Raw genomic sequence first — 268,697 nt, 5'->3', positions numbered from 1 at the left:
TGGGTCAGCCGTAACCAAGGGTCTCCCAGGACTCTGTAAATCCTTGGGCTGAGCTTTGAACAATGGGCTCCCTGGAAAGAGAAGGGAGCCAAAGGGGAAGAAAAGAAAAAAAGAAAAGAAAGAAAAAAAAAAAGGAAATAAAGAAAAAAAAAAAAAAAGCTGCATCCTTGGGGGACAAAAAAAAAAGGCACAAGCTTTACAACATTTGCAAAACTAAACCCATTCACTCAGCAATTGAACCTTGGGAAAGTTTTAGCCACTCTATGCAGAAGGAATTATTTACATCTTTTAGTCGCAAGATGCAGGTGGTGATATTCTGGAGAAGATTACAAACAGATTGTAGGCATCTTGCAGTTTTATTGCTGTGTTATTGCAAGTAGAACTAGGTACATGACAGCACACCGAGCCCAGATGGCAGTTATTAGGCACAGAAGTCGGAAATAACCCCCGAAGGCAGCAGCGCTGCCAGATCAGGCTGCGGTCCCAGCCCTCGGACCACACCGGGCTGCGATACATGCAGGGTTCAGGACCCACAGCGTAACAAGGATGCTCGGATCAGTCGCACAGACAAGGAAACGTTTGTCTTTCAGTTGGGCATCAACTAAAATATGTGCTGTGTCTTGCTGCTAATGAATTATAAATTCTGTGAGGTACACGTTCTCATTTTTCTGTATGACACATGCATATTTCCACATGCAACCACAGTATCTGAGAATTTATAGCAACTACAATAACTTGGAAAACTTTCAGCTCTTGCACTTTATTTCTGGGATCAAAACTCTGCTAGAAGCACCAGGCTTTTGTGCATTTTCCAATAGAGGAAACTATTTTAGGGTTTAGGTTTTTCTTTTTTTTTTTTTAAAAGGATTTGATGGTAATAGGTGATGCATTACATATATCATTTTTGCAGCGAAGACTGCTACCTGACCAGTGATTTCCACAACAAATGGTAAATGCTTGTATAAGTGTCTGTAAATGTCCCTCTCACCAAACAGAAGAAATTGTGACATTCAAATGTTCTCACCCAAAAGCAAAAAGACAATCTTTAGCAGAACAGAAATGAAACAAGCGGATTATACCCTCAGAGATAGGAGAATACATTTGGAAAAGCTTTTAAGTATCTTGAGAGCAAAGGGTTATTTGAAACCAAACATGTCAGTCAGACATCTTGACATGAACATGGTGGTTCCATCAACACCTCTGTAGTAAATATTTCAAGATAATCTTGTTCTGAAATAGACAAACTAGCTACTTTATTTGAATGCCTTCATTGCTGTTGGGTTCCTAACAGTGGACTAAGGCTCAGAATGATCAGGCTGGTCAAGCTGTGTAATCCTGGGGTTGGAGGAGAACCCAGCCGGGCTTAGGAGGGTGGTGTCGGTCTGGGGAAGGTTTGCTTGTTGAGTGCTTCTGCAGGAGCTACCTGCCCATCTCCTGCCCTGAACGCTGAGGTGGCTCCACCTTCCCAAGAAGGTTTCCCTAATTTGAAGGGGAATTACGCCAACCCCTTCCCTAGGCCAACAGGGCATTTTGCTGCTTTGCAGCAAGCATCATGAATTGAAGGGAAATGATTGCTCCCTTTTAGAGAAGATGTGACATCTTTTTCCTCCTTTCACAGTCACACCACAGCAGGTCCCACCATGTCCCCAACAGGTGTCCCTGTCCTTGGTGAGGTGTCAGCAAAGCTGCAGCCATGAGCCCTGGAGAGAGGGGCGGAACCATGTTCTCCCTGCTCTCAAACCAGGGCCAAGCAGCCAAAACACCCTCTGCTTTTTCTGTATTTTCTTTTATTTTCTCACACAGAATGTTTCCCCTTTGCTCCTCACCCTCAGTGGACCTTCCTGAAAAAAAACCCACTGACATTAATCCCAGAAGTGATGCAGAGAGAGGGGGAAAGAGCGCTGTAAACCCAAACAAGAATGAGACCATCTGGCAGAAAGGAAAGCCTGTTAAAAGCCCACTTTGTCCCTCCGGCAGCTCCAGCACAACCTGTCAGTGGCATTTCAATAGGAACAAGTTTCATTTACGGTGCTGCACACAGTGCTCCATTTAATTTAGGCTTTCTTTTTATTCCTCTTCAATATTGTTTGGTTTATTGTACTGAAGCTAGTGGGATTGCTTACACAGTAAGGTATAATCCAGTTTGAGTGTCAGCATCAGAACCTGGATCATCATCTCTAAAGCCTCAGGCCTCAATTTTCCAAGCATCTGTTTGCAATTCAGTGTAGAGAGGGAATTAAACAACACTTAATGCAACAAGAAACTGGACAGAAATGCGTAGACTCATTCAATGTTACTGTGTTCACAGCCCCAAACCCTTCCTGCAATAGTTGCTACATGAGGAAGAATGGCACTCCTACATCCATCACTGGATGGAAACCAGAGAGGCCTAAGGGAGCTACAGCACTTTTATTAAACAATATAAATGAATTAAATTAATTCAGTTCAATCCAAAACTTCTAAGGCTATTCAGCTTCTGCAGAGCAGATTCAAATATTTAAGACAAGCACTCAGATAATCATGAATCATCATCCAATATCACTGTGGTGGTGCTGCTGCTGAACTTCTTAAACACTGTGTCATCTCCAAGCTATCCTGAAGTCTCACGGACATATTTTTAATCAGAAACCATCTCTGCTGATGATATTTCTACCTTTGGATCCTACTTTGTGTTCTAGGGCTGACATGTTACACAGAAATAAAGTGGGAAGTCAACCAGGAGGCATGATGGATGCCATGAGGGTTGTTCTTTTCTTTTAGTATTTCTCATTAAACTTTTTTAGGAGATCAAACACCTTTCTCTTGGGAAAAGAGGTGTGATAATGACTGCACCAATCTGGTGAGTAGTTTAGGTTTCACATTCAATTTTATTATTTGCATTAAGCATCAAAAGGAATATTCTCAAGGACTGACATCCTTCAGAGGTCCATCAGAGCCCTTCAAACATTAACAGAGCTCAGCTCCACAGGCATTAGCAATTCCTGTATGATGACTGCACATGTGTGGAATTGGAAGGAGAAATGGCTAAGCAAGTAACTAGGTAAACAAACTATTTACAGATATAAAATAACCACTTTTCAGACACCAAGTTCAACAAGGAAATGAGTATTAGCAGCATGCATGTAATTAATCTATTAACTAGTGTTTGGGTGACATATTTTTAAATCTATATTTACTCAGGCACATAGTAATCATTTGTATATTGCTCTGTAAAAGGTCAGATCATGCCAGATAAAATTAATCATATTATAATCCCATAATTAGCAATATTTTTTCTTTTTATATCTTTCTGTTACCACACAGTAACATTCTGGGAGATTGCTGTCTCTGTTTTCCAGTGTCTTCCTCTTGCACAATAACAGAAATGTATGCTGGGTTGAGGAAACAGATTTATTTTCCCCAGCGTTAGAGAAGATCTCTGTGATTTCAAACCTGGAGGTTGTTTTGCTGCGTCTCACAAGTCTAAAGCCTATTTTTATTCTTAGAAACACACTACTATAGCTCAGATGGATTAATATATAAGAGCTCATGATGTTAGAGACTCATGCTTTTCAGAAGAAAACGAAAAAGATAGGTCTGGGGATGTAATGTGAGAACGTATCCAAAGGAAAATTTCCCTTTTGTAGGGTGGGGGTTTTAAAATTAAATTAAAAAGAGTGGGTAAACACCTTGATGCAGGAACCATGGAGCTACGGGACAGCACCCCAGTTCACCTTGTCCTTAACACCAGCACTTGCCCTGCAGAGCAGAGGAGCTCCCGGGGCCCCTCCAGGCTCAGCCCAGCACCGCACCAGCGCGGACGCGGCTCCGCGGGTGCGGGCAGAGCCCGCGCCGTGCAGGCGCAGCCCCAGCCCTCCTCGGTCCCCAGGCAAGCGGCTGGAAGCGAAGGCGGGTGCTTGCCGGGACCGGGCCGCCTGTGATCCCGCGGCAGCTTGTGTCTGAAGGGCTCCCAACGCTCATCTCTGAACGTACTCTGCGCTTCCCCAGCGTTTTGCCGGCTGGAAGGCTGCGCTGCACGGCGCAGTCACACTCCCCCCTGCTGGCTGCTTCTCCGAAAGAGGGGCAGCGTCAGGAAGAGCCGGGAAAAATAAATTATTTTAATATCTAATCTGGTGATTTCTTTTTTTCTGGGTATTCCTTAGAGAGAAGTTGTTCTCGGTAGTGATGGTTTCATGGCACCAGCAAGGTAAGCTTGGTTGCCAGTTAAAATACTTTCCTCTGCCTCACCACTGAATTCTTTCTGTGATCTTTCATTTAATGCTTAGTCTGCTCACCCTGCAGCGCAGTTGCAGGCAGGGAGCAGGGCAAGTGCCATGGATGACAGCAGGACCCTCTTGTTCCCACAGCCACCACCTGCCCAGCAGCACAACGCAACTCGTTTCTACTGTGATACCCATAATATTCACATCGAAATGAGAAGTGACAAGTACGGGGCTTTTTCTGGGATGGGGAGATAAATAAACCTCCTGAGTCAGCAAAACTCCCCTAAATCCGTCACACCAACATGTGACTGCGAAAGACACGGGAAGAGGGAGAGTTGGGCAAGCACATTCAACCTCCTGCATCTTCTTGACCTCTAGAATGAGGAGTCAGGCATGGAGCTGGCAAAAGGAGAAAGTCTGGACCACTCTGTGGTCCAGAAGATTGTCCTTTCAGCTGTGACATGGTGCAGAAGAGCCTGTCACACAGGCTTCAGCCATGAACAGTTGGAGCGTGCAGTATATAAAGTATATATAGCTTCTCCAGGGCTTTCCACTGCTTACTCAATGCCAGGATGATATTGGGATTCTCAAATATTTACATCTTACTACTGTCTGGAAGAATCATCTTAATTTGGTTTCATGTAGGAGAATGAGCTTTCTGGTCAAAGCTGAGCAACTTAGCACAAACCACACAGCCACAGGAAAGTTCTTCAGGTGCTGCCGCCTCCCTCAGAGTCACCAGACTGCTATGTGTGAGCACGACGCAGCCACCCATAAAGTTACACATCTTAAATTAAGCTAAACATAATAACAAAGAGCCCCAAAGAAGGTTGCCTCTCAGGCCACCCCGATACTGCTAAAATAGCATGTGTCACACAGCCTTTTCGTCATTTTGTGGTACAATCCAGCCCAAACCCTCTGTACTCAGGTAGGATCAAGGACAGTTATTTTCCTTCTCCAGGGAACAACTATTCAAATGCAGAGAATCTTTCCCATAAATGATACTGAAAATGTGGCTTCAGTGCTTGGGAGATGGTGGCTTAGTTTCGGCATCATGCCATTATGCCCTTTACTTCCACCTTCTTTCCCTCCTCAAACAACGTGGAATATAATTCTCCTTTTCTGAACATCTGGCATTCCAGCTGTTGGGATTCACAGTCAGCCTGCATTAGGAATTAAAACCTATTCTAGATCAACTGGTAGAATTTGTCAGCTAATACTGCGAGGACAGCTTGCAGGTGAAAACACTTTGCACCTTCATAAAGGATAATCAGCTGTTCCTTGCCCCACTGACTGCAGCTCAAGAACAGTCACCCTGCAACAATTTGGAAATTCAATAGAACTATTAAGAGTAAGCATGAGTTAACCTTAAAAGATAAATCCTGAAGTAAGTCATCACAGCTTCTTGTAATGCAAAACTATTTCATATAGGTACTTTTGAAAGTTTTATTCTCTGTGCCCCACTTGCTGGGGGGAGGGGCGAGAAAAGGAGAGCAGAACCATTTTCCCCTCTGACAAACAGTAAATAAATGCAGGGACAAAAAGGACCCCCAGCAGTCACCACGTGACACTGGCAGATGAAAAGCAGTAAAGTGCTAACAAAAATATACAACGTAATTCCACAGCCTTGCAGAGCTAGTGGTAACGAGCATCAACTTTGTGATCAACAAGTGCAAGAGCCCCTAATTCATGTAATCTCACTTTGAAGGATTTCAGTGTCCTTGATCCATCTGTGAACCTGAACTTCAGTTCTTAACCCCCTTTCAATAGCTTAATCACATCCATTTCAATGTTGTTTACAGAATAGTAAAAGATGATTAAATCTGGTTTCACTTACTCTTTAATAAAACCTCAATGAGTGCACCTCAATAAGGATAACAGGACCTTCATATTTTCATTTCAATGAAGACAGGAAATTGTCAAGATTAGTGGTTTTCAGTGTTAATAACTTAACAAGGCAATAGACCTTGTAATTAAAAATAAGTTTTAGGAGACTGCTAAATGATTCTGATAATGATTTAAGGACCAATTACAGAAAAGATGTCATCCTTCCCTTTCTAATTAGATATACTGGAAACAGTGAAGCTGAGAAGTTCTGATATTAACAATTTTTATTACAGTAAGGACATTCATATGCCTCACATCAGAAAAGTTTAACAAAAACCAGTACAGGGACTCCTCCTTAAGGGACACTTGATTGTAAAAGAAAAGGTGCAAGAACAATGTTATTAGTTCTGCTGCTTTGGAAAATATGGCCTTGAAGATGACTGCTCTATCAGCCTTACATGAGAATTTAGCACGTCCATAAAGCTACTGAGCCTCGCAGGAGCGCAGAATGCGGCTTCGGTCTGGATTTGGGTCAGGAGAAGGAAGCGGCACAGCCAGGCAGGTGCTGTGACACAAGGGGACAGTGCACACAGCATCCCTGTAAGGGGCAAAGCCTCCCCACTGGGAACCCTCAGGACTTTCCCTCCAAGAAAACTACCACAAAAAACAACCCAAACTAAAAGAAACCACAAATCCTCAGGCTGATACAGCCTCTCAGCAGCAAAAACCCCAACATTATGTTGAAACTGCAGTGACCAGTCACTCACCTGGACTCTACAATGTAAACCACTCTTACTTGGGCTTGGTTTTATGAGAGTTTAGTAACGGCTTTACAAGAAACCAAATTAACAGTTTGCTGCCGCTGAATGGGGAATGTCCCCGTGTCTGTTTTAACTGCTTGCCCCAAGCCAGCTCTGGCACTGGTCTGCCTGCATGGTAAACCAGCTCAGTGCCCCAAAATGATTGAAAACCATCCCAAGAAGAAAGATTTTAAAAGAAAGATGAATTGTTTTACTGGGTTAAGGAACTCGCTTACCTTGCAGAGCAGGGGAGCATGGCAAGGGAAGCCAGAGCCTCCTCTCCCAGAGTCAGGCCAGCGAGTGGCCGGGACCATCCCATCCACAACCTCCGCCTTACTGGTCCCAGCTCAGAAGCTCCGCCTGGGAGGACCAGCTGCTCCCCCGAGCAGGGCCAGCTGCAGATCAGCCAGCCCTGGGCAGCAAACCTGCCCCAGCTTCAGGCAGCAAGCTGAGGCAGGAGCAGCCGACAGCCAGACTCCCTGCTCAGCACTTCAGCTTTTCACAGGCAATGAAAGCAAATAAAACCTCACCCACGGTGGCTCATCGCAGGCTTCCTAAACTGACCGTGACTTGGAAAAATCCCTGAGAAATGCTTCGCCCACCTTGGCCTGCAACTGAGCTGCTCCCTATTCGGAAACCAAGCAGATTTCCCAAGCCTGAGTTACAGCTGTAACAGCATCCCCCTTCTCCTTCTAATATCAATTGTCTGTGTTAGAGATACAGAAATATCCCTTTGCCCTTTCTGTAGCATTTAAATGTAAGAGAGATCACATTTTTCATCTCCACGTTGCAAATTAATTTCCCGTAACTCAAACCACCCTGCTCAGATAAACCTTTCTCTGTTCGCCCTGTACACAGCTGAGCAGCAGCCAAGGACAGTTGCCTTAGCTGAATAACATGCACTGGTGCTAAATGAAAATTAAACCATAAATATCTTAAAATACATTTCCTGGATAGTAAAAATGAAATGTATCATTTGTTTAAACTATCCTATTCATTATTTCCTTCCTCATTTCATAAAACTCAAGCACTAACAAGAACCTACATAAATAGAGCTTCAACTTTAAACTTGAGAAGTTTAATCAGAAAGCTCTTCAGGAATATTTTATTCCTTTTATCAGAATATTGATGGAAGTCATAATTCACCTTAATGGGAGAAAGTTTCCTTTCTTCAGTAAAGAAATTGATCAAGACATTTCTTGTTGGTAAGATCTGACATAAATCTGCTTGCTTTTTCTTCTATTTGATCTCAGCACTTTATGAATTTTTGATAGCCTGCTCTTAATTTTCCACAAGCAAATTCAATTAAAGAAATTAAAAAACAGTAGTTCAATCCTGATTACCTCATCAGCAAATGGCTCTTTTATTGCAGAGCGGATGACATATGCTCCACGTTTCCACTGCTGGCGGAGCCCTTATAAAACTGGATCACGAGAAACTTTTCCCATTTTGTTGGTAATATTAAGAAACAGGTTATCAACTCCCCAAGTCACTTCAGCAAAGCACTTCCCCTCTTCAGGCAACAGTTCAACGGCTATTGCAAATGAAAAATATAACCTTGAAAAAAGAAGTGTTAAGCCATCATGGACATTTCAAATCTTTGGTCTGTATGAGGGTGCAGGCCCTTTTTTACACCGCCAGGATGACAGTGACACACAAGCGTGACCCAGCTGCACACACTCACCAGCCTGGGTGAAGGTGACAGTTCACTAGTTTCTGACTTTGTTTGTGATATTATCTTGTTACACATGAAGGTGAGCAAGTACACACGACATTGCAAGGACTGGATGGCAAAATGCCTTCGGCGACACACTCATCATTTAACATTCGCCTTTTGGGGACACAAGTAACAAGTGTTAACTGGTACCGCAGCCTTTGCGTAGCTGGATACGGGAGCAGATCAACAGTGGCCAGGTTTTAAGAATAATGGTATTTCACAAACATCATTACCTGAATTAATTTGCTTAGATGCATCCACAAACTTGCTCGGGTATGACCAAACCTATCTCCTGGGGCAGCCAGCTACAATCACTGTCAACCTCACCGAGCAAGATTCGCCCCAAGGACTTAAAATACATTAGCATCTGAGAACTGAATCCGCTTAGACAATTCCCCAAATGAAACCCACTGTTTAAGGAACTTCAAGGATTTCAAATTCACGTTAATTTCCTGTGAATTTAAAAACATTCAAATAAGCTGCCCTCAGTACCATTGCTGAAGTGGCTTATTCAAAACAATATTTGTTTAAATATTTAAAAGACATTTTTCTTACTTGTGAGATAAAGATGATGTGCACAATAGCCAGAGCAAGCAGAGAAAAACTGCTGGGAGTGAAGTGAGGCACAGCTGCACCCTGCTAGAGAAGGCACACACGCCAGCCACCATTTCATGACCTCAAATATCACCTACCTAACTCAAATATTTCAGTCCTGATTATGACCACCAAGAACAAAAGGCTCAAGATCCTATTTTTCTCCTCTAAGGTAACCTCATACTGGAACATCTTCAGAGAAGACTGCTCAATGGACACTGCAGAAAAGAATTTACTCACTTTTGTGTGCAGCCGAAGCCAGTTGCAGTCCATTAGGTCTCTATAATGCTGGGCACACCTAATGAATACTAAATCTGAGGGACAAGTATTGGCGCAGCACAGCTAAACAGCAGAGCATTTGAAAATGCGATGACTGCAAAACAAACCGCAAAGCAGCGGGTTAACGTTAAGCCTTTGACAGTTTTTCCCAAAAAATCCCAGGAAAAAAAGCCATCTTGCTCTTAGCTATGTGCATTTCTCCTCCAGTAAAAGTCAGTGGGTTTTAAAAGAGTGGGTTTGGTGGAAGGAACATCTCAAATGCTGCAAAGTTAATAAATTGCTCTCAGTCTTTTCACAAGGACAAAGAATTTGAGGGAGGGAGGGCGGGCAAGGAAACGCAAGATTTTTCCACCAATATATTGACATATAAAGAGGACACTGTTAGTCGGTCAGAAAGCCTGCAAGGAAAATATTTTGGTTGCTCAGCTGAACTGTGCTTCAAAAGCTCTGGAAGACATCCAAGATGGAATAAGGTGACACAGCTATGAACTCCAGGAATCAACACAATATGCCTTATTTCTACTAATGTAGGTCAATGTTAATTTTCTACATTTTTTAAACAATAGCTAGTATTCTAGCTATTATAGTCAGTCAAGTGTCTGAAAAGGTAACAAACGTGACAATGGACTACGAGCCTGAAAGGAACCACTGTAAAGCTACTGAACTTCTTGGGTGCAAAAACATCAGCCTACCTCTCTCTGATTCCAACCTTCAAACATCCTAAAGGAGCTTTGCAAAGTAACTTTTCCCTTTGGATCATGTCCACAACAGTGTTACACCTTAACGTGGGCACGTTCAGGAAAGAGTTCCCAAGTATTTTCCATGAGAAACATAAATTATACAACTTAGGTAAAAAAATACTTTTTAAGGAAATTATTAATTCCTACAGCTTAAATGATTTCATGTAAGCCTTGCTATCTACCCCACACCCTATTTAACAGATGTATAAAACAAAACTCTGTACACCCCCTACACAGAGAGGAATTTAATCAGCAACATAAAAGACGGTTTTGAACTGGTTGCCCAATCCCAAGCAGAAGGAAGCTCTTTATCGGAAGGTACTGTAGACAAGCAGTGAAAGAGTTTAAAAAAAACACAAGCTTATTATTGTCATTTATTTTAAAAACCTTATTCAAAATACTAAGTGATACAAGTCCAAATACCATAAAAATTACTGCAAGAAAAGAGTTTTGGGATATTTTGTTTGTGCTTTACTGCTTGTGGTTACAAAAAGAATGCATTTAACAGTAGGATTTAGAACTTTTAGCACTCCATTCGTAAGGTAGCGTCATGCCTCCAGACTCCTCATGCCAACAGCAGCAAAACTGATTTTTCCAAAATGTTACATAACTACTTGAATACCAAGTCATTAATTATGGGGTTCTGATCCACCATTATTTACATATTTATCGGTCTGAAAACTAAATCACAAACAGAATGTACAGAAAACTAAGATTTTATATTTTACAACTCATAAAAACATAAATAATGAAAGTACAAAGGACAACATTAAAAAAAAACCCTACAGTACCAGTAACTTGATTTACATTAATGCATAAATGTTTGTCAAAAATTAGAGTGCGCTGACCACAGCCTGGCAGCCCCACACACCGTCACTTTCATCTGCCTGTTACCTGGGTCAGAATAACAACAAAATAAATTATTCTTACATTCTCAGCCCTCTCCCATTTAGAATATAGCAAATCACATAACTGTTTCCCAAGTGTCCTAAAATTCAACAGAAAGCTTCAATTTATTGAAAGCCTGTCAGCTATCTATATTAGTAAGATTATACAAGGCTTATTTTCCATTCATTAATTACAAAGATAATAAAAGAGTCATAAATACAGTTAGAGAAAAAAAATGGTCAATAAGCTGCATACCTTGACAAAGATCTTGACTATTTTAAAGAAATATATGGCATATAACTTCTGAAATAAAATGGTTTATACATAATTGTTTTTAAATTATTTACAGCATGAACACATCCAGAAATTATGAAGTTGCCATGCTAGCTCTTCTGCCTAGAAGAGGATCGAGATATGGAACAAGAAAACAGAACAAATTAAAAAGAAAAAAAAACAAGAAACTCAGATGAAAGTTTGCAGCATCAGGATTTAAACACAGAAAAAAGTAATTTTAAGTTTGCAGTACAGAGGGATTTATGATCCATAAAAGTGATTAGCAAAGAGATCATTAATTTGATTTAGTAATGACAAAGTCATTAATTTATTAGGCCTAAAATAGTTTATGCTTATTTTTGTATTACCACTATTAAGACTGCTCCAGATAGAAGGGATGATGCTTAATGAATGGAAAGAGCACTAATTATTAAACTCTGTATAGTTGATATAAAACCTGAACAAAGTAGCAAACAGATGTATCATGCCCTTGATCTTGCACGAGATTTAATCTCAAAATCACCCAGGTCAAAGAGAGTAAATCTCATTTTGGTACAAGCAGCATATTTAGAATACCTGAATATCATTACATGACTAGGCAGGCAAAGAGTGTTAAGTTCAGCAAACTCAAATCACAGTGCTTTCAAAATACATAGTCGTTTGTTATTTTCAGGGAAGGCATTGCTTCATTAACATTTTGATCCAAACGATGATATTCTACTGTCCTAGAGCACAGGCCATCCCTCCATCTTCGACTCTGAACCAACAAGAAGATCTGAAAGAAAAAGCAGCCAACTTACATCGTGGTATGCAGAAATATTTTGGGGTTGAGAGACAGCATAAAAGTTTTATTGCTATCACGGTTCTACCCCTGGGCAGTGGCAACGGCGTTACTGTTGCTATAACACACGGCACCAGGAGTCACCCATTTCCCTACTGTCCTTGTTGCCAAGTCATGGGCAACCTCGGCTGCAGTTTGGCAAAACCACAGCATTCAACCCGTAAGTCTTTCGGTAAAGACAGATGTGTAGCTTCTGAAGTACTGCACATTACAGGCTATTAAACTATCCCCAGATGGTGACATTTGTTAATTTATCTTACCTACCCTGGCATTTCACTCACTAAAAATAATTGTATTACTGGTGCTGAAACAAAAGGCAATAGAAGCAGCAATGGTGTAATTTGATAAACTTTTTCTGTATTACAGCTCAGTGCCTCCTTCAGCAACATCAGCAGAGCAGTTAAAGAGGTTATATGATAAATCACCCAAGTGATCGTATTTCTAAATGTTTATTATCTTCATCCTATGTAGCCTTGTTTCTTACTGACTTTACTAGACAGGGCAACTACACTCGCAAAAGGGGAAATGGGATGGTGTAAGTGGGCACAGGGTAGAAAAAAAAGGAGAACCTAAACTAATTTGACTGTTGTTTCACAGAAATACGTACCACTGTCTACGTGTTCAAAGTACTAGTATATTTTCTGCTCCCCAAATTATTTTTGAATGATAAAATGTAATATCAACAGATAGCTTTTCAATTACCCAAATGACAGTACAAGCATCATCTCACTTATGTAGTAAAGGCATTTTTTAATCACTTATTTGAACTTCCCTCAAAGCTAAATTTTCAAATGTAACACAGTCTTCAGTATTTTCCTCTATAAACACTTAGCAATGCATATTCCAGATACGCCACTGTAATGTAAAGTGTAAGTTTTGCAGATTTTTTAGCTGTGTTCTTTTCAGAGTCCCCCAAATCCTCAACCAAATCAGTGTTCTCTAAAAGAATAAACACTAAATTTTCCTCATACCTAAACCCATAACCTATTATTTAACTGCAAATTTGTGTATGCATCTGTACAGGGTCTGGCTGGGCTGGAGTTAATTTTCTATGCTAGCAATATGTTTTGAAATAACACTAATCAGGCTACTTCTGAGATACAGAGAATTAGTTTGTACTGAAAAAGCAATTACCTGGAAACACTAACTGTGGGTTTCTCTACATCTGGAAAAAGTGTTAAAAAATTCCTAAAACTTCGTAGTTATATCACAGATCTCCTGAGGGCTTAAATCCCACCTTAAAGTGAACACTTTTTACGAGGGTTACCACAGTTACAACAAGAACATTCTCACGTCATTTGGGATTAAACCTTCCTTAATTTGCTGCTTAGAATCCTGTGCAGAAACAAAATTAGTTAATCAATCACCTTCACTCCATGTGCCTCAGGTTTCATTGACAGAACTCCTGTTGTACATTGCCAGTGCCCATTACTGAACTGATTGATTACATACGTTATCAATGAATTGATCTTCTAATCGAAAATGTCTGATTAAAGTTTATTTTCATTGAACAGATAAAAATGACAGTAATGATCTGCATACCAGTGTAAAAAGACTAAGTGATCAATGATTTTGTTCTCCAAAATGCTAAATTCCTCTCTTATAAAAAAGTGTACACACAATGTAACTTCACTTTTAATACTAAAGCTGTTTCTCTCACCCTTCCCCAGCATACCTACCTTCCTCTTATTGTGATAGGTGACATAAACAACAGCTACTAAGAAGGCAACTACAACCAGATGAAAAAAGAAATGGGTGTCTTCTTCTTCCAACCCTGTGACAGATACATCTTTTATCTTCTCATCAAGGGTCTTTATCTCCTCATTGTAATTACTAATGGTGTCAGAATCATCGTCTTCTGGCAGCTCTAGGTCTGGGTTGTATCTGGCATTTGGTGTCATTTCGTAAGTAGGATAGTCATCTACTCCATCTGATTCCATAGTTTCTTTTATGATGGGTGGTGAACTATTTAGTGTGTCTTTCACATCTGTTAGAAGATCTTCTTCCTCAATTCTAGTATCTTCAGAAGCATCAACATCCATTTGAGATACAGGATTAGCAGTCACCACGTGAGAGGGAACATATGGCAGAGAATCAACTCTTGCTGTAGACGGTTTTACTGTGGTCACAGAACTGATTCTGGCTGTTATTTGGCTCACGTCTTTTTTTGGTGAGGTTATGCTCTGCAAGCCATCTGTCAAATTTCGGGATCTGTTTAGTGTGTCATTCTCACTCTTAGAAGAAATATTTTTCTGAAGCATCTCTACTTCCACAGAATCTGAGAAAATTATGAAAAACAGTCAATATTAAGGCACCAACCTCTCGCAATACTCCAGTTATAAATGAAAATTATTGCAAGGCACTTACTTTATAGACAAGAAATCATATGATGAACAGGGCATATTTCACACAGCAAACTTTTTATAGTTCACATGCAGAAACACACACTCCTTTACTTCAGCAACTTCAAAAGAGAAGTCTTGAGTAGGACAGGACTTAAAGCCTGGAAGCACATGCTTACTAGATTAGTATGCCAAAGTCCTTGAAAACATTAGCATGCATATTTTCCAGACAGAGAACTTCAGAGATGTGTCCTCCCTCCCTCTGTGGATTTATGATGCCTTGTACAATCATGCATGATTAGTATTTTCTCCATCATCAGACTCTTTCTGTCACAAAATTTGCTGAGGTCTATTGAGGAAGATGTTCTCACTAAAGCTTTTCCTGCAGTTAAAAGTTTTTCAGTCTTTCATCATTGCATATTTTGTCAACAAAAATGAGAATACACTGCACTGTCTCCTTCAGTCATGTCACAAGGTCCAAGCATCTCTTCCCAGGCACCTACTTTAATGTAATTTGTAGAAACAGAAAAAGATTTCCAACCTTACATTAACTCGAACAAAACTACTGTACCACAGGTTAAAAAAAAAGCTGAAGAAAGGGCAATCTGACTGCATATGCTCCTGTAGGAAAGCCTTTTGTCAGCAGCAAGTTATTATAATGGAGGAAGTCAGTGAAAGTGCTACATAACAGTGCAGCCTTTGGCAAATTCATAATCTCTCCAATGCTAGGATGCCTCTTCAGAACTAGATAAAAACCAAGGTGAGTATTAAAGCTACATGCAGGGCCCATCACCCTCTTCTCTACCCAAAGGAAGGTAAAACCAGATGTATAAGGAGCCAATTTTTTTTAACCCTAAAAGAAATAGCAAAGAGCAAACTATTCAGGTTTACAGCATGTCGCCTCCAGATTAAAATCAGGAGGCACTTTAAAAATCAAGAACACATTTTAGACTTTCAGTACACAACATAACTTAAAATAGTGGAACCATGCTTGCCTTGTATTTGGCATGCCAAACTTTTTTTAATTTTCTGTTTTAAAAAAGTAAGAATACTCCTATTAAGAGCTCCCAAGTTCACTGGAAAGTTACAGGTTCTAGAAATGGAGCATTCAATCAGCTGCTTGTGTCAAATTACTTATAAGTAAAATATTATACAGGGGACATTGAATCATGTTATTCATGAAACGTATATTTACAGAGGATCAGTTACAACAGACTTCTCGCTGTTTACATGGTACACATTCCCAGTATGAACTGCCCTTTAATTAACTGAACCAGAAAAGACTCAACTGATCCCATTTGAATCAGACATTATGGTGCCTCTCTGTTAAAGTTTCAAGTAATCTATTTTATGTCTAACACATTCATGATTGTTGAAGAAATTACTAGCCTGAATTATCGTACCAAAGTTAACTTGTTCAGCTCTTGTACAGAACAAGTTTAGGGAATTATTATCTCCCTTCAGCAGTCAGGCGAGCTAATTGCACATGTGGAGATAAACGAGGAAAGGCAGCTGCAAGGTAGTTTCAAATTTATAGCTAACTGGCACATTACAAGTGAACAGAGAAAAAGTATTAAAAAGTAATAGTTCAATTGATTGAAATACAAACAAGCATATTTTTCCTATAGAAGTACACTGCATGTGTCCTTACACTTCCAATGATTCTTAAACTCATTTTAACACGGAAAGTTTAGAAGGATATATGCCTAAATGCAAAGGACTCCCACCAGCTAATGCTGCAGCTTCAGAGTGAGAAATAATAACTTCCTCTGATTCCTAAAAGAAGTGATTTATTGTTTTAATGGGAGAAGCCAGCTTAACAACTACACCACAACTGATTTATGATATCCACCCGGAACTATTTGGCATTATAAAGGGTGGTTTCGCTGTTTACAGTTACACAACACTGTCGGATGATGTCAGACGCAGTGCCTGGACTCCAGAGATGCCTCAGCTTCAGACAGAGATATTAATGTTCCGTCACAGGGACAGAACTAGCAGCACAGCCCTCTTAGTAAACACTGTAAGTAAAAACATGTAACATGGTCAAAAATCACTTTCAGAAAAGTTACTTTTTAGAAAGCAAATTGTTCTGTTGATTTCTGAAGTGAAAAACTCTTTGTCTCCTACAGGTTTGCATCCCACATCCTGAACCTCTTCCTTCATTTCCACCTGCCCATGAGAGCAGGTGCAGGACAACACAAACAGAGCCAGTTCAGATGTTCTGACCCATGAGCAAGAGAGGAACCGCCGGCTCAGAACTGCCTTCAGGAATTCCCCTTCTCTCACTGCCCAACCAACACTCCATCTAAAACAAAGCGGAATTCACTGCACTTGAACTCTGTATTTCTGATAGCACTTGGTTACAGTTGGTCTGTAGGTTGAAGGGAAGTGGGAGAAAGAAAAAGGACTTAACTAGGAGTCTATCTACAAAAAAACGTAATTTATTTTCGGGAACGGGGGGGAAAGAGGGGGACTAAAAACAGGCACCCAACTAGAACAATTAAAACGAAAGATCAAGTCTGATGAGTGCAGCAGGCCGCTAAACTGATCTTGGCAGCAGCAGAACAAGGTGAACACCCGCCAAGACGCCCTCCCGCACCCCCGCCGAGCCGGCAGCGCTTCCCGCGGCCGCTGTGCCCTCAGCGCTGCCCCCGGCCGCCCGTCACACGGCGCCGACAAAACGCGGCCGAGGCCGGTTCCCGAGGCCGGTTCGCAGGCCCTGCGCACAGCCGGGCAGGCGGGCCCCACCGGCCCTTATGCCCAAACGCGCTGCAGTCGGAGTCCGGTGACAGACCGGCGGGGCGGCCGCACAGCGCCCACAGCCCCCACCCTTACAGCCCCCCGGCCCGGGCCGGGCCGGCCCGCCCTGCTCACCGGAGGCCTCCTGCCCGCGGGCCGCCAGGGCCCAACCGCAGAGCAGCAGCAGGCAGAGAGCGCGGCCCGCCGGGACGCCCCGCTCGCCGGCGGCCGCCATCTTCCCCGGCACCCCGCACCGACGTGGCGATGGCTCCGCCCCCGGCGTCGCGCGGGAGGGCGGATCCCTCCACGCCGCCGGTGAAGTGGCTGCGCATGCGCCTGGGCGGGAAAGGGGGAGAGTGGTATCGCCTCCGGTGTCGGGGAGAGCGGCACAATGACAGGAAATACGGGTTTTCCTTCTTCCTTCAGAGGTTGACATTAGGACTTGGGTCCTCCAAGCACCGTCACAGCCCTGGGGTTCATCAGAGCCCGTGTGCGTGACTGGGTTTTGCTCTGCGCAGAGTTCGACAGATGTGTGGCAAAATGCTTTCCTGTTCTCATGTGCGGCAGTGCAAGCCCTGAGAGAAGCCTTGAAGCTGATCACGGGAGAACAAATCCCAAAACACGGATGTCCCAAGCATGAGAGAACCAAGGTGGAGCCCAAAGGCTTAGGCAGACACTGAGAACAGCAGACAGCACAGCACCCAGGAACACATGTTAACTTTGAGCTTTTGCCACATTACCGTGAGCTGGTTGCACATGGTTTGTTTAAATCGGTGAAGTCTGGAAGCAGACCACTTCTCCCACGAGTGTTCAGTTAAATATTTAAGATATAGCATACTAAGAAATACTCAGGAAAGACTCGTACTAAGAGTGACCGCAGAGGGTGTTGCACAATTTGCGGCTGGCACTGGAGCAGATCAACCATTTCACAGGGCGGTGACACCATTGCCTCACCAGCACGTCCCCTCTGCCCCTGCCACAACGTATGAAAAACCAGAGTTTTAATAAAAAGCCACCAAAGTTCATCCCAACCAACAACTGTTCATTGTTCACACCTATTTGTTTATAGAAAGGTAATTCAACTTGGTGAACTCTGCAATGAAAGAAAGATAAACAAGTCAAACACATTAATATGCGCAGTTGCCAGAGCTTAGTGACCACTAAGAACATGGCCATGTCTGGAACTTAAATCTACCAAGTATTTGTTGCTTGTGTGGTACAAAATACACACTAAGATGTTGCCAGTCTGCTTCCAGAGCTGAGAATTCATATGAAATTGTTTTCACAATAAAGGCAAAGTAAAAGGTGATGTTTCAATATTTTATTCAAGTTGGGATCGGGTTTTGTATCCATTTTTAGTAGTGTCAAGTACAGCATTTTAGGGTCTAGTTCCACACAAAATGGAAGACTCTCTAAAAATGTACCCATTTAGTTGCTAAAAAAAAGTGGTAATAAAACAAAAGTCCATTTTCACTTTAGTGATGCAACTATGTGATTGCAGTTAGAAAGACTCTTCCCTGATTATGGCCCCATCTTACAGCTTTCCAGTCAGTGCAAGGGAAAGGAACCACAACACAGGACAGGTAGTATTGGCTGAGTCACGACAAACCTCTTCCGCAACCAACTGACACAAGGTGGACAACCTAAAGCATTCTGGAGACAGCTGTAGGTGTAAGGTAACCAAAAAAGACAAACTATCATGAAATGCCTATCTAAAATTAAAAAGAATAATAATAATAATCCCTTTTCAGACAAGTTTGCACATTCCATGAATTGAAACCTCAAGTGTCAGAACGTTTTGCTTACGGAATTAGCAGTACAATATAGTGGTCTGTAATTTTTAATGGCTCAGATTTTATACCACATTATGATATTCCTTGTGTGGTCAATACATTAGTGAAGGTAATCAATACCTTCCTATTTCCTATCATGTGGCAGCTGACAGATGTGATGGGTAGTAACATTAAAAAAAAAAAAAGCTGGAAATAGGATTTTTTTTATGCTTTTGTCTCCACTTCTTTAACAACATCATTTTTAAAGCTTAGCTGTCTTGAACCCAGACTAGCAGGACTGATACTTAGCAATACTCGCATCCCAGACATAAAACACTGAAAGGTACACTATATTCTCAAGGTAGCTATGCTGTATTTTCAAATTAGCGATTGCAGAATCACTCCTTATCCTTGAAATTCCAATCCGAGACCAAGTTTGTGAGCACCTGCATTGACATTCTTGCCATCCAGCAAAGCTGACAAAGTCATTTTGACACCTGTGAAACAGAGAAAATGAGGGAAAAGACAACTGTTAAAACTTAGAATGAGCTTTATGGTCAGGAAGTGCAGTGTCTGTGTTGCTGCTTTGATTTCTTGGGTAGGTAGGTTAATGTAATTTGGCAGCGAACCTTGTAATGACTGGGAATTTTAAAGCACTTTGCAGACATGAAATCTTTCCGAATTATGGAAGTTATAATAAACCATGGTGATAGATTCAGCTTTTATCACTCCAAGTAATTAAACCTCTTAGCTCACTGCTGCTGGTCTATTGATTAATCTAATTTTAGAGTCCAGTATTATGAAAAATTGGGACCCTGACACATATCCACCTTTCTAAACCACTTTAAAATCAGGTATGAAAAGGCCCAAGCCCTGTCTACTGTAATATCTCATGTCAATCATATTGGTATTCTGGCAGCAGATTTATGAGACTATAGCAGGAACATTGTCCTCTTCCTGAACCAGGGGACCTTGAGAAACTCACATTTTCAAGCAAAAATAAACTCAGTAATAGGAAGGCTCTGAAAGTACTAAAATCACATTTACTTATCTGTGAAACAACTAATTGTAGATATATTTTGTATCAACATAAAAGAGCATCTGACTGGTCAGTGGATGGTGGTATCTAATAATTCTGCTTCCAACAGACATCCAAAATCAACAGAGCAGTCCCTGGAAAAGTTCATCACTGACTTACCAAGTGGAACAGCAGAATTACAAACTGGTTCACATTTTCTCACAAAAAAACCTCTTTGATATTTCCAGGCTAAAATAGCACTTATTGATTCTGAATTTCTTCTACATAGACTTACCTGGCTTTAAAGTCTGAGTGTATCCTAATCCGATCAGACTGGAGTTGTTCACTTTAGCCTTAAAGGGAAAAAAAAACATATGTAAATAATTTAGTATCTTTCTTCCAAGTCCTTCCTGCTTGAAAATTAAGTGGCACCTTTTAAGCAGGTAAAGGATTTTATGTTTTCAATCACAAAAAAAAAAAATCTAGAGTTAATTTTGCCATAACTTAAGCCCAAAATCTCAGTAAATCTACAGTCACTATAGAAAACAATGTTTTTATTACATATTTTTTAATATTTTCAACACTGACATGAAAAATTCTCAAAATAGCAATATGATAAAACATTCTGTGTCACTTTTAGGAAAAACCCAATAGTTGTGCTCTCGTGCCACAAACATGTGCCAACTCTACATCACAAAACCACAAAAGCCGGCTTTGTTGATGTATAGGTTGCTGCACGCTTCCATTACGAGAGCCTATTTTCAAATGCACGTAACCGTCCACACTCACAGAAAAAGAGGCATCTTGGTCAATCTGGTACTTGGCCGCTATTCCAAAGCGGGTGTTGCTGTTCCCAGCTGTCCAAGCAAGATTCACGGCAGTTTCCAGTTTATCATTCACCTTCTGGTAAATGGAGCCGCCAAATTCTGTACCATCGTTCCTGGAAGGAATGCATTAGTCTGGTATTAAACTGCACTCCAAAACAATCATCTTGGTTTTTCGACAGAAAGATCTGTATTTGTAGAACACTCACTTACACCCATTTAATATCCCTGTAACAACTAAGACAGAGACATTAGGCCAGATGGGTTATGAAGTCATTTTTAAATGCTTAAATTCATTGATGGTTACTGTATTTCAACAAACAATTTGTGAAACTGAAAAAAAAGCCACGACAGACTATCAAAAACAGACTAATGACAGCTTCCAAGTTCAAGCAATAGCAGCAGCCTTTGAAATCCGTAGAGCAATTCTTCCAGAAAACACTACAACACATACTTCAGATAAGACTGAAGCTCACATATAACTGAATGTTCTTGGCTTTCAAGAAAAGGAGGGATTAAAAAGGACTGAGGAGAGCTGGTTATACAGGCAGATTTTGTGCAAGGTTCCAACACAGCTCTGTCTTGACCTGCAACATTGCGGGGGGTCTGAGCTAGGCTTAAAAAATTAGTAAAGCCATATTTAAAACTAGAAATTATCCAGTTCTACCTCCCTTTAGTTACTGTTTATTATTAAAAAAAAAAATTAAAATGAAAAAGGCAAGCCTCTTTAATTCTAACAGTAATAATAGCACTTTTCAGATGCAGATTAAAAAAACATTATCATCCCTTGAAAATTAATATATTAAGGCCCCATTAAGGAAAGTAACTTCCTGAAGTCCCCAGCTGGTCTGTGAAACGGCCAGGAAAAAAGACGATGCCTCAAGCCCCATCTAGTTACATGATCAGCTCTGCCACAGCGTCCCTGTGAAACGCTGCGCTGCCTGGGTACAAAGGCCAAGCAGGCGAGTGATGGAATACCTCACACAACTACTGCTGGGGTTATAGAAAAACTCGGACACGTTTCAAAGCTGAAACACATCAAATACCTAACTAATCTATTAATATCGATAAATAAGATTTCTATCCATATCACACATTTATGATTTTGCCTGTCAATTGGTAGAGTATGAATATTAAAAAAACAAACTCTGTGTCCTCCTGAAGATTTATCACCCACATACAATAACAGCAACCTCAGAAACAGACCCTTGGGAATCCAAGAAACAGTACAGTCCAATTTGAGCACCTGCTGCTGTTACAAAGTTATTTTCTGCAGCTGCTTTAATTAAGGGTAATAATAATTACAGCATTTTATAGCAAAAGCCAATAATACAATGTTTTGAACTACTGCAGTATAACAAAGTTGAAAGTCATTGTGCTTGAAGGAACAACTCCTAACACTGAGTGGAGGGGGACCCCGCATATTGTTTTGATGAATTTCTTCTGCCCGCATTTTTGTGCTTTGGCAATCCTTCAAACATACTGTCTGGGCTGTGAAGTTTCAATTGTTCTTTGAGCCATGTGAGCTTCCTAAAACAGATCTCTGCAAAACAGCATGAAACAGAACAGAAAGTCTTTGAAGAAAGAGCTCCAGGAAAGCAGAGCAGTTGTTCAGTCCCTAAACGCGAACAGCCTGCAATGGCTCAGCTACACGTGAAATATCCAGTTATCCAAGGGAATGGATTAGGGATTGCCTAATCTTAAAAATCTGTCTTCTCCAAAGGCGTAAGTGGCTTTTTTAACAGGAACAGGAGACAGAGAAATAAAGGTTTTCATGGAATTTGGTCCTGGTTTCCCAGTGCCCGTGCATTCAGGAAGGACAAATGCTTGTGTAAATAGATTATTAGGAGCTACAATACTAAAAGAAACTTTTACACCGTATCTCTTCCAGTACTAAAACAAACCCACTCCATATCTCTCCCATTCATTCCCTTTTGTCTGTTCTTGTTCATTCTCTGATTAACTCTTTCATCTACAGATCAAACCACCATTTTGTTAGATTTTGATATGTGCAAAAGGAAGGCATTACTGTTATTTCATGAAGAATATTTTTATAAGCCCCTTGTTTCATTATGCCACTAATAGACTCTAATAATCATTATCTGTCAGAAGGATAGACACCAGATGCTTGGGTGTTCAGTGAGTTCCAGCTCCTTTCATCATGCATTCCCTCATATAACTGAAAGAAAAGTTAATGCAGCCAAAAAAAAAATGCAATTCGCCATCTGAAATTAAGAAGTAATTTCAAATCCACCATTTCCTCTTTCACCACTGCTGAAACTCCATCCTTTTCATTGTTCTAATAAGCAGTAAAATCCTTTCAAATTCCTTTTTAATGCCCGTCTGCCAATACTTACACATTGGTATGAAGCTGGAAGTCATCAGTCTTATAGCCAACAGCAAAGTTGCTCTGGGTTATTCTTGACTTCGCTGTCTCAAAATTCATTTGGTAACCTGCCAGCCACCCGTCATAGCCAACCACCAGGGCTCCATGTATTGTAGGACCAGCAATATCAAAATCCATGTCGCAGCCAAGGTTGATATGTTCCCTTTTGTATCCTGTCTTAACTTTAGCGCTCTTTTTCCTAAAGAGAAAAGAAATAATCTCATATCTTTGAACGGATATGCTCATAGGTAGTAATTTAATCAAATCAGTTACTTTAGCTCAGTGTAATAGTCCTTGAAGACAAAGTATATGGATCTGGACAGCCACATGGTATGTCACCTTCTTACCTTTCGCATTTGAAAAAAACTCATTCAGCTACAGTGAACTACTTGCAATCAAGTAATAAAATATGGTGTGACACCCCAGTGAGCACTTCTGGGCTGTGCTCTGAAAAGCAGCGGCACAATAAGCCAGATTGGAGGTGACGAAAACAAATCCTCATCAACTAATCTGATGGGTTTGGAAGTTTGGTAGAGACATGGAACCTGTAGCAGTTTACAAGTTTGCCATGCAAAGTCAATAGTAGTTGGCCTGTCCCAAACAAATAATTTTTAGAAAAACCTAGTGAACTGGGTAATTTAATTTACTGTGACAGACATAAAGAAATCACTGCTTTGTCTCCAGCATCCTAAGGGAAAGTCTCTGCTACTAAGGAAGGAGGCTGCTTCAGTGGCTCTGACACCCCCTTCTCTCCTTAGGATGCTTTATGAAGTTAAATGGTTACAGCCATGAGAAAGGCTGCCGGGTTAACACAGAAATAAAGTCTCCTGCGTCACTTGTTTCTTGTTATACTACTGGCCAGGTCAGTGTTCTCCCAGGTATTCTCAGGTCTGTTTATATCAAGGGTTCAGATCCTCACAAGGCAAGAGAGTTGCATCTAATATATTCAGCTACTCTTATTTAAATTTATTTCTTCTCTTTTTACCTTACAAGAGTCTTCTGTGTTTGACCAAATCTTTTACTGAGATCCTTCTGGAAAAGTCAGGCTAATTTGAAATTTCAAATCAGCCTTCCACTTCAGCTAGCAAAAATGGTCTCCAAGAACTATTTCAATGTTGTATCAGACTCACATAGAGATTGCTCTCTTTTTTGTTGTTTCAGACTCAGGAACTTCTTGTGTTTTGCAAAACCAGAAATAAAAAGCAAGAGTGCCAAAAGCACTAGCTTTAGCTTGTCTGCAACTTCTGTAGAAGTCAGCAGTACCTGTCCCACCAAGATCAATAGGGACAGAGCCAAGCTAACACGGGGCACTCCTACATATGACTTGCCCTGTTGAAAGACTCGTCACAGCCATTAAGTAGGGAGGAAGCGGGAGAAGGTGTCTTATATTCAAACACAATGTGTCCCTAAACCTAAACCAGGTCATACCAGGATTGAATCTCACTCAATTTATTCCGATTATAACAGTCCCACAATGAGACTGTTATAACTCAGATACTATAGTGTCTGTGAAGTGCCTAAGAAATAGCTGTAGAACTGTAATTTGTCATTCCTGTACAGTTTTTTTTCTTTTTTACTTTTTTAAGGAACCTACTGATGTCTCTGTTAAGTTTAATGGAATTTTACAGAAGGACAAAGTGGACCATAAAACAAGATATGAGTCAAAGAAACAAGGAATTGGTTACTTATGAGAGGAAACTGAAGGACAAATCCAGAGATAAAACTTGAAGAATATGCACATAGTAACAAACCATGAAATTTGGCAAGGACTAGTGGTATACTGTGAAATTTTGGTGAGCCACCCTTATTATACACTCATTTTAATGTAAAAACACACCTCCTCATCGAAGGCTACCCGCCTCCAGGAGAAGACCCCTACGCTCACTGAGCACACGTAGATGATTTTACACTTACTGTACCTTTAAACCGAGCTGAGAAAAGTTTGAATCAATAGACTTTTAAGTAGGTGGAAACGTGTAAATATTGGGAGTGGTCATAAAATGAAAATATACAAACGTATTATACAATTGTTTCCTGGTGTGCCAGCTTCACAGTAGATTGCCTAGCACCCCTTTCTGCGCAGAACTGTGAGTAAAGCAAATACCTCAACCCTGTGAGTTGATTGATACCTGCATGCCAGGGCACAATGCCACCTTTTTGGGACAACACTACCCGCTAAGAAATAATTACCAACAGACACTAGAGATGATTCTGGTTAATAAATATAAAAAATATCTAGTTGATGTAGAATTGGGAATGGACTGGAGGCAGGTGACAGCAGCGTGCTGCTCCGGGAAGCTAACATGCAGAATATTGTGACTCACTGGCAGCACTGCCTGCAAAAAGATAATCAGGGAAAAAAAAATAAACCAACATCTAGACCTACAGCTGCTGCTTAATTCCTCTGGCCCACATAAAACGTGGCATCCAATCGCTGTGTCAGAAATACTCATCCACCAAGGCACGCTGCGGCCAGCGGGAATTCAGATGATAAATTCAGCTCGGGAGAAGAGCCCAATTACTGTGTCGACCTATTAGAGCCGTGGCCAACTGGCTCCCGGAGCTTGTTAAGCTTTGCATTACAGCTGACTTGTTTAGCGCTTTTATTCAGACAGTAGCTCATCCTCTGACATGGCCAGAAATAAGCAACAGGGGTACAAACAAAACCTTTTCTTCTCACCCTAATTCTGACCGTCATTGTCAAGCTACTGTATTTAAAAGTTTGTTTGCTGTATCTTAGGATTAAAAAGGGATTGCTAATACTAAGATTTAAATCAGGTGTACATGATTTCATCATGCATAGGCTGATTATTACTGTTGTGATATCTTAGGACAGAAGGAGTAAAGAAGCAAGACAGTATTCTGGAAAACTAAAATTAAAAATGCCCTTTTGTGTCACTTGAGCTTGCTCACATCTTACCCGGTGTTAGGAGAGAAGGAGGAGTCAAAGGTCAGCTTCAGGCCACGTGCAGGCTGAAGAGAAAATAAATTCACTGGTTGGATTCATAATTAGAGAATGTAATAAATTAATTTGTAAATTGCATTTTTTGAGCCAAAAACTACCTTATCTTCAAGAGTAATGTCAGTGCCTAGTGTGTTGTCGGTGTTCCACTTTTCTGTGAAGATCAATCCATATTCCACCCATTTGTATTTTGTTTCCAAACTACCATTAACTTTGCTTGTTTCCGAGTTTGCTGAACCTGAGCTTGTAAATTCCTAAAAGGAAAAAATAAATATTAGGTATATACACAATATATATCTATTTTCAAAAATATATATATTTGCAGGTAGGCAAATACGTGTAGAACATATTAGTCATTGTAATTTGTGACATTATTCAATATTGCTAAGTTCTCAGAAGATTTAAGAACACCTTTGCTAGTCACTAATATCAACACACACTTGCCCCACAAGAAACGTCAGTGTCAGGGAGAAAAAGCATCACCTGCTAAGGGAATGGCTGTGGGACAGGAACGTGGATAACTCTCACCAAAATAACACAGAATTAGGTGCTGGTTTGCACAAGCTGTATCGGTGAATCGGTGTGCAAGCCTGCAAATGCTTCATAGAGATATTCTAAATATTAACTCCAATATACAGTTACATTGTAGCTACACTTGTTTAGAGACTGGTAAGAAAAAGAGCCTACAGCACATTTAGAAACGATACTGTCTGAAATTCTGACCACAGGACACAACTGTGTGCGAGCTCACTTCTAAAACTGATTATCGACAAAACATTATTCTGAAAAGCTCATTAAGAGACCCCCAGAGAGTTTGTGCCCCATGCGAGAACAGAGCTAAACCAAAACCTTTCCAGGAAGAAACCAACGAGGGAGCACCACCTCTCAGAACTTGAAACCAGCGTATTTCTGCTCATTCAAACCAGTAAAGCAAGAGGAAGGCACTGACGTGTCCTCTGAGCACAGGCCATGGCGATGGCCTCAAGTAGCAACGTGATTTTTTTATAGTAAGTAATTATCAGAGTTGCGAAGGAGCCCTTCATTGTGTCTTCTACTCTAATTTGGGCACAGTCTCATGTATTACACAAAAATTATAAATGCAAAGTAGCTTGTAAGGTTATAAAATGTTAAGGAGGGAGTAAGGGATTCGACTTTTAGAAAGAAATACACAGTAAACACAAGAACATTGCAATGTTTTAGATTTCAATGTCTTTCCAAACTCACCAGTCCATTTTCAGATTTTGTTTTCAAATCAAGTTTTACTAAACCAAAACCTACAAGATAAGGAAAAAGTACGAATTACATATATGTTAATTTGAAAAACGTTTCCAATTTATTTCTTAAAATTCCCTTCTAAACTATTAAACTATTAAAAAAATAAACCCAGGGTACAGTTATCAAACCATGTGTTTTATGAAGCAGATTACGCAGCTCATACTCACTTCAGATAGCACTTGACTGATTAATGCTACTGACCTCAGCAGTATAATTGGGACCAAATTAGGTAATAAGGTCTTTGTTCATACTGAGCAGCACTTTATTCATAAGCAACCTGCTGACATCAATGATACTATTCATGATATAAGGAAATAGTCAAAATAAAACACACAAGGAACAGGAAGAATTTTGTCAAAAGAAGTTAGCCTCCCTCTCCAGACAGCAAGGGCAAGGTGAAGCTACAACAGATAAGTCTCTGGATTCTAATGGAAATTATTGGAATATTTATCAGAGAGAAGTAATCAAATCCTAGCAGTTTCGGGAATCAGGTACACAGTGAAAGACTAAATTTATTTTGGCTTTATTTACCAAATCCCTTGTTGAAAACGTCTCTGGCAGGTTTGCCCAGATCAGCATAAGTAGGTGGAACAGCCATTTTCTAGAAGGGAACAGGAAAAAAAAAAAAAAAAAAGGAAATTACAGTGTTCAGAAACTTGTTTAATTAATTTATACAACAAGAAACCTAATTCCATTTCAGCCAATTTGATTTGATTTTGCTCATTAGCCAGCAGAAGCAATCACCATGCATTTATCACTGAGGCTGTGAGGCTGAATAACAGGTTGCAGACCAAATATATACATACATATATATATATATAGAGAGAGAGAGAGAGATACATATGTTATCAGTATAACTGCATGAATGAACAACTTATTTTTGTAAAACAATTTATCAGAAACATTTCTCCTGTTTCTTGCAGCAGATCTATGTATTCTCATGCAAAGCATGAGGTCCCCAAGTCATCGACTTAGGAAATGTAGGCAGGAGAGGCATCGAGCATCAGGAGCATTTCTCTCCCCCTAATTCACAGCAGCAAATGGATATCACATATGTTAGCAAAATCAATAAATGATCATTCTTCACCTTCAGTTTTCTTTTACTTTGGTACTGCTGCTAATGGGTTAAGATGTCTCCTTAGACATTGACCTTTAAGTGTTGTTTGGTTCACGAACTGAGGAAAAAAAAGAGCTTGCTGAGAAATATTAAGACTGAAGGGATAGAATCATAGAATCGTTTGGGTTGTAAAAGACCTTTAAGATCATCGAGTCCAACTTTTAACCCGACACTGTCACTAAACCATGTCCCTAAGAACCTCATGTCCACATCTTTTAAATCCCTCCAGAGATGGTGACTCCACCACCGCCCTGAGCAGCCTGTTCCAATGCCTGACAACCCTTTCCAGGAAAGAAATTGTTCCCAAGACCAACCTCAACCTCCTCTGGTGCAACTTGAGGCCATTTCCTCTTGTCCTGTCACTTGCTACCTGGAAGCAGAGCCCGACCTCCCCCCTGGCTCCAAGCTCCTTTCAGGCAGTTCAGAGATCAGAAGGTCTCCCCTCAGCTCCAGTTCTCCAGGCTGAACCCCCAGGTCCCTCAGCCGCTTCCATCACACTTGTGCTCCAGCCCCTTCCCCAGCTCCGTTCCCTTCTCTCAACTCACTCCAGCACCTCAAGGTCTTTCATGTTGTGACAGGCCCAAAACTGACTGCAGGATTTGAGGTGTGGCCTCACCAGTGTCCAGTTCAGGGGGATGATCACTGCCCCAGCCCCACTGGCCTCACTGGTGCTGATATATGGGGTTGTTGTGACCCAAGTGCAGGACCCAGCACTTGGCCTTGCTGAGGCTCATACAGCTGGCCTTGGCCCTTCAATCCAGTCTACACTGGGATGCTGGGCAGTCAGGAGTGGCCACAACCCTGCTCCAGCCGTCAAATGCAGACTACAGCTCTCTGCAAAGCCCGGGCAGCTCTCTCCATCACGTTTTCTTCAGTAGGGATGCCCACATTGCCACGTGTGTCCTCACTTTCCCACCTCCTAGCAGGCCCTGACCATTCTTAGTTCAGTAGCTTCCCACAAGAAATTCAATGTGTTCCATTTTCTCTGCCACTGAGAAAATTGTCTCATTGTATACAAGAAGAAAGTAGGATCCTGTGAGGCACAAACCAACAAATCTACTTTCCCACCCAAATACAGTAATTTGTTCTAGGGAAGCAAAGTCAATCTGAAATGATGTACAGCTTTTGTCTTTATAGACAAGATTTCATAATTTTTAAGAAACAAAAGAGAGAAATCATACTAACAAAGCTGGTCCTCTCAGTACCAGATGTTGCACTAAAATTCCATACTCCCAAACTTTTTGGTTATGCAAAAGTAATCACCAGCTTATTACTTAAGCATGCAAATGCTTAAAAAATTGCCTGCCAATCCTTACTCCAGACTATTCAGTGTTAGCAGAAAACGATTCCGTTAAACCACAAACAAAACAGCTGGCTCTGAACATGAGGGATGCTCCAAATCATCCCCTCTGGCTGTAGACCCGGGTGCAGGTCTCTGGGTGAGCAAAGCGCCCCATGACTGTCACAGAGGGAGTCTCAGCAGTCGCTCAGCGCCTCAAGCACTCCATCCAACAAGTTGCTGCCTGTTAAAGCAGGATATTTCTATGACATAAATGAAGAATCCCTGTCCTAGAGGGAACAAAACAGATCTGGTGGCTAAATAAAAGCAATTGGTCTTCTCAGAACAAAAAGTAGGATACAAGGGCACCACACTATGATGTAGCTTCAGTTGTGGAGATGACCTGGATGCACCAAGAAGTCTTGTGATCTCTTTCCAGCTATAGTTCAGTAATAAGTTTCAACCCCAAATATGTATGCAGCTAAACAGTTAAATTAAAAAAAGAAAAAAACACCACACACACATCACAGCGAAACCAAGTATCGACAAATTTTTTTAAAGTAATTCCTCTGCTCCTTACTAAAGTCCCTGTAAGCAGCGGCCAGTGACCATCTAGGAGATCATACCCTAAAGCCAGAGCTAAGGCAGGACTTGGGAGAGGGATGGGAGGACTCAGAGGGCTGTGTGTGTGTGTTTAGAATCATTGAAAATTACAAATGTTACAAATCCCTGCATCTGAAAACCAAATTAGCTTTGAAAGATAATGCAGCCAGCTGCACTTTGGAATCTACCAGGTGTACTTTATCAACAGTTCCTTTGAGTCACTTCATAAAATCAAAATATTTTCTTGAAAACTGAATGCTGTATGCTTTTGGTTTGGATTTGGAGCCATATTTTGCTCCCACCAACATTTGTGCATGTCCCCTGGATGCAGCCGGGCCCGTTGGAGGGGTGAGCTGTGACAGGCAGCTCCTCTGCTGCAGCCTGGGCTGGGGCTACAGGACAGTGCGAGACACTGAGATCTCCCCTTAGGCAATTACTATAATTAAGGGACAATATTGAAAGCCAAATCCCCGCTGCTTGCAAGGCAAATCATGTAATGCACATAGAGCAAAATATTTAAAATTGTCGAGTATGGAAAACACTACGAGCTGGGAAGGTGGTGGTGAACTTTGCTGTTGTCTGCAACAACAAAAATAATTATTTCTGTTTGCACTGGCTAATCAGAAGCCTCTTGTTTAACAGATGGAAAACAAAACTGATTACATCCTGTGCGAGTGCGGGTTGTAAGACAAGCATGCTTAACAAGGATTCAAACTCTTAAAGGATCAAGAAATGGCTGTGGCCGAGTGCCCTTGCTTTTCACCAGCGGGATCCCAGCACATTAACTCAGATTAGGTTAGGGCTGAAACAAATTCATGGCTTTTATCCTTGTCCAACTGTGCAAATAGCTCAGTGAGTGTGTACCTCAGCAGGCCAAGCAGCATATATCGAACGTGTTCTAAGTAGGAAAATATTTTTCTTGAGTAGGAAACGCTGTACTGTAAGTCATGACTGAAGAAAACCTGCACTGGGGAGTAAGCTGAAAGTGCTGCTGTGAGCACCACAAACACCTGATTTGTATCTGTCACCAGGAGAAAAGCTGTCTGTGGGGCTATAGGACCCAGGAGCAGCCCTGGTGAAGATTTCATTAAAGACAAAGCACTTCCAGCAGGCCAAATTTGAGTATTTGCCAGTGTCACAGATGGCAAAGTTTTCACTCTAAGATGCAGTTCTGGGGAATTAAATCAAAATCGGCCCAACAGGCAGCAAATCCCCAGGGTGCCCTTGGCAAACGTAAAGACTGGTTGCAACCAAAGGAAAACTCTTCTCTGCTTGATAACTCTCTTATGTGCCCAAGTTAAAGTTTCTCTGCACAGACTTATCAATTTTGTGATACTACATGAGGGGAAGGAGCAATCTAAAAATTTAAGATAAGAATAAAATCCATGATAAGAACAAAATTCCCATGAAGGCAACAGCAGTCTGTCAGATTCAACGCTAAGAAAATAAAAAGGTTGGATTTAACCTTACTCTAGCCACATTTTTTCCTAATCAATTAGAATTTGTATGTAATTTCTTGATGGTAACAATAGTTCTAGCATTTCAGCTCCCCTTCTCCACAAGCAGTACCCCTGATAAGACGGTAACTGCAGAGCTGACACATCCCACCAGCGTGTGAGCTGGGAGGCACAGACAGCATCAGGTTATGAGAGCAGGTACAGCCTGTCCACATGGGGAAAAAGCACACAAGGGTCTTTTGCCTCAAGACTTAAAAATAAAATAAAATAAAAATTATTTCTCATTTATCTCTTTAATTAAAGGAAAAAATATTCCTTGGTATGAGACAACTTTAAGCACCGTTCTGGGCCCACAGCCTGTGCAGTGTCACCTCCCAACCAACATGTGATACCAATAAATAGACCACAAAGGCAGGACAGGGCCCAGCTCTCTCCGCATGGCACTGGTGTCCCTGTCCCCATGCCCCCTCCACATCCCAGGCTGCCAGCTGAGCCAACTGGTCCTCGCTCCACAGTTTGGGTTTTTTGGTCAAGTTTCAAAGCCTAATCCTGCAGAGGTTTAAAATCCCACCTATCCATAAATATGTGAGTAGTCCCACTGCGGTCAAACATCAAGTTTAGCACATTCACAAGTCTTTTGAGAAGCCAGTATAAGTACATGATTTGCAAATACTCTGCATCATGGGACACAATACTTAACAACACTTTTTGCCCCAACTTGGTACTGCGCTATCATATAATCCATGCACCACTATGACTCAAAATTTAGCATTTTGAGTCCACAGGTTCTTTCATGCGTTCCTACCGCAGCTTTGCTTTTGAACCACAAACATGATGGAGCAGATTTAAAGATTAGTTTATGCACTGTCTCTGTAGCCCAAGAAATGCTGAAGCACAGAGGAGACAAACACCTTAAAAGCATATATAAATATTATGATTTCATCTATACTAATATTTATGGAATTAAAGAAAGACCCTCCTCTTAATTGCACTGGTATAAATTAAGAATGACAACACTGTACAGAAAACCCTCATTAAACTATCACATATAAGTATCAATTAAACAAAGTTGGGGGATACTGCAGCCTGCTGTAGCTACTGTACTTACTAAAACTGCAAGGGAAGAAGAAAGACCCACATAGCCTGTACATTAATTAAACATTCAGGTTAACTGTCTGTTCCTTTCAAATATCTGCAGAGGTGCAGGGCTCAAAAGGGACACGTCCCTCACTCCTGATCCCGCTGCTGAACACCCAACGCCAGATCAATGGGGACAAATAATTAAAACGGCATTTTTGTTTTCCAGCACAATTCACCACCTTGCTCCCCTCACGCAAAAAAAGGAGCATTCACTGACCGGAGTGCAGGCTGGGGAGCCGGTGGACGGGTTTTGCTCTACCTGCAGCAGATGTGAAAGCCAGGAGTGCCCACACCGCGCTCCTGACTGCGCCCGGGGCTGGGGACATCACGCCTGCTGCCATGGCAACCGACAGTGATGTCCCACACAGCATCACAGGCCCCATGCCACCTGAGACGTGGGCAGGGAAGTGCAGACTGTGGATCAGCGTAAACCTCCAATGGAGAGTCCTGGGGGGAGGGATTACTCTGGGACGTGCAAAAACCCTTTTTTGAAGGAACTATGCCAAAATTTCATAGCTGAAATTCCACGAGACAGGTGATTAGTCAACCATCCACTGCACTGACCAAAACAGACTGCAACACGCTTTTGATCCTGTCTAAGAAACGAGATGGGATCTGTTTCAGCTGGCATCACTATAAATATTCCCCAGAGACACAACCCTGCGTCAGTCAGTATAGATGAGTCAGCTCGGCTTTGCTTTCAGAAACATTTGCTACTTTTTTTTTCTTTCCCTACAAATGCTCAAAGACTGAATGAGTGTTTCACCCTCCAGCAAGAGTTGTTCCCAGGAAGGGCTGTGCCGAGGCAGAATGGAGGCAATGGCACCGCTGCGGCTGGGTCGGGAGGGCAAAACCGAGTCCTCCAGGATTTTTAAAACCGACATTATTTCTCCCCGCCAAGTAAAGCACTACATTTTGACAATAAGCAAAATGAAACAAAAATCAGTCTGGCTGCTTGGGGTGGGGTCTGGGTGCAAGTCAGGATGAACGTGCCCACCTGCAGAAGATCCCAGCGGTGCGGATGAGGGAGGTGGCCGGGATGTCCTCACCGACCCGAGCAGGTGCGGCCACCCGCGACCTTCGCTCCCCGGCAACGCGACAAACGCTCCGCGCTTGCGGAAGCGTTCGCGGAGAACCTGCCCGCGCCCCCGCGCCCGAGCGACCTTTAAATCCCCGTCACGGGGCCCGCGCCCGGGCGGCTCCGGCCTCCCCGCGGTCCCCGCGCGATGCGCCGGGCAGCGCCACCCGCCTTACCGCACGGAACCGCCCGGCCACCCGCCGCGGCCACCGCCACCCGCGCCTCGCCAACAGGCCCTCGTTTCATAATGCCCGTTATGATGTTCGAAAACAGTTATTCCCGTTCTGCCAGGCCGCGGATGGCAAAAACCCTCCGGGTGGCTGCAGATTTCCCCCGCTCCCACCCGTCACCCGCAGGTCCCCCCACGCCGCGGCTCGGAGGGGACGATGCCCGGGACCCCTAGCGCCCGCCCCAGCACTACCTGCTCCCGCCTCGGCCTCCTCCGGCGGCGGCTGCCCCTGCCCGGCGCCTCCCCGGGCTCTGCGGCGGCGGCTGCGTGACGGCGGGCGGGGCCGGGAGGGGCGGGCCGGGCCGTGCCTGGCCGCCTCGGGGGGCCGCTGCCCACAGGGGGTCCCGCGTTCCCCCGAGCGGCACCGGGACAACGAGCCGCAGCAGGTCCGGGTCGGGCACCGGGAACCCACCGGCCCCAGGGCACAGCATCCCCGGGATGTGCCGGTTCCAGCCCCGCAGACACCCAGGGCACCTGCAGCACCTGGGTACTCGGATCCCCAGCTCTGGTGGAAGCTCCTCATTTAGTCAGTTCGTTAAATTAGAATTACCTAGAAAAGAAGGTTGAGGGGAGACCTCATCCCCGTGTGCTGGTATTTGAAGGGTGGTTACGATGAAGGAGAGTCCCTTTTTGTAAGGAGTCCCATGGAAAAGCCGGGGGGCCAATGGGTACAAGTTACTCCTGGGGAGATTCTATTCAGATACAAGAGAGAAATTTCTCCTGATAAGAACAATCAGCCATTGGAATAATTCCCCCAGGGAAGTGCTGAATTCCCAACACCGGACACTGGACAGGGTGCTAGGCCAGACCGGGATTTTGCCAAGAAAGGTTGGACCAGATGATCCTTGTGGTCCCTTCCAACCTGGTATTTGATGATTCTATATGATTCTATGATTCCTGATATTCTTGTTGAGACAAGAGCGGTGAGAGTTTGAGCAGGTGAAGCCCTGTGTGATGGTGAGTGTCTGAAGGAGCCGGGGCCAGCTGTGAGCCCAGGCAGGGCTGAGCCGCAGGGTGCAGAGATGCCCCAGTGAACTAGGGAGCTTTACATCTTTCATAACTCCCACTCAGACATGACTCAGCCTTTACCACTTCCAGGGAAGCTGGGGCTGAGTCTGTAATGAAATTCTCCTGGTGACAAGGTCAGGTGGGGAGCACTCTGCTATCGGAGAGAAACAGAGGCTCAAGCTGCGCTGCTTTCAGGATGAGATATAAAAACGGGTCCTTCACTGTTGGAGGCTCCTGGAGAGCTCGGAGCATCACCCACAAGATAAACAGGAGAATCATCCCACCCAAGAAGCTCCTGATGTTCTTGATAGTCACCCTTCTGGCTAAAACAGCCTTTTCATTAGAAAAAGAAATCATTGCTAAGAGTTCACATCCCACCCATGAGAACTCATCGTTGTTTTGGGTTGCTTTTTTAACCATGAATAATTTCCTACTCTTTCTCCCTCACACAGTGGGAATGGATGGCGAGAGGCAGTTTCCCTACTCGTGCTCTCACCTGGCTCATGCCTTTGCTTTCCCAGTGGCACCTCTCCAGAAAGGCACCGCTCCCATGGCTGTCACAGGGCTGCACCGCAGCAGCGATGGGTGCACAGCCCCAGCACAACCTGGGAGTGGAGCTCAGTGTCACCCTGCTCAGAAACGTGACTGGAGCACACACAGACAGCGCTTGTGAACTTCAAATTGGGCTTCAAATTAAATAAATCTTGCAAGAGACTTTATGTTGACCAGAAACATTGAAATGCAGCGGCGTGTGGGATTCGGTGAGATTTCAGGAATTTCTTGGTATTCATGATGGGTGGTAGAGGGGAAAGGGTTGTGTGGAGCCACATACAGACTTTGGAAATGCATCTGTGGCAGCAAAGGCTGAAGTGATTGTGCCTGATACCAGCTCCACACTAAAATAAAGTGTACAGTCGGCCATCAGCATAGGAACCAACAGAAACAAGAAGTCTCTTTCAAATTCAGAGAGTTACTTCTAACCACAGTCATTTTGTCAATCGAGCTGCCAAGGCAAGCCTACGAGTGGGAGTTTCGTAACCAGAGCACGGGGTTGAAATCAGGGTGAAGTGTCAGCTTTGGCCAACCTCTCAGATCTGCTGCTTACAGCAGCCCTTGCCTTCCATCTTCCCCAGCGCTCTGGGGCTTGTCAGAGCCTGCCCTGGGCTGATTTCACTCGCTGCCCCATGAAAAAACCCAGCCCAGCAAAAACAGCTGGGCGGCTTTCTGCTAGGGTGCATTGAACCCACCACCCAAGAGTCAGAGGAGCGAGGGAAGAGAGAGGGCTGCTGGCACGTAGGCAGGACCCCAGAGGGGAGCAGGGACACGGGACGTCCTCTGTCATCCCTTTGGCTCAGCCACAGGCTGCACTTTCATCCCAAGAAGCAATTCCTCAACCTGTCCCCTGCTAAAGCGCAACACCAGCTCTTCGCCCTCTGCACAGGGCACTTGCACAACAGGGAGTGTGATTCACAGAGCGCTGCCTCCCCGCCTTCCTCCCTCCCCTAGCATTGTACCCACTGCCACCCTGTCCTCTCAAATATATCCTTTTATTAACTCCAGGCATAAAAAATTATTTTATTACCTGCAGGAATACAGATATTGCATCCTGTTCCCTCCAGCCTTTTTTTAGCTCAGGAGATCTTTATACCACAAAGGACTTGTGGTGTGGTTGGGGAAGCTGCAGGTGGGCTAAGAACAAGCAGAGGGAGATGTTTAGTATCTGTGCAGAGATCATTATTCATTACTTTCTGGAACGTGCATCTACCAAAAGATGGCAGCAAATCGCCTCATATGGAACTGAGCATCCGTTTGGTCTGCTCTGCTGGGCTTTATTTTTCATACAGGCTATGAGCTGTAGGCTACCCTGGCGAGCAGCAGATGAACCAAAGGATTACACTAGATGTTCTCAAGGGAGAAAAATCTGTGCTTGTGACTTTGGTTTAAATTTTAGAGACTCCTTCAACAGTATAAAAATCACCAAAATGCTCTAAATGTCAGTTCCCTCTTATTTTGGCAGGTTTTGGTAATTGATTGATTTATTTTACCAGGCGAAAATGGAATAAAAGGGAATCCATCATAATAGATTTGACAAATAATAATGCCACAAATAATGCACATAGAAGGTCTATCTAAATGTTCCTTGCCATCACAAGCTTTAGGTCTCAAGCACACAGAGAGCCCTGTTTAACACCAGTTTGCTGGGAAATCTGGAACTGCCCCACCCTTCGTTACATAAACCTGCGTGTCACCCAAAGGATTCTTTTTAAGCTCTGTCCTGCATCACTAATGGATATAGCCATGATCCTGGTTCTCATCCTATTTCATACTGATTGAACTGGGAATAAATCAAAGTCAAGAGTTTCACTGCAAGTACCAAAAACATCAGGTTATGGTGATGGGGCTTCTTCAGACGAGTGCAGCTTTACACTTGTTCTGTACAGCAGGTAGTGGTGAGAAGGTGGGAGAATCAGCCCTTCTGCATTTCAAAGTATGCTGCTGATTCAACTTCTTCATAAAATGGGATCAGTAAATACTATTTTCATTAAGCACATTTATACAGCTAAACTATGCAAAACTGTCATTTTTTTCTCTCTGCCTCACAAAAGAACTTAACTGCCTAAAATGAAACTGTGAGAAATAAAATCACCCTGGTGCTCATTTGCAGCTGGTGCATTTTACATGAACAGCTAGGTCTACTTCAACTGCAGCATCATTCATAACACACAACATATGTGAACAGCTGAAGAACTCATTAGCTATAGATTCAGGATGTATTTGTTCGGTAGAGTTTGAATTGTCCCTCTTCAATAACAAAAATGTTTTCATCTTGTTAACTTGCAAGGAATTCATTCATAATCAGCCAAGAACACGCTGATGGAATGATAAAATAAGCAAGGATGCCTCACTGTTTGGTATCACACTATGTAAACACATCTTCATGCCTCTTACACTTACAAACTCTAACGAGGTTTTGCTGCTCCGAGCAAGCCCCTCCTGCCTGCTGGCCCAAAGCAGAGCACACCTTGTTTCCACTGCAGCAAGCGCTGCATCAGGGATACTTGCACAGCTCCAGTGCCCCATGGGGCATTTGTACATCATCATAATTTCTACCTCGACCAGTGTAAATGAATTACTCCTGATCTCTAAAAACAAGCATAGGAGGGAACTGGGGCTATTTAGCTTGTAGAAAAGGAGGCTGAAGGGAGAACTTCTCACTCTCTACAACTGCCTGAAAGGAGGTTGTAGTGAGGAGGTGTTGGTCTCTTCTCTCAAGTAACAAGATGAGAGGAAATGGCCTCAAGTTGCTCCAGGGGAGGCTTAGATTGGATATTGGGAAATATTTCTTTCTGGCAAGGGTTGCCAGTCATTGGAACAGGCTGCCTTCACCAACATGGCAAGGTGAGCTTCACCAAGAGGAGAAACCCCAGTTCAAAGCACAGAAGAAAGAGGTTTTTTTAGCATTTCTACTGAAGTGCAGCCAGGAGGCTGAGCAGAGATAGGCATCCCTGACCTGTGGGCTACCCCAGCGCTGTCCAACACCATCTGCCGTGAGCTTGGGGTTGGCAGGGATGGGGGGCGCGGGGGTGTTACAAGCCCAGAGAGAGCCATATTGATTCTTAAGGAAGAAAGCCAAAAAGCAGAAAACAAAAGGGGAATGTAACAAAAGCTAAACTCCCCCAGCTCCTTTTGATCTCGGAGAAATAACAGAGATCGACCTGACGTTATTACACTCCTTGCTCACTCCCTTTGGGTTGTGTTTTTATTTCCCTTAACCAGCAACGATCAAAGCCAAGAGCCTCTCCATTGCTGTATGTTTTCCCTTTTTGCTCTGAACAAAAGTTGCAAAGGTTTCAACACTATATCTCGCGCCTGTCCTGGACCGGTGATCTGCTTCAAACAGAGCTGTTCGCAGGAGCACAAACTCCTGTGGTCTCAGGAACCTCATCTTCACACTGCAAAGCCAAACAAGCAGCTCCCTGGGCAGAGGAGAGGGGAAGGTAACACAGAATCACAGAATTGTTTTGGTTGGAAAAGACCTTATATGCACCCTCAGCCTTGGGTTCAGCAAAACAGATGTTGTGGCTTTTATAACTCAAATTGTTTGGGGAGAGTTGGAAGTTTAATATGTTGGGCGAGGCTGTCTGGAGTAGTTGTCTCTTTGAGGACGGAGCGTGGACAATGTCAGTAAGCATGAGGAAGCGGTGAGTGACACAGAGGCATCAAGCATGGCACCGCTGCAAACAGCTGTGACTGCAGGTATCAAAGAGAGCTTTGGAGAATAAAAGCCAAAGTCCTGCCTTCCTAGCATACTTTTTTTTTCTACAGATGCCGAAGGAAGCAGCAGCCTTCTCAGGAAAAGGGAAAATCAACGCCAAAGTTTGTGCTAGTCACAGTATTTTCTAAATATACATGATTATCTTGTCTTGAAAGCAACATTATAGAAGCAGTGAAGAGATGGTATGTAAGATAAATAGGTGATAAATACACACCAAGCAAAACATTGTTTGTAGGCTATTTAAATTCAGGAAGCATTGGTAGTAATTTGGCAGATAAGTCTTTCACACGGTGCTTACAGAGCTGCAAACATGATTGTTAGCAATAGTGTATAACTTCTTTCATTTGTTCAGGACCAGCCTCTGCTGAATAGAACTGTAAGAACCCTCTTCATCACATCAAGTAGACACGGTGGGGATGGCAGAAACTGGCCTTTGGGTGAGAGAGATTTCTGGCCACCGAGCGCAGCTGACACTTCTGTGCCAGGCAAGAACGTGGTCAGAAAATGAAGATATCCAATACTGATGGATATCAATATCCACTGACAAACAGTTCAAGAGGAACCAGCCCTCATGCAAGGGATGAGCCAGATATCAAAAGTGCCATCGTGGGTCATCCTCAGCGCCTTTTCCAGGCAGCTGCAGGGATGGACAAGAGGTTCGGGGAAGGAAGAAGCTGCCAGGGCTCAGGGCTGACTGCAGCCATCGGCACAGCAGGAGGTTTCACAGCCATGTAAAATGTTCAAGGAAAATTCACCTTGGCAAACAAGAACTGCTGAAGCTAAAAGGATGCTTGTTTTTTTGTTCACATTGGATTAATATGTGCCAAAAAAAAAGAGAAAAGGCGAGTGGTTCAGCATTCCTTAACTGTTTATTTAACCAAGTCATGTTGTGGCTGCCTGACTGAATAATCCTGAAAATACTGACAAAATGTAAGACTGCTTAAAAAAAAATAAACCAAAACCACTATGAACATCTGTTCACCAGCTGCAGTGTTTATTCCGTGCAGTTAAACCAAATGCATGAGAACAACTCTAAATGTGGCTGGGCTATGTGTGTGCATCCCCAGTCTTAAATGCAGCTGTATCTTCAGTACCCAAGAAAACAGGACACACAGGTTTAGAATACAGATTTTTAAATTCCTTCAGATAAAACTGATTATATAAACGAGAGCTTCTCTATCTCCAAGCATTGTGACAAATGGTTTCTGTTGTTGCTGGGTGGATGCAACTGTGATTACCACTGAGCAGATGGTGGAAACTGCCACTGGACTAGGTCAGTAGAATAATTTTTCCTATTTATTGCAATAAATAGCGTTTGTTAAATTATTGGTTGTCCTAAGGAAGACAGATACACCTATACAGAAGGGTATATATTATCTTATATACAGCTTTTCCATTTAAGCTGCTTCTTTCAATGACAGAAAGGGATCATCTCTGGGTCAGGGAAAAAGAGGCCATGCCAGAGACCAGCATTTTTTAGTTTCCTTCCCACATGGGACTGCAGGGGAGCAAAGTATCCACAGAGAGGATCAGGGGCGGCCACTGGGTCCTTCCCACCTCACTGTGGGTTTAGACGTTGGCGTTATACAGGATCCTTGGCGTTATACAGGATTAGCCAGAGCTCTCATTTCAATGCCACAACACATGGGTTTTCCTCTTCAAAAAACTCAAAACATTAGGACTGCCCAACAACTGACTGGCAAGAATAGTAGGGATGTAATACCAGAAACTCCAGAGGAAGGATTACATGGTCAGGAGCCTGCAAGAGGAAAGACCTTTCACAGCCCTTTGAGCAAGCTCTGGCACCAGATTAAAGCCGGGTATCAAGTGCACTCGTAATTCCATCCATTGCAGGGAGGGGAGGACTGCGTTAGCATGAGACAAATTGCTGTTTGCAATGGAAGCCAGGGGGCTGCTCTGGGAAAGAGGTTTGTTTTGTTTGGGGTTTTTTTTTGGAAGATGAAAGATGTCTCAGCTGCAAAGGGGGATTCCTCAGAGGACACAGATGCCGCTGCCGGAGGAGCAGGCTGTGCCACGTTGCTGAGAGTGTGTCCTCACATCTGCTCCAGCCTTCGCACAAAAGGGCTCTTCAGGGTCATTGTAATTCACAGTTCCCAGCCAAGGATGTCGGGCAAAGCGCTGGCCAGGAGCTCTCCTTTGCAGCCCGCTTTGTACTTATAGAAACACCTGAAAAAAAAATATTTTCTCCTAAAGAAATATGGTCTACGGCTGAGGATTAACATTGCTGGTCACCTTGGGGTCACCCCACTGAGCCATATGGGGAGGATCAATGAGTGACTCCAGCCAAGAATCCCTAAAACTTCTGGATTTACATTTATAAAAATAAAGGCAGGTGCAGGGTGAAAATGCTGCAAAATTATGGTGCAAAAGATTTTGCAAATTAAGTCCATGTGGATGAGGTGAGGAGGGATTCCCTTCCATGTTGGAGGGAAGATCAGAGCAAAACATCCACCTGCTTGCTCAAACACAAGTGAGAAAATAGTTCAGATGTTTCACTGCACTAAGCTGAGCTCGGGGCAGCCTTTCCATGGATCCCAGCGGGGTATGGAGCAGAAATCATTTCCCAAGCACAAGCCAAAGCATTATCTGACGTCTGGCACTTCTGCCGAGGCTGGGAGCAGCCTGGCTCTGGGGGATGCTGGCCTTGAGAGCTCGGCAAAGATTTGTTTTCTGCATCCAGCCTGGATTAAGTCCAGCGAGCAGGACAGGAATAGCAGCTTGCAGAGCATCCTGGAAGAATGTGGGTTTCCCCTTTTGGAAGAAATTCTGCTCTTTAATCTGCTCCACCTTAGAGAAGGAAAAGGCAATTTTATTTCAGCTCTGAGAAATATCAGTCACAGCATGGAAATTCAGTTCAATTATGAAAGAGCAAGGCAAAATTTTACAATAAACACTGACTGCACACATATGCACATACACATCGGCCTCTCTTTCACTGATTACAATTAGTGCTGTCAATTTCTACTCTCTTTGGATCAAAGTGTTTCACTTCTGTCTGTCCAAAAGCCTCTTTTGATCTTTGGTGTTAAACTTTGATTGAAAGCTTTAGCGAAGGAAATTCCTCCACGAGTTCAACACTTGGCACACCAAGCTGTGAACAAGGCACCTAATAAACAGAATAATTCCTCATAGTGAACGTGACAAAGGTCCCATTAAACAGCAGATGTTAAGACTAGCCCAGGGGCAGTTCAGGAGCACATTGGACACTTGGTTTCAGCCACTTCAGGCCATCACTTTGATGCCTGTCACCCCTGTGGTGGCACGGGGGAGAAGTCCCATGGAAAGGGCCAGCGGTGGGACAGCCACCACCCTGTCCCCTGCCAGCACTGACCGTTAGACCACCCTTACTCTGCATTTTTTGACTTCGATTGCCAATATTTTTGCAGGTAGTTATTTATACAAAGCCAGAATTCATAAAATACGCTAAAAGACAATCTTTATAAAGATAAAGCATTTGTTTTATTTATTATATGGTATTTCTTGGGCTTATATTTTGTGCTGGCAAAGGTTGACAAAGTAACAGGTCTATCCTGGTCCATCCCTGGGATGGAAAGTGCAGGAACAGAGGTGGCAGATCCACACTGGATAGCACGATGGTTTTTAATGGGGCTATAGTGTGGGTTTGGACCTGTTGTATGTACCCTGCTGTCAGAAGCACCCGCAGAACTATAAAAAAAATAATATTGAAATAGGAAACCTCACTGCCTGCCTTGTGCTCAGCTCGTCAGACAAGAACAGCTCACATGTGCCATCTAGTGATGCTGGTATTTCATACATCAGGAGTTTTCTGAGCAGGAGCAAAAATACTCTGGCAGGTTTAAGGGCCTGAAGCCACGAGGACGGCCACAAGGACAGCCACCGGCGAGGCTGCGCAGGTGCACACGGTGCTTCCCAGGCACAATCAGCCTGTTTGGGTGCCCCGGCACAAAACAAAAATAAAAATTCAAACAAAGCAAGCACACACCTGAATTTTCCAAACATAGTTATAAGGCTTGTGTTCAAACCCTTACACTCTTACATGCACATAAAATACACCTGGCAAAACTAGAAACTGAATAAATGGAAGGCTTGCTCAAATCTGAAGAAAACTCAAGATTAAAAAAAAAATAAATATGTTAATCAAAGATGTTCTGGGACCATTATCCAAGGGAAGAGCATGCATGCAGATCAAAGCCTTGGGGTTACACAGGATTTATAAGAGCAAAGTAACAAGGCAGCCAAAGAGCAGACACTGGGATTACCATTTTAATTACTGGAAGTGGGTTCGAAGGGCACAGACTGAAGGAGGATGTGGGAATAACCATTAAAGAAAAAAATGAAAATATCTTGTGCCAATACACTTACTGCTGCATTTGTCACTCGGATGTGGAACAAGTTGTAGTTTCCCGTCAGGCTGGAGAGGAGATGGACAGCGAGACACCGCGGAGCCAACAGCCTCTCCTGTGCTGATGGGCTCAAGGCTGTTTTGTGCGGTGAGGGATGGAGAGCCCTGGCACTCACTCTAAGTGTTGGCAAAGTGGCGCTTCCTCAAGAGCTTCTTAAAAATCAATGAGGCGAGCAGCAGGTCCCCCACTCTCCAACAGCCCTGAATGACTTGTCTCCTGACTGCAGACAAACACATTTCTTCAAAAGACAGATGAGTCTGTTCTAAAAATGTTTAACACAAAGATTTTTATGAATGATATAATTAAAAAGCATTTGCTCTCTAAGACTGAGTTATTTCCACAAATAACTCTTTTTAAAAGGCCAAGAAGAGGCCACGGTGAACACACGCATTAACCATTTGCTCCTGCACAATGAAAACTACTGAAAGGAATTTGATGAGCCCCAGCCTTGCTTGAAGTGTAAATATTCAAACCACCACAGGATTCAGTTGTGTGAAAATTTCTGGTCTGGAAAAGCCAGGTCTGCTACAAAGCGGCACAAAAAAATGCACTGGGCAGAGCTGGGACAAGGGTATTGAGTCTGACTAGAAAAGCAGAGATTCTCAGCAAGCATTTCAAAGGACATCTGCTTGTCCCTCCCCACTGCGGGCAGGTGAGCCACGATCAGCCCCTTCACAACACACCCGCTCTACACTTGGCCAGGAAGCAGAAGCTCCAAGGTCTTTCAGGTCGCACATCTCACACACATCTCGTGCACAGGGAGGTGCAGTGATTTTAAGCCAGCAGTTAGTACCCGGTTTTCCAAGAAGGGACAGACTTTGTAAAGGCCTGGAAAACAGCCATTTCAGACTACAATCTGCAACCAGTGGATATGGATTTCTGCATTCATGGAGTCCAGCTGAAAGGAGTAGCATTCCGAAAGCTTTTTTATCACCTCTGAAGAAAGCATATACGCCAAGAACTACGAGTTATTTTGTCAAGTTTGAGGGTCGAGAAAAACAAATACATTGGTGCAAATAATGCCATTTCCCCTGTACTTAGTTCTGACACTGTATCCACAGCAGTGCATACATATTGCCACCCCCCAGATGCCGCCAGGGGCCCATATAATCTGATATAAACCGATCCATGTTCACAAGCTACATGCAGAGTTGGAACTTAAGCATGCAGTTCGGAACAGGTCGTATTTATTATCTACTTCACTGTTGTTTTGTGACTCCAGTTAATCAACTTCATTGTGCTCTTGTATTAACCCTTCACCAGGCAAAGCCTCCTCCACAGAAGACGTAGGGATAACAGCTCTCGAATGCCCTAAAAATCCCCCAAAGGCATGTAATCATTTTCCTGCAGCTGGTACAGAAAACTGCTGGACTGTTTGCTGTACCTTGGCTGATATTTCTCGAAGCTGTCCATGCCAAATTATTCCTAAACACAGCACAGTGGCATTAGGACCCCATGCTTCAGTCAGATTAATTGCCCAGCCTTGGTCCTGTAAACGCACTTTCAGAAGTTTGGCAGCTGCTTCAGTTTCTTGTTATGAAACTGTCATAATCAATAGATCATCAGTTTCCCTCAGGGTATTTGCCAAAGCACCTACATCATCTGTAGCGTTTGTTGCTACTGGGATAAACACATGTTTTAGTGAGGCAGGCGCTCCTCTCAAAAGCCGTATTTCAATACTTCTCTTGACTGCTACCCTGCCTGGATCGTACTCCGTAATCAACACATAAGCCATCTCCGTATGCTGCGCTAAATTAACACCCTCCTTCACTGTACACCAATTTCCAAGGGACATCACCAATTCAACAGGTTCAGCATATGCTGTTAAAAGTGCTGCATACAACCACCAATATAACGTAGATGCAATATCGCCTGTCAGGACCTCTGACATTTTGCAGCTGAGCATATCCTCATTGTATCTGATTAGCATTGGTTATAGGGCTTAATAAATCTTTTACATCTGTTAAAAAACACAAAAGATGCAGCCGCACTATGCCGAGTTAGCAAAATCCATGCTGGTATTCCTTTCCCACTCTTCTGCTGAGACATCTCTAAAAATTCCTTTAACTCTTCCAGAGCACAAGGACATCCGATCTGCTCCCCCACACCTGCTTGTTCCCGCTGCCACATTATTTGTGCAGGGGGTTGTGCTCTCATCACCTCCCTGCCTTTTAAGGCAGGGTCCATTTTAAACTCAGTATCAGAGTCTGAGGATTCCCTCCAAATATTTCCATCCCATTCTTCAGGAGACACAAAATAGTTTTCTAATCTATAGAATATCAGGTGGATGAGAATCCCGCAGAAATATAATTTCAATTTTTTCCTCTAACTTCTGTTTCTTCATGTAACTGCTTTTCCAGCTGCTCAGTTTTCAAGGTCAGTAACAGTTCAGCAGCTTTCCTACATTCTATTTCCTCAGATCTTGTTTTTGTCTATTCAAGCTTTTCCTCTCCTGACAGGCAGCTTCCAGGCAAGTACTTAACATTTTTCAGATAATTAAATAATTCCCTTTCCATCGTTTGTACAGCCCTTGGCCACCGTTAACTGTTCTTCCACAGCTTTCCAATCGTGCCAATTAACACAAGCCTATTCCTCTTAGAATTTAGGACTTGGAATCACCCCACATCTCCGTAAATTAGTGATACCACCTGCCATCCCACTTCTGACGACAATTTGTCACGGAGAAGTGATCCAGGGTTCTACTTACCACAGAACAATGTTTAGATCACTCAAAGAAAAGTGTGACTTCAGAGAGTTCTGTGGCATCCTTACTGCATGAAGGAAATGTGCAAAGCTGAATGTTGCTTACCTTCTCTCCAGGGGCGTGATATCTGTTCAAGAACCAAAATTTCAGGCAACAGAATTGATAGAAATAAATAATTTAATGGAGTAGAATAGCATAAGAGCTGGCTCGAGGTTGGTACCTACACAGAGGTCCCGCCAAGCACAGGAAACCACTGATTTTTATATCTTTACAGACCATGATTGAGTCCAATAGCAATACTTGAGTCTGGGGTCTTCCTGCTTCTCACTGGATCTTTTCCACTAGTCTCAGATGGGCCTTGGTTTTGTTTACTTGTAGACATTGTTTATGGTCCATAGCCTTGCTGGGTCTGTTTAGTCTGAACGAATCCTTTTCTTCCCAGCAAAGTGCAAAACAGGCCCCATTTTGCAGATGTCTCTCATGTCTCCACATTAGCCTTGAAATCATTGTTTTCTTGCCAGTCAATTCTGTTCTTCCTAAGAAAGTACAAATTAGATCTTATCTTACAAATATTCAGTGTATTCTGTAGCAGTTTTGGTAAATATGAGTAGAACTTTATAGTTCAAGATTTCGGCAAATTCAACTTACTAAGTAACATGAAGCAGAGAGTGTATTAAAAAAAAAAAAATAAATCACACAACCTTATAATTCTAGGTGATTTATTCTGTTTAGTATGCATTTGCTTAAGCTAAACAATTGATACGAAACTTAAACTGCGCTCATCCACTGATCCCTGAGTGGTAAAAACCATCGCCATACAGTCATGCTTATTTTGATTACGAAGTGTAACACAAACCTCACGAGGGATGATGTTTTACATAAGAACTATCTGGTCGCTCACACGGATGATGCGATTGGGGGTCAATAACCCCCAGAGTCTCCCTCTCCTGACCTTCAACAGCACCTACCTGAAGGCGTTTCCTACGAGCACCGACCACCACAACTCCAGTGGCTCCCAGTAGCTCCCAGTGGCTCCCAGCTCCACCCGCAGTGCGGCCCAGGGCCTGAAACACAGAGAGCAAAGGGGAAGGAACAAAGCCCTGACATCAATTGCTGGGAAAAGACTACACCCAACAGCTAGGAGAGGGGAACGCATCGGCCCCGTTAGCACCAGGACCCATCCCAAATGTCGGTTTTAACGGGGGCCACCCAGTTTTGCTCTCTCGGGAAAGGGCACGGCGGGGCAGGCCGGTGAGGGAGCGGTGCCGGCACCGACACCCGGTCCTGCCGGGTGTGTAGGCGCTCTCGGTGCCGGGCCGCCTGCGGGAAACACGGCGGGCTGAGGCGGGAGAGATGGGCCATGGAACAAGCGATCGCAACCACCAGGAACCGCAGCCCGGCGGGGCGGGGGACGGGAGAACTCCCCGGGAAATGAGCCGGGGAAGGGGGCGCAGCGCGGGCTGCCGCTACCGGATCCTGCCCGGCCCCCGCAGCGGGGCTGCCGGGACGGAGGGGCACCCCGGCCCCGTCTCACCTCCCCTAGGCCCGGAGCGTTTCCTGGTGCCGCCACGGGCCCGCCGGGCGGGGTGAGGGGGACGAAGACCCCGAGGGAGCGGGGGCGCCATGGCCGAGTCCCCACCGACCCAGGCGGCGCAGGGGCGGGCTCGGCCCCGGTGGGGACAAGGACCGAGCAGCGGCAACGGCTCACGGGAGGAGGCGACGGCGGCCCGTCACGTGGGGTGGCGCGGGGAGCGCTCCCCCGCTCTGCGCCCCCTAGCGGCGGCGGCGCGGCGACGGGCGGCACTCCCGGGCTGCTCAAAAACGCTGAAGTCCCTTAAAACGCGTCTCCTTCGCAAGCGATTAAATATCTAAATTTCACTATCGCGCTGCAGAGGAACCACCCACCCTAGGGTGTCAATCGCCATTTCTGCTGCATGCTGAGGGATTATTTGATAACTTCAAGTGGAATTAAGCTCAGGCTGGACACAAACCCATCACAGATAATTACCTACAAGTCATTCCCGGCACGGGCAGCCTCAGACGTGCAGATGCAGAATTCAGTAATTCAATTTTCCTGCACAATTATTTCAGAGTCCCCTCTGCCCAAGCACCCCGGGCACCCCAGGACCCCCTGACTGCAGCCGGACGGGGCAGGTTTGGCCCTGAACCGCTCACATTCCGTGCAACTTACTGCTTTGCTTCATAATTCAGTTTTCCACCTCAGCCGAGCATTGTGGTGCTGGTTTTTGACCTAAACCAGCAGATCAGAGCACGGGGGTCAGAGCTCAAATTTCCCCAGTCTCATACAAACTCAAACATCCTTTAACACTTCTGAAAACAGAGAAATCTATCAGAAAATCCCACTCCTTCACTACACTATAAAGGAAGCAAAAGCAATTTCTCCTTCCAGCCCTTTGCTGGCCTCAGCTGTTCATGCTGTTATGAGCAGGAATGACGACTGGCCAAGCCGGGCTGTGACAGAGGCGGCTCCTGGGGACGGGGCTGGTGGCAGCAGGTGACAACTGTGACACCTTCCAGACAGGGGTCCCAAACAGGGACACCAAGAAGCTGCACCAAGGTGCCTCCATATTGCACAGCAGCAGCACCGCTATCGAGTGTTACTTATTTGCCTCTTTTTTTTTTTTTAATTTTTCCTCTAATAGGAGCAAAATGAGTCTGTACTACCAGCTGAAGTGCACACAGCTACTTCTGACACTGGTAAAAAACAATCTTGCAGTTCTTTGAATGTTTGCCTGGCATCTTCCTGAAGCACTTGACCTACATCTTCCTCCTACTCTTCCTTTTGCTTCTGTATATTCAAATTAACTACTTAAAGGAGTTATCTGTTTTTCTGTGCTTAAGAGTAATACGGTCTCTAATGATATGGGGAAGATCCTTACAGATCAATCATGTTTTCAGTCTGTGACATCTACCATATACCTTATTTATACAGAAAATTCTCCCTTTAAACTACCTCATGAATTGATGAGGCCCTTTTATACTACCTTAGTCAGACTGAAGATTTTAACTGAAACTTAAATATATGGTCTTTGCAGGCTGTAGGACCTAATGAGCAGTTTCTATATGATTTGATCAAGAATGTTTAAGCAGAGCTGGACACGACCTCAGTCTTTGCAGAAGTGTGGCTGTGTATCAGGCTACAGCTGCTCCAGCTAACTCAAAAACACGTGTCTAACAGGAAGATGACAAGAACTCCTTTCATTCCCCCATCTCTTGCCGCCCTGCGTCTATATCTTGTGTCAGACTACTCATGGCTGAAGGTATGTGGGCTTGAACCGAGAGCTGCCAAATCCACTGCAGATAATAGCTGTTATAAGAAAAGCTTCCACCAGTTTCATGCTGAGGCCGGCACTGATGGGTCTGTTTGTGGTACTGAGCACGCGTTCCCCAGCCAGCATCCAGTCACTGTATCATCTGCTTTCTGCATCAACAAGATGTATGTCCCGTCACCCTTTTCTGATGTGTCATGTGCTTCATAATAAATGTCAAGAGCTACCAGCTCATAGAGTGACTTCTGGTAAGCCATTTACCTTATTTCTACAGGCAGCACCCACCAGCCAAAACTTACAACGGCCAAGTAGGTGAATTTCTCAATGTGTGTGACCGACTCAGGTGGGAAGAGATGCTAAGCGAAAGACCAGCTACCACTACGAAAGGACTTAGTTTTGATCTTTGCAGCATTCATCAATGGGAGAAGAACCCCATTTCATCAGATCTCTGCCCTGGATGAAGCTGGAGCTCCACGGTTCGTGCCCAAGGATGGCACAAAGTGCCAGCGCCACCACCACCTCCTGGGCTGCCTCTTCGCCCCGTGGTCCCAGACATGTACACAACAGTGGGGAAGAACAGGGCTCTGCAGCTCCCAGTAACAGATGGGGGTACCTGACACCCTTCCGAGCAGCAGCAGCCTGGGATGCTGCCTGTTGTGACCACCCACCACTGCTGCTTTTGTCATCAGTAAAATACGCAGTTGCACCTTTGCAAAACTGACTTCCCACATGCACTGGGCACAGCAAACAGTTTTTACAGTCTCCCGAGTCAGGAGTCTGCTGGTGTTGGCACTGTGGTCTGTCCAATGCTGTTTACTCCGTTACAAGTAAGCAGTTTGCATTAATGGTGTGCATGGCCTTAAATATCGCATGTTGTAGAAACATTTAGACTAATTAGCAAAATCCACATCAGAAATTGCACGTTTCTGTTACCCCTCCCATTTCATTATGAATACAAGATCAAGAGGTTAAAGACCAGCCTTTCAAAGGTGACCAACACTTAAATACCTTGGCAGTCTGGCCCGGAGCAGTGCCCTTGTTAGAGCCAGGATCCTCTCAGGAAAAGATCTGTTGTAAATACTGGTTTTGTTCTTACAGACACAAACATCCTATGTCTTTGGTAGCAGCCCAGTTTGCTGATGTACAGAGAAGTAACCTTAGCAGGGAACAGAACAAAGTCACAGAGCCTAAGAAAATCAATTTGATCTTCTGAATACACCTGAGAAGTGCAACCCGCTACTGGAACCCACTGACTCCAAGCTTAGCCAGGGCCAGAGGAGGGTATCTGGAACAGAAAGGGTATGAACTTTTTAGGTGTTTCTACTGAGATGGTTCAACAAGATGGAAACACACGATACCACAAAAGCCATGAAGTGCCCTGATGTACAATGGAAGAACTATTCCCATGAGAAGACCGTAGGCGTGCGCATTGCTCAGCCCAGGCATGTCTTCTAGGTCAAGCAGTGGGTGTCGTTCCCTGACCAGTAAACGCATCCTGTAGTCACAGCAGCCTTTAGCTGTGTATACGGCAATTCTGCCCATCCCATCAACTGACCACCTATGAAGAAAAGTTAAAGCTTTACCAGTAGTACAGAGTGACACGTTTGGACCTGACTCCCCTACACAGAAGTGGCAGAGGAGAATTTGTGCAGTTCTGGTTTTGCTGACGGAAGTAGGAGGCTGGATTTAGCCAAGCAAGCACTTTGCTGCTCCAGGAGCATTCTCATGGTGGGTCATGTTAGTTTAAACTCAGAGTACAGTGCAGGGGATGTGTTATGCTGGCATGGTGATGATCTCCTTCCCAGGCTACTTGGTATTCAGGATCTTGGAGAGGAGAGCAAAAGCTATCCACTATTTCCTAAAGAAAAAATGTAAAGGGTCATTTTATTTTGATGTTTAAATATTTGGTTTCAAGACAGATGCATTTGGAAATACAGAGTTGCTTTTAAACTGTGCAGTTTGCCCTGCTTTTGAGAGGACTTTGGATCTGTTGCCCAGCAAGACAGATTAGCTCTCTTCTGGGCACCTCAATTGCCTTGCTGGGGCCTGGGAGCTTCCACTGACACCAGCATGGAATCAGCATCCCCTGGTGGGTTCTTCCAGGAATCCCAACACTTGTGGTGATTACATGTTCAGTGGCCACAGAGCCAGCTTGATCCTCATCTGCATGTTCATTAAAGCTTGTGAGGGCAGCTGAACACTGGATAAAGCATAGGAGTGGACACTACTGTCATTTTGAGTAATTTTCCTTATGAAAGATTCTTTCACTGGTATCCTTAAAAATTACATGAAGGTAATTCTCAATAAGACCTCTATAAATGCCCTGACTACTTGCTCTTTGCTAACTTTCTCACTGTCAATAATTACCGTGGTTTGCCCGTCTCCCAGCAGAATCTTTCTTACTTTCCTAATTAAAATTCCTTTGTGGCCATCATCTAAGAACTTGTAATCCAAAAAACTCAGGCCGTTGCACAAACCAGATCCAACTCATACCTAATGTAAGCCCATTGCAATGTTACACCCAAAACCAAAGAACCAAAGCCTGTGAAGAGCTCCTGGGCTCCTCCAGCCTGCCCTTCGCTGGGATTGCTCTCTAGCAAACCTCCCCAAGATTTATAGCAATGTAGTTTTTGAGGGACTAACCTGGGCTTTGAATACTTCATTTCCAAGGGTACGTCCTGCTATTTCAGCTGCATTTTGCTTGTCCCCATCCTTAACTGCTGCTCCACACGGTGCACTAATGAATGGTGGCATCCTCAGTGCCAAACCCCTCCAGCATCACAAGCCATGACCACCTTAAGCCTCGTTTAGCTAAGCTTGCTATATTTTGCTGGTTTAACCTTTCTTCTCCAACACCCCAAATATTTTTTGCCCTTCTCACAACTCTTAATTAGCTAAGGAAAAAACCCCAAACCCCAGTGATGCCCAAACCTGAACACAACCACTAGTGAGGAATATGTAACATCATGTGGTAGTGGGTAATACCATGAAAATGCCCATTTGTCTGGATAACTAATATTCATTCCAAAATCATGCAACTAACACACCACCCTAATGCCAATTATTAGCTTCAAAGGCAGCAGCACAGACTAATGCTGCAGACAGATAATATCAGACATCCCTATATTAAAGCAAACACAAATTATTTAATTACATTTCAGATTCACCTGGAGAATTCTGGCTCTCCCTTTTATTCTGCTGGTCCCCACGTGTCATGGGAATGGCATCAGCCGCCTTCACCCATCCTACCTCCATCCCAGATGTCATTGCTGCCTATTTGCCAACCCAGGCTGGTGACACCACGCCTTGGCTGACAGTCAAGCCTGCCACTGCAGCATATTCTAGCAGCAGCTGCTGGCTATACTAAGGTGAAAATAAGGCTTCTGGGGAAGAGTTAATCATTCAATTTAGAGAATTTAAAAAAAAAACAACAATGAACCAAACAAAAAAACACCAACCAAGCAGTCTCTCACCCAGGTTACAATGGGGTTCTCACCTGAATGGTATTAATAAAATTAATATCAAAGAAGTTTAAAGCGATTTGGGCTGTAAAGTTGCAAGATATCTTCCGATTCAATCTATTTTTCACAAGGCATTTTATTTTTCAGTTTAGCAGCATTTCAGTAGCTCTCAGGGAGTTTTGACTAGCTTGTTTCATAGAATAACATGTTGCAACACATGCTGATTGCGTGGGGGATGACTGGCAGTCTGTACTGACTAATCCATGTGGGTCCTGCTGGAGAAACCACTCAGGTCAATGGGAATTGTCCAAACTGAAACCAGCTGCTTGTTCAAGCTTTTCCACCAGCCTGGTTCATTTAAAGGATTAACTCACATTTGCTTTACCTACTGTCAGAAGATCTGCCCTTCTTACAACTGCTTGTGTTTCTGGATCTTTCTGTTCTATGAAGAAAACCCCCAGGGAACCACCCCCAGCCCTATTCCTGGCCAGTGTCCCACGATGAGGAAGAGAATGATGAGGAACAGACAGACCGTGCTGGAGTCCTGCACCACAGGGATTGTGCGGAAATGCAGAGAATGGGTATAGTGCAGCTAAAAGCAAATATCTGCATAATGCATATTTACCTTTAATTGCCAAGAATAAATTCTATGAATGTTTTTGTGTGCCTTTTCCAAGGTTTCTGGCTGGAGTTCTTTACAAAGTGACTGTAGGTCTTTCAGCACAATTTTGTGCATCTGGTTTCATTCATTAAAGAGTTTGTTTCCTCATATGATAAAACCAAATCTGGCAGTTGACATCTCCGTGCAGGGCATGAGCAGTACCAAGACATCACCACAGCTACTGCAGTTTGTAGTTGGATCTAGACGAAATATTCCACAAGCTTTTCTCCTCTTTCTTGGGTAGGAATTCATTGCTCTGTGCAACAGCAGGTGAACAGCAGCAATAACTCCACAAACTCATATACCAGCCGTTCAGCTCCTCTCTGCCAAAACACTGCTTGTAAGAAAACCTCACGCAATGAGGATGAAAGCAATGCAGAGCTATAAAAACATTACAAGGCTTTACATAAAGTGCTGCAAAAACAAAGACTCTTGTTCATAGTCTTAAATGGCACATCCTATAGAATTCTACAAGACTGAATGATACTTATTCATGTGATGGTTATTAAGCCAGGAGAAACTTTGTAGTCACATTAAATTTTACAATTCCCTCCAATACTTGGATGTCAGAGGGACTCTCGGGGGTTTGAACTGTACATTAGGAGTGACTGATATATACATGATATAAATCTTTAGCTTAAAGGGCTCTCCTGCAATTCCCTCTGCTCACTTGGAGTGGAATACACTGTCAGACAGAGTCAGCACAAGGTCTGCATTTCACTTAAATCCCCCTTAAACTGCAAAAAGAAAAGGATATTGCTCGGGACTTGGGCAAAGCAGTGAATTTCACTCTGAAAAAATACCACCAATAGCTTAGGCATATCCAGCACATCACCCGGACCAGCCCATGGAATAACTGGGGACTGTTTCCCCTCTTCTCCCAAATATTTTGGCTGGAGTTTTTAGAGGACCCTCAAGGAATTACTCAGCCTTATACCTTGGACTCATTCTAGGAGGAATGCATAAGGAAAATATTTCCATTGTGGGGAGCATACTCCATTAAGTCTCCATGAAATGCCAAGCCTAAATCTATAAATACACCACTGGGAATAGTCACCGAGACAGTAAATTGTAGTCCTATATTTCTGAATAAGACCAAAATCCACATTTTCAGCTCATCATGCTGAACTTTATAACAGACACTGAAACCTAGGAATACCTGTTTCTAAAGAGGGAGCAGAAGTGTGTCATGCAACATACTCATCCGGTGGGAAATAATGTGGATTTACAGTCCAAAGACACCCATCAGTTGCTTAGAAGCACACAGAAACACATCATTCACAGAACCGATGAGTGGACAGCGCAAAATAAGGAATATCTTGCAGAAAACTGTTAGGACCTGAGCTGGGTTCCTGCCTTCACCTCTTCCCAGAGACAGAGCAGAGCAGGCAGTGGGTCTGTGACCAGGGACACGCATCTCCTGGCCATGGCACAACCCCATAGGGGACACTGGACCACCCGCTGGACCACACGTGGCAGCAGCACATCTTGCTCCTTCCTTGGAGCAAGAACAACTGGAGGAGACGCCTGCCCACTTTCAGACATGCTGTAGATGTCCAGCACAGACATGCCCAATCCCTGCCCCAAAACAGGGCCCAGCACCACGATCTGTGCCCAGTCTTGCAGCAGCCCAGGTGATGATCCCATACAGGATTGCTGCCACCCAAGCAGCCCCCTTTCTTTCCTCTCTCCTCTCTTTTTTGATTTCCCAGCAAATTACTGGGAAGTCTTCTTTAAAGGAGATCAAGTCCATGCAGGTTATTTTTAAACAAACATTTGGCAAAAAGCTGGATTCCAGCTTAATTGACGAGCAGGGATTTGGTTGGCATGAAAATCCTATCTCCAAGCGCTGAGGGACAGTGGAGTAATTTTTCCTGTCACAAGTGCTGCGGCTAGAAAGCTCTCTAAAATATTACAATGAAGAAGTTCCGACTGATTTCCCTTGTTTTTTGAGTTTTCAGAGATCAATGGGAAGAGCGGATTAGGTTTTTCCCCCCTTCATTTTTTTTTAATTGGTCCTGACTGATACACAGAGCATCACTACACATGTTGTTTTACATGAACCAAACTGAAAAGTCATACTTCTGTCACCCAGTCACCAACAACCAGCCAAAAGCAGGTCATGACAAAATGCATCTCTTAGTACATCTTTTGACAGAAAGGTTACATGAACTCCAAATCACATGAAAATGTTTTGCCTTCACAGATCTCAGCAGCTGTCTTATTTTTGTTTTCACATCATAAAATTCTGCCAATTATTTTTAAAGAGAAAATAAGCCCAATTAGGAGAATGAGAAAGGAAGAATCCAAAGACTGACACATACAAGTTTGACCCACGCTGTCAGAACTTGTATTTAATGGGTTTAGGTCCATTAACCATTTGTACAAGTCCTAACCGAGCCCTTTGTGCTCCAGCTCTCCAGGAGATGTACCGCAGCTCTGCGGTAATGTCAACTGAAACCAAGCCAAAGCCCCAAACTTCCTTTCACAAAAGATATAAAAACAGATACTACGGAACACCTGTGTAAAATAGTATACCCCCTTTGCTTTGCTTTTCTCATGGGGAGCAAAGGCAAAATTTAAGTCATCATTTCTCTATAGATGAATTCAAAACAGGCTAGTGAGAAGAATAAGAAACTTGGAAGCAATTATCAGAGTAGGTGTCCAATTCATCTTTTGGACAAAGTCAGCAGAAAAGGTAAGTGGATTTTTCCCCATGCACTAAACATGGTTTATTATGCTGGGCATAAAGGATTGCTACAGAGATCAAAGCCTGATGCATTATACAGAGACATCCACTGAGGGTTTACCATACCTGCCATGAGATGCAAAACCAAGTTCCTGTGGTCAGTGGAGACCTCATGACCTCTCACAAGAGTTGACCACAGCATCCTGGTCTAATACCAATCAGTTAATTACATGTTGGCTTTAAGCATTCTCTGCCGTGTGAGCAGACTAAGGAAACCTCTCCAGCCGGGTCCAGGGAGCCCCACCAACCCCTATTGGCACTTGGCTTTCAAGGAGGAATGGTGCAAGGGGTAGGTATTGGATTTTAGCTGATTAGGAGTTATTAAGGCAACCTGTAGGTAGATTTGGACCTCACAGGAAAGCAGCTGCAATTGAAGATTAATACTGAGCATGATTTCCCTGTCCATGCCCCGACACTCACAGCACTGAGAATTGTACCTGTAGATAAACTGACCTCCATTCACTGCCTCTTAATCAGGCCTGAGATTTCTAAATATTGTAATTGGCAATACTCCAAAAACAGCTTTCCTGAATACGGTCCCTTTCTTTTTGTAAAGTGCGTCACTAAAGAGAAAACGAATGGCAAGTTCTTCCTTTGAAGCCAAGATTCTGAGGTGAATAAATATGAATGTCCTTTCAATGCTGTTAAGATGTACATACCTCCCAAATATCATCCAACAGAATCAAAAAGACGCTTCTCCGCTTGCAAGGGCCACATGCACTTGCTGCCCAAGCGCAGGTCCTGTTCTGGGCAGCAAAGGGGACAAGGGGTGAAGGGGGTGACCCTGGTGAAGCTGACAGCTTTACCACCAATTTCCACAGGGCTGTAATTCCACCAAAGACCCAGTGTTGTCAGCACAGCGTAAAGTTAGTTAAGGCCAAAAATTTTATTTTATTTGCATATATCCTACTGTGGCTGAAGAGAAGCTCTACATATATTCAGCAGAGAATAACTGCTCTTTAGTGGTTTGGGTCATTCTCAAGACAAACTCCTAAATATTTTTGTAACTGTGGCTCCAGGGAGATACCACTAACACTCCCATATGAAAGATCTTTACAGAATTGTTTACCTTCCTCGGTAACAATTTTATTAACTTCTTTCTGCCGCCATTAAAAATATGAGCAGAAACATATGGATGCTCCACAGAGAGTTGTATGCTACTATAATCACATTTAATTAATGTTTCAGCTCTCTATCCTATAAGTCATATATACAATAGAGTGTAAAATTCACGATAGCTTTGCTCTTATAGCTTAATTCAAATTTTGACCAGAATTCATACAGTTCTTTCCATAGTTTGTAACAAAATATCGTAGAAGAAGCTAGTAGGTATCTCAAACATCTGTTTGCAGTTTCATTATGCTTCATTAGCTCCAACCAGGAGTAATAATAAATTTTAAAAGAAAAGAAAAAAAAAAAAGAAAAGGAAAAAACCAGTAGTTAGCTTAATTGATCTCAAAGCATTTATTTTAATCTTCTGCTCTTTGTGAGGGTTATGCTCTTGCTTTTTCAGATGTGGTTACCTTCATTTTTCTTAGAATAGCTCCTTGTTTGCTCGCTCTCCCCTGTTCACAGGGCAGTTGCTAAATGGAGAGGCAGATGGATAGGGGAAAATATAGTTTAAATTTAAAAATAAAACACTGAAAAAACATATGAAGTTTTTATTGTTATGGATGAGACATGAGCAGTGGTGTTATTTGAGGCTGCAAGGCTCTTTAAAGCCAGACCAGAGCAACACTCAGGTCCCTTGATGGCATTTCATGTGGGGATGAGGTTCTCCCCGAGGAGAAGACCTGACCACATCGCTTTTTGCCTTCCTGGAGCTGAGATCTTTCAGTCCTTCAGCTGCACAGACAGACATTGGCAGCAGTAAAAGTTACAGAGCTAAATCCAAATGCATTTCCATTTCCTGAAGGTCTCTCCTACACCAAGCCACGCACCCAAGGGTGCACATCCAGGGCTGCTGCAGGGATCTCCGCAGGAGCCAAGGCTACCAGATAACACAGGACAGGTTGGAGAACCCCATTTTGCCTTTTTCATCACTAATTTTATGACTCCTTCCTCTCTTAAGCGAGCAAGAGGGCAGCTCTCAAGCAGCTCAGTTCCCTGGGGCTTTGCATGGTGTCTGGGAAAGGCAGAACCAGCTGGATTGACTGGACAAGGCTTTGCTTTCACAGCATAGCCACTATACTATAGCTACTATAATCACACTTAATTTAAAAAAAAATGTCACAGGTTTCAGCTCTCTGTCCTATGTCATGTGTACAATATAGCATAAACTTAATAACAGCTTAGTCCGTTATAACTTAATTCAAATTTTGACTAGAACTCACACAATTTGTTCCGTAGTTTGTAACAAAATATCGTAGAAGGAGCTAGTAGGTATCTTAAGGATCTATCTGTTTGCAGTTTCATTATGCTACAAATATTCCTTGGTGATGCACATGCTGTGGGCCACAAGTGACTCACAAGCAAAGAAAACTCAAACCAAAGCTGCATATGGGGACGAGGCGCCTGAAGTTTGCATTATTATGTAAAGCGATTGGGATCTGTAGTGCTGGAAATCATTCCTGAGAAACCCGCAATACCAGGCAAGGTGCCACAACCCTCATCCCGCTTATTGCCCCTTCTCAGCACTGGCAAGGGGAAATTACTACTTGTATTTATAGGTACCTTGCTTGTTCTCCTGTGTGGACATAACCCCTGAGAAATCAAGGCACCGTCACAGTAAGCAGTGTCATCCTCCAGCTCTTGCATAGGGGCAGCTGTGGACACATCACCCACAGGACATCACCAAAACCCACTGAGAGCTATGAAGGATACAGAAAGGGGGAAAAAAATGAGGATAAACACACAGCATTGCTCATCTCAAGTTTTTAAAGATTAGACAGGAAAGTGAGAGCTGGGCTTTGACCACAACAAGTGAACGTTTCACAGCAGAGGGGATGGCACAGAGACCTGAGCAGTGAGCAGGGGATGTCTTCACTGTACATTTCCTTCATGAGCTGAAGCAAACCACTAAATAACATAATCACAGCTGTGTGATTAACACACACACACCCATCCCCGCTGTGTTATTGCGAGAGATTATTTTGCCTGGTCACAGCTCTCTGCATTTCCACTTTGCAATAGCTTGAGTATTCAAGAGCTCAAAATTCTCCCACAAGCTTTTCCTCATACATTCAAACACCAAAACCAAAGCTTTAAACACAACCCTCCAGTCTTCCAAAGACATCTTACCATGGAAACCCTCCTCATTCAACCAGTCTGGGTCACTCCCAGAGGGAAAACCTGCCAGATAAAGCTGGTGTCACACCTGCAGGCTTTTAACTGGTGAACTGGCAAAGCCAGTATTGATAAGTGGGAGAAAGGAATGACCATGGGGCAAACCCCACAGGAGGATAATTCAGCAGCTGTCCCTGCAAACCAACAGTGAGATGCCACTAGAGGGTGACAGTGCCCACAGAAATTAAACTAGCCAGCTGAGAACCTAATCTCCAGTGCAAGGACCCTGAGAACTGGAAACATTAGAAATAAATAGTTAGCACTTCTTGTTTGTAAAAATGAGAATTTAGTCTGTGTTACGGTCAAAGGCACCATGAGGAGGTGGTTTAGTGATAAATAGAAAAGTGAGTGAATCCGCCTGCTTGTTGTCGGTGTGAAATGAGCTATTTCTGCATGGCCCACATCAGAAGTAGATAAACTTTATCTTCACATGAAATTTGTCTTCGTTTCTCTGTGCCTGCTCACCTGCACCCCTGGTACCCGCAGGCTGAGATCAAGCATAATCTGGGCTGTGGGATTCACCCATCATTCCCAAATGGAGCTGATAATTTTCCGTGGGACAACTTCAGCCGCTCTGTCCCTTGCGCCCAGCACAGGATGATCCACATGTGAGAGGTTTTGCTGCTGACCTGCCTGAACGCTGCCCTTGTGCTGCTTTTACAACACACATTTCTGTTCCAAAGTAGCATCTCAGCAGCGTTTTGGCAACCCATGAAATAATGCTGAATTTGGTAAAAATGGGTGGTTACAGATAATCCATGAATTCTACAAGTCCCAGCTCCAATGAGCAGGAATTGGATTGTAACTGGTGACCTTTGTTTTCTTCCAGTGAAAACACTGGTGTTGAGGGATGGTTTTTAGCTGCTTTCTTGGAGTCAGAGTTGTGTGAGAATGAGCAGGTTCACCTGTTTCATCTACAAGTGTGACACATTATAAGACACTAGATTTGTCTGTCATTTTGTATTAATCACCTAAATGATGCATTTAGAAAATGCAAGTTTTTCAATGAAGGGGTAGCAGAGGAGAAACTTTTTCCTGGCATTTAATAATCTTTGTCATCTCTGATCAAATAAAATTAAGGGCTCATTTACACTTGGCTGGTTTTCTTGTTATTGTAGCTCTCTCAGCCAAAACACCGGCTAAAACATGAGAAAGAAGGCCAATTTGAAAAAAAACCCTACAATACCCAGATTATTTAAAAAACCATATGCATATTGTGACCTGCTGTTTATTAGACGTGTGCTAGCGCTCCGCTCGCTGCAGCGCAACACTGAGCAAAGCTAAAGTGATCACCGTAATTACCACAGTGCAGACAGCAAATCCACTTTTCTTCTTCTGTTAAATAAAGCCGCAGCCGTGATGGAGAGAGGGAAACAGCTGGAAAGGACAGAGAACTTGCAGAAACAGCAACAAGATTTGCAGAAGTACAGGAAACATAGTATTATTTCAAAGATGGAAAGATTAAAAAAAGACCTGTGCGTAATTCTGAAAAATAAGATTACTATTAACATGTAATTAATATCTGACTTTGGGCTTTGTTTATCTCCTCCTAAAACCATCAGAAACAAGCTCCTCTCTCCCAAAGCAGCAGCCCCGTCGATCAGAGTGTGCGGGCCAGGACAAAAGCAAAAAACATAGGTGAGACATCATCAATCCTGAATTCAGGGCAAATCAGATCGGTCATACCGCTAATGTAAACCGCTAACAGCAGAACGGGATGCTAAGGAAGCGTGGCCAGTGTTGCTATTGCAATGGAGTATTTCTGCTGCCAAATTGCACAGAGAAAAAACATTTACAAAAAACAATTTAAGAGTGTAGAAAGAAAAGGATATATTCTCTGACTTGGCAAGCGCATCTGCAGTGCTCTTCACCAGCCCTTTTTGGGTGATGCTGCAAACATCATCACCCAGGTTCAGTTTTCTGTTTTGTCAAGCAGAGTTCTCACATAGGAACACGCACACATGTATGTCACTGCGCAAACCGAGACATTCCCATTGCAAATCCCCTTTGCTTAAAGATAGGACAAATTTTACTAATTTCTAAACAAAACCTCATCTCTTTATTTGAAAACAACTCATTTCTAAATGGAAAAAAAAAAAAAAAAGCAGCGCACTAGTGAATTTTTTAATCAACAAAAAAAAAATCAGGTTTCGGTTTTACAGTGAGTGTGAAATACCCAATTCTGACAGTTTTCACTTTCATTATACATTGCATTTATTTGCACAGCTCTCCTCTTACCCAGGCCAGTAAGTAACTGGAAGGTCAAGGTTTCACCTCTTTCAAAACAATATGAACCCTGAGAGCTGAAGCTGCCAATGCCCCTGTTTAGCACTGGGGTTCCCTCCCTGGCATTAACTGGGAGGCCCAGAGCTCTCCCGAGGGGACACGGGACACAGGTGGGTCCCCACATGGGGATGGAGGGTGCTCCAGGGGACCCCCCAAGGGTGGAGAGTGTCCTCAGTTCCCAACGCTTCATCTGGTGGGAGAGATATGGAAAAAAATTCCGCGTTAGAAGTTGCAAGTAAAAAATATCCCCTTTTGAAGTGATGCTCCAGCTTTTTCCCAACTGTACAAGCATTTGTGTGAAAAGACCAAAAGTCCTCTCGTGTGCACAGCCACCCTCTCCCACCTTGGAAAAAAAAGGCAGCAAAGAAATTCAGAAAAAAACCAAAATTGCTTTGTGTTCCCACCACAGGGCCCCGGTGGGGGAAGGTGGGTGTTCCTCTGCTGTAATACTTTTTGTGTGTTCCCTGTTTGGTGCCAGCCCGAGGCACATCACGGGTGTCAAGCTGGGAGCCGGGCAGCAGGGCAAGAGGCACGGATCCCAAACTGGGGTTTTCCTGGGCAGAGCTCACTACATCACCTCCATTCTTGCTGCACTTGTGCAGCTCGTAGACCTCGGTAAATTATCTGATTGCTAGAGGTAACATCTGACCCTGCCAACTGTCTTGATGAAAATTTGCAGTGGCTTTAAAAACCTGATGGGAAAATACCATACCAATTTGCAGATGGGTAATTAGTGCTCAGGGTCAACATCTTGTTGTCCTTCTTGGAGAAGCTGGGAAAGGGGTTGGTGTCCCCAGGGGTAGCAGCCACACTTGGGGCCAAGCAGACACCTCATGGAGACAACCAGAAATTTAGGGAAAACACCATCGTTCTTTCAAGATTAAAGACAGGGTTTCAGGAAGAGCAAGTGGCACTCTCAGCATCTGCAGTTCCTCAACTCAGCCCCACACCGAGCCTGGCACAAGATGGTTCCTGGCCAGGGCCCCACAGCACATCAGGGTGTTGGATGGGGATGCAGCAATGAGGGGTCCGTGGTTATGCAGCCCATTCCTACCGCAGCGGAATAACCAAAGTGCTTGAAAACAAACTGCCTGTGGTTAGTTAAATGGAAAATACACTAGAACCTTCCCTTCCCCAGCACACGCACACACCAAACCCACTCCCACAGCTGAGCTGCTCCTGTGCCCCACACTTTGGGCAGGGCAGGAGAGGGCCCAGCGCCTCCCCATCACCCACTCGTGTGCATCTCCCAGGGACATGCATTAACAAAAATTCTTGCTATTTTATTCCAGCTAATAATCCCCATCACTTGCATTGTGGTGGACTCCGAAATTCCCTTCGGCACAACCTTGGTGCTGAGCAGCCATAGAAGCCTTGTCCTACATCAGTTCAACTGAATGCAAACCTATATCTGTTTTGGAGAAAACTGCTTTCCATAGTGGCCCAAGCTCACCCACAACAACAGGAGGGCTTCGTTCGTGTAACCTGTGCCACCAAGATGGCAATTATGTTTCCAGACTTACAAAAAACATTTAAATATTGCATCATATAAACAACCTGATTCTCAAGCATGAGCTCATTTATTCCACCCTAAACCAGATGTGCAGTGGAAGATGGCAACACAAAGGGACCACCAAACAAATGTTTTCTACAAGCAGAGAATTTATCTAGGTTTCATTGAAATAAGCTGCTGTATCCCAGCAGTGAATGCTGCAAACTGTCAATGATTTCCATGTTTTCCCAGCTTTCTGGGATGCATATGGAAATATGTTGTCATAAAACAAAAGTAAAAACTTCAGACTAATTAAAGGGATTTTGTCTGGTTAGAATCATATCTTGTTATTTTGTTTTGTTTTTTAAAAAAGGTATCTCCTTGCCTGTGTGTTCTAAATAGCAGCATAGATTATTAAAACAGAAAGATGTTTTACAAAGCTAATTTACATGACGCCATTTATTGTCTTCTGTTGATTTTTGCATGTCTCCTACCACAGTCTAGTCCGTCCCACCTTTCTTCACCAGCGCTTTCTAATCAATGGCATTTTCAGCCTCTCTCGCCCAAAAGCAGGAGACAGGATGGTTCAGTGGTTAGGGCACCAGACAGAAATACAACTCCCCGCTGCCAACGTCCCGTGGGATCCCGGGAAAGGTGCTCACCTGCTTTTTGTCTCTGCTCCTTGACTGTAAAACGTCCCATTTTCCCAACTCACAGGTCTATCCTGAAGCACACAACGTTTTATTGCAGCAGGGTAATGAGGCACAGACTTAGCTTGTGTATTCCTCTGTGCATGCCGCCAACGTTTATCAAAAAAAGCTACAAAATGCTTGATGGGAGCTATATGTTGTAATTGTAGGTAGTAATGAAGCTGTAGGTGAGGCATATGACTTTGAAGAAAACAGACATATGAAAGTGTACAAGGGAGCTTCTGTCCCTGGGGTGGAATGTAAATCCTGACTTTCCAGGCAAACACCCAGCTCCGAAACTGGAGTAACTTTATTCAGGCATAAATACTCTGCTTTAAATAACATAGCAGTGCCTTATCTTCCTATCTTGGCTATAAAGGAACTCTATTTCTCAGCAGACTGCCACTGGCCTGAGTGATCATCTTGGAGCATGTGACTGCTGTGATTGGTATTAGCCAAAATAGATGGGGCACAGCATCAAGGGATGCTCAGTTTTCTGCAGTGAAATCCTTTCACCTTACAGACAGCCTGTCAGGGGGTGGCTGGAGCTGCAGAGATGAACATGTGGGAGCAGAAGAGGAAGGCAAAACCATCTTCTTCCCCACCACATGCTGTAACAACGTCTTAGGCCAAGGTTATGACCTTGAAGACATGAAGCAGCCCTGAACGCTACCAAAAGTACGTCCCACCACAACTGATCCAGCACAAGGCAGGCTGCTATTTGCCACTTGAATCCGTCTGTCCTGCTGAGCAATGTAAAGCAGGCAGTTACCTGTGCGTGGCAGAGGTGGGAATCCTTCCCCACACTGCCATGGGTGCATATACTGCGTGCCACTCCAAAATCCAGCGTCTGCCACCCTGTCAAAATGAAAAACTTGAGCATGTGAGGGAGCAGTTAGTGCAGTAATCGCTACAGAGGAGCTTAAGAGCACTCCCTCCCCAGGGACCTGTCTGCCCCAGCCTGGGTCCCTCTCTGAGCTGCCTTGTGGGGCTCAGGGGTCCCCAGCAAAACACATTTGTCACCCTTTGGATTCTGAGAAATCAAGCAAAGGCTTCACCATCACTCTTGAGCAGACTCTGGAAAACACTTGATTTAATTCAAGCAGCTGGTCTCTTATTTCTGTACTGTAAAATGCTGCAGGCAGCTGAAGGGAAGGCTATCAGTATAGACTTTTCCATAGCAAACAGATAAAACCCAGCTCTTATTTGTAACAGAACACATGAAAAAGCAACAAAATTATCTGTTTTCTCCCAGATATACAGGATAATAGCAATAATCTATCATTCAATTACTAGTAAGCTTTCATAACTATAAAAATACACACCACTGTATGCAGACTGGTAACAGTAATATCTACAATTACTGGGGAAAGCTCAGTTTGTCCTAAAACAGTAGTTGACTGTAATTACTTATATTAACCTAATTGAAGCTCATCACGCCCCTGGCTAAGTGGGAATCAGCAGCATTTTCATGAAGATACCTCTGAACACATTGGTGCACACAGAGTAGTTAGTTGCCTTTGGGGAATGTGAGCACCAAGAACTAATCCATCTAATCAGCACCCAGATGACAGTGGCCAGTTCCCAGGGTCAGCACATCCCTTGTCACCCTGTGCAACGTCACCCTGTGCAACGTCACCCTGCAGCAACGGAAGCCCGACCAGCCGCGTCTGCAGAACCCGTGTTCGTGCATCAGCATTCTCAGAGTTGGGCTCAGCCCTGGGAGGGTCACAGTCAGTAGGTGAAGGTCCTATGGATAACATGGGGCGTCAGCAAAGTGGACACATACCAGTATTTCTTCAAAGCAGGAGGCAAATAATTAAGAGCCAGTAAATGCTTTAAGACTAATTTCTGATATGAGCTACTGATTTGAACCACATGCACTTATTTATTTAACAGGAGGTTACAGCACATACTTGACTTTACCCATGTACCCTACGTATATGCTTCTTCTCTGAATCACGCTTATAAGTAGCCCAGACCTGGAATTATTTTTTTCACTGAAGCTTCATGGAATATTAAGAGTTAGAAAGAAAAATAGAAAGGAAAGTTTCATTAAATGCAAATAATTCTTTTCTTCTTGCCAGCTGTCTACAGGCATTTAAGGCAGAGATGGGTTGGGGAAGCAAGAGGTGAAGCTGTTCTCAGATCTGCAGCTGAGCCATGAGAGCGTGTTGAACACCAACAAGTGACACAAGCAGCACAGCCATGATAGTTTCTGGAAGCCTTTGTACATGAGATTTTAAATGAAGCACCCAGTTTCTGAAATGGCTACTGGAAAAAAAAAATGCTATGGAATCAGAATAACTTCATTATTTGGACAGAAACCCTACTAGAAATACAGAAATAAAGAGCAAACAAAGCACGTTACTGGAAGGGCCAGTGTGATTTTGAGGGTAACTCAAATGGCCATTTCGCAGCTCAGAGGTACCCACCATCGCACATTCATCTGCCCCAGCTCCTGACCAAGAAACTCCCTGACCTTCCTCTGTCTCCGCATCTTATGAGTCTATAACCATCATTTCAGCATGTATCACTCACAGTATTATTACTAGTCATAATATTATCCAGCTGTTTGTAGTTTAAAAAGACAACTATAATATTTAACTTTGTGAACGTTTTGCTGTAACAAGACTATAGCAGATGTTCTGCCCCTTGATTAAGCATGCCACAAAAGCATGTTTTATAATGACAAATACAAAGCAAGATGAAAGTCATGGAAATGTCTGTGTGTTCTTTTCTTAAAGCAGCTGTATTTGAGATGGTTTTTGCATCTGTCAAGCATAAATCAAATGTGGAAAAATGATCCTCAGAACAAGCCCATTCCTTGATAGTCAGTGTTTTCTGTCACAAACAATCGTCCGTGTCAAGAATTACTCCTCATTATAAACTTCCACTTCCCACAGTCACAAGGAGGTTAAGTTAAATGTTACTAAAGCCTTTCCAGCCCTGGACTGGAAAGTGCTGAGAGTTTAAAGGTTTGACTACCTTTACTGATCAGCACTATAAAAGCTAAGTAACAAGCACTGCTTAAGTGGGGTGTGTGTCAGCTGTAATTCCTAATTTCTGTTTCCAGCAGTGCCACAAGATACATGAGTGACTGTAATCAGATCTCTGACCTGGGCATGAGGCTTTTTTCATGCTTTTTAGGACATCAATTAATTAATAGTTGAGATGCTCAGATGAAACTTCCTCATCGGTAAATACAAATATTTATTCTGTTTAAACATCTGGGGCATCACTCGGGCACTGGCAAGCAGGATATCATAGAAATGACAAATACGCTGAAGCGATAAAAAGTGTTACTGTGTAAGCAAAAAATACAGCAGTACCAGGAGGAAGAATACCCAGGGTTTTTTTCTGACCTTTCCCAAGCAAAGCACTATGTGTGGCGAGCCCTCCGCTCTCTGTTACCTATATCCTGTATGAATGAAGTCTTTACTTATGTGATTGTTCAAAGCCAATATGTCCGTTTCTATAGAAGCACCCACAGGATCACCGAAAACCATATATTCAGCTCTTGTTAATGTCAGCAATGACGTACCAGAGCAAGTACTTGTTTGTCCTGAAGAAATACAGGACTTCCACCGCTCGAGCGCGAGCCGGCTGCCGAACGCCTGTTCAGAATAGAGAAAAAGAGAAAAAAGTTGTTGACATGAGAGGAAAAACCAGGTTTCCTGTTTGAACTCTGACAGGTACTGGAAGATATGAGTAACATCAAATCTTGGTCTGCTCTAAAGGCAGTCTGTGGTCAGGGGGTTCTCACATTTGTTTGTGTGGAACAGCTTTGAATTGTTTGCAGATACCGCGCAGAAGAAACTCAGAGATCCTTATCGGGGCACAGGGCCTGTTATGAAATATATGCACTTGTGAACAGGTTACAGGAGATCAAAACTGCTCCAGATGATATGCCTCACATGCTGTAAAATGTGGTAGATGCTCCCGAGATACCTCCGAAAATATCACATGTCACAGCGTTGTCGAGTACAGGCAGTGGCCACCTTTATTTCCATTTCTCTCTGCATATCAGGCGAAAGGAGTTTGGGGGATTTTTTTTCCAGATCATTCTTCTTTTTTGTGTGTGTGCGTGTCTGTTTAACTGTTCAAATGAAAACTTTCCTTCGTTATGATTCTCACTAACAGAACTACCCAAACAATTGAAAAAACACACCACCAACAACAACAAACCTAGATGCTGGAGAAAATGGCTTAAAACATCCTGGTTTTGCTCCGGCTGTGTGCCATGCTCTTCCCTTTGAATGGTATCACAGGGGGACATGGGACAATGCCAGTGTTGCCACTTGCCAGCTCCTCTGAGCTGCAAACCCCAATGAGGAACCTGCAGCAAGGAGAGCCAGGAGGGATTGATTCTGCACGAGTGGCACAGACTCTCCTGCAAGAGAAAGGAAAGCGAATAGGTTTGGGTGGGAATGCTGCAGACACAGATCTTGTCAGACCCTGATGACCAGCCCATCTCTAAGAGGTGCTGGCAAGAATTGTACCATTAGTAAGAGACTTCCCAAAGTTCTCTGCCAAAGTGATCAAACAAAATTGCAGCTGAAAGCCTGCCTGCTTCCCTCACACCAGCCAACGGCACGCTGCTGCCTCCCGGCTCACAGGTCAACCCCACAAACTTCACATACTTTTGGATAAAGTCTAACCAGTGTCCATACATCAAATTGTCCTCAGACCAGCAGCTTGCCCTCCAGCCCAGCTCTCCAGGTGTGATGTGAAGAGCTCAAAGGACCCTGCTCAGTCTCTTCCTTTCCACAAACAGATCGACAACTCCAGCATCCCCATCTGCTCTCACGTACTTGCGATGCCTTCTCCTTTCCACCACCCCTAATGTCACATCACAGTGCCTTTGTATACACAAAACTAAGCCTCAGTTTTCCTTACACTCTAATGCAAAACATTTTTTCAAAAACTCTATTAAAAGGCCTCCCAGATCCCTGCTAAACCCAAGTCATCTCAGGGGTACCCCTAGTTCATAGCTCCACATTACGATTTGATAAGTAAAAAACTTAAAGCTGCTTCAGCTCATTCATTGAGGCAAAACTCTCCCCAAAACTGTGGATCCCAAATTCATATCATCAGTTCTCATAGCCCAAACACCAGCACTTTCCATCAAAATGTGATGAAGGGAACATGGTCCTCCAGGAGGAATGCTGTCCTTGGAGAACATCAACACCTTGATCCATTACCGTGAAATCCCCACATCAAGACGCTATGAGGAGAGTATTTGAACTTCTCTCATGGGCTGTGCCCTGTGCAGCAATGGGGTCCCCAGCTGATGTGGGACAGTGCCCAACACCACACAGGGTTAGACCTTCAAAACCGTTGATTTTAAGGGTACCTGCACATGGCTAACCTCGAAAACACAGCTGAGGAGATGGGAGCTGCGAGCTCCTCTCAAAAACCTGTTTCACCTCCTTACAGGCTGCAGACCCAAGCGCAGGAATGGGTCACAGCTGCAGAGACTCACCAAAGACGGTGCTGTATGGATCTGATTCTGCCCACTCTCATGGATTTATCATCTTGGTTTCTCCAGCTGCCATGAGTGAGCCTCTTCTATGGTTAATGCTCACAGAAAGCGAGTTTTCATTTTGCAGGCTGTAATACACATGAAAGTAATGTGAAAATTAAAACCATTCTATCAAGGAACAGAATAATTCCCTACAACAGGCCAACCAGTTGCAGCTAAATAACAGCTGGGATTTCAGAGCTGGGTTAGTCATTAATTTGCCTAGCTTGCAAACACCTTTTTTTACCTACTGGTAGTAACTAGTAAGTTTAAAGCAGAAAAAAAGCTGCAGGTTCCTTAGACACCTGATGCACAGCTCAACCCCTCAGAGCTCCCAGCTGGAGGAATACTGAAACTCAGCAAATAATTATTCCCCTAAAATACTGGGTATTGTGTTTCCATTCTTTTCTGAGCTAGAACCCTTTCAGATAAATTCATTATTTTCTATAATAATTTTTGTGAATTTAGTGAAGTTTTTTTCCCTCACGAGATGGGATGGATTTTGCCAGCTGGATTTTAACTTGTCCTTCTGGTGCAGCTGACAAATGCAAGATAAACAATATGTTCCCAGTGGCCTGATACTGAAATTCCCCTGAAATCTCTGGGACCTAAGAGAGTGATTAACTTAATACCTGTGGCTTAAGAGCTTTCCTGAGTCAGAGCTATAAATCACAGGAGAAAGCTGGAGGAATCCTGCTGTCACTAAAAACATTGCCCAGTCACTTATTTAAGGATATCAGGATTAAGACGATAAAATTTTGTAAGAATTCATTCCAATGCCATTAGAAATGGATCTATATAATTAAAAAGTGCATAAGATAAAACCCAACAGTATCTAGAACAACAAAACCCAGTAGATTCATAACGTATTACATGACACAGCAGTGAAAAATATGAGAGCACTGGTTGTTCATATACAGCACTATAGCATCAAATTTATAGGAGTGAAGGGTTTGTTTTAACTGAATACTAATCTATGGCCAGGTTTTGAATAATTTTCAAAGTGGAACTGCTTAAAACAACACACTACAGATCTTTGTTCCTTTAGGTCTTTAAGTGCTGCTGTGAATTGTTACATTTAAGTGCTGTTCCCATTGATTCTGTCTTGCTTTAACAAATAATGAGGCCAGGTATGCTCATACTCTCTGTAGATTTTGACTATTAATGGACAATCAGGAAGATAATCGAATTTAACCAAGAGATAAAGCCAGATTAATTCAATTATTAAATATTATTTCTGTTCATTATGTTAATTTGGTACCATTTTGTTACAGAATTTTCCCTTTTTATTGAACTCTTCGTGACTAAGTGTTGCTACCAAATGTTTTTATTTTTATTTGAATAAAATAATTACAAGGAATAGTCCTCTTAGTAGTATTTTCTTTTTCTTTTCAGCTTCTCCATTTAGTCAGGGGTTTGAAACAGTTAATAAGATGCAATAGGGCTCTGTGTGCTCTGGGCAGAATCTTCGTTTGTTTTATCCAGACTCTCCTGGTAACAAACACACGATCCAGTCCCGCTCTGTGAATCCAACCATATCGTTCTTAAATTCCAGCCATCAGGTGCCACACACTGTGTGTGACTCCAGCTCTGAATTAACATCTATCAGCAATATTACCTATTTTTATGTTATCAAACAGAACACGCAGAGGCTGAGAATCAAAATAGTGTGTTGGCTAACTAAGAGAAAAAGAAGCATTTTTAATAAAGCAACTAATTTTCAAAGTGTCTAAATATTTGTCTTTTTTCTATTTTTTTTTCATTCTATACTTTCAGAATATCTAACCACAAGCATTTGAGCAAACTAGAGAAAAGAAACTGTTGGTAATTTTCTGTAACTTTCAAAAGGCAGCAGGATATACATGCCGTTTTATGTTTCTATCTATAGAGACCTGCAGGCAAACGTACAGTGGAACAAAGATAGACATCTAGATATATTTGTACCTGCTGTTCATGTGCCTATATGGAGATAGATTCTTAATTAGATAAGTAAACAATGGAAACTTTCAAAATTCATAGTTTGAGTGTGGTGAACTCTGTATTTCTCTCTCATCTTTAATAATATTTTTCAATGTTTTCTGCAAGTTACAGCTGATCACAACAGGTGTGGTACCACAGCTTTGGGCTTCTTGACTTTGACCAAAGCACAGCCTAACATGTAAAAGTGAAATAACTATCTTTATTCAAATGCTTCTGTGGCATTTAGCATGATTTATTTTCTCTTTTAGCAGAACAATAATTTCTGAACTACTGAGTGAGGCAATTACTACGTGGAAGATCTTAAGCGGAACTAAAGTAGCAAGGTAAAATTTGAGAAATACAGGTTTATAGTTGTTGTAAAGGTCTGTATGGTCCCCCTGTACGGGACCTTCAGTCATGGATGGAGCTCCCCAAGCAGCCCTGGCCTCCGTTGTCCATTCTTCCCCTCTTGCTGCTATCAGGTGAACATTCAGTGAAGTCAGAATAATTCTCCAATTAATTCTAGATGGGAAGAGTCAAATATTTGCAAATTGGAGAAAGCAGACACATACCAGATTACAAAACAAACACACTCAGGCTTAATTTTTTTTTCTTTATTAATTCTCCCTTTTATCACCACACAGCTGCTGTGATCTGGCCCCAGGCTTGTTGCCAACAACCAGCAATAGCCATTGCTGCTGCAAAAGGCTTTGATACAGGATTCGGCTTGGACACCCCAAAACCAGCAGCCACAGGGTGTTAGAAGCTGTTACCCAACGTTTGGCTGCAGGTTGTCCCCCATAGGCTTCCCACTTCACTGCTCGGTCCCCACAGCTCTGGGGACTGTGCCCAAGGGCACGTGAGGTTTCTATCAAATCCCAGAACTCGGGTAAATCCTGCAGAGAATATGTTCCTCTAACAGAGCTAATGCCTCAGTTTTTAAAAAAACTAAGCACCCATTTTGGGGAAAAAGACAACATCATCAGCTAGTAGGAGTCAGTAAAGTTCTGGTGAGTTCTATGGGACATGAAAACTCACGCAAGGTTTATTTCAGACCACAGGACCCAAATTCAGAAGCCCATTAGATCCACACACCGATTTCCCAGCACCGCTGGAAGAGCCATTTAAAATGCCTGCAGAAAGCAATTACTTCTAGCAAACTGGAAAGCAATTTGCTTATTTTTATTAAGCTCTCTTTTCCTCTAGACTGGCTAGGCTTTAAGGAAGCAAAGTTATAAAACAGAAATATTCAAGAGAACATTCATTAATTTGTAATAGCTACAACATCGTCAACATTGTGTGTTTCAAAACCTCATCTCTCAGGGAATCATGTTAAATATTCATCCTGATACTTAAGCAATTCCAAAGAAGATATATATTTCTTTGCAACAAAACTTTAAAAATTAATGAAGTGAAATAAATAAATCGAATAAAATCCAAGTGATGACTAACTTTGCTTTCTTAAAGAAATCTGGTGGCTTCAAGAGCCTTCTCCTTCCCACATGGTCAATAGAGTTCAGTTTTAACTATGGCTGATGGTTTCTCAGTCTTTGTAACAATGAATTAAAAAGCACAACTTTGATAATACAGCTTTGTCTATATAACCAAAATGTGAACCAGACATCAATTAATAGCCTGAAGACTTTTTCAAATTTATCACTCCGTTCTCCAGTAAACTTGCCCCAGGTGCCCAGGTAGAGCAAAGGCTGGATGGCGGTGGGTTTGGGGAAAGGGGGAGAAATTCCTGGAGACACCAAAAAAGGGCATGTGGTCTAAAACACTGTGGAATCAGCAACCTACCAGTGGGTCTATATATATATATATATAAAAAATAGGGGAAAAAAAAAAAAATCTAGTCATAAGCAAAGTCCAACGAGAACGCTAAAATGCCAGCCAGGACTCTGGTACAATGAGATTATTCTGGTACAGAGAGTTTATAACCTGCTTAATAAAGTCTTCCTGAAGGTTTGGAGCAGCACTCTGAAACCTCAGTACTTCTTGGACATCTAAAATAGCCCCTGAGTGCGGGACAAAAATCTAACACATCAAATACAGAAGTATTGAGGTCAGATCCTTTAATATAACATATAGCTGTGTTTCATCTTATGTGAAATACAAATTCTGAGTGTTCACTAGAAGTGAAAGTTGGCATTCAGATGAGGCCAGTTCAGTATCTCCTGTTTATGTCTTTCTTCAAACTTCACAAAAGCTCTAAAAGCTGCACAGCTTTTGTGACAATCCCTTACTATATTTTATCCCAGGGTAAAGGAACATTATAAAGGACAAGGAGAAAAGATAAAGCAAAAAAGATTAAAAAAAAAAATCCCTAAAAGCAAAATGTTATTCTTAATTTGCAAATGTGACTTTTCAGTTGATTAATTTCTCATTCCTGATGAATGTTTCTGCAGTTTTCACTTTCAGGGTCTGTGTTGTCTAAATATTTTATTTTGGCCACAACAGAGCCTGTTCATAACCCCTTGATGTGTTCCTGGGGCTCCTACTGGTGCCATTTCAGGGTTCTCTATAACAACATATTTGTTGCTAACTAATCACAATCAGTTTTATCCAGCCTATTGTGTGGCTGGTAAACTTGAAAGCACCACGTGAAATCCAATGGTAGGAAATCACCATGGGATTTTACCTCCAAATTTCAACACTGACCCCTCAGTAGCTGGAAATCCAGGCTAAAAGCAATAATTCTGTTCCTGCAATACAACAGAAGTGTGTAAGTGGTTGTAAGCACCACTATTTTTAGCCAGTGCAAAGCTTCCACTTCCCAAAACTGAAAAACAAAACAGCTGTTTTAGCTTTCTGGAGGTGATCCAGCTCCCAGCCATACTTCTTTCTTGGGTCATCTGGACTGAACCGAGTGCCCAAACCCAAATCATGCCTTGCACATAAGCTGCTGTCTACAGTACAGGATTTCTCATATGTGTTGTGCAAATGCATATGCACATTGTGGGAAAAAAAAAAAAAAGAAAAAGAGAAAAAAGAGAAAAAGGAAAAATAAAATAAAAATTTAAAATAATTTTTTTTTTAAAAAAAAGCAATACTACTCTGAATGCAAACTTTCCTAAACCCTTTGATGACAGCAATAGAAAGTGTGACTACAAGTGCTGATGTGATGCTGCTTACTCGCATTTCTCATTATTGTAACAATAGTCTACAGGCTCTAGAAACCAAACAGCACCCAGAGACTAATTCTCCCCCAGTTGCTACCCTGCTGCTGATAAAACATCATGGTATAGACAAATTCTGCCCTCTGACTTTTACATAGACATATATATACATGCAGGCCCACAATAGGCACCCACAGCACCACTTTTAACAGCAATTAGCAGGATGGCACAGGAGGCAGAAGATTTGAAGAAAATCATAGAATCATTTTGGTTGGAAGAGACCTTTAAGATCATCAAGTCCAGCCATAACCTAACTCTAACACTAAACCATGCCCCTAAGCAGCTCATATAGATGTCTTCTAAACCCCTCCAGGGATGGTGACTCCACCACTGCCCGGGGCAGCCTGTTCCAGTGCTTTACAACCCTTTCTAGGAAGAAATTTTTCCTAATATCCAATCTGAACCTTCCCTGGTGCAACTTGAGGCCATTTCATCATATCCTGTCACTTGCTACTCAGGAGAGGAGACCAACACCCTCCATGCTACACCAAATCATCAACATCACTACACATTTATTTGAATGGCAGCAAAACGCACAAGTGAAGAGGAGAACGGGAAAGAAGCTGCATAGTTTTGGGTCACACAGAGCCCACAGCTGATGGAGCCCCACAGTTCCCACACCACAGACAGACGGGCAGTTCCCCCACGGCACTGCTGATGTGCTCACTACTCAGACAAAAGAAAGGAAATTTTCAAAACAAACCCTAAAATGTGGGAAGGCTGGCACACAACAACTGGAGTTTCAGAAAGCTAAGCAGCTTGATTTTATTTTTCTATAATTTGTTTTTATTTCTGTTTTGTTTTTATTCTGTTCCACCTCCTCTCTCTCTTTCGAGTCTGGTGTTATCATTATTACTTAACTGGAAAGGGCTTTTTCTAAACATTTCCAAGTAGACTTTGGTAGGATATCTTTCCACAGCCCTCAAGGTTTCTACAGAACTGTATTTTCCTCTCCTATCTTGACAATCTTTTTGCTTCAAAAGTGTATTTTTTTCTTTCTCTGCTCTTTTTTTTTTTAACGGTCCACCGCATGGCCATGAGCTGCCAGTCAGAGAGTTTCCATTGACCTCACTGAGCTTTGGGTTCACACTTTGCATTCAAAAGTTTTCTGCCCCTTCTCATCTTCAGATCCCTTTACCACAATGCTTCCTACCCACACAGAAGCTAGTTTCTTATGGGCTGGAAATCTGACGAGGCTGTGGCTCTCAGGTTGTTTCCAGTTCCCAAAGAATGCAATGGCTTTGCCCTCAGGGGCTTTCAGTAGCTCCCATTCTGAACTGGCAACAAACACCATTTTTCAGGCACAAAAGAGCCTCAGATTTGGTCAGGTTTAGATAAAGCGGGGGGCGGGGGGTACTTGGCCACTTTTAGCTTGATCGACTTCATAAGGTTTGAGTGATTCTTCAGCATGTGTGGCCACCCATTCCCAGGTATGGGTGTCCAGCCATACCCAGAGGGTGAACAACAGCTCATTAACAAGCTGATTCATCAAATTTCTGCAGGAAACTGTCTCAGATCCAATTCTGCTCCATGTTTCCCTAAAATCAGGGATGATAAAATGGAAAGGGTACGTTTAGATTTTCAGATGATGTTAATGTGGAAGCCATTGCAAACATGTCACAGAACAGAAGTTCAATGTGATCTTTACAATAGAAATAAAAATGGGTGAAGTTCAATATGGACAAGTATCAGAAATGGAAGGAGTAATAGGTACCTGCAGATGTACCTTCTGAAAGAGTTATAGCAAATACAAGTCGATAATTGCTGGTTGTTTCCAAAAGGAGTGAATATGCAGTATCTCCAAAGGATACACAATAAAATGCATCAGCTATGTTCAGTACCAGTGTGGTCTCAGCTGTACTACCAAGCCACTTTAGGGCTTCAACTTCCAGAAAGATATGGAGCAGCTGGAGAGAGTGCAAAAGTCAAAGAGAGGAATGATCAGACAACCTGAAAATACGGCACATAGGAGAGGACTGAGAAAATTGAGATCTCTGAGCTCAGTGCTGAGCTCAGCTCAATGTTGAGCCCCTGCTCACCAGTGAGGGAACATGATCACAGACGTAAAAGGCATCCAAACAAGAAAACAGTTTATTGGGCACAGCCACAGATGAAACAATGAGAAAGACAGACAAACTTTGGCAAGACAGACATAGTTTAGACTTGAACAAAACCCTTTAGTGAGAGAGCAGCACTGGAACAAGCTGACTGGAGAAGCTGTAGAGCTCCCATCATGGGAAGTCTTCAAGAACAGATTAAAAAGTTTTTCACTAGAACGACAAAGGTAGTTTTTCCTGTAGTGGTTAAGAGGATGGGTCAGAAAACTTGAGAAATCCTTTCCTTGCTTATTAAACAGCTAGTTATGGTTAGGTTCTCCAGGAAGATCAAAGCAAACACTTAACCAAGCGCGATGCAACTGCAGATTCATGAATGTTGTAATAATACAATTTTCTGGATTTTTAAACCCTCAACAATAGTTAGTGGCCAACCTTGCCCAGAAGGTCCAAAGAGATGACGCAATTCCACTCTGCTGACAGAGATGTATGGTGGGAACAGGGAAGAGTCTACCTTGATTGCCTTTTTACTTCAAGACCTGCAGAGTTCTCCAGGAACTGGCTCGGCTTGAGCGACAAGGATGGAGCTCCGGTGACAAAGCTCCTCCGCAGAAGGATCTCCATGGCGTGCTTGGGCTCATATTTTCTTTCTTAGACGTTGTCTAAAAACAACAACAAAAAGCAGTATTGACAGATCGCTCAGATCTTATGCTGTTTTCATTCTGACGCGCCATTTGGCTGTCGCTCACCCTCTCCCACCACCTTCAAAGTTCTTCCATCAATGTAACATCTGAGTATCAACAAGAACATTAAGATTTTGTCCGTTATAGAGAGATCATTTCTGAGATCACCCTTTTTCCAAGCACTAAGAGAAAAAGAAAAAACAATAAGTAGCAAAAAGATGAGTTACAATAACTGCCAAAGAGGCAGCAGAATTGCGTGTTCTTTGAGCAAAGCAGCTGCTGTCCCAGGAGCTCCTGTCTTCCACCCATATCCTTCACTTATTCTTCTCAGCGTTAGCCAAGGCAAAGGTAAACAACAACCAGAACATCCTGCACTTCAACCAGGAGCAACACATTGCAATCATAAACCCTGCGCCAAATCCTCACGTTGTGCCAATGATTTATCCCAAAGGAAGGTCTGGCCACCTGCTCCAGCCACAGTCTGGCTTATTGTTCACACGCACTATGAGCGTGAGGTTCACTCCAGTTTTGCTCCCTTAATTAGCTTGATATTTACTGACACAATTATTTCATGTAGACTTATTATTCAAGCCTTTTCTCCTGTTCTTGTAAAGATTAACTTTTTAGAAAGACATTCAGCTGGCAAAACATTTTGAAATATAATTCTTTGGTGGTCTGTTTTCAGAAATGAAATACTTGGTGGTCACTCTATTTTGCTACTAGTACTTAGTGGTTTTAAAAGTTGTTTTCTGTTCTACATATTAACATAATGTGTTTACTATAAAAAGACTCCTAAACATACATTTCTCCAATATCCCTTGTCCATTGCAGATGAAACCTGAATGTTACATGAAAGACACTAAGGGTAAGTCAAGTCTCAAAATATTCTTACCCCAAACCAATTTCGTTTGCAGACTCTAACTGCTTATTTTCCAGAGAAGCTTAAAATCCCTTAAAACAACAACATGGATATATACGCCACACCCCATCAGAAATGCATCATGTTCTGTTATTGTCGCAAGAAATACCATGATAGCAAGAATCCCAGCGTGCAGGAGACTGGCACACTGGAAGCACAGACTCTGGGCTTCTGCACTCAGCAGACAACACAGATGGAAAGTAAATAGTGATTTTTAAAAGCAAGTTACGTGACTTACATCTGTGCCTTGGAGACTGCTCCTGCCTGCAAAAGAGCCAGGTAGGCAATGATCTCAGACACTATAGGAGTCTTCAAAAAAGAATTTTTAAGTGATCAAGACAAACTGTCCTCTTCCCTCACCAGTCATGGTTATGTTTTATTTGGGTGAATATTTAACTGCAAGTAGTATTTGATACTACAGAGTATATGATTACATGGTGGGACAGGCTATGTGAAATCTTCCTTAGCTAAGGGAGGGGGATCAGCCAGATCTGTACCCAGAACATGACCTCTGTGGGTTGTGTGTCCACACAATAATGCCAGGAGGCAGCAGTTCAGAAATCATTGTGAAATAGTATCGATAAATGGGAAGCGATTCAGAGCAGGACTAGCAAAGTAATGAAGAGCCTGAGGGAACGGATGGTAGAGTGAAGATTAGAGGAATTGCATATGTATATCTTTGACCAAAGGAAACAGTCCATAGATATCTGACAGGTATCAGCTTCGCAGAGGGGAGGGAAGCGTTCAAGATGGGGTAGGATGGATAACTGGGAGTGATTATAGGAAAGTGAATAAAAATAAATTTAGGCTCAATATAAGGAAAGAAAATTAAAGAAGAAAATTAGAATATGAAATATTTTGTGGGCAAAAGTGTCATTTGCAGAAACTCTTCCACTGGAGAATTTAAAAGCCAGCATGATAAAGCCCTAATAAATATTTGACAAGGAGAATCATACTTTGTGAAGTAGGGAAATTGTCTGCGTGACCCACTAGTGCTTTGCCAGTTCAAAGATCTGGTGATCTGTTTATACCTGACCACACCATAGGATACGACACAGTGAAGTCTAACACACTTTCAGGGGAGCCTTTTCTTGATCTCTCTGCTTCCACGTGGCCAGTCTTTGAGCTTTGTTGTGCTCCAGGACACTTGACCACTAGTGACAGCAGGAGCCAAATATAAGCAGAGCTACTCTGAATAGCACCCAAGAGCAGAGAAAGCTGCCAGACGCTGCCCTCTCCCTAGAAGGGTAAAACTCTGAAGCAACGCATGCCACTAGGTTATTCTCCTTTTTTTCCTAGTTTACATCTATGACACAACACAATAGTCTCACTCTGACATTTATTTCAATAAACACTGGGAGAGCTTCCCAAAGCCTGGTGCAGAGTTATGAAAACTAACTAAGCCACTGAACTATTATATAAATGATCTTTCAGGCCTTCATTATTGTTGTTACTATTGAACAAAAACAAGGCTTTCAGGGGCTTCCACAATAGCAAAGTCTTGTTTGTGATCCTAGAGGCTTCTGGCTCAGTTTCTTCTATTCAAGTACATCAGAACTAGACCAGCTCTGACTGAATTGCAACACCCCGTGGGGTTAAATCCAGGCATTGCATAAAGATTAAATACATCTGTTATGAAAACTTTCTGTGTTTTGCATACATGATTCAATAAAGAATCTTAGCAGGATAATTGTTTTGCCCAAGTTATTAACCAGAAATTTTTTATTATTATTATTCCTCAGAACACTGTTTAAGGTAAACAAGTCATAACTGTGCAAGTATTGCATTAAGTGGAATGCTCTATCCTGAATGTCCATTCCCGGATATTATGTTCTATTACCAAAAGTCATCCTTGCATTAGGAAGTCAATTTTATATTTCAAGAAGCTAAAGCAGACAGCATATGTATATGAAAGATTAAAAAAAAAACAAAACACACCAAACAACAGTGGAAATTAAGTCCTGAATACCAGAGGCTATGTCAAAGTGCAAATTAGATTTGCACAAGACCAGGAGTCATTGAATGCAGAGAGAAACAGGGATTTATGCTTTGCCCCTTGGTCCCTTGAAGCCGGCACAGCTCCTGCACCCCAGGGAGGAGAGCTCTCACACAGCCACCCAGGGCATCCCTGACACAGTTTGAGCCCTGAACCCTCCCCAGAAGCCATCACACCCCTACCCTAAATACTAAATACTTGTGGGAAACAAGCTGTGAGAAGCAGTAGCATCATTCCCCAAAGGAAATCACCAGCACCAGCACTTCCAGTGTCCCACGGCATTCTGGATTTGCCACTCACAATATCCAACAGTGCCCCGCCAGCCAAGAGGGCCAACAATGTTCTGGGCACATCCAGCACAACGTTGCCAGCCGGCAAAGGAGGTGATTGTCTCGCTCTGCCCCACACTGGTGCAGCCTCACCTGCAGCACTGTGTGCAGGTCTGGGCACCACAGTATGAAAAGGAGATAAAGCTACTGGAGAGTGTTCAGAAGAGGCTACAAAGTTGGTGAAGGGTTTGTAGTGAAAGGCACATGAGGAACAGCTAAAGTCACTTGGTTTGTGCAGCCTGGAGAAGAGAAGACTGAGGGGAGAGCTCATGGTGTCTACAGCTTCATCACAAGGGGAGGAGAGGGGCAGGCACTGAGCTCTTCTCTCTGGCAGCCAATGATAGAACCTGAGCAAACGTCAGAAAGATGTGCCAGGAGAGGTTTAGGTTGGACATTAGGAAAAGGTTCTTCACCCAGAGGGTGCTGGACACTGGAACAGGCTCCCCACGAAGGTGTCACGGCCACAAGCCTGACAGTGTTCAAGAACAGACTGGACATGGTCAGACACATGGTGTGAACCGTGGGGTTGCCGAGCTGGACTCGATGGTCCTTGCGGGTCCATTCCAACTCAGGGCGCTCAATGATCCGCGGCGGGACAGACCCGGCTGCGTGCGGGAGGCAGCGCCCGCCGCCAGGGGGCACCGCGGTGCCCGCACAGCCTCCGCAGCCACGCTGCCCGGAGGGACACGGCGCTGCAGCTCCAGCAACACCCACGGGCGGCAGCGGGCGTGGAGCCGCCAAGAAAGCAATTAGCGAGCGAGGCGTGGGCCGTGTCACTCGTGGCGGTGCCAGCCCTCGAACCAGCCCCGGCCCGGTCTGTCACAGCCATCAGCGTGGCTCACGCTTCAGAGTTTGGGTTCTGTGGTGATGTGGGATCGTATTTAGACCCTTAAATAAGCAGCTGTACTTTGAAATGAAGACACGGGTGGGCTTAGGGTGAGCAGAGCAGAAAGTGTGTTTCAGGACACTCAGACTTGAGCAGGTTTGTTCCCAGGTGATATGAGGGATGTGAAATGCTTGAGAGAGACAGAAGCTTGAAAAATATGGTCAAATAAGGAGCAAGATGCATAAAGTAGGACTAATGTAGACTTTAAAGCTCAACACCTAAAACAGTAATGCTCAAAAGCTGCACCCATCTCCAGGTGACTAAATTAACCTGCAAAGCTCCTCTGTTGTTATTTTTTCTGAAAGGCTGGATCCAGGAGAGTTGGAAAATACTGGCCAGATCAGGTACTGGCAGCATTCCTCTCTTTTCCACAGAAAAATTCAGATATTAGGCCATTGGTTTGAATGCCAGGAGCGAACGGCCTCCATAGACAGCATCTCACCTACCAAACTGCAGGCTGGTCTGATGGGCAGCAGCAGGCTGCATGTAAATCCTGCTTTTGATGTTCTTCCCTTACCTAGTATGGAACATTTCCAGACTGAGCTGGACTGTGGAGCTCTGGGATAAGTCTCTTATTCCTGTTTATTCACTGGAGCTTTAAAGAAAGAGCATTTCTCCCAAAGGAGAATTGCTGCAGAGTGATTTAACCTCTGAACTGCGGAGCTCCAACACCCTTTTCCTGTGTCCAGGAAAAACTGCCATTTTGAAAAGAAAAAAAATAAAACCCCAATCCACCACAAGGGTTGCTGGAGAAGTCCTACAAGTTTCAGCCCTTCCACACAGACAGGCAGAACTTTGCCTACTCGGCGAATCCTGCCAGGGCAGAGGTGTTAAATAACTACCTTAAACCCCAGTGTCGCAATACTCCCCGTCCTTGCTCAATCATCACCTGACCTTAGAGACTTCTGGAGCCTGCTGATGCCTTTCTGGTCAAATATATCTTGCCCCAGAACTTGAATGACACAAGAAAGTGTCCTGCAGTGCTCCCAAGACACCCACTTCCAAACCATGTTTCCTTAAAGGTAATTAGTTAAGTAGCCATAAGGGATGTGATAGATAACTGGAAATGCCACAGTCGAAGTTGAGAGTGACCACGAGTCAGCATTGCAGTCTTCCGACAGAAAACACATTGTTTTCTGCTATGTGGACAAACAGGTTGGACTAATTACCACATATAATCATTATTATATATGCTCGACAGAGTTTTGTCTTTAAATGAATTTATAGAGGGGGGAAAAAAAAAATCACAAAGCTGAATAATCCCCTTTAATTATATGCTTAAAAATCCTGAATGGAAGACATTAGGAGACACAAAGGAACAAACATAAACTAATTATTCCTTGTTTTGCAGCTAACGTATTTCTATGGTAACCACTATGGTCTTTGAATATATTAAATTATTTTTTTAAATCAGTTAATCAGGAAAGTCACCCACTGAAGCCACAAAACAAAGATATTTGAAATAAGTCTGGAGATGAAGGGGAAAAGCACACATTTTCACAGCTGTTGATCATTAGAGCTATGAAACTGCATTTCCATTAAAACCACCAAGTAGATTCTCTCAAGTTCTGTGTGGGGAGCTTGGTGGGTATGTCCGTGGGCACACAGGCGCACATGCATGTGCCTATGTAGAAGAGAGGTGACTTACTTTGTATACAATGTTTCAATATAACAAGGTGAGCAGACCAAAGGATGCATGTTTTGTAATAGTTGCACTTTCTGCTCACACTCTCATTTTTTTGAGATTGAACACTTCCAAGCTAATTCTTTGACAACCTCAGTTTTGCTGCACAACTTCAAGTAGATTGTTAAGTATTGATTTAAATGTGGAGTGTCCCAGCTCTTTCTCTCTACTACATGGAGAAGCATGTCAGGTAGGTACAATTTTGGTAGGTCAACAGCACGTGGAAACGGGTGTAGTATTCAGTAAAGACCTAGTTTACACTTTTTTGCCCTTTGAAATGTAGTGAATTAATCAAAACCATGCACTTAAAACCTAAACCAGCTTTACATTATTAAACTTTAGCTCAGGGGGTACATTGCCAGAGGAATAATTCAACCAGAATGGCCCATGAAGCAGGCAGATTCTGGCTCTGTGGGAGGTTCACTTCTTCAGGCTGTGCAGAGCTCGGTCTCCGAAAAGGCAGTTCATGCAAACACGCCTTACTCTTTATTTGACCACACCACCAAAACCAATAGTTTCCCCTATCGCATCTGTGGCCATGCTGGCAGCTACAGATAAAGAAGTTAACTGAATCAGCTCCTATTAAGGGATCCTCAGGTTTCAGTTAAGAGGAAAGTCCCTGCAGTTGAAGCTGAGCAACACAGTTCAAGATTTTTCACAGAATACATAATTTTTCCCTCCCTTTGGGCTCTGCTTGGCACTTTTACCATCACACACTCTGTGTCTACCTTCTTTCATTACTGCAATAAAAACCGGAACTTTACTGCAGAAAACTGTCAATTGAATGCTGTACATGATCTGTGTCTCTGTGCTGGGAGGAGTTGTCACAAACAGAAGAAATACCCAGAAAATTCAGTGTCAGCAGGGACTAAAAGGCTTCCCAGCTCCCTGCCGTATGGCTTTCTGCATAGCAGCTGTCTTCAGCATTACCATTTCTCTTGGGTGGTTTTTGCCACAGCTTGGTAAGGACAAAGACATGTCACATATCCCAGACACAGGCCAGCAACAGACTCATTCCTGCCTTGGTTAACATAAGATTATTAATATTCTTAATAATAGCAATAACAGCTCCTATTAAGACATCCTGCTGGCTTCAGAGAACAGGTTTATATTTTCCTCAGGTTCTAATTTTAGAAGCTTCTGGGGACTATGTAAACATGTGAGCTAGAAACGAAGAGAACTGTATAGATTATTTGCTGAAAGCCTGATGTGGGTGATCAGATCCAACTGCTTTGCTATACTGAAGTCACTGCCCTGGACTTGCAGAGATCTCAAGAACAAAGTGAAGCACAGAAGTATCATGGGCTGCTGCTAAAAGAGTTTTCCCCACCTACTTTACTGGAAGACATCAAACTCAGGACAGATAGAAGTGCAGCGAGAGCCACCAACACTGAGCATTAAACACTGTCAGGGTTGCGGAAAGGCAACGAGGGTCTGGGTTCAGCCTCACCGCAGGAGGAGAAACTTGCTCCCAGTCACTGCAAGGCTCCTCAGCTCCCTGTGCTGTGCCATTTGCAGCCTCATTCCACACCTGATCTGCCAAATAGCCTTTGCTGATACATTTAGAAAAATAAAAGTGGTGAAATGCTCATTTTGCATTTGTAGTAACAGTTTACTTCAGAAGATAAGGCAGCTTTTCACACACTGAAATATCTCCGAAGTCAAGCCTGTTCATATCCCATTTTTCTTTTTCATTAATCCAGCATGTGTGTGTGTGCATATATATGTGTATATAAAACTACACAACAATTTGCATCACACTTCTAACAGACAAAATAGATTAAAAAACTTCATGCGATGTTTTCGGCTCTCGATTCTACAGCGCACTTAAGCAGAAGCTTAATTTACTGCAGGTAAGGAGTATGTGGCTCCAGTGGGACAATGTATCTGATTAAAGGATAAATGTAATTGTCTCAATAGATCAATGCCATGATTTATTCCTCCTTGAGTATCAGATGGATCCTTATAGTTTCTTTGATAAACTCATGCAGTACAAAACATTCAGTGATCCAGCCTATGAAACACACATGCACTACTGGAAATCTACACCCAGATGCATATAAACATCTCTGAATATTTAATTTCTATTACTTTTCCTAGTTAAATGAAATGCTTGCTTTTTTTTCAGAACTCAATATAAAGAGCTCATAAAAGCAACGCTTCACCTTTTCCAATGCCTTGACAAATTCCAGACACAAACACACAAAAAACCCCACCACACCAAAACAAACAAACAAAAAAGCCCCACCAAACACCACCATACAACACAAACAGCCAGACTTAATAGGTCAGATCCCTTTAAGAGGGACAAGTTTTCAAGACCCTGGCAAAACAAGGTATTTAGGAGAATACAGGAATACAAGAATTTTTTAGACCAGCTATAGGGCATAAAAATCAGATATTGAGTTGCTTCTGGCAATAGCTGGTGCTTTGGACACGTGTGGTTTTTTTTATCTGCATTTCATGGACCTTCATTCACTAGACTCGGAAGGTACATCCATCAGAGGTGTGATTTAATGGCCTTCACAGCAAACAGTGACCCCACAGGAAGAATAAATGAGTGTGTGTTGTTAGCTGAAGGCGAAGGCATGTTTTGCACACATGATGTCACTCTTGCAACTCAGGAAGAACTAATTGCTCGGCTTGTTGTAAAGTCTCATACTCGTTGGGTTCACTTGCAAATTACAGTCGTCTGGAGAGCTACAGTATGTCATCAGCACACAACAATGTTGTCTGAAGCGTAATTAATATCTGTCTTTCTTTTCAAGTTCCTTATTTACCCTCTTTCCCCCATGACAAATATGTTAATGACCTCGCCAAAACCCACAAGTTGTCATTTTCAAAGAGCCCCCGTCTTTCTGCCTTGAGCTGAACACTTTAGACTAAATCACCGTGAGCCTGTTCTTGCCCCCATTAAAGCTACCGAAGGTTTTGTCTGTGACTTCAGTGTAAGCAAACTCAGAGGCTGTAGTGGGAGCAGGCCCACGGACCTATTTTGCTTTACACCTTCAGCAACAGGAAAAAAGAGGGGAGGGAGAGAAAACAAAACAACCAGCTAAAACAAACAAACAAAAACCAACCAACCAAATGATAAAATAATAAAAAACAAAACAAAACGAAGCAAAAAAAAAACAAACCACACCACACCAAACAAAAAAGCCCACAATAGGCAGTGACTGTCTTCAATTTTGCAGGATTTTTAGTTGAATCAGGTGCCTGAAGTAACACAAGGATAATCAAACCATCCAATCTTACGGGTTGCAAAGCTTATGTTGGATTACAGGGTCCTAAAAGGCTACTTTGATTTTGAGAATGGGTTTTATATCTTGAGTTTCTTTTCAGCAATAGTATCTGCTTACTTGTTTCTCTTTTAAGTACTTACCTGCAAAGGGTAAAATACTGCACAGACTTTAATATAATTGCATGTGAAAATAAACATACAGAACATGTATGTCAGTGACAACAATAACTGTACTGGTAGCCCAGACCATTACTGGATAACATTTTGATACTAGTTAATGAAATACTGCTCACACTCACACAAAAGATTGGATTATTCTGAATATGTGCCCATTTTTGTGCGTGTGTGTCTTTACAAATGAGTCAGGTTTACAAATAATAAATGCATTTACACTAAAATCAGAAACAGGATCTTCTATATTTAATTACCCACATCTGTATTCTACTTTTCCTTTTTTATTTAAAAAAAAATCCCCTGATTAAATCATCTTCCATGAAATGAAAATCTCTGTACAACAATAAAGAAGTACTATTTCCACTACTACATAGCTGTTAGTTTCAGATGTGAATAAAGCATTCCCCTTTCCAAGATTTAAACACATGGCAAGTCCCCATGCTGTATTTATCAAGTTTTCGCATGTTTCTTATCCTTTCACAATTAGCAAGGTAAATCTTTTGGAATTCTTCCTTACCTGCACTTGCAGGTAGGAAGCTAGAAGATACATTATAATCTACTTTGTACATAGCGCTGTAAAATAAAGTTTCAGACACCCATTTTTTCCTAGAACACTTGGCCCTACCCTGTTTTCAGCATTAGCTGATATTAAGTGCACTCTAGTGAAAACTATGATAGAGTCTTGGTCCTGCTGACCAGAGGTGGAAGGATGCCCAAGGTCCCCAAGCACTAAGGTACAGAATGCTAGAAGCCATCTGCTGTTTACATTTTTACAAGGCTTTTATGTTACATAGGTAGAGCAGCATAAAGGGAGCGCAGAATATAAACATTGCTGAATAACAAAAAAATCTATTCCATCAGGATTTCTTTTTTTAATGACTTATATAAATTCTCATTCCATCATGGTTTAGATGTTTCTTCGGTATTATGTTAAAACCCTCCTACATTCATCATTTAATAAAGATAACACCTCCACATTTAAAAGCATTGATAAGTTTCTAAGGTCTGCCAGAATTTGTAGCAAGCCCAGCAGATTTTAACAATCTTCTAACAATAAATGGGCAGCTTTTAGAATAGGGGCTATGATTCAGGATTCTCAAGTTCTAGTCTTTGTTTTGCAATACCATTGCTGTCGAGCTATTAATACGTTTGACACCTCTGTGCCTCAGCTTGCCTAGTTCATAAATGGGCCCGGCAACACCTCTGTCACATGGTGTTAAAAGGTTTAGTTAATTGCTGCTCATAAATCATATTGAGAGCCTTGAAAAAGAGAAATATATATACATGCAAAGTAGTTTTGATGTTGTAACAGAACCACATTGCTGTCAGATGCTGTGTTTAAAATTAAATTCTTAGGAGATTCATATTTCTTGTATCACTTTGCTACCCATTAGCATTAAGGGTTACTTCCAGAATATTCAAAACCTAGATACGTTTGTGCAATTCAAGATGTTACTCATGACACTCACAGGAGAAGATACTGGAATAGGAACAACTTTATCCATCCACCTCCCATTGAAGTGCAGTGAGTTTTGCATTCATTTAAAGGGCTGCAGAAACCAAATCTATTCACCATTCCTAATCAGCCTTGAAAAGCAACACTGCCACTTTATAAGACAAATCCTACATTTAATAGCTCAGTTACAAACAAATGCTTCTCCTCCCTCCTCTTAACTAGCACATTGCACAGCTGAAGGATTTAAAATTAGACACCTTCACTTTGTGAAGTGTTTTGAGATCTGCCATGTACAAGTAGAGAGTTAAGATTACAATTTTCACTTTGATTTTTCCACCCTCCATGAGTTGCTTGCTATCAATTACAGCTGCTTTGTAGACAAGAAGCAGATAAGGGGTTTAGGAATGAATATTATACCTTTCAGAGTATCAGATACACAAATGTAGTTTGCAGAAACAGGATCAAGCTATGAAGCTTGGATTAGATGAGAAATTCCCTATTTAGACTTAATGACTTCCAAAGCCTTGATTTTTCTTATGCCCACTAGAAAGACAAGGGAACATTACGAATTTTCAATCCATGTCCAGAATTCAACAAAATCCAGTAAAGCAGTCTTTACTTGGGCTGGTGGCTAAATTTTGGCTCTGAGATAGAACTAAAGCAGATTTCTGTGACTCTTCCACATTGCAGTGAAGCAGTGTGAAAAGCAATAAAGATTCACGGACGGAGGTGCCTATAGCGACATGACTCCGTCCCTACACATTTCTCCCACTGCTCCTGCGGGTTGAACACTCCCTGTGCTCCAGGCAGCCAACGCCACCACACGTGGACCTTCGCAGGAGAGAGGACTCGAATCCCTGCTGAGCTGTTCCATCCTGCTGCGATTTCTAACCACACAACTACAACAAAATCCCAGACGATGAGACCTTTACAGACTCATCCTTCATCCCTACCCAGGGCACCAGGAAACACGAGCTCCATTCCCAGAGCAGCTTACTCAGCCCATCCTACAACTCATGTCAAACAGGCAGGTGAAAGATTAGTCTTTATTTCACCATTTCAAATTGAACTATTTCTGGTTCTTTCACAGACTGGGTGTGCTTCACCAAGGAAACCTAAGGCTTGCTATGGGGACATTTTAGTCTCCACTTACCACCATATGAACAAATCAGGCTACAAGAATAGATTGTAATTTATTTCTTGCTTGAAATCACAACACACTGCAGGTATCTTGGATTGCCCAAATTCTGACCCAAGTTTGAAACAACCAGATTTTACATAGAATGGAGCCATCTATGTGCTAGAGAATGTGAATGGGGGACAGGTAATATAAATAATACACGACTGCAGGATCCAGCCCTCATTTGGGGACAGAGTGCTGAAACTGTAATTGCTCTTGCAATTAATGACTGACGAATGAAAATAATAATTTTAAATAAAACGTTGTTAGTTCTGCCAACACAAGTTTACAAAAGTCAGTAGTCAGACTGCACACAGAAAGAAAGAAAAAAAATACTTTATTTTTAAAAAAAGTTTAAAAGAAACTCGAGCTGATAAAGATGTTCAGGCTTTTTTTATTTTTTTCTCCAAAGTTTTTCTCTGGAGTCACAAAAACTACGATTTTCAGTGGTGATTTTTATTTTGGGTTTTGTTTTGGGGTTTTTTTTCCTGTTTTGGTGGGGGTTTTGCTTGTTTGGATGGGGGGGTGTCTTCTTTTTAAGAGGTAGAAGGCAAGCCAAGCCTTGGAACTGCAGAAGCAAGGACTTTATAGAATCTCTCAAGACTGGGAGTGAAATTTGGAGTGTAGGAGCCATGCAGGACTGGGCATGGCCTCCCCACACCAGCTGCCGCCGGCCGTGCAGCCCTCTGGACCTGGCTGGATGTGGAAGGAGGTCAATGAAAGCAGCACGGGGGCAAAAGCGAGGGAAAAGGATGGCTCAGCTCATCCTGCAACAGGATGGATGGGCACGGCTGTCCCCCAGCTGCCTCCTCTGCCAGCCCTGTGGGGACAGGTGGCTCCGCAGCAAGTGCCGGCCTCCCAGTGAGTGCCCGCAGTCCTGCCAGCCCCGCATGTCAGCATCAAAAACAGCAAGAAACACCTCGCTGATCTGCATTTAACCTCCTCTGGTTTGAAGGTTTGGAGAAAGAGGGCTGCCAGGAGTGTGTATGTTCTCAGTCTTCCTCCTGCCTGGCCATCAAGCATTTCATCTTCCTGCTCAAGGAGTGGTGGGAACAAGGCTTGAGGGAAGGGTGACCATTTTGCTGGCCTCAGACCCAAGCACAGCCCTGTGGGGCACTGACCATCCCAGCTGGCATCCACAAGGCTGCAGGCAGCGTGTCTGGGGCAGGTTAACCACAGCTGCCATTGCTCAGCACTAGCAGGTGCTCAAGCCCCACAGGACCCTCCTGGAGACGGCAGAGTGCTGCTGCCACAGCACGGCTACCACCGGCACAAGGCTCACCCAAGCCCAGGCAGGAGTGTCCTACTCCGTTAAGACACAAACACTGTCTGCAAGGAGCAAACAGACATTTTCTGCCCCAAACACTCAGTGCTTGAGGAGAAGATGGGCGAGAGTGAGTCAACAGAACAGACAGAACCGGACAGCCCCGGCTCAGAGCCAGCATGGGTCTTGGCATACCAGCTGCCTCCACATTGCTGAGAGGCTTTCAGCATCCAGAAAGATAATTGCGTGGAAACCTTGTTCTTTCCAATACCTTAAAACAAAAGTGTTTGAGACATTTCCCTTTTCCTGGGGACATAAGGTAACGGCTCCAGGTTTGCCTCACCGCTATTCATGTTACCAAAAGCATGCTCATGAGCTCATACTGAGCTACAGCACAACACCAGCTGAAGAATAGTATGTGCTGCTTTTCTTACTACTTCTAAAACTAAAACAAACAAAAAACCCGCTAAAAATATACCAATCCAGAAATTCTGAATTGCTGAAGTGCCACAGACAGAAAGATGGGAAACAAAGCGCATGGCCAGATTCTGGTGGAGGTTCAAAGGAACCACATCCCACACACTATCAGGATAAAGGCATGCATGCATTTAACCACAAGGAAGGAAAAATACTTCATAACAGATATTTCTGTTATAATAGGCAAAATGATCCTGAGGTATTCTCTATACGGTCAATTCTGTACATAATTATCACCTATGTTACTCTGGATGCTCCTGTCTCCTTTCTTTTCACCTCTGTATTTAGTATTTTAGAGTCACTGTGCTCATATTATAGTTATGGTTAAATAGAGATTAATAAAGTGAGAAGTTTAATGTGTTTAATGGTCATAAAGAGAAGTCTTCATTAGAGTTTAAACAAGACTAATTGATAGGTAAATGCAACTAACAGTTCTTTGCTTCAGCTAGACCATCTCAGATATCACAACAAATATCTTCTTTAAAGGTGCTTCAGATTGTTTTCTAAGTACATACTGCTCAAGAAAATTACTCTATAGGTTGTTCCCCTGGCTGTATTTCCATATGCTTTCTGCTTAGAAGCAGAAAGGAGCCTTCCTGTGATCCTTCTATTTGAGTGAATCCCTCTGAATCTCTCTTGTCTGCTTGGATCTCCAGGCAGTAGCACTGAATCTCCTCAGCAGTGTTTTAATTGGCACTGCAAGAACATGCTGTCATCACTCCCCTTCATTTTCTAGTGTATCTTTCCAAAATCACAGTGCCTACTTCTCTAATTATTTTATTTGGCAACCTGTAAATTAAGGTAATTGCAGTGTTTGCTATTAGCTTGTAAGAAGGACAGAGCATCAGATCATTTGGAGGAAAGAAAAATCAGACCAGTAGGTCCTGATTACATTCAAAGAGGAATCTCCAGAGGAAACGTGTGGTTGTCCATGAAGAACTGCTGGCAACTTTGAGAGCAATTTTCCTTTAGACCAATACCGAACCAATACTCCAGCATGACAACAGAGGCACAGTAACTCTGGATATACTGTATTCCCAAATGAGATGTTGAACAAATGCCTTTACCACATGTGTTCATTACAGATTTGATGTCAAGATGAAAGGTGTTAACCTTAGAAACCTGGCCAGACTCTAACATGGGTAATTACCTTCTGCCTCCCTGAGCAGATCTCTGCAGAGTTTCAGCTGGACATTTCAGATCTTAAACCGTTACGTAGCTTTGCTGACAATGGCTCAAGAAAAGGACTTTGCTTGATCGCTGTGACAACCCACTGATATTCTGCATCAAAAACTCATACTGCAGAGGTGCAAACCTTAGAGCAGTAACAAATCGCATCATGGAAACACTACTCCAGTTACTGTGCATTGCTGCAGCACCTTTACATCCAAGTAGTCATAGGAATTCAGTGAAACCTACTGTGCAGATAACCTTTGAAAGGATTAAATATATATATATATATTGTATTTTCATTCACAGTGTCTGCCTTGTAAGAAATTCACAGGTACAAGATGGGGATGCTGTTTTACTGGATTAACTGTTGGCGTGTGCATTGTGTCACTGTTTCTCATCGAAGCAGTCCTGTTCAGATCTATGAGTTACAGAGAAAGTTTTGCAGAGTCTTGTAACACCATTCCCAATGCGTGGCATTTATAGCCTGGCCGCTGGATGCTACCAGCACAAGTGCTGCAGCACCAAGACCTGCTCTGCAAGCAGAGGATTTCCTGTGCCAGACCCTCTTCTGAGGAAGGTTCCCTAGAGGCAGCATGGACTTTGCTGGGCAGATGCTCTGAAACACCCCCTACAATCTCCATCCCTGGGTACACACCCTCGCCCCACACCATCTCTGTTGCAGGAGGAGACCTGCATGCACACCCGTCCCCTGTGTGCACTGGTTCCATTGGTCAGGAAGCCAGGGCACGATGGGGGCTGAGCCGCAGTCCGTATGATCTGGGGACCAGGGCAGGGGACAGTGACAATCTGCAGCTGCTGATACTGCAGCCTACATTCAGAGGGCAAGCAGAAAGCAGCACTCAGGATATTGTGCACAACCTTCCCAAGTGTTGACAAGATTGTTATTATTACCATCCTCATTATTACCATACACATCTTTTCCTTATGAAAGGGAATCCTATTTTAGCTAAAGCAGATGCAATTCCTGCAAGTCTCATACTGTATAACATTGGCTGAGTGCAAAACCCCAATGTAGAGATTCACTGAAGTCTGTCACACAACTGATTTAAATGCAAGCGACTTCAAGGACTGCAAACTCAGACTCAGCATAGGAACGTGTAAAATGTGTTGGCCATCTTATGAATACAAGAGTAGAAATAAATCTTTACTGATGTAAAAAATTCTGAGCTTACCTGGTTTTATATTTATTGGCAAGCTATCTTACACAAATTAATTTCAGAAGACCTTTAATAACACTGTGCAATAATGAGAGCCAGTGAGGATCTCTTTTCAATGCCAAGTTCCTGACACCACAAAGAACAACGTGGATCATTTTCAGAAATTTTCCCAGTGCTCAACATGCAACTTATCAAATTCCCTTCAAGTGTTCATCACACCCATGCAAATAATTTATTCTTCCCGGCAGAAGCTTTGTGTTTGATCACAATGACAACTCACTGCTGCTACTCTGCATCAAATATATTATGGAGCTTTAAACCCCAGAGCAATAGATAAATAACGTCTAGGAAACCGACTGAGGTGAATGTCCATTCCTGCGGTCCTTGCACACAATTGCACCTCATGAACTCAGTGAGATTTAGTTACGTCAGCAAGGTCTGCAGAGCCAAGATGGCACTTTTGATAAATGAGTTGTTAATCCTGAAAAGGATTAACAGATTGGAAAATAAGAAAATACCTAGCTCAAGATTATTGTTACAAGAAAAGCACTTTGATTATAAACTACATTTTTATAATTTAGAAGCCACCTGTCCTGCAAATACACATGCACTAATTTGTCTACGAAAGCCCTGGGAAACCACAAACAGGTTTCAGAATCTGCTGATCAGTGTAAGTAGTCTGTCAGAATAGCTTTAGTAAATAAAAGAAATGCAAAATACTGAAACATACCTAGAGGACAGAGTCTCCTGGCTGAGTAGGATTGTAGGCTGAGACCCAAATAGCTGGTAATTTGGGATGGGACAGCTTCTACAAATCAATCAGTACAGAAAGCCAACATCACACAAACTGTGCATTTACCAGGCAGTGTTTGACAGCAAGGAACAAGCTACAGCCTAGAAAATTTCTGTGTATTTTAAGCCTCCATCCCAAACTTGCTCCTCATACAATTCATCTGCAGGCTGTAATTTACTAAATCCATCTGTTGTTTCTATGGTTTGCTTTCTGGAAATGCTGCATTTCAAGGGTCTGCTTGTTAGAGAAGGTCAAAGAGTAAAGCCAGCCCTTTCATTTTAAGTGACTTGAAAGAAAAGGAAAGGAAATTTATATTTAGAAATAGCAATGATTAACTAGGAAATATATTAGAGTATTAAAATAAATGACAGAATAGCTCTTACTTCCAATTAGGCTGACTTCAAGAAAAATATTTATATACAAATATAAAAGCTAGGGAATGCTAACCTATACTAAGATGAAAGCATCTCATAACATAATTCATGTTTAGCCATTAAAATGGGTGATCACATTTTTACATACTTTTTTCTTCTTGTCCTTCTAAGTGTCTGCTTCTGTGTTTTTTTTTCTAATCACCAAAACTTTTAGCAACTACTATTTGTCTCTTACCAAGCTGCCTACAGTAACTGCACACCCTCCACATCTCCACCGCCTTCACTGCTACCATCTGCTACCACTGCATCAATGCTGGACCCACATACACTGCAAGCAGACAACTAGCAGGTTCACCACAGAATTAAGGACACAAGCCCCCATACACATCAGTCTGAAACTGAGGATCTCAAGTGCTGAAGCCTGGACCAGGGTCCACCAAACCATACCCTGGACTGCCCAACTAAATTCAGCAACTCTGTTATCAACCCACTTGTTTAGCAAGATAAGGAGCACCAAAGCCACTTAAGAAAAACAGAAGAGAGTTGCAGGTAACTCCTGAGCATACCCCATATTTTAAATGAACAGTTTCACATACCAGTAGTGCTGTAGCCATCATCAGAGAAAAAGAGAGAGCTCTGAGGTCCCTGCTTAAATACTGAGCAGCTGTGGTTGCCCAGGTGTTGGCTTCCAACTAACTAGTCACAGGTGCATCACAACCAGCTACAGTCGTACTTCAGGACTGTGGTATAGACCGTGGCTGTAGCCTGAAAGGGGGCAAGAATTGACACCGTAAAAAACAGAGGGAAAACACAATTAGTACAGCTGGACTTTGACCAGGAGACTGGAATCACCATCTGTATGAGTGCGAAAGTCTTCCAGGACACTTACTGGCATAAGTAGTCGGGCTTTCAGCCTAAAAAAACATCCAAAGCTCGAGTGTGCTAACGTCACGCAAAAACGCTGGTTCAGTCCTGAGTCAGAAGAACCCCTGTCACCTACTGAGTCACCAAAACCATCCCTTACAGCATGGATTTCCTTGGAGTCCCCTTTGTAAACCCTGCTTAATGTCTGGCCCTGTTTTGCCTGTAAGATCTAACATGATGGGAGTCAAAAGTCATATGATGCAATGAGCTGCTTAGTTTGTTTTCTTAGGGTCTCTTTCTTCCCTTCCTCTGACTGCAGCCCTACCAAAAGGCCTTTGTCTAAGGAGCAGAATAAGGAGCATAACAGAGTGCATTTACTTATGGAAGAGCTACTCTAGGAACTCCTTACAAGCCTCTGTAGTCAGCTGCGGTACAGTTATTTGGCCTAAGTTCATCTGAACTAAGGGGGCTGACTTGGTTCAAATATATTGCACAACCGAATGATAAAATTGGGAGAGGGGGAAGGGGAATGAGTAGTGATGACACATGTATTTAACACTGCATGTCTCCTCTTTCCAGATTAGGAGGAGCTGGCAAGCTCCAGTCTGTACACATGCCAACAGCGGATGTCGGCACATATACAACACTTTTTCAGAACAACATACTGTTGAAACATGTAGTTCAACTCAAAGGCACCCCTTCTGCTCAGCTAGCCCAAAACAACTGTAAGAATTGTCTTGCTTAAAACGGTAGGATTTGTAGCACAACTTTTAATGCTGCTTTAATCTGGTTTCTTTATAGGCACTCCAGAACTGCAGAGGTACGAGCAACCATGTTGTACTTTGTACAAGGTTCCCCACATCCATTTGAACCAGAGGAAGTGATTAAACTGTTGGCAAGAGGGAAACGGCAAGGATGGAGAGGGTGGCATAAATGGTGCAGGAATACCAGCCTCCCGTCTGCTTTTACCTTTCCTCACTTTTCTTTCATTTTTCAGTCTGAAGTACAGAGAGGTATGATGCTGACAAGCTCACCCTGGCTTCTTGACAGTGTGTCTCAAGAAAATCATCAGTAAAGATCTGAAAGAAATAACATCTGCAAAATAAATAAAAATACATTCCAAGTAGTAAATGGAGTGATCTGCATTCATTAGCAGAAAGCTCTGCCTTGCTGAATTCAGAATTGTAAATAAGTTTGGTTCTTTCCTCCTTATCCTTTCAATAATTTTAGTGTGAACATTTTTAAATTCAGCATTCCTCTCCTAGTCTCATGTTTTTTTCCCTGCTCCATTTTCGCCCTCATCTCTTTGATTATTTTTCTTCTTTCTCACAGCAGGCAACAATCATAACCAAAAACAATGCAGAAAAAAAAAAAAGTGCAAAGAAAGGCACCTTTTGCCATGGGTCTAGAGTTGTGCTGAATGTGTCAGAAGTGATCTATATGCCCCACATGATACGGGTGGCTCTTAGACACTGGAATAATTTTCCTTCGGTTTCTGATCTGGCCACCTTATCCCATCACCATTCTCCTGACAATTTCCTTTTTGTCTCACTTCCTACCAGCTGTTTCCATTTCTTTCTGTGTAGCTCCAGCATTGGGAAGGATCAGACCACAGGGACTCGGGGAGGGCTTCCTGCCATAGGACTCAAATACGTGTTCGTGTAAGGCAGGAGACTGCCAAAGCCTCCAGCTCCGCTCTGCAGAAGTTTGATGTGCTAATGTGGGGATCATAGAAAGAGCCGCAGACGAGGTTGTCATAATAATCTGAAACTCTTTTCACTTTTCCCCAGCAGCACCAGTCTCTGCAGGTACCTCTTGGCAAAGCAGCCTCTAGTTTGAGTATCATTCCTTTCACTGCTCTCTTGAGCACCCAGAGACAACAGTTGTCCATCCAGATGTCCCAAGTCACGACGACTAAAACCACTTCACTGTCTGCCACTCAGTTCAGCAGCTCATTGGTGCCGTGCAGCCCCGTTGATCCTCATTCAGATCTATCTAACCCAGGTTTTTGGAAATTATTCTTGTTAGTGCCTTTTTAACAACAGGACTGTCTGTTAGAAACAGGCTCATTCGGCCAGAAGCAGGTTGGGGACTGCCTACGAGTGAAATATGCTGCCCCATCTGACGGAGCACAGACACCTTGGGTGGGAGATGTGCGGGAAGGGAAGAAGCAGTTGGAAGGTGGCTCTGGGTAACAACCTCTTAACCAGGCTCAGCTGCAGCCTGGATCACATGTCTGAGCAGGGCCTGAGCTAAAAGGACAATATTTGGATTTCTCCTGTACTTTGTTCCATCCAATGTACAAACAGGAATCCCAGGACAAAATGTACTTTATGTGAATTGTACCAAGTGTACAGCTATCGGCTTGTAAGGGTTTTGTTAAAATATAAAGGACACTGTCAGAAAAAAAAAAAAAAAAAAAAAAAAAAAAAAAAGGAACCCAGTGCTTTGGTTTGGTAAAAATAAGGTTTTATAGACCCAAAAATCAGCATGCTTTTCCCCACGGTTTATGGAAAAACGGTTGTGGAAGCAATGATTCTGCAAATCTGTCTTCATGGGTCCTTTTAATTTAGAGGCATGACTCATCGGAGCAGGGACTACTTGGGTGATTGTATGACCACAGGATGCAGCCCTGGAAAAGTGTTTTTGTAAACAAATAAACATGCTCCTTCCTGTTTGAAACTCAGATCTTCCAGCATTGGGCAAGCGCCTGAGAACCCAACAGTGAAAGTAATCAGAAATATTTGACACGATGCTAGTTCCTTGGTTCAGTTCTAACAGCAAGAGTTGAACAAAACACAGAGAGTGAAAAACAGACAATTCTTTTAAAGTCCTTTAATAATATGAAGTGTTATTTGTATCAGGAACAAAGAAAATACTTGTTAAGTGAAAATTGCTTGAAGAGATGGTCTTGCAACCTGACGAAATCAAAACAAAGGGTATCTTCTAAACAAAGGAAAAACCAAAAAACTGCACTGGAAGATTTCATGATGGCTTGTGCCATGTTGTGCCGTACATGCAAGGAATTGTCCAAAGATCACAGTCTCCAGAATGAATTCCACACAATGGCTTTTGACATCTGATGAAGTCTTTTGAGAGCAATTATCCTCTTTTCCTGGAGAAAGCAGGATGCTGGTCCCAGTCAGGACCTTTGCTACTTGCCTCCCAAGGGGGGAAAAAGGAGTCTCCAGTCCTAACAGCTGGAGACATTTTCAGAAAAACATATAGACATTTGAAAGCAACCTAAATATTGCGATGTCAGAAAGTCAATTTTCTGTTGGTATTTTAAAAGCAATCTTTTGGCAGCTGCCAGTGAATCCTTTAAGTATGTTTAGATCAATGCACAAAGTCAATTAAAGACTTAAAATCCTGCAAGATTAAGAAGGGCAGAGTGAATCAAATAGGCAAATGTCTGAGCAACTGCTTAGCCCTTTTTTCTGCCACAGACCAACAAAACTGGAGGACGTTCCAAACCAACACAAAATCCTGCTGTACCCAGGCACACAGGAGTGAAAGAAAGGCCAAGTGGGAAGAAGAAGATGAAGCTTTGCGCTTGGCTTAGCCGGGTCAAGATGTTTCAGTTGCAAACGATAGATCTGTTTTAACTATTAGAGCTTGTCTAGACTAAGGAAATGTTCCTGCTATGACTATGCTGAGATAATTATACCGGTGTAAAACCCTTTGGGCAAAACAGAGCTTTTGGTGGCCTGATTTGCTCTGGTCACTTGCCAGGATTAGTTCAGCTGGTACCAGCCTGTCCTCCTCAAGCTCCTGCTCCCAGCTGGAAACCCCGCATGGGAGTTTTCATCCATCTCATCTGAAACATTTCTACTGCCAATCTATCAGTCAATCCAGTCATCCTTATGGGACAATCATGCAAATATTTTTCCCTCCAGAAGAATGGCAAATATTTAGAAGGTTCGTAGAGAATCGAATAATTTGCTACCAAAAAAAAAGGTGAAATAAATCTGTTTTTAAATTAAAACATACTTTGATTTGTGTACGCATATCAGGGAAACATATTTGCTGCAAATATAATAAAATAGGAAGGCAAATGTAGGATGTTCAACCTGCCAAGGAAAGATGTGTCCTTTACCCCCTTTAAATGAACTTGTATGAGAGGATAAAATGCATCCAAAGAGAGTAAAATGGGAGCTACTCCAAAATAGTTCTATGAAACAAACAATAAAATGAGAAAACCAAACCAAACAAACAATAATAAGTAAATTAAATAAATCCAAGTGCTTCAGTCTGAAGCCCCTTTTAAAGAACAGAAGGTGAAACCTGAGCCTAAGAGAAGTTAGTGGCAACATTTACATCGACTTTAAAGGAGAGGCTTCACTTAATATCATGTGTATGGTGAAGTCCCGTAATGCCACTCTGTGCAGTGCGGTGCAAAAATACATGTGCTGAGTTTCACACGCAGCATTCAGAGAACGTGCCGATAAATGCAGGATGAGGAATAGACGGACTGACAGACAGACTTGGTTATAATTTAATCTGGTTTACTGTTATCTGCAGGTGTTACAGTTAAAATGTTCTAAAAAGTTATTATATACCTTTAATTCTGAACAGTTACTGGAAGGACAGTTAGAAATTCTAATAGTGAAACAAACATGCTCCTTTAGACTCTTCTTATTAAAAGGAAAAAAAAGCATGTCTGAAGCACAAGGATGACATCAGAAAAGTTCCTCAATTCACAGATGGCTGCACCTTTCAAAAAAAATTAAAATAGGAACCCTAGATTGATTTAATCACCCATACAAGCGAAAAAACGTAATGAAGATACTTGGTGCCAAATTGGTTTCTTGGGACCTTTTCCATGTAAATAATACAAATCAAACCTTGAAGTTCAGCGCAGATATGATCTGACAAGTAAGCCAGGCTTTTTGTTTTGCTTTGATCCAGCTCCAGAAATATTTTATCCAAGGTAAAGTTGTTTTTAAGTGTTTTCCATTTCAGTTTTTAATTTTGAATATTCAACATACAGGAAACTTGCTTATAGTGCTTAAAACGTCAGTCTGGCTGGACTGGCTCACAGTGCCAAACATAAAGATTTCCTTATATTTGCTCCTAAGAGTGAAAACAGAAAGAGCTCCCGATGTGACACGGGATCAATCTCAACTTGCTCTGTTGTTTTTAATGGTACAGTGAACGTGGACAAATTGAATTGAGTATTTCCAAACATCGAGTCAAGTCCACTCCAATATTTTTAGCACTTTTCCACTTCTCATAGGTGTGCTTGTAAATAATACTTTTGGAAATAATAACATAAATAGGCCTTTGTTTTCTAAGCAATTCCCCCCATGCTGCCATTCCCTCAGGATGCCATCTGGGAGCAACAGTGCCTTCTCTCGGAAGAAAATCTCCACATTTTGGGCTTATTCTGATTTTTTAGTATTTTACATTTACACTGCCATTTGTTAAAAAAAAAAAAAAAATATATATTTATTTTTACTCCATTCTAACACCAGGATGAAGATTCTGCAGTTCAGAAAAATACATATATTAAAACAAAACAAAAACAAAGCCAAACCAAACCAAAAACCCCAAAACCTAACATTGTTCAAAATTTTCAGCATTGTGTGTCTAATATGGATTCAGGCACCTTGCTGTAGGCATGCAGTTTTCAAATATTCAGCTCTTGTGAATAATGTAAAATCCTCTGGATTTCCCGACTTCCACAAATTGGTATGTAGTATATTTAGAATGAACAGGACCCCTTTCCTCTTCTCACTCGAATATGTGGTGTAAGGTTAATGAAAATAAGATGGATCTTTTATTTTGGGTCTTAAATATAATACTATTAAACGTGCCCACCAGAAATGTAGGATAAAATATTTGCTCTGCTTGAAGATTATGTGATATTTGTATTCTAAGCCTCACCACAGTGGGTTTCTTTAAATAGAAGCTATACTTTACTCCTAAATTGCTTAAGGCAAAGGAAGCAGAGATGATGTTTTTATGAATGTTTAAATGCAAATGGAACTGAGAGTGAATGCTATGCTAGCTAACATCAAAGGCTCACCAAAGTCTCTGCATTAATGAGGCTCTTTGTTTCCTGGATCACAGATTACAACAGGTTTCCAACTCATTGCCAAGGCTTTATCTCCATTTGGGAGGGCTGTAAATCTCAGACGATTTTTTTCACATGCAAACCAAGAGGATCATCTGAAAGAAAAAAAAATCTTAAAGTAGCAAATATTTCATTCAAATGATTATTACTCAAAGTGGCTGCAGCTTATTTTATTTTCGTGATGTTTAAAAGAATGGAAATTTGCAGACGGAGTTTCCTATGGGGTAGCCCTGCTCATTCAGTTGGATGGGAGAGCTGAGCTGGAAAAAAGCAAACAGCATCCTTTCCCTCTCCCATCTCCTTTAGCCCCCCAAATCGGAACAATAATTCTATGTCATGCAAAATCAGCAATTAGCAGAAAGACGGATTTTGCTTCATTTAAATATATTTAGTACTTTTCAAAGTGGCTCCAAACTAGTTCTTCTCCTCCCCAAAAAGTAATGAGATTATATCCCTAGTAATAATACCCTAATTAACAAGAAAAATAGGGACTGAGATTTTTAGTTTCCTATTCAAGGGCCGAATGTGACAATATGTAGTATATTGGGTCATAAAAAAAAATTTACATGGCGTCATTACAGTCTGTAGAAAAGTCTCCAGGACCCAGGGCTATCTTATGCAATCTTAATTAAGGAAAATAAATATCGGTGTGTTGTTTTAAGCTACCGGAGACATGCACAGGACCTGTCGTATGTGATCAGAAGAGATGGGGAGTTTCCTTTTCCATGGGAACTGCTTAAAAAAATCTCTGACGCCGACACAGAAGTGTCTAGTGTCTTCAGAACTGGCTGCGAGATGGTAATTTCATGTTTCCTGACCCTTGGGGCCAGTCAGGAAAACTAATAATTTTCTGGGATGCAACGTCACGCCTGTGTCCCCAAGAGGCTGGGGACGAGGGGGTGGTGGGGGGAGTGGGGAACTGCGGACATCGCCCCACACCCGGCCATGCTCTGCGGGGCCGTCGGCACCCACAGGTGTCGGGTGAGAGGGGGCACCCACGGCTGGAACACCCACTGAGGTGTGGGTGCGCACACGTATATGTGCTGATGTGTCTGTGCGTGCACACGTATATGTGCTGATGTATGTGTGCGCACACCTATATGTGTTGATGTGCGCCTGTGTGCACACATGTAGGTGGTGAGGTGTGTCTGTGTGCATGTGTTGAGCATCTGTGTGCACACCTATACGTGCCGATGTGTTTGTCTGTGCACGCATATAAGTGTTGATGTGTGTCTGTGTGCACGCATGTATGTGGTGAGGTGTGCCCGTGTGCACACATACACGTGCTGATGTATGTCTACAGTTACATGTACAAACTCCTGTCCTCTGTTTTTAGTTGCCAATCTGTGCTTGTAGATTTGTGGACAAAGGTGAGTGTGCGGATGTTTGTGTGCAGATGTGTGTGCAGATGTGTGTGTGCAGGTGTGTGTGTGCTGATGTGTTTGCGTGTGCAGAGGTGTGTGTGCTGATGTGTGCGGTTTTGTGCTCACTTGTGCTGATGTGTTTGGGGATGTGAGTGGATCCCACTGGGATGTGTGTACGTGTGTGAGTGCTCATGTGGGTCAGATGTGCAGCTGTGCATGCTGATGTCTGCGTACAGATGTATGTGTGCAGATGTACACAGACACACCTGTACAGCCATGTGCATGGCTGCACATATGCATATGTGTGCTGATGCACACGTACAGACTGTGCACAGGCAGATGTGTGAATGCACAGAACCATGTGTTGATTTGTGTGCAGATGTGGGCACACACACCGCATGTGCAAATAAGCACCTACGGATGTGGGTGTGCAGATGTGTGTGCATATGAGCTGGTGCAGAACTGTGGATATGTGTGCAGAAGTGTGCATGCAGGTGTATGTGCAGCTGTGTATGCAAATAAGCACCTACAGATGTGGACACAGGTGTATGTGCAGTGAGAGTGTGCAGAAGTGTGTGTGCACAGATGTGTGCACAGGCGTTTGTGTGTGCGTGCGCACACCGATGTGTGTACAGGTGTGCACATGTAAATACGTAGGCACAGATGTGTGTACAGATGTGTGCACACATATGTCCACACGCAGCCGGGGGCTGCACTAAGCCCCCAGTGCCACCCACCACCGGACCACTCCCCACCTCCAAACCCCCCCCAACGCAGCCGGCCCGGGCTGGCGCCGAGGGTGCCGGCGGGGTCCCTCCTCCTCCCCGAGAGTGGGTTGGGGGGTCACCCCGCTATACCGTGGGCTGGCGGTCCCTTTAAGGCAGGCACGTCGGAGCGCGTGTGTACATATATGTGTGTGTGTATGTGTGTGTGTGCCCGCCCCCGGCCCCTCCCCGGAGCTGCCAATCACCCGGCGGCCGCTTTGATGTCGGCAGCCCTTGGCCGTCGCGCCGCCGCGCTCGCACTCAGGCACCGGGCGCTCCGTGCCTCTGGCTGCCGCCGGCGCCCGCTGCTCCCAGGGAAACTTTCCGGGGCTCGGGGGGGGTGGGGGGCGGCACGGGGGTGGGCGCCTGTCGAGCCCGGCATCCCGCGACGCCCGCCCGCCCGCAGAGCCCCCCGTGAGCCGCCGGGGAGGGAGGGGGAAGGAAAAGAATTTTTTTAAGAAGGAAAAAACAATTATAATTAATTTTTTAAGAAAGGATTTAAAGGGAGTTTGAAAAGGGGGGGGACAAAATTAAAGGGAAAAGTTTAAAAGTTCAAAAGGAAAGGAAAAAAACTTTAAAAAGAAAAATTTCAAGAGGGAGCAATTTTATTTTTTTTTTTTCCAAGAGAAAAACAAAATTTGAGGGAGAAAAAAAAAATTAATAATTGCGAAGGGTTTGATCCGGGCGGCGGAGAACAATACTCGCCGGGAAAGTTGCTGCGCGGCTCGGGAGGGAGCGGCGGGAGGAAAATGCCGCAGCTGGGCAGCGGCGGCGGGGACGACCTGGGGGCCACCGACGAGATGCTGGCCTTCAAGGACGAGGGCGAGCAGGAGGAGAAGATCCCCGAGAACGCCTTTACGGAGCGCGACCTGGCCGACCTCAAGTCCTCGCTGGTGAACGAGTCGGAGGGCAGCGGCAGCCCGGCCGCAGCCGCCGCCGACCCCGAGGTGAGCCGGGCCGCCCCCGCCGCCCCCGCCCCGGGCCCGCGCCCCCCGCCCCGCCACCCCCCGCTCTGCCTCTCTCTCTCCTCCCCATGCAGGCCATCAGGCGTGTGCAGGATCCGCAGAGAGTTTATCAGGAGAAGCTCCCGGACCACATGGATGATGGTTAGTGGCACTGATCACCCCGTCTTTGTGTGTGTGTGTCCTCATCCCTGGTCCCTGCTGGCATCCCCAGCTCGCCCTCTCCAAGTGCTTGGCATCACCGGGGTCAGTGAGCCCCTTGGTCCCCAAGCTTGCTGCCCTGCAGCCCCTGGGAGTGAAGGATGCTGGCCTGGCCGCCACAGCCCGCCCGGGAAAGCTGCAGCTGTCAGCAGCGAGGTTTCCTGGTGCACCCCCAGGGGACCCTGGCATCCCCCCAACACCCTCTCTGAGGAATATGGGGCAAAAAGACTCCCAAAGTGTGCTATAACCTCTTTGGGAGCTCTCAACAGGCAGGGGAGTCACCTGTCATAAGGCAAATAGTGATGGGGATCTTTAATTTTAACAGGTATGAAGCATCAGGACCCAGGGATGTATAAAGGATCTGCGTATTCTGGCTACCCGTTCCTAATGCTTTCAGACCCTTATCTGCCAAATGGATCTATGTCACCTCTGGTGAGTTCATCCTCTCGTTATAGAGAAGTTTTGTAGCCTCTCTCACTGCTGAAGTATGTTGCAGGTATTGTGCAGGCACCTACATGTGCTTTTCTTTCTGACAAATTGCAGCCCTGTTTCTAAAATGCTCAGGCACTATTCTGTCCAAGCTGAAGGGAGGAGGAGTGGGAATGGGGGAAGATGCTCGGCAAGTGTCAGTTTCACTCCCAGTTTGCTGGAGGAGCTGCTTTTCCAACCTCCCCATCCTCTAGGTTCCCCTTTACTCCTCCAGCAATCAAACCCCAATATCAAATGTAAGAATGCCCCTTCCTTTTTCTGGGCCCCAGGCTTTGGAGGCGAGCGGCTTCTGGTGTTTGTGTTCACGGATATATCCCACAGCTTAACTTTAGTTTGACGTTAATCTGCTTGTAAAATAGCTAGGTTTTGGTCTGCCTTTGGTTTAGGGCTCTGTAGTGGATGATGGCCCAGAAAGTTTATCTTTTGCTTCTAAAATGGCAACAGAGGTTCTTAGGAAAAGCTTTAATACTGCTGGGGGACTATTCCTGTCTTCTTTCTGTAAAGTTTCTCCCTCTCGCGTCAAACTGGCTTCAGTAATTCTGTATATTCTAATGTTTGTAAATTTTGCTATCTGAATAATTAAACTAAAGGCTTCTCTACAAAAGCTGTCTTTTCCCATCACCATCTCCATCAGAACTTCAGAAAATAATGTCACGACATTGCAGTGGGCAGTTGTGCTCATGTCGCTCCTGGGGAGCTGGCATTGCTGCGTTCATTTTGGATGTTACTTTGCATTTGCAGCCGGTAAAGGAGAACAGAACATCACTTAGTTTATTTCAGGTTTAGTTTTTAACCTGTAGTTTAAAAAAATAAATAACGCCCAGCTTAATTTTAACCCTTTGTTCACTGGAGGATTAGGATGTTAAACTGGCATTATGAAAAAGGGATGGATTGTGGGGGATGAAACTCTAGAGTGTGATGGAATATTGTTTGCTGGATCAGTGGCCTGAGCGGCAGGAGATGGGTCCCCAGCCTGCCCGTGCTCTTCTCGGGAGCCGATTTCCCTGCTGCAGACCGTCGCGGCTTTGCTGAAGTCGGTGTGCAGATATTGAGGATCTGGCAGTAAAGTTCGAAGTTTTCCTTGGGTTTACAGCAAGAAAAGATGTGTTTGCAAGGCAGGGCCAATGTACATTGTTTTAATAAAAATAAGCATTTCTTCTGTTGCATTCCAGCTCATATCTCTTCCTCCTAGTACGAGGTGTCCCCCTTGCCCCTCTAAAATATTAAGTTCCTCTCTCTTCTTGATACATTTTAAATGATTATATAAAATTTGTCTTATTTAAAAGCACTTACTTTGCTCCTTGGTATAGAATCTGGGTAAATTTGGAGTTACATTAGCCCAGCAACTACTTGCTACAATAGAATATTTCTTTTAATAAACCCATACTTGATGGGCAACAAAGTACCAAAGCCTATTTATTAGCAATTAAGCTAAAAAGTAGATTGTGGTTTGTGAATTGCTTCTCCCCTTGATAATGTAATAAGAACCCAAGAGGTTATTGTTGGAGCAACAGACAGGAGTAAATAGGCTGTGCAGAACTCGGAGGGGAGAAAACTAAGTAGCAGAGAAGGAATGATCCTGTCCCCTCGAGAGCCACAGAAATCATCCACTGCCTCAGCCGGCTTTGCCTTTGGCCTGTTCGGCTCCTGCGGTGGTTTATGTTGCGTGACTTCAAAAGCTGGTTTGATGTTTTCACCTAAAAATCAGTTATCTAACAGACATGGGAAGATTTCTTCCTCAGATAAAGACTCATCTTTTGGTTATTTGATTTGGTACCATAACTATTCCAATTTATCTTTCTGGGCAATTTTGTCTTGTGTTTGTATTGACTGTGCAAAGATTATCATAGTAAATTGTGTATTGCTCTTATAGATTTATTGCTTCTCTGTATATTATATAAAGCACAGGCTATAATCTAGTGGCTGTTTCCAATAATTGAGGAGGTCAGATCTGTGACCAAAGATTGCCTATACTTAACCATTGATAAAAGTTTGTTTAATTTATGCTTTAGCACAAATAGAGTCAGGGAGGAGGGTTGTGCAAGTGAATGGGATTATGTATCACAGTCATGCGTGCATTTGATAGTAGAGATTGTATTTTGCTTAATGAGGCTTCCTGGAAATGGTTGTTTGCAGTTAGGATTAATTTCAGAATCTTCAAAAATAAAAATTAAAAAAAATTAACCCTGGAGTACTTTGGCAAACTGTCAGGGCTTTACACTTAACTAATTGAAAAATATGACACAGCTCCCTGAAAGACGAAGGGTGGCCAGCATCGAGGCTGCAGGTTTTATTTTCTGCGGGCTCCTCCGAACCCGGCCGGGTGCTGCGAGCGGTGCTGGAGCTGGCCCGGAGCTCCTGCCTGCTGGGTGTGTTGCTACCGGCGTTACTGGCCTCCTGCTTCCTTCTTTTATTTTCTCAGCAGCATCACTTTTGCTTTGTTTCCCTCAAGGTGGTTGTAGCCTGTTAACTGTTAGACTGCTCACCCCAGCATCCAGCTAGTCTACCAACATCTCCCCTGCTAGAATTGTCTCTTTTACCAAAACACACCCACTTGTGTTATTTGCATGCTCTGGTGTCGCTCCAGAGTGATGCACTGAATGTGTCCGGGTACCTGACATCAGCAGCAACACCAAGCCCAGCTGATGTCCCCAGGACGTGGCAAGAGCCACCCTGCAGCGGGCAGATCCCCGGGTGTTCAGCTGTGTGGGCCACCTCTGCTGCAGGTGGCAAACGCCAGATCAGGGTAATTCAGCTAGAGGGATGCTGGTCTGAGCAGGCATAAGTGGCCTGGACTGGCAGCAGAGCTGTCAAAGAGAGAAAGGAGGACTTGGGGGTGGCCAGGGTGTGTGAGTGAAGGTGCTCCTGGAGCTGGGGACAGGGCGTCCTGTGTTTTGGGACATTGCTGTGACCCCCCGTCAGCTGGCTGGGCTGGAGAGGGCATGCTGTCAGTGAAAGTGTGTTAAGAGCATCTCAGCACAGACTGTGCATGCATCTGAAATCTCAGCATTTTGCCAGGCACCAGGAGAACTGCTCCCCACTTGGCTCTCAGGCATCATGTGCATGGTGGTTCGTGGCTCCTTTGAGTCTCCTTTCTCTCGCGAAGTCCAGTTATTCCCAGGGTGAAATGTATAGGATTTACTGGTTAAAAATCTGCAAGAAACTTCCAAATAATATTAACAAGTTGAGGAACTGTTTTTTCTAAATGAAATATAAAATCATAAAACTATATCCTTTTTTAAATAGTACAAATGACTTTAAATCAAATTAAGGTACATCCTTAGTAAGAACATCAGCCTTTTAGGTGGTTACAAACATTAGAGGTCAGACATGGTCAAACATGTTAACACTTTGATCAGATTAAAATATTTTTCTTGCTACAGTTGTATAATTTAGTTTAGACCCGAGGGGGTTTTCTGAACATTGTTATATCTTGTACCTTGTGGTAGTTAAGTGGTAAAAGGAGCATTTATAAGTTCCTTTAAGTTCCTTTTGTAAATAGGTTTATAAAATAGGGGAATGAGCTGTGCTGTCCCATTTGCAGGGCACAAAGCTCTCCTCACTCTGGTCAGTGGGAGAGCTCCCAGGGAAACTCTTTACACCTTCTGTTCACCTCTGTTATGTGTAGGGAGCATGGGAGATGTGTGAAGGCAGCATTAAAATGTTTTATGTGTAAAGCTGAGGCACTGGACTTTCTGTCTGTGTGAAAAAGAGGTCCAAGAGCCTCTGTTTCTTCGGAAAACAGACACTACGTAATCTTAATTACTAAGTGGTCTAACCAGAGCTCATGTGGGAGCAGAAGGGTGGTGGTACCTTCCCAAGCTCTGCACATCTGAAGTCGCCAGATGAGATGGCAGGCCAAGGAAATAACGCCGATGCTCAGAGCCAGGTCCCTGTGGTCAGCCAGGCTCCTCGAGCTCGGTGTCTGTTCAGTGGCTTTGAAATGTCCCCTTGGGGCAGGGCAAGATGAAAGCGCAGTTACTACTGACCCGGGGCCACAGGTCCCAAATGTCTATCACGAGGTCAAAAAGCAAAATACATGGAGCTAGGAGTCTCCTGCCGCCCTTTGCAGGACAGAAGCTCAGGCAACAGCCGCTGAGCCCTGGGACGCAGCCACTTCTGCTGCAGCCCCTTCCCCCAAGGATGCTCCATCCCTTTGCGGGAGGCTCTTGCCCCCGCAGCAGTTGGCGGAAGGAAATCTGCAGCTCAGCTGCTTCTCTGGAGAGGTTTGTCTGTCCTAGCTTGCACTGTCAGTTTAGTATTGCTTTTTCCTGTGTCGAGCTCTGATCCTGTTAAAACCAGTGGCAAAACTCCCTGGAGTTGCTGCGTGATGGGGATTTGTCACTGTGAAAGGGCTGCTGCGTCCCTCTCCAGATGTTGTGCGGGGAGGGAAGGCAGCTGCAAGCAAATGGGAGCTCCACGTGTTCCCAGCAGTGCCAGCAGCATCCCAACCAGGTTCCCTGGCAGCGACAGGACCTCGCTGGGACAGTGTTTTCTTCCCATAAATTGCTATATTCCCAGCAGAAAGCATTAGGAGTGCGGTGGCTGCTGATGCACGTCCTGGCAGACAGACAGATGAGTAATTTGTTCCCTCCTGACCAGACTGAATCCACTTCTTCCAGCTCTTCTACCTAGCTTGAAATAGGATAATGGTGAAAATAATTTTTTATATTAAAGCATAATGTCGAATAGGTGGATGTACCAAGGCACAGACAGGGCTTCCGAGGTCATTTATTGCATGTCTGATTCAGCCTTGGTTCCCCCCAAGGAAAATTCTTGTGTTAATTTCTGAGTTCATATCACACCCTCAATTTTGAAGCAGAACTTCCCTTTGAAATAAATTAGAGAGTTCTGCTTAAGAAGCAGTGACATGATACAGCACTGCCTGTGTGTGGTCTAATATAACCTTATTTTTAAAATTGTTTGGAATGAAAAAAAGAGAAAGAAAAATGTCACAGGGAAACAAAAGCAAGTTTTATGTAAATCCAAGCATGTGAGTAAGTGCACACGTGATTCAAACAGTTTAACGATATCTGCTCTCCCCCTGGGATTCCTTCGCAGGCTACCCTGGGACTGGCTTCCCAGGCATGGGATGCTTTGTTGGTGGGGACCTGTTATGAGGTTATGTGTGGTAAAGGCACCGTTCCTGCAAGCTTCCAACTGTTGCTGTTTGTGAAGTGTTAGTAGCTCAACTGATTGAGAATTTGGAGAGAAAAGCGAAAACGTAGCATCAACCTCAGCTCCCAAAGCTCATTCATGTTAATGATAAATATTTTTGAAATTTTGACAGTGAACAGCAGAGTGATTTTGGGGTTGGCGGGACATGATGTGTCCAAGATGAAAGAATGGATCTGGTCTGGTCTCCAAAGCTTTAACTGAGAGAATGGGGGAGTGGTGGGAGGGCAGTGAGGAAGGCGTTGCAGAGCTCCCGCGTCACCTCGCTGTTTGCAGTCCCTCTCCTGCCATAAGTCTACAGGCACCATTAAATTCCTGTGTTCGAGTGGAAACTCTGACAAATCCCTACGGTCAGCTGTGCTGGCATTTGCTGTTCGGAGGTACCTGCCCAACTAACCTTGTGTGTTCCTGTGACTAAACAGACATTGCTGGGTCCTTAGGGATGACTCTTGTCTCCTCTCGTAGATAATCTGTGAAGGGCCGGATCCTCATCGCAGGCTGAATCCCTCTTTATCTCTAACATGATCTGCAAGTGAAGCAGGTTTTCACGGTATGGGTGGTGTGAGCTGCACACCAAAAATTGCAATCCTGTCCCGAGGTGTGTGTCTCTGTGTACATGACATGATGGTTATTGGTAAAACACAGTCAAGAGAAACATCAACAGTTTTGAGGAAACATTATGGCTTCCTATTAATTTCACACCCCCAGTTCTTTCTCTGCCCTTCAGTCATGAGTGATTCAGCAAGACCAAATTTAGTCTTCGTTTCTCTGAGGTTGGCCTTTGAGCCCCCTCACTAATTCACTGTAGGGAAGGTGAGGGAAGGACCTGTGCGTCTGTGAACATCGTCTGTGCTCACGGGGAGGCTGCGCTGGGCAGCGGGGTTTGGGTCGAGCACGTGCTGCCGTTCAGTAATTAAACTCTCCTGCACCATCCGTGAGTCACAGAAATCTTCATGCTTTTGCCACTGCAGTTCACTGCTTTCAGTGCCAGAAGATGGCTTACATCAGCATCTCTGCCAGCCTGATGTATATATGCCCTTACCTCATCATTTACCAATGGCGGGTGGAGGGCACAAAAACAGGAGGCTAGATACCAGTTGTTCCTGAACAATTTGCAAAGCTGCTGAGGAAACTTCTCAGCCTGACCAAATCCCAGGTTGGAGCAAGCTGGGCCATCTGAGCCCAACTCACAAGCTTCTTCCAAATCTCCCTTGGAAAACTAGGCTAGAACATGATACTTGCTCATTAGTCCCTGCGTCTGGAGGGTGAAATGAAGGTTTGGTAGGAGGACGGGTGACTCAGAGGGTTGGTAACAGGATGCAGAGCTGTTCCTTTCCTAGTTTACAGTTCTAATCCAGCTGAATCAGTAAAGACCAAATGCCTGTTCTGTCTGCTGGCTTGTCCAGCGGTCTGTCCGGGAGGGCACGGCTCTCTCCAGCCCCCAGGCAGGGCGAGTGTTTCATGGGTGAATGATGAGACGTCCTGGGAACCTGCAAAGTCTGTACCAAACCCAGTGTCAGCCCAGGTCTTCCTTCTTGCCTTGGGACCTGCCAGTTCAGCACATGTTGCTGGCTCACAACCCTCCGACTTCATTTCCTAAAGGAAGTGATTGCAACATCATGTGCCTCTGAGTCTTGATTACAGCAGGATTTGCTTCTTGGTCACCTCCCGATGAGCTTGGAGAAAGAGCTCTCACCTTCACCTCCTTACGGAGCGACTCACCACTGCTCTGGCCTGTGGCCCTTTCTCTTATTTTTGTCTTTGGGTCTTTATAATTTGTGACCATTCCAAAAGTTACAGAATCATAGAATAGTTTGGGTTGGAAGGACCTTCAAAGCTCATCCAGTCCACCCCGCTGCTATGAGCAGGGACGTCTTCACCCAGATCAGGTTGCTCAGAGCCCTGTCCAGCCTGGCCTGGAAGGACTGTTCGACAATGCTTCTGCGAGGTGGTTTCACAGAGAAAGTGGGACATCTGATCAAGGCTGAGGATGAGGAGGGTTAGCAAAACCCAGCAGAACTAGCGGTACCCATCCAGAGCATCCCACTGGCTGGAGATGCTGGGCAAGAGGTCACCAAAGTGGCTTTAAACCACGACTCCTTGCCCATCCACCGCTTCTGTGCTAAACACAGCTTGGCTGCAATGAAAAGAATCTGGTTCATTGTGTTTCACGGGGTCCCCAAATTAGTATTTTGTTAAACGAAACAATAAACTCAACAATAATGTGGTAAGTTTTTGAAACCAAAGTAAAGCTGGATACTAGAATCTAGAGCACTTTTCCCCTCTGGTTATAACAACTTTACATTTGATTAAATGATAGGGGAAAAAAGGTCTCAACAGTATCTCCTTTGTTCCATTTGAGAATCTGGGACTATAATATACAAAGTACATGTCTGCCTTAAAGAGCTACACAGTAATCATGGACTGACCAAAAAAAAAAAAAAAGACCTTTTTTTAAGTGATTAAACTTGTATGCTATATGTTGAATTTGTTTTCTGCTGTGGCTTGCTCTGAGGAATAGCACACAGGAGCGTAAACAGAGGTTCTCCTCTGATGGGACTTACACAAAAGCAAAACGTGAAAGCCCAGGATTGTAAGGTATGCTTGTCTCAACACGAGGGGGATGCAATTATAAACACACGGGTGGAAGAAGAGCTGTGGAGATGCTTGTCCCAGCAAAATGCTAAGAAAAGATCAAAAATGTGGAATTTTTATTTTAACACTGAGGAGATGGCACTGTGGGGATTGCTTTCATGTTTAGGAAATAAGCCATCGTAAGATCTACCACATGAAAATTTGTTGTTCTTAGCACGGAGAGGCTGATGAGTTGGTTCTCGTTACGTGCCGCTGCCCTGGAATTACTGGCATGGGAGCAGAGATAGTGAGGAGGAGTCATCGTCTTCTACAAACCTCACACTGTATGACTTCACCCTAAAAGAAGAAAGGCTAATTCTAACGTTCCAATGCAGACAGTGCATAGCCCCTGAGACCAGCATACCCTAGATCAAAATTTGGCCTTTGAGCTTTGCCTTCCTGCTATAACTTACCCTGTGTGGCATTGCGAGCTTTGAAATCCCCCTGTCCAAAGGGATGCGCCGTTTCAGAAATCCAGGTGACATTTTGCGGGATCTCATCGTGCTGTGCCGAGTGTCTCTCTGGGACAGCCGGTGCTGTCACACCGGATAAATTAAAATATGTGGATGAACCCTAAATCTGAAACAGAAGTAATAATACAAAATAAGACCTTTTCTTTTTTTAAAACTGCCCAAACCTTTTTGTTTAACTTTCTCCGATACGAAGCAATTTCTTTGGGACTGTACACCATATGAAACACATTATAAATGCTCTTGTAAAATCCACATCATTATACCACATGAAAGGCTGGGTCCTAAAAATAGCCATTCAGAGAGGATGCAGGCTAGTAGCAATTTCGGTGATCGTGAAATAGTTGTGTTGACATCTCTGTGCATGCACACCCACAGAAAGCTTTGACTTTTGAATATTCTTAGCAACATTTGTGCTTTATGGAATTTTCCACATTCTGGTCCCATGAATAGTCCCTTACCCAGGGGTGTTCCTTTCTGATCTTATCACTGTGTTCCTAACCCTGATTTTATTGAGAAAATGGGTAAATGTTTGGGTTTTTTTCTTATAGTTTAACATGAAACTCTTTCCTTGCTATCAGTTTGACAACAGTTGACAGTATCAGTTGTATTTCCCTGTCTCCTATCAATGAAAAGATTTTCCTTTTCCTTCAGTAGACACACACATCCCTTATATTTTGGAGGGCTGGCACTCAAAATGTAAACCCAAAGCATTAGATGGTAACATGGGGAGCCACCACATCTTCCCGACTTGTTTCTGCCATAGTATTCCAAAGATGCAATCTGCAGCAATTACGCAGTAATGAATCCACAACAAAAAATTTCTTCCTCGTCCCAGCGATCACAACTTGGCTTTTGTTTTGGAATCTGAAAGGATGGAGCTTTCTGGCTGTGGGGTGTTCGCAGCAAAGCCCTGGCTGGGATAAACTGCTGTAGCTTTGGGATAGGCAACACCGTCCTGCCAACCGATATCGCTGCAGATCTTTTTGAAGAGCTCATCAGATTTTATTTTATTGCCGTCGTGTTTTTGTTTTAGGTTGTTATTTGTTTGAAATCATTACTATAGGGATAGTTTTCTGAAAAAAAAAAACCAACACAACCCGTTTGAATCTTCAGTGCTGATCTCGTTTGCCTTTTCCTTTTGTACGTAGAGATGGGGATTCTGGAGACGTACACCCTCAAACACGAGGATGTCTGGAGGTTGTGGTTTAAGTCTGTTCAGGGTTTTAAGTGTGTGGCCCTTCTAAAGCCATTTGGAAGCAGTCTATTTCCTCAAAATAAGTTTGCTTTTGGAATTGGAGCAAAAACTTGGGAGATAGTGAATGAAATAACAGGGTGTTGAAGAAAATGACAGTGCTTCTGAAATAGCTGGCATGAAAATCATTAAGTCTGAAGTTTCATTCAAATCAGATGTAGTTGTGGTTGTAATGGGGCAGGATACAAACTCTTCAAGCAAAGCAACTCTGAGTGATTCACTCCGAGACTCACAGTCGTTCTCCAGGTTGGTTTAACTTCAGGGCAGCTCTTGTCCCTTGTCCAGCTCCAGAGTCCTTTTCTCATGGAAACAGGCTCTCAAGTTTCTAGATTGAACAGTTGAATTCTTGCAGGCTGTTAGCAACTTTGAATAACCAAATGCTGTAAAATGACATCACAGAAATGTGTTTGCTGTTGCTAATTTAGCTCCCCAAAGCAGCTGGACGGGGAGATGTGGGAGCACCTTGACAAGGCAGTAATTTTATTATGGAGTGAATGCATTAATTTCTAAACGCAGTAATGTAAGGATATATTTCTAAGAAATGCTGGCTCGTGTTGGTATATGTGCTCTGTATAATGCAACAGATACTGATGTTCAGCAAAAGCCAGAAAGTTTTTAAACGCTTCTGGCTTGAAGTTAACATCATCCTTCAGTCCTTTTGTGTTTTCAGTAATTAATTTGATGGCTGAAACCAGGGTTATATTTGGTAATGTCAGGTTTTTACTATTCTGTTGAACTGTATGCTTTTCCTGCTAGGAGCAGAATTCAGGTAAAATACTAAATGTGTGTTGGCCGGGACTTCTGATGGCACTTGAACACAAGAGTTGTTGTAGAGGAAATATAATTTCTTCACTCAAGACGACAGAAAATTATCTGATCTAGCAGTGCCAGTTGCTTGGTTATTGGCATTAACTGGAAATGGTATATAACTACACGCATATACTTAAACTTTGCAAAATTAAATGTTTTTAAATGATCACGCACTATTTGTACTGATCTAGTACGTGGATCTGCATATACATGGACAATGAGGGATGAGGCAGGCAGCAGTGAATCCCCGAAAGGTCAGCTCCTGTATCCAAAAGTGTCACTCTTCATCCAAATTTTCTTCCGAAAGCAGTGTCGCGGTACATGTCTGTCTGTTTGCTGTGGGTGGGAGCTGCCTGGGAGTTCGTTTGATATGGAGCTGAGCGATCCTCTTACCGGAGAGCACCAGGTGCCGTGTCAGACACATGTAAAGAGCCAAATAAACAGGCAGTAGTAACACCAGTTGTTTGTGTGTTAACACAGGATGTTCTCAAAATCAGGTAAGAAGTGAGGCATGTTACCGAGTTTTATAGCAGAGGAACCGGATAGTCTTGTAACTGCGGAGCAGGGCTGCGGCGGAGGAAGCGTGGCTTTATCCCGGCTTCTGCTCCCAGTCCTCCAGCCGCTTGTTGTTCTGTGACTCAGTTTCCCTTAGGAACATTTTGTAGCTTTATCATTTCATGGGTAAGTGATGTTTGGAAAGCACTGCAGGGAAAGCCGTGTTGATACTGAAAAAAACCCCATACAATCCAGCTCAGGGTGCTGTGAAAGGGGATGTTTCAGAAACGATCAGAGAAGGACTAGCCAAAAAAGTAAGCCGTGCTGCTTATTAGACCATTTACTTCAAGATATTATTTGCAATTTCATAATTGCAATAAATTGGAATTTCATAATCTTTTAGCAAGTTGCAGGTGGCCCTAAAACCACAACTCCTTCAAGGCGGTTGGCATCTTTTCGTGCTTTAAAAACAAATAACATTTTTGGCCTAAACAGGAATTTCATAGAGTGGCATTAGTTGGATGGGAAAGATAACTGCATGGTCCAGCATGTTTGTCTCCAGTACACATGCCATAGAAATTTGTGCTATTAAACTGAGGACAAAATGTCATTTCTTATTTACCCATTTGTAGTATGTTGATGAGAACAAGCTCCAGGATTGCACAGCATAGTTTTTGGACACATGTACCAAACCCCTGGATGCATAATTGAAATTCCTCATAATGAAGAATGAGTCTATTTATCTTGGAAGCTTTTTTACTTAAACAGTAATCTCTAGGAAATCATTTGTTAACAGTAGTTAGCTGCCAGTTTGTCAGTTAATGGCTTGAGGCAAAGTCAGAAGCGAATGAAATCTTTTCCAGGGAGATGCTGTTGTCGCATGTGGTGTAGAAAGGTTTATAACAGAAAGCATTAGAGGAGGCGGTCACATGAGTTCAGTCCAACATTTAGAAACATGAGGAAACTCGGCACGAGGTAGAGACGGCTGTTTTGCTAGCGCATCCATTTGTAAAACATTAAAGCCATCAGTTGTGCCCATGTCAACTTCTAAGCCTAAAATTTCCTTACTGGAGGCTCCAGGTGTGAGTGCGTGGAGGCCGAAACCACACGTGTTCACAGTGGCTGGGACTCTGCCTTGCACCCCAGGCATCTCCACATCCCAGGCATCTCTGCATCCCAGACATCTTGGGCACCTCTGCATCTCTGCATCCCAGGCATCTCCGCATCCCAGGCAGGTGAGCCAGGACGCAGCCCCCCCAGCTCAGCTGGGGTGTTGTGAGGTGTTTGCCAGGGCAGCAGAGTCCTCCAGCTCTCAGATTTTATCATTTTTCTATAAAAGCCTAGCAACCAGTTTCAGTTAGGTAATGAGAGTTATCTGATTTCTCTTTAATCTAAGCAGCATCGCTACAGCACGATAACCTTGACTCTCTGTTTATCTCGCACTCGGCGCTGCGGGAAGAAAAGTGGCACTGGAAAAGGAGCTGAGAGAAGTTATCCTAGTCCACACCAAATCCCTCTTTCTTGCAGCAGGAGCGGGCGAGAAATAACTGCCCCAAGTAGAAACTCTCTCATGAAGCCGCAAAATCTAGCTGAAGTAAATACCACTTCCCTGCAGCATTATCTCCCACTCGGTGCTGTCTGCCCACAGAGGATGGTAGGGTGTAGGAACTGGCAGGGGATTAATGGCAGCCCAGTTCATAAAAAAGCTCTGCTGCCAGAAGGACGTGGGACCCAGACAGAAGTAAAGAGGGGCTGGTTCTCTCTGCAGATGCCCCCAAGTGCTATTTGTCTGAGAGCAGATTTTCCCACAGATCTTTGGCCTTCATATTATTTGAAGAACCCCCTCTGCAGCTGCAATCCTTCCCTCCCCCGAGGGAAAAACAGGGTGGTAACTTTGTGAACTGAATGGTGTGGAGGTTTAGGAGTAGTGCCATGGGAGGGGAAGATTTGGCTCATTAGTGTGGAACATTGTGTTGCCAGGAACAGAGTTTTGGGGCAGAACTAATAACATGGAAGCAGATGCAGTCAGCTTTTATTAAACTGGTTTGGAGACGACTTTAAATAGGCAACAGTTGTATCTGGGGCTCTTCTTGTGAAAGGCAGAATGGCAGACCCCATCGGCAGAGCCTGGCTAACAAGTACAGAGAAGCCAACCAAATCTCTGGACGTAAGGAAAAAATTCTCCCGAATGTATTTTTAAAAAAAAAAAAAAAAGACTTTGTGGTTGTGTTATGTTCTTTAAACTCTTACAATCCACATACCTCATTTGGAGCAAGGAACAGCTATAGAGTCATAGAGTTTATAGTCTGAGGGACCCAGCATTGTATCATCTCCTCTATACCATGGATTCCTGAATTTCACTTAGTTACTCCAAGAGCTGGATGTACCATTAACTGCTTGACAGTGCATTACAGGTAAGGATGGATAAATTAATCTCCAAGCCAAGTTTTGAAGCGCTTCTCCCTGGAACCACCCTTTCCGTACAACTAATTAACTCCATAACGCTAATCTACATCAGTGATGGTCGGGTGCCATTTCCTGACACATGGCATTCCATGGCCACCAGTAACGATGAGTTGAACTTGTTCTGTTAATTGCCTTACCCGAGTAGACAGGTTGGAATGACCATCAGCTGAATCCAAACTCAGGTGGCTACCAGAATTGAGCAAGGCTGTTGGTACCTCCAAGAAGTCACTACAAACACCATCCATCCCCCTGCCAGACCCAGCAATGAGTGTTGCTGTGCATCCTTATGATGTCCTTCTGGTCGTTCATCACCTCCACGCAAGTCTGGACTGACTGTCCGGCTTTCATGAGGGTGTCAGGAATGATCAGCCCCCGTCAACACAACCGAGCCTGCAAATCTCTGTAGAGGTGCCGGTTGGATTTCTGACTTCTCCGTAGATGTCTGTTAGCTGTCACCTCCTTCCACACTGACTCGAGCCACCATTTTGTAGATCAAAGAGCAATGTCTAGAAATCCTGTTTCTGCTCAGCACATCCAGGAGCAGCCTGACATCCGTACCAGGTCTTCATGTATGTGCTTCTTGCAGCCTCGTCATCTCGGGCTGGCTGAATAAGGCACAAAGAATCCCATTTGAATGCTGTACTCCATCGTACATTTGTTGTGCAATACTTTTTTCTCAGGCAGTTTCTAATCTAGAGATTTTCTGGGATCTGTTCATGGTGTGAAGAGAAGCCTTCTGATCACCTCAGGTTCTGTCTTTCAGTACCAAGTGCTTAAGACGTAATTTTAGGCGTCCAGGGCTTGCTTTCTCTTTGTGTCTCCTTTGCTGTTGCTTTAATTTACTAACATGTTGAACTTCAAAGTCTATTCTTTCTGCTTCCTAATTTTTATGGAAAAAATGGTCTGAACTCCATTTACATTTCCTCCCTGAGGATACTGGCAATCCTTAATCCTATATATTAAAGAATCTTAGTTTTCCCAGCAGTCTTTTATTCTGGGACTACTCTTCCACTCTGTTTTCTCCTTGAAATTCTCTCCTGTGGCTCAAAATTGCTCTTCATGGTGCCCCTGACCACTGTCACTTTCTGTTATGAGCTGTTTGCACACACGTTTGATCACTTTCAAGTCCCTTTCCCTTCCCATCCTGTCCTTTGCAGCCGATTTTTAAAGGTTTTGTGCTTGTGGCCACAGAGCCGTGTTTGCCCTTGGTTATTGCAGCGCAGGGCCATGTGCTCGGCAACCCGTCCATCTCCAGTGACCTGCTGGAATTACTGTTTTTAGAGCCAAGAGATAGCAGGTTGAAAGCATTTATGGTGAATAACTGGGTGCTTGCTTATTAGGGCCAATTTAATTTTACACCAGTGGGTCCATATTCCAGTCGAGGACAAGGTGGTGCCTCCCAGTGACCACTGGCATTTACCTGCTCAGGAGATGAATGCTGTCCGTCCCCTGCTGCAATGCAGGTGGCACCGGGGGAACCCTGCCTGCCTGTCCCTTATCCCTCTCCCTGCTTCCATGCAGGGACCGTGTCAATTCCCCCTGCGTTCCCCGTCTCGTGGGAGCTGTGGGAAGCGGGTAGAGTGCCGGCTGGGCTGACGATGCGGATCCAGGGATTTGGATCGTGCAAACCTAGTGTTCTCTTCTACAAGTCATTCTCAGCTATGTACTCGGGTAATTAGCATGTGCATAAACACTTTATAATCTTGTGATCATGGCTTGCAGATTAGCTCTTTTGTCAGCTTTGCAATTTCTTTGCCAGTTTTAGTTTTAATTGCAAATCCATTACTGCCAGCTCCCTTGCATATTGTAGCAATAGGCAAATTAAAACATTTGGACATAGTTGGGCGGGTTTCAGTTAAGAAATTAATTGTTACTGCCAACCAGTGCTTTTTAATGTGAGGGTGGCATTTGAGCTTGTTTTTGAGGGCATAATCTCTGAGACTTTCTTTTTTCCCTTCTCCTCCCCCCTCCCCAGACTGCGTTGCCCTGTCGAGCAGCTCCACAGATGGCATGAAGCAAATGCTTGCCTCTTTGATCTCCTAGTCAAGAAATTTGGAAGTCGTTCTGAATTTATGAGAATCCTGTCTGAAATAAATCTGTCTGTGCACAGGGCCACACTAAGTCAACCCAGAGCTGCAGGCACGGCTCACCTGAGCCTCCCGGGGAAGCGCAGGGTTACATCCCACAAGAGCATCGTGTGATGCTGTAGCGATAAAGAGAAACTTCATGCATATTGTTGTACACGAAAAAGTCTAGACAATCTACAATTTACCAGTTGGGTTAATTGGCTAAAGGCTTAATCTGCCCTGATAATCCAGTAATGGTATTGTTGGCAGGACATTGATGTAGGTATCAGGCAGCAGCGCTGGCACCGTTGTCTCGTGAGATTGCTGCCGTTCTCGATTCCCCTTCCGCAGTTGTTAGGCCTGACGGGGAATTTTCAGAGTTCTGCACACTTCTTGTCTTTGGTGTTTTTCAAAACCTGCCTGTGCTCAGTTAATGTTGTTTTTCAAATTTGAATAGGTAACATTTTTCACCAGATCAGAATTTTCACAAAAACATCAATTAAGAATATATTTTTTTTCTGAAGCACTTTTTTTCTCTGATGTATTTTTCACGTAGCTCTTCCCAGCCTCCTAATGCTACTGTCACACAGCCTCCCATCGCCTTTCAATACAAATAGCATTTGTTTTTGCAGCGGACCTGTGCCAACACGGTAAGCCACCTGCCACCTTGTGTGTCACCTCCAAAGCTGGTGGCATTCCTTGAGATGTTGGTGGCATCACTCTGCCCAAGCCCTCGTGTACCACCAGCGTGCCTGAGGCTGCAAATGCTGGTGGGGCGCTTCTGAGGTCAATGAGTTGAGCAAGGTTTTAAAAATACTCCCCTGTCCCCATTTTGCAGGGGCATTTTTAATGCACATCTATGTCCCCTGTGGGGACAAAAGGGAGGGAGCTGGGGCACAGGGGCTGTAGCAGCAGAATATGCTATGGGGAATGACAGATGGACAAGTCCCCCCTTCAGACATGGGTCTCCCACTGCTGCAGCATTTCTTCCTACCCCATTCCTCTTACTTTATTCTCCTTAACTCATTCTCTCCATTTGATAAAAGGCATTATTTTCAGCTGGTTTCACAGCTGAAGGGCTCTGCTCCTGTAAGCAGCACCAAGCACAAGTGAATCCTGCTGAGAGGTACCGGAGCCTCCAGGACTTAATTTATAATAGAGTCATGTTTCCTGACTGAATAGCTGCTCGCTTTTTCGTGATTGCTGCCTTTGCACCTTTGGTCCAGGGACTAAGAGCCAAGGTAGTCTTTTCTTTCTGTGTATCACCACCAAATCATGCAGGAGTATTGTCTGTACAACTGCCCTGCGTTCCATGAGGCTGCGGACATGTAAATGATTGGCAAACAACTCCCCCAATGACCAAAGCAGAAACACCCTGGGACTGCATTACCAGCAGAAGTGTTAAAGAAGACATATATAATAATATATATAAACTTATTTTAGTTCTTGAAACCAGCTGAGATGGCTGTGAATCCGTAACACCATTTTTAAAGCAGCCTGTAATGACTCTTTTGAACATTGTTTTCTTTTTCTCTGCTCGGAAAACAATGGAAGAAGCACAGTTCCGCTGCAAACAAAACCTGAACATGCTCTAACTTACATGTGAAATATCAAAGAGCTCTTACTCAGTACACATTACCACCCTTCCGTTTTACAGCAAACACCTCGTCACAGGCGAGAGAGACTTTGGGAAAACTATACATAGCGTATTCGGCTGAATGTCACCCTTGTAATTATCCCAGAGCTCTGGCTCCACGATGTTGTGGCTAACAAATCCAAGTTTAATTGTTCGTGATCTCTATCGGAGGAGGCATCAGGTTTGAGTTCAGCTGGTACAGAGTTAGGAGGAATAAACACGAACCTACAGTAAGATCAAAGCAGCAGAGAGGTGCGCATGTGCTAATAATAATAGCTTATGAAAGCTCATATTTTCCTCCAACAACATCCTGTCATTTGTGTATTAGCTTTGAAAGGGGTAAAAAGAAAAAAAAAAATTCAGTGTAATTTACTTCAGCAAAAAATGAGATAAGGCAGATAGTTGATTGCAGCAGCTCGTGTGTGGTTTGCTGCGAGGATTGTACACATGCCGCGTCCTCCAGCGCGTGTGTGATGGAGTGTGCAGTGCTGAGCTGGCTGTGACCGAAGTACCATTGTTATCTGATTTCCATATACAGTCTGTGACAATGTGATGCAGAAAGGAGGATGAGGTAAACAGTCTCAAAGTCGGTAACCGCATTCACACCTGGTGCACCTCAATAAAATGTCTGTAAACAGTTTGTATAGAGTGAGGTTGCGGCGAGGCTGAGGACGTCTAACGGCTCCGGGCGACCCAGGCAAGTGCAGGGAGAGAAACACCGAGTTTCGGGGATGGCGTTTCTGTCGGGCTGGAATCACCCAGGGGATTAAAATTGGGATTTTGCCCTTCCACAGCTGTATGCTCATAAGTAGCGTGTAGGACAAGCATAGCATGGTCGCGGCGACAGTCCCCAGTGACGGACTTTGGGATACCTCAGCAACAGCGGGGCCAGACAACAGTGATTTCTCCTCCACACAATGTGACCTACTTAGGAAGCGCTGGTCAGCCCTCGCAAGCGGGCACAACGCTGACCATTTCCTCTGTCCTCTTACTTCAAATGTTCACTATCAGCTTTTTAATCTAGTGCAGTGGCTTAAACCTCTGGTGAGGTTTTAGCCTGCCCGGCACCAGGATCGAGACCCGAGAAACCACAGGAGGAGAGCCATGCTGGGTGATGCTGGCCGCCAGGAAGGAGATAGCCTGTATTTACCATTTCTCTTTCACGTTGCATGCTGTGGTTGTTGACATTCGGTTGTGCCTGTAGTTGTCTCTGCAAGCAGGAAAGGGTTTGGGGTTTTGGTAAAGGGGAGGAAGGCTGACAATAAAAGGTGACAAAGTGGCCCACTAAGTACTGAAAATGAACTGTCTGAGGAAGGAGAGGGTTGTTTAGAGAGAAAACTGAGGGGAAGAGGATGAACAGGAGCAGATACAGGCAGGGTTGCAAACTCCCTGCTGTCTCTCAAGGTGCTTCTGGCTCCCTGGGCACCATGTGACGATGGCCACGGGGTGATAATCACAGCCAGCAATCACTGCACTGGGAAGGTGTTTTTCAGGGTTACAAGGCTGAGCTACAGTCTTATCCAAATTCTGCAGCGACTGAAGCGCAGCAAACAGGGACTTGTTAAGAAAGTGGAGCAAATAATAATGATCCGTCTGTTTAATGCAGCTGAAAGGCGTACTTCAAAGATAGTGTTATCCTAAAAAAGCCCAAGTATAGAGGGGAATAGACTTGATCACAGCTTCCAAGTTTTGATGGTAGCGTTGTAAGTAGGTCAGCAAACGGTAATATTTAAATTATCTCCTCTTTCTGGCAACTAGATGGGAATGTAGGTCTGGAAATGGGTAGATGTAGATTCTCTTCCCAGCTCTGCCACTCTGACAAGTCACTTCATCTCCTCATGCCTAAGGGAAGAATACACCTTTGGGCTCTGCCCAGTAATCATCAGCCAAATGCTTCCCCACCTATCTAAAGGGTTTTAGAATACGTGATTGAAAAGTGCAAAGTGTTATTAACATTGAATTAATGTCTGCCATTACAATATGTAATAGAGTATTTCTACACACACCCCATTTCCTCCTGCTTGAATGTTTTGTCAGGCAAGTCCAAGTGTTTACCAGCTTTATAGCTGGCCTAAAAAGAGCCAGTGAGCTGGTAGCAAGTGCAGCTGCTGGGTTTGTTTGCAATATTTCAGGCACAGGATCTGGCAGCAGAGCCCTGGGTGGCCAGTTGTAGCCCTGGTTTTCGGCAGCGGGGTCGGGGTGACCGGGCCACCCCATCGCCAGCCGCCCCGGAGCTGCTGGGCACGTCTCGTGTGAAGCCTGCGTGCCCGTGGCAGCGTGCCGGAAGGCAAGGTGCTGTCACCGCGGGTGCACGGTGGGTGCAGATGTGCCACGCTTCCTGCCGGGGGTGGAGAGGACCAGGCTGCTCTGAAAGCAGGGGGGATGCGCTGCTGGAGCACCTCCCTTCCCCTCTCTTTTGGGAGCTGAAGGTCACAGCCCTCCCACCGCCTGTGCACGGTCAGCAAACAGCAGCATCGTGTTCACCCGGGCAGCGCAACAACACCCTGTGCAAATTGCTTTAATTTCTACCTCCTCTAAATATATTGATTTTCTCTATGCAAATAAGAGCTGCATGTTTGTTGACCCACAGCTGTATTTAAGAATATAAACCCAAACCTTTTTCAGTTGTCGGCTCATCCCATCAGACAGAAATTCCCTTCTTGTTGCTCTCGCCCATCGGCGTTTGGTTCACACACAAGTTCTTGGCAGCCCTGCCTCGCTCACTGACTTCTCATTATCGCACCCAGTGCAGACATTTCACTTCTTTTCTGAAATATCTTAACGCATGGTGTGGGTTACTGTCTAGACTGCATCGCTTGAACCAAATGTATTCACTAGTATAATATATTATTAGAGCTCACTAAAAGTAACAAACAAAGTACATTTCTTTGTTCACTCCTTAATTGTTTGTTCATTAGCTTGCTTGCTGATTCATAAAATATGAAAACCTCCAATAGGGTATCTAGTCACTAGTGCAAATTAGCTAGTTCCTAATGCACATAAATAAATTATAACCCTTACATGTACAATTTGCCTTTAGCACAAGCACTGTACAGAAGTGCTTTATCTCATCAGGAAAGAATTGGTTCTGCTGCTGTGCACACAAAGTGACAAGTAAAGGCAGAAGCTGGGAGTGCAAAACATAGTAGTGGCAAAAATGATCCCTTTGCTGGCAGGTAATCTGTTTTCTTTAGCTTTGGAGCTGGAAAATGACATCCTTGGATACATACCTTTGTAGCTGTGGCTGGATGTTCGTCTGCAGTGAACTGGCATGGGCTGCGTGCTGTCAGCAGTTAGGAAAGCCCTGAAGCTTTCATTGTCCCGGGGCTCCGTGTTTTCCCCTGGTTTGTGTGATGCAGTTTTGCCCATTCTCTCTGGCAGCAGCTCTCCCTACTTTTTGGCTATTCCTGTTGCTTCTGATAGTGTTCCCAAAAAGAGCCGTGCCCTCAGATTCCACAGAAACCTACTTCCAGGTAGGATGTGCCCATGTGAAAGATTCACGAAGCATCTAAGACCAATTTTTTTAATGGTGGTTTGTTTTTTTTTTCCTAGCCTACCGATTTCTGTGGTCGGGAGGGTAAATCTCTAATACAATTCAGAGATATGATTCTTCACTCCTTCCCATACCATGGTTAACATACTCATCACAAAGGGTATCATTCTCTAAAAATAGTGTAGGTTTTTAGACAAAATTCCAAAGGCGGCTTTTGATGTCTGCGTATTTTATTGGATTAATCCCTTTTCAGTTCTGTAATTTTCTTAAATAATGAATACAGGCTATCTGGGGCAAGCTTCTGCTCCAAGTTGTGGCTTACACTGCACAACATGTCTACAAGCGAGGTTTGCACTAGTGCAGCTTCCCTATCAGTGGGTAAGGCTCCAAGCAGCACAACATAGATATTAATTAAAAACGCCGATCTTGTCTGATTCCTGTGGACACTAAAGATTTATGGCCATAAGTGCCTCATGTTGCTAAATTGACGGCTGCTGCCTCTTCCATGGGTGACATTCCCAAAATCTTCACTGTGCATAAGGCTCGGACCTGCAGATGCTCATGTAGCTAAATGATTTCACTTATATAAGTGGCCTAACAGTTTGGGCATAAAGTTATTTGTATGCATTTGTATTCGCCAGTGTTGGATTTACACTTGCAAGATCAAGGACATTTAGTTTGTAAATTTTTTCGGTTTGATATATAAACATTTCGTTGACTGCATACTCAGAGGTCTCTGCTGCACAAGTCCTGTTGAATTTCAATAGCAACCACTCATATGGCTTTCTTGAGCACACCAAGGTATTCTTAAAATTTTAAAATGTATGATAAACTGAAGGCTATTCCAGCAGGTCAGCTCTCTGTAGGATACAACATTTCAAATGATGTGTTGCCAGCAATCTAGACTCAAAAAATTTATATTTTTGACAGAATAAAGTATATACTTTTTTCTCAGCCTCTTTCAATGCGTTTGATTGAACAGAGATTAGGATGACGTGGGGTTCCTATCTTTGGTTATTTTACCTCAGTTAGTATACTATTACTTTAACTGACTTCACCTCAAAGCTTGTCAAACTTCCTTTTATTTGCTAAATTAGCTTGCGAATTCTCCATCCAGTTAAAGGAAATCAAATTAAAGGAAATCTTGCTTTGGAAAGTCAGGGGCACCTTTTTCCCCCAGTTTGACTCTGTCCGCATTTCAAATTGCATTTTTCTTGCTTGATCAGTCACGGATTTCTGTCATTTTGCAGTATTGTACTTCAACAATAATAGAGAATTAGTTCTAGTTAATTAACCCACAAATCTACAATCTCTAGTTTGTGAAGGAAAAATACAGAAGTGGTAAAATCCCGTGTCCTGCTGTTGCCAACCAGTACGTGATGCTGCGAAGGCCTGCAAAACGACTCTGAATGGCGTCATGCAGAAATTCTCTTTCATCTTCATCTCATTCTGCTTGAATTTCTTCATTTAATTGTTCAAATCATTGGCTGCGCTTGGGTTCTTACATATTTGGGTTCCCATGTGTCTCTTTGCAGCGACTAGATTAGGTGAAAGAAAATGAATTATGCTTATTTCTGTGCTTTAGGTGTTTTTTCATGTGTACTGCCCTATGCAAAACAAGGAATATGATTCTTTAATGTTTTCTTTAGATCCTAACTCTAGTCCAGGCTCCCCAGCTCCACCTCAGCTACATGTGTGCATAACTTTCTTTGCTGTACAATTTTTCTACACTGCTGAAGGTAAAGTTTCTTACTAAAGAGGTAGAAAGCTCTAGATCACCTCTTTTAGCTTGCAAACATCGTTATTTTTTCTCTCTATTCAGTTCTCTGCCTCCCTCTTGGTGTTAGGAGTAACTGGGGTGCTGAGATTTTCTGAATTTTTGAGACCATCAGAAGTGGATTTCAAAGGCCACCACACAGCTCCGTGAGGAAAACAACTTTGATGCACTGCTGGTCCTGTCTGGATTCAGGACGACAACTGTAAGGCAAAATATTTTACTGCAGATACCAAGAGTTTTAAAGTCCTCAAGCAAGCTTGCATTTAAAAGGAAGAGTTGCTAAATTCGACAGACGTAATTGACATATAATTTGAAATAATAGCTTTACAAGAGTGTCTGCGTAGAATTTGACCTATATATTCCCTAGAATTGGTGACCATGTGGAGGAAGGAGAGAGCTTGACCCAGCCTGACATTCAGATCCCAAAGGAAGGTTGCATGACTAAAATTAATAAAACAGCCATTTAATTTCAGTCTTGGAATTGCATCATGAAATCACCAGCTGACAGCTGTGGAAACCAGTATAGGCATATTTTGGAGCCGTTTACTGATGTTCATCCAGCTGAACTGAGAAAACAATGGTTGACTACTCTCTTTTGGAAAGCAACTGTAAATACATTTCCTTTTAACCACTTTGTTAAGAGCACCTCTTCTGCACTTGAAGAGGATTTCAGATGGACCTTCAACTCACACTATTGCCAGATGGTGGTGATCCTGCTTTTTTAAAATAACCTCTACAGAAAATTATCCCAATCCCACAAACCACTCTATTATTCCATTGATGTTCTGCTGGCAGAGAGGCCTCTGAGGTTTTAGAGCCTCAAATGGAGGCAGGTGCCTTTTTTTGTCCTCCAGCCTTCCCAAAAAATTTAGTAACACTGTGGCATTTCCCCAGTTCTTGGAGGAACTCCCACCTCGGGGGAAGACACAGGGCAGGATGGCGGTTTGTGTATTTATTTGCATCTTCCTGGGGCAGAGGACCGTGTCTCCAGCGCATCCTTCTCCTGCATCCCAGTGCCACCAGTGCTGAGCCCTTGCTCCCCAGCTGCTTCCCTGGGCCACTCTGTCCTCTCCATTTTCCCAGCTGGTAGATGACGCATGAAGGGAGGAGGTGCAGCAGCACGGTGGTGCTTACAAAAGAGGCAATTAAGCCAGTGACACCAGTATCCTGAGTACCAAACTCCCAGGTGATCACATGAGGTTGGTGCCTAAGGACAGCAGCATCCTCAGGTACTGCGCTGGGGTTCTGCCGTTTCCACAACCCATTGCCCTGTGCTGTAGTGTTGCATATTCTCAATTGGCTTGATGGAAAGGACTATTTTATATCAACTGTTTCAATCTCATACATGTGGAATGTCCCGACTTCCATACGCAGCAGAAATGGCTGTGGGGTTCGTCACTTGGGTTGTAGGATGTAGTGTGCTATTTAGGGTGATTCATCCAGCTGCATCACTCTGCCCTTTGGTGTGTATGGTTAAGACATAACATGTCCCGTGAGGATCAGATCAGGAGGAAGCAAAAAAAAAAAGAGCAACATGTTGCTACTCTGATGTATTTTTTAAAACTCCGCTGCTTAAATGATGAGCAGAGCATGCTGAGGGCTGCTGGATATTGGTCTCTGCTCTCCTGCTCCCTTAAACAATGTGTTCACAGAGATTTGGATTTTCCCTTCCAAAGTGGATGGGTAAGTTGTCTGGAAAGGAGAGGGAGTCAGCTCTGCTGTCTGGTGGAAAGAGCACGGGTGAAGCATTTTCCTCAAGTGCCAAGGCCACCACCAGCTGTGGAGATCCAAGCTACTGCTGGGTTGCCCAAAAACATGCCCGGAGAGAGGGAGGGGAGAAGCTTAAGCTGCTGTAATCACAGGTAGGAGTGGAAATGCCTGGAAACGATCCATCAGCAAAGGGTGGGCCACTCCTTGGAAAATCCAGGAATAACTCCTGTGGCCTCCCGGGGAATGTGTGCTAACGTGGCCTCGCATAGGAGTTTCCTTTTCAGTCTAGCTGATAGTCTCAGCAACACGTTTAGATAGATATTTATATTAAAAAAATGTCTTTTTATGTTTAATTTCTGAGCTACCACACACAGATTTACCCGTGAGTAATGGATGAGTTGGCAGGGTATGATGCTCATTACTCACAGGGAGCGCACAGGGAGGTGCTTGAAGCCGGGTGGATCCCAAATTCGTCCTGTCCCCGAACGCTGGGCATTGCTGCCTGGAGCTCCCGTGCTGCTGGTGCTGCAGAAGCCAGGATGAAGAATTCAGCTCATTTGTCCCGATTTTTTTAGTTCACTTCTGTCATGGTAAACTGAGGCTCTACCATGTCATAGAGTGCAAGCCAACGATAAAGTCTAATTTCTGCATCTTCTGCCTTCCACTGCTACTTGTGAAAGGGAGGCAACAAGTGACATTGGATAGCCGCAAATTGGATAGCCGCAAACTCTCTTTTAAACGGGGATTACATTACCTACAAAGAATGTAGGCAAGTCAGACTCGGTGCAACTTTCTGAAGCAAAGACTGGCAGCCAGTGCTAATGAGAGTATCTGGTCATTCACAAATGGATTAATCTTCTTTTCCCTCAGTTGAATCTTTCTGTTTATAGCACCTGCAAAAAGGGAGCAATATAATGAACTGTCTGGGTGGTAAAAAGTGGTTTTAGAGCCCTGGCTTTGCTTTCCATTCTTTAGTCAATGTATAGAGCACAGAAAAAGCTCCCATAGCATGGGAAGCCAGAAGCAGTGATGGGGAATTAGGACCTGGGCCCTAAAGCCTGAAATACCCAGCCTGCAAAATCTCATGCTGTGGGTTGGGTGGAAAACAAGAACAATAACTGAAGAAGAGAGAGAGACTAAATTTAGGCAGAGAGCAGAACAAATTAATGTGTGGTCCTGGAGGGCGATTATTCCTGTGCCTGAGAACACCCAGGCTCATCTCATATCACAGAGGTGCTCAGGGGAGGGAGGTGAAGGATTAGCTTCTCCTTCTGTTCAGAATACAGTCTAGACCAAGCCTAGCCAGACCAGAAAGACAACATGGCATGGAAATCAAAACACAGCCTTCTATTTCACTAATGGTACACAGGATACAGTGGGGCCAGTGTGAGGTTTTTTGCTTGTGGTCGAGAATTTAACTTTCTTTTTTTCTGAATGTGCTCTAATGTAAGACACTTTGGGGGTGAGGTTTTCAAATGAAACTGGATTCTGTGCATGCAGAAGTTGCTTGTTTGCAAATACAGTGATGTGAATTTAAACCCCCTGTGGTTTACCGTGGAAAATACAGACAGTGTTTTTCACCTGAACTTCACTACTCGCAGACTGAAGGCAGAGGGGACCGTGTAGCTCGAGCAATTAAGAATTTCAGACATGAAACTAAGAGTAACTTCCTTGGTGTGTGGACAGACAAATACAGATAAACACACACACAGGCTGCTGGAGGGTGATTTCCTTGCACTGCTTTTGGTTGCAGAGCGGGTCGGGTGGCAGCGAGCAGCAGCCTGTGGCCACCGCAGAGCAGTGGGTGAGCAAAGCTCCGACATCCCCAGCCACAGAGGGAGGGTTTTGCACGGCAGGAGCTCACTGCAGCGGCATTTGTACGGGGGATACATGAGCTGCATTCTGCACAAACCTGGACAGTTAGCCTCTACAGTCCTTTGTAGCGAAGTTCAGGTCTTTGTAAGCGTTTCATTTATAAGTGCTTTCCCAGAAATAAGGCACAAAAATCTTCCTTGCTCTCGCTCATACCAGAGCAATGCACTTCAGCATCCCATGTGGATGACAGTATCTTCCCAGCTGGGAGGTGGCAGGGAAAGGCAGGGAAAGACCCCTCTGCAGGAAGTAAGAGAGCCGGGAAGAGTTACTTGTGCACAGGACACATCTAAGCTGCCTCTGCTCTGCTACCAAACATGCTGAGGATCAAAATCCAGAAAGTAAAGCCCGAAAATGCAAGGAGACTTATGAGTCCTTTCATGTCTTGTCCTTTTGCAGCATGAGTACAGCTGCTGACTGGTTTCCAGTGACTTGTACCCATGAAAGGAAAGGCAGAATGCAAGTCTCAGTGGTGATATTATTTGTTTGTTACTCAAAAAGTCAGAAAGAAAGGTGTGGTTGACCAGATCTACAATACATCATCTGAAATGGAAAGTTTCCACTTTGAGACTGGGGAAAAAAAGTAATTTCCCCGGTATAGACTCTGTGCACAGGACGCTTGGATGTGTTTATCGTTATGCATTCTTGGGGTGGGTGAGAGAATTGCCTTCCACATTCATAGTTGCTTTTACTTTTGATTCCTCCTGCAGAGTTGAAAGTTTACAGTCTGTAACACAATATCCGTGGGTTTCTCAGGTCAGTCAACCTGACCTGTTGGAAACACATTTCATGGGTAGTTTCTCATTTACTCCTTGTATTCTTCATTGGTGCTAATAGCCACAATGAGCTGAATACAGAATGTCACTGCAACTGGGAGAACCAAGATATGATCATTTTTCACATGGCAACAATTTTGTGAGGATTTGAAAAGGTAAAATCTGGTTTTGAGTTAGAATAAGGCATGTGTTAGGGTTAAGGTTTGGACTGGTAGAAACCCATGAACTAAAGGAGCACAAGCTACAGCTGGAAGTGAGCCTGGGGACCAGGACAGAGCATGGACCTGCTTGGGGGTTAGGGCTGCTGGGAGACACTGGGTAGGAGGGGAAGATCTTAGGCTTAAGATTTGTCTGAGAAAAGCCATGAGACAGTGCAGCTGCTTCTGAATTCCTATGATACGGTATTTAGTTGGCACTTTCCCTTTGAGCTTTACTTACTACTTTGAGCCTTGGTCATCAGAGCCTTGCTGGCCGTGGTTGGCAGTAGGGCCCGAGGCACGCAGCGGTTCTCACATTGCTTCAGTGACCTCCTCAGTGCTGCAATCTCAATGGTTTCTCCTGGTTCAAGCCTGAATCCTACACTTGGTGTCAGCCCAACCCTAGGAATGTCTCCCTGTTCCTAAACTAAATATACTCTGAGGTTAATAATGGCCTCAGATGTGGCAGCACATGCAGAGTCCACTGTATAACCTTCTGGACTCAAACTCTAACCCTGACCTCAGCTTCAGCCCTTTCACTGCTCCAATGGTTACCCCAGATTTCAAAGGAGTCGCAGATTCATGCAACATGAGCTTTCAGTTTTGGTGTTGTTTTCCCCATATCTCTTTATTACCCTAGTCCGTCAGTTCTTCTGATAAAACTGTAATTCTGATCTTTCCCAAACTCATGCAGCCATCACCCATCCCAGAAGAAAATGGTCTCGGAGAGCTCCATGTCCTCTCCCCTTACTTTGCTCCATTGAACCTTCTCATGACCCGACTTCATCTGTTAATCCTGGGTTATAATCCTAACGCCTACTCCAACCTCAAGACCATTGCTTTCCCCTTGCCAGACACTAACCATAACCAAAACTCTCACCTGTACCATAAAGATACAAACTATATTCAACCTGCCTTAAAAGAGGGTCCAGGTGGGGCTGCTAGAATGCTTTTTTGTTAGAAACTACACTAAGATCTGCAGTTCCAAAAGCTGGGACTGGGGTCGGGTCTGGGGTTAATATCATTATCCAAATTAAGTTTAGGCTTAAGTTTAGGCTCACATTTCACATGAGCCAGGAAAAAATGGGAGAGTGCTGGTGGTGTGGCACGTCTCAGGTCATTGGTGCTGCTGTCCCGAGCAAGTGGGTCGGGGAGTGACCTGTCCCAGATTTCCCTACCCACTGTCACATGGATGAAATAAAAATTGCTGCCATAGGTGCACGCTCTGACAAAAGTCTTCCTTGGAAAAAACAAGCTTCAAGGAAGAGTATCTGATGTCGTCACCGTGAGATGACTGGGCTAGAACAGTTTCCTTAATTACCCTGCTGTAAATAACGTACTTTGATGCACTGCAGCTCAGCAGTGGCGCAAAGATCTATTTCTGAGGCAATTCTTCTAAATTCCAGAAAAGGTAAAGATGCTTTGACTGCGAAGGTACTGAATCCAATAATAGTTCTGAAGTTTGCAAATAAGTCTTTGATCTTTTGTGTTTCGTGACTCCACATTGCTTTTGAAAGACAGCTGAATCCTCAGCCCCCACAGAAAAATTCAGCTTTTAAAATATTTTCTTATCCTGCTGACAATAAACACAGGCAGGTGGCAGGTCCTGGTGGTGCAATGAGTGTGAGGGAATGACCTTCCCTTCTTTCCTGCTTGGTGATAAATGGTCAAGACATGGGACGGGATGGGATGGGATGGGATGGGATAATTCTGGTTGGAAAAGACCTTTAAGATCATTGAGTCCAACTGTTAACCTAAGGCTGTCAAGTCCATAGAATAGAATAGAATAGAATAGAATAGAATAGAATAGAATAGAATAGAATAGAATAGAATAGAATAGAATAGAATAGAATAGAATAGAATAGAATAGAATAGCATAGCATAGCATAGAATAGCATAGAATAGCATAGAATAGCATAGAATAGCATAGAATAGCATAGAATGTTCAAGTTGGAAGAAGTATGACAGCTACTCCTGTTTTACATATAAAAAGAGGGTTTGGGATTTATGTAATCAACAGTTTGAAAACTATCAGAAGAAGAGAAGCTCCAAGCTGTTTGCGTGCTTTCTCACAACTGAATGCAAAGACAATGGAGGCCAAAGTCCACTCCAAGCCGCCTGCCCCAGCGTTGCAGACCAGCCCTCCCAAAGTGAGGAGAGGATGAGCTGCTCCATTTCCAAACTGGTGCTGAGCGCCCATTGCTGGCGGTATGGGGGAGGTTGCCCATCTGCGTGTGTCTCCCGGGAGCACGCAGCCGTGAGCGCATCCTCTGATGCAAGGCTGTACATATGAAAGGAGGAGGTTTGTATTCAAACCCGTCCCCACTGTGCCTGTGGCCGCGGGAGGATAAAGCCGCATACCCAGAAGTCAGTTCAGAGAAGCAGTCACAGGTCTTGCCATTGATTTCCATTCAGACTTCCAAAGGTACTTTTTATTTTCTCTGTGTTTTGTAAAGTGCTGCATACACCTACTTTCAGCTATAAATAAAAAATAATCATGTGCATTTAACACTTATTAAAATTCTTTTTAAATTTATATGCAAACAAGTAGCAGCCACAGGCTCCTGGCAGGTTGCCTATAAAGCCCTTTGTTCTGCAAAGATTGTACACTGCTGATGAGGCAGATAGATTTGTCTTCAGTGCCATAGTCTTGTCTTTGCTCTGAATCTTTTTTATAACTACTGGAAGGTGTAGGTTGAGAAATGCTGGTTTGATTAGCTGGGCTTGTGGTTGGTCCCTTTTCATGCCAAAATCATTTAAGTGTTCCAGACATGGCATACACCCATGGAATCTACAAATATATCTCTCCCCAGTGCGTCATAATTCCTGGGGTAGTAAGTGATGAATCATCAAGATCTAATGTGAAGATAAGCTAATTAGCATTAATCAGAGCTCCTGCCCGAGGTGGGAAAATGCTAGGTGAGCAGTCTGTTGGCTGCCATCTGAGTTACTTAATTATTTTATTTTCATTTCTTTCGATTTTACAAATCAGACTCTTCAAAGCTCCCAGGCTGGTAGACTGGTAGTCTTCGGTGCCATGCCAAATTTAACAACCCTTTTGTGTCCCTCCGTCTCCATCGTGCCCCGATCTCACCCATCATCTCACTTCTCGGCACAGCCTGAAAGTCCACAGAGCATGTCTGGGTCACGTTGTGGGTGGGATGGCTGCTTGACTTAAAAGTTTCTCCCTGCAAGAAATCCTGCCTACAGCCCCCTCCCATTAAAATTGTTACGTGTCTATCTCCAGAATTTAAATTACTCCCAACTTATTGCAATATCACGGAAGAGAGAGGTCTCATCACGTGTAGTAAGCAGTGATAAGTATTTCTCTTACGTAGAGTAGTTGTGCTATCAGGCTACATTCCCTTCTTTCCGCTCTGGGACTTTTTGTAGAAATTTTAAAAATTATATTACAGTTTTTTTCTCCTAGCAATGTACCTTCTAGCAAAAAATCTTTAGCAGCAGGGATGACTGTAAATACTTCCTTACGTGCCGTGCCTGTGTGCCAGCTGTCTTACTTACCCTGGCCGGGGCAGGGCTGTTGCAATGCGCGTTCCAGTCTGCGGTGCAGGAGCACGAGGAATTCAGCCTCAGCAAAAGGCGCCGTCAAACACCACGCTGCGTGACTGCTGGCCTATTTGAAGGATTGTTTGTGACAAATTCCTTTATGCATTAGCATCTGCAGAATGCCTCCAGATTTTGAAATACATTGGCTTTAGTGGTGTGTTTCCTCCTCTGCATTCCCTGCGCACCTTGAGTTTGGTAGTGGGAATCACTGGGAGACAGGGGATGTGTGTTAACAAACCCCCAGAGCAAGAAAAATGAAAATATTTTCTAGTCTGTGGGTCAGGAGTCCTACAAAACTGCAGTCCATGTGGTCCTTCGCCATTGCCCTGTGCCCAACATGTGCCCTTGCCACCCAAAGACAGAATTGAGGTTATCTTTCCGTGAAACTGCTGGACATCTGCCACTGGAAATGCATTTTTTTCTTTAGATTTTGCCATGATCCCATAACTTATAATTACACTGACTCTTCCATTATGCTGAAACCCGCCTGTTCCTTTTATAACCGTGGCACATGTGCTTTTTAGAGAAACCACTGCGAAGCTTCAGAGCCGCATTGTGCTCCATGGACTGCTGGAGTGGGTCAGTGATTTTTGCCTCATGAGGTTGTTCAGATGCAGCATGATTATTAGTTTTCACATAAGTACTGTCCCACAGCTCTGAACTGATCTCGGAAAAACAAAACAAACCAAAAACGAAAAACTAACCAAAAGCGCAGGAGCTCATAGCTGCTGCTTTTCCAGTGGTGAATAAAAATACATGGGCTGGCTGAGAAAGGTTTGTACCCACCAGCAGATGTCATTGCAGCCAGCGCAGCTTGGGAGACGCCGGGCGAGAACAGAGGCACTGCAGCTATTCAGATCATACCAATGGAAAATGAAAATAAAAAAAAAAATCATGCAGTCTCTGATTTCCAGGTAGCTCATTCTTAGATCACTGGTAGCTAGTTTGTAGCAGATAGAGTAGATATGAAGGATTAAATTCCACACTACAATTTGTTTTCTGCTGAATAATTAAGATTTATTAGTCCCAAGCACAAATTATGGTAATTTAAAATACTAATAAGTTTTTTCAAAGGGAACTCGCAAGTGGATTGTGTTTAATGGGGATAGCTGGGTCCTGATAACCTAATGAGCCCGAGGATAAATGAGGAGGGCTGGCTGGGGGCTCACTCTCCGCTTCACAGTTCCTTGGGTGTACTGCTCGGGGAGTGATGGGGTGAATGTGCCGGTGCCCAGCAGCCTGTTTGGGGGTGCAGGACACCTGCTCCTCCCTCCCTGCTCGTGGGATGCTCCCAGATCATGCTCTGTCCTCAACACTTCCGTGCTCCCTCCCGCGCTGACCCCACCAAGGTGAGGGGGGAATCAGGGCCAGCGGCACTCGGGGCCATGCGATGTTGATTCGAGGAGTGACTCCATGCCAATACGTGTTATCCGGGCTTCCCTCCTTTCTTTTCTCCTTGTGTCTCCAGGACCTGGTAGTTTGTGCACATCCCCATGTTGTGATTGTGTCGCTGTCCATGCAGCCTCAGCTGTAATTTGGTCTCATGGCCAAATCACCCTCTACCTGTGCCATGCCCAGAGCCTGCCCAGATCTGTGGCCTGTGCCCAGCCCCTTCACCCAAAAACTGCCAGGGCAATGACGTGCCATCCTTTCCCGTGCCGTGCTGCTGGGCGAGAGCACTGCTGGAAACAGGCCATTGAGACCTTGTCTTTGTGTCACCTCCTGGCACAGGGTTGGGTTTAGTGTGACACTGGAGTTGTGCTGCCTTGTCCATAAGCGCCACATGATTTATTGCCATTTTCTCACTGGTGCAAAATAATTCCATGCTTCCTTGGTGCAGGCACCCTGCAGATACCATGTGTGAAGCAGCTCTGGGATGGCTCATGGGGGGCAGATCCCAGTTGCACGGGCTGCACATCTTCAGTTAGTGTGGAAAACATGGTCCCTGGCCGGTGGTCAGATTGCGATGCTGCGTATGTGGAATATGGAAACGAGCCCACTGAACAGTTTGGCTGAGCATCTCCATGGCAGCACCGTGTCTTCTGCAGCACAGTGTCACAGGGTGTCACACCTCTCTGCACAAAACCCTGTCTATAACCTGGAAATGTGCTGCGGCTGCTGCTGGGGTGGAGGATGCTGCGGGGGGTGTGCAGGAGAGCCCTGCCCTGGGTGTCTGTGCACGTGTTTATGCTCTTTCTAACCAATTTCTAATCCTCATAAATTTTTATGCTGATGGCTCCAGAGTTCTGTTGTAAAGACAAAATAAGCTAAAATGCTCATTAACCTCTGTTCCTCGGAAATTTCTCCACTCCTCTTCTCTCTCTGGGGTTGAGACAGAAACACCACTGAGCTGAATCAAAGAGTGTGGTTGGTAACTATTGTATACTATTGTATAAAATGTAGAGAAATATTTTATGTAAAATCTCCTGTTATACGCAATATTTACTGTTTGCGTGGTGAAGATCACAACCAGAAGCGAGTGTGCTGAGCTCGATATTGTTCAGATGCAGGAGATAACAGGTCTCCGCCCTAAAAAAAATACTTTACAGTTAAGAAATGCAATTGCTGTTAAACTCTTGGTCTGAATATAGCCCTGTATGAACACGAAACAGTTGTGCCGAGGCAGATAGATGTGAAGATAAGAGAGATCGACTGAAGGCAACGTTTTACGGGCCGTGTCACCGATCTCCTCGTAACACAACAAACAAGTATTTATCTTGTGGGTGACTGGCAGGGCTCTGGCAGGAACCCTGAGATAACCGGTGATGTGGTGCTGTGGCCTTTGCTCAGCACACAACCTCTCCAAAACCCGACGCCTTTCATGTGGCGGGGCCGGGAGCCGGGATCGGGCGGTTCTGCCGTGGCGCCGGCACAGCCGCACAGAGCCCCTGCAGCTGCAGAGCCGGGGCAGGTGCCTCCTCGGACCCAGGAGCGCGGCCAGGAAGGGAAGCGGGTTTCTGAAATGAGTACATTCGAGTCGAAAGAGAGGTGCTAAAACAACAGGCTAAAATTTCCTGCTGTTAAGCTCGTAGTTCATGATTTTCTTCTCTAGGCACTGTGCTTCTACTGCCCATGAGGTTGAGAGTCTCGGTGTGCCTGACAAGCTGAAAGCACCTTGCGTTGTTTATGCACATTTACAAAAAGAAAATGCAGTGGATAGAACACTTGAAATTTCCCAGGCCGGAGAGGAATAGCGTTTCTCACTTTTACAGTTTCTCAAAACCTGAATGAACGCCTACCAGCACTGGGGATAACAGCATATCTTTGGCCTTAGGTGAGATAAATCAGTGGAAAAACTTCCACTGACTTTGGCATGGGTTGAATCTTATTTTCTGTCCTATCAATCCGGTATCCCAGCTCTTTGGAGATGCGATGTGGTGTGTCCTTCTGCAGGCTGGGGAGCAGCATCCTGAGCATAGAGACACTTTATTCTGCCCGTGGGAGGGTCACCCCAAACACTTACCGTAGAATCGTAGAACAGTTTAGGTTGGAAGGGACCTTCAAAGGTCACCTAGTGCAACCTCCAACTTCAACTGGGGGATGTAAGGACTCGCCGGTGCTGAGATAGAGTTGCCCTCTAAATCCCATCGGCTGGGTCTTGGCTGTGTTGGGGGATTTATTTCTTCAGGAAGCAGCTTTATGTCCTGAAATAGTGGAGAGAGACAGACAAAAAATTAAAGGAAAGATTTTATATTAAGCATGTGTTTTAAGAAGAAATTGCTTTCTCTGTGTAGCACCACGGTTTAAAAAGTATAATGCTTTGTAATCTATATGGTTTTACCTTTTGCGTTCTAAGGAGCTTAGATGATGGCCATAAGATAGATGGGTTTATTTTTTAATTGCAAACTTTGCAGGGAAAAATGTAAATCCTAACCCAATGGAAATAGTGTTTTAGTTTGATTTTTTCAACAAATGTACAATCCACTGGTTATGAAGAGCACTTTTACTTTAAGAAATGAAATACTAGTATAGGATTCGAATGTGTACTCATGTCTTGAAGCAAGGATTTTTTTGCTTGTCGATCATTGTCCTGATAGCAAGAGAAGTTTTTCATTCCCAGACTTTCCGAAAGCAGATGTGGGACACACAGACTTCCAGCTCAGGCCCTAAATAATACCTAAGCTAAAAAATTGCACTGTAGGCATGTAGAGATCATATGCGTACAGGTGTGGTAGATTTTTTGTGTGTGTGTAATTAGTGTTCTGTGTAACCTCAGTTTCATCATTCCGCAAATGAAGCTGTCAATTACTGTAGTAGATCAGAGGGTATTACAAGTAAGTTAAAAAAAAAGATTTGTGTTACAAAATGGCCTACAGTTAAATAGCTGGTCCCTGGTAGTGGGTTAAATCAGTTAATTATCTGGTTAGGAAAAAAAATCTATGCCAGAAGCTTGATATATTGATGGTACCCTGGATTATCATCTGTTCTTCCTTCTTCTTGAATACTTTTTCCTCTTATTTTCATCTAAATGGGTGTAAACGCTGAGGCTGTTGTAGTGAATCAGTTTGTATTTCATGGCAACAGCTGGCACAGAATAGGACCCAAATCAGTGAGTTGGGCAAACACCTCTGTGGAAACCTTGAGGCTTTTCTCCTGTCAAAGAGGGTTGAAGCCCCTCAGGAGGAACTAAGAAACAACCTTCTGTTCCCCAGCAAATCCCCCAAAATGAGCTGCCAAAAGGAAAATAGTCCCTTGCCCTGGGGACGCTTCTGGTGGCACCAGTGTCCCATTTGTGGCTCAGCAGCCCTGATCGCTCCCTGCCATGGGACCAGCTGTTTGCACACCCTTCTGTTTGCTCAGTTCTGCTTCATTTAACATTTCTGGAAAACCTTTTCCGTGGAGCCCCGTGTTGCGGCTCACCGCGGGGCAGGGTGAGCTCCCAGGGCGAGCTGTTTCGGAAAACAAGTCTGACCTCAACCAGGAAAGTTGGTGTTTTAATATTGTTCCCCTTCACCTCCTGCATGACATTGTGATATCTTGAGTTTGTGGTGATAGGAACGGACATGAACCTCCAGCCACAGCTCTCGGGCTGCTCTCCCTGGTCAGGGTTGGGCCACCGGGACCTTCTTTGTGGTCGGCCGGCACGGTTCATGTAAAAGAGCACGGTCTAGTAGAAGATGGCTATTGCAGTCTGATCAGAGCATGAAAATAAAAATAAAGATTCAGGCTGAGCATGGCTTGTATCTGGGTCTTCTGCCTTCCAGGAAGGCGAGTGCAGTGACCAGGAGGTGGCTCAGAACTCTGTCCTGGACCTAAACTTCTCCCAACAGAATGTTGGTGAAGATGCACCCTACAAAGAGTTGTGGTTTCCATGACTTGGGTTTTCTGACAAAAATAAATAATGTTGCTTAAAGTTGCTGACCCCATGCAGTCCTGGAACAGGTGACAAGCTTCCACAGTAGGAACTAGATGATTAAAACTGTACTAAGATTTCAATCCGTGTGGGTTTGCCTCCATTTCTTCTTGTATTTAGATGAACCCCAAACTCAAAGCAAAACCAAGTTGGAAGAGCAAAGATTCATCAGTCATTTTTCTCGTTAAAACCATATGAAATTGTGACTCTCTCATTATTTTCAATGTGAAGCCTTTGATCAGTCCTGCCTTGTGAATTTTTGATCAGCCTGGGTTAAAATGAAATCCAAGACGGGGCACATTTTGTGTGGTCTCTGGTTTCGAAGTGAAAATTTTTCAAGTTTGTGCTAACCATGTTATTCCCGGGCTGTTATTCACAGTCACTCTCATAAAGCCATAGCCAAAACTTACTGGAGATTATGGAATAAATATTCTGAGAAGCCAACCAGGCATAGCAAGATTCATTTATTATTTATTATTTAGCATGAAACATAAAGTTTGCTGTCTTTCATTACAACTCTAAATTATAATCCCCTGTTTTGGCACCTCCTTGCATTGTATTTAGCTGCATTTTATAAAACGAGACCTTCAGCCAGGGTCTGAAGTTTGGGAACCAGCTCTCTAAGAGCTGTTTTCCATACAGAGGCCCAAAGATGAAAATAATCTCATGACCATCCACTCCCATAGTAAAATCTTATGCAACTAAATCCATGAATCTCAATACCTGAAAAACAGGATTTGATGACACATGACAAGAGCTGAGTTAAAATATGTATGACTTAATAACAGCACGGTAGGTAATCTTTATCATCACAAGTGTAGAGAAGATGGCATCAAGGCATGGGGTGAAGTTTCGTCGTTTATTCCCGTCCCTTACCTTGAGTCCCATCCTGAAAACAAGCCTAATAGCTGTTGCTAATATTTAGACAATACTAAAAAAAATTCAAACATGGTAAAAGATCTGAAGAAATCCCCGTATGGAGTCAGGCGTTGCTGTGGTACTTGGTGCATCCCATCTCTCTTGGTTTGCTGTCTCGTTACCTAGTTTGTAGTGGGGAATTAGGAAGTCTAGGTGGCAGAGCTGTGTGTTCCCCGTCAGTCTGAATCCAGCTCACGAGCCAGGATCAGACCACTCAGTCTTGGATCTGACGGCTCTTGGCCAGGATGGCCATGGCCATGGCAGCTCCTCACTGTTGTATGCAGGGATTAGCTGGTGAGCCTTTAAACTGCTCCTTGTTTTACATCTCATTGGAGGTAACATTTAAGGAACAGTCTAGAAGTCAAGTGGCAGGACAAGATTAATTAGGATTCCCCTCTAATCCTAATTACAATGATATTTGCTTCCCACGATAGGAGGTGTTCATTATCATATGTATAAGTTTGTTTCTTTAGTCTGTCTGCTTCCCTCCCCCCCAATAGAAAAAGGTTAAATAATATTTAATACAGTTTTACAGTCATTAAAAAAACAACTCTTTTTAATCTGGTAAAAACATCAAATGGGCAGAGGAGAAAACCATTCAGTTCCCTATTAATTTCCCTTGCTCTCTAATTATATGCAAATCCACCCAGCCCAGGTTTTAATTCAACCATTCGCATTAAGAGATCAGAGAGAGATTCAAAATAGGAAAGCGGAGTTTGACATATCGTCGGGGGCTCGTCTGAATTTGACTGGAAGATAAATTCCACATTTTAATTAAAATGTTTATTCCGCTCTGCACAATAACGCTTGCTTGCTTTCAGAGGAAAAAAGGGGTATTAAGCATTAAAGGAACTAATTCCTCCTATCAAGAAAATTAGGATTTCTCCCAGGCAGACACAGGGTATCATCCAGGATTAGCGGCTGTAGCATTCTTTGTAAACATGTCACCCTTGGAAGTGAGCAGCAAGGAACACTGCTATCGCCTTACAGCTGCAGGGTGGCAATAAAGCATCCCTCTGGCTCTGGAGGGGATTAGCTTCCCCCGCGCCCTCCAGAGAGACATTTATTGTGGAAACGGGGAAATAAGTGTGAGCACAGATGAGAATAATGTGGGTGTGGTGCCAGGCTGGGCAGGAGGCCGATCCTCTCTCTCCTGCCTGGGGGTCACCAATGGGTTTTGGGGAGCTCGATGGGGAGGGTTGTCCCCTGCCACAGCCCTTGCCCTTGGGCTTCGTGGCTGGTTGGAAAAATTGATGTGGGAGGAAGCGACATCCCATCCCCATGCCATCCTGCATCCAGCGATGCTGCCAAAAGGTCTGGGAGAGATCCCAGAGGGGACCTGGAGCAGTTGCGGTTCATCCATCCATGGCCATCCATGCTGGGAATGCACTTGACATCCATATAAATATAAACAGGTTTCACCATAGCAGGGGAAATGTGTACCCGAGAATGAGGAAACTATTACAGATTGTCATGTCTGGTTGTTTCGTCTTTTCTGTTCATTAGCTGGTGGCAAGTGCTTGGGCACAGCCACCTCCAGCGTGTTAAAAGATCTTCTCTTGGTGTCGTCTGACACACGGCCCCAGCGGTCGTACACCATAGGAGAAAGCTCTCTCTGAACAAGTCAGCAGCATTACAGTATCATTATTATTGTTATTATTATTACTGTTATTACTATTATATTTTCACCACACAGTCACTGAGTTGGGGATTTACTTTCAGAGGGGGTGAGACACTTTTGATTTGTTGTCTTTTTTAAAAAACAGTGGCATTCTTGCATGGTGACATCCCCCCCTGAAGCTGAGCTCTGAGACTAGCAGATTGAAAATGGATAGGATAGGATAGGATAGGATAGGATAGGATAGGATAGGATAGGATAGGATAGGATAGGATAGGATAGGATAGGATAGGATACTGTAGTGTAGAATAGAATAGAATAGAATAGAATAGAATAGAATAGAATAGAATAGAATAGAATAGAATAGAATAGAATAGAATAGAATAGAATAGAATAGAATAGAATAGAATAGAATAGAATAGAATAGAATAGAATAGAATAGAATAGAATAGAATAGAATAGAATTAGAATAATAAACCAAGGTAAAACAAAACAAATTAAATAAAATAGGAAGTATAGTGCCTGCCAGGAGCGGCTGGCAGCTGTTCCATCCCAAGCCTAGAGACAGGTACAAAAATCCTGTAATGAGTCTACTTTCCAAGTCCTAGTGTGACAGTGGTGACACCAGCAGGACAGTGTCTCCCATGGTGGCCGTGCACCCCGGCACTGCTGCAGCATGAAGGGGCAGGTTTCACCCCCTCTGATGTTTGGAGAATCGAAACATCTCAGATCACATCAGAGGTTTTTTGTGTTTTGTGAACTCCCCTGCATTCTTTCAATTACATGGGCTGGTTTGTTTTTTGTTTGAAATGGAAAGAAAAAAACACCCAAGCAGCCGGGAGGCCTCTTCTGATGCCCACGGGATGTTTAAGCAAACATTTGCCTCCAGAAAACTGCATGGCACTAACACCTAGAGAGTTCCTCTTGGGTTGATTTGCTGACAAATGCACCCAGAAACCTCACAGGATTTTCCATCTGCTGCTGCAGCGCATCCTCGGCAGGGAGGGATGCAACAAAGCCACCTCAGTTCAGATCCAGGACCCAGCTATGGCTGGGGTTTGCAAATGGTTTCTCAAAACCAGTGAAAAGACCCCGAGACACTGGTGTCTGAGCCTGGGACATGGTTCTCACCATGCAAACCCTCCACGTTTCACCCTGAGGTTCGGCCGGTCCCGGTGCTGCCCGTGAGCTGACACACGGAGAGTGATGTCTCTGGTCATTTGAGAAACAGTGTCTTGAGCCTTTCCGAAGGACTGGCCTTGGCTCTGTGTCACAGGTTTATTTTGCTTTCCTCTCTTGCCTTCTTGGACATTTTCCTGGTTAATTCTGGGTAGGAGACCGACTGCTTGCCTTTGAAAAGCAGAGCAAAATAAAGGAGGTCAGATATTATCAGCCTCCATGGGTCAAGTAAGTGCCTCCTCATTTGAAGCCTCAAGTGTTATCGGTAACTCCAGGGTTTGAAGCTTCAGATTCAAACTCGCAGAACTATGTAGCACAACGGGGACAGAATTTTTGGTTTTTCTTTTTTCTTCACAGCCCAGAACCCGAGAGAGGAAATAACCAGGGATGGATGTTGCAGAAATAGCTGGGGTGGGGTGGGGGGGGGTTGATGCAGCCCCACTATTATATTGCCCTGGCATTTGGGAGAAAATAGCTGGGGTTTGGATATATTGTCCCAGCATTTGTTTCTGTGAAGCCGTATGTCACTGTCAACTTTTGCGGGACTGGGGGGTGTTCGGCATCGCAGGAGCAGCGTTTCCCGAGCAAGGGGACTTTCTGCAGGGTTGAGGAGCCTTCTGGAGTGCAGTGGTTCTTCTTCTGAACATGACTGTAAACACTGGTTGGTGATGCCACAAGTTCATTTCTCAGGGGGTTTCTCCTCTCTGGGGTGTACTTGCCTCTGCACTTGCCCACTGTCACCATAAGAGAACAGCCTCTGGGAGGGACTTTTGATCTTTATTTTTCCATACTTATTTTTCTTTTTTCACAAAGAACCACCTACATCTTTCTCTTAGAAGATAAATACTTGAGAAGTGAAACAGCTCTTCCTGTGCCCGTAAATGGTGAAAAGCTCAGCGATTTCCCCTGCAGAGTTTTAACTTAAAAATAATAACCATCATTGCTTAAAAACAGAAACCATCAGCAGCACAGAAGGTCACTGAGGACTTTTAAAAGGTTTTTTTGACCCCATCCTGTCTGGAGCAGGGCCGTTTCTCTGAGTGCTGGGGCATGGAAGATGTTAAATACTGGGAAACTTGTCCCCTGATACCCAGGCAGAATCCCCTAATGCCACTGTGATGTGCATCTGAGTTGCAGGGTCAACATCACAGGAGCTGAGTTTTGTCACTAAGGTGAGCGCATCCCCTTCGATGTGCAAAATAAAAGAGCAGGGCTGCTTGGGTGCCTCGTTCACATTTTCAAAGCAGAGCTGGATTTTAAAGAAGCTGAAAGAAATCAGAGAGAAAGGGAAGAGTTGAGGGAGTAATGCCCCATCAATCACAAAATGTTGAGTGCGGGGATAAAAACACGAGCAAGGACAATATTTGTATAAAAACCTGAGCAAGGACAATATTTGCCTATGTGCGCAATGTATATCTTAAACCCATCGGCTCCTTATTGCAATTCATATGCAGAATTAATGCACAAATTACTAGCTGCAAGTTATTACTTTCCTGTTCGTTTGACCGCTGCTCATAAGCACTGCTGGGCCAGCCAGGGATGGGGTGCACGGGGCAGAGGTGCCTATCTGGTCGTGGGAGATGTGGGCTTCTAGTCTCTGCTGCTAAAATTGGGCTTTTCTGGAGGGGTGCACGGCTGGGCGAGGGCAGCGCCTGAGCGTGGGTGACTTTAACTTTCCCTGTTTCCTTTCTGCTGCGGCAGCGGGCTGGGGCGATGTGAATGCAGCAAAAGTGAGAAAAGAGAAAAGAGCGTGCCGAGACGAGAAATGAGTCTGTGCTGACTTCGCCTGCGGGCTGCCGAGGGCTCCGGCCCCAGCGCTTACAGTCAGCACCCAAAACGGTCTGCAGTGGCTATTTGGAGTGATCTTTTATCACAGCATCTCCCGGTGCAACACCACAGGGAAAGGAGGGGTGAAGGTGTCTACTGGCACGGTCTGGGGCCCTGAGCTGGGAGATGTTATCAGAACTCCAAGGTACCCTTAAACTCTGCAGAGCGGGGTTTGAGTCATGAGCTCTGAGTCCTCAAACAGCCCAAATGACAGCGCTGCCCTGCGAGCCCTCCCGGGAGCGGATCTGGTGCTGCGGGATGTACCCACTGATGTCCCTAGTGATATGTCCCTAATAATTTGCTAATTTGGAGTGACCGTGGGATAAGGAGCAGAAGGCACAGTCCCGCCGCTGACAGGTACCCTCCCCAGCAGGGCTGCATGCTCAGTGCAGCCTGACCTTATACCTTTCTTTCTGTGGCATGATGACTAATTTTGCAATGAAAAGGAATTAATTCCTCATTGAATCAGCAACAGCAAAACTTGGTAGGTTTTGTTTTTTGTAGCTGGCATGTTGACTCATCTCACCTTCTCTGAGAAGTGACGTTGAAGCAAACACATTTAGGGCGACTTGGGGCCGGACTGCAGCATGTGTGCTGCACCCAGGGCTTTCACCCAGGGGCCACCCAAGCAGAGCAGGGGGTGAGCTCGGAGCTCACCTCATCCATCTGCCTGCTTTGAGACAGGACCGGCCCCAGGGGCTGCTGCCAGGCTGGTGGCATGGGGCTCTCAGGGTGCCGAAACCCCCGTCTGCCTTGGTGGTGACAGCCACCAGCACGGCTCTGAGCTGCCATCCCTCGGCCAGGCCCCACACCAGTCACTGCTGTGCTGGCCCACAGCTTTTTCGTTTCACTATTTTTGGGGCCGGTGATGTGGGAAAATTTGAAAGTGACGTGAGTAATATCGCCTCACCGCGGCTCGGCTCCCCGGCGAGGCTGGAAACCACAGCTCTCTCCCCGGCCGCTGGCTCGTGTGCCGGGGTGCTCTGTGCCGCCGTACCGAGGGGGACAGATCCTGCACCCCCCCGGGATGCTTCCAGCCTCCCCTGGCCCAGGAGGCTGTTGCCAGGGCCAACACCACCCAGGGTGGTGTATCTGGATCCAGGCATCCCAGTGGGGTGATGGAGCTTTCCTCTCCCTGCAAACTCCTCTGCACCTGGGGCTGCCAGGATGGATGGCAGCTTCCACAGTGCAGGGCTTTCCTGCAGGTTCATCCCTGCTTTGCTCACTTTTGGGCTGGAATTTCAGTTGTCTTAGGATCAACTGGTGCTTTTGCGCCACAGGAATGTGTTCGGTGGGTGGGAGCTGAGGTTTGTGCGAGGCAGCACCGTTATCCTTCACACGGAGCGCAGCATGGAGCCAGGTCCCCAGAGGTGCTGGGCCCCAGCCACGCTGGTGCTGTGCACAGTCCTGACACTCTGTCCCTGTTCCCTAGCCCACAGGTTCCCCTCTGTGCATGGAATCCCCCGTGTTTATGGGACTCATGATGCCTGCAGCCTGTTTCAGGTCCCTTACGCGTGTAAAGTTCCCTATTTCTCTGGGTCCCCTATGGCAATGAGTTCCCCCATATATTCAGGGCCCCCCTCAGCTGGGAACCCCCCACCTCTCTGACACAGATTCTGCAGAAATTGAAGCCCAAATGCTGGAGCCGCCTTCCTGCAATGAAGCCCCAGCTGGCTCATCTACAAACGCACAGTATCTCGTTTCAGAGTGTTAAATAAAACATCTTATTAAAAAAACATACAGAAGTGGTTTAGCAGGATTAAGATGTCCAGAAATCCTGTGGAAGAAACTTAAGTGGAGTTTTCCCCACTCAGAGTGTGGGGCTGTGTGATACCCTGTTTTTGCAGGACAGTGATATTAATATTTGCATATTCAGAATTGGCTGACAGTGCAGTACACCTGCTGGGGATTGACTTCTGTCCAGTGAGAGCAAATTCTTAGATTTGTTCTCTTATTTCGAACATACTGGAAATCTATAAAATAGAAGTTTCTTTCCTGCAAAACAGCATCATCTTTGTGACTTTGCCTTAAAAACAAACTGTAATAAAGGCCAGCTTTTCACTTAAGTTGTTTTTCTTCAAAATCTGGGGAAAATGTAAAAACTCGTGAAATACAGCCATCAAAACCCAGAAGACGTTATTCCTGTGAAGGGTTCTTTGTGCCTGTGTGCAGCTGGGCATATCAAGAGCAACCCTGTGAGATGAGATCCTCTATTTGGTTGGTGTAATCTGATTTGTGGCAGAAAAATTTACTCCTTTAATGTATTAAACAACTTGCCATGGTGCAGGTCAGGTTTGCAGCCCCGACTGCCCCATGCGATGACTGATCCTGGGTGCTTTAAATTTAACAAAACCTTTTCGCTAAATTGGGCACCAAGTGTTGGCAGGGGCAGTAGAATTAAGCTGCTTTCTTATAGTCAGGAGTTGTCTTTTACTAGAAAATTAATTTTAAATCTTCCCATGCATAGAAGCAGCACTGGTTGGATACTGGGATCTCCACCAGCCGCCCCTGCAGCTTGGTGTGACCACTGCTGCTCTTAACAGCTGCTTCCAGTTGGCAGCAAGGAATAGTTTTCACAGGTTACAAAATATGCACTTCCTTTTTTTGTTACTTGTTTCTTTTCCTAAATGATTGAAGCAGAAAAAAATCTTTCAGTTTTTTTCTAGCATTTTCACATGGTGGCCATGGAAATTGTTTTGTTTGATCATTTCACTAGAATTTTGACTTTTTGTGCTACATTTTGCTAAGATTGGCTTTAAAGTTTAAAGGAAAAATCCTCTGTCAAGCCAGCAAAGTACAACTGCTCATTTTTAGTGTGTCACTAATAGATCAGCCTTAAAAAAATGACTCAAAATACTAACACGAGGTGCTTTCCAGAAAATGTGTGATTACAATCTCTCGCCTTTTTCTAATGAAAAACCTACCTTTTGTTGAAAAAAAAAAAAAGCTCATTTATAGTTCTGAGCAACCAGCACTCTGGTGGTGGGCGAGGATGACCCTGTGGCTGTCCGTGTGGGGTGGGAGCAGGGGTGCAGGGTGCTGCGCCCCATCGGGCACCTCGGAGCTAAGTTACATTGCGGCTCCGATCATGCGGGTGATCCTCAATGCGAAAGAGCTGCTGGGTTTGTGTGTGCTCAGCGAAAGGAGGGTTTTCCAGCTCGCCTCCAGCTGCTATCGCAATCTGACACCCATGCATGAGCGGTGAGGTCTCCTAATTTTGCCTTGCCAACAATTAGTCTCTCTTAATAATTAATGCCACAGCGTTTTCTCTTTGCTCATCCAATTACCTCTAGTTATTAAAGTCACATCTTGGCTTCAAAGCAGAAGCTTCTTCCATCATAGTCTTGTTATTATTATTATTATTTTCAGGCAGGATGGTGAGGACCAATGAATGCCGGCAGGGTGATGCTCCGTGGGGTCGGTGTGTGCCCGGTGCCGAGTGGCTCCCAGCTCCACCACCTCCACCAAAGCCAGCAGCTGTTCCCTGCTCGCTCTGCCTGAGCAAAATCATTACCAAAGTCCAGAGATTGTAAATGACTTGTCAAAAGTCATGCAGCAAATCATCTGTAGATGTCCTGGTGGGACACAAGAGGTCTGGCTGGCAGTACCACAGGGCACTCAGGAGAGTTGCAATTCATCAAATTTGAGAAGGAAGAAAAAAAAGCCCCTCTAGGCTTGCAAAAACCCATCCTGCTCCTCCATCCCCTCTGGAAATACCGTTCTGGTGTTGCTGTAAGTGCGCCTCTTCATTTCTGTAGCGAGGTCGTGGCTGCTCAGCTCATTCCCCGACCTGCCCTCAAAGGGCTGCACTCAGAGAGGTGTGACAAAGATGTGTCCTCAGAGCTCTTTCGCGTCCCATCGCAGCTGCCAAAGGCTGGGAGGTGACTGGGGGTGACTTGGGGTGACTTGGAGTTGGGGCCGTGGCACTGGGCACCACTGTGTTGTTGTGGATGGGTGGGCAGCCAGCAGCTCCAGCACCGCTGCTCCAAAACACGGCTTTGGGGAGAAGACACAATAAGATGCTTCGCCAAACCTGCCAGGGGACCTGTGAGGGGACATCAAACCAACTGCCCTCACGTTAAATCCATCCGCTGGGCAGAAAACATTTACATCAAGTTAGTTTTATGGCATAAGACATTGTCAGCTGCTAAGTTCTGGCTTTGAAAGCCTCGTCAAGGTTCATGTGCTTCAGCTGATTTGCGAGAACTAAATCTAAACCTTATAAAAAAGAGGAATTGATACCATTTCTCTGGCATATAGATTTCTATAGAAGAGGTATTATTTCATAGCAAAGATAAGTGTGCAGCCACAGGGCATCTGGTGAAGACCGAGAGCTGCTGACATGACCATGGACCGCAACCATTAGCAGCTGCAGCGTTTAAACTGGTAATCAACACTGAACGTGTATTTTCCGTTTCTCTGGATCTTCGTGCAACATTTCCTTCTTTTTATGACTTCAAAAGAGTAGGAAAAATGTTTTTCAGCAGGGCAAGTACAAGTGTAGAAGGGACAGAGGGAAGGCCAGCTCTTCTTACTGGTGTAACATCTTGTTTCACATCTGAACTGTTGGAAAATTTGCGTAACTGAGCTGCAGCTTATTGTACCACCAAGTTATCATGTTCTGCTTTGATGGGAAGGAAGGGACAGCCCGTGCCTTTGCTGTAACCGCACGTGCTCTGTGCTTTTCACTCTTGAGGTGTCCTGTGGATCAGCATCAGGACTGTTCAGCCGCCTTTGTCATGGTCTGTGTCTCCTGCCGTTGCTCCAAAAGCTGTTCACAGGCTGTGCTTGGGATCAGGCACGGTGCGAACAGGAAGGAAAGATCCGCCACGCTTTGAAGGGCAGAAATGCTTAAGGTGAAGTTTTCAAAACAATTCAGCATCGAGCTCATTCTGCTCAGGAGTCATGTTAAAATGTACACGTAGATCTGCATATCCCTAATTTAGGTTTTCTGGCTCTTAAAAAAGCTAAACCATAGCTAATTTTAGAAATATTGCTGAAAAGCTGTTCTTCATCTCGTTTCATGGGCAAGAATAGTAAAGGCACAGAGCTCCGAGCATGTTTAATGAGGCAAGAGCCAGCCCAGCGCTGCCCTCAATGGGAAAACCACACAGCCCATGTCCTCGCTACAGGATGGAAAAGCCTGTACCACACCAGTTTGTGCTGGGGAGGGGGGTTACATTCCCAGTATTGCACTGTACGCAGTAGATCTACACCTGGTAAGCATCAGGAATTAGAGGTTTCATTCATTCTTAAATGCAAACCTGCATGCCTCTCGTTTTTTATTTGCATAAGCAAACCTTTGTGGGAAAGACATATGTAAAGTGGCGTCCCCATCAGTCTGTTTTGTTTTGCACTTCATGGGTTTCCTCCTCAGAGCAGTGATGCAAAACATAGGACTTGCCCAGGGCTCCGGAGTTGCTGTGCAAACATCTCAGAGCAGCAGGGAGAGGTCCATGGCAGGTCCTCCAGAGCCATCAGCTCCAGCTCCACCACCTCCACCAAAGCCAGCAGCTGTTCCCTGCTCGCTCTGCCTGAGCAAAATCATTACCAAAGTCCAGAGAGTGTAAATGACTTGTCAAAAGTCATGCAGCGAATCATCTGTAGATGTCCTGGTGGGACACAAGAGGTCTGGCTGGCAGTACCCAGCTCCTCGCCCCAGGGAGCTGTCTTACCTGGTCCATTCTCATTTTCTTCCCATTTTGGGGTGCTCTTTTTCTCTTTACGGATTTACCTGGGACAAATCCTAATGTTCCACCACCGAGGTGAAGTCAGTTTGGGTTTAAAGGCAACCATGGGCGAAACCGGGCATGTCGGGAGCAGCATAAGACGCTGGAGGCGAGGAGGCTGGAGACGGCAGCGTGTGTGCATGTGCGTTTTCCTTGCAGCTCTTTTGAACGAGTTCACCTCTCTCTGCTCCAACATGCAGAAGTACTCCCCATTGTGTGCACAAAAAAGCGCCTTTTAGAAGGATGTTGGGCTCTGATGGCCTTGCCATGCGTGACCAGGAGTAGCTGCAAGAGGAGACTGGATTTTTCTTTTTCAAATTTCCCGCGTTTGTTGCATCCCCAGCACTTCCTCAGCTTCCTCTGGTCCTTCTCCCAGCGCCGGAGCTGGCAGCAAGGGGGATTTCAGCCCAAGGACTCGCTGGTGACCAGGTTGGGGTTTCAAAGGTGTTGCTCCCAGCAGGGCTCTCCCTGCTTGAGCACCCCAGTTAGGAAAGCCTGAGCGTGGGTCTCAGAGTCAATGTGCAGGATTTGAAAGTCCAGATTTAGAACTCATGGTAGCACAAGGCCGAAAACAAGAGCAATGCATTGAGTAACATGCTTGTAGCATTCATCCTGGAATAAAAGATACTGGGAATAATTGAAAACAAGTTCTGTATTTTGAAAACTTCATGTTGATTTGAGTTTTTTTTCACTTGGTCTTCAACTATTGATACTCTATGGATTTTTCTTGCAGGATGCTGTAGGGTTTATTTAAGTAGGCAAGGGCATTTTCTGCCTTGCTCTTGAGAGACACTGGGGACTTGTAGTTCATTCCCAGCCTCACTTGCAATGACAGGACTGCGAAGGGCACCATCCCTCCTTTCTCACGGAGCTCAATGATTTCTGAGCGCTCTCCCTCCTTGTGTCTTGCAGTCCAACAAAGTTCCTGTCGTGCAGCCATCCCACGGAGTCCACCCGCTCACCCCGCTCATCCCGTACAGCAACGACCATTTCAGCCACGGCTCCCACTCGCCCCACTTGCCCGCCGACATCAACCAGAAACAAGGTACTGGCATCACTCGGGACTCACACGGTGGGAGTGGGATGGTGCTGGAGACTTCTGAGATCGAGGCCGTCATCTTCTTGGTCCCAAATCGATGGGAAAAGTCAACAGCTTGGGTCAGCTGGGGCCTTGCTTAGCAGTAGGAGTTTATTTAGCATATTGGCAATGTGTCATAATCCTGGTTAAGAGGTGTTTGATATCAAAAGTGCCAACCCTGCTGATCAACTGTGCTTAATTTTCTGTGCAAGCTCTCCTGTAGCTTGAGATGAGACCAGAGCCTGCAAAATGATGTGTAAGAGTCAACCAGAAAATGGAAAGTAATCTTTCCTTTGACTCATACCCAGACTGTTGTCGGGTTGTCATTTTGAGAAAATAAATGCTTGAAACAGGAAATATTTTGACTAGCTAGGGTCAGTGATAGCTAACTGGATTGTTATATGTGCGGGTCCCTAGCATACATTACATGGTTGTCACACGGTTTGGTTCTTTGGGTTCCTGTGTGAGTCCAGGACATGTCAATTAGCTCACGAGGCTACAGAGGAAAGTACAGTAGGTAGAGGGTAAACCCTGAACTGCAAAAATAGGTATGTGCACAGGAATTCACCCCAGCCCATCATTTTTTGTGGGTTACAGGCAAGCTGAGTGTAAAATCAAACTTTTCTCAACATTACGTTACTGTGACAGAATCTTTCAGCATCTGTTCAGATTACCCAGGCTGTTGCACAAACCTGGCTTTGATTTCATGTGAAAGTGAGCAAATGGTGGTTTGATGTCAAAGTACATTTGGGAAGGGATTCAGGATTCATCAGAGCCCAGAAATCAGTGCAAAAATGGACGCACAAACCCAGTTGTTTGATTTGGGCAAAGGCCTCCACCCAAAAGTGGTCCCAACTGTCCCAGAGTCATCAGCTTCACTGAGTTAACATAATTTCTAAAACGATGGGGTATTGAGGATGCTCTTGGCTGGAGGACATGCTGAATTATCCTGGGTCTGAACCCGGAGACCACATTCTGAGTTCGTCGGGGATGCTGATGGGCAGGATTTAGGTCTGGTGTAAGAGACAGCCAGACACATCCCGGTGTTCTTCCAGCCAGCACCTTGCTTGTCAGCCACCAAAGCGTAATAAACTCAGCAGAAAAATATGAAGAGTTAACAAAATAAACCTATTAAAAGCTCAGCTAATGGCAGATTTCTGAATCTCGAGAAGCGTGCTGACCCGACACACCTTGCTTGGCGCTGCCTTGGCAGATGATGTCTTGCAGAGCACAAAAGCTCCTCACCATGAGCTGCCCCCAGGGGCTCACCAGTAGCCTGAGCAAAACGGGAGCAGCTCACCCAAGGGATGAGCTGGTTATGTCCCTCCGTGGAGGCTACGATTGGCACTGAAGTAGTCCCTAAGCGTTCATCTCTGTGGTGGGTCAGTCACTCTGGGAAGCTGTCCTCTGGCTGCACACCCACCTGTAGGCATGTCCCAGTCTCCCCTTTCCCATTTAGCATGAACTTTTATGTCGGTGACAGGAGCAGGCTGTCCATCCCAGAGACCCCCCAGGTCGTATTTATGGACCATCGTCCTCAGCTGGGACCTGCCTCCGTGGTGCAACTGTGACGAGCTTTCTGTCCCACATCCCTGTGCAGCTAGGGTGAGGGTTTCCTTCCCCATTCACTCTGGATGTGTCCCATCTCTATTTTCATCACTGAAATATCTCCCATTATCACCTGGTGTAAGCGCTTGAGAGTCACCATTGTACTCATTCTCACAGCATCACTTTAAAGCATTTCACAGTAGCCCAAGGACACACAGACAAGGAAATACAAGCAGGATCTTCTGAGTCAGTGGCTGGTGCCCCAACCACCGGGCCAGCAAGAATAACTGGTGCTCTGGCTTACGCAGCTTGTACTGTCAGAGGGCCAAATCTCAGGAAGCCCTGGCAGATGCCTCATGGATGCTGCTTTGGTTTGACCTTCGGTGGGCTGCTGCATCCCGCTTGAGCACAACTGTAGGGAGATCTCATACTAAGTTGTGTATTCCTTTCAGTTCAGTTATGTATTTATTTTAGCTAACTCCTAATAAGACCTTTGGAATCTGTTAGTGTCATTCCTAATTAATAATTTTTTATTAATACACTTAGGAGAATAATCCAAACTTCTGAGTTTGCTTGCAACTAATCACCAATTTAGTAAATGTATTTGTTGCCCGGGACAACTGCTGGGCAACCTCCGTGCAGGAGTTCTTGTCTGGGGTTCGTTAGCAGTCAGGGGAGAGCTGGTGCTTTGCGTTGCCAAGTCCTTCAGGCTTAGCTGGGTGCCGAGGTGGTGCAGCGAGGATCGTCTGCTCCCGGGGACCCGGCTCTGCGTTAGCGATGCTGCGGCCGAGCTCGGCCCCAGCTCCCCTCCGGTTTTCCAGTCCAGGGCTCAGCTGGAGGCTGGTTTTGCCAGCAGCACCACATTTGTCTGAGTCCCACCCGCGGCCTCGGGCTCCACAGGCTGTTTTGGAGTCCAGGTAGAAACAGGGAGATGCTGCGGCTGTCTCCTCTGGCCATACCGCCTGTGCCAGCAGCTTTGAAGACCACGCAGGGATTCCCCGTGTGAAGGGTGAATTCCCGCCTGGCACCATACCCACCTCTGCCAGTATTTGGCACCCACAGAGCCCACAAAATGATTACTTTAAAAAGGGACTCAAATCATTTAAAATTCAGATACAGCATCCTGACTCACGGCTCGTGGAGGGTCCCAGGGATGACTGATGGGATGAGGATGTAGGAACAGCTTTGACTGTCACTTGTGCACCTGAACAGGCTCTCTGGGAAGGGCAGAGAGATGTCCAGAGCCCAGCAAATCCTTACCAAAGCAAGTTGCTGCTTGGCCCCAGGGTGACACAGAGCAGGGATGATGCTTGTGCTGCCTTCCCCATCCCATTACATGAGTGTTAGTGATTCTGCAGCAGTGCCAGACCCACCACATCCCCACAGAGAGAACAACAGCAATAAAAAGGGCAATTAAAATATCCTGCCACTTGCAGACAGCTCTTTCACAGACATTCCCACAAGTGCCCATAGATGGAGCAGCCAGGGAGGTTGGGAGCAGTCTGGGTCATCCAGGGAGCACAATGCTGGGTCCAACTCATCTCCTTCTTCCTTCTCCCAGGAGTGCACCGTCCTTCCCAGACCTCAGACATCCCCGGTTTCTACCCCCTCCCTCCCAGTGGAGTCGGACAGATCACGCCGTCGATGGGATGGTGAGTGTGGAAGGCTTGGCCTCGCGCAGCCCCCAGCCCACTGGCTGCTCCGGACGGGGATCAGTTCATTGAACAATCCGCCTGCAGTCACTCTCCATAACCTCCACGGTGCTTTCACCCCGGCTTCATCCCTTCCGTGTGCTGTGTGATGGGGAGGAGGATTTAGGGCAACGTAGCTGGTGAAGGCTCTGTAGCACAAGTGTAATGGGGAGCAGCTGAGGGACCTGGGGGGTTCAGCCTGGAGAACAGGAGCTGAGGGGAGACCTTCTGATCTCTGAACTGCCTGAAAGGAGCTTGGAGTGTGGAGGGGGTTGATCTCTTCTCCCAAGGAACAAGTGATAGGATGAGAGGAAATGGCCTCAGGTTGCACCAGGGGAGATTTAGGTTGGATCTTGGGAACAATTTCTTCCTGCAAAAGGCTGTCTGGCATTGTAACAGGCTGCCCAGGGCAGTGGTGGAGTCACCATCCCCTGGAGGTGTTTAAAAAACATATAGATGAGGTTCTTAGGGACATGGTTCAGAGTTGGGTTAATGGCTGGACTTGATGATCTTGAGGGTGTCTTCCAACCAAAATGATTCTATGTTTCTATGGTTTAGCCCTGTTTTAGAGATGGGGAGTGGATCTGTGGAGAAGCTGAAGGCTTTGTTCAGGCTGAGACATCCCTGGAGTGAGGTTACAACCTGCCCAATTCAAAACCGCCTCCAGCCTTACATCAGGCTGGCTGTGTGGATTAGGAAACCCAGGGAGAGCTTCCTGCCCACCTCTCCTAATCACAACAAAAGCTTCTCTTTTTGAGTAGGAAGTAACTTTCTCCCTCGCTGGGATTTTCAGCACAAACAGTGCTGCTGGTGTGGTATAATCCAGTGGGAGGCTCCATCTGCTGGGATGGTCCATCCACCTGGCCATGGTGCCTCTCAGGGTCTGACAATCAGGTCAAAAACACACTGTGGCAGAGACCTGCGCCAGTGAACGGCTCCGGCACCCGCAGCCAGCACCCAGTGCCCCAGGGGGGATGGGGAAGGAGGGGCCGCAAGCTGGAGCACTCCCAAATATCCCCCCTACATGGGCCAGCCCCAAGGAGCATCCCACAGAGTGGAGCCTGTTGGGAAACCTGCCCCAGGGACATGAGTTAAAAATAGGGTGTATGTGCTCCATGGTCATTGCTGCTGGCTTTTGTCACCGTGATTGTAAGCACAGCAAAGGAGCAGGTCTGGCAGGCAGTGCTGTTTGGGCATCGTCACTCTGCAGATTAATCTTTAATCCCGGTCGGTGACGCAGGGACCTTGCAGAGGCTCCTGGGGAGGCTGGTGGCTGCAGGTCAGGGTGGCCGGGACGGAGGGGAGAGCGTGGGGAGGGCGATTGCAGGGGCAGGCGGCCAGATCCTCCCTGGTGCCGGCTGATAAAACCCCAGCAAAGCCCAGTGGAGACCTCCAGGTATAAGAACATATTGCGAAATGGGAGAGGCAAAGCATATGAAAACACAAAGTAAAATGTTAGCATTTTGGTTTGTTTATGAATGTCGTGTTCCAGAGATTTAACCACAAGGAAACAGAGGCCGAGGCCTTTGATACAGAGTTTGCCTTCAAAGAGGTTACATTTTGCCTTCTGTGCTCAATCTGCTACTCTTGGGTGATGATTTAACTCCTCGTATGATGTGATTCATCCTCAGGAAAAACAAGTACTGAGGTGACTGTGCTCTAACATGAAACAAATACTTGGGGATGGGAAAGGAGCCTGTTTGCCAAATGCAAGGTCCACTCTGGCTGTTAAGGGCAGCCCAGGGCACGTGGGGGGAAAAAGTCTGATTTGCATGAGGTTTTGTCGTTTGTTTGGTGGCAGGCGGAGTTTGCATTGTTGAGAGCTGCTCTAGCATCTGCAGGGTTTGGCATCCTCAAGCAACCTCGTCAGACATGTTCATTAGTGACTAATAGAACAGAGTAAAGCAACAAACGGCCTGACAGAGCATAGAGCAACTCGAAGTGCATGTGTCTAGTAGAGACTTTGCTCATCCATTTGCCTGCCCAAAATTTACGGAAAGAGCCCCAAAACCTCGCCCAAAGTGCCCAGTCCTCAGCCGAGGCTCAGCATGTTGGTGCGGGCAGGTGCGGAAAGCAGCAGCATTGATCTTGTGCAGGAGGCAGCAGGGACTGTGGGCCGGGGATGCTCGGGCCAGGGATGCTCATGCCAGTGCTGCCGAGCCCATGGGAAGCAGCTTTTCCTCCACAAGCCGGCAGGCAGGAGCTGGGCAGAAATGGCCTTTGTTCTCGCCAGTGCTTCAGGAGGAGGAGCTGCAATCACTCTCTTTGTCATTAGCTGGGATGACAGTCAGATAAAAGCCTCTGAGAGTCCAGCCGAGTGAGTTTTGGTGGCAGGAGCCTGGCAGCAAACCTCAGCTGGGAGCTGCGAGCGGTGTCACTCACCCGCTCCCCAGGCCGGGCAGCGGCTGTGCCACAGCAGCCCCCCCACGGCCATCCCACATCTTTTTCCCCAGTCGCCCTCACATTGCTGGGTGGTATGGGCTGTAATCATGTATTCTCACCCATCAGAGATTGTTTTCGCAATTGCATTAATTTGCGCGTCAGAATCGCTTTGGATGAAGCCGCGAGTGCCCGGCTCCTTTCCTATCCCGATATCTCAGCAACGCATGTCGCTTCTGGATTAGCTCCGAGCGTTTTCTCAGCCCTGGGGCGGCCGCATTTAACTTCAAAGGTTGTTTCGGTTTCCCAGTGCGTGGTAGCACTTGGCTGTTTGTTGGTGTGTTTATACCCGCCGACATCTAAGGGGTGGGAGAGAGTGTAAACAGCCCCGCGCCTCACCTGCCTTTCCTACAGACAGATCCTGCAGATTTCGGTCAAGCCGAGACACAGCAGCAGGAACAGAAACCTCCTTCCTCCCCAGCACAGCTCAAGGCCCTGACTGCTGTCACTCTGTTGTTATTCCCCTTCAGGGCAGAAAAATATCTTTAGCCCTAAAAAATCCCTGGCATCCAGGAGCTCGGTCCTTCGCAGGGCAGTGGGGTGGCACCTCACTTAATGATTAATCGGCTTTTTTGTGTATTAGAGCTGAAAATAGCTGGTGCCGGTTTTAAGCACAGCCCTGTGCAGCCTGGCCAGAGGAGCACGACCATCCACATGGGTTTAAGCACCCATCATGTCCTCATCGGGCATCTTGGTCTCCATGCGCAGGTTTAGGCTGAGAGCATCTATTGACAGGTTTGCAGAACAAGCCAAGGTATTTTGGAGCGATCTCCATATGAAACCGGAGGGAGTTTCCCTTGCTGGGAACAACGAGGAACTTCCTTAATAGTTATTTTACTATCTTAAAAATAATTTCCAGGTCTGGTACATGGCCAGTCCCTATATGAAACGACTTTCAAAAGAAATGTAGGATCGAGCTTTTGGCTTGTTTAAAAATGATGGGCATCCTTTTAGGGATGCACTGGGGCAACCAGAGCATTTCAGAAGCATGGACAAGGGCAGAGTAGGTGCTTTCTCTCCGGGATGTTCTCATCCTTGGGCATTCACTCAGTGTATCCCATGACTGCGTGGCCTCTTGTGCACCGCACAGAGGGACATTCTGACCAGGCTTTAGTTGTTTTTGGTCAAACTCCGGTCTTTTAAGCAACTTCTTCTGTGCCATAGCAATGCCTCCTGTTTTCTTCCGCACACCTCTGCATTTTGTGCTTTAACAGCGTTAACTTAAAGCCACAGTATTCCTCAACACCAGGGACGGAGGGGGGGTCAGAGTTGGATCCAGCCTTCATAGGGAGGTCCATCTTCTCCCAGATTGAAGTCCAAGTCCTGCATTGTCCCTTGAGCCCAGGGGACACCCCGAGCATCCCACCAGGCAGAGCTCTTGCTGCATCGGTGCTGTGAGTCCCCCTTAGCAAGCGGGATCTTTAGGAAACGCCACGTAGCTGTGGGTACTTTATAGACTCTTTCTTCCCGATCCCAGGCAGAGCCAGTCTGTCTATCCGCTCCCGTCATGTGGATTTAGACAGCCGTATTCGTCAGCGCTTTCTGCTGGGGCTTCTTTTTCCAGGTGAGTATGAGCTGTGTGAGCCAGGGCAGCAGCTCGGCTGGGCTCGCAGCTTGCAGTTTGTGCGGTAGGAGCTTGCAGCAGACTGCAGCCACCCAGGGACGGCCACACACCTTCCCCGGGCAGCCAGGGGAAGGGAAGGAGCTTTTAGGCAGTACCTGGTCCAAAGGGCAGTTAGGGGAATATCAAGCATCTCGGGAGGATACGCAGCAATTGGGTTTTAATCAGCCATAAACCCCTGCCTTGAGCTCAGTGTTGGGAAAAGGGGGTGAAATCCATTGCTCAGAATTTTGCTCCTTGTCACTAACCCTAATTCTGAATATATCCCTGCCACCACCACCGCTGAGTTTTGCTCTGCGGAGAGTGATCCATTTTATTTGGTTTCGGCCTTAAAATCAGGACAGGCAGCAATTTGCTGTTTTCCTATCGGCACAACTTAGTCCTCTGAGACCTAAGTACATAACATGACCCCAGCCCATTCATACTGCAAGTTTATGGTCACTCAGGACCAAATTTTGCCCTCTGTAAATATACCCGGACCCCAGTGATGTCCCAATGAGCAAAATACATCCCGTGTGGATGGAAATCAGAGAGTCCAGCCCCTCCGTGCATGCTGGTGGGCAAAGCCCCTGTGGCTCCAGCGAGGACGGCAGCACCATGGGGATGCCTGTGCTCATGCACCAGCTTTCGCTTCTGCTTCGTGTTGTCCTGAAGAGCTGTTAGCGGAAGATTCCCGCAGGAAAGACATGCAAACCCTGAGTCATGCAAAAGCCTCGATCCGTGCAGCCCTTGATCTGTGCAAACGCTGAGCCCCGCAGCAGAGGCGGGGGAGCACTGCCAGGGCTCCTCGCTCGCCAGGCATCGCTTTTGCCCGGCCTCGAAGGCCAGAGAGGAGCTAGCGGTTCCCCACAGACCCAGCAGCCTCCCCAGCCTGGTGCAGGAGCTCTAGCTCGCAGGATTTTGGGGCGGATTTTGCAGCGCTGCTGCAGCCGAGTAAGTACACCTGGTCAGATAAGGATCAGACTGTGCTGGTGGATTAAATTAAACAGCTTTTCTTTCCGTGCCAGCATATCTAATGAACAGTTCATCTCCCATGGGCAATTCTGCCATCTGAAGCTGCAGTCATAAAGTGGCAGGCTTGGCAAAGCTGACTGTGCTGGCTTTACCCTCTAAAACTCACAGGAGAGCTAATGAAGCTTGAAAGCTAGTGAGACCTCTCGTGATCTCAGTCCCGCGTTGGTGGAGAACGTTGCTTAGGCAAGGTGCACCTCCTAGAGTTGCAGTTTGGTTCATGTTCAGACTTAGGCTGTTTCTGTTAAAAGAAAAGTGCGGGGTGGTCCTAATCTTTCCCATCCAAACCCTGGGTTGAGTTTGTTGTTCCTTTCTGCAGTGCTCATCAGATATTGCAACAGAGATCTGAGTGGCTGAAACCGCTGGTTGAAAGTGCCCTTGATCTTGGGCCGGCTCCTGCTGCAGGCTGGTTTCCTCACCGCTCTGCAGCACCCAGACCCTTCCCACCCCAGTGCCCGCTGCCGCCACAGCGGGGGTGACGTGGGGGTGATGGGCGCTGACAGCACCCGTGGGTTTGCTTTCCGTGTCCTCCGCTTACCGTCTGCTTTGCCATGTCAACGTGCCATCTTGTGAGACGTGCCGCTCGGAGCCTCCCCAAGCATCCCCAGCGCAGCCCTCCCGACACGGCTCATCCGCTCTCTGTTGCAGGTTCCCTCATCCACTGATGCTGGGCTCCGGCATGCACACCACCGGCATCCCACACCCTGCCATCGTGCCCCACTCCGGAAAGCAAGAGATGGAGCACTATGACCGAAACATGTAAGTTGGAAGCGCTGGTAGGGCTCCTCATCTGCATTAGCACCTTAATGCAGCCTCACCTGCAGCACTGTGTGCAGGTCTGGGCGCCACAGTATGAAAAGGAGATAAAGCTGCTGGAGACTGTCCAGAAGAGGCTACAAAGTTGGTGAAGGGTTTGGAGGGGAAACTGTATGAGGAGCAGCTGAAGTCACTTGGTTTGTGCAGCCTGGAGAAGAGAAGACTGAGGGGAGAGCTCATGGCGGCTACAGCTTCATCACAAGGGGAGAAGGAGGGGCAGGCACTGAGCTCTTCTCTCTGGCAGCCAATGATAGAACCCAAGGGAATGGCAGGAAGGTGTGCCAGGGGAGGTTTAGGTTGGACATTAGGAAAAGGTTCTTCACCCAGAGGGTGCTGGACACTGGAACAGGCTCCCCAGGGAGGTGTCACAGCCACAAGCCTGACAGTGTTCAAGAAGAGACTGGACAACGTCCTCAGACACATGGTGTGAACTGTGGGGTTGTCCTGTGCAGGGACAGGAGTTGGACTCGATGATCCTTGTGGGTCCCTTCCAACTCAGGACATTCTATGATTCATTCATCCCTATTCCTACCTGCACAGGGGAGAGGATGGATGAACACCGGGTTCTGCCTGCAGCAGACAATGGTGTGCATTCAGGGCGCAGATCTCAGCCCCCACGCACCCACTCATGCCAACGGGTGGGTTTGGCAATGTCTTCTGCTGAGCTGGGTGCCGGCAGACAGCCAGGCTGGAGGGTGGCTCTGATGCTGACGGCTCCTCTTTTGTTTCCACCAAGGAAACCTCAACCAGAACCAAAGAGAGAGAAGGAAGCCAAGAAGCCCACTATCAAGAAGCCCCTGAACGCTTTCATGTTGTATATGAAAGAAATGCGGGCGAAAGTCATTGCTGAGTGCACCCTGAAGGAGAGCGCTGCCATCAACCAGATCTTGGGAAGGAGGGTAAGAGCACACGGGGCTCAGCACCGTCACCCCATGCAGCATCCCTGTCCCTTGTGGCTGCTCTGAACCACCCAACAATCATCTGCTTTCAAAACTGGGTGCTTTTATTCCTTAAATACACGGAATCAGATGAGTCCCGGAGCGGGGCGGCCGTGGTGGGATGTGCTGGGAGGGGACGGCAGGGACACATCTCACGGTCACACTTGTCCTTGCAGTGGCACGCGCTGTCCCGGGAGGAGCAGGCCAAGTACTACGAACTGGCTCGCAAGGAACGGCAGCTCCACATGCAGCTCTACCCCGGCTGGTCTGCCAGGGACAACTACGTGAGTGGTGCCGCGGCGTGGGCTCCCTGCCCATGGCATGGCCAGAAATCACCCCGGGACGGGGGCCGACCACTGGTGTTTGCCAAACATCACACCTGTCCCTGGTATCCTGACAGCAGGATAGCTATAGAACTTCACATTTCAGGAGTATTTTGAACATCCTCTTGGCTCATTGCCTACCTGTAGCATGAATGTTACAGCTGCCCAGCTTCCACAACCATTTGGTCCCTTATTGTCCAAGTAAATAGAAGTAGAAAACCCCTGCTTCCCTGCAGCAGAACAAGCATCTCTGCCTCCTTGAAAGCACAGGCCAGGAGCTCAGCATCCATATGCAGCTTTGCAGGATCAGTGCTGGATTCTGTCACCCTCCAGAGCCACCCTTAGAGAAACCAGAGCAGAAACCAAAGGTGCTGCCCCAATTTCTCTAAGGGCGGCACCTGGAGAGCATCAGCATTTTGAGGGCAGCAGCATTGCTGAGAGCAAGGCACCGTTTTCTTCCCAGACTAAGTGCATCCTCCATGGAAATGTCACTCCCGTAGCATCCTTCATCTTGGCAAGAGCCAGTTCCTTGCTCCAGAGGAGTTTTTCTTCCGTTGGCCCTTCCAGCACTGGCAAGCGGCTGCTTCAGGTCTTGTGGTTGTTGTAAGAGATGCTTTTGTCTCCAGAGCTTGAGCGGGGAGGAGGAGGAGGAATGTAGGTCACTTCTGCGACACATGATGCAGATATCGAGCAGGAAATACAGTTGCTCCCACACTGAAGAAAAAGCTTACCGCAGCTGGGAGCTTTCCACCTTCACTCAAACCACAAGAAGTCATATAAAAAGTCACGGGTCAAAGGCAACCCTGTGAGCTACCTGCTCCACACAGGCCAGATTTGCTCCTGCATGGCTGTGCCCTCGTTAATAAGCTCATTAAGACATGAGTGGGGGGCTGTTGCATATAGTAAGTCAGAGAGGCAGTCTGGGGATAAATTTAGGTTTTATTGTTAGTGAGGGAAGAAAACAGAAGAATGAAGGGTGGGTCCAGAGCTATGAAATCTCTGAAATAGAGAGTTAAGTATTATTTAAAATACCTGGGTATTTCCTAAACCATTCTTTCCCATTTGAAATCAGGGATGCTCCTCCTGGTAACATGTTACGGAGCAATTTCTGTTCAGGCATAAGGTACCACGTTAAAGTGCCTATTGGCAATAGGGAAGATGCTAAAGTGGGCCAAGTGCTTTTTAGAAACATAAAGAGGGAGAAAAATATAGCAGGAGGATCAGCTGTTGATCAGACTGCCTCCATTGCAAGCAGTAAATCGTGTTCAATTCTATTAATTTGGTTAAATATACTAATTAAATTATCAATTAATTAATTAAAGTGATAATGGGTGGGATTCCCAGGTAAGACACATCAGGGTGGGCTGAGGAGAACAGAGGTGCTGAGCAGCACAGGCACTGGTTTATTATAGATGTTTTGCATCCACAAACATGTTATCTTGTGGTATTTTTATGCAGACTGCAGTGTAAGTCAGGGTGCCAGCCCCAAAAACCCAGCACAGGGATTAACGGCCTTTCCTTTGATTTCCCAGGGGAAAAAGAAGAGACGAACACGGGAGAAACAGCAAGATTCCAACTCAGGTAAATGCATGTGGCTCGGTGGCCGTCCCTTCGGTTCTGCTCAGAGGGGATAATCCAAAGCAGTTGTCGTGTTTTACCATGTTTTCTTTTATTCTCCTGAGGTAACTAAAGAAATATACTGTTTTTCTTTTTTTTTAAGATGTGGTAAATTAACACTTCTGTGACTTTTTTCATAGACATGTTTGAATTAGAACATGGGTAGTGTTTGAAAACTGAAAAATTAGATTTTTGGCAAGTGCATAACTTGATGTAAACTACCACTAAGCTTAATCTATTCAAAACATCCAGGGTGAATGTCCCCATCTGCCCTACAAATACCACTAATTGAAGAAAATCCCTCTCCAGTGCATCAGTATTGTGTGTGGGACTAAATGCAGTGACAGGACTGAAGGTCACTCATGGCACTACCCCAAATTTGGTTTTCAATTCAGAGTAAACTAGAGTTCAAGCGAAGTCATACTGAACACCAGCACCAGCTGCCTCCCTGCACCACACTGTTTATTAAAAAAGGCCTTTTTGACAGATTTCAGCTGGTGACACACACATACCCATCATACAAGGCTATTCCTGTGCTGGTTTCTGAAGTTTTTCTGCCATATCAAGAATAAATAATATCTGCACCACTAAATATTCATTATACAACATCAAGAGACTGTCCTTGCCTGCTATGGCATCACGCATAAGTGAAGCTGGACAGCCTGCTTTTTCCAGTATGTTCATTTTGTGATCACCTAGGAACTTACAAAGAGCTTTTCCCACTCTCCATCCAACCAGTTCATTAGTGCTTATTAATCTTACTTTTGGATGAAATTAAGTCAGCCAGATATTGAGGTGTTGGCTTTCTAAGCAAAACACTACACCTGGGCAGGGTAGTTGTTGGTTAGGACATGGGAGTCCAGCTCTGGTGTTATTGCTGGGGATTATACATCCATGCAACCGGAATCCCACAGCCTGCATTAATTCATAAAGTTCTGATTTTCCCATTAATTTAATGAATCGCTGCTGGACAACCTCTTTGAATTATCCATAAAAAGCCATCGCATGACTGTGTCCCCGTAATATCTTCGGTTTAGTTAACACTGTTGATCTCACTTGGTATCTAGACTGATAAGGGGAATACAAGCTTTTAGGCGTATATGTAGTGTGTATAATATAGATTTATATTTCCACATATATGTCATGTCTATGTGATAAAAAGATGATAATTTCACCTGTTACGGGTTGAAAACCAGCTGCTGGTCATACACAACTGGAGACACTGGTGGTGGCTGAAAGAGGGAGTGTGAATCCAGCACAGAAATGTGCTGTTCAAATCCCATTTACAGCACTAGAAAAAAACCGTGATGTGCCTGAAAGCAAACAGGGCTTCACCCTAATGAGTCCCATAATTATACAGTAAAACTGGCACCTTTTAGGAAAGGCCATGGAGAATCACTTTTCTATTAAAATTGGAAGGGGAATGCAGGGGACAGAGTGGAATAACCCGGGCCTGGGTCTCCTTGTGCTAACTGTGCTTTCAGCTGCTTCTGCAATGTTTCCTCCTCTTCTTTCCCTCGCGCAGTCCGAGCTGGCTGGCAGCCCCGTTTGGTCGCTGCCGGACAGGCAGGGAGCAGGTAAGGATGCAGATGCAGGAGCCAGGCAGCCCCTCTGGGATTTGGCAGCTTTTCTAAACTTAAGAAATGCGAAGAGCTGTGAATCTCCCCATAATTGGTCACATTTCCCGGAGCTGAGGCCATTTCTCAAACCTCCTTCTTCTCCAGCTGTCAGCAGTGATCACTGATACTTGCCTAACAATCACTTTTATCCAGGAGAGGTGGTGCTGGCACCATTCTATTGCAGAAAAAGAAAAAAAAAATCGGATTGTAGTCTGTTAGTTGTGTGTTAAAGTGGCTAAAATGATGTTGCCTCTTTTCTTCCTCCTGCTCCTCCTCCTCTTTGTGCCTCTGCCTTGCCCATTCTCCGCCACGCATGCTTCTGTGTTCAGATCCTGCCTCTCCTAAGAAATGCAGAGCTCGCTTTGGCCTCAACCAACAAACGGACTGGTGCGGCCCGTGCAGGTGTGTATCGGCATCTCCTCGCTGCTCGGGTGCTGCTGGGCGAGCGGGTCCGGCTCCTGCGTCCTGCGGCAGCCGTCCCAGCGCCGGCGAGGGCTGCTCCGGCCAGGCGGGACGGGGTTTTCTCTGGGCATCATCACTTGTTGTGAGAGCTGCAAGGGTCAGGCTGCACCCTGGGGTTCTTACCCTCCTCCTGGCAATGCTGGTGTAATGCTGTCTGTGTTCCTCAGTTCCCTGGTGTTAAAAGCTGATTTCCAGGGTGAAGACCTCTGTGACGCTGATGCGGGGCTTTTTTCCTGTTAGAGATGTCCTATGGCATAAATAGCACCCTGGGGCTAGCAGTGAGTAGTTAATGTGTTTATTTCGCTATTTATACTGGGGCTAAGCATGGATTTTGAAATCCGCCTCTTCTTGGCCCTGAGGCAGTACCCACCGTAGGGTGGCAGGGCCTCAAGCAGAGGGACAGTTTGTGAGCACCCTGTGCCTGGGGCTCCTGGGGAGTGGGCACAGCCAGGCGATAGCAAAGCTTAGCACGTGAACCACGTGCTGCCTGGCTCAGAGCAGGTGGAAATGCAGCCAGGCAGAAAAAACTCCTGGGGGGCTTCTGGACCTGGGTGCTGAAGCACAGAGAGGGTCCAGCCTGGACAGAGGTTTTCGTGAGCACTTTTTTATACTTATACATAGAGAACTCCAGCAAAATCTGGAATTATTGCTTAAAGTGCTTACTGCAGCTTAAAGTGACTCAGATTCTTTAGTCTACCAAATGTGAACCTGCAGCCCTGGCAGTCTTTGGCCACCAACCGTGCTAGTAAGCCGAGCCCGGGTCCTCATGGCTGAGCGCAAGGTGAGGTCCCCTCCCTGCAGCCACGTCCTGCACCCCGGGGTGCTGGGCAGCCCCAAGCCTCCCCGCTCAATGGGTCATGTCATCAAACACCGTTTTTTAATTGATTAAGAGCTCCCTTAATGTCTCATTAATACTTCACGCTGAGAGGGATTTTTTGCCCCCCGTTGCTCACACAGCGATGCCACCAAGCTGAGAGTCCCATTCTGCAGCACAGGGCACAACTCTCCAGGCAGTTCCTCCAGCTTCCCTCTGCCCTTGTTTGAACTCTCTTAATTCAGCTTCTCTGCGCTGCTTCCCCATTAACACAGGCTGCTGAAACACTCGGAGACCTCGGCATGCTTTTATTTTTAAACCTTTGCCTCTGAAACCCTGGTTAGTCGCAGCTGTTTGGAGTTCCCTGTACTAACGTGCTGGTGCTGGCTCAAGGGCTCCTGTCCTATGCACTCTGCTCACCTGCAGAGAGCACCTCCCACCAGAGATTTCCACTCTGGAGAGGTTAACTGGTTCAAACTGGGTGTTCCTGCTCTGGAGCTTTCACCCTCCTCCCCATCACCCTGGGCAAACAGCTCCAGGGAGCTGTAGTTCCTAAAGGGAGAGGGATAAATCCCTTTAGCTGTTCAATAGCCACGTCCACTGTAGCCCACCAACAGGTTAATTATCAACAATCAGTAGTATCAGATCTGCTTTTTTCCCCCATTACTTCAAATCAAATCAATGGATCGATTTGTATCATTTTGAACAGGTCACTGAAACTCTCCCTCTGTGGGAAACAGATTCTCCTTGGGCTTGTCTGCTCTGGGAAATCACAGCCCCTGTGAAATAACCTCCGAGTTAAATACTCAGTTCAGCATGGCTGTCGTGTTTCATATCGTATTAATTGGGTCACCATGGCTAACGATGGCACTGACAGCAGTGATAGCACTTGTTCACATCTAGTGCAAAGTCATGTTTAATACTGGATAGTTAATACATATTCTAACACTGTTTAGTTTTTCATTAGTAAGATCAAAGAAAGGTGTGTGCCCGCATTAACGAGTTCTCCATTACATCTTTTTTCCCTAAATGAGACAGCCGAGCCAGGGAGCTGGGCAGGAGGAAGATGTTCGTTTTAGCTCTTTTAGCTGTGAAGTCATTAATACCATCTTCAAGAGGGGAATTGTTCCCTCGCTACTATGAAGTTGACCTCATGGAGAGCTCTTTTGTTTAAAACGATACTGAGATGCTCGACAGCCCATAGCAGGTGACATGAGGCATCTGTCACATGAAGAGAAGGAAAACCAGCTCAGCACAGAGCATGTAAAGACAACATGAGACTGACTCTGAATAGCCAGGAGTGGTTAAAGTAATTGGGGTGTATGAGAGGACAACTCAGGCTAAATATTTCTGGGTTTGATACTGAACAGCAGAATTGTCAAGGGATGTGGAGAAATCAGATAGATTATGGTTGGGTTCGATGATCTTAAAGGTCAACCAAAATGATGCTATGACATCCGAAGCAGCACGTCAGACAGCCTTGGACTGTGTCTTCCTTCAGCTGGTTCCAGAGCATTTTCTGCCTCTTCCTGAATCTCTGCTGAGCACTTTGAGCTCAGCTGCATCACTGGGTCATTGTTAGAGATGGGAGTCAACGTAGAGTATTTGGAGATACAGACATAGCTGAAATCAGAGGCTTTTGCTGCAGAAAGAAGAGCTCAATGGACGATACTGTGCACAAGTCTAGGAAAGTGCTAGGAAACGGGCTCGTAAGATTTTTGAATTGACTTGCATTGCCTGAGAAAAGTCAGAATTGGTGTGAAGGGCAGTGTCCTGGCAGCGCAGGACCTGGCGCTCCTGACCGCAGAGATGCCGTGTGTCCCACACCATGTCAGCGCCGGGGCTCTGCCGGACGGTGGCCTCGTGCCACGGCACATCAGCCAACCGGCCCCGTCACGTGTGTCCCCTGAGCTCTGCGGTGGCCGCACATGGGCTTACGCTTCGGGGAGAACGATTTAGTCTGGACCTCGCTGAGATCGCGTTTGCCCCACTCAGCCTCCCAGGATTAGAGAAGCCTGGACGGCGGCTGCTGAGAAATTACCTTCTTGGTTTGATTTTTATCATTATTTTATTTTTATTATTGTCCTGATTTTTATTATTCTGATTTTTATTATCTTTTAATTTTCATTTGTATTGTTTTGACTCTTACCATTTTCATTTTTTATTATTGTTTGAAGTTTTATTATTATCTATAATAATAATAGGCTATGGTTGGACTTGATGATGATAAGGGTCGCTTCCAACCAAAATGTTTCTATGATTATTTTGATTATTTTTACTGGTTTTATTATTGTCTTTATGACCCCCCTTCTCATTTTGTGGGCGAAGCCTCTCCCTTGGAATCCCGCTCCCAGCGCCGCGCACTTTCCGCGGCTGCAGCCCCGCCGCGCAGCCGCAGGGCGGCGGGCACCGCCCCCTCGCCCCCCGCGGGGCCGCTGTTACGGCGCCGCCTGGCGGCCGCGGGCACACGCCGCTCCGAGGCCCCGGCGCTGCCGTAGTCGCCCGGGGGCGAGGCCGAGCCCCGGGCCGGGAGAAGGCGGAGGCCGGCTGGGGGCTGCGGTGATCGCGGATCTCCGGGCTGGCTGCGTGCCCCGGCCTGCGCCAGGCGCTGGTTTAATCTCGCGTATGACTGAGCTCACCCTTTATTCACAGATAACTCTCTTGACTGTTCTTAGGAGGAAAAAGAAGTGCATTCGGTACTTACAAGGAGAAGGACGCTGTGCCAGCCCAGTTTCTTCCGATGGAAGTGCTATAGACTCCCCTCCCTCTCCTCTGGACGCACTCCAATGCATCTCCTCTGCTTTTCCTTCAGACAAGCTCGCAGCCCCCGCTGACTCCGCACACAGACAACAGCACGACCCCTTCCCCGACTCCGCTCCCCTCCAAACCGCCACCGGCTCCTCCAGACTGACAACCAGGTGCTCTTCTGCGCCCGCAGAGTCCCCCACGTACCGCGCGGCCTCCACGGGGACATAGTCCCAGGCGCCCAGCCGGGACACCGGGCACTTCGCTCTCTCCCACCTGGTTTCACTGCCCATCCAGAAGGACCCAGAGGCCCATCCCAAATTCCACATCTTGCTGTAAAACGTGCAAACTTAGGCAACAGGATGGCTTAAGGATGCTGGAAAACTCATTTGTTGTTTTGGGGGTTTTTTTTCTTTTTTGTTTTTTTGGGGGAAGGGGTTGTTCAAGATAGAAAAGTGATTTCCAAAAAAAAAAAAAGGTAAAAAAGCAAATACTTGCCAAAACGTAAAGTGCTGATGAGTAAACAAGCCTTTTGTCCCCGCCCTGTGCTGCTTTTTTTCGTTTGGGATTTTTCTTTTTAACTGCATTATCTTCAAGTATGGCAGAGAGCAGAGAACTCCCCAGCTTGCTGCAGTAGATGGTAGGTGCTGTCCATCTAACACTGGCTTCCACTCCTGCCCTCCAAGCTGCTTTAGAGCGTAGTCCCGCACTCACATCTCTCATAGCCATTATATGATGGAGCTGGAAAAGCTGGAATAGGAGCATTTTGAAAACCCCAATGTCTGAAAATTAAATGTAGCAATGTGAGCTTTCCAATCTGACCAGATAATAGAGAAATCACATATTCAAACCAACGAGGTGAATTTTTTAAACTTCTTGTCTGAGAACAGGAGGATATTGTGTACAGGTAACAGGTCTCTGTGCAGACATCAGAATCCTTTTTTCATGATTTGGTGTTTAACTTTTTAAAAAACTTATTCTAGCTTTTAGTAAAAGATCCTCCCTCCAAGGCCAGGATGATGCCAAACGTTAATGTATTCTCTCCAGCTTGAAAACATTTACCAATTTCTGGTATTCTATTTATATTTTGAGCTTGATAAACAAACAACACTGTAGACAGATTCTGATCTCATTCACTGATGTAAACCCCACATTAATCCAAGTTCTTGATTTACATCAGGTTTACAGACTTCTCACGGAGACCACAATCTAGTCCAGTGCCCATTTGTTCCTGCTTGAAAGACACAGATGCTAGTGCTGAAGAGAAAAAATAACACCACACAGAGGGAGGGGGGGTCTGTTTTTTCCTACTTTGCAGAATAGGTTTTAGAGAACTGAATACAAATTATGTAGTAATATTATTGTATAACTGCAAGAAATTTAAGATGACCTTTATAATGTACAAAATATTTTTATATTTTTTTCTTAATGCAAGAACAAAAACCCTAATTTTTTTACATTGGACTAAACATAACTTTTTAGACAAGTTTATGCCTCAAAGGTTGAAAATTTTAAAAAAATATTAATCTGTAGAGTAGCTTTGAGTTTATTTCCTTTATTTAGGTACTTTTGCTTATAGTAGGGTAGATTTTTAATTTCAGTTTTAGTTTTGAAGTTCTAAAGCTATTGCTTTATTCCTCTCCTGTGTAAATGTAACTTCAGAAGCACTGAATGAAAGCTATGTGCACAAACCTGAAAAGTTTGAAGAGAGTCATTTGCAAGAATCATTTTAACCCTTAGAGAAGTAGCATTACCTGGACAGACTGCCACCTGTACACTTGGTCATGTACTTCCTGCACTCAGAGGGTTAATTATACAGCATTGTTAAATTGTACATTGTTAAATTATTTTAGCAAGCTTAGACAGCAGCAGGCTCCAGTGCTGAACAGAGAACTCAGAAGACTGTTCCCAAATCTGACACATTTTTTTTTAAATCAGTTGATTAAAAAAAAGAAAGTTTAAAAAAATAGCTATGTCTCAGGTAACCATTCGACACTGAGACCCTCAGATGTGAGGCGTCAGCGCCACAGATGACACATCAGCTGCAGTGGCCTAGTGTAACTCAACAATCGTGTCAAGCCGGTGTAACTAACACCCGATTGGTACCTTGCTCTGGATGAAACATGTAACTTCGCAGCAAAGCAAAGGCGGGTATAAGAGAAAAAAACAGATGTGTCTAGGTAACAGCAGAGGAAATTTAGGGAAAAGTCCTGAACAGTGTTAAGCGTGTCCCCTGACCAAGGAGCACACAGCGCTGGCATACACCCACCAGCCCTCACTCATTTCAGAATTCACCGGGATTTTCATGCATTTTTTCAAGGCTGCTTGGTCCCCTCCACAGTGGACACCTGCCTTGGTCAGGGCACACTGACCAGCAGAAGGCCTGTCTGTATCACAGCGTCCTCTCACTGTTTTTATTCCATCCAATTCCTGCAAAATCTCAGTGGAACCTGCTGCTTCCTCTGCAGGAGCTGCCCCTCGTACATCCACAGCACGGACGCAATTCCACAGCCACAGAGCTGGAGCAATTACATCTATTTTCTGACATAATTCCAACCCTGCACGCTGCTCTATACGTACAGGTTTAGAGCCAGACCTCACCCTGTGCTTTCAGCTACTGCAGTATAAACTCTGAATATCCACTTGCGATACTCCAACATGGTCAGTTTATACTAGTGTAACTGAGAAATTTTTTTCCAAAACACAAGATAGGAGACCTTTAAGCTGCCCATTCCCAAGACAAAACAGTGAGCATGACCAGCTTTTGTTACATGCCTAATAGCTGATAAGTGATACCAAAACAAAGTTACTTTTATCAAGACCAAAAAAAAAAAAATCTTTAGAAATGGTATATGAAGTGTTACTATTTTATGTTAATACTTTTTTTTTAATAGAAGGAAAACTTTGCCCTTAAGTTTTTAGTTGCAACAAAAATTTTTTTTTAGTTCTTCTACAACAATTTCAACTCTTCCTGAAATACATATTTGGATTCCTGAAATCAGTTTGAATGTAGAAGTCATGGAAGTACCACTTCATTAAACCAAGTAAAACCACTGTATGTATGTAGCAGGGATAAATGTTTTGCAGCTGTACTTTCATTTGTCCAATGACTATCCATCATTTGTTGTAATTTTTTTTTATTTCATTGATTTTGTATTTTTTGGCTTTTATGTTCAAAATATGTTTATAGCTTTATAAATAAAGTAATTGCCAGACTGGCTATTCAAAATAGGCCACTGGAAGTTGTAATACTATCAAACTCTCAAATAACTATTTCTTAGAATTTAAGAAGATTCCTGCCTTTCCCCCCTGCCCTCCCCCCCACCATTTGTATGGACACATAGTTTTCAGAATAACTGCCAAGTCTTCAATGGGTAAGACTGAAATGGTAAACCAAGACTAAGAAAAAATACCTTCTTCTACAATATCTACCAGCACCTTGCCTTCCCTACCCCTGCACTTCATCACTTCAGCCAGGAGCAGCCAGCCCTGATCATGTCATTACTTATAAAAAAATAAAAAAGGGGGGGTGGGTTAAGGCAGCACCAGACAAGTTACACAGCAATATTAACAGTGAGAAATGCAACTGTCTCTCTCCCTTGCAAGAATTTCAAAGTATGCAGCTGAGACAGTACTACAGGGGAATTTCAGTTAGAAAAAGTAAGTTATATGGAATCCTGACTACCAGGACTATGAAGAATATTGAAATCTGCAAAGCTACATAATACTGTGAACACCCAGACCAGCCCTTGCTTCCACATGCTGCTCTGCTACAGCTCCACACAAGCATCAGTAGCAGGAGCCAACTGGCACGACCCTGGAGCTTCAGCAGAACACAAACAGAATTACATATAGGGTTCTGTATTAGCAACACAGCACTCCAAGGATGAACTAGTGTATTCTAGAGCACGCAGATGGATTAAATTTCTTGTAAGAATCCAGGATAAACTGAGTATTAAACTCCAGGAAGAATTTCCCTTGGAGCACTTTTAAGCTGAGGTGTACTGTTTGCAATACAGGATGCTGGAAAGGCTTCCTCATGTCCAAGTCCAGCACTGGAGTATTTTATGCCCACTGACACTGACACTACGATATCTATAATATGACCATATAATACAGACAGCAGCACAAGGGCAGGCCCATTAATAAGCAGATGTGAGCAGCAGCTGCATTCAAAGCATGGGTCTGAATGCTGCCTTAGAGCAAGTTATGAATGCTTTCATTAATGGTCACATCAAAGATAAAATAAAAGCTGGTAACCCATCAAAAATATCCATCTGGACTGCTTGCTATTTAATTTCTGACTTAATTTGACAAGTTGTCCATTGTGTCTGACTAGTGGCTTGCGTTAGTCATTAACAAAGCCTTTACATCTGTTTTCATTTCAATTAAGCACTGCCTCAGTGCTATCATTTGTATACTCAGCAATAAGTGACAGTAAGATTGTCTAGTTCCAAATAACTAGAACCATTTGCAAATGAAAGTTTAAAAGCCCTTTATTAATTCAGAAGTGAAACACTGATATTTAAAGTGAGATAAGTATGTTTATTAAGGTTCATTCTACTCTAAGGTTTATACAGAGAATGGAATGCAATACAAGCTAAGAGCACACCTCAAAGATCTACCACACACCCATCTCCTACTCCCTATAAGGGAACTGTAAAAATCAAAATTAAAAAAAAAAAATCAGAAAACCAGTTACTGTTTAACTAGTTGCAAGTGGCTTTGTCCAAAGAAGTTAAGCTTGATATTGCATTAGCTTCATATGAAATAATTAAGTCTCTACAAGCTGAAGTATCACATACAGAGGCGGTAAGATTTCCCATGGACACACAAAACCATGTTTTAAAGAGCTACATCACAAAGGTTGTTTAAAATCGCCTAAAAACAAGCCACTAATGGCATGCACAGGTCAATAATATTAACTTTGGTAATGTCGTTCATTTTTGGTCAAACCTGGATCCACTTGTAACAGGAATATGTATAAAAAAACACACCCGTCCTGTGCATAAAGCAACACACTTTGCTACCAGCTAGAGGCAGGTCTTCAAGACATGGCTGAAGTATTCAAATTTAAGCGTCAGGGGCTTGCTTAGTTCTAGATCACATCTTTCACTAGTCTGTAAAACAAGACTAACAGGACAAGAAAATGGGCAAAAAGGTCTCTTCTTTGTTTAATCTCTCTCTTTTTCTATGCAGGACAAGAACCATCTTGAAAGTTATATAGCTTTAAGTAACACTAATTTTCCCCACAATGTTTTTGTAAGAAATCCAGTAACTTTTCTTACTTTACCTAGTCCCCCAAGACACATTCTGCTTTGTTTTTCTTTCTGAAGCTATCAATACCCTGTAAATACAAGTGTTTCGTTCTTCTTGAGGAAGATGTCATAGGCGGTTTTATTTACAATGGAGTCAATGTTTAGCACTGTAACTGGACTTGAACAGCTTAAAAGTGTAATAAAATTACCTTAAGTGCTACTTTCCATAGAGAACCCACACTTAGTTCAGTTTTATTCATTGCAGAGTAAAGTAAAAAGACATCCAATTACACTAGTAAAAACTCAGAAGATTTAAATTTGTACTCAAAAAAAACACTACACATGCAAAGGGAACAATATCCTGCTAACACAACTTCATTTGCTGCTGCATTTGTCTAATATTAACAATTATGAACAGAGCAGTGCAACTAGTATTTGGAACAATCCTTACAGTGTTTGAGTGTCAGGCACAACACTTCACTTCTCTTCACACCACTGGTTCTCTTTGCGTACCTAAAAAACCAAAACATTTTAACTATTAATATGTTGCAGTGAACTTCTAAAAGTTAGCTGTAAATTCCCCTAAGCATTAAGGGTTACTTATCACAGAAAGGCATAAACCTGGAAGTAGCTTGAATTTTTCATGCAGGGTTTGTAATTAGGAAGTGAGTCTCTCAAACTGACCTGTTTATCAATATAAACCAATAAATGTAGTTCTCATGCCCAGATTTGATCAAAACTGAATTATTTCCACTAAGTAAAGCAAACAGACTAGCTCAAGACTAAATTGTTTGTTTCATGACATGGCACTGAGGACAAACTAAAGTGTACAATTCACAGTCTTTGTATTTAAACAAGGCATCTTGCTCTGATCTTTCCCAACTCTGCCATTTTACAGCTGGTTTGTTGTTCAAGCTGTATGATTAATTAGTTCATTTCTTAAAGATGAGAATCCAAACATCTTACCTTGCCAGCAACACATCTTCAGCATTCTTACTACAGCTCCAAACCAGCAAGCTAAGGCTGCCATAGACAATCCTACATGCTTTCTCAGACACACTTTGAGATCAGAAGTCAATAAGCTTTGTCTTGACCTTTTCAGGCAACAGGGTACAAGGGCTATAGGCACTGAAAGGTCTTCCACCAGTAGCAATCTTCCAATTAGGAGTTCATGCATCAGTTTACGCTTACTGCTAGCAAGTGAGTTGTATCACGCATTGAATTGTGAAGCGCCACACAGCAATTCAGCGTAACGAAAAGGCGCCAAATTATAATTAAACCCAGATCAAGTACCTGTGCTTCTTCCTCCTCAGTGAAGTCATTCTTAATATTGAATGTCTTGCGAATTTCTTCTGGAGTTTTCCCCTTGATCATGTTTGCCACTGTCTTGCACGTGACATCAAGCAAACCTTTGATGTCCAAGTAATTTGCAGCCTGTAGAAGAGTTTCCAAATTTAAAGCTTCCGTATCAATATTCTGCCTGTGTTGATATACTACCAAAGCTTGCTTACACTGAAACTGCAGAATACTATAACTGCAAACAGATCATCTCCATTTTGAGAAACTTCTAGCTAGAACCTCAGAGTACCTAAAACTTGCTTGCCAAACAGAAGAGACTGTATTTTGTACCAAAGACACACCCCCCTGTCCCTTCTTCTACAAAGGTCTTTCAGAAGCCTGCAAACATTTGAAGCTGAAGTGCTGTTGACTAGCTAAGACACGTAACATTGGCCCAAAGTACCACACAAGGTACAAAATTTAAGTCAAAACTAGATTTTGATTTGTATGCAGATCTCCAGAACTCCATTCCTAGGAATAAGCCCTCAACTAGGACTCAAGAGCCACAAGAAAAAAGACAGCTGAGGGCCTCATATTCAGAAAAGTGTATTAATGGATGAATGAGCGAGTTTAACGTGCAGCATAAGATTAACAAGTATTCTAACATCCTCAATTTTGGCGAGTAGTTCTGGCAAACTACTGGCTCTCTCCACATACCCCCCCAGAAGTTATTGAAGAAGCATAAAGATTTGTCAAGTGCACCAACAGTGTGCACTTCACAGGTGCAGCCTTTACACTTCTTGAACACACTTACCAAGATAAGTTCAAAGAGTGTTCCTTGGTCTACTTTCAGAAATTCTTGATCCCACACAGGGATGTCATCTGTCCTTTTTTCTTTGTTCTCATCATCCTCAGGAGGAGGTGGATCATCCTTGTGATGGGTGCACCACTGAATCACCTAATTATTGTTTTGATATTAAAGTTTTATCCAAATTATTCTCCCATTAGGCCCCAACTATAACTTAACATCATTTTATAAGAACTGCACCTTTTTCCCTAGATTAATACTAGAATCCTGTACAAACATGCTCCGTTACCCGATATTTTCATCTTAGAACAACTGATTCCCAATCCCGGAGTACAAACACCTTAAAGAATCCCATTTAAGACAGCTAGTTAATTACTTACCCTCTTAAAAGGCAGCTGCTGGTGTTATATTCAACCCTGTGCTAACACACACAGGACTGTACAAAGGAAACCTAAACCTAATTTTTCAGTGTTTAATCTCTTTGCAGAAACACTATATTTATTAAGCAGAATACTACGTAAGAGGAAGAGTGTAGAGTGGTAACAGCTGCCAGCAGATGTCTGCCACAGTACAAAGTTCACCTGGTAAAAGTTCACATGTTCCTAAGTCTGTACATTTTATAAAACAACAAAAAAACACCATAACACAACAACAAACAAAAACCTCATCACTTCATCACCCAGACAATTAAAAGGAACAGGGATGTACTGCAAGTAAAATCCTGTTCCATTCTGCCAGTCCAAGAGTCTTTCCAAGCTGTTTATGTGTATGTTCACTAGGAAATAATTCCTAACCCTGTATTTAGTCCTAAACAGTCCAGTGTTTATTTTGGCACAACACTTTCTACTCCAGAGCAAAAAGCATCTTAGAAGATAGCAGCATACTTTTTCCGCTTTTCTCACCTGAGCCAACAATAACCATGAATTTAACACCAGTGAGTGTGCACGGTGTCTCTTAAGCACCGTGACGGCCAGAGGGACACAGCTACTGCAGGTCCTCTCACCACTGCCTGTCCCTTCATCCAGTCTCCTAACATTTGGATCTCATGAACAGCCACTTCAGTTTACAAAATCCAGTTAAAACAAGTGCCTTAATACCATGAAATAGCAGCGTGAACAGATGCCCAGCACACTTTAGCACCTTAGGAAGCCTGTCTGGCCTCTGGCTGCTGTTCCGGGGGGTCACCCCTGTCAGTCTTCTGCCATTACCTGCCCACCAGCCTCATTCCACTTGTCAGACACCCTAGATGTCTGCGTTCATGCACCTCAGACTGGTTAAAATTGTAGCTAGCACATTAGAAGTATTTTTAATACAATAGTTCATAATAGCCAACATAAATTTCACATTTCATTACTGCTATACAACATTACCACATCCAGCAACTTACCTTTTTTAAGATGGCTGCATTCACATTTGGAAGAGGGACTGGGTCATCATCACCTTCATCATCCATTCCCAAATCTAAAAACAGAAAGATGACTAAGCAATCAGCAGGCAAAACCATTTACTCTTCTCTGCATTGGGCTGCTTCACCAGTTCTCCACTATTTCAACAACACTGAGGCTGAATGGATTGGAGAAGTCAGAAGCTTCTAGAAAGCTTTGATGAGGCTCTGTGGAGCCATGGCTGCATTACAGATAATAGGTTATATCAAGTTTAGGCTAAGGAGCTAATAAAGCTACCTCAAATGAGAGCAACAACAAACCATTGGTTAAACAGTCAGTTGCTTGTTAGAGCAGAACTTGCTAGCTCAGTGGTCTGGGAACAGGATATGCTGAAGAATCAGACAAATATTTATGTATTTTTATCACTTTCAACAGTTCAGTCCACAGGTTAAACCAAAGTGTTCCAACTGAGATCTCCTATTCAATTTATTATTTAATAAGAATTCTGATCTACTGTGGTAAGGACAGACAATTTTTGTCCCCTATAGGAGCAGGAAATACCACAGCCATAGAGATGCTCATTAATTTGCCTCTGAAGCACTTGTACCGATTCTTAACATCTGAAGGAGTTTGCACACTAAGCAGCACAAACCCTCCAATCCAAATAACACTTAAAAGCATAGCTTCCAATACTTTGTTTTAAAAGCTTGTCAGCATGTTCAAGAGAGATTTGGATAAAGTTTGTCACTTTGTCCCCTTCATATGATTAAGGAATCAAAGTGAAAATTGGAAAAAAAAAATTTGGACTTGATATGCAGAACAAATACCATCTTAGCCATCTTTGATTAGAAAATGGGTTTTTTTATTACACAAAAGCTAACAGTTGGATGACCCTAGCTGTCGAAGATTAACATCCTATAATTAGTTACATAATTGACTAACTACACAGACCTTCACTCATATGCACAGATGAAACAACTCTACATCCCCAAGGAACTTATTTCTTAAGAAGACTGTCACACCATCATCACTGATCAAATTTGTACACAAAAATAGCATGTACTTCTGGATTAGGCAAGTCAACTATTGTTACTGTTACTGGGATATTAATTAGCACTACTTTTTGTTTGAAATAACTTCATAAATCCAGAAACTAAAATACTGACATTAAAGGGTACTGCATATATCACCAATTACTGGAAACTTCAAATGGCAGATCCTAGTGTAAGAAGTGACCAGTTCAAAATCAGTGGTATGGGGAAATAATTCAAGCAATATCTCACATTTAGTAAACTCTGCTCAACTTGTTCCCACCACCTCCAAGGCAGCAATTTCATCTGTTATCAAAAAACGATACTTCATTAGTGGTCCCATGATGCTCAACCCGACCTCTCAGCTGCAGCACCCAACACACAAAATGTTTATTAACTGATGCTTAACCAGCTGGACTGCAAATTTCACTGCAATTCATTGTGCTCCCTAATGTATCCCAACCAACTGCTGCATTTCCTGCTCATGTTGCCAGTCATGTTCAACAGCATCTTATTAACAGAATCAAAGTGTTCAATGCTTGAAGTAATTCAATCTTTTATTATTCTTATATATAAGGTATCACACCCAAAGATTTATTACCAATAACAGAATTTTAGCTACATCTACAGAAAGATTTTTTTCCCCAATTCATGAATACACCCAAAAACTGGAAAAACAAACCAGTAAACAATGAGGATTTGCACTAGAGGGATTAGACACAGTTTGCTCTGTATCCTAGCCATCTGGCAGACTTCCCCTCCCCCACCATGAGTTCTTTTGTTTCAATTTTATGTGGGCAGGAGATCAGAACTAGGTATTTATTCCAAATAATTTGACTGCATTCATAGTCTCACAATACAGGTTTCATTTTATCTCTGTCTTCATTGCATTTCTTTATGATCTCCCACCCCATTTAAAGGATATTTACATTTTAAGACTGGTTTATATGATTAAATAAACTCAGTTTTTAATATTAGTAGATGTTCTGTTTGCTTAACTTTCACAAAACCAAAGTACGCTGTAGGTGAGACAGTGAGGTGCTTGTATTTTACTAGTCTCCCTATAAATGCTCTTAACAAGAAGACTTAACTTTAAGCTTTTTGCAAGAGCACATCCACCCAAAACATAGCTTCAGCTACAACAGCCATTGTTCCAGCTGTTCTGACCTAAGACGGCAAACTGCTCCATAGGCCTAGAAATCCAGTACCAGTTTGTTCCCTTTGGTCACAATTCCTGTTCAAAAAGCTTCCTTGAAGCTTCCTCAGGCTTCACTCTTACCTTCCAGCATGGTCTTTATAGTGACAGACTGTTTTGCAATTTCAACATCAACTTCAAAGATTTCGCCATCTGAGCTCTGGAGTTTAATTGAAGGCATCTACAAGAGAAGGACAGTTACTTCCACACAATCTTCAGCAAATGTTACAAGTTTAGCTGACTTAAATATGTACGCTACCCTTCCTATTTATACTGGTCCTTACCAACAGCAGACAGCCCAGTGCCACCTGAAGTATGCTCAGATTATTCACTGCTTGGATTGACAGGCCTAAATTCATTAATCCTCCTGCTTAAGAAACAAGGATCGACAGAAAGAAGTGTAACCTCAATGTAAGAGAACTCTTTTCTTCATTTGAAAGCAGAAAATACACAAAACGGATTAGTCTGTGCTCATATTTTTTTATAGTACAACACTAAAGCTATACTTCTCTTGAGCTTACTTTCAAGACTTCCAAACACTACTGTTTTCAAATCCAAACAACTGCTACTCACTTTGAATATTCAGTTTTCAAATTATAACCTCTTGAACAGAATCACAAAATTGAGGTTGGAAAGAACCCCTCTAAGCAAAATCTAGTCCAGCCTCCCTTCCTCCAAAGCCAAACAGACCAGGTTACTCAGGATCGAGGGGTTTCCTTAAGAAAAGTGTTTGGTTTTCTGAAGAGAATAAAAAGCAATATATCACTGTGAGGAAGGCTACTCTTACAGAGTAGGAAGGTGGATCAGCACTTTGTCGGCATTAGGAAAGACCAAGATGACTATGCATTTTAACAGAGTTTTTCAAACCATAATAAGACATACAATAGAAGCAACAGACTTCATATATGTCAATAGCATGAAAATAAACCTTTTAAGAATCTATCTTTCCAGATATTTAACAACTCAAACCCAGAAGAAAGGTACGTGATACAGCAGCTCATAGGTTACAACTTCTGTCTGAAACTACACATTAAATCTGTTTGGGTATTACTGCACTTGTATCAACTGACTTGAGGACATGATAAACATAATTGCGTGGCCACACAACTTTTATAACTCAGTTCTCAACAAACTAGTAGGATGTGCTACAAAAAGTTCCTTTACCACTCAAAATGTTTGTTAGCAGCAGACCACTGCAACAGTATCATTTTTTTCCTCAAGTCACCTGCTTAAAGATCTCAAAAGCCTGTATTTGTAAATACAGCCTGTAAGAGCACTGTAAAGAGAAGCTCTAGAAACAGAGAACCTCAAATTAATTTAATTTACTTTTCAAATGTTCTTCCCCCACCAAACCTAAGAGCCAGCTCCCTATAGTAGTACGTGAGGTACCAAAATTGAATTAGCTAGACCACTTCCAGCAAACTTACATTATCCCTTTCTGAATGTCTCCTGTAGCTCATCAGCATGGCTGAGTCTGAAAGTACTGCACCAAACCCAGGCCAGTGGAGACCAGCCAAACCATGCTATTAAACAGCTCACACCAGCATGAAGCCCTCATTGCTTTAATTTCCATTTGGCGGCACAAGCAGATAGTTAATGTTTACACAGCCATGTAACCCTATATGACAGTGCTACTTCTAATTAAGATGGGTGTTCTGGAGAGACACGATTAAGACTGCTCCAAAGATAACAAATATATACACACAAAAATAGAATTCTGAGTAAAGCATAGTTCTGAGTTTGTAGTTTCAATGATGCTCTGAAAAAAAAAATTATCTAGGCATACATTCCAGATTTAATGCATCTGTTCTTGCAGTGATTGAGAGCACTCTAGAACAAACCCAGCTTCATTCACCAGCCTTCCCATGCTGGTGCCCAGGTTTACACAATGCTGTCTTAACGAGTCCAGCCCCTGCAAGAATATTCGCATTTAGACCCTTGTATCACCCAAACCCACTTTCATCAAGACATTTAGGCTATTGTTAAGAGTCTTAATGAGGCAGAATGAAGCTAATCTATTGTCTTATCACTGATAAAAGATCAATATTTCATCCATTTTTTTTTCTTTTTTTAAACCACAGAGTAGTGGCCTGGAAGAATTAAAAACAAAAAAAAAAAAAAAAAAGAAAGAAAGAAAGAAAAAAAACATTTTCAGCAAACTGCCACACAGCTCTGGAAAGAGACAGGCCCAGGATAGCAAGACAACAATCGAGTGACTAAGCAGACCGGTCCTAAAAGCTCTATTGAACAACAGCAAAACAGGTTGAGAGCCGTCTCAAAAGCTACACATGAATTACAACAGTAATTTGCATGTACAAGATCGAAACGCAGAGCTCGGGCACCTCCAGGAGCGCTACCAGGCAACTCCACGTCTCCCAGAGCCGCTCCGGACGGATTCCCGCCCCTTCCCCTCCGTGTCACCGGCTGCAACGCTGCGATTATTTCATCACCTCGCACCTGAGCCGCTCTGCTGGCGGTGCCGCTCCCGAGCCTCCCTCGCCACGAGGAGCTGCCCGGGAGCCCTGGGGCGGCCCCACAGCCGCTTAGGGGAGGGTCGGGCCCCGCGGGGGCTGAGCGGGGCAGCGCCTCAGCTTTATTTACCAGGCCCCACAGGCGGCACGTTCCCACACAGCCAACCCCCCACCTCCCCTAAGGGCACCATGAGCGTCTCAGCCCCACATTGCCCAGGAAGGGCTCAGACCTCGGCTCAGCCGCTCAGCGACCCTCCCCGGCCGCCACCTGGGAGCTCCGCCGTCACAGCCGCCCGCGCCAGGCGCGACCAGGCCAGGCCCACTGTCCCCACCGAGCGGGCCCCGCAGCCCGGCCCCTGCCGCCGCCTCCAGCACCTATCCCCGCCCCGCCGGCACCGGGCAACCCCCTGAGCTCGCAGGCCTCACCGTGAGGCGGCTGCGTCCGGCTCCGCGCTGACGGGATCTGGCGGCGGCGGCGGCGCTCGGGGCCCAACTGCGACGGCGGGTTTATATGGCGAGGGCGGGGCACGGGGGAGGGGGAAGGACCCGCCTCTCCCTGCCTCGCAACCGTCGGACTGCCCGCCGCGAACGCCTGAGCGAAACACCCCGCTCTGTCACCCAAACGGCGCGGAGCGCGGCTGAAGATTAAAAAAAACGGGCCCCACTGCCCTGTGCAGCGTGGGAACGGGGGAAGCAGAGCCGAAACGAGCGGAGGGGGAAAGCGGTGGCCGTCGGGTCTTTCAGGCAGTGGCGCGGTCGCCCTAGGAACCGCAGAATGGGCGGGGGCGCGTCGCGCGGGCCAACGGCTGCGGCGCCCTGCCCTCCCCCGCGCGGCTGAGGGGCCGGGGCGGCCTCGGGCCCCGAGTGCGGGGACGGGAACGGGGGCGCGCCCGGGGAGACCAGGGGAGAGATGCGGCCGGGTGCTGCCGTGAGGGGGAGCGCGGCGTCCCGATGGAAACCACTCGTGGTGGTGGGGCCTGTGGGGCCGGGAGGCCGGCCCGGTGTTCTCCTGGAGAAGCAACCGGCCGTGCGCTTAAAAACGGTGACTGGGAGGAACCCGGGCTGGTCACAAAAAGCCCACGTTGGGTGTTTTCCTTTGAGCGGGGTTTCACAAGGAGAAAGCCCAAGGCCCAGGGGGAACCGACACCCCTGCGAGGGCAGCCGGCGGCGGTGGGGGAGGCCGGCTCGGTGTGTGGTGGCGGCTCGTACGTGAGCGCTGCGAGGTGTGATCTCCAGTGGCTGCTCGGGCCGCAGCAAACATTTTAACGGGAAAACTACCCTGAAAAAGCGGCCGATTTCAAATGGTTGCAACAGCAGGTTGCCCTCCTCGAGTGGCAGTACAGCTGAGAATAGCGCATAGGGCTGCAAACGTATTATACGTCTAACAATCACTGAACATCTACCCCAAATCTGCCGGGAATTCAGGCAGCTACAGCTCTGCCCCTGCCCGGAGCCCATTAAAGCATCTCCAGACACCAGCTGCCACCAGGCCGAAAGAGCAGACTGGGAGCTGGGAACCGCAGTGATGCAGCCAAAGCCACGCTGCCTTGGCACAACCCCCCGCCTGAGCACGTACCCCAGCACAGACAGCGTTTCCTGAAAGGTCAAGAGTTGTTCTAGATGGCAACAGGCATTGAGTTGTCAGAAAACCAGGGAGTTTTCGCTCAGTGATGAAGGCAGACTGGGGCGCAAGTCCACCAAAGTAAATGTGAAGTGTCCAGGTGCTGCATTGTGCTGACACACACACCACACATTCCACGCTATTGTTGAGCTTGGTTTTGCATCAGCTGCCCATGGCAAAGTGGCTTTTAAGTAGTTATTTACTCAGTGATGACCTACTATTACAACAATTTGCTTTACTTAAAATCTTAATTTAAAATGTGTTTAGAACCAAAGAATGTTTTCACAGCACTCCAATGCAGGCATATCCGTGCTACCTGTGAGCAGCCTGGTAGCTGCAACAGCATTGCCATCCAGAGCACAATGCAGCCTAAGTCACCGTTTTCCCTTCCCTTAGGATCCCAGAGGGTCCCAGGCTGTACACCACACACCTTATAGAACAAGTGACAGTCATAACCACTAGAAAATACCTTCCAACATAAAGAATTCCCATGAGATTCAGAAATTCTCATTTCAGATGCTGCAGCCCCAGACAGTAGCCTAGCAGCAGATGTATAAAGTCATCTTTCTTTTCTTAGTTTTCTACCTGGGTGCCATAACCAGCAAGATCACAAATATTGCAAGTATTTGATGCAGAACAATGAACAGGTTTAGTTTATACTGAAAGCGCGCTGATAGCGTTCCTTGCAGTCTTTTGGTTAGGGCTGACACCCTGGAGAGATCAAAGACAGATTGACAGCCAGGAAGAACCTCTTAGAGCTCAGGTGACGGTGAGACTGTTCCACATCATGTCATGTCTCTTCAATAGCTTTCTACACGTTTCAAAGAACTTGGAGGAGACTGCCTGACTTGGGAATCTTCTTTCATGGGCTTTAGGATGCCGAGCAGCTCATTAGCCACAGCACATCTGAAGATGGGTCTGAGGAACCTGCTCTGACTTTGAAGATGGATCTAAATACAGAGTGTGGTCCAGACGGCCTCAGCAGTCCCTTCCAGCCTGAATTACTGTACGCTTCTGTAACATGTGCTTCTGTGGAACTCTTCGTAACAGCTGAGTGAGCATCCAAAGGTGTCAGGTGGTGCTTACAGAGCAGACTTTGACGCTAACAGGGGTTCCTCAAAGATCCTGGTATTAGTAATCAGATAAGCTCTTTGTTCACCATTTGTTAGGACCTAGTTATCATCTTTTTTTCAATATGTACATATATGTCACATATATATATGTGAAGCTTCCAAACTATGCCTAGGGTAACCTTTTGATTGTACCATCATGTTTACCTCTTTTCTCCTCAATCAGTCCATCTCGTACTCCAATGCTGAGAACCACATTCACTGCACTAAAAATAAGAAACAACACTGCCTTTATTTTCCTTAAACATTGTTTTTTTGTTTGTTTTATTTATATGAAAACTCCTTGGTTTAGAGGAGCAGGTGATGACAAAAGGTGGTCTGTGGAAAACATATCTGCAAATCCTAAATCCTCTTCCCCAACGTTGCCAAAGATGAAGGTTTCTGATTTGGCTTGTGATCAGCGAGCACCAGCTCTCAGACTGCAAATCAGGCGCAGCGGAGGGGGATGGGGTTTGCTCTCTACACAAGACAAAACTAATAAAATCTAGGAGTAGTCAGCTAAATTCCATGCTTAATTATGGTCTGTATATGAATTTAATTTGAAGTGATACTATTGATGAGCTTTTTACTTGATATAGCTTTCTAAACGAGAAAATTCAGTCCACGGTGAACTTTGAATTCAGCTGTTGAATTACAAGTCTGTGAAAGTTAAAACAACAACACCACCCCACACCCAAAAAGAGCGGCAGCCGGCTGTCACTGATAGGCTGTAATCACACGCGGGCCACCTCCTGCTGTGCCCTACATATCATACGACGAACCACCGCAGCGTGTCCAGATGCTTTCTGTTATCTCTCCTGAAAAAGCAGCTGCTGCAGCGTTGATAGCCAAAGTCCCGCGAGTGAGTCAGTATTAATAACACAAAACATCCATCCTTTGGTAAAGCTGCAAGGCAGAGAACAAGATTTTTCAGAAAAATGGGTGGCCCAATTTTAATTGTTACACACATCTGTAATCATTGCAATGCAAATAATCCTAAACCAAAGCATTGCCGCTCTGAGCCAGAAAGATAATTACACCATGTATCAGCCACAGATAAATTACAATTAAGGGCCTTTTACCGCTAAGAACCCAGATGAGGAAGGGGAAGCTGAACACTAAAGCAAATACCTGAAAAGACTGGAGCAACCAAGAGCAGTGCAAGCATGATTTAATGCCTACCGGATCCAGAAGAGCTCTGACCTACATCCTCACAGCATCGCTGGGCTGTGGGCAAAGCCGGGGAAGGGGATTGAAACAGCTGAGCATCAGGGCAGCCTCCCAGACACAGCACCCATCTGCTCCACAGTCATAGAGTCCCTTCCTGGCAGTGTCAGCCAAAAATTACCGTGCTCCCCACCCCTCCAAACACCTCACACTGCCCAATTTTACCCAGAAACTGGTGGGGATTTTGTTTGTTTCCTGCTGGTGGTTACTTACAGACTATAGAGATAACACACTTGATTATTTTTCAACATCACAAGCATCTAAGCCTAATGAGAACCAGGCTTGAAAAAGCACAGCTGTGCTCCATGGACAAGTTGGAAAACTTTACAGAACTCAGCCCCAAGCCACACAGATGGGGTGTGACAAGGGCCGAACTCGAGGGTCTTGAAAGCGGAGCTGCAGAGAGCATCAGGGACAATTTGCTGCAAAGCAAGTGTGACAATCAAACCTGAACAAGAACCTAATCTACACGTAGGGGAAGGTGAGACTGCAAAAATACTCTGTTTTCAGGAATAAAAAAGATATGGAACAATTTTTAAAACCAACAGCCACAACAAGAAGTCAGAAAAAAATTGGAACTGACTGGTTCAGCGTAAAACCAGAAAACAGAATTATTCACGACAGAGATGGTAGAAAGACATTGTTGAGCTCGGCGGCCTGTGCCACCATTGTTTAATGCAATCTTGCAACAATGCAGCAGAAGAGAAAAATTCTTTTTCTCAGTACAACTCTGGAAAAAGCTGATTATTGTTTCCACTTCATCAAAACTTTCATTACAGGTGCATCCTCAAGAAGGTGCTACTTCTCATCCAAGCTGTGCCCCAGCAACGCAACACAGTGGGTGGCAGAGCCCCCCGGCTGGGTGAGAATCCGATTAACTCTGACAGACAAAACTCAATAGGCAAATCCTGTCAAGCAGACATCAACTGGTTTGGTTTTTTTTCTTTATCAGCTGCTATTTCTTCCTCTAACAAGACTCAGATTCCCCTTATATAACTACAGGGATTCATGATAGTTTAGGAGACTAAAGACGGGGGAAAAACTAGGAAAAAAAAAAAAGGATTAAAAATAGAAACTCACCTACCTCAAGCATATTTGCAGCATCTACCTCCTAATTTCATCCTCAGTCCACCTCCACATACTTAAACAGACCAATTTTGGTGCTTTAAACCCTTTGGAGTACTCAGAAGGAGCCAGGCTTGGGGATGATGAGCAGCCCATAGGGCTCATCCACAGCGAGATGTACTCATATTAATTCATGAAAAGAGCAGAGTTGCTTTAAACGGTCTTAAGAACCACTTTAAGTGGCAATCTATAAAACTGTGAACATCCCCGATAACCAAGCAGGTGAACCAGGTTGGCTTTAAAGGGTTGTGTGGCACCTGATTTCAACCTTGGAGCTGTTCAAAGTCAAAAAAACCCCAGATTATTCTGGGCCGGTTCTTACAGCCCAGTCAATAAAGAGCAGTTGCTTTGAGGTTTCAAAGTCCTTGGGAATAGATAGAGTGTGTTTCAGAAGTCAGACTAATTCAAAGAATTTTTAAAAGAGATTGCAGGGGAAAAGTGCAAATCCAGTGCCATTTTGAGATGGCCAAACTAAAACTAGATGAAGTCATGAGCAGCCACAACGCAGAACCCATCTCCAGCTCAAAAGGAGCAAAGCTGCCTGCAAACTGGGTTAGGCATGGAATGAACATCACAGGATCCTCTCAGATAAGACTCATCCAGGGAAACCCCCTTTTTCTTGATTAAAAAAAGGAGACAGAGCAGCATTCACTGGCCGCTCTTGCACCGACTGCTAAAAGAAACGGTTTGACACAAAGCGTTATGATGAGGCGGGGGTGGTGGGTAACTTTTTTGAACTGCCTGAAAAATGAAGGCAGGTGGGAGCCAGCCTAAAGCCTTTCGGCCCAATTGATCACGCCGTTACCAGTTACATTCCTCTTGGACCGTTCAGCACTTGGTTTTCAAATCATACTCCAGAAGACAGTTTACATATTTAATAAAAATCAGGGGAAAAGCCCCAACTCCTCTTCAAAAACGTTCTGTTTGGGGGAAATCTCATGAGGAAGACGTATACAGGAGTCAGCAATAGGACCAAATAGCAAAGATTTAGTCTGATTTATGCAACTGTATGCAATGATGCAAGTATCTGCAAAATGGACAGTCAGCAGAAGCACCTGCCTGCGAGTTTTCAGCCAGTATCTTCCCCCTAAATCATCCTGCTCCACCTCCAACACCAGCCCCCGAGCTGCAGAGCCTGGGCGAGGGTCAGAAAAACCAAGCCGATACCAGTTTGAAGTTATTGGAACATCTCCCCGCTCCCTTTATTTCCAGCTGATGTTTTTGCAAACCACAACTAAAGCCTTGTGACAGCTTCAGGGCAGCTGATGAACAAGCTAATGGGATAAGCACCAATCCCGAGTCTTGTGTACTGTAACCCAGGAAGGCGCTTTTTTTAAGGACAGAAATATCGTCATTTTCTGTCCCAGCCCCAAAAACACCCAAAACTAGATATTCTGCAGCCTCACCAGCTAACTCATCCCAGTGCTACAGTGCCCTCCTATTTGAAAATCTATTATGTCCAACCTGGTTTTAGAGGTTTCCCAAATGCTGGTTAATTACATATAGGTAATATTTACGTTCTGTTCCAGATTATTGTTTTGTACCCCAGCAGCAATCAGTTTAATCAGCATCCAAAAGCAGTTCCATTCACCACAGAGTAATTACAAGAGATCAGGAGCTGCAGTTCAACCCATCTTAAAGAATACAGCTTTTAAGCCACAGCACAGGTTTTAAAAGGCTAAACCATGCAACACTACTTAATTTAAAACCAAAAGTGTCGTTTCAGCCTTTTTTTCCTGTATATATGCCAAAGAACTCCAGTTCCTCGCTCAAGAGAGCAGCTTGCCTTTATTCTCATCCAAAAGGAGCACAGCCAAATGAATTAGAACACCAAAATAACTTCTTAAAAAACCACAGCAGGCTGACTCATGAACTGCTTACTCTGCAGGGCTTTCTTACTGTATTCACGGGTACTGAAAGATTTCTACAGTCCAGTGCAATTTTTACTTAACGCTTTACCTTCCAACCTTCTCCTGGAACTTGCAGAGAACTAATACTCGGTGTGGTGATCACTGTAGCATACAGAAGGTAGCCTATGCATTCTATGGGAGTTCAAGAATCATTGCTTGCAGTATTTTCCTCCAAAATCTAAGCTTGTATAAACCATGCATAAGGTTGCAAAAATCAAGGAATACTAAAAAGCCATCTATCTTATGTAAAACTTTGTTTTAACCTAAGCAAACCCTCCTACGATATATATTGAGTTTCCATGAGTGCTCAACATACAGACAAAACAAGAAGCAATTAAAGAGGGATAAACAACAGCTGCAGAAGTGGTGAAAGTGGAGCCACACCTTCAGTTAATTTAGAGCAGCTTTTAATTTCAAATTCAAAATCATTTGATGGCACTTGCCTCTTCTCACAGACCATTTTTCCAGAAAGAGCAAGTGCATTTATCCTTCAGCCCCCTCCTGCTTGGGGTCACAGCTCCTCGACAGCAGGAATTGCACCACAGTATTAGTAAGGAAATGAGGATGAAGGGATGAGAGGGGAAAAACAGATGAATGTGTTTATCGAACTACAAAAAAAGGCCCCAAATAAACCTAGCACTTGCATAACAGTTTTGTATTGTACATGAGGAAATCCTTCACCTTTAAGATTTCAGGCTGAATTTTTAAATTGCCAAAGCAAAGACTTTGTCTCAGGCTCTTAATGCACAATTACTTCATGAAAATTACTTCCAGTGTTTACTGCTATCGCAAGAGGGAAAAAAAAAAGCCCTCAGGTGGAATGGGGGAAGCACAGATCAGTGGGTATCAGTAACTCTGGGAAATCTCTCACATTTCCAGATGGATTTTTGATACTAACCAGACTGAAACCTGGGCAGATGAATTGTCAAAGCTCTCCTCAGCAATACATACGCTCACCCCCTTTTCCCCAAGGCAGAATTTACTCTGTCATCATCCAGACACACAGGGAAGAGGGGTGACCAGCTCTGTCTGTCTTCACTCGCCCATGTGTCAAGTATCCTCCCAGGGCACTGTCAGATCTAAAAAGAGGTAACGCTGCCCAAACACTTGAAGCGGGGAGACAGAACATGTGTGCAACATCACAGCTGGAAACAATCTGGCATGGGCACAAGCTGAGGAACACACGCAGTGATGTACCTCGGAGAAAACGTCTGTCACACACATGGAGCTCCTTGTCTGTCCCCAAGGGAGCCATTCCCCAGGGCTCTGCTGGCCAGCAGGTCATGGACGGAGGCGGCCGTAGAGGGAATAGGGTGAGAAACAGACAGAGGAAAGGTGTAAAACCACTTGAAGAAAATAAAACACACCTGGCAAATCTCTACACTTCAAATCCATCCCATTTTTCTATTCAAACCAAAGTTACTGAATGTTTTCCTGCGTAGGAGTGAAATTTCATCTTTTTTGAGTTAATGCCCCCTCAGTTCAGAAGGTCAAGGCTCCACAAATGAAGGGTGCTTACTTCAGTCTGATACGCAAATACAGCTAAATGGCCAAACGACAGGACATCAGTAAGCGTGATTTAAGTAAAATGCAATGTGGGAAGGCTAACCATCTCCCATCTCTCCAACAGTAACAGGATTCTACTGAGTCTATCCAAATTCTGAGAAACAAAAGAAAAATTGAGAACTTCTTAAGGCTGGTTCACGCAAAAATGCCAAGTTTCATTCACAACTGCCTTCAGACAAGTCAAACCCCAGTGCCAGCACTCCTCACTGACCGCTGCTTCTAACTATCCTGCTGGAAAAAAAAAAAAAAAAAAAAAAAAAAAATCAACAAATCAAAAAACAAAGAAAGCAAACAACCCATTAAACTACCACAATATGGATTTTCAAGCTACTCCTATTTCATGAAGTTCACCAGTATTTGTAGTGAAGAAGGCAACAGACACTGATCGCCGAATCAAGTGCAAATCCTAGTTATGCTTGTTTCCCTGCAGCTGGTGTCAGTCTGAAATGAAGGAAGTTTTGCTCAGGTGAACTTTAAACAGCCACCAATAAATCAGTCAGCAATTATTTCTACTTTAAGTTTTCCTTCTTCCTCTTGAATCTTCCAAACATGCTATTAGTTGCTTAGTGCTGCTTGTGGCCAATCTCCATAAGTGACCTTTTTTTTGCTCACAAAGCAATATTGTCAATGATACTTCAAACAGCCAGTCACAGCACAATAACGGGGGGAACGTGCACAAACTGGAGTGACTTTCAACATTTTTTGTTGACTTCTCTTACAACTGCTTGCATCTGTGTACATAAACTGAAGAAATGAACTGGCTGCCCCCACCCCGAGCATGAGATGAGTCACAGCAATTAAAGTAACAGGGAAAAGAGAAAATAGGACAAAGTCGTTACTCTTGAAGGAATGGTGTCAATTAAGGCACAAAGTTCTATCTACAAAAACATTTACAGAGAAATGCAAGTGAAAGGAATTTGAAGTGAACTACACTCTGCAGCTAAGGATTTTTTTTAATAGTGATCAAAGCAAAACTTCCCTATATACTAAATAAGGATGCTTCAAATGCGCTTATTTTTAGTACACGCTTCTTCCTGCAAGAGTTCAAACTGCAGAGGCTGAGTGCTCTCCAGAAACCACTTGGAACCCAACCTACAGGACACATCAGAGTTATTGCTGAAGCAAAAGCAATCACTTGAGTCTTCCGGAAAAGGGCTGAGGTAATGCTTGGTGAAACGCAGCACCTTCTTCGCAAGTTAGAGAATTCAGCAGCCCTGCAGCAGAAAAGCAAGAAGGCCCCCAAAAGTGTGTCTGAGACCAGGTCTCCAGGTAAGTTGGACATCTGGAAAACTTCTAAACTTTCCCTTTGAAACAAGCAATGTGAAAAAGGAAATATTTTATGTTGTTGCAGAGTCTACACTGTTCCCAAGGAATTTAAAGTCTCTTAAACAGTATGAAGAGTTCTCTATTAAAACCACAGCCAGGCACATTTCTTTTTAAGATAGGCCAAAGAAGTTCCAAGCACAAGCTTTAAGAAGGCATAAAATTTGAATTTGTTTTGAATGAAATAATCAAATGAAGATGCAAATTATGAAAATTATTAGTAGAAAGATTTTAGCAAAAATTAACATACACACCACATTTTTTTTTTAGAATGGGAGGTTAGGCAATACATGTAGTACTAAATTTCAAGTTATTTCCCTTTAATATTTAGAAAACTGATTTTATTATTAGTTTTTCAGAAAATGATTTTAAGTATTAGCACCTACATTGTAAAGAACTCAGATTTACACTTGAAAAAAGCCACGCTAAATCACTTAAGTTATCCTATATTCTTCCATTTTTGAATATTTCAGTAGAGCACCGAGAGGGAACGCAAGCAACACGTCAGTCATAAGCGAGCTCCGTTCTCAGCTCCTGACATCAAAGACCAGGCACCTCCCTGGGACAGAGTTCAACAGGTCAGAGTTTTACAGCAGACTCAAATCACCTCAGTTTTAGTTATTTAAGGTGGGAACTTCTATGCATGTTTATAAAAACCCATCCATCTACATGTTAGTTTATTAAACCGCAGTTGACCTGAGATGCAATTAGGATTTGACATTTTTCCATACTTAGTTCACAAGTTTATTATGAAAAACACTGCAGCTCTGTCCTGCAGTAACATTGTTTTACAGAAAAAAACAGTTCTGTTCAAAGTAATTCACTATCCTTGGACAAATACAAGGGACAATATGGTGGGGCAGAGAGTGGAGGAGGGAACTAAGTGCAGACAAAAAAAAAAAAAAAAAAAAAAAAATCAAGACAATTAAATTAAACAGTATTCCCTGAAAATAAAACAAACAGTTTCAGAACAAATATGAGGCCTTGGTACTTATTTTAAAAATGTTCTTTAAGCTCCAATGATTGTTTGCTGCTACCCTTATCTACAGTCATGCTGAATAAAGCTATAGCTAAATGGAAAGTTAAATGTATTCACGAGGTGTTAATGTCTACATCTTATTATTTGCAGTCTCTCAGAGAAAGCAAAAGTAACTACAAATAGCGCTATGCCAGAAACTGGTTTCTTGACCAACAATGTTGCTTCAGCATGCAATGAACTGGTTCATTCTAAAGTGGTCACAGTTGTTGACGACAAGAGGCTTTGTATTTGAATATGGCACGTCTTTTGGTCCATGTGAAAACAAGTTTGAACGTTAAATATTTTCTGACACTTTGGAGTTACTGTTGCTCTTCCCATTTTCTTTAGGTCAACATGGTTCATGGCAATACTGTACAGGTCTAAAATCTCTTTACAGGAAGTAGTCTGGGGTGCGACGAGTAACATGCGGTTCACCTCTACGCGGTGCTGGATCAAACTGCAAACTGAAAAGCACAGGTATTAATGAAACCGCAAGAGTTCACTTGACATCCAGGTATGTGTTATATGTGAATTACAGTAGCAGTTGTCTTAACACAGGCTAAGTCTTTTCAAGTTTTTTCAAACAATTAAAAATCTTCTGGAACAAGCATTCAACTTCTTCAACTCTTCCTATTAGTATGTATTTATAATCCCCATATTTTAAACTCCTCTTATGATTACTACTATAGACTGGAGAGAAATGAATCTTAGCTCTAAGAGTCATAAACTGGTCAAACATTAGTGTACAACTAGGAAGTTCAAAAGGGGCAGTTTACACAATGTCTTTGCCTTAGTTACTAAGAAAGTTGCTGTTAAGATAGTTAATGAGAAACCTCATTAAAAAAAAAAAAAGCTGACATCCTAACATCTGAAAAATTCCAAGATTCCACAAGTCTCTTGGCCTAGACAGGAGGGCATGGCATCAGATGCGACCGAGTACTACTACTCTCAAATCACACACCTCTATAGTATTTCATTTAACTCATTCTATAAACCAAAATTGAGGAGTCTCACTTTAATCTAACAGAGAAGAGATGCCAACAACGACAGTTCTAGATACTTGACATGTGGTTAACCCAACAATTCCACACTCACTTCACCTCCCAAAAGCGTGTAAGAGAAAACCTAAGAGAAACCACTTAAATATTGTGTTAAGGTGTAGGTTATCTTGCTACAGCAACTATCTTAAAACCATGGGCAACACAAATCTCATTTTTAAGCATACTTACAAGGAGTATTTTAGAGTATCATCAAGTTCCATAATTGCAGCCTGGTTGCCACAACGGTAGCAATAGTTTGGAGCACTGAAAATTGTTACTACATTCCGATCATGGCACCAGTTGTACCCCTGGAGAAAATAAAACAAGAGTTTACTTTTTGTAACCCATATAACCACCTGACTACTAAGATGAAATTTTAACACCCAAAATCCTAGGTGGCATACGTAGTGTCATTTTAAATAAGATTAAGGCAGTCTCTTTGTCTTCTCAAGAGAAAATGGGTAAAAAGGAATTTTGGCCTCCGTATGTTGCTTCTTACTAGTAAGCATGATCTAAACGTATTAAAACAAAAGTAAGAATTCTCCATGGTATTAACATTAAAAAATTAAGACACCAATTCTGAAGTACACAATGTATTCTGAATCTTTAGCTGTGATCACTAAAACCAGAATCCAGACATACATTTATAAATCTTAATTGCAAGGGAAACCAAGAGACTAAGAACAAAGACACGTATCCAAGGTAAAAAGGACAAAGAATCTTTTTTTCAAGGCACGCATATTTCTGTGCATTTTCTTATCAAGGGACTCAGCACTTAAGAACCATTTTATCTACATAGAAATGCAATACCACATCTGCTACTGAAGTCTGGTTTGGGATGTTAATGTAAATTTTCAGAAAAGAGGCCAAAATAAAGGTTACTCCACTGTCAAATTGAGACTCCTTTAGTAGTAGCACACAAACACTGTCAAAAGTTTTTGGGAGACTTTCAGATGGATCATCAGTTGTGACAGCAGCATATGCACATCTCTGAGACACAGAAGATGTTATTAATGCACCAATTACCAATCAAGAGTTAAAACACACCAGCTGCCCTGCTTACCTCCATTACCAACTGATGAGCTCTTGAAACCAACGTAAGGCCATTAGCATGGTTAAAGGTTTCTGAAATATCCTGTCCGAATGTATAACCTGCGCCTCGAGGAGAAATTCCCCAGCCACCACGATCATCTGGATCTGACCATAGCAAGTCACACATTGGACCCTGTAAGCGATTTTGAAGACATTTCAGAAATTGAGTGTAAAAGAAACCCAACGTACACATCCTGCACAACTTGTTGCAGCATCTCTTGAAGATCTAAATAAACCCCACAACCAACTACAACAGCTAGTACAGTTAACATTGGAAATACTATCAAGAACTTAATCTGAATGAAGAATCTTCATAGAAATAGTTCTCACCTCTGAGATCATTAAGTGGTAATACCTGTTGAGATTCTAGGCACACTAAAAATGTTTCTTACTTTAGGCAAGAACACGCCCCTTTATTTTCCTTAAAAAAACCCAAACACCACAAAACAAAAACACCCACACGCCTAGTACAGGAAGAGAGCCGCTTTCATATTGCTAAGTCACTTTGAATTTCATTTTCAGCCTGTGTACTCAAATACCCAACATATGCTGAATCATGAAACACCCCCATGAGTTTAGAAAACAGTTTTTCAAGTACCTCATGGGGAACTTCCTGCAAGCGATCAAGTGCTCTGATGTGATCCAGTGTATCTATCGATGGGGAGAGGCCACCATGTAGACAGAAAATCTGGAAGAGTTAGACGTAGGAAGCTTATGTTAATTGTATCATTACAAACAATTATAACTGTTTAGTATAAATTATTAGGAGAAAGTCTGCAAGAGAGTCCTTAAAGGCTGAGAGCTGATAGAATACACAGTGTTAACAGCTCCCTTTACAACGAATAACATTTAACATTGTCAAACGTCAACGTACCTGGCCATCCACCAAGGCAGTTAGAGGAAGGTAATCAAAAAGGTCTGTAAAGTATTTCCAAACATTTGCATTTCCGTATTTTCTTAAACATTCATCATAGAAACCATATACTTGTGTGATTTGCCTGCTTTCATGGTTCCCTCGAAGAATTGTGATACGTTCACGGTAACGGACCTAAACACAACAGTTCATTTTAGAGGCACCAAAATATACATGTTTTCCCAAAAAACCAGAAGTAGCCTCCCCCATCATACATCAATAAAGCAATCAAAGCCATATTCCTTTTTAAGGTAAATATTCTGTTCCAACCTTTGAGAAAAGAAGGAATAATTCGTTCAAATCTTCAGCTGCCAAATACTTTGAGATAAATTCTAGATTTTATTAATTGTTACTAGTGGATGCCACTACCCCTGTGCATTTAGCTGATGCCTTTAAGCAAATTCTTAAAGATTGCTACTTAAGCAAGTAAAAAAATAAAATAAATACAGCACTCATTTTAGAAAAAGTTATCCAGGCTTGCACCTCAATGTTAACATTCTTTTTCAGAAGTATCTCAGAAAACGGAGACAGCCAAAATTTCAGTTTTTATATATATAAAACCAATGTAGTGCAATAACGTGCAGTCAGGATAGTAATTATATATGTTTTATACAGAACAGTACATCTGAGAAGTTACCTTTAGAGCTACAAGCAATGTGACTGTTTCGACAGAATAATAGCCTCTGTCAACATAGTCCCCCATAAACAAATAGTTTGTATCTGGTGATTTGCCTCCAATTCTGAAAAGTTCCATGAGGTCGTGAAATTGTCCATGGACATCTCCACAGACTGTGACTGGACATCGCACTTCTTGTACATTAGATTCTTTTGTCAAAATTTCTTTAGCCTATAAAACAAAACACAAAGAAATTGTGAGTTTCTCTATGAAGAGCCATTTTGTTCAAAGCACGCTTGACAACTTCCAGCTTCTCCTGCCTGCTCTGTCAACTCCTGTCCTCTCCTTGTCTGCAGCACTAGAACAGAACTAACATCCAGTGGTACCAGCAACTGCACAGCAGGTGGATTATCCGCACAAGCTTTCTGAGCAAGTTTTGTGTTTGTGTGTCCACAAGTAACACTGAGTTGTGTTTTTATAAGGCAAAGTAGTAAAACAGATCTTTACCAGCATCACTTTTTTTCCACAAAACTGTTTGTATTAAAGTTGCAAACAAATGCAATTCATATGAAGGAGCACAAGCTAAATACAGCATCAGAAAGGTAATTTTGAAATAATGCAAGAATTCGTTAATCATATCACACTGCCGGTTGTTAAGGTTTGTTATCAGAACAGTCACCAAGCATATGTCACTGTAATTTTTTAAATCAAGAGGGTATTAAAAATATAAATAGTATCGAGTTTACAAGTTACCATGTACAAAGATTTCTACACCTTTCAAGTACCGATGTTTCTATTTAAAAGGGATCACTTTTTTACCTCATTATCAGAAAGACAAGAGAATATATTAAAACTATATTCTATTTTATAACCCAAGATATCTACAAGGCTTGCAGAAACAGCACCAAATACAACCTATGTACACACTGCATGGAATCCAAAATATTCTGAGGCATACACCAAGAAGAGACAAATGAAAGAGCAAGACCACATTCATTTTAGGGTCACTTTTCTTAACTTTCTCAACCCTAACCTGATACCTGAGGCAGCATACTCATTTGGGTGGCGGGAGGGGAAGGGTGTTCTGTTAAACAGAAGCATTTTGAGACACTACAAAAAATTAATCATTTGAAGAGCATTAGATTTTAAAAGGTTAGGGAAAAAACATTTAAAGTTACAATCTGAACAATATATTAAATACTGGGTACTGACATGAGCCAGTCTACTAAGAAACATGCTGCTGTATCCAATTCTCCACCCTATTCATGAAGCCATTAGCTGGACAGTGACACCTCCACCCCCAAAGTGGTCTCACTGTTCCTGCACACGGTCCAGGCTAACCACCACAGTCACCACTTCAAACAAGGAAAGTGCTAGCAACACTTAGTTTAATGATGAAGATTCATGAAATTCAACATTTCATTCAAGACTGGAAGGAAACTCAACAACACGGTCATGGTTAAGCACCCTGCACAACACAGAGTTTTAGATATTACAGAATGAGCAACAGAGTTAAATCACTGCAGACATATTTATATCAAAAGTAGATCTCATATGACAGTTTCCAGTCTTTCCATGCCTAGTACTAAAGAGAGGTAGGTCATTGCTGGCTTGTGGCAGATGCTAAAAGTGTAGATTTATTTTCAGACAGCCTGACTTAAGTTAATTTTAATGCAATGACACTCACCGGATGTTTTTAAGGTGTTTTAGCAGCCTCAGTCTCTTCTAATGTGTTGCTACCTTCAGGAGCATTAGCAATCTTAATTCTCCTTTTGACATAGAATATTACAGATACTAATAGTGCTTCAATATTAAAAAAGCTACTCTTAAATTAGAATGCTTTCTACTGTCATATTTTCACAACACACTGGAAGCATAGCACAAAGAATGCAGCATTCATTTTTCATCAAAGGTATGCAATGTTTATGCTGACCGAGATTAAAATGGCATAGTTTTCAACAACAGAGTTGTTGCTTCCTCAGTTTTTTAAATATTAAACCACTCAGATATGCACATGACCAAACACGTAGGTAAGTCAGACAGCTCATCTGATGGAAAAAGACTGTTCCAGGTCAACTTGCAAACAGCAATCTCTATTTAAATCCTGCAGTGGAGGAATGCTGGTGTAGGGATTTCAGTATTTCCATGTTCTGAAACAAGCTACATGAAATACTGCCTCATGAACTGCTTAGCTCATTTACAGTCTTATCATGTCCCACAGCATTTAACTGTGCCATATACTGAAGTGCTTCAGCAGTATACTTCCCTCTACAAAAGAGCTTCAGCAGAGCTTAAAGTGGAAAAAAGTAACACCCTGGAGAACAAGCTAACCAACAAGTGGTCCATCACCTATATCCCAAATCTCCACATTGAATTAAATCCTATAAGAGGGTAAAGCAAAAAATGGTTTAATACACCATAACATAACAAAACCACAAGTTGGTAAGACAACAGTACATGTTATATTACAATTTCACAATTCAAATTTCATGGGACTTAAGCTACCACTAATCTTACTGAAGTACATGTGACCCTGACCTTGTCCTGGACCACACACTGCCCTGCAAAGCCTCCTCTGCTTCCATTCCCTCTTTACTGACCCTTTCTCCAAGATACACGATGATGCTACTTGCTCAGCCATATCACATAACTCCCTCCCTGTCCATCCCCATCCATCTTCCTCCCAACATACTTCCCAGCAGCATCTCCTGCATGTCCTCCCAGCAAGGAACAGCGGAGCATTTCAGCAGCTTTCAGTGCAAGAACAAGTTATCCCCCCGGTCAAACTGCCAATGAGAGTGAATGAGGGAGGAGACACACACCTGACTCCGTGTGCTTCAAAACCCCAGTGACCTATTGCCGAGAAGGATAATAGTGCAATACCTTTGCAGTATTTTGACACTAACGTTTTGAAATACCCAGGTTTCTTCGCCTATCACCAGGATAAACAATTATGCAATCCTGAAAGATTTTTCTTGAACACTTAGTGCTTTTATTTATGTCTTTTTCATTTCTTAACAATTCAAGACAGCCATGAACTTCTGTATGTGTTCAAACCTAAGTACCCACACCACAGAAAGTTAAAATTGTAGAATACCATCACAAGTTAAAAAAGATGAATAAACTTAAGCAAAAAAAAAATGAACATCAACAGCATACTACATTGCAATTAAAAGATGCTGCCTCTGAAGCAGCTCAGCTTTTTTTTCAGCCCTACATACTCTCGGACTTCAAAAACCACATGCAAATGGATACAGATTAAGATTGAAAAGAACCCATTATTTCAAACTGACAAATGCTAATTTTACAGCCACATATCAATAAAGTCTAACACAGAAAAAGAAATGTAACCGTACAACATAATTGCACAAGAAGAGCACAAGTAAAATGCTGTCATAAACAACAAGTGATGAGGTGGAAAGTCACGTATTTTACTTAGAGCAATCTCAAAGTTCAAACAATAAGCACATATCAAACACACTTCAGCTTAGTCATAGTGACTGCAATTCCTTCCTACTTGATAACTGAAATATTGGCTTACTCATCTGTTTCGCTGGAAAGATGCAACTTGTACAAACCCAAAACACCCAAAAGATGACAAGAATAAAACCAATATTGGTTTAACCACACAAGAAAATATCAATTTTTCACTTTACTGTAAAGCAAGTAGCACTGCATAAAAATACAACCTAGTATTCAAGAATTAAAACATTCCTGGATTGCTGTACATCTAAATGGCCGAACAGTAAAGCACTGTTTTGTTGCCTTTGTTTACAAAGAACATAATCTATGCAAAACATTGTTCTTAAAATACAAATATTAGCTTCATTGTTTTAAGACAATGCAAGACCCAAGTGTAAACTCTGCATTTTAAAATGAACAGTCAGGGATAAGAATTAAAAAAAAAAAAAAAAAACACCAAAAAAAACCCCACAACCACAAAAACTGTATGACCATAAAAGTTACTACCATATGATTTTCAGATCTTCACAATTTTATTTAATGAGATGCAAGGGAATAACCTATTTCCCATGTTCCCTGCATGCACTTTTATCCTACATGCCACAGATTAAGGCTGAGAGTCAAGTGCCATAAAGGCTATAATCAATCCACTCTAAACTCGGCCTACACTGAGGAGAAGCGAGTTTCTCTCATGAAGTATATCATCGGTCTTGCCTCAGAAGATTCATTTCAAGCAGTTCAATTCTGAAAAATCCTCTGAATTCATCTGTAACCAAATTCATGTGGGTTTCCACAACATACCAGTTATTTCTCAATTACATCTACACCTTGCTAGATCTCTACATTCTAGCAGGAGCTTCGACAGTTCAGACCAAAATATCTACCCTGAAAAACTCTGGGACACATCAGAAAAAAAAAATTAAAAATGTAGTAGACATTACTGTGGCCTTGTAGAAGAATGCTTGAAACTGCTGCAGAGCAGCAAACCAGTGTCATAAAGCACTTGTTAGAAGATTGCCACTAACTCAAGTAAAGGAAATACAACCATTATTTTAATTAGACAACACAGCTCCCAAGTCATGGCTGCAGTCAGTAATGTGTCATTCTTGGCAGATCAGAATTCACAACTGCAACCCACCATGTTGTCTAGTAAAGTGTGTGCTGAGAAATATGCACTGTAACCAATGTAAAAAAAGGTATTTGTAGTTGCCATAAAGATATTTTGATGAGATCGAAGACTTCAACCACACCCATAATTTCCTGTCGTCAAGATGCACAGGATGTGACTAAAGGCACAATGATCAGCTAATTGGGATGAATACTGGTTTTAGCTGGCCAAACATCGTGGCCTGGAAGAGATTCCAGTTCCAAGCAAAGTCATCCACTACAGTCAGCAAATCTTCTGCAGAATGAATGCGTTTGTTTCCTTCAAGAGTTTCTCCCCCCACCCCTTAATTGCAGAGAAAAGACAAAAAATGGACTCCCCCTTTTCAGAGCCAAAGGCATTTTCATTCACTGACATTTAAAACAAGAGAAACGAGGCCTCCAATATCACCCTTCTGCGAACTACAGTCAGACTACATATGACACAAATGGGAAACAAATTTTTGCTGAACTTCAAAACTCATAAAATTAAAAATACAAAGTTCCTGTTGACATTTCATTATAGTTAGTATTCCAAAGTAAGTAATAACAGGAGTTCCATCCACACGGAAGCCGCCACAACTCCAAAATTTCCTTTTCCCAGGACTGAAACAGAAGATAACCAATCTGCTCTCTGTTTGGTTTTGTGACTAGCCCCTATACCTCCGTTTCTAACCTTGTTCACTGCCAGCAATATTGGATTTTTAAAACTCAGCAGAGGAACACAAGGCATGCCTGGTCAAAGAGTCACAGCACAGCTCCTCAGAACACATGTCACACTGTGGTCAACACATTCACAGCCCTTAATTTTCTTGGGATTGGGCAAATAGAACTAACAAATGCACTCAAAAGATTTAATTTGAAGTGCACAAAATGAAAGTTTAGTAGCTTACCTATCCATTACTATTTGCCAGTGAACCAAGAACAAACAATTAACTCACCAAAAAAAAAGCATAAAATACAATCAGCTTTGTATTTCATAACACACAGCAAAGTATCAACAACTGCTCCCTTCCTCTTTCAGCAATGTGTATTTGGTTAGAAGAGAGACCAGTTAAACACAAGGTATTAGTCAACCAGAAGATGAATCCTAATGTCAATCCTGCATACAAGATTAAATGAGACAACCACCTTCCCTTTTTTCTCCTGTAAATTCTAGAAGCTCTACAAGAAAGCATGCAGGCGGTAAACTTTTCCCAAATTACCCTCTGTTCCCTTGTACTACAAAAGAATGACTGACACCACTCTCTCAGCCTCAATAGTCTCCTAAACTTCAATTTGGAAAAATCATTAGCGGTCTTACATATTCCATGTAACTGAAAGTGTTCTTTCCCTCACACTTGAGGGAAAGAAAAGGGAACTACTATTTAAATATTAGTAGTTGACAAGACCAGATGGAAAATTAGGATAGGAAGGGGCTCCTCTAAAATAACTCAGTGTCATTATTTCACATCATGCAAAACATCTTAGTGCCTTTAACTTTGAATTAAAAGAAGAAGAAAGTCTAGAAAAAAAATTTTTTTTTTTAAAAGGGAGGCCAAATAGCTCAGGAAGTCCAGACACCTTCCTCTCCACATGGCAGTTCCAAGAAACACAGTGACAGTAGTGATGCATGAAGCTGACCACTTGCACAGAGATAGAATTCAGCCCGATCTGCAGGTGCAAGTTGAATTCATTTTGTATTACACAAGTTGTTAAAAAAATAAATAGGCTAAACCTATTCCCAAACTAGCTGTGGAAGGTGGACTTGCAAATAAAAAGTTTTCAACTCTTCTGCTGAAACAACTCCAACCACAGGTAGGCATGGTGATGTTAAAGGTCCAGTCAGGACACTGATGGGAGCCTGGGAAACGTGCATGTGTCAAACTCAAGAAACGTACTTCAAAACCAACTAGCAGGTAAGTAACACCTATACTAGAATGTATTTTCAATATACTCAGCAGAAATCCTGAGCAGTTGAACTCCAGTATGCATTCTTTAGCCAGGAATAAAATGGTTTTCCAGCTTAACATACTGCGTCAAGAAAAGGAACTGAGGACAACAACTGTGTTACTGCACACAGGTGTAGTGGTTAAGGGTCCCTAAGGGAGGATGGAATTTCAGTCCTTGCTCCATTTATCCCTTTGCCCATCTTTACATGCAAGGTCTCCTCAACTGCTGCCAGACAGGTCAGGTTATTGCAGCTGCAGAGCAGCGTCAGAGCTGAGGGGCCAACAGCCTCACCACAGGGAGCAGGTTTGGAGCAGGACATCGATCTACAGCCTCCTCCATGTCCTGAGCCCTACATTGGGAGAATTCAAGTAGGAACTTGCTGTGACTTATGAGTGCTTACTTCTCTTAAACTATGCCCAAAATAACTTCTAAACTAGCACAAAAATATATTTCACTCCCATTTGATCACAACTAGTGTTGTAATTAAAAACAAAAAAAACAGGCCAGCACAACTCAATTTTACACTATTTCCTAGAACAAAACAAAAAAAAAGCTGCTGATGCTACAAGAGTTGGCACATAGACTAAATCCTCAGAGGCACATCAAAGTGTTACGAGTATCATAAGGACTAGGTGAGAAAGCTGGCAAGGTTGACACTTCAAATGGCTTTTGTGTAAAGAGACAATTTCCATTTTATATTACCAACCATCACAAAAAAACAAAAAAAAAAAAGAAAAATCAACCCACACCACACACAACACACAGAACATTGGGAGTAAAAGGATCTTTTCTGTGGAAGTGTTCCAGAATAATCTACAATACAATTATCAGTTCACAGGTTTCCTTGTTAGTGAATCCAGAAGCCAATGCAGTAGCACAGAGGAACCGAAATCTGTGGTTCAAGACCCACATTGTTCTTCTGTCAGGGGTAGAGGTGGAAGGACATAGGACTTGTCCAATGAACAGCCCACCACATGGAAACTCTCACTATCTAGGAATCCTGTTGAGGTGGGGTTTTCAGTTGATTTACAGCAAGTTCAGACAGGAACACTGATTTTTACAATCACCTTAGTTTGAAGAATAGTTATATATGATGGTTACATGTAAAGATATGGGAACACAAAAGCTAGTTAATGGAAAAGTCTTTGCAAACACAGCTGGAGACAATTTAAAACATTCTCATCTGGTCAAAAATAATCAGCTAAGAAAGCTAACTCCCCAGCAGCAGATGAGGTAGAAGGGAACATGTGCCTCTCTCTGAAGAAAGAAGCAGGCAGCAACAGCTTAAAACACAGCAGTGAGATTCACAAAACTTGCCAGTTCTAAGCATTAGGGGAACTGAACTTTGATTTGGGGGGGGGGAGGTTGACCCAAAAGAAAGCTTCATCAGTTACACAGTGCCTGCCCGAATTAAGGCACTTAAAATAAGCTGTACCAGTTCAAGCAGCTCACACGACTGCAGTGGGTACATGGACGTTTGGTCAGTTCTCATCTGCAATCAGTCTCAGAAAATCTGACTTAGAAGATCTGATGTTAAACAAAGGTTAGAAGTTCTACAACAGGAAAAAAATTAGAGAAATACACCATTAACAAGGTACATACCGGAGAACAGTATGGCCCAGGAACATATTTCTACTGTGAAAATTAGCACTGGTGACAAAGCAAAAAACAAATGTAACCAAGATTATTGTTACAGATCAAAAGCTGCTGGAGACAAAGCTTGAGTTAAGGTTTCTTGAATGCCTTTACCAGTATCAGCTCTTCACTTAAAGAATTCTGGATAGCAGCACTGTCTATTTGGATGTATTTTACTAATAATTCAAGTACATTGGAAGAGAACCTTGAACATTCAACAGAGCATATATGACCACATTGTCTTATTTTTCTAAAAACTGTATGCCATGTTTAAACCCACTTAATTATAGACCAGTATTTCCAGGGAAGAGACTCTGATACCTCTCCCTCCACCTGCACTACATATTTTCTGAAATAAGCAACAGAGACTCCATCCACAAATTCAACTCATTCCTTTGTGCATTTTAGTGTCATCCCACCTTCCTGAGCAATGTACCACACCCCCATCTCCTCTGATAAAGGGCATTTGTACACGACAGCAAGGAGAAAAGACCATTTTCCCTTTACCCTCAAAAATTACAGAAAAGAACAGTGCCCCAAAACAGCATCCTTTCATTCAAAATGGGCAGTGTTAAAACCTTCACCTGGCAATAAAGGACTTCCTTTCTCCTCTGTTCATGGACATTAGTCAATAACCAATTCAGTGTTAATAGGACAAATGCTGCTGACACCTAACAGTGACTATATGGTTTACATTTTAACCGCTTCTTCAAAATTTCCACTTATCAGATCCTTAAGCAAAGCACACACAATTGGTCACTACGTTGATGTTAACACAAAATATATAGCACATATTAAGCCTAGAATAATTTAACTGCCACTCAGAGTCTCCTACTTTTTCAAATTATCTGTGAAAGTATTATGTATTATTCATGGTTACAAATTATGCCGAGGCATATAATTCTGCCCAGTTACCACCATCATCACCCAGGTAACCAGGCACAACGTAAGATGCACTAAGAAAGTACCTGGGATGCACAAATGGACACACTTACATTTGTAAAGAGCTGTTACATTGTTTAGATATCGATACTGAAATACAAGAGAGCCCTCAGGCTTATTCTTATTAGATAGGCACCAGTCTGCACACATGGAGTCCCCGTAGATCAAGAAATACCAGTCATGAAGATCATTCAATCAAATAGTGTTATGGGGGAAAAGCCTTTGCAAAGATTTTTAATTTTTTTTTTTAACTAGCCCTAGCGACAATTCAACGTTGTGAAGAATGACAGTTTATACTTAGTAGGGTCTTCATCTGTCCTTTGGAACAGTACCTATATTTGCCACCATCCTTAACACATTAAGCTATTTATGGAAAAACACAACCTTTAAGTGCAATTCCATCCACAAAATTACTTAACCAAAACAGTAAGCACAATTCAGTGAAATTTCTCAAAGTCAGTGATGGAAGGATGGAAACACATGAAAGCAAATGCTGTCACTTGGCAGGAGGGCACGGAACCCAACTAATGCCCCGCTTTCATGGACAGGTCTTCCCGCTGGAGGGAACAGAGACGACTTGATGGAAAACTCGGACTTTGGGGGCCTTCCAATTCCTTGCATCGGCAACTATGCAGAGACTTTACTCTCATCAGGAAGTCCCAGTAAATCCACCTGTAGTTATCAGCACCAAATCATCTTTCCTTACCATAAACAGCCACGTGGCTGTACCCTGCAAAGTGCTGACCACAAACCAGCCAGAGAGGGAATTTCAGCTCAAACACAGTATCACACTACTGAGAGAAATACCACCTTTGGTCTGGAGCTGGCTCATATCCACCCAACTTGAGGCAAAAAGGTTACTGATAAATTGTGTTTTTTTCCAGGCAGACTTCTCTCACACTTTCTTGTGGTCTCTTGTTTCAAAAACCCAGTAGACATACAACTTTCTGTAACCTTTCCTTTTCTCCAACATTATTTTGGTAACCAGCATTATACATTTACGCAGAGATACAGCTCATTTCCATTTTTCACCAGGAAAAAAAATGAAAATGTTGTCTTGCGCAATGATGACTGGGACTACAGTATCTTCCATAAGGAATTTGTAATGATATACCCACTGCTAAACTATGAACCCCCCCAGTAAACCAAAAGCCTTCTGTATATTCCTCATGAATACACCTTACAAAAGACACCCACTCATGCGGCATTCAGGACCCCGAACCAGCACTAGTTTAATAACGATAGCAAGTGGATTACTCCCCTCTCCAACAGAGCAATACAAGGAAGAAGCTGCACTGCTGTCATTAGAGACACGCATGAAAAACAGTCAGGCAGTGACATTGCCACTTCCTTGCAACACAATTTAAAACACCCAAACTGTATCAAATGGTAACAATTTTAAGTTGTTGGAATACTAGTCAACTAAAATCTGTACTCAAGCAAGAATCCATCTAGCCAAAACCACTGTGAGTTCTTTATTTAAAGTTCACAGACAGCCCTCTGGAAACAATTTGCTTCCAAAACAACATGCTGTAGTATTTGAAGGCAAGATGCCAAATTTAAAATATTCTAATTACTTCTCATAGCAGGTATGCAGGCTTCTTTAGAACCCAGTACACCAATAACTTCCCATGTTCCTTAAGTTCTAGTTCCCAAACAGTCCACAAATATTACTTCCTTCAGTCTAGAAATGTAAGAACACATAAAACATTCAGTACTCAAAAAAAAAAACTGCTCAGTTATTAAATTTCATCCAGAACTAGAATCCAATTGGAAAATACATCTGGATGCTACTAGAACATTTTTTCCTTTAATTTCCAAAAGGCAATTTATCCTGGGCTGATTTTAAGACCTTTCTAAACTACAAATGCCTCAATCAACACAGTACTCTAACAACCAAGTCTCAACATTTCCAATCTGTCACCATAAAAATAAAGAGCTGTATGGGATCTCAACCATCTAGCCATAGTTTATTTCATGAAACCTAGAATTTTATTCAGAGAAACCAAGTCCCAAAGCTAATCTGCCCTTCAAGTAGTTATAAATGCGTCCGTGCTTACATATATTATGAAAAAAAAAAAAAAAAGCTTTTACATTCAAGCAGCAGCTCTTTACCCCATGTAATTTTCAACTGGTTACCATAAGCTTTTATTTTCAATGTAATAACTTACACTTTGAGGGCCGCTTTAAACATTTACCCGTGTCACGAGCGGATGTCGCGTCGCTGCAGGCAGGACCCTCCGCACCACACGGCCGGTCACCCCGGCAGCCGCGGGCACGGACCCCCGCCCAGCCCGGCCCGCCCGCGGCCGGTCGCGCTGAGCCTGGCCCGGGGACGGGCAGCGGGGAAGGGCCGGGGCAGCGCGGCCGGGGCAGCGCCGCCCAGCCAGGCCCCCCAGCCCCCGGGATGGCGGCCGCTCTCGGGGGTCTCTCCCGAGAATCCCGGCAGCGGCGCCATTTTAGGAGGCGATGAAAAGGCGGGAGGCGGGGCCAGGCTCCAGCGCAGCGAGAGGGGGCGCGGAGCCGCCCACGGCTCGCCCGGCTCCCCTACCCCCGCCGGCGGGCCGGGCGACCGCCAGCCCCGCGGAGCCACCCAGGAGGCTCCGGCCCGTTCGCCCCGGCACCTCTTCCCACGTCCCGCCCGCAGACCCCCCGCCTACCCTAGGGAGAATCGCCTCCTCCGCCCAGCGGCACCTTCCCCGGCTCTCCGGCCGCTTCGCCTTCCCGCCGAGCGGCCGCCCCGCTCCCGCGGGCTCCCCCGCCCGGCACCGCCTCCCGCAGCGACCCGGCCCCGGCCCCCACCGCCCGCTCGCCAGCCCTCACCTTCTCGCAGAGGCTCTTCACCTGCCCCTCGGAGAGCTGCTTGCACTCGTTGAGCTGCTCCACCCACTGGTCGAGCTCCTTGGTGAACACCTTCTCCTCCATCCCGCTCTCCCCCTCCTCCTCACCGGCTGCTGCCGCACCACCCCGGAAGCCCCTACGATCTCCGCTCCCAACGGCGGCGGCCGCGACACGGCAGGACAGGCGGCGGGCGGAGAAGCGGCCCGGAGCGCTGCGAGTCGGGCGGCCGGCGCGGCGCTCTCGGCTGCTGCAGCTCTGCCGCCCGCTCCCTCGCACCAGACCGTGTAATGGCCGCCGCTCCTGACGTCACCGCCTCAGCTTCCACTACGGGGAGGGGGAGGGAGACGCCACGGGAGGCGACGGCGCGTGCGCGGTCCCTAGGCGGGGCCGCGCGCGCGCGCCGGGCTGAGTCCGGGCGGGACCAGCCCGACCGGCGGGACGGCGGAGGCGGGACGGGGCTCGGACGCGTCTGCGCCTGCGCGGCACCGCGCGGCACAAAGCGGCGAGGGCGGGCAAGGCGGTGGCGCTTGCGCGGGAGGAGCGACGGGCGCATGCGCACCAGGGTGGTGAGTGGGGCTCGGCGTCCCGGCGGGGACGGGTGGCCTGAGGTGGCTTCGCCGCTGTCTCCATCCCCTGGGCCTGTGGTGCGTGAGACCGGCGGTGCCGGTCAGCGCTGAGGGCTGGCGCCCTCCTCAGCGGGGCTCTGTGTGAGGGGGGGCGGCGCAGCCCCGCCCGCAGCCCTGCGGCGGGAGCGAGGCCCTCTGCTCTGAGTTGGGGGGCCCTGCTCTCTGCTCTCAGGGGGCCCTTGTGAGCCGCCTGGCCTGGCGGTGTCTGTCTCTCCTGCCCGGGAGAGGCCTGAGGACAGCGAGGTGGCTTCTCAGGGGGCACAGAGTGGTCGGGGTGGCCGACCCGCCCAATATCTGTGGAGGGGTTGAGAGGGGGGTTGTTGGTCATTGCTTCTTCTGGCTTTGTGGTGTTTATGCTTTTCCTGTAGTCTTGAGTGCTGTTGTCGTGTCCCTCTGGGATCGAGGCAGTGGAGGGCACTTGCTGTGTTAGGTACTTAGAAATAAACCTCGCCAGCTGAAGCCCGAGTGTTAAATGTTATTTATCTCGCTTATGCCACCATGTAGTGCTTGGATTAAAAACTCTGCGTTGCATTTCTTTCTTTAAAACAGGAGGTTTTGGAAGACTTAGGTTTATTATGGCCTCATAAGAGAGAAGGAATAAGTCAGACATAGCATATGCTTTTAGTGAAATAACACTAATGGATCTTGGCTGCTGTAGTGTACTTGGACTCTTGCTTTCTACCTAAAGGAGATGATGTCTGTAAGATGGAGACAAATAAGATGCAATAAACAGGAATGAAAGAAATGTGCCTCTGTGATCTAGAATGGTTTGTGTATTTTATTGCAATTTGCATTTTATATTGCTGAGGTATAAGTTAATACAAGATTTCCCTTAAATAACTTCCAAAAGTATGAAAAAATCAGTTTAAAATATTCTTTCACTTAAATGAGTCAAAATTTGGACAAAATGGACCCTGTTGAAATTATCAAATCAACAAGGATCTTTCCTAGCTAATAGATGTTAATTGTCTCGGTCAGGGTTTGCCTAATACAGAGTCTAAATTGTTAAATTCTTTGCCTACTATTGAGGCAAATTAACAATTATATGGTGAGCAAGGGGAAAAGAATGTTTGCTTTCATAGGTCAGTCTCGGTTTCTTGGTGTCATACTCTCCTAGCAAACATCAGTTTGTTTGAATGACCTCAGCTGTTTTGTTTTTCTTCCAGAATGTTTTTGCACTTTTTACATAGATTTGCATTTTCAGATGTTCTTAATTTTGTACTTAAAGTTGTAGAAGGAAAAGTGTTATTCATTGAAAAATGATAGGTTTCAAGAATTTACTTTGTAGCGCATCTTCCTTAATATTCCCAAAATACTCTTGAACAAATAAATGCAAAGAACATGAAGCAATAACATCATCTGTTGTGTAACTTGCCAGGCTAAAGTTTATTTTCTGTAGTAACTTTGACGTCCTGGCATAATCAGATGTTGTAAGACCACATTTAGCTCTGTATTTTCCATAGAGATAGTGAAATTCTTGGTGAAACTCAAGTAGATAATATCCTTGAACTTACGGTGTCAGTCTTATAGTTAATTATGCCTCTGTCTACAAAAAATAGCCAATTACTGTTTACTTATTTTGCCCAACATTCAGAAAAATCTGTTTAATTTTGCAACTCAGTGCCTCGGTCTCCAGAGAAGCAAGTTCTTCAGCACCTTGTTGGAGTCTGACCATGATCCAGACCAAGGTGTTCTCTGTTCTGGGGTGCTGGTCGCTTGAGCCTGACAGGGAGAGGGCAGAGGTGCCTATGCCCTCTCAACATTATTCCCTCTTTGCCAGCAAAAATTAGTTTTTAAAAAACCTTGCTCTACTTGAAAAATGTGTTTCTTTGCTGCATGTGTACCCTCATCCACATCTTTATGTGGGTGTGTAAGTGGTTTGAGCTGGTGTGGGAGGGGATGCCCATGTTGGGCACTGATCTGAGTGCTCAAAACGGGGCAGGGCTGCATTGCCTGCTGCCAACTGTGTTTCTGGCATAGGAAAGTTACTGTGAGAGGAGAAATAAAACCACCTCAGCAGTAGGAAACTGGGTTATTTGCTTATGAAACTACAATCAAAGTCCTGTGATGTTTTATCTAATAGGCGTGGGGAAAGCACAGCCAGTGTGGATTTGACTGGGCTCCCTACAGATGTCAATAATGATCACTGCTGTCTTTAAAACAAGTGTGGTGGTTCCCAGACAACCACAAGCGTGGTTGGTGCCCAGGAGCATTGTGTTGAAGTGCTCACCTCCGAAAGTAGCCCCTTTTCTATGAAAAGACTCAGTTATAGCTCTTAACTGCCAGGACAAATGCCACTTTGCAAGGGGCAGGTGATTCAGCACTCCCTGCTTGCTGCTGAAGCTGTGCCATTGCCCAGGAGAGAATTCAGGGCTTGGCTCAGGAAATTCAGGATTCAGTTACCGAGACACAGAGAAGGGAAGAATTCTGGTTTCCAGTTCTAGCCCAAGCAGTAGCTCTGTATTTTATCGTCATATTGTTTTGAATAGTCTACATGTGGATCAAGAAGTCAGATCTTGTTCCTTCCGCCTACTTAAGAGTAATGATCAATAGTTTAGAGAATCACAGTTGCTTTTGTCTTCTTTTATCGATAGTTATCTGAGCCTTCAAAGGAGAGTGAAATAATGAAAGAATACCTGCTGTGTTGCATAAGCTGGGAGTTTGTCAGTACTTCAGATATACAGTAAGATTAAACCATGAATTGTGAGATGGCAGTAATGCTTTGTATTTACTATGTGAATATATGCCAGACACTTGTGTGTGTGGTTAGTAGCTAAGGAGATCGACTGGGTGCGGCAGCCACGATGAGTATGGCAGTCCCTGCTGCTGTATGGGAGCCTGGCACTTGAGTCAGTGACAAATGTTTCATATCTATAGCATTCCAGAAAAAGGTTAACTGTTTGGGATGACTGCACTTCTGTTTACATGCATCAGGCTGGTAGGTTATTCAGCTTTTTTGCAAAACCATGGATAGCACCAACTAGTAACAGTCTGAAATGAATCTCAAACTCATTGACATGTGTTAGCAATTGCAATAATCTTATCAGTTACTGCAGTGACACCAACCTTTCCATTGTAGTGAAAGGTACATCAGTGCAGATTTATATTGTCAGGTATCGTACAACAATGTGAATGTAGTGTTGATTAAGCATTATCGAGTAAGGAACACGTAAATAAGTTTTCTTCACACTTATCTCTCTCTGAATATTTTACTGGTTCTAAATTATCTGCTAACGTGTGTCTGAAGTGTCTGTTGCTATGGTGTTTTAATACTAAATGCAGAATGAAAAGGCTATACAATATTGTAATAATAAGTTGCCACCCTTTGATGTAGGGCTGCCTTCTTTGATTAAATACATTTTTTGTAATCAAAGACTATAGACACTGGTTGGTACTTCCACTGTAGAAACCAACTGCCTTTATGGGGAAAGGAACTTATCCTGATCACACGAAGTCAGAAGTATATGTCACATAATCACGTATTCAGATACTGGCCATTTACTGAGACAACATGTTGCATGTTTTGTGTTTTTATAGTTCCATAAAGTCAGATAAATCTTGTGGTCTTTAGGAGAACGATTGCAAAAGATGGGCGAACTAGAAGAGAAGCTATTTACATTAGATATTTGTGTTACATCAGCATGAACAAATATTATTTCTGTATATTTGACTCATTCCAAAGTCCAGATAGTGCATGACAAAATCAGTGACATCAGTAATACCACTATCAACAGAGGCCTACTCACTTTATACATTCAACTAAGTGGCTTCTGTAAAGGGTGGAATCTCATTATTAATCACCTTATATATCATAAAGCATTACTTGAAATTTGCTTGATCATAGTTCACTCTGGCGTTGTGGAAAAAGCAGGAAGTATACAGTCTTACTGAAAGAATTGCAAAGTAACTGTATGTATCTAATTTTCAAATCAATACAGAAAATTCATAGTGAATAATCTTTAAAAAGCCAGGAATAGAGTGCTCATTCACAAACATTAGTTTTTTAATATTTTGCAAATATTTTGTGTCCTGCTCTCTCCCTGCAAGTGTGGCACTGAAGCCCAGCGCTGTCTCCTGGCTGGCTGGGCAGGAGGCCTGTGAGGTGGGTACATCCCTGCGCTCCTGAGCACACGGCTGCCTTCGTCCTCCCTTCTGGAAATGCTATGTGTCATCTAACAGCTCTAATCTTTGGAGCACTTGACAAACGCTGTCACTGCCAGGACAAATTCTGTCACTATCATGGCTAGATAGAGAAATACATCATTTCAGTACCATTGAGGAAACAGTAAAGTTACTAACTTGCCACTAACTTGCCAAACATGACAAAAGCATTTAAAGTCAAGAGAGACCCCAGTTCAATAGCTGCTTGGGCACATGCCTAAATTCCTTCCTTTTAAACAATGTAAACATCTGTGCAATGTCCTGCTAAGCTTGCATGAGGCAAGGAGGCTTTCAGCTTGCTGATTGCTGCTATGGTGCTCCAGTCAGCGTGGCTCATGATACAAGTACTTTCTTTGGAAAAGCTCTCCTATTGTGCAATCTTTTCCATAAGCTACATTTAAGCACAAAGCAAATTATTAATACATACAAGTAGTTGTCATGGAGATAATATGAACCAAGGTGGTTTGTTTTATTTAATAAATTACACAAACTTGGCACATCTCACATGCTTTGTATGGACAATTCCTACATAATATTTCCTGCGTTAGGAAAGGGATAGATATTTCTTTGCTTTTTGTGCCAGCACACTATGGAGAAACCGCTGTTTCTGGCTTTCAGATGGTTGGGTTTAGGAATTTGAAAAATGTAGGACTTGTGTTTTGTTATTTAAAATTGCAATATCTTAGCAAGAGGCTGCATTGCTCACTTCTCTGAAATCTCAAAACACAATGTGATGGCTGAATTATGGCTAAAACCTTTGCGGGATACATTTTGTCTCCTCATCTTGGTGCATAGACTTACAGCAAAATGCAGTAACTAATCCAAAAGAAAGCAGCTGGCTAATGTAGCTGGGGAGGCTTCAGGACTGTACTGAGGATAGTTTTCCTTGGAATGAGCCTGCAGTCCTATTAAATGTCTTTAAATCCAGGAGGACTAAGTGTCGTACCTGCAAACTTAAGGATATTAAGCCTGATCTCTCCAAAATGTGTTGCCCTTGGTTCTCATAACACTTCTGCTATTTAACTGCACCCTTGCAAAGTGCTGAGACTGAGAAGTGCACAATGCAGTTCAGCCAATAAGTAGGACTCTTATGTTTGTTCTGTGCCTCTTTTTCTTGTCTTGTCCTGGAGATCTTGCCCTATTATGCTTAAGCCAGACAACATCTAACTGATGTAACCATTCCATAGCTATTTGAGGGAATGAATTAAATTCTCTGCATATTATAGCCATTGCATTTTTTTTTCAGATATTTACTCTTCAGTTAATACTACATCACAGTTGCTGTCATAATGACCTTCATCTGGACCAAGCAACTGGAGAGTTAAGCTATAGAAAGACTGCAAAAAAAGGATTGCAGCAATGAAACATGAGGTATTCCTCATTCAGTTTCCTGCCAGGTAAATGTATGTTTCAGTCATAGCACTGCCAGTATCTTGTAGTGAAGGAAGCATGAACCCAGTTGGGCAGTGCCTGTGACCTCTAGAAGTGTGTTAATGCAATATTCATGTAGTTTTGGAGGTGTCACAGATGTCTTGCATGACAAAACAGGTACGCACCACCTGCTAAAGGTGCTTTGTCTAAACTGCTGCCCTGCCATCCAGCTCAGCGTCAGCTCTCCAGCTCAGTTCCAAGCAGTGCTGTGTCCTGCCTGCTGCCTAAATGCTTCCTCTGAATAGACTGAGGAGGGAAAATTTCTTTTGAAATCTATTTATGTATGTGCTAAAGGACAAAGGAGAACTGTGATATATTCACTGCACAGGCACACTTATTCTTAGATCATGATTTAACTTCACTGTGGTTAACAAGTGTATTATTAGTAATAGCTAGTTACAAATAATAACCTGACCTTATTTTTAACCTAATACTGAATCAGATTTCATTGTAATAGGTGGATTAACTGCTGTGCTTTGGTCTTTGAATATTATCATTCAGAATTTCAGTGCCTTCCATCTTGGGTATTAAAAATAGGTGGCAAGTTGGATAATTATTATTGTTCCAAATCTAGTTTGCAGCTTTACATAAGTGTTCTTACCAAAAGCCTTATTTTAAAGGTGGAGTGTAGCAACTTGAAATTATTTGCGCTACTGTAGCAGGGTAGCCTACGTAGAACTCTCTCTTTTTTTGAGGAGAGTTTGAGAGCCAGATTAATATTCACAAAAATAAATATATTAATGAAAATTAAATGTGTGGACTGACTCACGTTTGGCATTTTAAAGTCATGTGTTGTCAGCACACCTCAGTCCCAAGCATAAGGATCCTTGGCAATCCTGTATTGCCCAAGCAGAAACTACTAGTCATGCCAATTCAATGACAGTCAAAATATTTGTGAGTAATAATAGTAAATATATACACATGCAAAATGAAATAACAGTGGTAAATCACTTGGAAAGAGAATATCCCCAGGTGGATGGAGCTACACTTGATAAACCTGAGCTTCCTCATTAGTAACAGTGTGTTCATAGGTGTTATCTCCATTTTTACTAGCTAAGACTATTTACCCTTCCAGCCCTGAGCTGGGTCACCTTTCCCCACGTTTCCTCATCATATCCATCAAACTCCTGTGACTTGGTAAGGATGAAAGACCTGTGGGAAGCATCAGTGGTCAATCCTGAGGACATTAGATACTTCCCTTCAGCTGTAACAAACTCCCCAGCTCTCCTGGTGATCACAGTAACAACAAACCCTCTTCTATTTGAACAATAAATTTTATTTTTTCATCTCCTGTTTAATTGGGTGCTGTGACCTCTGCCTTTGATCAACGTATTTTTTCTGTCAAAGTTAGCATCGTTCTTCCTGATTGCTGTTATTGTCCTCCATCCTTTTTCATGTGTAGAGCTTCCTTTCCTCCCCCTTTCAGCCTTCCTGAATTGGATTTAATCAAATGATCTGCAACACCTCATAAGCTCTGGAAACATCAATCTAAACTGGGAAGCTTTTCTCCCTGAAGTGGTATATAAGATAAATATCATGAAAATAAAAAATACACTTATAATTTTGATTAATAAAAATCTTACATTTGGCAAAAGCATGAGAAATGGCCATGAAGGGTGACCTGTTAATCTCACTAGTAGATGGTAATGCCAAAACTCTCAGTATTTCAGCTGAAACTCGGGTCATACTGGCAGAGTGTCTAACCTCCTTTTTGATGTATATAGCATTAATGACAACTGCTGAGTGCATTCACTGGCCAAATAGCACCTTCCTCATGTTAGCCTCAGAATTCTTGGCCATTATATTGTGTTGCATGTGTCTGTCATCTAGATGCTACACACACCCAGCTGTTGGAAGCCTGAGCCAACAAATCCTGAAAGTTTGCAGGGCTAAAAGCTGGGCTTGTGCTGGTCTATCCCAGTGCACCCTGAACTAGAGCCGTGTTTGCTGAATAACTAGCTGAATTTCACTCATACGCAGTAAGAGCATCCAAAAGCTGTCAGTCTGTATGTGGTCAAAGACAGGAACCAGTGCTAATGTTGCTTGCTGCCGTGGTATTCAGAAATTTGCTCTTGGGAGTACATATGTAGCACAAGCATAATGTTAATTTGTACACTTCACCAGTGTGGTTTTCCTCCTCAGATTACAAACTGAAAAGGTCAAGGAAATTATGACTGTTGTTTTCATTGGATGAATAATTACTCCATAATTAAATAATGATAGCGAGTGTCTTATCAGAGAGAAGAACTGGTTTCAGAAAACTGTCATTAACTTGAGCAATTGAATTTTTTTTTAATTCCATAACAAATGTATGTTTATTACAGGACTGAATGAATGGAGAGTATATCACAACAGTGGTTGATCCCTGTTGCACAGAATGAGAGGGGGAAGCTTGCCAGCTTCAGAAGAGAGGCTCTCCATCATGGAATCACTGGCCATGTGCTTTCGGACACTGCACAGCAAGTTGGATTTTGATTCATGTTTTACTATCAAAAATAATCTTACAAAGCCTGGCTGAACTTCCTCAGAAGAGTTTTTATTTCAGAAATGGCACCTAAGCTATGATACAAATTAGTCTCAACAGTGTAAGTATTAAGCCTACCATTCTTGTGTTGCAGCTGTTTCTGCATGAAGTCCCTCTCTGTACCTTTTTATAAATTTCCCCCTCTGTCCTGACTATAGTTGCACTTCCCTTTAAAAATTGGATCTTTTACAGTGGAAAAATCATACATATTCATTCTTTTAGTAGTCAAAAAAACTGTATCGGTATACCTAATAGTGCTCCAATTTTTTTTTACAGTGTCCAACTGGAGACAGGCAAATGTATCAAAATCTATCAAGAACTACTGGTGTAGATAATAAACCAAGTAAAAGAATTTCCACAATAAAGGTGTGTATGTTACAGTAGCCTGGAGATAGGGCTGACTTATTCCAAAACAAGTTATTCTGGTTTTATGTGACTATTTAATACAGTTCTGTGTTCAAGAAAATAACTCTTGCTCTTATTCTGAACTATGAAACCAGTAGAGCAAGAGGCACCACGGGCTGGTGAGCAGATCAGGAGACTGGAGTTGTCTTGTGTATCTGTTTAAAGATTTCCAGGGCCATTTCAACTCCCACTTCCCCTTCTGTGAAGTGTTACAGCTGCTATTAATTTTGCTAGTTATATGAGCAGATATTTTAAAACTGAAACACACTTTCTTCTGAGTGTAAGTTATCTTTAACAGAAAAGTCATAACTATTAGGTGAACAAACTCATTATTGTCTTATGTCTGTGAATGAAAAAGCTTCTCAGAAATGTCACTGTATGCAAATACTTGCATTTTGTTCTACTTTTTTACATGTAAATGCTTTCTACATATCATCTAGAAGAAGAAAAATATATTCCTTTTAAAGAGGGTAGCCTGTCTCAAAAATACTGACAAAGAGTATCTATAGCATGGCTTTTCATTCACTGTATTTCTGCACCCTTTTTTGCCCCAAAAGATTCTGCAGTTTTCAGTGGCTTGTGGGCACAAAAGTAATTTCACTTATTCTGAAAGGCAGCTGGATCTAAGAGGAAAACAGAACCACAGCACTGGACAATAAGATTTCTAGGTGAGTGACTAACTAATTTATCCCCTTGAAACTCCCAACACATATTTTTAAAGTTGGGGTGATACCAGCAAAGTACAGCTTACTGTCAAGTGAAACCATGTGTGGAACAGTTGCTGGCAGTCTGAGTATGATACATACCTGTGCATCAAAATCACTTCTAGTCCTCTTTTTATGGTGGGATTGTGAATTGTACTTTTTGTTTCTGTAATTAAAGGGTGGAACAGATGGTGAGAACTTCAAGAGCTGCATCCATTAAATTAACATAGAGAATGTCTCCACATTATAATTTAATATAATGGGATTTTACTTCAGTGAAATAAAACTATACGGTTTAGTGTTTGGGAATGTTTACTATATGAGAAACTTCACTGTTAAAAGATTTCACTGAGTCATGATACGAGTCTCTGCCAAATACCAATCATATGACCAACCCAGTTAGAAAAGGGTGTTTCTTCATGCCAATATATTTCACATGCCACCCTGCAGTGAGCCTTTTTTTGACTATACACCTGTGGATTTTATGTCACACCGAAGGGAGACAATGTTGTCTGACTGCATATGGTTAAAAAAGAGTTGTTATTAACAAGCACAACCTGGCTGGTCTAGTATTAAGAAAGGTGTAGCAAGAGGGGTTGGGTTTGACATGATTTCAGATGTAGAGTTAAGGCAGACAATCCAAACTAAACATCGATACTAGTAAAAATCAATTAATGTTTTGGCAGTTCCAGGAATTAAGATGCTACTCTTTGGATGGCAAGCAATTTCAAACGTTCAGAGAACAAACTTTCTCATTTGTATTGAGACAGGGGTTTGAATTACTATAGTTAAGACAGAAAAGGAAAATCCAGAGGTAGAGGTGTGAATTTTATAAGCAGCAATGGACACTGCTGGGTTTTCGTAAATCTCAGGAAATGTATATTTAACTTTAAATATCTGAGTGAAGCTTGTCCAAGCTCCATTTTGGGCATCCTGCATTTTATTACTGAAATCCTTTTTATTCATGGAAAGTTACAGCACATGTTTTGTACTAGTGATTCTTTACTCCAACAAGCTTCAGCTGTAGATATATCATACTCACCCCCTGCACAGCTCCACAATGGCAATCAATACATTGTCTTCTGCATACAAAGGCTATTCCTCTAATAATCAGACGCTGAGATAAGGATGAAATCATTATGGAAAATAGGACTAGAAAGAACACAAAGACTCACAATGGGCCCAAGTGTTTCTGCTGCAACCCTTATTTCAACTAAAATACACTGCAGATTAACTTGTCTCAGTGACTACTGAACAAGAAAGTTAAAGAGACAAGCACACGTACCACAGAAAGTTTAAATTACAGTTCCCTTCAGTGTAATCTGTGAAATCACTGTTACGCAGCGTAGGAATAATTGAGAGGTCACAGAGGATTATGTGGACATTTATGTTTCGTTCTGGCTGAAGTATGTTCAGCTCCAGTGATATCAACAAAATTGTTTCCGTCTTCAGTAATGCTGTATTTGCTTCTAGGGCTTAATGAAAGAATAACATGTTTATTGACTGCGTATATTTCTCTCTCACTGACATCTCAGGTTTTCAGATTTTCAGCATTCAACTCTTGCGATGTTATTTCAGACATACTGAAATATGGTGTATGGAAATGAAAAATAGGATGGTTGATAGTTTCAGAATCTAACACATCTCTCCCAGAACAAAGCAGAACATTGCTTTAATGGCAGTGGGTTTTGCCAGGGAACCTGATACACAGTGTTTAAGTCTTTGCCAGCCGCTGGATGAGATGTGACGTATCATTCCCTTTTCCCTGTTTCCCTTGGTTGGGGAAGGGAAACTTCTTCTGTATGCTCTCAGTGGAGGAATGTCTTCTGCGCTGGCTGTTTCTCACTTTGCTACTTCAACTACTAGTTTATCCTTCCTCCACATAAAAAGGTAGGGATTTGTGGTTTGGAGAGACATTCATGCAGCTGAAGTAAAGCCTTTCGTGTTACTGAGCAGTTTCTCCTTTGATACCATATGCTCTTCAAACTGCAGCAAAACGCATTCTATGAGATAATTAGCAGCTGTATTCAAGTGACTCAAGGGAAGATTTGAGTTCTGATTTTTGAGAGGGTGTTTGTATATCTGATGTAATTTTGTCTCATCACAGTCTGCATAAGCTTTCTGTGCAGCAGAACAAAGGAAAGAATTAAGCAATGAGTCCAAAATACTTACACTAGGAAAATAACTATTTTGTTTCAACAGCTACTTTTTCTCCACTGAAAGAATGCCATTGAACAGAGGTTTAAGAAGTACAGCTTTTACTATCAGTAATGTCCCACAACCAACAAGAAAGAAAATCTGTTTGAAGCACTTTGAAATAATGCTTGATATAAGGTACTTTTTATCTAGCGCAGTTTCTGACAATCAGTCTTTTCACTTGGAAAATACACTTCTGCAATTGAGCAACTGACATGTTTCTTCAACATTTATCCATATATACAAGAAAATACTTAACAATGTTAATATTAACTCCTCTGCAGAAAATTATTAAAAACAAATAGAAACTGATGGTAAAGAGCAGAACTCCTAGAGCTGCACGGTTGGTCTGTGGTAGATCCTCTTGCACAGCCCATGGCTGGTGACACTGTGATCTGGATGTGCCTTCAGCTGCATCACTAAGTGCAACAGAGATTTCTGAATTGAGTAGTTATTTCCATATTACTCATAGAAGCACCATTTCTCCCCCCACCCCTGATTTTCTTCCAGCAAGGAGATTCCTGCTTGTGTTATGATTTCCTCTTTCTGGTGTTATGTTTGCTGACTCGGCAGAGTGGGGGGAGGCATACAGCATGTAAGCAAATAATTACTTGTTTTGTAGGGGCAAAGCATTTAACAGCAGAGATTAGCTGATTTTCTGGTCTTCTCTGACCACCCTTCTAAAACCTGATAATTGTTTGTATCTGAACAAACTGAGCACATTTCTAAAAGAATTCAAATAGCAGTCTTCTATGGGGAAAGCATCATATTTTAATACCAACTCTAGAATAGCATTTTCCATCAGTAGCTCTCTTGCAAAGTCAATACCACTTCACAGATGAGGGATCTGACCTGTTCAGCAATGACATTTGTTACCCCAAACCATCTCTGCCAGCAGCACAGCAAGGAAAGAACGTGATCCAGACATCTAGGCTAGTGTCAGGTCCAGATGGCCACTTTAAATGGAAAGTATTTATTTATTTATTCTTGGAGGATTTCCTAGGTCTGTCTCCCTTTCTCACCTTTTTTTTTTTTCTTTGAGCCTCATATATACTGTTTCTCTTTCTGGGATCTTTGAGGTACGCTCTTCTGTCCCCTGAGCTGGGATACTGTGAATGAAATCTGCTTTTCTGAGCACTGACTGGACCCGTAGCCCATGTAAGCATTTTCTGCATTTAGTGACTTTAAGCCCCCAGACCCCTACTTACCCCGATCCATCAAAATAAATTTTTAGATAGGATTATATGGGAAAACGCATTAGGAGGAGAAGAGATTTTAAAAATAGCCTAGTGTCTAAATCTCTGTGTAATCTTGTCTAATTGTCACAGTATTTGAGCACACGGCATGGGGCTGTACTAGCCCAGTGTTGGCAAAGATGAGCTACGTGTAGGAGATATGCTTTACAAATACTTACATATTTTTGAAGCATTCTGAAGTGTTGGTTACACCCGGGTGATGTCATTAAAGGTTTATCTATAGTAAATCTGCTTTCTTCAGAGAGCCAGTGTGGCTTTTTCACACCCACATGTGACAACCCATAAAACAGCTGTTACAGTTAGAATCTGTCAGTCAATGCTTTATTAATCCTGCTATGGCAGGAACATTATTCCTGCATAAACAGGCTGGCAGCAAATCACAGGCCAGAGAGCAAAATCTGAAGTACAGCACTGTCCTGATGCTTAAGTTATTATTAATAAACAATGCAAATCTAAATAGGAAGAAATTAAGATGTGCCCAGGTTGTCCTAATTTTGGTGGTGTGACTTTTGTTGCCATGAAATGTTATCCAAAACTCTGGTCCTATTTCAAGATTTTATATTGTAATTGTTGAACGTAATTGGCTACCATAAAGCCGTAAAATAAAATAAATATTTATTTAAAATTTAAATGTAAAAATAGCATTCTATATTTTTTTAACATTCCATTTCTAACATTTTCATAGTTTTCTGCTGTGTCCTATTACGTAGCTTAGGGTGTTTGGTTTTTGTTTTGTTTTTTTTTTTTTGCCTAGCAAGGTCAGTGACCACCTGGAAAGCACAACAGAGGAAAGCTTATGGAAAATGTTAAATATCTTATTGCAATAACTTTTCCTATTTGTTGTAACATATGTAATCTGCTTCCTGATTCCTATGATAAACAAAAGCTTCTAGACTTCATGGCTTGTAAACTCTTCCAGTTTCTTTATTGTTTAAGCTTTGCTGCTCAGCAAGATTCTTTAAATACTTTATAGACACCTCATGATACCAGATTATGTAATGATTGGGCAGTAATTGCTTCTGCCAAGAAGTACAGGATGGACAGATAGCCCCAGTAACACTTCCCATATATCCTCAAGAACACAGTTTCCATATAACCCAAACTCCTACCAGTTTTAGTTAAACATGTGGAACAGCAGTTTAGCTCGCCTCCACTAGGGATTTTTCTAGTTCCAGATTTTTTTACTGCCTGTGCAGGTAATTTATGCTCAGTTCACACCCAGGGAATACCATCAGTCATAGATACTGCACGGCCTCCTGAATCTGGCTGTAGTTATTCTGCTGTTAATGAGTAACCTTCATCTCCCTGTGGACCCATCATCAATCAGGGCCAGTAACAGAAACCAGCAAGATAACTATAAAATACCTCTTAATTTTCTGTTAGGTTTTTTGTTTATTTGTAATTTGTGTTCTCTAAGTAGATTTTCCTCCCAGAAGCACATGTTTGCATGTTTTCCCTAATCTTGTAGTATTATGCAGAATACTCATATATACGTTTTAGCTACTAATCGCTGTAGTATGCCATTAATTCATAGTATATTCAGTTAATTTAGGTGTGGATATTGGAGAAACATAATTAAAACACAAATACAGTATCACAGCTATGCAATTACTTTTTTTTTTCTTTAGATACTGAATGGACCAAGTTATTGTAGGGGGGGTTGGCTTGTAAAGCTGGGACTGCAGCCCCACTTTTCCCTGTCCCCCCTCGTTCTTCCCTTCCCAGGCTACTGCCTCGGTGGTGCCACCACATTTTTATGAGGCTGTTGTGCAGAAAAGGGATCCAAGTTCAAAACAACCATCTTGGGTCAGATTATTTTAGTCCAGATCAAGCCCTTGACTGGGTTCACTGTGCAACCCCACATGCAATTGCGCCAGCACCACTTGGGAAAGATGTGGAACTGGAAAAAAACACCACAGCTTTGGGCTGCATAAGGCAGAGCTGCTGCCAAAGGAAACATTAATCAAGCTATACCAAATATTTGTTTTGAAACAATTTTAACATAAAGTTTCAGAACACTCGTAGATGAAACCTGTTTAGTTGTTGGGATAAAAAGCTATAGCCAAAGCTAAATCTGGCTTCTAATTATACAGAATAAGCAGATACAAAATTAGACTCTATGAAGTCTAAATAGGTAATTTCACAGGGAATATTTAAATACTACATATTTAACAATAAAAAATGTTAAATATTTTAAGTCCTTCATGCCTGCCATCCTGCTCGCCAATTGTTTTGTTAAATACAAATGAACCACTGCATTGAGGTTCAATCTAAAATCAAAAACCAGGACAGCAGATTAAAAATCAACTTTGTTCTGTTTCATTTTGGAAATACTTCTTCCTCAAAATCAACATTCAGTTTTCCACTGCAATGATACTGATTAGATTCAACTCCATTAAGACAGGAATCCATACAGCACTTGTATTTACAGCCAGCCTGGGATTTCTGAGGGTCAAGGCAAATACGTAGCGTTACTGTGTCCTTGTTGGAAGCAGGTACAGTGGTGACATCGCTCTGCAGCCTCTGGACTGGTGGAGCAAATCCCATGGATTTCAAAAGGCTCCACAGCCACACCTGCTGGCTGGCGGGCTCAGCACCGCAGAGATAAAGCCAATAGTGATTTTTTTTAGAGAAATCACTCCAAAACAGTGTTCAATGCTGTATCACACCATGACGCCTTCAGTATGTCATTAAGAAAAATGTTAAACAATTTTTAAAGTATTATACAAAGTGCTGTAGGGTGTTTCTTGTAAAAAAACCTTTGTTCAAAAAGTTAAAAACTGGAAATCACATTTCCTAAGCAACCATAACCCGATAGCCTTTGTTTATACATTAAAAGGGGATTGGATGGTATGTGTTATTTTGATTGTGGAGTTCACTTTACTCAGCCTCTGTCTGGGCAGCAGCAAACTGGTTTTTCCTCACTGTTCAGTGTGTGTCTCCTTGTTCTGCAAAGGGCCAGATCTGGTGCTGTTCCATGTTAAACTTTATGCCTCTTGAGGAGCAGGCTCACCACAGCAAAGATGTGGCCAATGTCTCTGAATCCACCCTTGTTTATATAGGAAAACATTTAAGTAATGTTTTGTGAGAGATCTTATAGAACTTTAGGGAAATACAGGTTTTTGGAGACCTTTTGGGACATATTCAGGCTGCACACACACACAAACTGAGGGCAGTTTGCAATCTACAGGAGTGACTAGTTTACCAGTGTGCACATATTTATGAATTTATATCATTAGGTTACGAAGAATCTTTTAATCTAGTGCTATTAGGTGTCTGTTCTCAAATTATCATTTTTTTGTCATTGCACCTCCTTCAGTAACATCTAGGATGTCTGGATCTTATTCTGTCACTATGTAACCTAGTTCACGGTTTTTGGCTCATCTTTCTGAATTGGTACAGCGGGTGGGTGGAAGGTGAGTTATTATTTTAGCTGCCAGTTCTAGGGTAGGTAAGGGCCCCAGAGTTTTATCTAAATTATACTGGAGAGAATATTCCCTTTAGGAGCACTTTGCTAGCAGAGTACTGTCCCAAAATATTCCTCTGACTCATTAGCTAGGGGTTATGAATGGGGTAGCTGTGGCAACTATGCATCAACTCAAGGCTTTTTCACCTCACATGCTGCCCCTTTCTCATTAAAACAAATGATCTGTCCCTGTATCTTTATTTCCAAATGGCGTTTACGTGTGCCCTACCCTTTATGTTTCTGTGGGTGTGATTCACATGCACAGAGCCTGCAGTTCTTACAGTCGTGTAGTTTTTGAGCATGGAATAGGAAACAAGAGACAGGTACCAAACAACTTTGATCTTCTGGCCAGCCAGGAAGATGTAACATCTCTGACTACAGGTTCTTCCTCCAACACGTAACATCTTCTGTGAGCATATCAGAAGATACAATGGGTTTGCAGCACAGCTCAGGTGAATCCAGGCTCATGCTGGCAGTGTTTCCAGAGCCGATTTTACCTCATCTCACATTCATACCTTCCTCTTCTGCATACCGCAGGGTTATTGCCTAACTTTAAGACTGCCTGCCTGGAGCTTCATAAATTAAAAGGCCTGGGTGAGAAAGGTAGGATCCCTATCCCAATAAACAGAAATATTCTTCCATAACCAGTTTAGAACATCTGATTTAGGAGTTTAATTATTGCCCAATTGAGGTGATGTGAAGCATTTTTGGAGAATCTCTGCTTCTCTTCCATTGGCTGTTTGGATGAAAAACGGATGTTTCTAACCTAAACAAATAAATCAGATGTCTGACATAGATGGACTAAAATACCCCTCTAAATGCATAGAAAGAAACTGGCTTCCTGTATCATGTCCTCATTCTGAAAGAACATCCTCTGTCCCTCCATTGCCATTTCACTTCCGGCTACCACAGCTGGATAATGGTGGCCACTTCCAAAGTGGGTCACTTTACAATGTCCCTTTATGCTGTCTCTGGATGATTCATCTTAAACATGGGAAAGCTAAAAGAAACCCAAATAAACACACTAAGACAAAATAAAGCTCTCAAAATGTTTGTGGAAGCATTTTGTAGGGTTACAAAGACTTCTGAGGAATCAAAGTAGCCTAATGGATAGAGTGCTTTCCCTTCTCTCATACACTTCAAAGCTCTATTTCAAGTATTAAACTTAATTGTTATAACACCTTGTGCAAACCATCTGTAATACAAGGTCAACCCATCATCAACCAAATCAATTACTCTGGAGATTTAAACGCGTTTCCCACAACAAGTATCAGAGATTTGCAAGGACATAACAGAACCAGAGGAGAGGAGTAAACTCTCTCCATCACTGTAACTCAGCTGTAGGAGGAAAGCTTGGCCCCTGGCCTTTCCCCGTCCCCCACAAATGAATGAGATCCTTCATTTCTCTGCAGCAACTGCATTTTCTATTGCCAGAGGAAGAATGAGTCAGAACAGTCTGCTGCTGGTGAAAGCTTCACTGGTCTTTACTCAACACAGTGCTGCATCGTTTTTGTTTTCAGTTTTCCTGGTGTTAATAGGTTATTAGCAATGCCTGGTATCACCACTAGCATTCTGGGATTAGTAAAAGAGCTTTTTGCTTGCCATTTATTTTAAGACTTAATGAACAAGCTCTCTTTGTGGAAGAAGACACTTTAGGTTTGCTCTTAAAAATTAAATAGAGCAAGCTAATAAAAAAGAAAATGTATCTCAATTAGATTATTCTTCCTCCATCTGCTCTCTCAGATCTTTTTATGACAGGAAACTGCCTATCAGATTTTCGATTTTGCTTAATGGAAATGGCAAAACCTAAATCCATTCTCATTCCCACTGACATCAGGGGAAACAAGATTTGATATCTGAACAGAACACTTTTTTTTTTTTAAACTATTAGTGTCTGCAACTGCATCTTAGTGAATATAGTAATTATAAGTGAATTTAAATTAACTAGTTATGAAACTGTGGACTGGCATTTACACTCCTGAATCTCCTTGGCATTTCTGAAAATTCTAACTTCTCTAATTAGCAATTTATGATGTGCCACATTCATCATGTGTGTACATCCCAGTTAAACCCACTGAAGTCCTCATACGACTTAGGGAGACGGACTGTAACTGAATGGGGTTTCTAATAGGAAATAGCATCTCCAGTAAGGCAGTGAGCTGGGCAAACCTTTTCCTTACATTTTTGGGATGCTGGACTTCAGGAAGTACCATGCCTGAAAATCCTAGGCGCTTTATAAAATATTCTTGAAGAAGTGGTGTCCAACTACTTGACAAAAGGACATTATGGATAATAAATTAGCTGCTTAAAACAGATATAAAATTGTGTACCATATTCTTATTCTTGTGTCCACACAGGGATGGCTAAAATACATTAAAAATGTCTCCTCAAAAGCCTGCTGTCTTCAAAACTGAAGTGAATCCAACTGCACCACAGTACTGTATTCCTCTCTGTGCTTCCCCTCAGAGGAGGAGGATGTGTAAGCGCAGATCCTTCCTGCTGACTCATTCTGCTCCATATTTGAGGTTTGAGAATACAGGAATTATCGCAGGTTGTTAAAAAGCTATTTACCTCCATGTTTATAGTTCAACACTGCCAGAATAACTTCTGCAGTGTAGTGTTATTATTATTACTAAGAGTAATAATAATCAATATCTAACAGCATGAATGAGCACACACAGGAATTATCATTCCATAATTCCAAACCTCCTCTACAGAATTTTGTAATAGTAGGTGGACGATAACAGAATTTTATAAAATACAGGATATTAGCGGGAATTAATTACACACTTGGAAAAACTTCCATGTTTCCTGTAATGTGCACTGAGGATCCTGGGAGGAGAGCCAAAGCAAAGTGATGTCATCCACGGCTGACAAAAAAAAGGCCACCTGGGGAAGCTGGGACAGGGAACTGTGAGCTGCACTGCTGGCCTCCGAGGGCAGAAGCAGAAGGCAGGAGGTTCAGCCTTTCGGCCAGTTCTGCTTTCTCTCTCCCGTGGCCTGATGTAGCTGAGGACAGGCAAAGCTCAGGAACAGACGCACCCACAGCAACACCGCTCCCAGGCAGGATAGTTAATAAACCAGCAGAACTCACACATATTCCTTCACTCTTTACTTTAAACAGCAATTGCTTTTGTCAACGTCATTTCCAAACTTTGTCTCCAAATTTTAAATTTACTTCAGATGCTCGTTTTAATTTGACAGCAAGGCATTGTAGAAACAATTTGTTTTCACACCGTTCTGTGCATAAAGCAGCCTACAAGTCACCAATACCCTGGCAATGATACAGGTCTCATTTTCAAGCCGTTTCCCCCTTGTTATACATGTAAAGCTGCTAACCTGTAGAGTCTTTACCTCTCTCAGTGGGGTTTTGCTAACAGATTTTTCCGGTTTCCCATACAATATTTTAATGGCCACTGTCTGTCCCATGTCCTTGTGCTTGCACTTCACTGCTGTTCTTTAACTTCCACTTTGGCAAGGATCTCGTACACCTTCCTCTCTGGTTATTTCTTCATAGGAGAACAAAAGTTTTAACTGATTTGAGGCATATACAGTTCTTTAAACGTGTATTTATATACAGTGTTTTGAGGGGAGCAACACTTGAAGAAGGCAGCACTCACAGCATCCCAAACGTTTCTGCAAGTCCTTGAGGTTCCCAATCCTGTGGTCCAGCCGATTTTAAACATATATGAGGACGATAAGAACCAGCTTTACACTCATACACGCTCCCAGAGGCATCTCCAAGCGCCACCTTTAAACGTGTATCATTAGAATATGGAATGCAAATTTTAAATAAAATAAACATAGCCCTATCTCCTAGAAAACAAAGGTGCGACCAGCGCGACTGGGTAGGGCCTGGGTATCTGCCTTATCGCGCTGGTCAAAAAATCGCTAATGGTAGTTTTGAAAACGGCCCCGCCCGCGGCCTGGCCCCGGTGTCGGTGGAGCGGCGGCCCCCCTGCACCCGCTTCTCCGGAAGGCCGGCGCTGCGCTGAGACCTCGGCCGCCACATCTCCGGAAGGCCGGCGGGCGAAACAGGCCGGACCCCGGACCGCCCTCAGCCCCGCTGGGTCTCCCGCCCCGGCCGGAGCCGCCAGGCCCTGCTGCCATGGCAACGGGCGGGGCAGCAGCGCGGTGACGTCAGACGCGGGGCGGGGCTCTGCCTCGCGCTGCCTCAGAGCGGCGTTTCCCGCCGGGCGGGTGGACGGCTGCTGTCGCTGTCGTGTCCCCTCAGCGGGAGTCCCTCGTTAAACGTGTCTTACTCGGGCAGAGGAGGCCGCCTGTGCTTCCGCGGGTCGTGGCGTCAGGTAATGGAGGGTGTCCGGCTGTGCCGGGCTGGTCAAAGGTGTCACTGCTGCCCCCAGAGGCAGAACCGCCATCTCCCTGCTCCGACCTTCGCAAAAATAAATGAATACATGCGTAAAAGTTGAGGGAATTCGTTTGGGATTTTTGAGGAACCCTGATGCAGGTGGCCGCGTTGAGCCTGTGAAGAAGTGGAGAACAAGTGTTAAATCTCGTCAGCCGGTTTGGTGGAGAGGAGGCGGGTGCGGTGGGTTTGGCTGCACTCGTCGTTCTGTAGGCGGTAAATAGGAGCACTCTTCACTGAAATACAGCCAAACAACAACCATCAGTAGTTTCCTGTCAAAAAGGATGGGTTGGTGAGGTCCACACAGGGATTTTTTGGGTCTGGTATTTTTCTTGAAAGCTTGAAACTGGGTTGGTGGGCCTGACAGGCACAGAGGGCTCCGGGGCTCTGGAAGGTGGGCTGGGAATCAGACACATTGGATCAATACACTGGCTGCTTCCAGCTCTGCTGCTGCGTAGATCAAATAACCCCCTGATTCTCCACTTCACTGTGGCACTGCTTAGTGGCTCCTATATTGGAGCTGAGGATGAGCAAATCAATCATTTTTTTGCCACATGAAGTATTGTCTCTCCTTGGCAGCTGCTGCAATGAATGAGAACAAGAACAGTTTCTAAACGGGGACTTGGCTTGTTCATTTCCCTAATTTTGGAGTCTTGGGCTTGGCTGATGTTAATATAAATAATTCTTCCCAGAGGGACACAGCAGCATGAGAGAGTGACCTGGAAAAAAAAAAAAAAACAAAGCGGTTACTGGGAGGATGGGTTGTTCTAACAAACAGGAAAACAAGTAGTTTGGTTTCACTGTTACTTCTCAAGCTTCTCATCTCACAACAGGACAGTTACCTTAGAAATGCATGGGGTTTGCAAAGTGTTACACAAATGTTGTGTTTACTCGAGTATTGCTACAGAATGACCGTGCTGCAAAATGCTACTTCTTTATTTAATGTAATCCCTTAACAAATATCACTTTTGAGGGAAAAAATAGGGATAAAACTGAATGTGAAACAACTTTCTGATCAGAAAGTTATTGTATATGTTTCAGTACTATTCAAGAAGTTTGTAGAAGGAAAACATTCATTCATGTTCTAGACCTTGGCAAGGGCAGAGCCTTTTATCACTACAGTTGGGAGTGATTTTTTGAAATTATCACAGGATATAGTTAACTCCATTTTAAAACCTGCACGTGCCATACAATGAACAGAGCAGAAGTTGCAGCTAGCTCTTCAAAGGGAAAAAAAAAAAAAGTTTTCCATTTATTAATAAAACTACCAGCCACACCTGTGGAACTGCCAGATAGGATTAAAAGGAAAACTTTCTGTTCAAGAACATCAACACGCTGTTCCCAATGTCACTGCTGAGCTGTTGTTGAAAAAGTTCCGAAGACAGGTGGAAACACCTGTTAGTTCTGGTTGGGTGCCTGCTGTTTGGGGTTTGCTTTGTTTTTATTCTCAGTGCAGGCCCTGAGCTTGGAGTCTGAGGGGCTTGAGAGGCACTTGATGTTCAAAGGGCAGAGCTGCCCGCAGGGTAGGGGATGCTAGAGCACCTGTTAGTAGTGAAATCATGAATGTTCCTAAACTGCTGTTCATTATTTATACAGGTCCAAGCTTGTACTTGTTTTTACAGTCTGCCTTCTCCGGTACGAATTAGCTGGAGCTAAATATAAACTGTATAAAGCCAGAGGAGCAGCAGTGGAATGTAAGATCCAAATGTCCATGTGATGGGAGGAGGAGGAAAATCCAGCAGAGAGAATTGTTTGTTGGGAACCATTTCTGACTAGTGTGGGGAATAATGTTTTAGTGGCTGCAGAATGACAGTTTCTTATTACACTCCCTTGCAGTATCACGCTTTACGTGAATTCCTGTGCTTATATCTCACTTTTAGCATCTGAATATTTTCACGTTGGGATAAAAAGTGTTCAGAGCATAAGACCTTGCAGGGTGAAATCCTGGTAAAAGGTAAAAACCGAGCAGCACTCGGGTCAGCTGTGTCTAAAGTAACCTGTGTCAGTGGAGCTGCTGCAGTGTGGGCTTGGCATGAACTTGGGCAAAAAGCAGCTAGGAGCTTTGTGCTAAATTAAACCCAGGATCGAAGCTTTTCAAGCACATGGAGAGCCGGAGGCAAAAGAAACAGGCAGAGGATAAAGAATGTTTATTTCTGTCACTTCATTATGAGTCTGATGATGTTTTGACCTCCTTAAAATCTTCTAAAGGAAAAGCAAGGAGGCACACATAGTCACACAAATCCAAGTTCTGGGCCTAACGTCCAAGGCTCCACAAAAGAATTAGGTCATGACTTCAAAGAGATCTGCTCGAGTCTGTTGGAATAATAGGATTAAAAAAACAAATATTAACATCCCTGCCCTGGTTCCCTATTACTCCCCTTCAGAGCATAAGCCAAGTGGGTACAAATATTTTTGTAAAACGATTTCTCACTCTTTGTGCCATTTCAAGTTTGAGGTTGTTCAGTAGCTCCAAGTTAAAAGCAGAAGGTTGCAGTTTCGCCCTTGCCAAAATCTGCTTTCTTTAAGCCCCAAACTGTAATTAAACCAAAACAAAACTGTATCTGGCACAGGGGTGATGGAGCCGGACTCACGGAGCCGGGTACTGCAGTGTCCAATCCTGCAGCCTTTTTCCGGCTGGACGTGCGGAGGTACCGCGGGGCAGCGCTCAGGGGCCCGCGGAGCTGCGCGCAGGCGCCTCCCCTCACGGTGCGGTGCGGTGGGCCGGCCCGGGTTCAGCCGCCCCCCCGGCGTCCGCGACGTCGGCCGGCCCAGCGGCGCGGCCCGCCCCCCGCGGAGGGAGACGCCATTGCGGGTTGTTTGTGCAGGCGGCGGTGGAGGGAGGCGGCGCTGCGGCCGCGGACTCTTTCCCCGCGGCGATCATGTCCACCCCGGCGCGGCGCAGGCTGATGCGCGACTTCAAGAGGTGAGCGGGACCCCGGCATGGCGGGGAGTGGGGACTCCCCCCGGGGGACGGAGCCGGTGCTGGTCTCGGCCTGGCAGCGGGGGAAGTGTTGCCCGGCTGCGGGCCTGACCCGGCCGTTTGCGGGGCTCGGGCTCGTCCGGGCCGGGGGAGCCGTCCCCGCGGGCAGCGGCGAGGAGCTGCACGGGGACGGCGTGTCCCGGGCCGTCCCTCCGGCCCCGCTCCTTTGTGCCGGGGGGGCTGGCACCGAGCCCCCGTTTCCCGGGTCCTCCCTCACTGGGTGCCGCGGGGCCGGAGCGCTCCGAGCCGGCGGCTTCGCCCATCGCCCTCTCGGGGAGCGGGGCTGGGAGGGGGAGTGGGGGATCCTGCCCTGCAGGGCCGGCTTTGTGCCGCCCGCCTCGCCCGTGCGTCGACGGCTGGGGGCGTCTGAGGATAAAAGTTGAAGCGGAGCCTCCAAAACAAGGGCAGGGCCCGGCCGCCCGCACAGGGAGGGCCCGGGGCGGCTGCCCGCGGGCGGTGGGGCGGGGGCTGCGGTGGGTGTCGGGTCAGGCGTGAGTGTCCGGGGGTGCCCTTGCCCTGGGGGGCCCGGCGGTGCGGGCCGGGTGTTCGTGCCGTGCCTCCCGCTGCCCCCGCTCCTCGCACAAGCTTTTGGCCCGGTGTTCCGAAGGGACCGGGCTGTGCTGGCGCTTGGGGCTTGCTGGGCTGACGGGCTCTGAAAATAGGCGCAATCCGGGACGGACATCGGAAAATGAAGCGCAAAGAATTAGCGAACGCTTGATTTGTCTTTATGTAATAAAAAAAGTAAGATGGCCTTTAATGTTTTTGTGCGCATGCCATTCTAAGGTTTTCAATCAAGACTCTCCTGTATAGCATACACAAACTGCTGAAGATGCAGTTATTAGTTGCACTCTTTTAAATGTTAATGACCGAACCACAGACTCTAGAATAATTTATTTCCAGTCTCACATGTAAACACACTTAGAATAGTGTGGAAAAAGGTGTGGGGGGGTCTTTTGTAAGCTTTACAATAATGTCGTATGATTTCCCTGGACTGGAGTCGCTCGTAAGTTGTTGGAGGTGAGTCAGCTTTGATAGTGACTCTTTTTTTGGCGTAGCTGTGTTAGACCAGTATCTGAAAATACATCAGTAAACAGTTGACGTGTGGTGTAGTTGCTTTACGTGACTGCATGTAAAACTGCAGCTGTAAAAGCCTGATTTGTGAATCTACCGAAAGCTGGAGGTTTTTGAGATGTGGAGCCTGTCTCCTCTGTTGTATTTGGGTGGTGGTGTTTGCTGAGCAGGTGTTGCTTGATTCCTGTTCAAATCAAAAGAGGATACTCAGTCTTTTGTGTTTGGTTACACAGATGACATGAACCAGTGTTTTTTATTTTTTTTTAGGGTGAGGAACTAAGTAATTTTTCAGGATTGCAATCAGACATGTTTTTTGTGATTATATAATCTTAGAAGGACTGGTTTAATAACTTTGAAATGTAAGATGGAGAGAAGACTTGATAGCTGTGGAAAATTATAACTAAACAAACACAAATCAAATTTATTTATCAAATGTATGATAGTTTTAATACCCCAAAGCTTATGCAACTTTTTAATGTCATTTTTTTACTTTTCTCCTTTCTACCGTAAGTTGTATTTTTGTTTAGCCTTATATTATTTGTATAATACCTAATACCAAAAAAGCACTGTGTGCTCTCAACTCTGATTCACTTTATTAAATACAAACTTATTTTGCATACTGTGATTGTTGAGAGCAGTGAAGAAAGAAACAGCTCAACAGATTTTGTATCTCATATAATTTGTTGGACTGAACCAAAAGAAAACCAAGTTAATTAATTCTTAGTTTTTGTTGTTGGAAAAGAGGCTCTGAAAACATTTTCCCTGGTTGTTAAAGATTTCCAGGCCCCATTCGAATCAGTCTAATTTCCAGTCCTTGCCACAACCTTTCAGTAGTTGGAGCCTTTGACAGCAGGGTGCATGTGAGCTTTTTAACTTGATCTAAAAACCAAATCCATCCTTCAGATGCATTAGTCCGGCTGAACGCTTGGGCATTATTGCTGGCATGCAGCCCGGCTGTCACACAGTGAGAAGCCCCGTTCCTCCTCTACCTGCCCAAAATAGTCGGCAGCTTATGCTGTTGATACTAAGCTGGCTGGACTGGGTGTGCTGGGGGAGTGGGGATGTGAACACGGAGATCAGAGGCGACCTGAGCAATGTTCTGGCTGCGCACCAGTGTCTGCCCTGAACAAATCTGCATTTGCACACCCACCTTAATTAGAATTTGTTACTTGGTCTGCAGGGCTTTTGGTGGCGACTTGCTCATAAGGGTGTACTGTGATGTGGTCAAACCCCCTGTTAACACTAAAGAATTGCTTTTGGAGCAAGGGCGGTGACTTCATTTTCTTTATTCTTGCAAAATTCAGGATGCTGAATAAGTGGAGTGGGTGAGAGCTGTCACTGAAGGGGTTTTATTGGGCAAATTTCAGATGGAGAGTATCTCAGTCCTATTCTTTAGTTGCGATATATATTGTGTATGGTCTAGGTTGATGTGGCTTTCAATAAGTAACATGCTTTTTCCTAGTCCAAGGATTAAGGAACTAAAAATCTAAAATGCTTCCACAATTATTTTAGATACCAACACGTTTGTTGAAGCGGGAAGATGGAGCAGTACACAGGTTTCCCCCCCTCTCCCTTTTGAATCGATCGACTTGCCAGTCAGAATAAGCTCATACCCAATTTAGCCACATTACGCATGCGGCTCTGGGAGCGCAGGAGAAGCTGTGCTGGCAGTCCCAGGCGCTGCGGTGTGCTGCGTGTCACTGCCTGGGCTCGGTGTTCGTTCCCTTCGGCACGGCATCCGGCAGCAATCGCTCTGCTGTAGCTCACGGTGTAATACTGTCAGTCCCAGCTGCACCTCTACCCTAAATCACTCTTGGAGTTAATGCTTTGCTCCCTGCACACTCAATCTGACCTGTTGGGCTGTTACAGTGTGTTGGTGTAATACATGAGAAAATCTTGATGCACATCATCTTGTAGGTTTGTCTTTTGGAGTACTGATAAACTGCGTGGAATGCGTTGTGTATTTTGTGATTTGGAATGAGAAAATACTTACCAAATGTGGATGTTGCTGTTAAATTATACTTGCAAGTGGAAGTATTTCATTGATACAAAGCTTGTCATTCTATATTTGTAATTCTTAGATTGCAAGAAGACCCTCCTGTGGGTGTCAGTGGTGCACCATCTGAGAATAATATAATGCAGTGGAATGCAGTTATATTTGGGTAAGAGTTTTTGATCACTATAAAAAAATCTGTATCAAAGGGCTAAATATAATGAAACCTGGGGTTTGTTTTTACAGTTATTCTTTTATGTACATGAAGTTGGGAAACTTAGAAAAGTGACCAAGCTGTTGCAGTAAAAGTCTGGTTTTAGGGGTAACACAGAACACATAGGAAAGAAAAAATTAAAATATGGTTTTTTTGTTGTTGTTGAATAAAGCTTGCATATGGTTTAATAAATAGGTTAGACTGTGTAGGAGTTGCGTCATGAAAAAGCAGGCTTTCTCTTTAAAGTACATAACAGCCGCATGTTCTCAGCCATTAAATCCAGATGTATTAGCAGTGATTGGATTGATTTCCAGCAGAATGAGGTCCAGGTTCTGTCTAGGAAGTTACATTACACATCCTACAGACCAGGAACTGCCTCAGTATCCTTCATAAAACTGAAGTATGCTTGCTAGTAATTTGCTCATTAAGTCCCATCTGGTCACGTCATGGCATATATTTTGTTTGCAATGACAATAAAGTAGACTAGCAGATTGGCTATGGGAACGTGTGTTAGATACAACAGAGCTCTTGGGGATTGCATTTGGATACTTGGGGAGGATGACAGAGAAGATATACATTTATTGTGCCTGTTTAGAAGTAGGTAATGATCATTTTTAACTGGAGTTTATTTTTAAAACCTTTCAGGCCAGAAGGGACACCTTTTGAAGACGGTAAGCCACTAACTTTTATATCCTCTCTCATTCTTTTAAGTATTACCAGTGTTAACATCGTTCTGCTTTGAAAAAATAAAAGATGTTATCTGTTTATAATTTGAAACAAACTAAGCAAGCAAGTGAAGGAGGAAGGTCTTGTTGGCTGTAAAAATACATATTTGGATGTAAGCAGTGCCTTGTCACAGTGGCTGATGGTTAGTTAGAAAGCTGCGAGGAAATGCTTGTATCAAGAGCTGTTTATACAGATACACCAGAGCTCTTAGTGGGGGAGGTTGGTCTGATGCTGCCAGATGTTTTCACATCTCCATAGCTAAGCACAAGAAGACAGGGTGCTGCTCTGGTTTCTTCTTTGTGGCATGTTTGATTCATCTCTGTTCTCTTAATGAGGAACAGGTGAAAGATCTTGAATTGTTTCAAATATAGAACTCAGTGAGGGGGAGGGAATACCAAATTTGTACATAAACATGAAAGTTGGTGTGTAATGAACCTCCCTTAGGCATATGAGGAATAATGAGTTTAATAATTATACTATTATTGCAGTAATCAGCAGCAGATGGGTTTTTCTCTGTGTTGGGTTGGAGCAGTTACAGTAAATTATTCACTGATCCATAATAAAGGTTTTCAGTGAATCAGTCATGAGCTCCAAAGACTGAGATTGCTGATTATGAAATTCGGTGTTTCTTTGCTGGCACCACCGTGCCTTCTTAATGAAACGCCTTAAAGTCACTGAGTCCGTGAAACTGGCATGTTGGGTCACAGAAAAAGGCAGGGGGGGGTTGGAGTTGGGGTGGAATAATTGTTGTTGGATCTGGCTGCGTTTGCCTTGTGTACTGTGAGGCTCCAAGCTTCCACCAGCTGCTGCTGCTGGGTTTATTATATCGCTAAGTAGTAGTTCTGTAGTTCCATTATCACTTTAAATATATTAAAAGAAAATAGACTCCATGTTGTTTGTGTATATAATGGTGAGGAGAAATATTGATCATGGGGCACCTAAATTAACTTAGGTTGTATGTATTCCTGGAGGTGTTGTTCTTAGTTACCTGATTGTACTTATGTTTGTTTGGACAGGTACTTTTAAACTAGTAATAGAATTTTCAGAAGAATATCCAAATAAGCCTCCAACTGTTAGGTTTTTATCAAAAATGTTCCATCCAAATGGTGAGTAAAACTTTCTTATTTAGCTGTAATACCCATTAAATATTACCGTGTGGTCATGTATTCTGTAAAGCTCCAGAATGCCTAACAGCTCTCCATCTCTCTTCATTGCTGTCTCTTAAGGAGATGTCTGGGACAGCAACTGCTTGATGAAAAATTAAGAATTATGATGCTATAAGGAGCAGCTCTCTGTCTCTTTCTAATCGATACACAGCCTCGGTAGCAAAGCCTGCGAGCATTTGCAGCAGCTGCACTTAGCTTGGCCTAGAGAGGTGATTCTGGCCACAGATTCCTTCCCCCTTCTATTTCACAGCAATTGGGTGCGTGTGGCCACATCCTGCGTTGGAGTGGGGAACTGGCTGAGCCAAATGTTATTTATTTGTCAGGCGAGATTTCAGCCAAGTCCATGCCCTCGTTTGGTTCACTGTACCAACCAGTACTAGCTCAGGGCAGAAGGTGAGAACGCGCAGTCATAGCAGAGCACAGCTGATCCAAACCCCGCGATGAGGGCAGCCTTACGAGGACAGTGCCATGGTTCCTGCTCCAGCACTTTCTTGCATACAGAAAACACAAACCTTGCCTTTTGCTTTTCCCCACGAGTCTGTAGCAAAGATGGATATAGACTGGAGGGCTGAAGCGTAAACCCATTGCTGCATTTCTTGTAGCTTGAGCCCTCTTTGAACAAGGGTAACCTTGTCTTCTGTTCGGTGACTTTCTAGGCAGCGCTCTTTAACCATTTATCTGTCACGGAAAATGCATGCCAGTGTGCCTCTGACAAGGTGTTTGTAATTTGTTGGGTTTTTTGGGCATGAACAAGCTACAAGACTGGGGTATAAGAGTTTGAGTGGCAAATCTGATTCATACAGGCTCTTGTATTAAAATGACAAGGCACAATGGTTTTAAACTAAAGGAGGGGAGATTCAGGGTAGACATGAGGAAGAAATTGTGTACACTGAGGGTGGTGAGACACTGGCCCAGGTTGCCCAGAGAGGTGGTAGATGAACCATCCCTGGAGACATCCCAGCCCAGGCTGGACGGGGCTCTGAGCAACCTGAGCTGGTGAAGATGTCCCTGCTCATGGCAGGGGTGGCACTGGGGGAGCTGGGAGGGTCCCTTCAACCCAAACCATTCTGTGATTCTACTGAGAGGTATCCAGACAGCAGTAGGGTTTCAGGCACACTTTGCAGTATTTTCTATTACCTGCCTTAGCGTCTCTCATAGTTAGTGTAGAGTATGTGAGAACAGGGCACGAACTCCCTCTGTTCAGTGTGTGAGTCCCTTCAGACTCAGTGATCTGCGGCTGGTCCCATGGATTCCATTCCTGCAGTAAATGTCTCGCTGGGAAGTCACAGCAGAGGAGCAAGAAACCAAGTCTACCAGTTCTGTGCTAATGCCACAATCTTCAGACTTTCCTTCTTTTCCTCTGGAGTGTTCTGTTACTTCCTTCAAAATACAAGTCAGACTACAGGAGATTGTGAGACATAACTGCTGTCCTCTTTCCTAAAGCGTTAATTTAAGCACAGACTGGATCGGAACAGTAACTCTGCCTTGAACAGCATGTAATGAACCAACTATAAAATAAATCTCAGTTTCTAAATGATAATCTGTGTTGTATTTACAGTTTATGCAGATGGTAGCATATGTTTAGATATTCTTCAGAATCGTTGGAGTCCAACATACGATGTTTCATCTATTTTAACTTCAATTCAGGTAAGTTTGCCTCTATTTTGGCAAATAATTATGTTGTCGTTATCTCTGCTCCAGAATACACAGCTCAGTGATGTGGCTAGCAGGTATCTGGATCAAGGGGACTTCAAATACTTGTGAGCTAAGCAGTAGCTTTTTACATCAAATAAAGGCCATGGTGCTGACCTATGTAATTACTAATTTTGAGCTACAAAACTGCTATTTTATTTTTTTACGGGAAGACAGTTATGGATTTTGATTCCTTTTAAACTGTTTTTGTAAAGGTAGGACATCAGATGTAGAAATTTGCCTGGTGTTTGAAACGCTGTAACCTTTAGCATGAAGCCTTGCCCTAGGAAGTCCTCAAGGAGACAATACTGCTGAAACTTGCTTTACTTGGAATAAGTAAAAGTGGCCTGGCACAGCAAAAATGCACATATTTCTTTTCTCCTGCATGGTTGTTTTTCTGCAGTGAAGTTTTATAGGAGGTATCTTAAATCCCTCTTTAGTCCTGAATGACAATAGTACTGTAAGTGCTAAATAATCAATTAGCATCATACTGCTAACTGGCAAAAATGACCATGTATCTGTTAGGTTTGTGAACCTAGAAGTGCACGCAGTGCTGATGTGTATGCAATGTATAATTTGAGGTTCAGCAATGTAATTATGGGTGTCTAACCATGAGTTTAACTGGGTTTTTTTCAACTGGGCTCTTGTGAGTCATGTCTGCCTCCTGAAACACACGCAGTTTGAAAGCTGTAAGTTGTTTTTTCCCTGATTTAAAATGTGTTGGTTTGTCTCACATTTTGTTTTCCCCTTTTGACAGTCTCTACTTGATGAACCTAATCCAAACAGTCCAGCGAACAGTCAGGCGGCACAACTCTACCAGGAGAACAAACGTGAATATGAGAAAAGAGTTTCAGCTATTGTCGAACAAAGTTGGAATGATTCGTAACAGCTGCTCTGTTACTCTCCCTCCTCATAATCATTATGTACGATTTAATTTTCAGTATAAAGGCTACCAGAAATTTCAAGTGCCACAGTTCTAAGAATTTGCATAAAAACTCATTTGCAACCAAAATTAAGCCCTCCAGTTTAGGAAACTTAAAAGCTTGTGTATCCTGATTAACGTACTTTTTATTGCATGGTATGAACTAAGTTATTGCTACATAAATTTGTAATATATCCTGTTTGTATTTTTTTTCCAAGTGTATAATGTTGGTGTGGAGTTTTCATGACAGAATATACACATTTTGTAAATCTGTACTTTTTCAAATATTGAATGCCTTATTTTTGAATTCTTTAGATTTTTAAATTGGAGAAAAGCACTTAACAAAGTTTTTATATATAAATATTTCATGTAAAACTGTTAAATACATAACCTTAGTGCAAGACATTGTGCTTTCGCTCTGTATCTCTTTCAAAGGGCTCATTTTTAGTCTGTTTTCCCTTTTGCTATATGCTAGTTACACCACGCACTTTACAAACAGAAAAGTTAATCCAAGATGCAAGTGTCTTCACTGGATGCGTCTGCTTCTGCACCAGCACTTGGTTCTGCGTCCTCAGTTGTATGAGGAGCAGCAATGTTGGCAGCTGCCGACTTACAAATGGGGAAGCAGCTGTAACTGTTTTGTTGGAAGTCCCACTTTAAACCAACAGCAGAGTTGCAAACAGGACCTGGATGACCAGGCTTGATGATTATGTATTCCAATTATTTTATTTTTCAGGGAGACTGTATTTTACCAAGTTGTAAAATGTTGTCATCTAAATCTATCCTATATTCCCATACTGATACTATAATATAGTTTTTAATATCTTGTTATCTAATATCTAATTATTATCAAATCATTAAAGAGGTGTCCCGTTAGTTTCCCTTGGGGTAGGGAAAAAGTTAATCACCGACAGAAGGAAATGTCTGCAGATTTAGTGGCGTTATTCCTTGGAACTTGGCTGTGTACCACATGGTCAGGTCCTGTGTCTCTATCACAGAGGTTCCACATAGTCTTAAATTGCCAGTTTTAAAGAAGTTTGGGGTTGTTTTGGGAAATGCTGGTGTGGTAACTTCTTACTGTATTCTGTAAGCCAGGCTGGCTGACCACAGGAAAGAATTAGACCCTTTTTAAATTGTTTTTTCCCTCCCAGCAGCAAAATTGTAATCCTGCTGTCAAAATTCCAACCAGCATTATGTGTGTATTAAGACCCCCCCCAAATCCCAGACCAGAAATATACAGCTCAGTGTGGCCTGACAAGCCGTGGAAGTTTATTTCAGCTAGAAAAGAACACATTGTTTATTTGCAATAGTGATTACTAAAAGTCTCTGTTGATGTAGTGAAACAGGAGTATCAATTTACACCTCATACCTGCTCATAAAGTTGGTTTGTGACTTATAGGAGCAGCACTACAGCAATCGGAAAGAAAGTCAAACCGTTCTGTGTTAGTAGCTGGTGGTGCAAAACTATTCTACCTTAGATAAGAACTGTTAGAAAACTGTAACTAGTGCACAAAGGCTCAGAAACATTAGTGCTAAGTAATACTAAACTGCAATCTTGCTAAGTCTGTTTGCTTTCCTTGAGTCAGTGAATTTGTGTTTAAAAATTCTTCAGTCTTGTGTAATTAATAAGAGAAACCCCAAAGGATCCAATTTGCCTTTTGGATATTGTGCGATTACAGTAACACAAGGAAAGTGGTGTTACATGGCATAGAGCAGCATCAGGGCAGAGATTTTCGTTCACAAATATAGTATGAAAAAGATTCCTAAGAGTTAGTGTGAACTTGAAAGATTTCGGTTTTTAATTTTGCCTCCTGTTTCGCTATTTTTGTTCCTTTGACACGTGCGTGAGTCTGAGATTTGCCGTTCATTAGAGTCCACATTAATTTAATTATTCCCGAACAGCCAGTTTAGCCTAGTTATAGATTGATGAAGCTCAGAAAATGTTTTTAATGTATCTGGGATGGAGGCAGTTTATGTCTGAGAAACGGAATTGGAGCAGAAGGAGTTTTAATTAGCGATCAGCACTGCTAACACAGAGTGCCTGGGCAGGGGCCCGCAATATATGGCCACATGCACACGTCTGAAGGCATCAGTTGGTGGTCTCTGTTGTAGGCAGGGTTTGGAGCCTGCAGCGGGTAAAGCCTGGGTGGAAAATGTTCTGCTGTCCCACAAAGTTAATTATTGGATTCCTGGTGTGTTGTGGAGTTGGAAGTTCCCCTGTTTGCCCATATCTCATGTGTTAACACTATTATGGCTGTAGGATCTGGATGAGACCAGCCCGAGGGTGAGAATTCAGGTTTTTGATGATTACCTGTGGGTAGGTGCTGGGAAAGAGAAAGCAGTGTTTCTTGAGGTGGGCACACGCTGTCCCCCAAGAGCTGCTGGGGAAGAGGACTGGCAACTCCTGCGAGCCCTCCTGAAGTACACATTGAAAATAGAGTATAGATTAAAATCAGTTAAAACTTGAGAGAGAAACAGTTCGATTGCCAGGCAAAATGAGTCTGTTGATTATGGTGTAAGCACATGATGACTGCCAAGCCCGCCTCCCGCAGCACACAGTGGCTTCACTCTTTTCCTTGTTGGCTCCCTTGGTGTCGCCAGCCTGGACTTGGGTTCCTCCTGCAGCTGGTGGCAAAACACCACCATTGGTTTGTTTGTACTGATGTTCAGGCTGGTGGGATTTCCTCCTTCCTTTGCTTTCCCTGCTCCCTGCATAGAACGATTTTGGCTGTAAGAGACCCTCAAGATCATCGAGTCCAATCATAACTCCGGCACTAAACCGTGTCCCTGAGAACCTCATCTTTTGAACCTCTGCCGGGATGGTGACTCCACCACATCCCTGGGCAGGCTGTTCCAGGGCTTTATAACCTTTTCTGGGAAGAAATTTTTCCCAATATCCAGTCTGAACCTCCCCTGGTGCAACTTGAGGCCATTTCTTCCTGTCCGCACTCGCAGTACGGACCGGCCCTGCCCCGGCTGGGAGCGCCCTGGAGCAGCCCCGCCTTGCAGGAGCGCAGCTCGGGGATCCACCGGCGTGTCTGCACATTAACTCTTCCGCTGCGGATTTAAACTGCAGCGCAGGTACGTACTGCCAGGAACCCCGAGCCGTCTGCAGCCCGCGGGGCTCCCCGGGGTCGCGCCTTTCGCCATTCGGTGCGGCCGAGGGCAGGAGAGGCACGTTTCCCGGGCAGCCGCGCTGCCCCAGCCGGGCTCTACCCCGCTTCTTCCCGGCGGGCACCGACCCGCCGCCCCGGGGCCGAGCTCCGGAAGGCCTCCGCCCCCCCCGCCGCCCTGCCCGGGAGGAGCGGGCGGGGCCGCGCAGGCGCGCCCGCGCTGGAGGAACTGCGGGGCGGGCCGGGGCCTCCGCGCTGCCCCGGCGCCGGTGCTGCGCAGGGCGGGGTGGCCGCGGGGCTGGGCGGCCCTTCGTGCCTCCCCCGCGGGCCCGGGCCGGCAGCGGTGGGACGTGTCAAACGGAGCGGAGCGGAGGGGCGGCTGGGGAAGCCCCGAAGCCTCAGGAGGGCCCCGGGGAGGTGGTGTCGGGCGAGCTGCCATAACCGTGCTCGGTGGCAGCTCGGTGCCTTCGGGTCTCGGGGAAACCCGCGAAGGCTTTGCTTAGATACGGGTTGGAGCCACCACGGGCCGGGCTTCATGGAATCATAGAACCACTTTGGTTGGAAGAGACCCTCAAGATCATCGAGTCCAACCATAACCTCGCTCTGGCACTGAACCATGTCCCTAAGAACCTCGTCTATACACCTTTTAAACCCCTCCAGCGCTCCTGTTGGTTTGTCACCCAGATGTCAGGAATTTGGTGTAATTCAGCCCTCCTTCAGGAGAGAAAGAATCCCCCAAATACACATGCTATTGGTGGGTGTCTGAAGAGCTGCTGTTGCCAAAGCACCGGGTGAGGACTGTGGATAAAGGGCAGAATGATCACAGCTACTGCACTTGCCTCTTCATGCTGCGAAGAGCAGGAGTCCAGTGGAATTAATGGACAAAAAAGTTCAAGTATACTGATTCACAAGAGCACAGTGTGGTCATGATAAACTTTGTGGCATGGTTAATTTCTTAATAGTGTGCTGGGTTGCTTGATTTTTAAATGAATTAATTAGGAAATATCATTCACAAAGCTTGCTGGGACAGTGGGATTAATTAAGGAAGTGCTGATGGTTACACAGATTTTGGTTTTATAGCTTCTCCCGGGGCTTTGGTTCATCAATATTACACAGTTTATAATCACTTATTTTCCATGGGATCCCACGTAAAGATCTAAAATCACTCTGAAGACATTTTAAAATTATTCATCCCAGTCCTTTTGTGCTATATGTGCACGTCACTCACCTGATTTTACAGGAGAGATGGAGGCGTCCAGACCTGCAGCACTTTTGGGTAGGTCAAGAGAAAGGACCGGTGGCAGGTCTGAGTCATTTGTGGTGATTCCCCAGAGTTTCAAGTACGAGAACACCTTTGCCTTCAGGTTTACCCTGCTAACGTTATTCATGAGAAGCTTCAAACACAACTCTGCTGGTGCCGCTCTCTTCAGATCTTGGTTCCCTGAAGATGTCTCATCCAAATATGGTCCCGAGCCAAAACTGTGGGACTCAGATCTTCACAAATGTGATTAACTTCACTAGTGTGAGTCGTCCCATTGGGATTCTTCGCTGTAGCACAGATAAATGTGTGTAATTGCAGAATCGAGGCCTTAGGCTGTGAGAAGTGAAGAAATCACAGCTTGAGGTGGTATATCCATTGTTTCTTTGTGGGAGGTTTTGTATTAATAGTCAATTAATTAAATGTGTCAAACAAATAAAGCTTTAAATATTTCGAGATTAGGAGGTCCCTAATAAAAAATTTACTTGAAAAAAAGGAAGATTCCCTGATCGCTACAGCGGCATTCAGTTATTCAAAATAAAATAGGTAGGGTAATATAGACAGATAGCAAAGTACTTCATGTTTAGCCTGTCAGAATTCCGTGAGAATAGCTGTTGATGTACGTCAAAACGCTGAGGAGAGGAAGAACCTCATCATCTGCCCAGACTCCCCTGCCTTGTACTTTATTTGAGCACTTCACTGTTTGCAGAAACTGTCCCAGGCAAATGCTATGACTTATTTGTTTAGAGATGTTTTTTTGGAAAAGGAAAGATGTAATGAACAGCCAATCTGCTGTTGCATGTGAGTTGGCGAGGCGCCGTTCTCCACCTCTGCTCCTTTTGATGGATGAAAGACCGAGAGGCTGGTTGGGCTGCGAGTGGGAAACCAGTGACCAGAGGCTCCGGATGGGCTTGTTTGTGAGCAGCTCCAGCACACTGGTTAATGTTATTTAAGTCACTGGATAAAAGAATTATCTGGCCTTCCCTCCCTGCTTTCATTAATTTTTCTAACAAAGAAGTTCAACAGAGTACAAAATGCATCTGTCCGCTGCAGCATTGGGGTGTTCTTACAGATCCGTTGTGGGGCACATGTTGTCATTAGAAGGTGTAAACTCAGACCTTGCACTAGTCGCTGATATAAACCCTTGCTTGGATCCGGCCCTTGGGCCGTACAAACACCATATAGCCAGTGGTGAGCGATTTAGGAGGCATTGTTTTTATTTCATGAAAGGTTTTGGGGTGACACCAGTCCAAAACTAGGAGAACAAAGAAGAATTGTGCGTTGTTGTACATGCGTGGACAGTTTTGTTGAACGTGAAATCTGGAAATCTCTTCATATTGAAAGAATGGTGTAAGAGGTAGCGGAAAAAGGAGCTAAATCTAAAAAAAAAAAAAAAAGGATCTAAGAGTGCATTGAATGCATTGAAACCCCCTGTGCTGTTCTGCTTTTGCTGTGCATTCCATGGATAGAAGGTGTCATTTTGGAAAATAATATACCTTGGATCATGTGTGTGTGCATAGGAGATGGGAGGGCTTTTTGAATTGGTTATTATAGAAACATCAAATAATTAGGTAGTAACATTGAAAATAAATGGGGTTTAGAGTTTGGGGCTTTTTTTGTGCGTAGCATTGTTATTGCACCTTGAGTTTGTCTCATGCCGCAGCTGCCATGAGCAGAGAACAAAAAATACGCAGAACTTTTTAGACTCTGATAATGACTGTAATTAGCATCACAGGCTGTGGAAATTGCAATATTCCCTAAAGGTTTCTTGTCATTCTCCCATGTTTCTGCACTGAAAATAAAGATTTTTAAGACAGAGTATCTTCTGTATTTGGTACTGTCCCACTAATGGTAATGTTCCAGCCCCCGTGACTGGGTGAATCCATTCTTAATGCTTGTGTCAGAGTCGCATTTCTGAGCTGGTCTGTGTGAAAGCTGTATCCTGCCAAAGAGTAACCATGCTACTCTTAAACAGTGTCTGTTGTTCAGCATCCAAAATGAAGCCTTTTTCTTTATGATGTGGTCAAAGCACGCAGCGTGGGATTTTCTGAGCTAGTGAAAACGTTAGTAAGAGAAAGTGCGTTTTGAAAATCCCGGTATGTGAATGTTTTAATGAGGAAATCAACGATGCCATAAAATATATTTATTTTTGCACTTAAAAATGTGCCAGGGCCGGGTCACACTATGGTATAAAGGCCTTACTATGGTATGAGGGTGTCGACTGATTTATTAGAGACCTTGGTGCAGAGGCTGTTCACATGGAAGGCCAGGTGACTCCTCCTGCCCGAGCCTCCACCTGTAGCGCGGGGTCATCAGTCCTCAACCCGCAGAACTGAAAAGATCTTGTGTTCCTTTCCTTGTTTTTCATTTCAGGTCATTAACTGCCGTGTCTGATTAATTTCGAAGCTGAATAATTTTTGACAGCTGCCAATTTGGTACACATACCACGGGCTGGGCTGGGGGCCGCGGAGCTGGGAAGGGACGGCAGCCCGGGCAGCGGCTCCACCTGCACGGCAGCACCTCCGCACCCCGCGGGGACCAAATTCCTATTTACCAGGGAATAGGTGGGTCAACGTGAGGTCATCCCAAGCATCTGAGACCCACATTTGTTTTTATCCTAAATAAACCCTTGCTTACAAATCAGTGGAGGTGTCCATGCTGTTTTCGAAGCTATGAGTTGAACTTTGAACTGCTTGGTTTCCATATCATATTATCAGTAACACTGTTGCTTATCATCACAACTCATTTATTATTTGTGTTTCTGTTCAAGTTTATTTGGGTGTGAAGAGAAGATTATGGGTTCAGGGTTTTGCCCAGAATTCTGCCATGTAAGTACAATGTCCAGTAAATGTAAATATTGTTATTTTTATTACTTCATGTTATTGCTATTGTGATGGGAATGGAAGGATTTAGTTCTGAAATAGGGTACTTCACACAGACTGAGAGGCAACTGACCTAAACTGGGAAGAAGGCAGAAATGCCATCTCTTTTGAATTAATTATGAACCACACAGCTCTTGCTATTATCTGTTTACACATTGTTGGCCTTGTGATGTGCTGGTGAGAGATTTCCTTTCACTGTCTGGTCCAAACATACGTTAAGTCCAATTTCATTAAAAAGACGGCTTGCTCTCCTTGTTGAAAGGGTCATTGTGTCAGTTATTACAGTGTTTTCTTTGTGCTCACTTTCCCTAAATTCCAGTAACTATTTTGTAGAAAAGTTTGCAAGTGAACTTTTGATGCCCGTCAAAGCTGCTTCATTGACTTTATTGGCTCCAGAGCCTGAAGCTCTTTATCCACAGAGATCTTTAAAAAGGACATAAAAAAGTTTCAGCCAAAGCTTATAGAATTCGGTACTTATGGTTAAGTATTATAGACCCAATGCTGTTCCCATGGAGACCTAAAAGAATTTTTCCATTGAATTGGTAGCAAAACATACCCTCTAATAAGTGGAAAAACGAGCAGACTGGAGAACTCAGTTTGTTGTTCCCAGTTTTGTTTGCATGCTTGCTCTTCTGTATACAGAAATAAAGAAGGAGAAATTCTAGATATTTGTGTTGCGATCCATCTTTTTCGAGGTTGCTGTGTTTGCAGATAAGGCAGGGAATGTGGTTACAGTGCGATAACCCACCAGGCAAAGGTGGACCTCTCCTGCTTTCACTCATTGCTGGTGTTTTTTCCTGGAAGCTGGGATGCGAGGGGGTATTTCAGTCCCCCCACGTCTCCTGCCAGGGAGAGCTCTGGGTGGCTCATCATGGTGATCCAGTGGCTCCTCAGGGCACTCTCTAATGTCAATTTGTTAGAACACTCTAAATCATAGCAGTGAAAGTCCAGCAGTTCACTAGTATCCTCACACTTAGAAAGAGTTGTTCCATTCTGGAAGTCTGGGTTGTTGCTCAAGGGGTGGTGGGAAGCCCCTGGTGGCCCCGGCTCCAGCCATGGCTTTGAGCGGGGCCGGTTCCTGCAGCTCTTGTGCATGAAGATTCTTAGTAATTTACAGGAAAAAAAAAAAAAAAAGCCTCAAATTACACGGTGTGGTGCTGAAAATTGATTTTGGTTGAAGCTGTGTCATGAAATCCTTGGCTACTGAAGTCAACAGATTTATGATTCATTTAAATTGAGTGAGGATTTTGTCTGTAATGAAGTCCTTTCATTTTGGCTCACTGAGATTTCTCTTGTTCTTTGTTAGTGCCTTATGACACATTCACTCCATCCTTGCCTTAAACAAAGAGAAATTATACTATCATGGTCTTCCTTTAAATATTTTCTGTTTGAGGGCCTACTGAAAAGACTCCAGAGGCAAATTCTTGGTTTAGAAGTTGCTATTTATGTCTAGACACATCTGAATGTCATTATACTTTGAATGTTCTGGATTGCTTGCCATTTTCTTTGTAAAGATGTATGAGTCTAGAGAGAGGGTGCATTATTTTAAATTAACTTGAAATAAGGTCTAACCAACCCAGGGCTGTACTTGTTGCAACTAGCTCCCTTGATAAAAATACATAACAAACAACAGCAGAAGTAGAATTCTTATTTATTGGTGTTTTAAAGTAGCATGGAAACAAGTTCTCCATGTATGACATTGGATTCTGTTGGCATGTTAGTATTTGCATTGTTATAGTGTCTCAGATGTCTGGTCGTGGCCAGGAGCCCACATGCCCTGGGCTCGACACAAACAAAACCAGTGCGTTGTCTTTATTCTACGGGGCTTTCAGCCCAAGTGTAAGGCAGGTGATGACAGGGAGCGTGGTCAGGCACAGAAGGAAAGACAATACCGAAATGATAATTCCTGCCAAGAAAGCTAACGGTCTCACTATTGCTTATGAACTATCTAACATTGTAATAAATAAATAAGTTGGGCAATTTGTACATTTAATTAAAAAATATAATTACGGAGTTATGCACACCTGAAGCAAGAAGCCAAATTGTGCTCATTGTCTGCATTTCAGCTCCAAACCCAGGTTACACAGTACGCTATTCACAGACCAGGTGATCTCCACCTTGATTTTCCTGCAGTTCTGTATTTCTAAAAGGATTCTTCAAAGTATTCTGAAGTACTACAAGTTAAATTGCCGCTTGCTTTTCTTCTTTCCCAGAAACTATATTGGCTTACCAAGCAGGTAAGAGTTATGGAGGGTCAACCCGAAGAGCAGCCGAGCTCCCCCGTGAGCTCTTGAGCTCTGCTGATGCACATCCACCCAAAGAAGGATGGACCCGCAGCTCTCACCCTACTGTTCTGTGGGTTTTAATGTCACCACATTCCCCTATGCGTTAAATTAACAAATAGAGAATTTTCCAGTATTTTTATTTTATGAGAAACAGATCCTCTGGATCAGTCACGAGACTTTTTGTTTGTGACTTCGGTACGGGCAGGGCAGGACTCCCGGCAATGTGAGCTGGTGAAACACTGGGCAAGTTTGGCTACAAATCTAATTTGCCCTGGATGGCAAGGGTGGGACTGCAGGGACGTTGAGTGTGGGGTGTACACCAGCTCAATGTGGCCTCGCTATGAACGCTCACCTTGAATGGAAACTTCGGGCAACATCTTCAGGGACATTTCATCCCTAAACCTGGCAAAATAGAGGTTAGGTGTATGCAGGAGAAGGGCGACACTCTTTGGTTTTACATCACTTTAAAGAATACAAAACATCGTTAAACCTCCATATATCAGTTTATCTAACTTAATTGTCTTACTGCTGGCTGAATGCTCGTTTACATTCTTTTTTAAAGGATGAAAAAAATACTTCAAATGAATGATCAAAAGAATATTTTACTCTTTTCACTGCCAGAGTAAGGAGTCTATGAAACATTTATTCAGGAAATAAAAAATTAGGGCCTGACAGATATCTCGAGTGTCACAGAGTAAGCAGGTTATCTGGAGATTTTCTAGTGCAAACAATCCAGTGCTTTGATAAATACATGAGTAAGACCATTATATGAGTTTGCAACCCAGATTAGATTGATGTTGAAGTTACAGTCATTTCAGCAATTACAATATAGTCTGAAATTAGCAGTCTATTACAATGAGAAACATCTTTCTTCATTGGTGTGTTTCTTATGCAAAGAATAACAGAGTATTTTGGTTTACAGTGTAAATAACAATATTTTTGTTGAGCAGGGAGCTGGATGTAATGGAAAGAGGTTGATACCCTGTTGCTTGGGTGGTAGGAAATTTTGCAAGAATACCAGTGAAATGTTGCAGCCCTGCACGGTCATAGCTTTATGTTTGGCATTGGTTTTGTGTATGACATTTCTCTGGGATTTTCACACTTCATTTTTGCTCAATGTTGTCATTAAAACGATGCAGACCCTCTGTTACCTTAAGTGGTTTGGAGCTCTGAGACCTTAAATTGTAATTACGTTGCTTCAAATGTCAGGTTCTTCCACAGCGTATCACTTGTGGTGATGGGAACCTAAGCAGCTTAGGTGGTAGAAACCTAAGTAGCTTAATAGCTTCGCGATGGCACATCAGGGATGGGGAATCTCCCTGCCCGGAGCATCCGTCGGGGAGATGTGAGTCAGGGTGACAGCTCCAGCAAAGAGGCAGGCGGCGGAGTGAGGGAGCGCGAGATGCTCCCGGAGGTGAGCTGATGATTTGCTATTTATAGATGTAGGAAGAGGCTCTGAGACAGGAGCTGCGGGCAGGGCTGCTCCTCGCTTCTCTGTGAAAACGATTCCTCTTCAGAGCTGCCAGCGGAACACAATTCGTCGCTGGCAGAGCCTGAGAGTGCCCTGATTGTATGAACACGTGGACATGCCACAGAAGCAGCTTTTGCTGAGAGCATGAAATGCAGCACATTTTAGCAATACAGACACTGCTGAGTTTTATCTTTCTGTTCCTTGGTGACTGCAGGTTTTTTTTACAGTGAAGGACTGAAATGATGCCCTATATCCTTTACAGCAAGAACAGTTTCCTCTCATTATTTTAGGGCATAATTCAGGAATGAATTTGGTCCAGTTTATTTACTGGAAGATTCTCTCATCAACCATCTCTGAAAACTAGAGTTATAGGTCTTACATATGGTAACCTTCTCTTCATAAGAGACATTAATGATTACAGAATCTGGTTGCATCTATCTCATCACCATCAGCTTGAATTAGAAACAAAGAGGTTGTGTTTGTTTTAGTTATTTGGCAAAAGGGTATCACATTTTAGCCATCTCCTAAAACAAAAGGGGGACTCCAGAGCTCGGAGTGCTGGTTAAAATTCTCACAATCATTTCTTGGAGACCTTTGTGCTACAAAGCCACAGGCTGTTGCTGAAAGATGTATGATAAAGCTGCCCGCTGCCTCTGGATGGAAACCATAGTACAGGGTTCAACAGTGACATTAACAGTTGAAAATGTCCCGTATGTACATCCCAGAAGCTGTCTGTGGTGGTTGGTGGTGGGACGATGCTGCTGGGAAGGTGGTGGCTCTTCCAGGGGCTCATCCCCTGCAGTTTGGCTGCAGCTGAGCCAAATTAGAGGACAGTGCCATTGCCTCTGCTTCCCGCTGTTAGTGCCATTTCGGTTGGGGTCAACACTTTCCTGGACCGTTCCTGTCCTAGGCAAGGCTTAAGGGTTAGTTCAGGCCATTTTCAATAGGTGGTTTGGACGTGCTGCTCTGCTCTGAAGAGGGGAAGGCCCAAGTGCCAGGGAAGGATCCAGCATGTTCAGTTCAGCTGGGGAGATGTATCCTTTTTGCTTGATAAAAAGAGAAAAATCCAATTAGAAGAATCTACAAACCAACAGATATTATAATCTTACAAGTAGGCTGTGAGTTTTGTCATAAACCATTTTCTCAATGAGATATTTTCTGCCTTATGATGCAAGAAAAAAACACATTTCTCTCCCTAAGTGACTGAATGTAGCTCTGCTACTGCTCTGGCTTAGACCCTTGTGTCCATCCAAGTCAAGGATCAATGTCACGCTTGTTTCATTGATGCTGAATTGAGTGCTCAGGGTTCAGCTCTGCTCTTAAATCCCGATGAGCTCAATGAGCGCGGAAGGAGCTCATCACCTCGGCAGATCAGGCAGATACTGAAGCCAGCGAAGCCTCGCTCAAGCCCGCGTCACACACTTGAAAAGGTCAGTCACATATTTACGAAAGCCTGGCAGAATTGAATTGCACCCTGATTGAGATTACACTGGAAGCAAGACGTGTGATTGTGCTGGTGTTTACATTATTCCCCAAGAAGGTAAAATTCAGGCATTTCTTTTTGCACGGCACAGAGCTGGCAGCCTGATTTGTATTCAACTGCTGCATATTGAGGCCGGTCATAGGTCTTGTAAATGGTAGATAGGAGGAATTGCTACAGCAGAGAAATATTTCTTCTGTTTTAGGATAGATTTTAACCATAGCCCTTCGACTCCTGATAACCGAAGCAAGAGTTATGTGTCTGGCATTCTCTGCCATACACTCCTGGTTATTTATTCTGCGATGTGCAGGAAGGAAGGAGATGGGTGCAATCTCCATTCTTGTTACCAGGAATTGTGCACCTAATTCTCTGTGCATTGTACCGAAAATGAACTAGTGAGATGTGTTCTGCATCAGCAAAAAGGCTCTCTTATTCAGTTGGAATGAGAACATGCATGCTATAACTTGGGAGTAAAGAAAATTGCTGTAAATGATTTCTTTAAACAGAATCTGTTGGATTTTTCCTTAAATTTTTGCTGAGAGTGAAGATTCTGCAGTGTTTTTTTCCTCCTTTTTCCTACCGAATTGCTAACCTTTCAGTTGCATGTGTTTCTGCTGCTTCTAGCACTTTTCATTCTGATGTCAGTATTTCATCTCTTCACCAGCTTATGGCTAAAACAGTCCTTGTAACAGGAATTGCACTTACTCTCCAGAATAATTTTTTTCCATTTGTTCCCACTCTGCTCCCAGGGGAAAGGGCTTCCTCATGTCCCACCTTGATGGATCCATCCTCCCAGTTCCTCTGCTTTGGGCAAATGTCTTCTCCGTGGGTGTCAACATCAGGTGACAGCACCTTTCTGAGATGTATTTTCAAGTCATTATTAGCTAATACCTTGCCTAAACTTATTAGGGCTTACTATTAGGACTGAAATTTTCCTAGTTGGCTACTCAATTAATAAAAATGCATCGGCATATGCGTGCATAATTATGGTAATGTGTATAATTCTGTGACGTATTCTGTCTGAAAACTTTGCAGAACGCTTCACAGAAGTGCCATGAAGTACTGAGCACAGCACAGAGACTCAAAACAAGCACCAGGAACGGAGCGGGTTCTTCATTCTCTTACTCAACAAGTCACTAAAATAACCAGGAAAGCACATTGAAATTGGGATCTCCTCACCCTCTGTTCTGTGTATTAGCCACTCCTAGATCCTAGGGGTTTTTTCTGCAGCAAAAGGTATAATACAAAATCACAACTCGGAGTTTTTTACTGAAGAAGAATCATTTGTATGCTGTGTGATAAAAGCCTTGACCTCCTGCTTATTATGGTACCTTGAGCTTTGAAAATCACTTTTATCTCTGAATCTAAAGGATTCAGAATCTGATAGACATTAATTAGTGAAAAAAATCACTGAAATTAGAGAAAGAGTGGCTACTTCTCTGCTGCATCCAAGTAAGAGCTGGACACCATTCTGTACAATCTTGTTTCCTACCAATGCCACATCCCATCACAAGTCAAGCTGAGGCGTATAAAGCGAAGGTGAAACCGTCGCAATTTTGTGAAGACAGATGTTAGGGTACAGCATGAACACATTCACACCAACAGCCATATTCCAGAGAGAGGACCGACATTTTGAGCACAAGGTGAGGTGCTGGGGGATGGCAGAGGATTGCTCTGCAACCGGAGATGGAGCTCCCCGTGCTGGCATCTTGCTCGTCACAGATCAGCTACAGCAGAAAGCTGCCTCACTACAACTGATCTCTAAATTTAAATCAATACAAGTAATATCAATTTTTTCTGGTTTGGTTGGGAACACATTTGACTAACCCATAATAAGCTACTTTATATGGAAATAGGCATGTGCGCAGTCCTTGCTCCAGTCAGACTGTATTGGTTTATGGATTTCTGTGAAGTTCTGCAGCAATACAACTTTTTCTGCAGCAAAGCCCTTGGAGAGTCATCAGCCTCCTGTGTCGTCAAGGTGTGGAAGTATAAAGTGAAGGTTTAGAACAATTCCACTGTGTCAAACTTCTGAATTCTGCCTGAATTCGTGAAGCTGTTGTATTATTTAATGCCTCACCCTATAAAGACTCAGATGTTTGTTTCAAACTTTATGTTCCCCGCTTCAGGCCTGAGCTTAAAGAGTTGTGAGAGGAGCAAACGAGTGTCATTTATTGTAATAATTTGCTGGAAGGAGGCGAAGATGCTGATCTGGGTGAAAAGCAGAGGAAATCTGGTCTCTGCAAGTGATTGCTGGTGCTGGAAAACCCCCGGCAGAAAGGAGTAAAGGCAAATGCGTGTTTAAGTGCTGTGAAGAGGAGACGCAGCTGGTGATGGGAGGATTGGTTCAAACACATTGTGGACAGGAGTCATAAAACATCCTGTGACCAGGGAGCCCAGAAGACGTATGACAAAATTAAAGTAGAATCTGAGTGATGACGTAGGTTCTGAAGGGCATGGAATTGCCTGGAGATATTTAACATATCACTTAAATCTGTGTGTACGCTCAGTCTGTGCGTGAGTGAATGCCTTGTGAGCCTTTTAGCCGTTCCTCCGAGAGCCCTGTGCACAGCACACCGGTTCAGGCATTATTCCTCAAGGGTTAAACTATAAAGTGAAGTACCCTCAAGTGTGGAGCTCAAGTGAGGATGAGTTTTGAGTATCCAACAGTCTTATAGCAGCTGGAATGCAGAGTATCTCATTCCTGAGCTGTAACACCAGAGCCCATGCACAGAAATCGTGGTTGGTGTCTGCAGAGTTCAGCAACTTGGTTTTATTTAGGTCGGAAACCCTCCAGTATGAACTGGAGGGGTTTCAAGGGTACTAACCTGCAAAAAAAGAAAAGTAGTCTTTAAATACTAAATAGAAAAGGCACTTAGAGTGTCACCACTGTGAGGATTTTCCACTTGCTGGGAGCAGCATCTCAGCAGTCACAGAGTGTAGAGGTGCTGGAGGGAAGAACCATGAGTGATGGGTGGTTCTTGTGTTTCTTCCTGTGCATGAGCATATACGAACAAAACACTGACCCCAGTTCAGACCTTCTAAATTCTGCCCAAATCCCTTTGCCTGCTGTTTTGCACTGGCCAGGCATTGCTGGTAATAGGCACAGGGACGAGAGCAGATACAAGAAGTAACTGTGTGAAGCCCGGAGGAAAACGTCCCAAGAGCAGATGCCTCTTTTGCCTGTTTCCAACTGATGAACATCATGTAACACTTTGCAAGTGTCAGCAGGGAGCTGTTGCAGTGCACATCTCCTCGTGTGCTCAGCAACAGCTTATCAGGAGATGCCCCATGAGTGAGGTATGAGACAACACGTACATCTTCTGTGGGACATCTTTGCGGGATGCAGGAACCAGGACACGGACCTCTCTCCATCCATCAGGAACATTCCCACAGCCTCAGAACTTGCCCTGTCTAGCATGACAAAGGCAGGTGATTGCAGCTCCACAATTTTCAGGCGGTTTTGTGATTGACTTCTTGCCTCCGCATGATGAAGGACAAGCTGCCTTCTTCTTCTCCCTGGGATTAGTCCCAGACAGGGCTTTTTTTGTGCATATTATGAAGACACTTTATCAGTAGCATTTGGACTCCCATGAAACAACAAAGTGACCTTGAGTAAATGGGAAATCTCCTGCAGGCAAGAATTAAACACCAAATCAACCTTTTCTTCCACATGCAGGGGCCAGGGAAGCAAAGCGCAGCTGTGATGATGCTCAGTGTCGGGCCCGTGACACATCAATAAGAGACCAATACAGAGGTATCTGTAAAAGCTGGATTTTGTGTTATATTCAGCAAAAGGATGGTTTTCCTTTACCCTCTGGTGTCTACAGAGGGGATTTTCACACCTGGGCTGGAGAATGGCTGGTTGTGTGACCAGCGCATGCATGCACATGGACCGGTTTTCTTTATTTTTGGCCACCTTATGGGGCTTTTTGCCTTCGGTCTGGTGACTCTGGCCTGTAAAGGAAGTATATTTAGGGAGGTACCTATATTGCTGCAGTCTTTTCATCATGTTTACTTTCACTTGTACAGGATATTTAACCACTACTGCTGGAATGATTCTACAGTTGCCACTCATTCCTAATTATTAAACATACAACACAAATAGAGTACTATTTTCTTTGCAACCCTGGGGGTAAATTCTAGAGTATTAGATTTATTTTTTCAAAACCAGTGTAAAGCTAAACTTTCTGTGTTGCCCCTGGGTTTTTATACTGCAGACTTGATCAATCAAGCATGCAAAAATCTGGTGAAATAAACCCTAGAGACCAGGTTTGAAATGTGCCTTTCACCGTCCAGAATTCTCTTCTGCTCAAAGTGGTTGCCCAAACTCAGCACACAAGGCTTAATAATAATTAATTACTCTAAGCCAGATAATGAAAAAAGTGGTGTGGACAGACTCCATGTAAGCATACCATTTAAAAGCATTAGATTTATTTTCTTGTGGTGCAAACCATCGGTAATCAAATTTCCATTACCCGGTGATCAGTGTGAGCAGACAGGAAAAATACTGAGTCAACAGAATATGAATTAGAGATCTGCAAGTATCCTGCTTTAAATACAGCAAAGTAAGAGATATTTTCCCAAGAGGCTTATAGCATGCGTGTTTGTTTTGTGTGGGTTTTTTTTCTTTGTTTGGTTTTTAGTTGTTTTTCTCCTCTTGGGAAACACCTTCTGCTTCTGGATGTGCCAGGAGATTCAGGAGAGGAAAAGGATCTGTTCCCAGCCCGTAGCAAGTACATGGCAGGGACAAAAGCAGTGAAGCAAACCTTTCTTGAGTGTCTTCTGAAGAGAGGAGGAAAAGTGGTTTGCTTTGTAAATTAGTCTAGTCAGTCTTGCTCTGGAATTGCTGTAGAAATCATGGAGAAACTTTAAAGCACAACGGGAATGTCTACCAGACGTCATTCTTCATGCTGGATTTATGTCACGATACCGTTTTTTCTGGTTTGGAGATACTGCTCAAATTTGTGTGGTTGTTGGTGCTGGGTGACAGACACTATGAGAAAATCAAATGTGTAAGAGACTTGTAAGTTCCTTGGGAAAATGGGAGCAGCAGCCATGCAAGCTGCTGGAGAGGAGGCAGGTTTAGGTTTGGTCCCAAAGACTGAGGAATCAGGAGAGAGGATTACGTCTTCTGACTGCATTACAATCTTCATGCCTTTTGCACCCGTGTAACTTTTCTGGGTTTTACCTTGAAACTGGGTGTCTTAGCTACATCACACACCAGTTGTGAGATTTAATTAATATTAATAAAGCCCATGATGTAAAATTAGCCATAGACAGGAGATCCTTTAAAGGTGAAATCATAATAGTCATGATCAGTGTCTGTGTTGCTTGGAAACAGAGAGCTGTCCTGGTCTGCTCCTCAATATTTGCCTTTCATTACAGTTATTTCCTCCCCTACTTGTAGAAAAAGAGTTTTAAAAGAGAGAATCCATTGACAGTGATGACCACAAAGAAGAATCTTTTTCTGAGCTTTATTTTTTTCATCCTTGGGTCTCGAGTCTGGCAGGTGAAGACCACGAGGACATTCGTTAGCAAAGGTGCCTGGCAAGAGCCAGAAGCAGCAGCCAGCAGGTGCAGAGCACGGTGCTGGTTTGTTTGGGTTTGAAGTAACTTCCAGGAGATCCTCATTACTCATTTTTTCCAGTCTATCTTCAGAATTTTTAGAACTGGTTCCAAACCATCCCAACCCATCCATTTCCCAGCGTAGACTTTAGCCATTAATTGCAAACACGAGCTTCAGCTGTTTCAACAGCTGGATATACACCACTGGCTTTTAGGTACAGCCTTCAAATAAAGCTACGACATATTCTTGAAAAACCTGCAGCAAAAGTACACAAGCTTAAAAATAACCACATGAGTGGTGTATTCAGCTAATCAGGAGTTCCGATTGTCTTGGCATTTCTGTGCACAAATCAGTTGCATTTAGTAGACTAAAGTAGGTAGTCACCACTGGAGCCTGATTACATATTTTAGAAGTGCTGCCTGTTTAGATTAAACTTGGTGCTGTTTATGGCTGATTTAGAGCAAAAGGGAAAAATCAGAGATGGGGTCCAGACACATAGGCTGATCCTGATTTTGAGAGTGAAAAAATCAGGACTTAAACCCAGACCTAGATCCAAGTTTTATACTGAGGCCCCTGTCTTCCGAGTGGACTGACTCAAAATCCTGCAAGGAAAGGCTCTGGGTTGTTCACCTGGAGGAAACTCATATTTGCTTAGAAATAACTGAATTAATTCTTTAAAACTCTTGAAGTCTTGTGTCCTTGGTACTGGGTTCAGTTTAAACAAATATAAACCGCTAAGCCACCGAGTGGTTTACTTATACACAGAAATATGCATCAGAAGATATTTCATCAGTTCCTATAGTTTGCAACCCAACATCTTTGCAGGTTAGCACGTGTATTCTGTTTCAGGCTTTTGATTAATTACATAGTACCAAAACCATACATATTTATAGCTTGCAGAATTAGATAAATTCTCCAGATGTGGCTTCCTTTTATTTAAGTCAAGATGAATGGAGATCAAAGCCTTTGATCTTTAGCCTGACTGAAACCTGCTGCTGACATAAGCCTCTAGAAAATGATGCAACGAGAGGAACTGGCCGCTCTCAACCTTGGTACAGAAGCATCTCAAACAAAACCCATGGGAAGAAACTTTGTGCAGGATATATCTATACACACCATTGAAAGCAGAAGGCAGTTTTCAATGAACCTTTTACTCCTAAATAACATATTTAAATAGATTGATTTTATGTTCCAGCTGAGAAATAATTTAGGACTTTTCAGTGCATGCATATCCTCTGTGATGCACAGAACTGGCAGAAACTGTCATCATGAGCTAGTTTATAGCCTCAATTAAGGCTATTTCCATTGCTCCAGCTGTGTAAAGCAGACTTATAGGTGAGTTCCTGGTACAGTGAAATCCCTGATGCATCCCAGAATCAGCACTGCCAGCTCAAAGATATCTTCTTCATGACCCTTGGAAGGAATTACGAATAGCCAGGAAGAAGCAAATTCAGACTGAATTCTGGCAACACCAACACCTGATACAAGTCTTAGCCAGTGAGGCAGATAGCCCCGCCTGGGAACTCTGATCTTGTGTTACACCACAGGCGATTCTAGCAGGCACAGCTACAGAGCTATGCAAAGTGCTGCCTGGCCACTGCTGCCTATCTCTGTGGCTTCATAAACCCACGGCCATAAACCCACACGGCTCTTTGGGTGGTATTGCCAAGGCCGTTCTGACTCCCATGGACGAGGCTGGTTCAGGAGCTGTTTTCTGTAAATGAAACCGGTACTGCAAAGCAAACAAAGCAAACCTAAAACGATAACAACAACAACAACAAATCCTAAAACTTTCAATTCAGACTTGCCAATGTCAGAAGTAAAACCAAAAATTAATGAAGGACATTACAGTATAGCTGACCCACAGCAACCTTGAGAAAGGCTGAAAAACTTGGGAGACAAGGCTTATTAATAATGAAGTGAAGTAACATGGAGAATGGGCTGTTTGCCCATCAAATACAGTCAACTCTGAGTCTGCTGTGGAGTCAGGAAGGTCAGATGGTGGATGCCTTTTGTTGTGACAGAGGAATCTTCCAAAGACCAATGCAACGGTCAGAGGAGGTTCTTCGTGCTGGATTTACAGCATGATACTGTTTCCTCCATTTCTTCTGGTTTGGAAATACTGCTCAGCTTTGGGTGGTTGTTGGTGCCAGGTGATGGACAATGCTATGAGAGACTCTGGAGCCTTAAACGTTCCTTGGGACATCTTCAACCAGATCAGGTTGCTCAGAGCTTCGTCCAACCTGACTTTGAATGTCCCCAGGGATGGGGCATCCACCACCTCTCTGGGCAACCTGGGCCAGTGTTTCACCACCCTCATTGTAAAAAAATTCTTCCTCTTACCATCAGTAAATATAAGGAAGGGTGTGAGGAATAGGATGTCTTCCCATTGCAGATTCACGAGGGAAGAGCGGTGTTAAGGTCTCATTTTTCCCATACAACTCAGCCTTGTAGGAATACTGACCCAAACACCTACAGTCAGGGAAGCCTCTCCAAAGGTTTCTGCTGCTCCTCGCCTTTGCATCACCAGGGTCTCGTCAGCAGCTGGTGGGTGCTGAGTCGGCACATTTTCCTGCCAGGACAGCCTTGCCCCGTCACCTCTCCCCTGCCCGTTCCTGCCACCTGGATGATCAGACTGTGTTGCAGGCAGCTGCCCATGCTCCATCCTCTCCGTGGTGAACTTGCTGGGCACAGTCCTGCGAGCAGGGCTGCAGCAGCAGAGTCAATCATACACTTTGCATTTAACAAACATTCTGGAGAGCTCAGCACAATTGTTCCTGCAGAACTACCCTCAGGATCACCACCTTCATGTTTAACCATTCGTCTATCTGGGAGAAAGGAGTTAACAGAAAGAAATGAAGATACTGTGTCATGTATGTAACAATATTTCACGCTTGTATGCAAATTTTCATCCCATTGTGGTCAGAAAGGAGAACATCACTGAGATACTGCATCTTCTGCTGTGCAGTTAGTAGACAAGTAGTTTCTGGTCAAAATACAAACATTATTTTACAGTGAAGAAAGATTATTTGCTGCTATTCTAGATGGAATAAAAGCTACAAAGCTGGATATCCATCTGCCTCTCTGAGAAGTTTCTTGGTGCTGATAGTTTTATTCTGCTGGTGCATCAATGTTTCGTTTGCGATAAGCAACACCTACCCCTTCAAACCTTCCTTTATATTTCCCCTCAGGTTGTGCTACCACTCCATTGAATGCTGCCAGCTCAGGTAAGGGGACACAACCATTGTTTCTCCTTATTTTTTGGAAGTCCGCAGCTATCTGATGGAGTCCACCACCTATCTAATGGAGACCACTGGCAGTATGGAATGGAAAATGAGTGGGACTGTGGAGAATGAACAAATATCTTGTTTTTAAAATAGGCTTGAGGCGATAGTGTGAGGGAAGCAAAGATGGGCACAGTAGCAAAAATCAGAGGTAAGCAAAGAGAGATACGAGCAATACAGGCTTATAAGTCAAAATATGGACCTCTGGACTTGTGCAGTGACTAATGGCCACTTGTATCAGATACAATGTGTGGTCTGAGACCTCTGACCTGCCTGGGCTGCTCAGCTGAACTAAAGCCAAGCGCAAGATCTGTTCGTTGTCTTCTGTAGAGTTCAGGTATTACCCTCAGTCTGCTGTTCAGCCAACAACATGCCTCTCAGTGGGGCAAATTTTGCCCTTCAGCCCTTATGTGATGTCCATGAAGCTGCTGTCATGCAACACATAGTGGCTCTTCACGATTTTATCACCTTATGTATCCTTAGGGCATCACCCTCTGACTCCACCCATCTGTTTTCAGACCTCCTGGGCTGCAGCTCTGGAGCACACAACTGCCTCGCCATTATCTTTATGTGCAATGAAAAACGTTTACAGTCTCCAAAAGCCCGAAATCCATATGGTTCAACATCTGATTTGTTTCAAGCCACTTAAGTCACAAGTTGCAAAACCCTCCCTTTCACATATGCTTAGGAGTTGGGGTGTGGATTTCTCCAGAAAAAGTCTTCTGCCTGCCTTTGAAGGAAGTGGCTTTGCCTTTGATGTAGCCATTAGCAAGAAGGTGGCCTCATCTCACGGTGTGTTTCCTTCCCAGATACCTTAACTGCTGGGCATTATTTACAGTTCATATAGAAAACTAGAAGCAGAGTCTAATAATACATTGCTGATCATGACCAGGCTGGTTTTAGTAAATCTGAAGCATGGTATAGGTACTGTCATATAGATTTTACTGCTAAGGAAAGCAAGTCTTTTCACTGCAACAGGCTTCAGTGTCAGGTGAGAGCACTAATAGGCATTAATCTCCCATTAATCACCCACAGCCTCTGCCCAGGAGCCCATTTAGGCTCAACCCAAGACCATCAGTCCTTTCCTGTGCCGTATCAGGGAGTTGCTGGTCTCCAGCTCAGACACAGCTATGCCCGTGCTGGCCATGGACCTTATCAATCAGACTCAGGTCCATGCACTTTCTGCCTTTGCAAGAGTCCCAGCATTGTGATGGACCTGCCTGTCTGACCTGGGTTACCCTCCCTGGATCTCATGTTGACTGTGTGGCTTGTCCTCAGACCTGCCTGATGATGTGGGCTCTTTGTTGAACCTGGCTGTGATCTGTGGCTCTGCTCACCTTGCTCAGGTACTGAGGGCTTTGCTGGCTGTGTTACTGGGCTGGGCTTTGGCCTCCTTGTCCCTGTAAAGACTTTTAAACCTCAAATCTGCCTATTTTAAATTGAATTCGGTAAGATGACTCATGGAAGGGATTGAAGAATTCAGTAAAACGCAACTTTTCCACAGAACTGGCAGTTTGTGCTGGAGAGGTGATGTTGTCCAGGGCTGCATTCTAACTGTTATATGAAATATCTGCTTTGGGGGGATAGATAAATTAGGCTTATTAATGCAGTGTGAGGTGTGATGTGTGGCTTTTTAGGGTGTGGGAGGGTAATGGGGTGTTCAAAGTGAGATGTAGAGTGTTCAGATTAGCCCTCAGACTTCAGCTGATACAGGGCCACCATGTGGCCCCAGAGCTTTGGGCTCTTGAAGCACTATGAATTATCTAAAAGAAAAAAAAAATCATAATTGTAGGTAATGCGAATGGTTAAAAACATAGGCACTGTGTGACCAGGTTATCAATGTGGAAGATGCTGTCCTATCCACTGACACCCAAATCAAGAATGAAACCCAGGGCTGTTGGTGTTTCTAGGAAGTGGGATGGAGTTAGTAATGTCAGCAAAGCAGTCTTTTATGGTCTGATATTTTCTTCAAGAGGGCTATAAGTGTTGGGAATTAAAAGGCTTTATTCTGCTATGTAATTGTAGGGATGAATCCAAATAACAGAAGGTTTATCACAAATCAAAATTTGAATCTAAATTTCAACAGCCATGCACCATTTGCTTTTGTATTTTCAACCGTTTCTTCTGCCTTTGACCCCCGAACAAGCAGCAAAGCGCCCGCGGACCTGCACCATTTTCAGGTGATTACACAGCTGTGCAGGGCTCCCCATCTTCCTGCATCAGGTGCAAATCCAGTATTTTGTCTGGGGTTATCACTAGCTGTAAGTAACACCTTCTGCACTGTAACACTGGCACTGAGCCTTGTCTGTCAGAGGGGGGAAAAAGCCCTCTTTTTCTGGCTAGTAAATTGTCTGTCCAAAGTTGAAGAGCATGGTGCAGCTGAAATGCTGACAAAAGCACTAAGTGCAGAGCTGCTAACACAAAGCTGTAGCAGCAATTTAGCTTGCTATTGCACAGTAAATAAGAGCTACCTGCTATTCTTTGATCAACCGTTTTTCTATTACGAACTGCATATGTTGACAAACTATGTCACCAAAAAGAACATCAAGTCTTTGATGAAATAAGAGGAAAGATGCACATGCTAGAAGTTTAAAAAAGCACTTAAATAGATGGCTGTAGGATTTTGCTCGAGTGGAGCCTTACTCAAGGTGCACGAGAAAGGGCTGGTTTGGAGGTGGGGCAGTTTGGGGACAGCGTCCTGCTGCTGGCCAGGAGCAGCCATGGTGGCCTCAAAGTGCCCCCTGAGCCCCACAGAGGCTTTGAGAACTGTTTTAACCAGAAAACTGCAGCTATAGCCAGATGTGGGTGATTCTGCACTGGGTTTGTGACAATAAGCTGGTTCAGTTTCTGCAAACAGGTAGAAATGGATGGGTTTTTTTAGTGCAGAGACACCTTGACGAGAGAGCAGTACTGTGTTGTGGTAAGCGACTGGTTAGGGGAAAGGTTTGGGTGAGAACTTGGTGAGATTTTAGTAATAAAATGCTAACAGTGGTGCTTGAAGTGTTCAGTGGAGCTTAGATGTGAATCTCAGTCAAATTCCAAGTTTCTGAACCGTTGCCCAGAATGTTAGACAGAACTAAAACCAGTAGGTTTCCATGTCTGCTGCTTGAAAAACGTGACAGCAGTGCCAAGTGAAATGAGATACCACAAACAAGGGTGCAGTGTACAGTTGGAAAGCACAAATTTGGACCTGAATTTCCCTGGAGTCTGGAGGCTTTTAGATCCAAACTCTTTGTCTGCTCCATTGCAGAGCTGTCCTCTGCATCCTTCCTGCTCTCGGTTCTTCCCAAGTGCAGGACGCAGTAAAGCTGGGACTTGTGCTGAGGTCATTTTCTAGTGCTGATGTAACTAAATATCTCTGTGGTCAAGATGTCTAAAAGCTGGTTCTTTCCTAACTACAGGCATGTGATTGAGATTGGCTTTTGTCAAGTACATGAGGTCTGAAACCGCACCATGCTGTGGTCCAGCTGGCTCCCGCACCCTGTGGCCGACTCCAGGCGCTGCAGAAGACTTTTATTTTTCCCCAGAAAAGATCTTATTCTAATACTTGAGGGATTGGCTTAAATCTTGATCTTTGTCCAGGCTGTGGCTCTGAATATACTTATTCACATAGGACTCGCGTCTCTTGACTGTTGCTGATTTATGAGTATCCATGACCTCTTCTAGCAAATCTAACAGCATATTTTTATCAATTTTGAGTTTACCACTTCACCTTAATGAGCACTAATTGACCATCAATTAATCAATTTTACAGTTAAATTATAATTTATATAGTAATATACTCAAATTAATAAGAATTAAGCCCAGAGGAATGACATAGATATCTTTAACGTAT

The 268,697-nt window shown here is 43.8% G+C and overlaps 6 protein-coding genes and 3 long non-coding RNA genes across 15 annotated transcripts; 3 read left to right on the top strand and 6 right to left on the bottom strand.

Moving 5' to 3' along the window:
* Nucleotides 1-10,498: 10,498 nt before the first annotated feature.
* On the bottom strand, nucleotides 10,499-17,537 carry LOC309445150 (keratinocyte-associated transmembrane protein 2). The gene is made up of 3 exons (XM_082063655.1): nucleotides 17,381-17,537; nucleotides 13,841-14,439; nucleotides 10,499-12,095 (listed from the first exon to the last, which is right to left on the bottom strand). Exons 1-3 carry the CDS (start codon nucleotides 17,478-17,480, stop codon nucleotides 11,964-11,966), a joined length of 831 nt encoding a protein of 276 aa, XP_081919781.1. The 5' UTR covers nucleotides 17,481-17,537; the 3' UTR covers nucleotides 10,499-11,963.
* Nucleotides 17,538-18,551: 1,014 nt separating this feature from the next.
* Nucleotides 18,552-34,664, bottom strand: VDAC1 (voltage dependent anion channel 1). Its single transcript, XM_082063656.1, has 9 exons — nucleotides 34,578-34,664; nucleotides 28,014-28,083; nucleotides 27,432-27,481; nucleotides 26,309-26,461; nucleotides 26,166-26,218; nucleotides 23,217-23,444; nucleotides 20,825-20,975; nucleotides 20,331-20,388; nucleotides 18,552-19,514 (listed from the first exon to the last, which is right to left on the bottom strand). The coding sequence occupies exons 2-9, from the start codon at nucleotides 28,078-28,080 to the stop codon at nucleotides 19,423-19,425; spliced, it is 852 nt and encodes a 283-aa protein (XP_081919782.1). The 5' UTR covers nucleotides 28,081-28,083; nucleotides 34,578-34,664; the 3' UTR covers nucleotides 18,552-19,422.
* A 12,274-nt stretch (nucleotides 34,665-46,938) lies between these two features.
* Nucleotides 46,939-48,491, bottom strand: LOC309445160. Its single transcript, XR_014185244.1, has 3 exons — nucleotides 48,314-48,491; nucleotides 47,748-47,843; nucleotides 46,939-47,315 (listed from the first exon to the last, which is right to left on the bottom strand). It is a non-coding gene; the product is annotated as an uncharacterized lncRNA (long non-coding RNA).
* A 19,537-nt stretch (nucleotides 48,492-68,028) lies between these two features.
* On the bottom strand, nucleotides 68,029-94,918 carry LOC309445092. The gene is made up of 5 exons (XR_014185232.1): nucleotides 94,779-94,918; nucleotides 77,923-78,070; nucleotides 70,178-70,305; nucleotides 68,881-69,085; nucleotides 68,029-68,309 (listed from the first exon to the last, which is right to left on the bottom strand). It is a non-coding gene; the product is annotated as an uncharacterized lncRNA (long non-coding RNA).
* A 9,740-nt stretch (nucleotides 94,919-104,658) lies between these two features.
* On the top strand, nucleotides 104,659-172,461 carry TCF7 (transcription factor 7). 3 transcript variants are annotated; one of them, XM_082063752.1, is made up of 11 exons: nucleotides 104,659-105,230; nucleotides 105,323-105,389; nucleotides 105,772-105,878; nucleotides 153,871-154,003; nucleotides 157,146-157,236; nucleotides 162,995-163,105; nucleotides 163,899-164,061; nucleotides 164,277-164,384; nucleotides 165,956-166,004; nucleotides 167,989-168,061; nucleotides 171,611-172,461. In XM_082063752.1, the coding sequence occupies exons 1-11, from the start codon at nucleotides 105,033-105,035 to the stop codon at nucleotides 171,909-171,911; spliced, it is 1,401 nt and encodes a 466-aa protein (XP_081919878.1). In that variant the 5' UTR covers nucleotides 104,659-105,032; the 3' UTR covers nucleotides 171,912-172,461. The 3 variants fall into 3 exon arrangements, with proteins under 3 accessions (XP_081919878.1, XP_081919876.1, XP_081919877.1); XM_082063750.1 differs by lacking the exon at nucleotides 167,989-168,061 and adding an exon at nucleotides 161,192-161,278 and having other exon boundaries at nucleotides 171,611-171,830; XM_082063751.1 differs by lacking the exon at nucleotides 167,989-168,061 and having other exon boundaries at nucleotides 171,611-171,830.
* Nucleotides 172,462-176,160: 3,699 nt separating this feature from the next.
* Nucleotides 176,161-185,661, bottom strand: SKP1 (S-phase kinase associated protein 1). Of its 2 annotated transcripts, XM_082063754.1 has the most exons (7): nucleotides 185,533-185,661; nucleotides 182,720-182,816; nucleotides 180,412-180,485; nucleotides 179,031-179,174; nucleotides 178,232-178,372; nucleotides 177,390-177,451; nucleotides 176,161-176,813 (listed from the first exon to the last, which is right to left on the bottom strand). In XM_082063754.1, the coding sequence occupies exons 2-6, from the start codon at nucleotides 182,814-182,816 to the stop codon at nucleotides 177,416-177,418; spliced, it is 492 nt and encodes a 163-aa protein (XP_081919880.1). In that variant the 5' UTR covers nucleotides 185,533-185,661; the 3' UTR covers nucleotides 176,161-176,813; nucleotides 177,390-177,415. The 2 variants fall into 2 exon arrangements, with proteins under 2 accessions (XP_081919880.1, XP_081919879.1); XM_082063753.1 differs by having other exon boundaries at nucleotides 176,161-177,451.
* A 10,046-nt stretch (nucleotides 185,662-195,707) lies between these two features.
* PPP2CA (protein phosphatase 2 catalytic subunit alpha) lies at nucleotides 195,708-211,934 on the bottom strand. Its single transcript, XM_082063491.1, has 7 exons — nucleotides 211,604-211,934; nucleotides 199,688-199,897; nucleotides 199,012-199,185; nucleotides 198,736-198,825; nucleotides 198,109-198,270; nucleotides 197,235-197,353; nucleotides 195,708-196,469 (listed from the first exon to the last, which is right to left on the bottom strand). Exons 1-7 carry the CDS (start codon nucleotides 211,703-211,705, stop codon nucleotides 196,397-196,399), a joined length of 930 nt encoding a protein of 309 aa, XP_081919617.1. The 5' UTR covers nucleotides 211,706-211,934; the 3' UTR covers nucleotides 195,708-196,396.
* A 112-nt stretch (nucleotides 211,935-212,046) lies between these two features.
* On the top strand, nucleotides 212,047-225,622 carry LOC309445050. 4 transcript variants are annotated; one of them, XR_014185217.1, is made up of 6 exons: nucleotides 212,047-212,187; nucleotides 217,655-217,805; nucleotides 220,164-220,424; nucleotides 220,640-220,729; nucleotides 221,382-221,436; nucleotides 223,675-225,622. It is a non-coding gene; the product is annotated as an uncharacterized lncRNA (long non-coding RNA). The 4 variants fall into 4 exon arrangements; XR_014185218.1 differs by having other exon boundaries at nucleotides 221,326-221,436; XR_014185219.1 differs by lacking the exon at nucleotides 212,047-212,187 and adding an exon at nucleotides 212,193-212,265 and having other exon boundaries at nucleotides 221,326-221,436.
* Nucleotides 225,623-235,519: 9,897 nt separating this feature from the next.
* Nucleotides 235,520-243,925, top strand: UBE2B (ubiquitin conjugating enzyme E2 B). Its single transcript, XM_082063399.1, has 6 exons — nucleotides 235,520-235,679; nucleotides 238,889-238,969; nucleotides 239,660-239,685; nucleotides 240,757-240,846; nucleotides 242,465-242,553; nucleotides 243,356-243,925. The coding sequence occupies exons 1-6, from the start codon at nucleotides 235,636-235,638 to the stop codon at nucleotides 243,482-243,484; spliced, it is 459 nt and encodes a 152-aa protein (XP_081919525.1). The 5' UTR covers nucleotides 235,520-235,635; the 3' UTR covers nucleotides 243,485-243,925.
* Nucleotides 243,926-268,697: the final 24,772 nt, after the last annotated feature.

The sequence above is a fragment of the Streptopelia decaocto genome (assembly GCF_964273445.1).
Source record: "Streptopelia decaocto genome assembly, chromosome: 12".
In the NCBI taxonomy this organism is placed as follows: Eukaryota; Metazoa; Chordata; class Aves; order Columbiformes; family Columbidae; genus Streptopelia; species Streptopelia decaocto.
The sequence above is the reverse complement of the archived record's forward strand: the minus strand, read 5'-3'. Positions and strand labels throughout refer to the sequence as shown.

What these genes read in the sequence shown, in the direction of transcription:
- LOC309445150 (XM_082063655.1), bottom strand. Translation starts at nt 17,480, where the DNA reads ATGGCGGCCGCCGGCGAGCGGGGCGTCCCGGCGGGCCGCGCTCTCTGC. An exon ending in CCGCGGGCAGGAGGCCTCCG is followed by an intron (nt 14,440 to 17,380) that starts GTGAGCAGGGCG and finishes TAATTTTCTCAG; the next exon opens with ATTCTGTGGAAGTAGAGATG. An exon ending in CCTATCACAATAAGAGGAAG is followed by an intron (nt 12,096 to 13,840) that starts GTAGGTATGCTG and finishes TTTTTCTTTCAG; the next exon opens with ATCTTCTTGTTGGTTCAGAG.
- VDAC1 (XM_082063656.1), bottom strand. Translation starts at nt 28,080, where the DNA reads ATGGCTGTTCCACCTACTTATGCTGATCTGGGCAAACCTGCCAGAGAC. An exon ending in TTCCAGCTTCATACCAATGT is followed by an intron (nt 20,976 to 23,216) that starts GTAAGTATTGGC and finishes CATTCCTTCCAG; the next exon opens with GAACGATGGTACAGAATTTG. An exon ending in CACTCAGACTTTAAAGCCAG is followed by an intron (nt 19,515 to 20,330) that starts GTAAGTCTATGT and finishes TCTGTTTCACAG; the next exon opens with GTGTCAAAATGACTTTGTCA.
- TCF7 (XM_082063752.1), top strand. Translation starts at nt 105,033, where the DNA reads ATGCCGCAGCTGGGCAGCGGCGGCGGGGACGACCTGGGGGCCACCGAC. An exon ending in CGACATCAACCAGAAACAAG is followed by an intron (nt 154,004 to 157,145) that starts GTACTGGCATCA and finishes TCCTTCTCCCAG; the next exon opens with GAGTGCACCGTCCTTCCCAG. An exon ending in ACCAGATCTTGGGAAGGAGG is followed by an intron (nt 164,062 to 164,276) that starts GTAAGAGCACAC and finishes TTGTCCTTGCAG; the next exon opens with TGGCACGCGCTGTCCCGGGA.
- SKP1 (XM_082063753.1), bottom strand. Translation starts at nt 182,816, where the DNA reads ATGCCTTCAATTAAACTCCAGAGCTCAGATGGCGAAATCTTTGAAGTT. An exon ending in TATAAAGACCATGCTGGAAG is followed by an intron (nt 180,486 to 182,719) that starts GTAAGAGTGAAG and finishes TTCTGTTTTTAG; the next exon opens with ATTTGGGAATGGATGATGAA. An exon ending in ATGCAGCCATCTTAAAAAAG is followed by an intron (nt 179,175 to 180,411) that starts GTAAGTTGCTGG and finishes AACAATAATTAG; the next exon opens with GTGATTCAGTGGTGCACCCA.
- PPP2CA (XM_082063491.1), bottom strand. Translation starts at nt 211,705, where the DNA reads ATGGAGGAGAAGGTGTTCACCAAGGAGCTCGACCAGTGGGTGGAGCAG. An exon ending in TGAAGAGCCTCTGCGAGAAG is followed by an intron (nt 199,898 to 211,603) that starts GTGAGGGCTGGC and finishes TTTGTTTTATAG; the next exon opens with GCTAAAGAAATTTTGACAAA. An exon ending in CATTGCTTGTAGCTCTAAAG is followed by an intron (nt 199,186 to 199,687) that starts GTAACTTCTCAG and finishes TGTTGTGTTTAG; the next exon opens with GTCCGTTACCGTGAACGTAT.
- UBE2B (XM_082063399.1), top strand. Translation starts at nt 235,636, where the DNA reads ATGTCCACCCCGGCGCGGCGCAGGCTGATGCGCGACTTCAAGAG. An exon ending in AGGGACACCTTTTGAAGACG is followed by an intron (nt 239,686 to 240,756) that starts GTAAGCCACTAA and finishes TTGTTTGGACAG; the next exon opens with GTACTTTTAAACTAGTAATA. An exon ending in AAAAATGTTCCATCCAAATG is followed by an intron (nt 240,847 to 242,464) that starts GTGAGTAAAACT and finishes TTGTATTTACAG; the next exon opens with TTTATGCAGATGGTAGCATA.